This window comes from Oncorhynchus kisutch, linkage group LG10, assembly GCF_002021735.2.
Source record: "Oncorhynchus kisutch isolate 150728-3 linkage group LG10, Okis_V2, whole genome shotgun sequence".
Classification (NCBI taxonomy): domain Eukaryota; kingdom Metazoa; phylum Chordata; class Actinopteri; order Salmoniformes; family Salmonidae; genus Oncorhynchus; species Oncorhynchus kisutch.
The window spans coordinates 48551910-48840267 of record NC_034183.2 but is presented as its reverse complement, the minus strand read 5'-3'; the positions used below and the strand labels follow the sequence as shown (position 1 = coordinate 48840267).

Below are 288358 nucleotides of genomic sequence, written 5' to 3'. Positions count from 1 at the left end.
GAAAGCCGACTCTAGATTTAATTTTAGATTGGAGATGTTTGATACGAGTCTGGAAGGAGAGTTTACAGTCTAGCCAGACACCTAGGTACTTATAGATGTCCACATATTCTAGGTCGGAACAGTGTGCAGGCAGACAGGGTGCAGGCAGCGAACGGTTGAAAAGCATGCATTTGGTTTTACTAGCGTTTAAGAGCAGTTGGAGGCCACGGAAGGAGTGTTGTATGGCGTTGAAGCTCGTTTGGAGGTTAGATAGCACAGTGTCCAAGGAAGGGCCGGAAGGATACAGAATGGTGTCGTCTGCGTAGAGGTGGATCAGGGAATCACCCGCAGCAAGAGCAACAACATTGATATATACAGAGAAAAGAGTCGACCCGAGAATTTAACCCTGTGGCACCCCCATAGAGACTGCCAGAGGACCGGACAACATGCCCTCCGATTTGACACACTGAACTCTGTCTGCAAAGTAGTTGGTGAACCAGGCAAGGCAGTCATAGAAAAACCGAGGCTACTGAGTCTGCCGATAAGAATATGGTGATTGACAGAGTCGAAAGCCTTGGCCAGGTCGATGAAGACGTCTGCACAGTACTGTCTTTTATCGATGGCGGTTATGATATCATTTAGTACCTTGAGCGTGGCTGAGGTGCACCCGTGACCGGCTCGGAAACCAGGTTGCACAGTGGAGAAGGTACGGTGGGATTCGAGATGGTCAGTGACCTGTTTGTTGACTTGGCTTTCGAAGACGTTAGATAGGCAGGGCAGGATGGATATAGGCCTGTAACAGTTTGGGTCAAGGGTGTCTCCCCCTTTGAAGAGGGGGATGACTGCGGCAGCTTTCCAATCCTTGGGGATCTCAGACGTAATGAAAGAGAGGTTAAACAGCCTGGTAATAGGGGTTGTGACAATGGCGGCGGATAGTTTCAGAAATAGAGGGTCCAGATTGTCAAGCCCATCTGATTTGTACGGGTCCAGGTTTTGCAGCTCTTTCAGAACATCTGCTATCTGGATTTGGGTAAAGGAGAACCTGGAGAGGCTTGGGCGAGTAGCTGCGGGGGGGGGGGGGGGGGGGGCTGTTGGCCGAGGTTGGAGTAGCCAGGAGGAAGGCATGGCCAGCCGTTGAGAAATGCTTGTTGAAGTTTTCGATAATCATGGATTTATCGGTGGTGACTGTGTTACCTAGCCTTAATGCAGTGGGCAGCTACAACCTAAAACTTCTTACCTGGGAATATTGAAGACTCATGTTAAAATGAACCACCAGCTTTCATATGTTCTGAGCAAGGGACTGAAACGTTAGCTTTCTTACATAGCACATATTGCACTTTTACTTTCTTCTCCAACACTTTGTTTTTGCATTATTCAAACCAAATAGAACATGTTTCATTATTTACTTGAGGCTAAATTGATTTTATTGATGTATTATATTAAGTTAAAATAAGTGTTCATTCAGTATTGTTGTAATTGTCATTATTACAAATAAATAAATAAAATCGGCCGATTAATCGGTATCGGCGTTGAAAAATCCTAATCGGTCAACCTCTAGTTCAGACCTTTGGTGAAATAGCACAGTTACAAATACATGACAAATAGAAATCAAACTGAAATCAGATCTAGAGGAAGGCCAAGACAAAAAACAGAGAAATATAACTATCGTAAAATAGATTGTGTCTGTAAAATGTGTATAGTATGTATAAGCTGAAAGTGTTTATTAGTTTACTCCAATTGGGTTTGCAGGGAATAAGGAAAGTATATATATATTTTTTTATATGTATATGAACTCAGCAAAAAAAGAAATGTCCTATCACTGTCAACTGCATTTATTTTCAACGAATTTACACGTGTAAAAACGTGTATGAACATAAGATTCAACAACTGAGACAAAGTGAACAAGTTCCACAGATATGTGACTAACAGAAATGGAATAATGTGTCCCTGAACAAAGGGGGGTCAAAATCAAAAGGAACAGTCCGTATCGGGTGTGGCCACCAGCTGCAAAAAGTACTGCAGTGCATCTCCTCATGGACTGCACCAGATTTGCCAGTTCTTGCTGTGAGATGTTACCCCATTCTTCCACAAAGGCACCTGCAAGTTCCCTGACATTTCTGGGGGGAATGTCCCTAGCCCTCACACTCCGATACAACAGCTCCCAGATGTGCTTAATGGAATTGAGATCCGGGCTCTTCACTGGCCATGGCAGAACACTGACATTCCTGTCTTGCAGGAAATAACGCACAGAACGAGCAGTATGGCTGGTGGCATTGTCATGCTGGAGGGTCATGTCAGGATGAGCCTGCAGGAAGGGTACCACATGAGGGAGGAGGATGTCTTCCCTGTAACACACAGCGTTGAGATTGCCTGCAATGACAACAAGCTCAGTCCGATGATGCTGTGACACTCCGTTCCAGATCATGACTGACCCTCCACCTCCAAATCGATCCCGCTCCAGAGTACAGGCCTTGGTGTAATGATCATTCCTTCACCGATAAACGCGAAACTGACCATCAACCCTGGTGAGACAAAACCGCGACTCGTCATTGAAGAGCACCTTTTGCCAATCCTGCCTGGTCCAGCGACGGTGGGTTTGTGTCCATAGATGACGTTGTTGCCGGTGATGTCTGGTGAGGGCCTGCCTTACAACAGGCCTACAAGCCCTCAGTCCAGCCTCTCTCAGGCTGAGCACTGATGGAGGGATTGTGCGTTCCTGCTGTAAGTTGGGCAGTTGTTGTTGCCATCCTGTACCTGTCCCGCAGGTGTGAAGATCGGATGTACCGATCCTGTGCAGGTTGTTACACGTGAACTGCCATTGCGAGGACGATCAGCTGTCCGTCCTGTCTCCCGGTGGAGCTGGCCTTGGCGTCTCACAGTACAGACATTGCAATTTATTGCCCTGGCCACATCTGCAGTCCTCATGCCTCCTTGCAGCACGCCTAAGGCACGTTCACGAAGATGAGCAGGGACCCTGGGCATATTTTTTTTTGTATTTTTCAGAGTCAGTAGAAAGGCCTCTTTAGTGTCCTAAGTTTTCATAACTGTGACCTTAACTGCCAACCAGCTGTCAGTGTCTTAATGACCATTCATTGAACAAGCATGGGAAACAGTGTTTAAACCCTTTACAATGAATATCTGTGAAGTTGTTATTTGAATTTTTACAAATTATCTTTGAAAGACAGGGTCATGAAAAAGGGACGTTTTTTTGTTGTCCTGAGTTTACATTACAACATCTCCCATCTGTTGTTCTACTTGCCTTGCTGGAAGAGTTGAATGTCAGTCAGGCCGAAGCTTCTTCCTCAAAGAGCGAAAGAGAGAGAGGGAGAGATTGTGCCTTGGGATCAAATCGTTCATCTCCGGATGATTGGCTTGTGTAACACAACAAATAAATATTTAAGCCAACTTCAGGCCATCGACTTTGGCGCCTCTGCCACATTTTAATTTTCTGGATGCATTTACTGTGCCTAGGGCAACAGGTGTCAATTTTACAGCCTGACCCTCTACGTCAGGGATGCCCAACCAGTTGATCGCGATCGATCACAGTGTCCTTGCCAGTCGATCATGAGATGATTATACTATCTACTAAAATTCAGCAACACAAATCAATGCCTATAATCTCTTTCTGTTTTCACGTTCGACAGTTAAATGTCTGAAAGTCACATGATTTACATAAAATATGACCAGTCCCTGCCCACTTATTGATGTATGCCTAATTCATCACCAAGCTTTGTGCGGGAAGATGTTAAACATGAAAGAGGTGATGGATGTTGCGATGAAGATTGTGTGTTCTATTTGAACAAGAGGCCTACAGCGGAGGTTATTTTACTCTCACTTAGGAGAGACTGAAGCGGAGCACAGAGACCTGCTGCTGCACACGGATGTGCGTTGGCTGAGCCGGGGTACATTTTTAGGGAGATTCAGTGAGTTGTTGCCTGAAATCAAAGAGTTTCTCATGGTCTCCAAACATGCAGAATATGCACAGCTAGAGGACACACAGAGTGGCTCCTGGATTTAGCTGACCTTCTCACTGACCTAACTTACATGCTTAATTAATTGAATGTAGAGCTGCAAGGAAAAGGCAAACATGTAATCGACATGATCAGCTCTGTGAGCACTTTTAAATGCAAACTATCACTGCTCACAAGAAAGCTGCAACGTAAGGACCTGCACTTCGTTCAACACATGCATCCAGAACCTGAACGTCAGGGCAAGGACACAGCACAGCTTCACAGTGCACGTTACGTGGAGCAAGTCCAGAGCATCTTATCTGAGTTTGACAGTCGTTTCACTGACTTTGCATCACTTGAGCTAATTGCCACGTATATGTGCTTTCCGTTTGGCGCAGACGTAAATGTGGAAGTCATTGCCTCCAAAATTGGATAATTTTTTTTAGTTGGACACAACTATAGCAGGAACTGAAATTCTCACCCTTCAAAATGACATTCAGCTGAAATCCAGGGCAACCACTGAGATGAAGGAAGAGTTCTGGGAGCTACTGCTAGAGGAGAAGTATCCCAACATAAGTTGAGAGCACATCTTCTTATCAGCCCTTTTTGGTTCAACCTACCTCTGCATTTTCTCCCCCTCTTCAAAGGGGGAGACACCCTGGACCAAAACTGTTACAGACCTATATCCATCCTGCCCTGCCTATCTAAGGTCTTCGAAAGCCAAGTCAACAAACAGGTCACTGACCATCTCGAATCCCACCGTACCTTCTCCGCTGTGCAATCTGGTTTCCGAGCCGGTCACGGGTGCACCTCAGCCTCGCTCAAGGTACTAAACGATATCATAACCGCCATCGATAAAAGACAGTACTGTGCAGCCGTCTTCATCGACCTTGCCAAGGCTTTCGACTCTGTCAATCACCATATTCTTATCGGCAGACTCAGTAGCCTCGGTTTTTCGGATGACTGCCTTACCTGGTTCACCAATTACTTTGCAGACAGAGTTCAGTGTGTCAAATCGGAGGGCATGCTGTCTGGTCCTCTGGCAGTCTCTATGGGGTTGCCACAGGGTTCAACCCTCGGGCCGACTTTTTTCTCTGTATATATCAATGATGTTGCTCTTGCTGCGGGCGATTCCCTGATCCACCTCTACGCAGACGACACCATTCTATATACTTCCGGCCCGTCCTTGGACACTGTGCTATCTAACCTCCAAACGAGCTTCAATGCCATACAACACTCCTTCCGTGGCCTCCAACTGCTCTTAAACGCTAGTAAAACCAAATGCATGCTTTTCAACCGTTCGCTGCCTGCACCCGCACGCCTGACCAGCATCACCACCCTGGATGGTTCCGACCTTGAATATGTGGACATCTATAAGTACCTAGGTGTCTGGCTAGACTGTAAACTCTCCTTCCAGACTCATATCAAACATCTCCAATCGAAAATCAAATCAAGAGTCCGCTTTCTATTCCGCAACAAAGCCTCCTTCACTCACGCTGCCAAACTTACCCTAGTAAAACTGACTATCCTACCGATCCTCGACTTCGGCGATGTCATCTACAAAATTGCTTCCAACACTCTACTCAGCAAACTGGATGCAGTTTATCACAGTGCCATCCGTTTTGTCACTAAAGCACCTTATACCACCCACCACTGCGACTTCTATGCTCTAGTCGGATGGCCCTCGCTACATATTCGTCGCCAGACCCACTGGCTCCAGGTCATCTACAAGTCCATGCTAGATAAAGCTCCGCCTTATCTCAGTTCACTGGTCACGATGGCAACACCCATCCGTAGCACGCGCTCCAGCAGGTGTATCTCACTGATCATCCCTAAAGCCAACACCTCATTTGGCCGCCTTTCGTTCCAGTTCTCTGCTGCCTGTGACTGGAACGAATTGCAAAAATCGCTGAAGTTGGAGACTTTTATCTCCCTCACCAACTTCAAACATCTGCTATCTGAGCAGCTAACCGATCGCTGCAGCTGTACATAGTCTATCGGTAAATAGCCCACCCATTTTTACCTATCTCATCCCCATACTGTTTTTATTTATTTACTTTTCTGCTCTTTTGCACACCAATATCTCTACCTGTACATGACCATCTGATCATTTATCACTCCAGTGTTAATCTGCAACATTTTTATTATTCGCCTACCTCATGCCTTTTGCACACAATGTATATAGACTCCCCTTTTGTTTCTCTACTGTGTTATTGACTTGTTAATTGTTTACTCCATGTGTAACTCTGTGTTGTCTGTTCACACTACTATGATTTATCTTGGCCAGGTCGCAGTTGCAAATGAGAACTTGTTCTCAACTAGCCTACCTGGTTAAATAAAGGTTAAATATATATATATTTTTTTTAAGTCTAAGTACAGACCTACTATGTCTGGTGACCACCTTGTGGCCTGCATGAGACTTGCAACAAGCTGCTACAGCCCTGACTATGAAAAACTACTTGCCTCTGTAACAGGGTTATATTGGTGATTCCCCTTGCCACTTTATTGTTAAGCCAATGGGTTTTTGGTTTGAGTTTGTCTTGCCTTCACCTACTCAACATAGCATCTTATTGGCTGGTTTGTGTAGCTTGCTTACGAGGGGGGATGTTCCAGTTAGAATCGTCCCAGTGAAGAAGCACCAAACCAGCGGTAAGTTGTTGGTTGCAAAGCACTGTACATCAAAAGTGATTTTTAAATGTACAATTTATATCAAATTGTTTGTAAATGTTAGTCGAACATCACACATAAGATGCAGCGGTTTTTGGAGAATATTTGTTGTGCATTTTGCAAAGCCTCTCTTTGGATTGACTACTGGACACAAGGCTCCACGCTGGAAAAAGAAGCGAAGCTCACCTGTCAGGAAGTTGACGGCTGCCGATGGGACAACAGAATGCAGACAGGCCTTATTCCAGCTAAAGCAAACCTTACTGGACCAGGTTTTGTTGGCCCACCCCAACTTCGAAAACCCTTTCTACTCTCGGTGGATGCATCCAGCAATGGCTTAGGTGCTGTGCTATCTCAGGTTCAGGAACCGGGAGCTACAGCGAGACCTATAGCCTTCGCGAGCAAGTCCCTCAGTTATGCACAGTCGAGGTATCCTGCGCACAGGCTCGAGTTCTTTGCCATGAAATGGGCTATCTGTGACAAGTTCCACCACTGGCTACGGGGACAGCAGTTCACGGTATGGACGGATAATAATCCCTTGACATACATTCTGACCAAAGCAAAGCTTGATGCTTGTGAACAGAGATGGGTCGCCAAGCTGGCACCATACGAGTTTGACATTAAGTACATCCCTGGAAAAATAAATGTTGTTGCAGATCCTTTGAGCAGAGAGCCCTTCGTACGACCCAGTGCACTCCATCGCCTGACAAGGGTCCCGTACGAGACCTTACTAGCTGAAGCCGACGCTGTGCGCACAGACAGAGTGCAAGATGTGGTTTGCTGGTCCAGCCACCCATTTGACAAAGCCTCTGACTCCAACGAAGTGGTCATTAGCTGTCAGGCTACTGTTGACCCCCCCCATCTGGTGCTTTATCAAGACATGAAGTTGCAGCTGTTCTTCATTCACACAGGTGCTGGGTGGGTGAAGTGGGCTCACATGCACTGCTGTTGCCACAGCTCCCACAGGCTGTTATGCCATCAGAGCAGACCGATGTCGATGTTCTGCCACACGACCTACTGATGAGTAAGCAGTGTGATGACAACGTGATCAGCAAAGTCATCTTCTTTGTGGAGAGGGGGAGAAGACCATCCCAGAGAGAGTGTGCCCATGAGAGTGTTGAGGTTTTGTGTCTTCTCAGAAGTTGGGACAAGTTGACCATGAAGATGGGTGTACTGTATCGTGTTTCGAAGAATGTGGTTACAAAGAGGAAAATGTATCTGTATGTGGTTCCAGCCTCCATGAAAGCAATGGTGTTGAAGGGTGTCCATGATGAAGCTGGCCACCAGGGCCAACAGAGAACAGTCTACCTGACAAGACAGAGGTTCTTCTGGCATGGCCTGGAGAGGGAGGTAAAAACTTATGTGAAGTGCTGCAGGAGATGTGTGTTGAGCAAGACTCCTGATCCGGAAGCAAGAGCTCCTCTTGAGAGCATAATAACAACTGAGCCTCTTGAACTAGTGTGCATAGACTTCTGGTCTGCAGAAGATTCTTTAAACAAATCCTTGGATGTGCTCGTTGTTACTGACCACTTTACCAAATTGGCTCATGCCTTCTTGTGTCCGAACCAGTCTGCTAAGTCAGTAGCTCATCAGTTGTGGAACAACTATTTCTGTGTCTACGGGATGCCTCGCCGTATACACTCAGACCAGGGAGCCAACTTTGAGAGCGCTTTAATAGCCAAACTGTTGAGTGTTGCAGGCGTTCAGAAGTCTCACACCACACCGTACCATCCGATGGGGAACGGGTCCAGCGAAAGGATGAATAGGACTTTGGGAAACATGATCCGGGCCCTGCCAATGAGAGCAAAGCACAGATGGCCTCAGACGCTGAAGTCCCTTATGTTTGCATACAATTGTACAATCCACAAGACCACAGGCTTTGCCCCTTTCCTGCTAATGTTTGGGAGGACGCCAAGACTGCCTGTTGACATAGTCTTTGGCTCTGTCATAGAGAACCCAGAAGTTGTCGACTATGACCAGTTTGTTCAGTCTTTGAGGAGAGATCTGAAAGAAGCCATGAATGCAGCACAGGCATCTGCAGCGAAGCAGTTGAAGAGGCATGCTGACCTTTATGACAGAAGAGTCAGAGGAGCACCAGTGGAGATTGGGGATTGAGTATTGCTGGCTAACAAGGGGGAGCGGGGAAAGTGGAAGCTCGCTGACCGTTGGGAGGATACTGTCTACCTTGTCACTGGATTGAATGCTGACAGTCAAACTTTTAAGATTCAGAACAGCTCCACTGGACGGGAGATCCTTGGATGCTCAGGATATTCCACTTTTGGATTCCGTGGATGATATACTGCAGCTGGAAGGTCTGCCTCGATCAGAGAGTCTTCAAGAATCTGACCGAGACTGTAACAGTGTAGTGAGTGAGCTAATTGACCAGTCTGTTTACGATATCCGTACTGACCTACCAAACGCGGACCATTCCTTACCTGATCAGTTACGTACTGACTGTGTTGACGGACACACTATTGCAACAGTACACAACACTGTTACCCCTTATGCAGTTGAAGGTAGTCGGGGTCATATTAGGTTAAGGGCAGGAAGGCTATTTAAACCAGTGTCAAGACTGATTGAGATTATGAATCAGCAGAAAGTTAGCTCTTGAAGGTTAAATATGTGAATAGAGGGTCAATGGTATTGACATCTTTTATTTGTTTTGCTTTTACATCATTGTGACCATGATTCGAGGTTGCAGGATGGTAATGTGACATATGATAAAGTCTCTTATGGTGGTTTATTTTATTAGTTGGATGTTGTAAAGTCACAGAGTGTACTTAACATGTGACAGGAATGTTTACCTATGAGGGCTAAGGGGATTGATCAACCGCTTTTCACTCTAATTCTCAAGGAGAATAGTCTAATGACTGGAATATTTAGTGACTGATTTAAAGCAGGGTCTGCATCCTTGATATACACAGCTTTACCTTGTACTTTTCTCTATTAGGTAGTATATATTTTTTTTTCTCTGGATTATTCTGTACATATGTTGAGTGTCTCTGTATCTGGTATGTTTGCACAGTGCCGTTTTGTATTTTGTTATTTTTCTTGGCAAGTGAAATTCAGTAGGGGGGAGTGTAACAGGGTTATATTGGTGATTCCCCTTGCCACTTTATTGTTAAGCCAATGGGTTTTTGGTTTGAGTTTGTCTTGCCTTCACCTACTCAACATAGCATCTTATTGGCTGGTTTGTGTAGCTTGCTTACGAGGGGGGATGTTCCAGTTAGAATCGTCCCAGTGAACAAGCACCAAACCAGCGGTAAGTTGTTGGTTGCAAAGCACTGTACATCAAAAGTGATTTTTATACTCTCAAGTGATGATTTAAATGTACAATTTATATCAAATTGTTTGTAAATGTTATTCGAACATCACACGTAAGATGCAGCGGTTTTTGGAGAATATTTGTTGTAAAGAATTCCCGCCAGTACTAGCTAGCAACTTACTGTGTCTGGTGGGGGGGGGGGGTTCATATATTTTGTACAGTGCATGAGTGCAGAGTTGGATGGTGAGATGTGCATTGCATGACGTGCAATTTTGTGCCGTTCCTATCAGGTACATTGTTAAAGATATTATATTGTATATTGTAATTGTATTATTTTGGTAACTAGTCCCAGTGAACAAGCACCAAACCAGCGTGCCTGAGTGCAGAGTTGGATGGTGAGATGTGCATTGCATGACGTGCAATTTTGTGCTGTTCCTATCAGAATAAATCTACATGACTGGTGCTACATGTCATGTTGGAGTTCCGTGTCGAGGACTGATTGTACACAACGCAAGAAGAGTACTGTTACACCTCCACCCAATGCCAAAAGTCACACTAAGGTAGGAAATGAGTTGCACTTATTTATGGAAAACATGTTATTGGTCCTGATTATATTTGGGTATCAAATAGGTATCATAGAAGCAGGTCCATACTCAGTGGTATGTTGCGTTTCAAACATTTTGTTGGTTGGTTTAGATTTAGAGACTGGTAGATCTCATCAGGCTGGCAAATGAAAAAGTAGATCTCACGTTAAAGAAGGTTGGGCACACCTGCACTACATCATCCAGAAGTGCGACAGCTGCCGCCACTAGTGCATCAGGACCGTTTACGTCATCAACAAGTGTGACCACTGCCACCACCGGTGCTTCAAGGCGCTCGACGTCATCCACAAGTGGAACCACTGGTGCGGCGAGACCATCTACTTCAGGGATTGGCAACTTTGATGGGGCTGGGGGGCACAAACAAATCAAAACTAATCATGAGGGGCCGCAGTTGCTCGCGGGTCTGTGTAGCCACATACATACCCCTCTTTGCAGCTAATTTCTTGCAATTCTGCACATTTTGACATAGGGTGGAAAGAAATGTTTGCCGTTTTTAATATAATGTCTGAGTGAAGATGTTTTTATAGAAGATGTTGTCTTTCGTCACATACACCAGAGAGGTGCAGTGAAATGTGTTGTTTTACAAGGTCAGCCATAGTAGTACAGTGCCCCAGGAGCAAAGGCTAACTGCCGCCTGGCTAACAAAATCAACAACAATGGGCCCCACGGCCGGTAATTGACTGACTATCAGTGACTGACTAAACAAGAGGCAAACTGCTGATGCACAACCAAATTTCGAAATTGCACCTTTATTTTTTGTTTATTCTACTATTCTTACTCGCAACTATGTTGAGAGTGCAACAACAGTTCAACATTCACCTTTTGCTACTATTTTGTCAAGTCTACTCACACAATTTGATGCATACTGTAAGTTGGATATCCAATGTATGCAACACACAGTACGCACTGCAACTGCCTCTGCAACACATTGCTGCAAGGCAAACACAGCGTTGCATTGGAAATGAATGTGCTTCTGGTGTACCAAAACTCAATGACACTGTCAGTGTGATCGAGGCGTTACAAATATGCTACTGCGGTTATGTTTAGTGCTCTCAGTAATGGAGAAGATGAGCTGGGCTAGGTAGATTTGTAAGGTTTTCATTGTAGACACCTTTCCAGCCACTTAATTTCATCTCCTGGGTTTATCCTAAAAGTCTGGCCAAAGCGTGACAATACCTCAGCATGTAGAAGACATGGTAATCTACACCAGCAGCAAGTAATTTGGTTAGTGGAAGTGGATGCCAAAGGGTAACATGTTCAAGTACCATTTGAGGCCTCCTGAAAGTAGCATCCCACCGAGAAATGACATATGCCCGGGCGGTGTATCGGATGCGAACGTACAAACATTGCGTGTCCATATTTTTTGAGGGGGATGGTCCCTGGGAGAGAGCCATCTCCTGTATGTTGAGTGCCATAATGATGGCATTCTCCAGACCTGCCAGAGCCAGTCTCCCATCATCATCTGCCATAGAACATAGAACAGTCTCCATTTCACTGTCTGCCCTGTACAAAGGACGAACACCGCACGCCAGGCCCAAGGACATAATAAATCTGCTGCTCCCTCCATTTCTTATAACACTCATGTCAGTCAGTGATAGAAGGAAGGTTACCTCCTTCCAGAATAAACAAACAAAAACAAACCCGGGGGGGGGGGGTTGTGTTGTTGAGACAAACTGGGGATCAGGCCGGAATTACAAAAGCAAGTGGACCATCAACCTACATATTCTAGAACAAAGAAGCCATCCTCTCTATAAAACAGTTGGAAGAGAAAAAATAGATACTTTTTTATGATCATGTGTAGACCAGAGTAGGGGTGGGCTTAATGGATGTGGCTCCCCATCGGACTAGCTGATGCCCAGTGATGCCCCCCCGTGTCATTCTGCTTGCAGACTTTCACCAGGGACCTCTGATGTGGCCAGTAACATGAGAGGACCCATCCAGCAAAACCCCAGAGGGAACTTAAACCCTGAGAACCAGCCAGATGCGGCCCTAGGAACACACTGCCTTTACAACCAGGGTAGATCCGCTCGAGCACCCAAGTGGGGCTGGGCCATGAATGTGGCTGCAAGTATTAATCTGCAAGGCCTGTTTTTTCTATTTTAACGTCTGCCTCAGTAAGACAAAAACCAAGACAAAGTATTTGGTTCTCTGCTATATGTGACAAAGTCAGTGTATACATCTTCGTTCCCTCAATTGCTCACTGCCAAGAAGCAGTTGTTATAATAAAAAATAGACAGAAGTCTGAATGGAAGCTTTGAGAATGACAACATTGACTGCAATAATGTGCTCAGTCATGGCTGGCATGTATTCAACAATGTTGCAGCAATTCAGAGGAAAATTACAGGAGAATGAGAATTTGAAAATTAAATATAAAATGGTAGATGAGGCTACTACTAAATGAAAACGTTTTAACGTTTCACTGAGAAGCACCGATTGAAGTTGTTTTCAATAAAAGCTATTAGCAAGTGCTTCAGTAAATAGGAGCTAAATAAATCTAGATGGTTGTGTGTCTAGAGTTATGGTTGTCTGTTGGTCCATCTCTAAGCAGCAAGTGGTCTTAGCCTATCTACATTTGTCAGCATGTAGCGAGGCTGTTGCAGACAGCTAGATATGGATCAGAATGGCCTTCCTCTGCCCAAAAACAAATGTTTCAACTAAAGTGTGTTTAATTGTCAAATAAATTTGTTTTCATTCCTTTTTCAAATCAGTCGCAGCAATTGAAAAGGGAACCCATTCTGAAACATGAGACAGGACGGAAATAGATGTCCCAAAAGATGAGAGGAACAATCCACTTCAAAGCGTGGAGAGGAACAATCCACTTCAAAGCGTGGTATCCGATTGAGATTTTCCATGCTTGCGGTATTTGAGAGGACAGAGAGGACATTTTCTAAGGCGGAAATAAAAGTGATACTTTCTCACAAGCCCTTATGAAAACAGTGTGTGTTTGGCAGAGCTCTCAACACCGTCAAATGGCTTTTGGAAGTTTGTGTACTATATTCGTACGGCTTTCAGATGATTGATATTGTCTGCACCAAGTGTGTTTTTAAATATCTGTGACACCTGAAGATCCAGATGAAGAGCTTTTCAAGGGCAGGAGCTCAGAGTTTACTCACTCACACAGGGCTAATCTCCTCATCCAATCCTACTCTATTTCTGTCACCACTGTAATTTCTGGGTAATAATTTTTGTGTTATTTATGGCCTCTTTTCCTCTTCCTACTTAGTCTTGTTCCGTGCTCTCTGTCTCATTCTCTATCTGGCATGCAGGCACACACACCAGTACCCAGGTCATTTAAAAGTGTATTTCAATTTTTGCAAAGTGGGAGCATGCCACTCTCTCGTCTCTTTCCCACTTTTTTTTCTCTTCTGTTCAATGGCTTCCATTACATGCTGTTCTTTCCTGCTTTGTTCTTTCCTGCTCTGGTCCTACTTTGCTTCATCTCATGGATCCCCATAATGGTTTTAAAGGCCTGCTGGGCCATGCCAACTGTGCCAGTTTGGTACCACATCAAATCCCCTCTGTCTGTGGGCATCTGGCTTCATCTTGCACCTCTGCCATCACGCCAGCTATGCAGTGCCAATGGGCACCTCAATGTAGCACAGCCCTGTTTTATTCTCAGTATAAGGCAGCTAGGACTATTATATTATGCATGGTGCGTGGGATTGGTTATGCAAGCATTGGAAACATCTCATTGCTTCCAATTCCATGAGCTCTCTTCCTGTTATTAAGTTTGTCTTAATGAATGAAAGGGGATAGTGCCTTGGTGTTCGTTCATTCATTACTCGCTGTTGAAATATACACTATGGCTACATGTTAAAGCCCATTTGGAAAATAATGCAAACATTGGGGTAAAGGAATGTTCATATTTTGTTATATTGTGATGTGGTGCAGGGGCTCGCCAACCTTGTCGTGAGGTGGCAGTGCTTCCCTATTTGATACACATCATTAGTTTTTTAATCTTAAGACTGATATGAATGTTTTTCTGTGCTACAGTATCACTGGAGAATATAGCTTGCAGCAAAAATGTGGATAGATGCAGTGGTAGCGGACATTTCAATTACATTTGAGTCATTTAGCAGACACTCTTATCCAAAGCAATGTAGCACTTCCAGCAGTCAATGATCAAAAGCACCCTCTTTGGCCTCATGGGTGGAATGGTAATAATACATAGTATACCATATAGAGACAGGACAGCTCACTGCCTACAGTAATTTAGGTGATGTTAAAAGTTCATAAACAACATGTTAATTAACATAATGCATGCTATTTAGTGGGTGATTTCATCCAAAGATACTTAGTCATGCGTGCAAATAACATATGGGTGGTCCTAGGAATCTAACCCACTCTCCTGGCATTGCAATCCCCAGCCTCTACCAACTGAGTATGGCATTAACTGTATTGCTTTCTTCGATAAGAGAGAATAGGAGCTTGTCTGAAAGTCATGTGATATGACATTGGATCTTAGATAGTATCTAACAGGAACAGCCTTGATATTGGGTTACTTTTCTCTACCTTATACAGTATTAATAAGTGCTCTGTGTTTTGCGCAATCATGCGACATAGCAAGATTATATCCTGTTTTTTTAAACCTTATCCAGAAATGAGAATGACAAATTTTGCATTTTAGTCATTTAGCAGATGCTCTTATCCAGAGCATACATTTTCATACTTTTTTTCCACCAAAACTGAAAGCAATTATCTAAGGATGGTGCTTGACATAAGAAAAGCAGGACTGTTTGATGAAAACGCTTTAAGAAATTAAAGGTTATGCAAGCATTGGAAACATCTCATTGCTTCCAATTCCATGAGCTCTCTTCCTGTTATTAAGTTAAAATCCAGGCATGTCACATGATTGCGCACAACACATGGCCATAAAATATAATAAGTTGAACTGGAAATTGGAATAAAAGGAATGGGAAATTATTGTAAAAGCATAGCCTTTCTGTCTGTATACTCTTCCCACTCTCATGAGCGACAACTTAAATAAGATAACAGTATTTATACTAGTAATATGGTTACTAGAAAGAGTTATCCAAGCAGATCTAGTGGAGGAATTATTTTCCTAATTTACAAGTTCAAATGTGTTTGTTTTTTCTAGTTTCTATCTTGTAGTCCATACGACTCCCCCTGTTTTTGAAGTGAAAATATTTGATTACAACGCTGAGGGTGTCTCTGACCAACCAATTTCACAAAACCCTTTCATGGCTGTTGTAATTACCTGTTGGGTCAATGGCTAAGATGAGCTCCGATACCTAGGAGTTTTGGCTGTGAGTTTTTCCCACGGCAGCTGAGCTCAGCGCACAACACAATACTTCAATAATAAAATGGTAATAGCTAATTATGTAAAACATAGCAGGAGCATCAGAAGCGCAGCCCGATAGTGTGTCTGTTGTAGATGCCCTCTAGGCTCTATGAGCCGCTCTGGAGATGTCACGCCCTGATCTGGTTCACCTGTCTTTGTGATTGTCTCCACCCCACTCCAGGTGTCGCCCATCTTCCCTATTATCCCCATGTGTATTTATACCTGTCTTCTCTGTTTGTCTGTTGCCAGTTCATCTTGATGGTGAAGCTAACCAATGTTTGTCCTGTTTTTTCCCCAGTCTCTCTTTTTCTCGCCTTCCTGGTTTTGACCCTCGCCTGTCCCGTCTCTGTACCCGCCTGCCTCACCACTCTGCCTGCCCCTGAGCCTGCCTGTCGACCTATACCCTTGTCCCTTCTCTGTGTTATTGACCCCTGTCTGCCTTGACCTGTCTCTTGCCTGCCCCTTGGACTATTAAACCATTGTTATTTCAACGTGTCTGCATCTGGGTCTTACCTTGATTCCCGATAGGAGATCTTGCCCAACCAGTTATTAATCTGATTCGCGCTTCATATCTTTTCGATATACCTAGCACTTCACATATTTTCTTTATACGTTTTACAGCTGTGTTACTGACCCCACAGGACTGCACTGGTACACCGGCTAATGGAAGTCCATTGGTTCTAATCTTTCTTGGCTGCTTCTATGGTTGTGGTATACTTCATAGAGAATAGGGGGAAGTGTATGTCAGGATATCAGAGATGGGCATGGAAAACAGTCAACCAATATGCCCACAACAGCTGGCTATGATGAGGTGTGCTGACATCTGCATTATCTACTGCAGAAGATTGATTCTGTGATGCACCATTCCAGGATGTTTAGGTTGGCAGACATCTTTTAGCTGGACAACATCCAGCATAAGCCAATGGACAGCTGGAACATTGGTTAGCCCCTAATATAAGTAATTTGGAACAAGAAGTGGTATGCTGTAAACCACCGTGAGAGCAATATTGCAATATTATGTTATAATACTGTTATTGCATCAAATGGTTAATTTTATGCAACAGAATAGGGGATTCTTAGAACGGGCCTATGGGGGGCTTAATGCTGACAGAATATTTACAATGTCTTTGGGTGATAAACCCGAACTGCATTCCGAGCATGAGTTGGTGTTTCTGCACTGAGGTACCAGGGTGGAGATGGCTCCAGTATGGATTTGGGGACCAGACCCTGGTCTCCAAATCATGTCTGCTGTGAATTATTAGTATCTTTCATACAAACCTTAACCTTGTAACCGACCCATTCCATACACCTGTTGTTTGTCCTGAATATTCAGGAGGATGTACTTTGCTATAAAATGTGTTGTATTTTTTGTCTCGGGGCTCTCAACGAATCATCTGAGGGTGATCGGCCATCATTATCGCAGAGCACTCAATCGATTCACTTTGCATGTGTGTGTTGTATTGACCTGCTCCCTTATTAATAAGTGAATACATATTTAGTTTAAGTATAACTGACTTGTGTGATAAGTTTGTCACTCCTCATTTGATAGTAAAGAAATTGACAATCACACCACACAAACAACATTACTCATTTGACATTTTTGTCATTTAGCAGACACTTTTTTATGGTACTGTTTTAAGAGGTAGGGTTTCAGATGTTTTTGGAAGATGGGCAGGGACTCTGCTATCCTAGCTTCAGGGGGAAGCTGGTTCCAACATTGGGGTGCAAAGCTTGGACTGGGCTGAGCGGGAGCTGCCCTCCCGTAGGGGTGAGAGTGCCAAGAGATCTGACGTGGCAGAACGCAATACTTGGGTTGGGGTGTAGGTTTTGAGCATAGCCTGAGGGTAGGGAGGGGCATTTCCTTAGCTAAGGGTTTGTTCCGTAGCTAAGCACCAGTGTCGGTCAGTGCCGTTTAAGATGAGGGAGAACAAATTTTTTCATGAGCATGGCCTTGTTTCTATTACAGCATATTGGATGACTGCCATTCATATTCCATTCACCCAGTTCAATGTTATTTAGTGTCATGTCCTCAGTACATGCAGCCATTTCAAAGCTCACATACAGTACCAGTCAAATGTCTGGACACACCTACTCATTCAAGGGTTTTTCTTTATTTGTACTATTTTCTACTGTATAGAACAATAGCGAAGACATAAAACCTATGAAATAACACATATGGAATCACGTAGAAACCAAAAACAAAAGTAGCCACCCTCTTCAAAGTAGCCACCCTTTGATGACGGCTTTGCATTCACTCAACAAGCTTCATGAGGTATTCACCTGGAATGCTTTTCTAACAGTCTTGAAGAAGTTCCCACATATGCTGAGCACTTGTTGGCTGCTTTTCCTTCACTCTGTGGTCCAACTCATCCCAAACCATCTCAATTGGGGTGAGGTCGGGTGATTGTGGAGGCCAGGTCATCTGATGCAGCACTCATCACTCTCCATCTTGATCAGATAGCCCTTACACAGCCTGGAGGTGTGTTTTGGGTATTTGTCCTGTTGAAAAACAAATAGTAGTCCCACTAAGCGCAAACCAGATGGGATGGCGTATCGCTGCAGAATGTTGGGTTAGCCATGCTGGTTAAGTGTGCCATGAATTCTAAATAAGTCACTGACAGTGTCACCAGCAAAGCACCCCCACACCATCACACCTCCTCCTCCATGCTTCACGGTGGGAACCACACATGCTGAGATCATCCGTTAACCTACTCTGCGTCTCACAAAGGCACAGCGGTTGGAACCAAAAATCAAAAATTTGGACCCATCAGACCAAAGGACAGGTTTCCAAGTCTCTTCTTTTTATTGGTGTCCTTTAGTAGCTTTTTATTTGCAGCAATTAGACCATGAAGGCCTGATTCATGCAGTCTCCTCTGAAAAGTTGATGTTGAGATGTGTCTGTTACTTGAGTTCTGTGAGTTGCAATCTGATGTGTTTGCCGGAGTCTGAGGCTGGTAACTGTAATGAACTTATCCTCTGCAGCAGAGGTAACTCTGGGTCTTCCTCTCCTGCGTCGGACCTCATGAGAGCCAGTTTGATGGTTTTTGCGACTGCACTTGAAGAAAAGTTCAAATTTTCCGTATCGACTTGACTTCATGTCTTAACCTTTTCATTCTGTACGTGAGTTCCAAATATCTCTAATGGTCGACCCAGCATGAGTTTTTATATGCACATGATGTTAGAATGCACTCATCATTCAAAATGTGATTGTAACGCAACAGGACATTTAATATGCGCTGCCCTCAAACCAAGGCACGCTGCCTGATTTTATTTATAGGCTATTTCAACTTGTCCGTTTTTATTTTCTAGAACAGTTTCAATTGAGGTGTGTTCCGCCTCCTCATTAATTCACGTAAATGTAGGATTTTTAACTTTTGTGGACAATTCATTTTGGTGGAATTTCTGACCTGGACAAAATTCCCAAAGCACTTCCCAATTGTTTGTATAGTTGAAGTCTACAGACATTTGTGCATTTGCTACATTTTTCAGGTTTGGATGATGGTGTTAAGCTGTAGCTACTTCTGTGAATGTCTGAACTTTGCATCCAAAAATAAACTGCTCACATTCTGGAAATAATTTTGTAAGGACTATTTTTGCGAAAAAAAATTCTGAAAAAAGTGTGGCCAGCTCAAACGCTGATGTTTCAGCATACCTGAACGGGACATTCTAAATAAGTTCTTTAGCGTTCTAATCACACCGGTTGGATCATACGCTACAGGGACCACTGTAGAATGATCACACCCGTGTGTTGGTACGTGTGAAAAGGTTTAAAGTAAGGATGGACTGTCGTTTCTCTTTGCTTATTTGAGCTGTTCTTACCATAATATGGACTTGGTCTTTTACCAAATAGGGCTATCTTCTGTATACCACCCCGACCATGTCACAACACAACTGACTTGCATAAACACATTAAGAAGGAAAGAAATTCCACAAATTAACTTTTAACAAGGCATACCTGTTAATTGGAATGCATTCCAGGTGACTACCTCATGAAGCTGGTTGAGACAATGCCAAGAGTGTGCAAAGCTGTCATCAAGGCAAACGGTGGCTACTTTGAAGAATCTCACATTTTAAATACATTTATATTTGTTTTAAACTTTTTGGGTTACTACATGATACAATATGTGTTATTTCATAGTTTTGATGTATTCACTATTATTCTACAATGTAGAAAATAGTAACAATAAAGAAAAACCATGAAATTAGTAGATGTGTCCAAACTTTTGTCTGCTACACTATGTATGGATCAAAATGTATTTACTGTTTAATTCACATATTTTCAAGTCTGGTGACAAATCATGCATTCTTGCATAGATTGTAATGGACACTTTTTTGAATGCTGTACTGATTATGATGAGCTAATGCTAAGCTATTTGCCAGCTGTGTGTGGCGCCATATTTGTTGGCATCATACAATTCATTCTGGTTGTCACGCAACTGTCTGTCAGACAAAAGATGTTATAACAAGGGATAGCTCACTCAACTGTGTTATGGTGCTTTCAAGACAACTGTGAACTCTGAAAAATACTAGGTGAACTCATGTCGTCAATGATATTCAGGTTGGAAAGTTGGAGCTCTAGAAAGGATGACCGTTCAAAACTTTTTTTCCTGAGTAACCAGTTGTCTTGAACGCACTGAAGTCGGTGAGTTCCCAGTTGTTTGAATGTGGCATCAGATTTTAACTTTGGCACCTCAGGGTTTCCAGCTCAGACCCCCCTTTCCAGTTGTTTTATTTTTATTTAGTGTATAAACTTCTCTTGTTTGACCCCATTTATTGATAAATCCCCCATCATAGTAATATTTCCTGCATCATATCCCCCCACTATACCTTCCCCCATTTCTACCACCCTTGGACTTCAAAACCCCACACAATTTAAATGAACCTCCCCACAAACCCCCCTAAAATGGTTTCATCCCTGTTTAGCTTTGGTGCTACGGTTAGGCTATGCAGTAGGCTTGTATTTGGTGTGATGATCTGTGAGGTGAAAACATTTGATTTGCTTCGTGATTTGTCAAAAACGGTAAACGACTTGTCAAGTCATGTGCTCCGGTTCTTGTATACACTGTAAAAAGTATGTCAACGATTTGTAATATGCTAAAAAGTGGCTAAACTAAATTAATATTTTTCAGGCAATAAGGCAAGCCATCATTGACTTTGTTTATTTGCGTCTTATATTGAATAGCATTCTGGGATTAGGGAGTTTTCGCCAAGTCAAACATAAACAAATATGGCTGCCATCATAAGGAATTTAGCTGCTGTTAGCTTAGCTGACACACATTTATTTTCTAAACAACATTACATTAGTCTCTTGTGCTCACCAGAGATGTGGTACATTGTAAACTAGTCTAGCTGTTTGGTCGCTATCTTATGTTTGTTGTTTTTTGTCAGCACGACCTGTTATTTAGACTGGTTTATGGAATAATTTTGGCTGTGCATGTGTTCCGTGTGATGCTTGGATGATGAAGTTCACATTTATCTTTTATAACAAAAGGTCAAATTGTGGAATAAAGTATAAGACCTTTTATTTTCCATCAGAACAAAACCTATTTAGACGCGTTTGTTGTGTCATACGTTCTGTTGCTACTGTTCCAATCGCTTATTTGAGATCGTACGCTGCAGGGACCACTCAACAATGATCACAAATACGTGATCGTACGAGTCAAAGGCTTAACAGGTGTGCCTTGTTAAAGGTGAATTTGTGGAATTTCTTTCCTTCCTAATGCGTTTGAGCCGATCAGTTGTGTTGTGACAAGGTGGGGGGTGATACAGAAGATAGCCCTATTTAGTAAAATACCAAGTCCATATTATGGCAAAAACAGCTCGAAACGACAGACCATCATTACTTTAAAACATGAGTCGGTCAGTCAATTCGGAAAATTTCTTCAAGTGCAGTCGCAAAAACCATCAAGCGCTATGATGAAATTGGCTCTAATGAGGGTCGCCACAGGAAAGGATGACCCAGAGTTACCTCAGCTGCAGACAATAAGTTCATTAGAGTTAACTGCACCTCAGATTGCAGCCCAATTTAAATGCTTCACAGAGTTCAAGTAACAGACACATCTCAGCATCAACTGTTCAGAGGAGACTGCGTGAATCAGGCCTTCATGGCCAGACTGCTGCAAAGAAACCACTACTAAAGGACACCAATAAGAAGAAGAGACACGAGCAATGGACATTTAGACCGGTATTAAATCTGTCCTTTGGTCTGATGAGTCCAAATTTTAGATTTGTGAGACGCAGAGTAAGTGAACGGATGATCTCCGCATATGCGGTTCCCACCATGAAGCATGGAGGAGGTGTGATGGTGTGGGGGTGTTTTGCTGGTGACACTGTCAGGGATTTATTTAGAATTCATGGCTACCACAGCATTCAGCGATACGCCATCCAATCTGGTTTGCGCTTAGTGCTTATAATTTGTTTATCAACAGGACAATGACCCAAAACACACCACCAGGCTGTGTAAGGGCTATCTGACCAGAGAGAGTGATGGAGTGTTGCATCAGATGACCTGGCCTCCACAATCACCCGACCTCAACCCAACCGAGATGGTTTGGGATGAGTTGGACCGCAGAGTGACGGAAAAGCAGCCAACAAGTGCTCAGCACATGTGGGAACTCCTTAAAGACAGTTGGAAAAGCATTCCTCATGATGCTGGTTGAGAGAATGCCAAGAGTGTGCAAGCTGTCATCAAGCAGAAGATGGCTGCTTTGAAGAATCTAAACTACAAAATATTTTTTATTTGTTAACACTTTTTTTGTTACGACATGATTCCTAGGAGGTGGAGAAGGAGAGGTAATTTGGGGACAGTGATATGTAGGTGCTTTATCTCCCCGCCAGCCCGTTGAACGGTCAAATTAAACCCTCCCAGCTGAGCGCTCCGACCGACAAAATGGCTCCATATGACTCCAGTAAAACATCATTATCACTGGTGATGAATGGGGTTGGGGGGATAAAATCAGAGACTTGATGGCCATTTTGTCGCTTTGTCGCCTACTAGCTTGCCTCCAGAGGCTAACCAGCTAATTAGCTACAAGCTATATAGTCATTGTTAGCCACTGCTAGCGGCTTTTACCTTCTGCACAGCCAGCCCTGTTTTTTAGCCTGGATAATACTCGCCAGTCTACCAGTATCGAACTGTCTCTCCACAAAAACGCCGGATTCCTCCCGGAATCCCTGGACCACTACTTCCGATCTTCACAGCTAGCTTGCACCCAGTACCGAAGCTATCCCTGAGGCCCACCTCCCGGCCTACTCAGCTGTTCCCCCGAACCCCACTCATACACGGCTAGAGCCCAATACTCCACCGGATCCTTGCTGTAAGCTCTGGACCTTGGCTAACGCCACTGCCACGAAGCTAGCACCAGTTAGCCGTGAGCCAGGCACATCTCCCTACCAACCCTGAGCAGACCCTCCCCCCGCCACCCCCGGGCTACTAACTTTAAACGCTGTGTCGCTAGCGTAGTGGCGGCTTCCCTGTCCCATCTACTGCTGCCCCCTGGACACTGTGATGACTTGGCTACATAGCGGATGCCTGCTGGACACTGCGATCACTTGGCTACATAGCTGATGCCTGCTGGACTGTCCATTAATCACGGTACTCCATTCTGTTTGTTTATGTTTTATCTGTCGGCCCCAGCCGCGAACTCAGGCTCTGTGTGTAGTTAATACGACCCTCTCTGCCTAGGCATCGCCATTTTACCTGCTGTTGTTGTGCTAGCTGATTAGCTGTTGTTGTCTCACCTGTTGTTTTAGCTAGCTCTCCCAATCAACACCTGCGATTACTGTATGCCTCGCTGTATGTCTCTCTCAAATGTCAATATGCCTTGTATACTGTTGTTCAGGTTAGTTATCATTGTTTTAGTTTACAATGGAGCCCCTAGTTCCACTCCTCTTACTTCTGATACCTCCTTTGTCCCACCTCCCACACATGTGGTGACCTCACCCATTACAACCAGCATTTCCTGAGATACAACCTCTCTTATCATCACCCAGTGCCTGGGCTTACCTCCGCTGTACCCGCACACCACCATACCCCTGTCTGCGCATTATGCGCTGAATATATTCCACCATGCCCAGAAATCTGCTCCTTTTATTCTTTGTCCCCAACGCTCTAGACGACCAGTTTTGATACCCTTTTTCATACTACTCCTCCTCTGTTCCGTGGGTGATGTGGAGGTAAACCCAGGCCCTGCATGTCCCCGGGCACCCTCATTTGTTGACTTCTGTGATCGAAAAAGCCTTGGTTTCATGCATGTCAACATCAGAAGCCTCCTCCCTAAGTTTTAGCACACTCTGCCAACCCTGATGTCCTTGCCGTGTCTGAATCCTGGCTTAGGAAGGCCACCAAAAATTCTGAGATTTCCATACCCAACTATAACATTCTCCGTCAAGATAGAACTGCCAAAGGGGGAGGAGTTGCAGTCTACAGCAGAGATAGCCTGCAAAGTAATGTCATACTTTCCAGGTCCATACCCAAACAGTTCGAACTACTAATTTAAAAAATGACTCTCTCCAGAAATAAGTCTCCCACTGTTGCCGCTTGCTACCAACCCCCCTCAGCTCCCAGCTGTGCCCTGGACACCATTTGTGAATTGATGCCCCCCATCTAGCTTCAAAGTTTGTTCTGTTAGGTGACCTAAACTGGGATATGCATAACACCCCGGCAGTCCTACAATCTAAGCTAGATGCCCTCAATCTCACACAAATCATCAAGGAACCCACCAGGTACAACCCTAAATCTGTAAACAAGGGCACCCTCATAGACGTTATCCTGACCAACTGGCCCTCCAAATACACCTCCAGGATCTCAGCAATCACTGTCTCATTGCCTGTATCCGCTATGGGTCCGCAGTCAAACGACCACCCCTCATCACTGTCAAACGCTCCCTAAAACACTTCTGCAAGCAGGCCTTTTTAATCAACCTGGCCCGGGTATCCTGGAAGGATATTGACCTCATCCCGTCAGTTGAGGATGCCTGCTCATTCTTTAAAAGTAACTTCCTCAACATCTTAGATAAGCATGCTCCATTCAAAAAATGCAGAACAAAGAACAGATATAGCCCTTGGTTCACTCCAGACCTGACTGCCCTCGACCAGCACAAAAATATCCTGTGGCAGACTGCAATAGCATCGAATAGTCCCCACGATATGCAACTGTTCAGGGAAGTCAGGAACCAATACACGCAGTCAGTCAGGAAAGCAAAGGCCAGCTTCTTCAAGCAGAAATTTGCATCCTGTAGCTCTAACTCCAAAAAGTTCTGGGACACTGTAAAGTCCATGGAGAACAAGAGCACCTCCTCCCAGCTGCCCACTGCACTGAGGCTAGGTAACACGGTCACCACCCATAAATCCATGATTATCGAAAACTTCAACAAGCATTTCTCAACGGCTGGCCATGCCTTCCTCCTGGCCTACTCCAACCTCGGCCAACAGCTCCACCCCCCCCCCCCAGCTACTCGCCCACGCCTCCCCAGCTTCTCCTTTACCCAAATCCAGATAGCAGATGTTCTGAAAGAGCTGCAAAACCTGGACCCGTACAAATCAGCTGGGCTTGACAATCTGGACCCTCTATATCTGAAACAGTGTATGTTTCCTAATTGTGGAAGGATTTTTAGCGAGGCCTACCTGTTGTATGATCATGAGGCACAACATTACCTTACATTCACTTGCAAAATAGCTAATTGTGGGAATATTTTATATTCTCTAAACTTTCAGCTCATACAATTTTGCACGCCCAATTTTTCAGTTTTTGATTTGTTAAAAAAGTTTGAAATATCCAATAAATGCCGTTCCACTTCATGATTGTGTCCCACTTGTTGTTGATTCTTCACAAAAAAATACAGTTTTATATCTTTATGTTTGAAGCCTGAAATGTGGCAAAAGGTCGCAAAGTTCAAGGGGGCCGAATACTTTCGCAAGGCGCTGTATATCAATGATGTTGCTCTTGCTTCGGACGATTCCCTGATCCACCTCTACGCAGACGACACCATTCTGTATACTTCTGGCCCTTCCTTGGACACTGTGCTATCTAACCTCCAAACGAGCTTCAATGCCATACAACACTCCTTCTGTGGCCTCCAACTGCTCTTAAACGCTAGTAAAACCAAATGCATGCTTTTCAACCGTTCGCTGCCTGCACCCGCACGCCCGACTAGCATCACCACCCTGGATGGTTCTGACCTAGAATATGTGGACATCTATAAGTACCTAGGTGTCTGGCTAGACTGTAAACTCTCCTTCCAGACTCATATCAAACATCTCCAATCTAAAATCAAATCTAGAGTCGGCTTTCTATTCCGCAACAAAGCCTCCTTCACTCACACCGCCAAACTTACCCTAGTAAAACTGACTATCCTACTGATCCTCGACTTCGGCGATGTCATCTACAAAATAGCTTCCAATACTCTACTCAGCAAACTGGATGCAGTTTATCACAGTGCCATCTGTTTTGTTACTAAAGCACCTTATACCACCCACCACTGCGACCTGTATGCTCTAGTTGGCTGGCCCTCGCTACATATTCGTCGCCAGACCCACTGGCTCCAGGTCATCTACAAGTCCATGCTAGGTAAAGCTCCGCCTTATCTCATTTCACTTGTCACGATGGCAACACCCACCGTAGCACGCACTCCAGCAGGTTCTCTCACTGATCATCCCTAAAGCCAACACCTCATTTGGCCGCCTTTCCTTCCAGTTCTCTGCTGCCTGTGACTGGAATGAATTGCAAAAATCGTTTAAGTTGGAGACTTTCATCTCCCTCACCAACTTCAAACATCTGCTATTTGAGCAGCTAACCGATCGCTGCAGCTGTACATAGTCCATCAGTAAATAGCCCACCCAATTTACCTACCTCATCCCCATACTGTTTATATTTATTTACTTTTCTGCCCTTTTGCACATGACCATGGGGGATGGGTATCTTAAGTTTTGTGTCTGTCAGACAGCTTTGTTGGAACGGAGATTAAATTAAGATCATATTGCTTGATAGCTGTTTCCTACTAGGATATTTCCCTGGTAATGTATTTTGGATTGGAAAATCCAAAATGGGACACTGATATTTTGATATACTCAATATAAATACCTTTTTCTCAGAGTCCTTTATGTAATTTTGTCACTAGGTTATACACAAAGTACTCTACAAGATCAACCACATCATATAGCTGGTAAAGGATAAACTGTTTGAGGTAACATCACTGGTACCCATTTTTTTTTACTAAAATACTAATAAGTTGGACTCAAAGTAAATTAAAAGTAATTATTACTTAATATGTGTGTGGTACTGAGTCACGTCAACTCCATTGTTTTAACCATGCTCTACTGCAGGTAGATTTTGGGGAATTGGTTTAATATCTGTTTTGGGGAATTGGTTAAAAAAAAAAAAAATTGCGTGTACATTGGGTGATCACTCTTATGCCACACAAAGATAAATAATATATGTTCTAATCTAATCATTTTTTAGCACCAGTTACTGAAATGGTTGTTCCAGTTAAAGGGTTTAGGTAGTCTCCTCTGTTCCTAACCCTGGCAGTTATTATGAATACAGGCAGTGGTGGAAAAAGTACCCAATTGTCATACTTAGAAGTATACTTAGAGTAGAAGTATAGATACCTTAACTTAAAATTACTAAAGTAAAAGTGAGAATTAATGAATTAAGCCATTTTCTTGTCCTGCTAAGCATTCAAAATGTAACTTTTGGGTGTCAGGGGAAAATGTATGGAGTAAAAAGTACATTGTTTTAATGTAGTGAAATAAAAGTAAAAGTCATCAAAAAATATAAATAGTAAAGTAAAGTACAGATACCCCAAAAAACGAATTAAGTATTTTTACTTAAGGACACCACTGAATGCAGGTTGCTGGTGAATAAATATGTCAACTGTTGGATATTCTAACACTGGCTGGATTCCAATAGGAAGTACACATCACTTTCCAAGTCAGCATAATGTGGGTTGGAGGTAGGGTTGCACAATTCTGGTAAATTTCTCAAGTTTCCCAGAAATCCTGGTTGGAATATTCCTTAAAGTCCTTCATCCTGGAATTTTTTAAGATTTGAGAATATTGGGAAAGTTACCTTTGTTTTTCAACCCTACTTGCAGGCCTGATGTGACCTGTAAAACATGTTTCAGGCCACTGTATTATGGTAAACCTAGGCCTATTTTCATAAATAGTTTAATTATAATGATAACATTCGCTTAGGAACTCACTTGGTGAAGGCCGCAGGACTGAAAATAAACAAATTCGACAAGCAGGGCTCTGTCACTAACAAATGCAATCATGGGGTGGTAACTCTACAATTCACTCGCAAGGCAAGGCACACTGGAAAACTATATTGTAGGCGTGGCTTATTTGGGGGCATTACTCAACATTTCCAAGCTGATACAACTAAAATCTGGAACCGTAGGATCGGTTTGAGTAATGACAGCACATTGGGGTTTACAGTGTAATGATATAAATACCACAAAGAACATGTGAACAGAAACTACATCAATTACTCCCTGTTATAGACCAGCCACTAATTACAGCCAGCTGTGTGATGGGTTAATTATGATATACTGTGGCCTGAAACAGGGTTTAATGAAATACATTACTGAATCATCCAGGCAGCCTCTCTTTACTAAGCAACTGAAATGACAGACAGCAACTGAAATTGAACTTTCGTTCTCACTGAAATTCAACTTTCATTGCAACATTCCCTAAAAAGAGTGTAGACTATGAGCATACCCTGTCCAACCCTTGCCAAGCTCACATTCAAACATTTTGTTCACGCATTTCTTGAAAATATTTGGTCATCTCTTGACCCTTTTTCCATTCATTAATTAAGCTCCTAGTAATCAGAATGGTTAAGTGATACAACTGTGAAAGGGAGAAACATTAAACAAACATTCAGTCCTGACTGTTCCTAATGACGTAATAAAGAAGCTCATTATGTAAACACCAATTTACATCAGGTTAAACTTTTTCTCTCGGAGGAACCAACAAACACAAGAAGAGTAATAAAGAAAATAACGTTCTGTCTCTAGAGCTTCCTCCTTTGAGATGATTCATCTTCTAAACCTTCAGTCTCATATCCCTGAGGAAATGCATTAGGCTCACACTTGACTTAATTGACACCTCACAGGGAAACAAACAGAGCAAGGCTCCATTCCAAATGGCTCTCGATTCCCTACATAGTGCACTATGTTTGACCAGAGGCCTATGGTCCTTGGTCAAAAGTAGTGCACTATACTGTATATCAGAGTATGTGAGAAGGGCAGAGCTGGAGATGAGCGAGGAGTGGAGCGTAACCAATTTGACAGGAGTGTGGAGTGAGTTTCCCAAAGGAAGTGTTTATGTGCTGTTTAATATGGCATATAGCCTATTTGAAATGATGGGAACTGTCACGACTCCTACCGAAGGTAGCTCCCCTTCCTGTTCGGGTGGCGCTCGGCGGTCGTCGTCACCGGCCTACTAGCTGTCACTGATCCTTTTTTTACCCCCTTGTCTGTTTATTAGTTACACCTGTGTTTAGTTAGGTTAATTGGTTGGGCTTTATTATCCGGCCCGACTGCTGGGTGTGCGGGATTATTTTCTGTGCACGCCTGTGAGTCACGGTTGTCCGTGTATGTGTATTTTTCTGGACTGTTTAGTTCCCCGTGTTTTGGGGCATTTGATTGGGTGGCGTAGGTTTTCACCGGTGTGGTGAATTAAAGAGAACATTAATTGTGGGCGCCAAGTAGGACAGCATTGATTGCATTGCTTTGAGAGGGAAGGATATGTTAAAGGTAATCATTATCAGTGTCTACCTCATCTTCAACATGCTGGGTAAAAATGTATGCAGTTAAACAAAATTGCATCAAGTAGGACAGCATTGATTGCAGGACTTGTATTTGTTCAAATACAAGTAATCATTGTAGTCAACTTTCTGGGTCAACTTTTGTTTTGTTCAACTGGAACAATTATATTCCTTCCTAACTCCAATGTGGCCGAGAGAAAAACATGACCATCTTGGCCCACAAAATAATCTTGAGATAGACTTAATAATAACCATATTCCACGTGGAAATAGTGGCTTTTGATTTCTATGACATAGCCTACAGTAGTTGATATGTGGTGTTCAAACCTGGCCTACATTGCATGAGACTTTTAAAATCTTTTTTACATTATGAAGGACGGGCTTGACATTAATTCATGATTTTTTACTTGGTCTGTGACTGTAAATTACATTGTAATGTGTTGAATGTTATATTTACAAAATACAATAAATTATTATTACCATAGAGAGAATTAAACAATCTAGGCAAACCTGCCTATTGGCTTATTTGCATATTCAAGCGTGTCTCAAAATACAACCCTGCCCCTTTAATTAAGACTTTTTTTTTTTACCTGACCTGCTTTTCAAAGACAGCTTGAAATGCAGCGTACACGTTTTGTGCTCTTGTAGGACGCAGTAACTCCCCATTGCTGACCTATACGTATCTGTTAGTGGGCTAATAACTCGCTGACTAAGAAAGAATATCAACAAAAGAACACATGTGCGGCTCTGCGCTCTGATATGAACTGATCTGAAAAGCGTATTCACTCGCGGGTGGGGCTACTCAGTGAAGTTCAATCTCTTGCGTCTCTGAGAGGCATGGTATTTCTTCTGCGCCACAGTCCTGGAGGAGGTGCGCAAAGAGGGTACATTGCTCATAGCCTTGGCAAAGTTTACCAAATATACTTTGGTGTCGCATATTTTCCTTTGGTATGGTGAGTCATATGAAAAATCTCTCTGAACTTCTCAAGGCCTCTGGCCAATATTTCAGATTCGTGTTCTATTACATCCATCAGTAGCACTGTACTGACTATAGCTTTAACATCTCCCCAGTGTGTCAGTGTGTGTTGTTCTCGAACCTTTTATTTCAGATAGTGCCAATATGGATTATTTTTTCCAAACACAACTTTCCATATGCCAATGTCATGGCATATCTACACAGGTCCCGTTGTTCTTTGAAACTGGGTTGTGGCTTTTTACATGTGGAACACAATATAATGCATACATTCATTCAATTTTTTTTAAATCTCATTTGATAATATTATTGGTCATTAACTGTAATTGTTTTCATTATGATGCAGTATATTGTCTTAGTATATCACTAACACAGTGATATTGTATGTGTTTAAACATACAAAAACCTCTTACTTGTTGCTGTGTTTTTATTACTTATTACATCAGCCTCTGGTCTTTCTGCTATATGGCCATCTACAGTGCCTTCGGAAAGTATTCATACCCCTTGACTTATTCCACAATTTGTTGTGTTACGGTCTGATTTCAAAATTGATTAAATAGATTGCCATTATGCAGTATTGTGTTTAGATGGGTTACAGCCAAACAAAGTTAAAACATATTTGTAGCATTTTTATTGAAAATGAAATGCAGAAACATCTCATTTACATAAGTGTTCACTAGGGCTGTTACGGTGACCATATTACTGTCATACCGGAGGTCAAATTCACATTACCATTTATTCATTAGTAATTAGGCTTCTACAAGTTCTGATATTGCTGATGGTCATTAGTAGCCGAGCAAACTTGCGCTAACTGCCTGGTACTCAGCACTCTATTGTCCATCTAATCACTTTGACGTGATCGAAAATCTAATCAAACACTTCATGAGAGCCCATGGCTATGCAATTGCATGAGAAAACAGAGTGATGGCCTCTATTGAAAAGAGCAGGATCCCATCAGCTATCTATAAGCTAGGCCTACTATATTTATACCTCAACTTTCCTAATTTTAAGCACATTGCTTCTCTACATTTTCATTCCAGCCTACCTGTTTTGAGACGGGTGCATGATAATGGTCCATTCTAAATCAAATAAAATAAACACTTTTTAGACTTTTTAAAATGTAGATGTTCCAAAGGTCTGCATCAGTGTCTTGTAGGCTATGTGTGGAAGTCAAGAGATGCTAAATGTATTTATGTTAATTAATTTTTTTTTTTACGTGTTATTTCTTACATTAGTACCCCAGGTCATCTTAGGTTTCATTACATACAGTCGAGAAGAACTACTGAACATAAGAGCAGCGTCAACTCACCATCAGTACGACCAAGAATATGACTTTCGCGAAGCGGATCCTGTGTTCTGCCTTTCACCCAGGACAACGGAATGGATCGCAGCCGGCGACCCAAAAAAAACGACTTCGTAAAAGGAGGAAAACAGAGCGGTCTTCTGGTCAGACTCCGGAGACGGGCACATCGTGCACCACTCCCTAGCATTCTTCTCGCCAATGTCCAGTCTCTTGACAACAAGGTTGATGAAATCCGAGCAAGGGTAGCATTCCAGAGGGACATCAGAGACTGTAACGTTCTTTGCTTCACGGAAACATGGCTCACTGGAGAGAAGCTATCGGAATTGGTGCAGCCAGCTGGTTTCTCCACGCATCGCGCAGACAGAAACAAACATCTTTCTGGTAAGAAGAGGGGCGGGGGCGTATGCTTCATGGTTAACGTGACGTGGTGTGATCATAACAACATACAGGTACTCAAGTCCTTCTGTTCACCTGATTTAGAATTCCTCACAATCAAATGTCGACCGCATTATCTACCAAGGGAATTCTCTTCGATTATAATCACAGCCGCATGTATTCCCCCCCCAAGCAGACACATCGATGGCTCTGAACAAACTCTGAACAAACTATTTGACTCTGCAAACTGGAATCCATTTATCCGGAGGCTGCATTCATTGTAGCTGGGGATTTTAACAAGGCTAATCTGAAAACAAGACTCCCTAAATTTTATCAGCATATCGATTGCGCAACCAGGGGTGGAAAAACCTTGGATCACTGCTATTCTAACTTCCCCGACGCATATAAGGCCCTGCCCCGCCCTCCTTTCGGAAAAGCTGACCACGACTCCATTTTGTTGATCCCTGCCTACAGAAACTAAAACAAGAAGCTCCCGCGCTGAGGTCTGTTCAACGCTGGTCCGACCAATCTGATTCCACACTCCAAGACTGCTTCCATCACGTGGACTGGGATATGTTTCGTATTGCGTCAGACAACAACATTGACGAATACGCTGATTCGGTGAGCGAGTTCATTAGAACGTGCATTGAAGATGTCGTTCCCATAGCAACGATTAAAACATTCCCAAACCAGAAACCGTGGATTGATGGCAGCATTCGCGTGAAACTGAAAGCCCGAACCACTGCTTTTAATCAGGGCAAGGTGACCGGAAACATGACCGAATACAAACAGTGTAACTATTCCCTCCACAAGGCAATCAAACAAGCTAAGCGTCAGTATAGAGACAAAGTAGAATCTCAATTCAACGGCTCAGACACAAGAGGTATGTGGCAGGGTCTACAGTCAATCACGGATTACAAAAAGAAAACCAGCCCAGGATGTCTTGCTCCCAGGCAGACTAAATAACTTTTTTGCCCGCTTTGAGGACAATACAATGCCACTGCCACGGTCCGCAACTAAAACATGCGGACTCTCCGGACGACAGGACTCTCCTGTCGTCCGCAAACTTGATAATTGAGTTGGAGGCGTGCGTGGCCACGCAGTCGTGGGTGAACAGGGAGTACAGGAGAGGGCTCAGAACGCACCCTTGTGTGGCCCCAGTGTTGAGGATCAGCGGGGTGGAAATGTTGTTGCCTCCCCTCACCACCTGGGGGCGACCCGTCACGAAGTCCAGTACCCAGTTGCACAGGGCAGGGTCGAGACCCAGGGTCTCGAGCTTGATGACGAGCTTGGAGGGCACTATGGTGTTAAATGCCGAGGCCTGCGTGGCCACGCAGCTTGATTACCAACAACGACGAGACAGCCTACAGGGAGGAGGTGAGGGCCCTCGGAGTGTGGTGTCAGGAAAATAACCTCACACTCAACGTCAACAAAACTAAGGAGATGATTGTGGACTTCAGGAAACAGCAGAGGGAACACCCCCCTATCCACATCGATGGAACAGTAGTGGAGAGGGTAGTAAGTTTTAAGTTCCTCGGCGTACACATCACAGACAAACTGAATTGGTCCACCCACACAGACAGCATCGTGAAAAAGGCACAGCAGCACCTCTTCAACCTCAGGAGGCTGAAGAAATTTGGCTTGTCATCAAAAGCACTCACAAACTTCTACAGATGCACAATCGAGAGCATCTTGTCGGGCTGTATCACCGCCTGGTACGGCAACTGCTCCGCCCACAACCGTAAGGCTCTCCAGAGGGTAGTGAGGTCTGCACAACGCATCACCGGGGGCAAACTACCTGCCCTCCAGGACACCTACACCACCCAATGTCACAGGAAGGCCATAAAGATCATCAAGGACAACAACCACCCGAGCCACTGCCTGTTCACCCCGCTATCATCCAGAAGGCGAGGTCAGTACAGGTGCATCAAAGCTGGGACCGAGAGACTGAAAAACAGCTTCTATCTCAAGGCCATCAGACTGTTAAACAGCCACCACTAACATTGAGTGGCTGCTGCCAACACACTGACTCAACTCCAGCCACTTTAATAATGGAAATTGATGGGAAATGATGTCAAATATATCACTAGCCACTTTAAACAATGCTACCTAATATAATGTTTACATACCCTACATTATTCATCTCATATGTATATGTATATACTGTACTCTATATCATCTACTGCATCTTTATGTAATACATGTATGACTAGCCACTTTGTTTACATAATCATCTCATATGTATATACTGCACTCAATACCATCTACTGTATCTTGCCTATGCCGCTCTGTACCATCACTCACTCATATCTTTATGTACATATTCTTTATCCCCTTACACTTGTGTCTATAAGGTAGTAGTTTTGGAATTGTTAGCTAGATTACTTGTTGGTTATTACTGCATTGTCGGAACTAGAAGCACAAGCATTTCGCTACACTCGCATTAACATCTGCTAACCATGTGTATGTGACAAATAAAATTTGATTTGATTTTGATTTGATTTGAATATTGTGGATGAACTGCAATCCATTCTATCACAGACATTAAACTCTCTAACTGTTTTAAAGTCACCATTGGCCTCAAAGTGAAATCCCTGAGCAGTTTCCTTCCTCTCCAGCAACTAAGTTAGGATGGATGCCTCTATCTTTGTAGTGACTGGGTGTATTGATACAAAATTCAAAGTGTAATTTATAACTTCACTGTGCTACTTTGCGAAGCATCAGAAAACCTTCCTGGTCTTTGTGGTTGAATCTGTGTTTGAACTTCACTGCTTGACAGAAGAACCTTACAGTATGTGTGGGGTACAGAGATGAGGTAGTCATTCAAAAATCATGTTAGACACTATCAGTGCACACAGTGAGTCGATGCAATTTATTTTGTGACTTGTTAAGCAAATGTTTACTCCTGAACTTATTTAGGCTTGCCATAACAAAGGAGTTGAGTACTTTTGACTCAAGACATTTGAGCTTTTCATTTTTTATTAATTTGTTTAAAAAAAACTTACATTGACATAATGGGGTATTGTCTGTAAGCCAGTGACAGAAAATGTCCATTTAACCCACAACAAAATGTGGAAAAAGTCGAGGGGTGTGAACTTTCTAAAGTATACCGAACATTAGGAACTCCTTCCTAATATTGAGTTGCACCCCCCCCCCTTTTGCTCCCTGAACAGCATCAATTGGAGAGTTGTGTGGACTCCGAAAGCTCCGAAAGCATTCCACAGGGATGCTGGCCCATGTTGATTCCAATGCTTCCAATAGTTGTGTCAAGTTGGCTGAATGTCCTTTAGGTGGTGGACCATTCATGATACAGACGGAAACTGTTGAGCGTGAAAAACCCAGCAGTGTTGCAGTTCTTGACACAAACCGGTGTTCCTGGCACCTGCTACCATACACCTTTCACCCTCTGAATGGCACACGTACACAATCCATGTCTCAATTGTCTCGGCTTGAAAATCATTCTTTAACCTGTCTCCTCCCCTTCATCTACACTGATTGAAGTCAATTTAACAAGTTACATCAATAAGGGATCATAGCTTTCCCCTGGATTCATCTGGTCAGTCTATGTCATGGAATGTTTCAGTGCATATGGGCCATCTGTGCCTAACAGGACATAGCCTGGTTGTGATTTATTGTTGTGTTCTATTGTTGATTGTCGGCACATCATATTGGCAATCCTTCCATTCTCGTGTCATATCCACTTTCTTGTCCGGGATTGACGAGCACCAGAGTCACCCTGCTCTTTTCTCAGAGGACCAAATCAATTATGATCTTTTTGTTTTTGTTATGAGTGAACAGCAGTTCACTGTAGTCATCTCTGTTGTTATTTGAAACCACCTCGGGTTGGATAGCCTGCACACAATGTTGACAGCTCCACTTTGTCTTGGAGAAAACAGGTCAGGGGTACGTTGTTATTTTCCACTTTTGTGTAACACTTTTGTCTCCTGTTGTCTTTTTTCTTTTATTAATTTTGACACTTCAGTATGAATGATGACACTTTAGTATTTTTTTGTTTTGCAGCATCAGAAGTCTAGATTTATCTTGCAGGTTGAATTCATGATTTATTATTATGTGTTTCCGGTTCCTCAGGCTATCTCTGTTGATACACTTGACAGAGTTATCTCTGATGTTGAAATGCAAAGCATTGTGGGTGGAGGTGTAAATTATTTATGCTAATTTGAATCGAGCCCACTCTGCGCTGCTGAGTCAATGGATGCAGATGGTGAAGCTCACTTTTTGCTTGCCAGTGATGAGGAACTATCTGATTCACATTCCAGATTATTTTTAGTTTATCACTTGGAATTAGGTTATACCAGCCCAACCTCACATTCAATTCCTGCATAAATGTACATCATGTATTTCAGCAGATTTCATGCGTTTTTGTGCAATTTTGTATGGCTTGATTTGTGAGAAAAGACACGAAATTATGTACCATTTAATTTGTGCGAAAATACACTAATTTAACCAGTAGGCTACACCTTCAAGCCTTTGCAACAACCATAGACGCGATAGCATATATATATATATATATATTTTTTTTTTTTAATTTTATTTAATACATGTTTTTACATTATGAATATATAAATATTTTGTCTTTATTTAATCCCTATTAAATAAAACATTGTAGTTGTATGCCTATATGTACTGTTTTTAGATTTTTCTGAACAGACTTATTAACAGGGTTATATCCTTCCTGTTTGGCCCTGTCCGGGGGTGTCCTCGGATGGGGCCACAGTGTCTCCTGACCCCTCCTGTCTCAGCCTCCAGTATTTATGCTGCAGTAGTTTGTGTCGGGGGGCTAGGGTCAGTTTGTTATATCTGGAGTACTTCTCCTGTCCTATTCGGTGTCCTATGTGAATCTAAGTATGCAATCTCTAATTCTCTCCTCCTCTCTCTCTTTCTTTCTCTCTCTCGGAGGACCTGAGCCCTAGGACCATGCCCCAGGACTACCTGACATGATGACTCCTTGCTGTCCCCAGTCCACCTGACCGTGCTGCTGCTCCAGTTTCAACTGTTCTGCCTTATTATTATTTGACCGTGCTGGTCATTTATGAACATTTGAACATCTTGGCCATGTTCTGTTATAATCTCCACCCGGCACAGCCAGAAGAGGACTGGCCCCCCCACATAGCCTGGTTCCTTCCTAGGGAGTTTTTCCTAACCACCGTGCTTCTACACCTGCATTGCTTGCTGTTTGGGGTTTTAGGCTGGGTTTCTGTACAGCACTTTGAGACATCAGCTGATGTACGAAGGGCTATATAAATCAATTTGATTTGACTTATCAGAATATAATGAATTTAAGCAATGCATGATGGCTAATGATGTTTTATTCGGTTGTAGTTCCCGTGTATTTCTTACAAAAACAAACGGGTAAACCATTTTTATTGACCCGAATGTATCTGAAAATACAATTAGCAGCCTTGCCATTGTCCATCAATACCGCATTTTTTTTTCGTATAACATTTTGGGAAATGTGTTGTAGTCTTAAATAATTGTTGGCCAACAAAAATGTCAAAAACGTTAACCTGTAATAAGACTAGGGTGGAATTGTACTATGAGCTGGCTGAGTGTACATACATGGCTCTGTGTGTAAGCACCTTTTCACTAGGAACTTTCTTGTGTTAAAATTACCGTCAGTGCGAAATAGCTAGAAAGCTTTTGGATTTCCACTGGGCTGCACCTATGGTTATGAGAGCGATAAATCAAGTACAATACCTAGGTCGACCTATCATGAGCAGCAAAACACCGGAAAGCTACAAGAAGAACAAGAATGGTTACCTCCTCCGGTCATGTGACATTTATTGTTTAAAGATTTTTTGCGCCACGCTAGACATCTGGATTCTGGACAGGTCTAAAAAAAACACACAAAAAACAGGTTCGCATGCATACACATTTGTTTTGTGTTTGTTAAAGTGTGTGGTTTTAAAAAACGTGTTAAATCAGTAAGGAAGGTTACGTAACTAAGATGAATAAAGAAAGTTGTATAGTCAACAGAATGTGTGGATATTGTTGTTGCATTACTTGCATATATTTGGATATCATTCTCACTTATTATTTTGAGCTATATATATATATATATATATATATATATATTTCACCCTTTTCTTCTTTGCATCTTCAAAGAAATACACATTGCCAATCAATCTGTAATCATCTTGTGACTTCTCCTTTGAAGGAGAGGGACCCTAGGAGGGGTGTGAAGGAGTTGATGAAATCCTGTTAGGACATCCTCTCACCTGATTTTCTGTCTTAACTACTCAATGATTTAAATTGATCGAAACCTGTAGACACGGTAGTCTTTAAGGACTGGAGTTGCACACATGTCATAGAACAACATGAAAAAGAAAGTGATAGACAGAATGCATTGTTGGTAAATGGTGACAGACTGACTGATCTGCAAGGGATAATAAAAATACAGTTCTTATGCAAAGTGATTTGTATATCAGTCAGTCTGCGAGTGGAGGAGGATGAAGACCTTTAGTTACGTGCAGGACATACTAAAACACACAGCTATCAATGACATGCTGCTTTTCTCATAGACAGGGGAGGTTACTATGTGAAGGAATGTGTTAGGGTTGAAAGTGGTCTCTTATGTTTCTTTTGAGATGGTGTGGCCTGTGAGGAACCCCCCCCCCCCAAGACCAACTGGATGAGGCTATTAAAATGTCTGAACGGCTTGCTGAGTAGCTCAACCAAGAGAAGGACCCACAAGCCCAATTGAAAGAGGCCATTAATGATGCAAGAAGGCTGGCTGAGGAGCGCAACCCATAAGGGCTAATCTAACAAGTCGTACATTACCGGTAATGTAACCCCTATAGCTCCCATACGTTCCCAGCACCACAGCATTATGTTTATCATTGCATTTTGTTTGTCAACGTAGAGCCCACGTGGCACAAATGTGATTTTAAACGTAGACTCCGTGATATGACCTGATCAATGATGATGAGCATGAGGAACAAGGGTGCACTTGTTAGCATCCTTGTGAACTTCTACACATGTTAGCTGTGTGAGTGAACCAGAACCGGGGGTCTACTGCAGGTGCCTTTCCTCAGCTGACAAATCACTTCACATTATGTGAAAATTAAAGTCTTGCTCGTGCTCTGTATGTGCACAAGCAAGCCATGCTTGGGGGAGACTTTCATTAGTGGGCCAACCATGATAATTGAAATGTGCTTTTTAGGAAAATAAGAAGAAAAAGACAAACACGCCTCCATGGATTAGGTTCAGATGGAGACAAAGGGATGAGAGTGGACAGATTGTTCCTCAAACCAGGAAGACAACTACATCCACTTGTCTAGGTGTTTAATTTGATTCGTTCCTGATCTTTTTCCTTTCAAACATGTATCATAGCATATCAAACGTTTGTTGCCATGCCATAGGGCGGTCTAGTACCATCTACCCACAGCACATAATACATTACATGCAGGTCTGATGAAAATAAATATTTAACAAAAGGAGAGTCAGAACTCCAGCAAATCTTTTGAATGAAAAACCTTTTTATTAATAATTTCTTCAGTTCCAAGAGACAGTACATCAAGAGCCAGACCAGTGCAACATTTTGGGCCAGTCACTGAGGAGGAAGAATCAGGTATTGATGAGTTATTGAATATTTTAATCTATACAATTCCTTGTTATTCAGTGGCCTTGTTCAATTCATTTATTGTATTTACATTTTTAGTAAAGCCATAATCGGTAGTTGAAACATTAACAAAGCACACTCCCCTCCCCTGTTTTGGTTAAAAGCTGCGTGATGGGGTTGGGGAAATGTAACCACTTTCAATTTATAGACATAGCTATGGATGCAATAACTTACCATCAATGTTATTAAAATAATAGTTGTGTTCTAGGAATATGGGCCCAAATACTAAACTTTTGACAACGTTAGTACATAAATGAAATGTGTAAATACTTATGACATCTTCAAATGGCGGGGCTAGTTGCATTAGTCGTATGTACAGGATAGTGATTTTAACACCATCCAATGAAATGCTCACTTGCAGGTTGCTTCTCGACAATGCAATTCAAAATGCTGGAGTATAGAGACAAATTCAACATTTTAGCATTACGGTCCAAGTACTTCTGTAGGGGAGTGCAATAACAAAATCCTGGCAGAGATTATTCCTGCACATTTCCTTTAATATGGAGCAATCTGCCATTCACACATTATGGAATTAGTCTTAGTTGAATTCATTCAAATCCACTATTGGAATGTTTACAGTGTCTTTCCTTTTGCAAGCATTTGCCTTTGAGGAGAGTTTACTCTAGTCAAAGTACACTGAGTGTACAAAATATATTGGACTCTACAAGGTGTCGAAAGCGTTCCACAGGGATGCTGGCCCATGTTGACTCAAATGCTTCCTACAGTTGTGTCAAGTTGGCTGGATGTCCTTTGGGTTGTGGACCATTCATGATATACACAGGAAACTGTTGATTGTGAAAAACCCAGCAGCGTTGCAGTTCTTGACACTAAACGTTGGCACATACTACCATACACCGTTCAAAGGCACTTAAATCTTTTGTCTGCCCATACACAATCCATGTCTCAATTGTCTCAAGGCTTAAACATCCTACTTTAATCTGTCTCCTCCCCTTCATCTACACTGAAGTGGATTTAACAGGTGACATCAATAAGGGATCCTAGCTTTCACCTGGTCAGTCTGTCAGGGAAAGAGAACATTTTGTACACAGTATGTTTTTGCTGTTTAAACAACATTCAGAATTTCAATTTGACGATGGGATCAAGCTCTATTGCTTGGTGTTCCATATTAGACTTAATACTCAATATTTTGGTCTGCCCTGTTGTTGAATTTACTGTAGAATCAAACCTGAGGTTTTTTGGCTTGTCACACCATAGATTGTGCAGAGATATACAGTATTTGCTGTTGCCTACTTACAGCCCTATGTGTGTAATATATATATAATACGTTGATTATATAATATTCTTAATTGAATCCTTTTCCCCTTTTTAGTTTTTCAAAAAACATTTTTTTTGTTGAGAAATGAACGTCTTCCTAGCTGACTTAAAAGACCCTGCGTGTGCAAATCCTGCTGTGCCTGGTGCATCACACAGTTGGAATGTGAGGAAGAAACTCTCACAGGATAGGTGGAGGGAGTCCAGGCCTGAGATTGTAGATTCTCTGCTGGCTGCAGAGCATGCTTCTCAGAAGATCTGTCAGTCATGCAATGTGAAAAGGGCTATTCTGCGATGAGACTGCGATAGAGACTGTCTGCCAAGACAGCGATGTCTCTACACATGCAAAATTTCCCTTGCACAACAGAGAGTCCATGGTTCGGGGATTCTACACGCTCCTTCCTCCAGCCATATCTCTCCACAGTGATGGCAAATATGCACTTCATGAACAGGGTGTTTTGGCTGAATGTATTATATCAAAGTTAAAAATGTATTCTTGTTTATTGTTGTATAAAATATTGTCCCTAGATTGTTTCTTACCATTTGACGTATCAGAGGTGATATGTGGTTGCCTGACTAGCACCATCCATGTTGGCCCTGGGAAACATATAATCCTCGTAAGAATAAATGGTATGTGCAATATCTACAAGAACCAAACAGTGATGTAGCAATGCAATGTAAAACAACGTTCATTCAGACTTGCTATTGTATTTAGGGAATACTTTATTGTATTTACCCTCCACATTAGGATTGTTGGTGTTAGGCTGGCAATTGAATCAGTCGGATGCTGGGAACAGAGTTCTCTTCTGTGTGCTTCAGAGGAGAGTCAGCAGCCTCAGAAGACACCAGAACTCTGTCAAACTGATATACAGCAAAGCTATGGGCCAAGACACCTCCCTCCTAGAAAATAACTTATTAGATGACCTCCTGGAAGAGGACTGACAGTGGAAGTTGGAAGTTTACATACACTTAGGTTGTTAACCCTTCTTCGGGCTAGGGGGCAGTATTCAGAAGTTTAGATGACTGAGGCGCCCAAAGTAAACCGCCTGTTACTCAGGCCAAGAAGCTAGGATATGCATGTAATTGGTAGTATTGGTTAGAAAACACTCAAAACTTTCCAAAACTGTTCTGTTAAACTCACAGACATTATTTTAACATAACTGATATGTCAGGGAAAATCCGAGGAGAATCTATCTGGATTTTTTTTTTTTTTAGCTCACCACTCACTGAAATGGCTGTCTATGGGAATATCAACGGAATACCTCCCAGATTGCAGTCCCTATGGCTTCCAGTAGGCCAACAGTCTTCAGAAAGAGTTTCATGCTTGTTTTTAGAAAAAACAGCTAGAATTTGTAGTTTTTCTAGGTGGCTCTCATTTTGGCTGTAGTATTATGGCGTGCGTGGATGAGTGCGCACTGCACTTCGTTATTTATCTCCGGTAATGAACATACTGTTCTCAGTCTTAAATTTGATTGTTTATTTACATATTAGTGTACCTGAGGATTGATTAGAAACGTGGTTTGGATGACATTTATTGGTAACTTTTAAGATTAATTTTGAACGAGGGAAACTGGTGGATTACTGAATCAAGCGCACCAACTAAATCTTTTTTGGGATATAAAGAAGGACCATTTGTTATGTAGCTGGGACCCTTGGGATTGCAAACAGAGGAAGATCTTCAAAGGTAAGTGATTTATTTTATCGCTATTTCTGACTATTGTGATGCCTCTGAAGGTTTGGAAAATGTTTGTAATGCTTTTGTATGCGGGGCGCTGTCCTCAGATAATCGCATGGTATGCTTTCGCCGTAAAACCTTTTTGAAATCTGACAAAGCAGCTTGATTGACAAAATCTTAAGCTTTTAAACGACGTAAGACACTTGTATTTTCATGAATGTTTAATATTACGATTTTTATATTTTGAATTTTGCGCTCTGCAATTTCACTGGATGTTGGCCAGGTGGGATGCTAAAGAGGTTTTAACAAACTATAGTTTTGGCAAGTCAGTTAGGACACCTACTTTTTGCACGACACAAGCAATTTTTCCAACAATTGTTTACAGACAGATTATTTCACTTATAATTCACTGTAATCACAATTCCAGTGGGTCAGAAGTTTAAATACACTACATTGACTGTGCCTTTAAACAGCTTGGAAAATTCCAGAAAATTATGTAATGGCTTTTAGAAGATTCTGATAGGCTAATTGACATCATTTGAGTCAATTGGAGGTGTACCTGTGGATGTATTTCAAGGCCTACCTTCAAACTCAGTGCCTCTTTGCTTGACATCATGGGAAAATCTAAATAAATCAGCCAAGACCTCCACAGATTGTAGACGTTCACAACTCTGGTTCATCCTTGGGAGCAATTTCCAAATGCCTGAAGGTACCACGTTGTATGCAAGTATAAATACCATCAGACCACGCAGCCGTCATACCGCTCAGGAAAGAGACGCGTTCTGTATCCTAGAGATGAATGTACTTTGGTGCGAAAAGTGAAAATCAATCCCAGAACAACAGCAAAGGTCCTTGTGAAAATACTGGAGGAAACCGGTACAAAATTGTCTATATCCACAGTAAAACAAGTCCAATATCGACACAACCTGAAAGGCCGCTCAGCAAGGAAGAAGCCACTGCTCCAAAATCGCCATCAAATAATCCAGACTACGGTTTGCAACTGCACGGGGACAAAGATCGTACTTTTTGGAGAAATGTCCTCTGGTCTGATGAAACAAAAATAAAACTGGCCATAATGACCGTCGTTATGTTTGGAGGAAAAAGGGGGAGGCTTGCATGCTAAAGAACACCATCCCAAGCGTGAAGCACGAGGGTGGCAGCATCATGTTGTGGGGGTGCTTTGCTGCAGGAGGGACTGGTGCACTTCACAAAATAGATGGCATCATGAGGACAGAAAATTATGTGGATATATTAAGGCAACATCTCAAGTCATCAGTCAGGAAGTTAAAGCTTGGTCGCAAATGGGTCTTCCAAAAGGATAATGACCCCAAGCATACTTCCAACGCTGTGGCAAAATGGCTTAAGGACAATTTATTCAAGGTATTGGAGTGGCCATCACAAAGCCCTGATCTCAATCCCTTAAAGAATTTGTGGGCAGAACTGAAAAAGCGTATGCGAGCAAGGAGGCCTACAAACCTGACTCAGGTACACCAGCTCTGTCAGGAATAATGGGCCAAAATACACCCAACTTATTGTGGGAAGCTTGTGGAAGGTCACCTGAAACATTTGACCCAAGTTAAACAATTTAAAGGCAATGCTTCCAAATACTAAGATGGTGTATGTAAACTTCTGACCCACTGGGAATGTGATGAAAGAAATCAAAGCTGAAATACAGTATATCCTTCTCCCTACTATTATTCTGACATTTCTCATTCTTAAAATAAAGCGGTGATCCTAACTGACCTAAGACGGTGCAGTTTTACTCGGATTAAATGTCAGGAATTGTGAAAAACGGAGTTTAAATGTATTTGGCTAAGGTGTATGTAAACTTCCGACTTCAACTGCAGATGACATCTATGACAGCATCCACTACATCTCTGATGATGAGGAATCTATCACAGACTGAAGGTGTTAGTTTGGGTGGGTGCAGTTTGCACTGGGTGAAAAGTAATTCCACTCGTTTTGCGTATGTTCTTTATCTGCCTTCCTCAGGAAAAATAGTTATAAACTTTTATGTTTCTTCTTTGTTGACAATGTGATTATGTGGCACAGATTTGAGAAGGGCGCTCGTCTGTAACTGCTTTTGCCCGGTCACATGACCAGGTCCGATGCACCCCTTTCAATGGACAATCTGCAGTTTGCTACATCCACTTTTGGATTCTTGAAGAATATACTTTATAAATGCCTCATTAACCTAGTTCAACTGCCGTACCCCATCAGACCCCAAAATAAGCTTTTTCTACTCCAATGTGTGTAAACAAAGTAAATGTAACTGCTATGGGATCCCCTATGGCTCCTAACTATGCTAATTTGTATGTGGGTTACATGGAGAAACAGTCCATTTTTTATCCTCTCAAATGTTTTCTTGCCTAAACATGATTTGGAAATGGTATATTGATGATATTTTTTTCTGTGGAGGGGTGATGCAAAACAGCTCTAGGCATTCCATGCTTTTCTTAAATCTTCTTCTGAGCCTCTGAGATTTACAATACAATCTGACACACGTCAAATCAGTTTCTTGATCTTGTGTGATGATAATGTTCTGTACGCTGATTTTTTACAGGAAACCTACTGATCGTAACAGTTTGAGGGGTGATAGTTGTCACCCGCTTCCCTTGACAAACAGTTTCCCCTACAGCTGATTTACCATGTATGACATGGTAAATCAGAGTTTACCAATTGATCTCTGAGATTTTTGCCCCACGAGAAAAACGAGAGGCTGCCTGGATCTTTAATTTAAAGACCCTTGCTCCCTTTGGTTTGATTTGAAGCCATTCTTGTGATTTTGCCGATTGTAAATGTTTGTAGGCCTATGTAACCAAATTGTATCTATGATCGTAGGCTATCCTTTCATGTTTTTGGTATGTTATTTTTATGTCTGATAGCAGTACACACCCGGCCATGATTACAGACACCTGCGTCTGTCCTTTGACACCATATAAACTATTCACCCTGTAGTGTTTGTCATTTTACCCTAATGTCGAAACGTTGGTTATCATGTTATTACATTTTTTGCATCTGAGCAAGTGTTCTATTACGCTAGCCAGCACCTCGCCTAAGTAGGTGTGCGTTCCACCTAACAAAGTAAATGTAAATATACACTCTATAGCATGTGTCAATCTCATTCCACGGGTGAGCCGAGTGTCTGAGTTTTCGGTCCTCCCTTGTACATGATTTATGAATTAAGGTCACTAATTACTACGGAACTCCCCTCCCCTGGATGTCTAGGTCTTAATTGAAAGGAAAAAACAAAAACCAGCAGACACTAAGCTCTCCATGGAACGAGATTGACACCACTGGACTATAGCCTCGAAGCATGGTTTAAACTATGGTTACATTTCTCCAGCCCCATCCTTCTGCTTTTTACAGAACCATTGGCGGGGAGAACGATTTAAACATTACAGTTTAACAATGTGCTCCTGTGCTTGTGTGTGGCTTATTAGTTTAGATAATAAATACCAAAAAAAGGTTATCCTTGCATCCTGATGGAGCAGTGGTTCACAGTCAACAATTCCTTGTTATGTATGTATGAGGTGTACAAATGCTTAACTAGTACTGAGTGCTTTGACCAGTTACTTCTTTACTCTCATGTTTACATTCTGTAGTGTTGTCCCATCCTGAACAGGCCAGTTGCAGACAAGTGACATACTTTTAATGTGACTATTAGCAACAGCAGAGCATGTTCGCATTTGTTTGTGTTATTACAATTAGAAGAAACATTTTTCACTTATGCAGGCAGGTCTGACATAGTGGGAGAATTGTAAACAGGCATGTATATACAGTGGGGCAAGAAAGTATTTAGTCAGCCACCAACAGGGCAATGACCCTAAGCACCCAGCCAGACAATGCAGGAGCGGCTTCGGGACAGGTCTCTGTACTCCCCAAATACAGGTGTGTCAAGCTTACAGTGGGGCAAAAAAGTATTTAGTCAGCCATCAATTGTGCAAGTTCTCCCACTTAAAAAGATGAGAGAGGCCTGTCATTTTCATCATAGGTACACTTCAACTATGACAGACAAAATGAGAACAACAATCCAGAAAATCACATTGTAGGATTGTTTATGAATTTATTTACAAATTATGGTGGAAAATAAGTATTTGGTCACCTACAAACAAGCAAGATTTCTGGCTCTCACAGACCTGTAACTTCTTCTTTAAGAGGCTCCTCTGTCCTCCACTCGTTACCTGTATTAATGGCACCTGTTTGAACTTATCAGTATAAAAGACACCTGTCCACAACCTCAAACAGTCACACTCCAAACTCCACTATGGCCAAGACCAAAGAGCTGTCAAAGGACACCAGAATCAAAATTGTAGACCTGCATCAGGCTGGGAATACTGAATCTGCAAAAGATGTAACTTGTGGTGGCTGACTAAATACTTTTTTGCCCTACTGTAGGTCTGTAGCAGTTTGGGTCAAGAGTGTCCCCCCCTTTGAAGAGGGGGATGACCGCAGCTGCTTTCCAATCTTTGGGAATCTCAGATGACACGAAAGAGAGGTTGAACAGGCTAGGAATAGGGGTTGCAGCAATTTCTGCAGATAATTTTAGAAAGAAAGGGTCCAGATTGTCTAGCCCGGCTGATTTGTAGGTGTCCAGATTTTGCAGCTCTTTCAGAACATCAGCTGACTGGATTTGGGAGAAGGAGAAATGGGGAAGGCTTGGGCGAGTTGCTGTGGGGGGTGCAGTGCTGTTGACCGGGGTAGGGGTAGCCAGGTGGAAAGCATGGCCAGCCGTAGAAAAATGCTTATTGAAATGCTCAATTATAGTGGATTTATCGGTGGGGACAGTGTTCTTTTTCTCTATGGACTTTACAGTGTCCCAGAACTTTGATTTTGTGTTGCAGGAAGCAAATTTCTGCTTGAAAAAGCTAGCCTTGGGTTTTTTAACTGCCTGTGAATATTGGTTTCTAGCTTCCCTGAAAAGTTGCATATCACGGGGGCTGTTCGATGCGAATGCAGAACACCATAGGATGTTTTTGTGTTGGTTAAGGCCAGTCAGGTCTGGAGAGAACCAAGGGCTATATCTGTTCCTGGTTCTAAATTTCTTGAATGGGGCATGTGGCACGCCCTGGTCTAAGTATTTTTGTGTTTTTCTTGATGTATTGGGTCAGGCCAGGGTGTGGCATGGAGTTTTTGTATTGTGGTGTGTTTTGTCTTGGGGTTTTGGTGTGTATGTTTTTGGGATTGTAGCTAGTGGGGTTATCTAGCAAGGTCTATGGCTGTCTGGAGTGGTTCTCAATTAGAGGCAGGTGCTTATCGTTTTCTCTGATTGGGAACCATATTTAGGCAGCCATATTCTTTGAGTTTGTCGTGGGTGATTGTCCTATTTGTCCTTAGTGGCTTTGTTCCTGTCGCATTGTTAGTTGACACAAGTATAGGCTGTTTCGGTTTTCATTACGTTTATTGTTTTGTAGTGTTTAGTGTTTATTCATTGTTACGTTTGTTTGAATAAATATGGATCGCAATCGACACGCTGCAGTTTGGTCCGACTCTCCTTCATCACAAATAGAAAGCCGTAACAGCATGCTTATTTAAGATGGTGAGGAAGGCATTTTTTTAAATAACCAGGCATCCTCTACTGACGGGATGAGATCAATATCCTTCCAGGATACCCCAGCCAGGTCGATTAGAAAGGCCTGCGCGCTGAAGTGTTTCAGGGAGCGTTTGACAGTGATAAGTGGAGGTCGTTTGAGGCAGTGATCACTGAGATCTTGGTTGAAAACAGCAGAGGTGTATTTAGAGGGCAAGTTGGTTAGGATGATATCTATGAGGGTGCCCGCCCGTGTTTACGGCTTTGGGGTGGTATCTGGTAGGTTCATTGATCATTTGTGTGAGATTGAGGGCATCAAGTTTAGATTGTCGGATGGCTGGGGTGTTAAGCATGCTCCAGTTTAGGTTGCCTAGAGCTCTGTATTTTTAAAAGTAGAAGTTCAAATTGTTTGGGTACAGACCTGGATAGTAGGACAGAACTCTGCAGGCTAACTTAACAGTAGATTGCAACACCGCCCCCTTTGGCCATTCTATCTTGTCTGAAAATGTTGTAGTTAGGGATGAAGATTTCAGAATTTTTGGTGGTCTTCCTAAGCCAGGATTCAGATACGGCTAGAACATCCGGGTTGTGTGCTAAAGCAGTGAATAAAACTAATTTAGGAAGGAGGCTTCTAACGTTAACATGCATGAAACCAAGGCTATTACATTTACAGAAGTCATCAAAAGAGAGCACCTGAGGAATAGGAGTGGAGCTAGGCACTGCAGGGCCTGGATTAACCTCTACATCACCAGAGAAGGAGTAGGATACAGGTACGGCTAAATGCTATGAGAATTGGCCGTCTAGAACGTCCGGAACAGAGAGTAAAAGGTTTCTGGGGGCGAGAAACAAAGGTATGGTAGGATGTGAATACAGTGGAGCTAAACCTAGGTATTGAGTGATGATGAGAGAGATATTGTCTCTAGAAACATAATTGAAACCAGGTGATGTCATCGCATGTGTGGGTGGTGGAACTGAAAGGTTGTATAAGGTATAATGAGCAGGGCTAGAGGCTCTACAGTGAAATAAGCCAATAAACACTAACCAGAACAGCAATGGACAAGGCATATTGACATTAAGGAGAGGCATGCTTAGTCGAGTGATCATAAGGGTCCAGTGAGTAGTTGGGGTCACAGCGATTCAGACAGCTAGCCTGGCCATCGGTAGCAAGCTAGCATAGGATTGTAGATGTTTTTAGCCACCTCGTGCGTTTCCGTCAGTAGATTAGTGGGGTTCCGTGTGGTAGAGGGGATCAATCCAATTGGCAAAATAGATATAGTGACCCAAGAAAAATTGTCCGATAGACCTATTCAGATAGCAGCCGATAAGACAGCTAACGATTAGTGGGCCACAGATGGGCGTTCAGGTAACGTCGCGACGGAGGGGCCAGTTGGATAACTCCCTCGGGCAGATAAGGTCGGTAGTCCAGTCTTAAAGGCCCGGTGGGGCTCAGCATCGGCAGTAAAACGGGTCTGGATAGGTGATTGTAGCCCAGGAGTGGCTGATGGAAACTCTTCAGCTGGCTAGCTCCGGAATAATTGATGTTTGCTCCGGGATCGACGTAAGCCAATAGTCACACGGATAGCAGCTAGCCAGCTGCGAGATCCAGGTGTAAATGTCCAGAGCGTGCGGTTGAAATCCGGGGATATGGGATAGGTCCAGTATGTTCTGGTCTGAGTCGCGTTGTACAAAACTGGCGATAGCTTTTCGAGCGTGGTTAGCTGAACACTAACATTAGCCAGTAAACTGGCTAGCTTCTGGTTAGCTTCTGGCTAGCTTCTATTGTGGATTTCAGATTTGAGGTAAATATAACTTTTTTTTAAATTAATTGGTGAGGCGGGTTGCAGGAGTGTTTTGTTTAGTTGAGTTTTTGGAAAAGAAAATATGTAAATATATATATATATATACACGGGACACGACGAGGACGTCTGACTGCTATGACTTCTTTGTATATTGAGCATATTGAGGGAGTTTGTGTTAGTGCTGTCGAGTAGTGAGTTGAAATAGTCTATTTGGGAGAAGATGAAAGCATGGATGAGAATTTTGGCCAGCAGGACAGGAGAGGCTGACTTTGGTGAATTTGCGTAAGTGGAATCGTTCGTTTTTTTACAGTCTGACGGATGTGGGGGTTGAAGGATAGGGTCTTAAGCTAGACAAGCATACATATTTATGTCCAAATATCTTTCACAATTGCCTCATACAATCTTTGGATTGCTGCCATTGAGGTCTGATTCATCATACCACTGTGAGGACACAGTGCAGTTGACAACAAAACATTGTCCTTCTTCCTCTTGCTGAGGAGTAGCAGGGGATACACTCCTACCTTGTGGAACCTATGTACCTGGAATCATTAATGACAAAATAACTTCCAGAAACAACAAATAGTCAAATAAGGACATTTAGATTTAAAGTCTTAAATGACACAATGAGACAAATACATGCATAGGGCCTATGATAGAAATGCAGAAATATTTTGAAAGGAAAACATAATATAGCTTACCAGCTTGTTTGCTGCATTAACCAAGGTTGCATATCTTCCATGTTTCATTGTCTTATTTACCCATTCATCTGTTGCCTTCATTATTTGGGCTTCTAACTTGACCTTTAGCTGTATTTTTGCACCACAGAACTTACTCCTATTGATGCGTTACAACTAGGACACAGCTTACGGCTGGAGCCATTCTGCATGAAAGGTGGATATGAAAGAATAGCCCTATATACATAACTTTGACTGATAGAGGGGACCTCCCTGGTGCATTCTGGCATGGGGCTTGAATTGACAAGGAGAACTAGAGATTGTGAGATAAAAACTATACTAACAATAGCAATTAATAAAGAAAGTTTGGCCAACTAAGGAGCTGACGTTGAGTTCACATTAAACGTCAAGCCCTAACTCTTCTCAAACCCATTAAGGCAGTGCTATGTGTGTTCGAAGGTGACATAGGTTTCAATGACTCAATCATATGAGTCAGATAATGGACCTCGCCTGGTACCAAAACTAAGCCCGAGGCTTTAACATTACCCCACACTAATGTAAAAATGTGTCATACTAATTGTTTACTAATGTAACCTAGATATAGGCTACCTGCCATAGCCTCAGGTGCATAGTGCAATGAGTGTTGTTAGTTGACAGATGAAACTGTACCTGGGCCAGTGGGATTTGGTTACTTATTTTAAGCTACAACTCAAATAATCTGCTCCAGTTGGTTTGCATTTTTAAATTACAACCTGGTTTGGTTTTTGAAAACACAAGAAATGGGAAGACAAATTAAAAGACAAAAAGTCTCCACTTACTTGCAGCCAGATGATGGATCAAGAGATCTGTATCAAGGGGATAGAGAAAAAGAGCGAGAGAGAGACTAAAGGTGATAGTGGTAGGTGTAAAGCGTCTTTATTTGTACTGTAAATGTAGGATACTTATTTTAATAAAACATTTTAACTGAGCATTGTAACGAATACTCAGGGAGAAAAGGGTGTGGATTCACAAGCAGAGTGCGGCAGATGTTTATTACGCTTTCACAGAAGGCAGGAATCTTGGTCGCAGGCAAAGGTCAAACACAAGTAAGCAGTCAAAAACAAACAATACCTCACAACCATACAAACAGAAAGAACTGAACTATATAGGGAGCTGATGAAACCAGGTGAGAAAATGAACACAGGTGAAATCAATGAACAAAAATGAAAGACAAGGCTACGATCCAGAACACAAAGAAATATAACACAAGGTTGACTAAGAAAAGAAAAGCAGAACCTTAGAAGCATTAAAATGTACTTAATTTGTAAGTGGATTACATCAAACTACAGGTGGTGTACAAAAATGTAATATAATGTGAATGATGGATAATAAGATGACCATTGGATAGATACACATTCACTATGGATGGGAGCATTGCTGTCTTGTCTCAATTCATCCATTGTTTGCAATTGTTTGCTCCACAAGATCGAAAACTGTCTTTAGAAAGGCTTTACAAAGACACAGTGAACTAGCTCTATTAGGCAGGGGGAGTCAAACTCATTCCACAGTGGGCCGAGTGTCTGCGGGTTTTTCCTTTCAACGAACACCTAGACAACCTAACCAGATGAGAGGAGTTCCTTACTAATTCGTCACCTTAATTTATCAATCAAGGGTGGAGCAAAAACCTGCAGACAGGTTCGGACCTCCCATGATAGGAGTTTGACACATGTGGATTAATTAAAGTAATTAACCACTCAAACTAGTTGAATCAGGTGTGTAGATGTTGCCCAGAACAAAACCCTGCACCCACCATGAAACTCCATAGACTGTAGCCTAAAGCTAGGAGCTATTGAGTAGAAACTGTTGAGTAGGCCTATAGCTACGATTTTCACAGAAAACCTTGACAGATCAGTGAAAATGATTAGTGGTTTGAGAAATGTCGTAAAAGCTATAAATAAATCTCCATAACATTACATACAAGCGATTACAACCACATTGTTTTATTGCATACTTCACTTACCGGGAAAGAGTGATCGTGTGAGAGGATCGGGTACGTTCCATGTTGCCTTCTTTGTTGAAGTCATGATGCGCATTTGTGTTGGTCAACATACACAGATTCTGCACAGAATAAGAATATACATTCAAACTGCCTGCAAAATATTTTATTGGATTCATTTTATTTGATAATGTTATATAAGCCGAGCAACGCAGAAAGTAATCTCCCCTGCAGCCGATTATGTTGACGAGCTGGAAAACGCTCCGATTACATTGGGTTGCCTATGTACAGTACTGATCTTGGGTCTGTTTTCTGTTATTTTCTCGTAGGACTTGGGGAGAGGAAGCAATATTACCCGCAAGAGTTTTGATCGGCCAACATATGTTTTCTGACTGCAACTTTCTGAGCGCAACAACACCAACAAATATTACGTGAAATAAAGCATAGAAAACAGTATTTGCCATTGGTAATGTATTTAAATGTTCCCTGGCAAAGAACCCAAAAAGTGCCATTACTTAGAGTAATCTCTGAATAGTTTCAAAATGCCTACCCGTTGAATATCCTCTTGTCTGCAGGAAATAAATGTATCAAACAGCATTGGTTAAATGAGGACATTCATACTGCAGAAGAGTGGAGTGGTAGATCGAAAGAAATGTATTTAATGGAAAAATCACCCATAAAATAAATCTGAAGACAGATGTAGGCTAAACATTGGAACCGCTCCTTGAAAAATATTCTGTAGACATGACTTATTTGTCTTAAAGCAATCAAACATTTGTTCATGGTATATTACATTTTTTGCATTGATTTCATTATTACTTTATTTACTTTTGTTTCTTAATTCTATAGTTATATTGTTTGTTGTATAGCCTGATGGTATCTCAGATGACCAGAACCTTAATAATAATCACCATACTTACTTCACAAACAATAATAATACTAGTTGACTGAATGGACACATCGGAGGCTACTGACACTCCGGGGTGGTCGTGAATGGGTATGAGGGCTGGACACGCCGCGACCCAGACCCTACTGTTGTCTATTACACATACTAATGCCTCGTTCAAGCTGGGAATTCCGCTGGTGCCGATAGATCCCCCCCTTCCCTGTGCACTCCTTAGATAGCCGGCCGTTAGGGTCAGGGCTGGTCAGGGAGGCCACGGTCCCACTGGACATGGTAACGCAGGGGGATCATAGGGAGCGAATGAGTCTCTTCCTTATCGATTCACCTGCGTTTCCAGTGGTGCTGGGAGTTCCCTAGCTAGCCCGTCACAATCCCAGGATTTCGTGTAGACGCGGTTCTCCAGGGGTGGTGAAAGGAGTCTTCATCGGTGCCACATCGGTGGAGAGTCCAGACCAGGTTTCCACTGTGCGCATTCCCTCTGAGTATGCCGATTTGGCTATCGCCTTCTGTAAGAAGAGGGCGACCAAAATACCACCTCATCGACAAGGGGATTGTGCGATAAACCTCTAGGTAAATGCTGCGCTTCCCAGGAGTCATGTGTACCCATTGTCACGGGAGGAGACGTTGGCTATGGAGACATATGTCATGGAATCTCTGGGACAGGGGTACATTCGGCCCTCCATTTCACCCGTCTCCTCGAGTTTCTTTTTTGTGAAGAAAATGGAGGTCTGCGTCCGTGCATTGATTATAGAGGTCTCAATTACATCACAGTGGGGTTTAGTTACCCGCTACCTCTCATTGCTATGGCGGTGGAATCATTTCACAGAGCGTGGTTTGTCACAAAACTGGACCTCAGGAGCGCATATAATCTGGTGCGTATTTGGGAGGGAGACGAGTGGAAAACCGCATTTAGTACCACATCGGGCCACTATGAGTACCTCGTCATGACGTATGGGTTAAAGAATGTGCCAGCCGTTTTTCAATCCTTTGTAGACGAGATTCTCAGGGACCTGCACGGGCAGGGCGTGGTTGTATATATCGAGGATATCCTGATCTATTCCGCCACAAGCGCCACGCATGTGTCTCTGGTGCGCAGGGTGCTTGGTTGACTGCTGGAGCATGACGTCAAGGCTGAGAAGTGTGTGTTCTTTCAAACGAGCCATCTCGTAAAATGCAGCGGTTTTTAGGGTTTGCCAATTACTACCGGAGGTTTATCCGGGGTTTCGGCCAGGTAGCGGCCCCCATTACCTCACTGCTGAGGGGGGGCCGGTGCGTTTACGGTGGTCGGCAGAGGCTGACAGAGCCTTCAATCGGTTGAAGGCGCTGTTCACTGATGCACTCGCGTTGGTGCACCCGGACCCCTCTTTAGCATTCATAGTGGAGGTGGACGCGTCCGAGGCTGGGGTTGGAGCTGTGCTATCACAGCGCTCGGGTACGCCACCGAAACTCCGCCCCTGCGCTTTCTTTTCGAGGAAGCTCTGTCCGGCGTAGCATAACTATGATTTGGGGGACCTGGAGTTGTTAGCTGTGGTAAAGGCCCTGAAGGTGTGGAGACACTGGCTTGAGGGGGCTAAGCACCCTTTCCTCATCTGGAGTATATCCGGGCAGCTAGGAGACTGAATCCGCATCAAGCAAGGTGGGCCATGTTCTTCACCCGATTTAGGTTTACCATCTCTTATAGACCAGGTTCCTTGAACACGAAGGCCGACACGCTGTCCCGTCTTTATGACACGGAGGATCGGCCCATCGATTCTACTCCCATCCTTCCAGCTTCTAGGCTGGTGGCACCGGTGGTATGGGAGGTGGACGTGGACATTGAGCGGGCGTTACGGGTGGAACCTGCGATCCACAATGTCCTACAGGTCGCAAGTACGTGCCGCTTGGTGTCCGTGATCAACTGATTCAGTGGGCACACACACTACAGAGTCTTAGGGGGAAGTACTGGTGGCCCACCTTGGCTAGGGACGTGAGGTTCTATGTCTTTTCCTGTTTGGTGTGCACCCAGAGTAAGGCTCCTAGGTACCTTCCTAGAGGAAAGTTACTGCCCCTCCCCGTTCCACCACGGCCGTGGTCTCACCTGTCGGTGGACTTCCTTACCAATCTTCCCCCGTCTCAGGGGAACACCACGGTCCTGGTTGTTGTGGATCGGTTTTCAAAGTCCTGCCGTCTCCTCCCGTTGCCCGGTCTCCCTGCGGCCCTACAGACTGCGGAGGCTCTATTTACCCACGTCTTCCGGCACTACGGGGTGCCGGAGGACATCGTTTCTGATCGGGGTCCCCAGTTCATGTTCCGAGTGTGGAGGGTGTTTATGGAGCATCTGGGGGTCTCGGTCAGCTTGACCTCTGGTTTTCACCCCGAGAGTAATGGGCAGGTGGAGAGAGTGAACCAGGAGGTGGGTAGGTTTCTGCGCTCGTATTGCCAGGACTGGCCAGGGGAGTGGTCAAGGTACGTCCCATGGGCGGAGTTGGCCCAGAACTCACTCCGCCACTCCTCCACGAACATGTCACCATTTCAATGCGTGTTGGGCTACCAGCTGGTCCTGGCATCAGAGTCAGACCGAGGCTCCTGCAGTGGAGGAGTTGGTGCAGCGCTCCAAGGAGACCTGGAGGGCCGTCCAGGAATCCCTCAAACAAGCCGATGGACGGCAGAAGAGGAGCGCTGACCGCCACCGCAGTGAGGCCCCCGTGTTCGTACCGGGGGACAGGGTCTGGCTCTCGACCCGAAACCTACCCCTCCGCTTGCCCTGCCGGAAGCTGGGGCCGCAGTGTGTGGGGCCCTTCATAGTCCTGAGGATAAAGGAGGTGTGTTATCGATTACAACTCCCTTCCTATTATCGTATTAACCCCTCGTTTCATGTGTCTCTCCTCAGGCCGGTGGTAGCTGGTCCCCTGCAAGAAGGTGAGGTACCGGAGGTCCCTCCGCCCCCTCTGGACATTGAGGGGTCCCCGGCGTACACAGTACGTGCTGTTCTGGACTCGAGACGCCGGGTGAGTACCTCGTGGACTGGGAGGGGTACGGCCCGGAGGAGAGGTGCTGGGTACCGGTGGGGGACATCTTGGATCCATCACTGTTGAGGGATTTCCATCGCCTCCATCCAGATCGCCCTGCGCCTCGCCCTCCGGGTCGCCCTCGAGGCCGCTGTCTGCACGCCGCGGGAGCCGCGTGTCGGGGGGGTACACTGTCACGACTCCTACCGAAGGTGGCCTCTCTTCCTGTTCGGGTGGCGCTCGGCGGTTATTGTCACCGGCCTACTAGCTGCCACGGATCCCTTTTCCCTTTTCTGTTGTTTTTGTCTGATTAGTACACCTGTTGCTTGTTTAGGTTTAATAAGGCTATTTAAGCCGCGAAGCCCGCCTGCTCTTTGTGCGGGCTTATTTAGTTTCCCACTGTGTATTTTGTGTGGTAGTGCTGGTTGTTTTGCATTTTCCCTCCGGACTGGTGTGGTCCTAGCTTTGGGTAATTGTTTATGTGTGCCCAGTTTCTTGGCGAGTACATTTTCCCCGGTGCGTAATAAAGCGCCACTCTGTATCTTCTGCCTCCTGCGTCTGACTCCGCACCCAGTGCGTTACATTATGAGGAAAATCGTGTACTGTTGTCCACATGAAAGAAATGGCCTTTCTGATTACCAGTTTACCAAGTATAAAGCAATCAAGCATAGAAAACGGCATTAGCATTAATAAAACAATTTTCCCCACAAATGAAGTCACACTTGAAATGTAGGCTATCGCGTCTATGGTTGTTGCAAAGGCTTGTGTGTAGCCTACTGTTTAAATTTGCTTATTTTCGCACAAATTAAGTAGCACATAAATTTGTGTCTTTTCTCACGAATTAAGCCACACAAAACGCACAAAAATGCACTTAATTTTCTGAAATGCATTATGTACATATATGCACAAATTGAATGTGGGATTGTGTTGCAGCATGGTTATACAGAGCCTTTCCAGCTTGCAAGATGGAGCAAATTTAACCCGTTAGAACCCATAGCGGCCATCAACAGCCTTCATTTAAATTACAATAGCGGCCGCTAATGGCCTTGTTTTTTAAATTATGTATGTATGTGTCAATATAGCAAAATGTACTTGCTAACAACCTGTTGTCGTATTCGCGTGGCTATTGTCGTTACCTAGAAACCGGAAACAGGGTATGCTGTTGTCGTGTCTTTGGCATCATTAAAAGTGAAGACGTTTTTATAAAATGAATTCTCTGTAATTATTATTACATGATTAAACTAATCATGTAAATATAATTAACTAGGAAGTCGGCACCAAGGAAAATCTTCAGATTAAAAAGTTATAATTTCCCAATGTAACTCTTCAGATATTTTAATATCTCATCAATTAGTCTTCTAATTAATTAATTATTCTTTACCTCACATTAGTCTCATTCCAAACGTCATGAATTGTTGGTTATCTGCACTTACCCAGCCTTTACCATGAATCATCCATACACAAATTGGCTTAATCATTTATTTACATTTTTCCAACAATTGTTTACAGACAGATTATTTATAATTCACTTATAATTCACTATCACAATTCCAGTGGGTCAGAAGTTTACATACACTAAGTTGACTGTGCCTTTAAACAGCTTGGAAAATTCCAGAAAATGATGTCATGGCTTTAGAAGATTCTGATAGGCTAATTGACATCATTTGAGTCAATTGGAGGTGTACCTGTGAATGTATTTCAAGGCCTACCTTCAAACTCAGTGCCTCTTTGCTTGACATCATGGGAAAATCAAAATAAATCAGCCAAGACCTCAGAAAAAATCGTAGACCTCCACAAGTCTTGTTCATCATTGGGAGCAATTTCCAAATGCCTGAAAGTACCACGTTCATCTGTGCAAACAAGTATAAATACCATGGGACCACACAGCCGTCATACCGCTCAGGAAGGAGACCGGTACAAAAGTATCTATATCCACAGTAAAACGAGACCTATATTGACATAACCTGAAGGCCGCTCAGCAAGGAAGAAGCCACTGCTCCAAATCCGCCATAAAAAAAGCCAGACTACATTTTGCAACTGCACATGGGGACAAAATTTTTTACTTTTTGGAGAAATCTCCTTTGGTCTGCTGAAACAAAAATAGAACTGTTTGGCCATAATGGCCATCATTATGTTTGGAGGAAAAAGGGGGAGTTTTGCAAGCCGAAGAACACCATCCCAACCGTGAAGCACGGGGGTGGCATCATCATGTTGTGGGGGTGCTTTGCCGCAGAAGGGACTCGTGCAATTCACAAAATAGATGGCATCATGAGACAGGAAAACTATGTGGATATATCGAAGCAGCCACAGCCTCTTCCACAGTAAAAGGTTGTATCTATATTGGTTGGTGATATGGATTCGGACACTTCCTTGCAGTTTGAAAGTGTATCACACATTTTATTATGTAAACCCCTAAGAGGTGATTATTAGGAAGACAGTATGGTTGAGAGAGAGAGAGAGAGAATTGTTGTTTTTTGTCGCACTGCTTTGCTTTATCTTGGCCAGGTCGCAGTTGTAAATTAGAACTTGTTTTCAACTGGCCTACCTGATTAAATAAAGGTGAAATAAAAGTTGTGTGAGGTGTGTTTTGAATCTTCTCTCTTTATCCTTCTCTATCAGATACTTGTTGCATTCACTGAATTGTTGTCTAAGTAGGCTACTATTTTAACGTTTTGTGTTAGGCCTCATCTGTACTAAATCTTATTGTCCTCTGGTCACATACCAAAAGAGAGGTATCTCTTTAGCTTGCTGTTGTAAGTAATCAACCATATCAGCTATATTATCTCCACCTATGCTATGGTGAGTTGATGTGTGTCCCAAATAAAGACAATGTTTAATAACAGATTGTCAATATTTTTTATTATTTGGGATTTTCTCCCTCCTCTCACAGACACCCAGCTCCACCAAAACCCTTTGGACACCAAAGCACCTGTACCAACAACATACAGTAAGCATTTCACAGTAAAGTCTACAGCTGTTATATTTGCCATATGTGACAAATAAAATGTTATTTGACTGATAGCATGACAGACCAAGTCTGGTACCGTAGCTCAGTGGTTCTCTTCCATTTTTGGTTACTGAACCCAGTGGCGACCCGTCCTCCAAAACAGAAGTAATGTGGTTTGGTAAGAAGAATGCCTCTCCCCCCACAGGTGTGATTACTACCTCTGAGGGTTTAGAGCTTGAGGTAGTCACCTCATACAAGTACTTGGGAGTATGGCTAGACGGTACACTGTCCTTCTTTCAGCACATATTAAATCTGCAGGCTAAAGATAAATCTAGACTTGGTTTCCTCGATCGTAATCGCTCCTCTTTCACCCCAGCTGCCAAACCAACTCTGATTCAGATGACCATCCTACCCATGCTAGATTACAGAGACATAATGTATAGATCGGCAGGTAATGGTGCTCTCAAGCATCTAGATGTTCTTTACCATTCAACCATCAGATTTGCCACCAATGCTCCTTATAGGACACATCACTGCACTCAAAACTCCTCTGTAAACTGATCATCTCTGTATACCTATCGCAAGACCCACTGGTTGATGCTTATTTATAAAACCCTCTTAGGCCTCACTCACCCCTATCTGAGAAATCCACTGCAGCCCTCATCCTCCACATACAACACCCGTTCTGCCAGTCACATTCTGTTAAAGGTCTCCAAAGCACATACATCCCTGGGTCGCTCGTCTTTTCAGTTCGCTGCAGCTAGTGACTGGAACGTTTCGTTTTTTGCTGAGTTGAGGTATTTATGGTAGCTTTGACATCGGTTTTTAACATCTCCGTTAAACTAGACATCGGGATTAAGGTCACAGTTATGAAAATTTAGGGCACTAAAGAGGCCTTTCTATTGACTAGGCGTGCTGCAAGGAGGCATGAGGACTGCAGATGTGGCCAAGGCAATAAATTGCAATGTCCATACTGTGAGACACCTAAGACAGCGCTACAGGGAGACAGGACGGGCAGCTGATCATCCGCGCAGTGGCAGACCATGTGTAACAACACCTGCACAGGATCGGTACATCCGAACATCACACCTGCGGGACAGGTACAGGATGGCAACAACAACTGCCCAAGATACACCAGGAACGCACAAGGCAGGTCCTCACCAGACATCACCGGCAACAACGTCGCCTATGGGCACAAAGCAACCGTCGCTGGACCAGACAGGACTGGAAAAAGTGCTCTTCACTGACTGTTCGTGTTTTTTTCTCACCAAATCAAATCAGTTTATTTGTCACGTGCGCCGAATACAACAGGTATTTACAGTGAAATGCTTACTTACAGGCTCTAACCAACAGTGCAAAAAAGGTATTAGGTGAACAATAGGTAAGTACAGAAATAAAAACAACAGTGGGGGATAGGGGGGATAGTCGGGGTGGGATACCAGGGGGGATAGTCATATTCCCGTTTATCGTCGAAGGGATACGCGTTACATCAAGGCATGTACTCTAGAACGGGATCGATTTGGAGGTGGAGGGTCCATCATGGTCTGGTGCGGTGTGTCACAGCATCATTGGACTGAGCTTGTTGTCATTGCAGGCAATCTCAACGCTGTGTGTTACAGGGAAGACATCCTCCTCCCTCATGTGGTACCCTTCCTGCAGGCTCATCCTGACATGACCCTCCAGCATGACAATGCCACCAGCCATACTGCTCGTTCTGTGCGTGATTTCCTGCAAGACAGGAATGTCATGGAACACTGATGGAGTGCCTTTCTGTAAATCGTAAAAATTCTCAGGCTGGCCATTTTATTGTATCTTTAATGAGTTGAGCTACAGTGAATGCACTAAAAGGGAAAATATGATTTTTGCAGGACTTTTGTTTGGGGACTTCAAACCTTCCATGTTGACATTCCTGAAGCCTTTCAGCAACACTTCACATAAGCTTGAAGAGCATGGTGTTTTTGTTAGATACGGCAAGACCTCAAAGTCTTTTCCATGTTGTGACCATCGCTGGAACGTGTGACTTGCCTGCAACGGCATTGGTCTCCAATACTGTGCAATTCAATGGTCAATTTGGATGCCTCATGTGAACAGCCTGGAGTGACTGTGAAAACTGGAGTGAGAGGACATATGCATGAGTTCCCATTTCCCCCAGGACAACCCAAAAGGCCCACAGCGAACACATGAATTGATGATGCAAAATCAGTCTTTGAGACTCAAAGCACTGTGCGTGGTGTTAAGGGTCCTACTCGGCTCAGTAAACTTGAACGTTTTGACCTTTGTTTGTGGGAACGCCGTTGACTACATGCACTCTGTACTGCTTGGAGTCATGATCTTAATAATGTTTTTGTGGTTTTCTACTGAATTCTCTCGTCAGCCCTTTAGCATGAGGAAAGGGACATTGGGATTGACAAGCGGTTAAAAGATATTTGTCTTGTACAGTCTCTTCCAATAATTGCACAAAGTGTAAAATGCCGTTGCAGAATTCTATGCCAGAATGTCCAATGACTACTTTTGCCAAGAAAGTAGTTATTTAAGGACAGGTGTGATCAAAGCAAGTGTGCTTCAACTTGAGGAAGACTTGAATGTGAAAACTGACCCCCCAAACCCCTCTTTACGCTGCTGCTACTCTCTGTTTACCATATATGCATAGTCACTTTAAGTATACATTTATGTACATACTACCTCAATTGGCTCGACCAACCAGTACTCCCGTACATTGGCTAACCGGGCTATCTGCATTGTGTCCCGCCACCCTCAATCCTGGAAAAAAATGTATGCAACGATGGGAGAAAAAGGAAAGATTTTATTATACAATACTTCCTCCGGAGAACCAACAAATGAAGAGGTTTGGCATTTCCTGTCAAGGTTTGAAAAGGGTGGAGCGACTGCAGTCTGTACTCTGTTCAGGAAGATAATGGAATTTGAACAGCTATAGCAGGGTTCCCCAACTGGTGGCCCGCTTGTCACGTTCTGACCTTAGTTCTTTTATTATGTCTTTGTTTTAGTATGGTCAGGGTGTGAGTTGGGTGGGTTGTCTATGTTAGTTTTTCTATGATTTGCTATTTCTGTGTTTGGCCTGGTATGGTTCTCAATCAGAGGCAGCTGTCAATCGTTGTCCCTGATTGAGAACCATATTTAGGTAGCCTGTTTTCTATTGTGTTTTGTGGGTGATTGTTTTCTGTTGTGTGTCTGCACCAGCCAGAACTGTTTTCGGTCGTTTCTCTTTGTTATTTTGTTATTTCCGTGTTCATTTAATAAATATGGACACATAACACACTGCACCTTGGTCCTCACCTTCTTCCACCGACGACGGCCGTTACACCGCTATCCAAATCTGGCCCACCAGCAATATTATTTGGGCATCCAAAGCCCCCCAAATTAATTATGAATATTTTTGTTCATTCAAATAATTTTTATTTTGGACCTGAGATGCAAAAAGTCCCAAATGCAATGTCCCAAGAAGAAAGTGACCCTCCCTAAATAATGCAAAAGTTACATTTTAACTTCATTCATGAGGCGAGAGAAACTAATAAAGCAGGCAGCGGACCATTTTTTTTAGGTGCTGAAATGTAAAGCTGCAACCGCAGCGCAATCAATGAGGTGAACAGCACCTGGTGCTGAAAACATAGCTAACTTGTTATGCAAGTGGCGCCAAGCAACAGATGGAGAAGAAATACACCAGTTGAGTAATTAATTTCAACAATAATCTTTATTTTAATTTGACTTTACAAACAACAAGAGGGCTAAGTTAGAGTCTATTTCTTCCGAGCAAAGGCCTATATAAAATAGCTTAACCGGCTAAGGCAGACTGTGGCTTAACAGCATCTTTCACAAGAAAGAAAATGGCCTAAAAGAAGTGGGATTTTTATTTATTTATTAGGCCTACTTACAATTGCAACTGGCCTAAAAGGTAGCATCCTACATAAAACAATAATTTAAAGAAAAAAAGGTGATGTCTGTATCTGAATGTCTGTATCCCTTGTATCGGGAGTCTTGGGATAACCTGCTTCTGTATCGACAAAACAAAAATACAAAACAAAATGAAAATACTGTCAGCATGAGACTTAAAGTAGCCATGGATAAGCACTAATAATAATAATGACAATAATGTTAGTGGACTATATGACTATTTATTAAATACTAAGTTACATACTTAATGGGAAAAGTTGCATTTCCCCTCGAACACGATCTTGTGGATGTCAGGTGAGAGGGATGTGATTTTGATGCGCAGGCAGTCCTCGATTGACTTATTTGAAAGCCGGTTCCTGTCGTAAGTCTTGATTGCATTCATAGAGGAAAAGGAGGACTCGCAGGTGAAGTCGATCCAAACATTGTTAGCAATTAAAAGGCAGGTTTTTTTTATTTTTTATTGTGCTGTATTCCTCTGAGCATCCCACCCAAAACACACACAAGGACTCAGCACTCCTGAGCGTATCCCTAATTTGGCTCGATGTTTGGAATTCAATCAGCTCAGTTTGAATTGCGGCCTCATCCAACGAGGGCATCGTATTGTGCCAACCGAGATGGTCGCTTTGCTTCGATTCCGGTATTTTGTTTCTTAATGTATTATTTCTTACATTCTTAGCCCAGAAAATGTGTTAATACATACAACCGGGAAGAACTATTGGATATAAGAGCGACGTCAACTTACCAACATTACGACCAGGAATACAACTTTCCCAAAGCGGATCTTTTGTTCGGACCACCACCCAGGACAGTGGATCTAATCCCAGAAGCCGATCCAAAACAACGTTGCCGCAAAAGAGGCAGACGGTGGGGCCTCCTGGTGAGGCTCCATAGGCGTGCACACCGCCCATCAATGTCCAGTCTCTTGACAACAAGGTAGACGAAATTAGAGCAAGGGTTGCCTTCCAGAGAGACATCAGAGATTGTAACATTCCCTGTTACATAGAAACATGGCTCGGGATACGTTGTCGGAGTCGGTTCAGCCACCGGTCTTCTTCATGCGTCGCACCGACAGAGATAAACACCTCTCTGGGAAGAAGAAGGGCGGGGGTGTATGCTTCATGATTAACGACTCATGGTGTAATCATAACAACATACAGGACTCAAGTCCTTCTGCTTTTGCTCACCCCACCTAGAATTCCTTACAATTCCTTATATTGGGTGATGTGGAGGTAAACCCAGGCCCTGCATGTCCCCAGGCACCCTCATTTGTTGACTTCTGTGATCGAAAAAGCCTTGGTTTCATGCATGTCAACATCAGAAGCCTCCTCCCTAAGTTTGTTTTACTCACTGCTTTAGCACACACCGCCAAACCCTGATGTTCTTGCCATGTCTGAATCCTGGCTTAGGAAGGCCACCAACAATTCTGAGATTTCCATACCAAGCTACAACATTTTCCGTCAAGATAGAACTGCCAAAGGGGGAGGAGTTTCAATCTACTGCAGAGATAGCCTGCAAAGTTCTGTCATACTTTCCAGGTCTATACCCAAAGTTTGGACTTCTAATTTTAAAAATTAACCAGAAATAAGTTTCTCACTGTTGCCACCTGCTATCGACCCTCCTCCGCTCCAAGCTTTGCCCTGGACACCATTTGTGAATTGATCACCCCCCATCTAGCTTCAGAGTTCGTTCTGTTAGGTGACCTATTCTGGGATATGCTTAACACCCTGGCAGTCTTACAATCTAAGCTAGATGCCCTCAATCTCACACAAATCATCAAGGAGCCCACCAGGTACAACCCTAAATCCTTTAACATGGGCACCCTCATTGACATTATCCTGACCAACTTGCCCTCCAAATACACCTCCGCTGTCTTCAATCAGGATCTCAGTAATCACTGCCTCATTGCCTGTATCCGCTACGGGTCCGCGGTCAAACGAACACCCCTCATCACTGTCAAACGCTCCCTAAAACACTTCTGCGAGCAGGCCTTTCTAATCGACCTGGCCCGGGTATCCTGGAGGAATATTAACCTCATCCCGTCAGTCGAGGATGCCTGGTCATTCTTTAAAAGTCATTTCTTCACCATCTTAGATAAGCATGCCCCGTTCAAAAAAATGCTGAACTAAGAACAGATATAGCCCTTGGTTCACTCCAGACCTGACTGCCCTTGACCAGCACAAAAACATCCTGCGGCGGACTGCAATAGTCTCCACGATATGCAACTGTTCAGGGAAGTCAGGAACCAATACACGCAGTCAGTCAGGAAAGCAAAGGCCAGCTTCTTCAAGCAGAAATTTGCATCCTGTAGCTCTAACTCCAAAAAGCTTTAGGACACTGTAAAGTCCATGGACAACGAGCACCTCCTCCCAGCTGCCCACTGCACTGAGGCTAGGCAACACGGTCGCCACGGATAAATCCATGATAATCGAACATTTCAATAAGCGTTTCTCAATGGCTGGCCATTCCTACCTCCTGGCTACTCCAACCCCAGACAACAGCTCCAGCTTCTCCTTCACCCAAATCCAGACAGCAGATGTTCTGAACGAGCTGCGAAACCTGGACCCATACAAATCAGCTGGGCTAGACAATCTGGACCCTCTCTTTCTAAAACTATCCGCCGCCATTGTTGCAATCCCTATTACCAGCCTGTTCAACCTCTCTATCGTATCGTCTGAGATCCCTATAGATTGGAAAGCCGCCACGGTCATCCCCCTCTTCAAAGGGGCTGACACCCTAGACCAAAACTGTTACAGACCTATATCCATCCTGCACTCCCTATCTAAAGTCTTAGAAAGCCAAGTTAATAAACAGATCACTGACCATTTCGAATCCCACCGTACCTTCTCCGCTGTCCAATCCGGCTTCCGACCCGGACACGGGTGCACCTCAGCCACGCTCAAGGTACTAAACGATACCATAACCGCCATCGATAAAATACAGTACTGTGCAGCAGTCTTCATTGACCTGGCCAAAGCTTTCGACTCTGTCAATCACCGTATTCTTATCGGCAGACTCAATAACCTTGGTTTTTCTAATGACTGCCTCGCCTGGTTCACCAACTACTTTGCAGACAGTTCAGTGTGTCATATCGGAGGGCATGTTGTCCAGACCTCTGGCAGTTTCTATGGGGGTACCACAGGGTTCAATTCTCTGGCCGACTCTTTTCTCTGTATATATCAATGACGTCGCTCTTGCTGCGGGTGATTCCCTGATCCACCTCTACGCAGACGACACCATTCTGTATACTTCTGGCCCTTCCTTGGACACTGTGCTAACTAACCTCCAAATGAGCTTCAATGCCATACAACACTCCTTCCATGTCCTCCAACTGCTCTTAAACGCTAGTAAAACCAAATGCATGCTTTTCAACCGTTCGCTGCCCGCACCCGCCCGCCCGACTAACATCACCACCCTGGACGGTTCTGACCTAGAATATGTGGACAACTACAAATACCTAGGTGTCTGGCTAGACTGTAAACTCTCCTTCCAGACTCATATTAAACATCTCCAATCCTAAATCAAATCTAGAATCGTCTTTCTATTTCGCAACAAAGCCTCCTTCACTCACGCCGCCAAACTTACCCTAGTAAAACTGACTATCCTACCGAACCTCGACTTCGGGGATGTGATCTACAAAATAGCTTCCAACACTCTACTCAGCAAACTGGATGCAGTCTATCACAGTGCGATCCGTTTTGTTATCAAATCACCTTATACCACCCACCACTGCGACCTTTATGCTCTATTCGGCTGGCCCTCGCTACGTATTCGTCGCCTGGCTCCAGGTCATCTATAAGTCTATGCTAGGTAAAGCTCCGACTTATCTCAGTTCACTGGTCACGATAACAACACCCACCCATAGCACACGTTCCAGCATGTATATCTCACTGATCATCCCCAAAGCCAACACCTCCTTTGGCCGCCTTTCCTTCCAGATCTCTGCTGCCAGTGACTGGTCTTGGTCATTGGGGAGAGGTTGGAGTCTGTTTGAGTGTGTGGACAGTTGTCTTTTATACAGGTAACGAGTTCAAACAGGTGCAGTTAATACAGGTAATGAGTGGAGAACAGGAGGGCTTCTTAATTAAAGAAAAACTAACAGGTCTGTGAGAGCCGGAAGTCTTACTGGTTGGTAGGTGATCAAATACTTATGTCATGCAATAAAATCAAATGAATTACTTAAAAATCATACAATGTGATTTTCTGGATTTTTGTTTTAGATTCCGTCTCACAGTTGAAGTGTACCTATGATAAAAAATTACAGACCTCTGCATGCTTTGTAAGTAGGAAAACCTGCAAAATTGGCAGTGTATCAAATACTTGTTCTCCCCACTGTATATATCCCCTCAAGCAGACACCACGACAGCCCTCATGGAACTCCACTGGACTCTATGTAAACCATATATCCTGAGGCTGCATTTATTGTAGCTGGGGATTTTAACAAAGCACATTTGAGAACAAGGCTACCTAAATTCAATCAGTATATTGATTGCAGCACTCGCAAGGGCAATACACTCTATCACTACTACTCTATCTTCCGCGATGCATACAAGGACCTCCCTCGCCCTCCCTTCGGCATATCCGACCACGACTCCATCTTGCAGAAACTCATGTAGGAACTCATGTAGGATGTACCCGTGACTAGAACCATTCATTGCTGGTCTGACCAATCCACACTTCAAGATTGTTTTGATCACGCGGACTGGAAAATGTTCCAGGCAGCCTCAGAGAATAACATCGATCTCTACGCTGACTCGCTGAATGAGTTTATAAGGAATTGCATTGGAGATGTTGTACCCACTGTGACTATTAAAACCTACCCTAACCAGAAACCATGGATGGATGGCGGCATTCGCACAAAACTGAAAGCGCGAACAACCACATATAACCATGTAAAGAGGACTGGGAATATGGCCGAATATAAACAGTGTAGTTACTCCCTCCGCAAGTCAACCGAACAAACGAAATGTCGGTATATAGGGACAAAGTGGTGCCGCAATTTAACGGCTCAGACACGAGACGTATGTGGCAGGGTTAACAGGAAATCACAAAAAAGAAAACCAGTACAAAGTACAAAAAGAAAACCAGCCACATTCCGGACACTGACGTCTCACTTCCAGACAAACTAAACACCTTCTTTGCCCACTTTGAGGATGATACAGTGCCATCGTCGCGGCCCGCTAACAAGGACTGCAACCCCCCTATCCTATTCTGTGGCTGACGTGAGTAAGACATTAAAATGTGTTAACCCTCGCCATACACGCCTCCAACTCAATCATCAAGTTTGCAGATGACACAACAGCAGTGGGCTTGATTACCAACAATGACGAGACAGCCTACAGGGAGGAGGTGAGGGCACACAGAGTTTGGTGTCAGGAAAACAACCTCCCACTCAACATGAACAAAACAAAGGAGATGATCGTGGACTTCAGGAAACAGCAGAGGTAGCACCCCCCTATCCACATCGAAGGGACAGTAGTGGAGAAGGTGGAAAGTTTTAAGTTCCTCGGCCTACACATCACAGACAAACTGAAATGGTCCACCCATTAAGACAGTGTGGTGAAGAAGGCGCAACAATGCCTCTTCAACGTCAAGAGGATGAAGAAATTTGGCTTGTCACCTAAAACACTCACAAACTTTTACAGGTGCACAATCGAGAGCATCCTGTTGGGCTATGTCACCGCCTGGTACGGCAACTGCACCAAAAATCTCTTGTTCTGCCCCTGAACAAGACAGTTAACCCACCTATCCTAGGCCGTCATTGTAAATAATAATTTGTTCATAACTGACTTGCTTAGTTAAACATAGGTAAAAGAAAATATATAAATAAAGGAAAGGTCCCAGGGAGGTTCGCAAAGAAGGGCACTTGGGTAGATGGGTAAAAATAAACAAAGCAAGACATGGAATATCCCTTTGAGCATGGTGAAGTTATTAATTACACTTTGGATTGTGTATCAATGCCCCCAGTCACTACAGGCATCCTTCCTAACTTGCCGGAGTGGAAGGAAACCGCTCAGGGATTTAAAACTGTTACAGAGTTTAATGGCTGTGATAGGGGAAAACTGAGGATGGATCAACAACATTCTAGTTACTCCACAATACTAACCTAAATGAAAAGAAGGAAGCCTACAACAATAAACATATTTTAAAAATGCATCCTGCTTGCAATAAGGCACTAAAGTAAAACAGCAAAAAATGTGGCAAAGAAATTAACTTTATGCCTTGAAAACAAAGCGTTATTTTTGGAGCAAATCCAACACAACCCATCACTTAATACCACTTTGTATTTTCAAGAATGGTGGCGGCTGCATCATGTTATGGGTTTTTTAGGATAAAAAGAAACGGAATAGAGCTAAGCACCGGCAAAATCCTAGAGGAAAACCTGGTTCAGTCTGCTTTCCAACCGACACTGGGAGACAAATTCACCTTTCAGCAGGACAATAACCTTAAACACAAGGCCAACTATATACTGGAGTTGCTTACAAAGCCGACATTGAATGTTCCTGAGTGGCCTAGTTACAGACTTAAATCGAGTTGAAATTGGCTGTCTAGCTTTGATCAACAACCAACTTGACAGAGATTGAAGAATTTTTTAAAGAATATTGTACAATCCAGGTGTGCAAAGCACTTAGAGACTTATTGCCCAGAAAGACTCACAGCTGTAATCGCTGCAAATTGTATTCTCACATTTTTTTGGATTCCAAGGGTTGAATACATATCTAATCAAGATATATTAGTGTTTTCATTTTCATAAATGTTTTGCAATTGTTACAATTTCACTTGCACTTTGACATTACTTAGTATTTTAATCCCACTTTGTAACACAACAAAATGTGGAAAGGGTCAAGGGGTGTGAATACTTTCTGAAGGCACTGTATTTGGGTATGAGATGACAGAATATGAACTTTTAGAAATGTGATTTTCACTGGACAGTTACTTTAAGCTCACATAGAGAAATCTGGTCACACATGGACTAGAGCTTATGAATTCTTAAGTCTTGAATAGGCTTACATTGACATTTATGTCATTTAGCAGACACTCTTATCCAGAGTGAAATGCAGTATGTTTATTCACCTAGGGTATGAATGAAGGTAGGACGTCTCAAATGTGTCATTTGGGTCTTTAACTCGACTGGCTAATTATGTCTCTTTTCATAAGAATCTTGGTGGCATGAGTCCTATGCCTTTAGCTCAATCATGAGGAGGAGAGAGTGTAGGCTGTGGTTCACAAATGAAAGTGTTATTTTGTTATCAACAAATGCATACTTGCCAATTTGTGTACATGACTAAGACTAAGACTATGATGTAAGACACGACATGCTTGAAATAAGTTTGTCACGCTTGTGTCCAATAAGCCAGCAAAACAATGACAGTTTTCTTGAATATACAACATATGTTATACTCACACACTCTCTGCCTATCTGTGCTGATTCATTAGGTGGCAATATGCATGCATAGTCCTTTAAAATTAATTTAAATTGACCTCTTTAAACTTCAGTAAATACCAGTGACCCAATGCAAATAAGCTAAGGCAGGGATGGGCAACTAACTGGCTGCCCATGTGTAGTCTAGCAAGCTATCTGAACATGTAGTATTAATGGTTGAATTACTGACAGGGTGGCCCCCATTGATTTTCTTAGTCACTCTCACTCGGATATCATATTAAAAACTGCAAATATTTCTATCCCTACAATATTGCAAAATGTGTAGAATTGCAGGAAATTAGCTGTACAACTGCACACTTTTCTCTCCACCCCATGGCAAAATGAATAGAATTGCATGAAATGTTTATACAATTGCTAAATCTTCTCTCCGAGCAGTGGAAAAATGTGTGGAATAGCTGGAAATTAACTCTAAAACTCCAACTTCTTCTCTGCTGTCAAGAGGGGGGCTGCTAAAATGTTTTGCCCCCCAACAAAATTTCACTTGGGGCTCTGATTGGATGTGGGTATGCAAACCTACAAGCCACTGTGGCCTCTCATGCTGAGACGATTTTTGGTGGCCTCCCACCCCCATCAACGTTGCCCATCCCTGGGTTAAGGCATATGGGAAACAGAACGTTGTGTGGCACAAAGAAATATAAAATGTGACACCATCTGTGGAATGGGATTTTCCTGATGGTTGTCAGATTGTATCATGGCCAAAAAGAGCATCACAATGGGTTAAGAGAGGTACTCTCTAAGAAGCACAGACACGCAGATCACAGGGATATCCTGTTCACGTCTTATGCTGTGGAACTGAAACCCAGTCAGCTCTTTTCAGCATTGCTGGGATTCCAGAATGGCATTGCATGTGAAAATAGCGCATATTTTTCACATCGCCCTGGTCAAGCATGTATGTTAGTGCCTATGAAGCAGGATAGCCTTTTGTCAGTCTGTTTAATAGCTTACAGTGCCTATATGGGACTGTTCTGAGAGAGATATGGGGAAAGGGTTTTAATTTCACTGTGCTGTATAATTGATGGGGATAATACAGCATTGCTTTCTTTAGTATTTTCTTGAGGTCTCTGGATACCCAAAACATGTAATTTAATTTTACGACTGACTAGCCTCGTCGCAAACCAAACGGGAAGCCTGGGAAAGATTAATGGCAGAAATCGGCTAAAGAGGGGTCGGAAAACAGTGTAAATCAGTAATGCCTCACAACACATCAGACCAGTTAAATGCCTTGCTTGTGCGGAGTTACAAAGGCGCTCACCAGATTTGTACCGTAGGCGCAACAGTGCATGAGGACAAAAAATATCAACAAAACAAGCAGTGGTGGGTGACTTAAGCAATAAGCCATGAATGAGGGGGTGTGGTGTATGGCCAATATCCCATAGCTAAGGGCTATTCTTCAGCACAACGCAACGTGAAGTGCCAGGATACAGCCGTTAGCCGTGGTATATTGGCCATATACTGTACCACAGCTTTCAGCCAATCAGCATTCAGGGCTCGAACTACTCAGTTTATAAAAAAACTTTTAGAAAGTTTGCAACACGCTGGCTTTCACAGCATTTCTCTGTTATTCCGAGATGAGCTAAAGCTGCAGCAAGAGGAGAGAAATGGTCTACAATGCTGGTCATATCAATAATAAACATTTTGACATTTCTGAAGTGATATTTGGCTGTAAAGGCTAGCATGAGGGACAAGAAGTAACTAAGTACAATAAGGTTAGTTTTCAGAAAAGTCAGCTAACCTTGTAAGCTATGTAGGTATACATAAATAACTAGCTAGCTACTTGCTAGTTAAATTTATCTCAGAATTATAAAGCCAAAAACATTTGAATAATAACAGCATATATTGACCTAAAAGATTAGCTGTGTTAGCCCAGTTGCTAGCTTATTCAGGGTCAGTTATACAGAGCAAGCATGAACTGGCTATCTATGGGAACAACTGCATCATTTTGCAAGCAATGTTTCTAAAATGTATGAAATAAAATGAACCTCATAAAATGTTACCTGCAATGCTCATCTCCTGTAGCCTAATTGTCATCATACTGTACATACATTATAAGGGTTAGATTTGCACTAAACAATTGTACATGTTAAAGGTATGTACACAATTTAGTATATGGTTTGCCTCATACATTTTAAATTGGGGAAATATAGCTCAACATGTAAACAATGTGTGAGTTTAACTATTCTCTGCTTCAGATGACCGATGCCCATAAGACCAGTAATGTCATCATACTGTAGGCTTATGGCTGCATTGGTGATGCATGCTATATGATAAGCTGCTAAATGGGATCACATAGCTGATATACTGAGAGAGCGTGACAATCGAATAAAAAAGATTGGAGATCTTATAACTAGACAAAAAGGAAATGTTAATTTGAGAATACAACACAGAAACACAATACCCCGTCCCATTTTTATTGCAGGATTGTGATTAACAACATTGACACTAATTAATTTTGAATAATAGTTTAAAAATTAAAACAAATTTAAACGCTTCAGTTTATTTTGATCGTGAAACCTACTAACGATTGTTCCCCTGCTCTGCCTGTTTCTTGCTTCTGTTTTCTAGTTCTTCCCGGTTTTAACCGTTCTGCCTGCCCTGACCCTGAGCCTGCCTGCCATTTTCTACCTTACCCCACCTTACTGGATTATTGACCCCTGCCTGCCCTGACCCTGAGACTGCCTGCCGTCCTGGAGCCTTTACACCCTCTCTGGATTGCTGACCTCTACCTGCCTTTGACCTGTCGTTTGCCTGCCCCTATTTTAGAATTAAACGTGTGTTTCTTCGACACTGTCTGCATCTGGGTCATACCTGAAACATGATACTATTATTACGAAAGCAAAATTTCAGGTGAACATAAAGAACTTCACACCAGCGGTGGTCAACCTTGTTAAACTGATCACTGATCTGATAGATGAGCAGACTTCTATTCTAGCCCAGCAATAGCACATTATCAACGGCCTATCCTATCCAATAGCCAACACTCTCCCTTTACTGACAGCTGGAGCTGCATTTTCACCCTCTTCAATGCCTGTAATCTACAAATGCATTTGGAGACTAAGTTTTTAATTTACAATGATTAAATGAAGATAGCTAGCTAATGATATGTTAGCTAGCTGATAACATTTAATTTACTTAGCTAAACAGTGTGTAAAGTTAGCTAGCTAGCTAGTAGATTAGTTAAGTTAGCCTAAAAAGTGGCTAGCTAGCTAGCTAATAATACATTGCCTCTTTACATTAAAAAAATGTATTTACTTACTTGAATAGCTTCTCCCACTGCCTAAGTTTTTTTTGGTCCTTACAAAAACAAAATAATGAGCAATATTCCCGATATTTTCAGTGGTAGCAAAGCATAGCCAGCAGCCATGTGGACGAATGGAGACAAGGAAAAAAGTCTGTCACCAGAGCGGTTTAGAACGTGTTGTGACGTTTGACTTTACCAGCATAATCCACTGTCGGCCACACCTCATAACTTGAAAATTGGCACTTGAAAAGTGCATAGGCATCAAATACTTGGACGAAAAACAGTGACGCATATACAGTTGAAGTCAGAAGTTTACATACACTTAGGTTGGAGTCATTAAAACTCATTTTTCACCCATCAACAAATGTCTTGTTAACAAACTATTGTTTTGGCAAGTCGGTTAGGACATCTACTTTATGCATGACACAAGTTATTTTTCCAACAATTGTTTACAGAAAGATTATTTCACTTATCATTCACTGTATCACAATTCCAGTGGGTCAGAAGTTTACATACAATTTTATTTATTTTATTTCACCTTTATTTAACCAGGTAGGCAAGTTGAGAACAAGTTCTCATTTACAATTGCGACCTGGCCAAGATAAAGCAAAGCAGTTCGACAGATACAACGACACAGAGTTACACATGGAGTAAAACAAACATACAGTCAATAATACAGTATAAACAAGTCTATATACAATGTGAGCAAATGAGGTGAGAAGGGAGGTAAAGGCAAAAAAGGCCATGGTGGCAAAGTAAATACAATATAGCAAATAAAACACTGGAATGGTAGTTTTGCAATGGAAGATAATGGGGTGCAAAGGAGCAAAATAGATAAATAAATAAAATACAGTTGGGAAAGAGGTAGTTGTTTGGGCTAAATTATAGGTGGGCTATGTACAGGTGCAGTAATTTGTGAGCTGCTCTGACAGTTGGTGCTTAAAGCTAGTGAGGGAGATAAGTGTTTCCAGTTTCAGAGATTTTTGTAGTTCGTTCCAGTCATTGGCAGCAGAGAACTGGAAGGAGAGGCGGCCAAAGAAAGAATTGGTTTTGGTGACTAGAGAGATATACCTGCTGGAGCGTGTGCTACAGGTGGGAGATGCTATGGTGACCAGCGAGCTGAGATAAGGGGGGACTTTACCTAGCAGGGTCTTGTAGATGACATGGAGCCAGTGGGTTTGGCGACGAGTATGAAGCGAGGGCCAGCCAACGAGAGCGTACAGGTCGCAATGGTGGGTAGTATATGGTGCTTTGGTGACAAAACGGATTGCACTGTGATAGACTGCATCCAATTTGTTGAGTAGGGTATTGGAGGCTATTTTGTAAATTACATCGCCAAAGTCGAGGATTGGTAGGATGGTCAGTTTTACAAGGGTATGTTTGGCAGCATGAGTGAAGGATGCTTTGTTGCGAAATAGGAAGCCAATTCTAGATTTAACTTTGGATTGGAGATGTTTGATATGGGTCTGGAAGGAGAGTTTACAGTCTAACCAGACACCTAAGTATTTGTAGTTGTCCACGTATTCTAAGTCAGAGCCGTCCAGAGTAGTGATGTTGGACAGGCGGGTGGGTGCAGGTAGCAATCGGTTGAAGAGCATGCATTTAGTTTTACTTGTATTTAAGAGCAATTGGAGGCCACGGAAGGAGAGTTGTATAGCATTGAAGCTTGCCTGGAGGGTTGTTAACACAGTGTCCAAAGAAGGGCCAGAAGTATACAGAATGATGTCGTCTGCATAGAGGTGGATCAGAGACTCACCAGCAGCAAGAGCGACCTCATTGATGTATACAGAGAAGAGAGTCGGTCCAAGAATTGAACCCTGTGGCACCCCCATAGAGACTGCCAGAGGTCCGGACAGCAGACCCTCCGATTTGACACACTGAACTCTATCAGAGAATTAGTTGGTGAACCAGGCGAGGCAATCATTTGAGAAACCAAGGCTGTCGAGTCTGCCGATGAGGATGTGGTGATTGACAGAGTCGAAAGCCTTGGCCAGATCAATGAATACGGCTGCACAGTAATGTTTCTTATCGATGGTGGTTAAGATATCGTTTAGGACCTTGAGCGTGGCTGAGGTGCACCCATGACCAGCTCTGAAACCAGATTGCATAGCAGAGAAGGTATGGTGAGATTCGAAATGGTCGGTAATCTGTTTGTTGACTTGGCTTTCAAAGACCTTAGAAAGGCATGGTAGGATAGATATAGGTCTGCAGCAGTTTGGGTCAAGAGTGTCCCCCCCTTTGAAGAGGGGGATGACCGCAGCTGCTTTCCAATCTTTGGGAATCTCAGATGACACGAAAGAGAGGTTGAACAGGCTAGTAATAGGGGTTGCAACAATTTCAGCAGATAATTTTAGAAAGAAAGGGTCCAGATTGTCTAACACGGCGGATTTGTAGGGGTCCAGATTTTGCAGCTCTTTCAGAACATCAGCTGAACGGATTTGGGAGAAGGAGAAATGGGGAAGGCTTGGGCGAGTTGCTGTTGGGGGTGCAGTGCTGTTGACCGGGGTAGGAGTAGCCAGGTGGAAAGCATGGCCAGCTGTAGAAAAATGCTTATTGAAATTCTCAATTATGGTGGATTTATCAGTGGTGACAGTGTTTCCTATCTTCAGTGCAGTGGGCAGCTGGGAGGAGGTGTTCTTATTCCTCATGGACTTTACAGTGTCCCAGAACTTTTTTGAGTTAGCGTTTGCAGGAAGCAAATTTCTGCTTGAAAAAGCTAGCCTTGGCTTTTCTAACTGCCTGTGTATAATGGTTTCTAGCTTCCCTGAACAGCTGCATATCACGGGGGCTGTTCGATGCTAATGCAGAACGCCATAGGATGTTTTTATGTTGGTTAAGGGCAGTCAGGTCTGGGGAGAACCAAGCGCTATATCTGTTTCTGGTTCTAAATTTCTTGAATGGGGCATGTTTATTTAAGAAGGTTAGGAAGGCATTTAAAAAAAATATCCAGGCATCCTCTACTGACGGGATGAGATCAATATCCTTCCAGGATACCCCGGCCAGGTCGATTAGAAAGGCCTGCTCGCTGAAGTGTTTCAGGGAGCGTTTTACAGTGATGAGTGGAGGTCGTTTGACCGCTGACCCATTACGGATGCAGGCAATGAGGCAGTGATCGCTGAGATCTTGGTTGAAGACAGCAGAGGTGTATTTAGAGGGGAAGTTGGTTAGGATGATATCTATGAGGGTGCCCGTGTTTAAGGTTTTGGGGAGGTACCTGGTAGGTTCATTGATTATTTGTGTGAGATTGAGGGCATCAAGTTTAGATTGTAGGATGGCTGGGGTGTTAAGCATGTTCCAGTTTAGGTCGCCTAGCAGCACGAACTCTGAAGATAGATGGGGGGCAATCAGTTCACATATGGTGTCCAGAGCACAGCTGGGGGCAGAGGGTGGTCTATAGCAGGCGGCAACGGTGAGAGACTTGTTTTTAGAGAGGTGGATTTTTAAAAGTAGAAGTTCAAATTGTTTGGGTACAGACCTGGATAGTAGGACAGAACTCTGCAGGCTATCTTTGCAGTAGATTGCAACACCGCTCCCTTTGGCAGTTCTATCTTGTCTGAAAATGTTGTAGTTTGGAATTAAAATGTCTGAGTTTTTGGTGGTCTTCCTAAGCCAGGATTCAGACACAGCTAGAACATCCGGGTTGGCAGATTGTGCTAAAGCAGTGAATAGAACAAACTTAGGGAGGAGGCTTCTAATGTTCTAACATGCATGAAACCAAGGCTATTACGGTTACAGAAGTCGTCAAAAGAGAGCGCCTGGGGAATAGGAGTGGAGCTAGGCACTGCAGGGCCTGGATTCACCTCTACATTGCCAGAGGAACATAGGAGGAGTAGAATAAGGGTGCGGCTAAAAGCAATAAGAATTGGTCGTCTAGAACAGAGAGTAAAATGAGGTTTCTGGGGGCGATTAAATAGCATCAAGGTATAATGTACAGACAAAGGTATGTTAGGATGTGAATACAGTGGAGGTAAACCTAGGTATTGAGTGATGAAGAGAGAGATATTGTCTCTAGAAACATCATTGAAACCAGGAGATGTCATTGCATGTGTGGGTGGTGGAACTAATAGGTTGGATAAGGTATAGTGAGCAGGACTAGAGGCTCTACAGTGAAATAAGCCAATAAACACTAACCAGAACAGCAATGGACAAGGCATATTGACATTAAGCAGAGGCATGCAAAGTCGAGTGATCAAAAGGGGTCCGGTGAGTGGAGAGGTTGGTTGGGGGTCACGGCGATTTAGACAGCTAGCCAGGCCATCGGTAGCAAGCTAGCATAGGATGGAGGTCTGTTATTAGCCACCTCTTGCGTTCCGTCAGTAGATAAGTGCGGTTCCGTGTGATAGAGGGGATTAATCCAAATCACACAACAACAACAAAAATAAAAACAATAGATATAGTTATAGAGGCCCAAGAAGAAAACATAATAATAATAAAAAATAAATAAATAAATAGTCCGATTGTCTATTCAGATAACAGCCGATAAGACAGCTAACGGTTAGCAGGCCGCAGATGGGCATTCAGGTAACGTCGCGACGGAGGAGCCAGCCGTATAACTCCTTTGGGTAGATAACGTCGGCAGTCCAGTTGTGAAGGCCCGGTGGGGCTCCGTGTAGGCAGTAAAACTGGTCCGGATAGGTGACTGCAGCCCAAGAGTGATTGATGGAACTCAGGAGTGATTGACGGAGCTGGCTAGCTCCGGAATAATTGATGTTTGCTCCGGAATCGACGAAAGCCGATAGTCACACGGATAGCAGCTAGCTAGCTGTATTTCAAGGCCTACCTTCAAACTCAATGCCTCTTTGCTTGACATCATGGGAAAATCTAAAGAAATCAGCCAAGACCTCAGCAAACAATTGTCTGGTTTATCCTTGGGAGCAATTTCCAAATGTCTGAAAGTACCACGTTCACCTGTACAAACAATAGAACAAGTATAAATACCATGGGACCACAAAGCCGTCATACCGCTCAGGAAGGAGACACGTTCTGTCTCCTAGAGATGAACGTACTTTGGTGTGAAAAGTGCAAATAAATCCCAGAACAACAGCAAAGGACCTTGTGAAGATGCTGGAGGAAACTGGTACAAAAGTATCTATATCCACAGTAAAACGAGTCTTACATCGGCATAACCTGAAAAGCCACTCAGCAAGGAAGAAGCCGCTGCTCCAAAACCGCCATAAAAAAGCCAGACTACGGTTTGCAACTGCACATGGGGACAAAGATCGTACTTTTGGAGAAATATCCTCTGGTCTGATGAAAAAAAAATAGAACTGTTTGGCCATAATGACCATTGTTATGTTTTGAAGAAAAAGGGGGAGGCTTGCAAGCCGAAGAACACCATCCAATCCGTGAAGCACGGGGGTGGCAGAATCATGTTGTGGGGGAGCTTTGCTGCAGGAGGGACTGGTGCACGTCACAAAATAGATGCCATCATGAGGAAGGAAAATTATGTGGATATATTGAAGCAACAACCGAAGACATCAGTCAGGAAGTTGGTCGCAAATGAGACTTCCAAAGTTGTGGCAAAATGGCATACGGATAACAAAGTCAAGGTATTGGAGTGGCTATCACAAAGCCCTGTCCTCAATCCTATTGAACATGTGTGGGCAGAACTGAAAAAGCGTGTGCGAGCAAGGAGGCCTACAAACCTGACTCAGTTACTCAACTTAGTTACTCACCCAACGTATTATGGGAAGCTTGTGGAAGGCTACCTGAAGCATTTGACCCAAGTTAAACTATTTAAAGGCAATGCTACCAAATACTAATTGAGTGTATGCGAACGTCTGATCCACTGGGAATGTGATGAAAGAAATAAAAGCTGAAAAAAATCTCTCTCTACTATTATTCTGACATTTCACATTCTTAAAATAAAGTGGTGATCCTAACTGACAGGAATTGTGAAAAACTGAGTTTAAATGTATTTGGCTAAGATGTATGTAAACTTCCGACTTCAACTGTAACACACAACACCCCTTCTACGTGGGTGTGGGGGAGGGCTCTTGAAATGTTACCTCCTATCAAAATCTTAACCATTCAAACCGTCTTTGTAATACAATATTCTTCAGACCTCCAAGGAAAAAGTGACAACGACATGATTTTGGAGGTCTGGCAATGCGAGACTACTCTTTGACAAACCCTTTCCACAAACTTTCTTTATGTGGGTGCTCTTCAGAGTGACAATTGATGGATGTGTCAGATGGTGTTAATTGATTGTGACCAAAACAAGCATCTGAGAACACAAGAGAGAGTTTTTGTGGAAAATGTTGTCTTGCCAAAGTTTCCGGCAGTAAAATTAATTGGTTGTGATTCATTATGCAAGGTTGGTGTTTATCATTCCTAGTGCTCACAATGGTGCCCAAGGAATTCTGTGATGGAATATTCTGGGCCCACGGATCCTCTGTCGGAATGTTAAAGCGTATTTTTGGGGCAGGTGCAACGAACCTGTGTGTGTGTGTGTGTGTGTGTGTGTTTGCACGGTGCTCTTCTTCTGTCCAACTTCATAACATGTTGCAGTGCCTACCAGGTGCAATGAAAGGACATGACCAAGGTGAGCTGTCTTTCATATCAGTTGGAAGAGCTCTCTGCCTTTGTTGCTGTAATGAAACCCAGAGTAGAGTGGTCGGGGATCGATAGGTGCTTAAGGCCTTTGTACTCTCTTAACTGACAAGATACCAATGCATGTGTGTGTGTGTATGGGTGTGTGTATGTGTGTGTGTGTGCGTGCATGTACCTGGGTGGCCTTGGTCTCTGGCAGAGCCTCTCACACCAATGCCACATGGCTGGCTGATCCTCATGTCTCTACCAAACACCTCTTGACCTCTACAGTCCCAGGCACAGCCGCATGCTCTAGATGTGGTGCAGTGTACGCGCCCATTCCTCAAAAATATTGTTGTCAGTGGTCTGACTTTCCTGCCTCTTTGTCTCAGTGTCTGCACTTGGTCACTGAAGATATAATTTCCTGCTGCCGCCGTGGATCCAGAAAGCTTGGTTGATTTACCACTGTAGCTCCCATGAAGGACAAAGGTTGTAATCTGATTTTAAGGCTCGATTATGACTTGTTTTTTGTCCTTGGTGAATATTTAGTGCAAAACGGATGCCCATGCCACAGAGTAATTATTTTCTTTCCTGCTGGGTGACGTTCAACCCACTCACACGGACAACCCACACACACTGACAATGCTCCATACACATGCTCATCTACCACCCCCAAACTTCCTTCCATGCTGTCTCACATAATTGCTATGAAATTGTTACAAACTATAACTATGAAATGTCTTTGTCTCTCTAATTATTTTTGAATTTTGGCATTTGACCCAAAAACATTAAAAAGGAAACAAACACGATTTGAACTCAGGTCTGTTTGGGAATGTTTCCAACAGGATACTTGTAAAGTTCTTCCAGTCATTGCTGAGAGGTTAACTCATCCGTTGAGATCAGCAACTCAGAAATAATGACCCATGCACACAACGCAGCTTATGCCATCATCCTCCTCTCCTCTATCTTGCTCCATCGGCCTTCTCATTGGAGGCACTTTAAGCATTTTAAAATGTTAAAAAGAGCAGAGGGTGGCATCCAATTAAAGTATATTAGTGTAATTGTGCTGGCGACGGCGAGTGGTCAAATGAAAGTAGAGCACTCTGGCTCCACTCTCTCCATCCATCCATCCATAGGTGAATGCATAATGAAGAAAGAGAAGACTGCAGTCAATCTGTCATTGAGTAATGGAGATAAAATCATCTTTTATTCTCTTCACAAAGCGCCGGGCACCTTGGTTCTATCAGACACCACCCACCACTGGGCACACTCTACATAATTTCAATTAAATGACGTTGAACCAACACTGAATAGACGTCTGTGCCCAGTGCACAGGGGAAATATGGCACAATAGAAAAGGCTGTTTTTATGACAAACAAAGCACAGCGTGTTATTAGTATAATGCATGGAAATCAATGGTATGATAAGTCACCACCTGTTGTTATCTGTTGTCATTACTAATGTTTAATTTACACAGTGAGTGTTGTTCAAATGCAACTCATCCATAGTGTTGATGAAAAACACTGATTCATTGTGAGAGGAGGCAGGCCTATATTCTTCTGCTCCAGCTTGTAGGTGTACTACAATACTCACTCTCTAATGGTCGATTCAGTACAGGTTTGGCACTATATTTTTTTCAAATGGCAAGTAGCTGTTTGCATGCAACCCCTTTTAGCACATTATCAGTTCAGGGTTTGTTTACACGCTAGCTGAGGGAGAAGCCTTTGGTGCAGATTAGCTGATGTAGGCGAAGCGAATATTACAAAGGATCCTCCCTCCGGAACCGATAAATTGAAGTCATCTAAAATGTTGAAAAAAGAACACCAGGTCCTGTGAAAAGGAAAACTAATAATTTTCTCTCCAAATAGGTCAGACTGCCTGAGGCAAGGGAACGAGAGCATCTGAGGAGAAGCATGTTTACCTTTTCAATGCATCACGTTTCAAAGTAACACTCACATCAATGCTGAGGTGGGCCTCAGAAAAATTGCTCCACTTTTCAAGAACAAAAGTGTTGTGTGTGTGTGTTTGCCACTATTATTTTGAATGTGTTAACCCCTGAAGGCAGAGGGTGACTTGTAGTTTAAATGATTTGTTACCTTTAAGCTCTGCGTATACAGTACATTATGTGAAATATTACCGTAATGCAGCCACAGAATCAAATTAGTTCTATTCATCACCTCCTTGGTTGCGTGGATGTGCTTGTTTTCTTGTTTTAAAATGAATGATCCTTCTAACAACTGTGAAAATTGGAGAAGCAGCAGGGAGTAACAAGAGGGAATTATTTTTCATTATATATCATAGCTAACAGAAGATTGCATAGTTTTACTGATGTATCCAATCCAGCCAAACAAGTTCCGTAGAGGTTTTCTGAAATTATGTGTATCCTTAAGGAGTGGTATATTCATTATACATTAGTGCAAGGGGTCCCGCTAGCGGGACAACTTCCAGTGAAGCTGGAGGACGCGCAATTCAAATAAATAATCATAAATAATATGGATTTTAAACATTTATGTACATGTAAGTGTCTTATATCGGTTGAAAGCTTAAATTCTTGTTAATCTAACTGCACTGTCCCATTTACAGTAGCTATTACAGTGAAAACATGACATGTGATTGTTTGAGGATGGTGCCCCAGATCAACAAAAACATCCACCGGCCCAGGTTTCATACATTTACAAATAACGATTAAATATTCACTTACTTTTTGAAAATCTTCCTCTGATTTGTCATCCAAAGGGTCACAGCTATAAAATGTAATGTCGGTTTGTTAGATATAATCCTTCTTTATATCCCAAAAAGTATGTTTAGTTGGCGCAATCGATTTGGGTAATCCACTAGTTCAATATGCAGAGAAAGGAATCCGAAAATCTACCACTAAACTTTGTTTCAACAAGTTCAAATACGTTTCTATCTACTCCTCAAATACCCTAAAATGTATCAAACTATAATATTTTTTACGGAAAGAAGTATGTTCAATAGGAAACCGATTTTTAGCCTTCTGCTAAAACTGATATTAGTTTTTGAAGGTACAAGCTTGAAACCTTGAACATAGACTGCTGACACCCTGTGGAAGCCATAGGAATTGCATCCAGGGTGCAAATTTTTACTTTCTTTTACTTGCCTTTCTCTCAAAAATATCAATTCTGGTTGTTTTTTTCCTACCATATCTATTGTGTTATACATTATTTAAACATTTCTACAAACTTCAAAGTGTTTTCTTTCCAATGGTACCAATTATATGTATATCCACAGGAAGTGGAAAAAAAGGGGCCTTGCCCTAAGAAGTTTAACTTAGTTTAACTTTTTCTTATTTTCTAGTCTTCATTTCACTTAATGTTTTCAATCCAACCAAACTGTGCTTTCCTCAAGGGTGGTAGATTTGTGTTGTGGATTTGGGCCTGTGTCACCCTTCAGTGTTGCTGCCTGTCTCTGTAACACTCTGTAGTGGTAGTGCATATTTCTGTAACACTCTGTAACGGTAGTGCATGTTTCTGTAACACTCTGTAACGGTAGTGCATGTTTCTGTAACACTCTGTAACGGTAGTGCATGTTTCTGTAACACTCTGTAACGGTAGTGCATGTTTCTGTAACACTCTGTAATGGTAGTGTATGTTTCTGTAACACTGTAATGGTAGTGCATGTTTCTGTAACACTCTGTAATGGTAGTGCATGTTTCTGTAGCACTCTGTAATGGTAGTACATGTTTCTGTAACACTCTGTAACGGTAGTGCATGTTTCTGTAACACTCTGTAATGGTAGTGCATGTTTCTGTAACACTCTGTAATGGTAGTGTATGTTTCTGTAACACTGTAATGGTAGTGTATGTTTCTGTAACACTGTAATGGTAGTGCATGTTTCTGTAACACTCTGTAATGGTAGTGCATGTTTCTGTAGCACTCTGTAATGGTAATGCATGTCTCTGTAAGAAGTGGTCACCACTTCTATATCCCTGTGGACACAATCTGACTGGCATCCACAGCTACTCGATCCCTTATCTGTCTATCAGTGGAGGCTGCTGATGGGAGGGCAATAATGGCTGGAACGGAGCAAATGGAATGGCATCAAACACATGGTAACCATGTGTTTGATGTATTTGACACCATTCTGCTACAGCCATTAACACAAGCCCATCCTCCCTAATTAAGGTGCCACCAACCTCCTGTGCTGTCTATGTGGACTGAGGCACCCGTGCATCCCCACACTGATGGGGGGAGTAAATTGTGGTGAAGACGAAGGCCGTCCTGTTCCTCCAGCACACAGCCTGTCTCTCCTCCTCACAGCCCACAGCACCGATCTGTGCTCGCTGGCTATTATAGCCTCATCCATCATCTACAGCCTCACCAGCCGTGCTGCTCTGCAGCTTCTGTCCACTCACCACGTCCACTTATTTATGGTGTCGACACCAAGCCAACAGCCAGGAGCCCTGTGTGTGTGAGCGCGCGCTGTGTTGTGCATCTGTATATGTTAGTGCGTGTGTATTCATTCTACTGTACTCTCTGCAGGGTAAGGCTCTATTGGTATTTAAGTAGACGTCTAGCACTTCTGCCACATCCTCTCTACCCCCTTGCCTTCAAACACACCAAAAGGAAAACAAGAGTCTAAATACGGTTCTCCAGAGTCAGTCAATTTTTTATTTATTTATTTATTTTACCTTTATTTAACCAGGTAGGCAAGTTGAGAACAAGTTCTCATTTACAATTGCGACCTGGCCAAGATAAAGCAAAGCAGTTCGACAGATAAAACGACACAGAGTTACACATGGAGTAAAAACAAACATACAGTCAATAATGCAGTATAAACAAGTCTATATACAATGTGAGCAAATGAGGTGAGAAGGGAGGTAAAGGCAAAAAAGGCCATGATGGCAAAGTAAATACAATATAGCAAGTAAAATACTGGAATGGTAGTTTTGCAATGGAAGAATGTGCAAAGTAGAAATAAAAAATAATGGGGTGCAAAGGAGCAAAATAAATAAATAAATTAAAATTAAATACAGTTGGGAAAGAGGTAGTTGTTTGGGCTAAATTATAGGTGGGCTATGTACAGGTGCAGTAATCTGTGAGCTGCTCTGACAGTTGGTGCTTAAAGCTAGTGAGGGAGATAAGTGTTTCCAGTTTCAGAGATTTTTGTAGTTCGTTCCAGTCATTGGCAGCAGAGAACTGGAAGGAGAGGCGGCCAAAGAAAGAATTGGTTTTGGGGGTGACTAGAGAGATATACCTGCTGGAGCGTGTGCTACAGGTGGGAGATGCTATGGTGACCAGCGAGCTGAGATAAGGGGGGACTTTACCTAGCAGGGTCTTGTAGATGACATGGAGCCAGTGGGTTTGGCGACGAGTATGAAGCGAGGGCCAGCCAACGAGAGCGTACAGGTCGCAATGGTGGGTAGTATATGGGGCTTTGGTGATAAAACGGATTGCACTGTGATAGACTGCATCCAATTTGTTGAGTAGGGTATTGGAGGCTATTTTGTAAATGACATCGCCAAAGTCGAGGATTGGTAGGATGGTCAGTTTTACAAGGGTATGTTTGGCAGCATGAGTGAAGGATGCTTTGTTGCGAAATAGGAAGCCAATTCTAGATTTAACTTTGGATTGGAGATGTTTGATATGGGTCTGGAAGGAGAGTTTACAATCTAACCAGACACCTAAGTATTTGTAGTTGTCCACGTATTCTAAGTCAGAGCCGTCCAGAGTAGTGATGTTGGACAGGCGGGTAGGTGCAGGTAGCGATCGGTTGAAGAGCATGCATTTAGTTTTACTTGTATTTAAGAGCAATTGGAGGCCACGGAAGGAGAGTTGTATGGCATTGAAGCTTGCCTGGAGGGTTGTTAACACAGTGTCCAAAGAAGGGCCGGAAGTATACAGAATGGTGTCGTCTGCGTAGAGGTGGATCAGGGACTCACCAGCAGCAAGAGCGACCTCATTGATGTATACAGAGAAGAGAGTCGGTCCAAGAATTGAACCCTGTGGCACCCCCATAGAGACTGCCAGAGGTCCGGACAGCAGACCCTCCGATTTGACACACTGAACTCTATCAGAGAAGTAGTTGGTGAACCAGGCGAGGCAATCATTTGAGAAACCAAGGCTGTCGAGTCTGCCGATGAGGATATGGTGATTGACAGAGTCGAAAGCCTTGGCCAGATCAATGAATACGGCTGCACAGTAATGTTTCTTATCGATGGCGGTTAAGATATCGTTTAGGACCTTGAGCGTGGCTGAGGTGCACCCATGACCAGCTCTGAAACCAGATTTTATAGCAGAGAAGGTATGGTGAGATTCGAAATGGTCGGTAATCTGTTTGTTGACTTGGCTTTCGAAGACCTTAGAAAGGCACGGTAGGATAGATTTATTTTATTTCACCTTTATTTAACCAGGTAGGCTAGTTGAGAACAAGTTCTCATTTGCAACTGCGACCTGGCCAAGATAAAGCATAGCAGTGTGAGCATACAACAAAGAGTTACACATGGAGTAAACAATTAACAAGTCAATAACACAGTAGAAAACGAAGGGGGGGTCTATATACAATGTGTGCAAAAGGCATGAGGAGGTAGGCAAATAATTACAATTTTGCAGATTAACACTGGAGTGATAAAAGATCAGATGGTCATGTACAGGTAGAGATATTGGTGTGCAGAAGAGCAGAAAAGTAAATAAATAAAAACAGTACGGGGATGAGGTAGGTGAAAAGGGTGGGCTATTTACCAATAGACTATGTACAGCTGCAGCGATCGGTTAGCTGCTCAGATAGCTGATGTTTGAAGTTGGTGAGGGAGATAAAAGTCTCCAACTTCAGCGATTTTTGCAATTCGTTCCAGTCACAGGCAGCAGAGTACTGGAACGAAAGGCGGCCAAATGAGGTGTTGGCTTTAGGGATGATCAGTGAGATACACCTGCTGGAGCGCGTGCTACGGATGGGTGTTGCCATCGTGACCAGTGAGCTGAGATAAGGCGGAGCTTTACCTAGTATAGACTTGTAGATGACCTGGAGCCAGTGGGTCTGGCGACGAATATGTAGCGAGGGCCAGCCGACTAGAGCATACAAGTCGCAGTGGTGGGTAGTATAAGGTGCTTTAGTGACAAAACGGATGGCACTGTGATAGACTGCATCCAGTTTGCTGAGTAGAGTGTTGGAAGCCATTTTGTAGATGACATCGCCGAAGTCGAGGATCGGTAGGATAGTCAGTTTTACTAGGGTAAGCTTGGCGGCTTGAGTGAAGGAGGCTTTGTTGCGGAATAGAAAGCCGACTCTTGATTTGATTTTCGATTGGAGATGTTTGATATGAGTCTGGAAGGAGAGTTTGCAGTCTAGCCAGACACCTAGGTACTTATAGACGTCCACATATTCTAGGTCGGAACCATCCAGGGTGGTGATGCTAGTCGGGCATGCAGGTGCAGGCAGCGACCGGTTGAAAAGCATGCATTTGGTTTTACTAGCGTTTAAGAGCAGTTGGAGGCCACGGAAGGAGTGTTGTATGGCATTGAAGCTTGTTTGGAGGTTAGATAGCACAGTGTCCAAAGACGGGCCGAAAGTATATAGAATGGTGTCGTCTGCGTAGAGGTGGATCAGGGAATCGCCCGCAGCAAGAGCAACATCATTGATATACACAGAGAAAAGAGTCGGCCCGAGAATTGAACCCTGTGGCACCCCCATAGAGACTGCCAGAGGACCGGACAGCATGCCCTCCGATTTGACACACTGAACTCTGTCTGCAAAGTAATTGGTGAACCAGGCAAGGCAGTCATCCGAAAAACCGAGGCTACTGAGTCTGCCGATAAGATATAGGTCTGTAGCAGTTTGGGTCAAGAGTGTCCCCCCCTTTGAAGAGGGGGATGACCGCAGCTGCTTTCCAATCTTTGGGAATCTCAGACGACACGAAAGAGAGGTTGAACAGGCTAGCAATAAGACTCCATCTATGCCTTCAAGCTTTTTTATCTCTGGCACCGAGTGGAACCAAGTGGAACAAACAAATATAAGGGTCAAATGATTACTTGAAGACTTCCACACAAGGACAATGTAATAATAATAGAGTATCTGTCTCTCCATATGTATGATTTTTCTAGTCTATATACAGCGTGTTGGCACACTCTCTCTTTCTTTTTATTTCTCTCCCCCCTCCTCTCTCTCTTCCTCTCCTTCCCTTGGGCCCGGGTGAGTCACATGCATCCCCCAGAGAGATGTGGTCATTGATTAAAGCTTGAAATTAAAAGCTGTCTAAAAAGAGGCATGTCTGCCTCCAGGTGTATAACACAGCACCACAGTAATCAACCCTAAGGAGAAGGAGGGGTTTAAATTTCCGCTCTGGGGAGTCTTCGGGCAACCCAATGTTTCTCAATGAGTAGTATAACCGAGAGGGATTTTTATTTGTCAATTTTCTATACTAACGCTCTGATACGGCTGAGGGTGTGAGTTTGGTGTGAGGGGATTGACAGTGAAAAAAATTTTGGAATGTAATTGTAGAATTTAATTGAATGAAAAGTACTGTAAGACTATTGAATGTGAGTGCATGTGCTGTATAGTAACTAGTGGAGGAAAAGTGCATCGACAAGGGCATTGTCTGAGAACTGACTTCATAGTACAGTGTTATAGGAAGAATAGGCTACACAGGGGAGCATGTAGGCTAAATCATAGTTAGGAGAGGAGATGCTTCATTCATCCTGTGGCCAATTCCATTCTGCGCTACCTAGGGCTGTACATCTTTGCACCGGACAGGGTGATGGGGCATGATGGATGGCTGCAGCTGCTTTTGAGTCACTGCAAACATTGTAATCTCAGGATGCATGATGGGATAGAGCTAGCTCTCTGCAACCACTCAGGTCTCACACCATTTACACAATGGGCAAATTCATTTTGCATGGCCCCTAGTGGGCAGGGTTTGCTCATTTTCGCCCATTCCATTGGTCCAAAGGAAAAACATCCTCCCCCCCACCCTGGGCACTGGGCCATTGCTAAACGAACTTGTCCGTTATAACCCAACACATGATAGAAAGAAGGAGAGGAATATATTTGCAGTGCATATACACTGGTAGCCAAGTATATTGGCAGCCTTGCACTTTTCTTAAAGTATTCCCTATTTCCTCACAAATAAGTTGAAATAGAACTCCAGACATTGTCATCGCACAGACAATGTGTATCGCACTGATCTAGTTAAGAAAGGTGGGGGTGTGGCTATATATGTAAAGACTAAATTCCTTGTAAGTGTGGCAAAGTCTGAAACTATTTGGAAACCGTTTAAATTTCTTGCTTTGAATATTGAGGTTTCAAAGGGTCTCTCTATAGCTGTTATAGACCCCCCTCTGCTCTCGGTGATGCATTTTCTTCTCTGATGCACCTTATGTCTAAACTTCTTTACAATGAAATGGTCTGGATGGGTGATCTCAACTGGTGTAAATGCATTACTACCATGTTTGTATTTGTATATATTATGCCAAGGCAGCAGATACCCTTCCTGGGGTGAAGGCAGTTATACAATTTTAAAAACATTACAATACATTCACAGATTTCACAACACACTGTGCGCCCTCTGGCCCCTACTCCACCACTACCACACACCTACAGTACTAAATCCATGTGTGTGTATGTGTGTGTGTGTGTGTGTATTGTGCGTATGTTATCCTGTGTGTATGCATGTGTCTGTGCCTATGTTTGTGTTGCTTCACAGTCCCCGCTGTTCCGTTAGGTGTTTTTTGATCTGTTTTTTAATCAAATTTTATTGTTTGCATCGGTTACTTGATGTGGAATAGAGTTCCACGTAATCAAGGCTCTATGTAGTACTGTGTGCCTCCCATAGTCTGTTCTGGACTTGGGGACTGTGAAGAAACCTCTTGTGGCATGTCTTGTGTGGTTTTCATGGGTGTCTGAGCTGTGTGCCAGTAGTTCAGACAGACAGCTCGGTGCATTCAACATGGCAATACCTCTCACAAATGCAAGTAGTGATGAAGTCAATCTCTCCTCCACTTTGAGCCAGGAGAGATTGACATGCATATTATTAATGTTAGCTTTCTGGTTACATCCAAGGGCCAGCCGTGCTGCCCTGTTCTGAGGTAGTTGCAATTTTATAAGACCCTTTTTGTGGCACCTGACAACATGACTGAACAGTAGCTCAGGTGCAACAAAACTAGGGCCTGATGGAACTGCCTTGTTGAAAGTGTTGTTAAGAAGGTAGAGCAGTGATTTATTATGGACAGACTTCTTAGCTACTGTTGTATCAATATGTTTTGGCCATGACAATTCCTCAACCCACGTTATTTATTTCAAGATTTAGTTGAGGTTTAGGGTTTAGTGAATGATTTGTCCCAAATGTTTTAATTTGAGAAATATTTAGGACTCATTTATTCCTTGCCACCCACTCTGAAACTAACTGCAGCTGTTTGTTAAGTGTTTCAGTCATTTCAGTTGCAGTAGTAGATGACATGGATAGTGTTGAGTCATCCGCATACGAGACACACTGGCATGTCGTTAAAGATTGAAAAAAGTAAGGGGCGTAGACAGCTACCCTGGGCAATTCCTGATTCTACCTGGATTATGTTGGAGGAGCTTCCATTAAATAACACCCTATGTGTTCTGTTAGACAGGTAACTCTTTATCTACAATATAGCAGGGGGTGTAAAGCCATAACACAACTTTTTCCAGCAGCAGACTATGATCAATAATGTCAAAAGCTGCACTGTTGTCTGAAGTCCACTTGTTCCCTGTGTCCAGCAAAAGAGGGGGCTCAGCAGTAGAGGGGGATATACTGTTGAGCCAAATCGCCTGCCCATCATCTCCCAGACCCCTGCTTGAGGGCAACATTGTGTGGCAGAGCCAGGCTTTTCCTCTGTCTGCTCTCATCGATTCAGGCACCGACAAGAGCTTTCTGGACCGAGGGGTTGTTAATCAGTTGGGTCGGACACTGATTCACTCGATTCACCTCTGTAAGCCAACGCTCTCAATGGAAAGCTACTCTTCCGGGTTTTGGAGAGAACTGTTCCTGTTATCCCACGTTGCTCTGGAAATCTCCAGGAAAAGATACATTTCCACATAATTGACTGTCCTTACTCACCCCTGGTTCTGGGTCATCCATGGTTAAAACTACACAACCCACAGACTGACTCGTCCACCGGGAGGGTAACTACTTGGAGTACATTTTGTCATTCCAATTGTCTACATTCTGCCCTTCCACCTACCTTGTCTGCACCCCAGTCCATTCCTGAACCCCCAGACCTGTCTTTTGTTCCTTCTGTATCATGGTCTAGCTCCTGTATTCAGTAAGCACCAGACCCCATCTCTGCCGCCTCATCGGCCGTACGACTGTGCTATCGAGCTTCAGCCTGGAGCTTGTCTTTCTAGTAGCAGGTTGTATAACCTCTCTCGCCCCGAGCAAGAGGCCATGGAAGAATACATCCAGGACTCCTTGGCTGTCAGACATGTCACACCTTCTTCCTCTCTGGTAGGAGCTGGGTTTTTCTCCTCTCCAGTGGGAGCTGGGTGCCTTCTTCTCCCGCAAGCTCTCCCCTGCAGAGAGACATTTTGACATAGGTAACCGGGAACTTCTGGCTGCTAAGTTGACTCTTGAGGAGTGGCGTGACTTGTTAGAGGGTTCGGTCCTTCCCTTCATTGTGTGGACGGATCACAAAAATCACTTATCGCCCCGGATCTAAGAATACTAAGCCTGACGCCCTCTTCTGTCAGTTCACCGCAGACAACACAGGTTCTGAGCCATTATGCCTTCCTCCCGCATCATTGCTGCTGTCTCCTGGGAGATTGAGTCCCATGTTCGTCAGGCTCAGGTGAACCAGCCTGATCCTAGAAAGGGTCCTTGTAAGGCTATGTTTGTGCCAGATTCAGTTCGTTCTGATGTTCTTCAATGGGCCCATTCTACTCACCTCACCTGTCACTCTGGCATGAACCGGACTGTTGCCTTTCTGCGTCAGGGATTTTGGTGGCCCACCATGGAGAAAGATACTCGGGAATTCATCTTAGCCTGCTCCACCAAACCTACATCTGGTCTGCTTCGCCCTCTTCCCATACCCAGTCGCCCCTGGTCACACATAGCTCTGGACTTTGTCACTGGCCTTCCCCCATTCGAATGCTAACTCAGTCATCTTCACTATTGTTGACCGATTTTCCAAAGCGGTTCACTTCATTCCCCTCTCCAAGCTTCCTTCCTCCTGGGAAACTCCGGACCTGCTGGTATTCCATGTTTTGTGGCTGCATGGCATCCCTATTAACATTGTTTCTGACAGAGGACCCCCTTCTGCACAGCTCTGGGTATTAATGTTAGCCTTTCGTCTGGATATCACCCCCAGACCAACGGAAAGACCAAGCGGGCCAACCAGGAGTTGGAAACTGCCCTACGATGTGTGACTTCGGCTAACCCTTCCTCCTGGAGTGCTCAGCTACCCTGGGTGGAATATGCCCACAACACCCTCATCAATGCCTCATCAGGTATGTCACCCTTTGAGTGTGCTCTGGGTTACCAACCTCCCTTGTTCCCTGCCCAAGAGGTTGATGTAGTGGTGCCCTCAGTTCAGGACCACATGTGTTGTTGTCATCGCACCTGGAGGAGGGCCCGGGCTGCTCTTCTTCGTGCCTCCGCAAGAACCCAATCCCGAGCTAACCATCATCGTGCTTCAGCCCCAGTCTACACTGGTTTTTATCTCAGGACTTGCTCTTGAAAGTTGTTTCCAAAAAACTAGCTCACCGTTTCTTTGGCCCCTTTGAGATTGATCGTGTCATGAACCACTCTGCTGTGAATCTGAAACTCCCAGACTCTCTCAAAATTCACTCCACCTTTCTTGTGTCCTTAATTAACCCCACTAGGGTACGTGGGACGGTAGCGTCCCACCTGACCAACATCCAGTGAAATTGGAGAGCACCAAATTCAAAAACAGAAATACTGATTATAAAATTTCAGAAAAAATACAAGTGTTATACATGGGTTTAAAGATAACCTTCTTGTTAATTAATACAACCCCAGTGTCATATTTCAAAAGGCTTTACGGCGAAAGCATACGATTATCTGAGAACAGCGCCCAGCAGACAAATCATTATAAACAGTAACCAGCCAAGTAGAAGAGTTACACAAGTCAGAGATATAATTAATCACTTACCTTTGATGATCTTCAAAGGTAAGTGATAATATTTCAACCGGACAATAACGTCTGCAATATAAAAGATAAACAAGATCCAAACTTCCCCGGAACTGCACTCCATATCTCTCTGTGTAACAATAAATATTTTGGTTCATTCATCCCTGTTTCCTCATCTGAGTCTGCTCTTGGGTTCCCCGGTGTCGCTCCGCTTAACTTCACATACATTTAAAGAACAGATTTTAGATCAACGTCAATAACTTGGTTATAAAAAGTAATACCTTAAGTCCATTAAGCTAATTACTTTCTTTAATAAGTGATCTGTCACGACTTCCTCCGAAGTCGGCCCCTCCTTATTCGGGTGGTGTTCGGCGGTCGACGTCACCGGCTTTCTAGTTACCACCGATCCATGTTTCCTTTTGTTTTGTCTGTATTACACATACCTGGTTTCAATTACCATATCATGTTCCTTATTTAACCCTCTGGCATACATTTCTGTTCTGTCCGTGATTGTTGGTGTCTTAGTGGTTGTTGTAGGTGTTAGTTTGTATGTATTTTCCTATTTGGAATATTGCTTAGATTTTTGTGAGTAAACTCAGTTGTGTTGCTCAAACCTGTGTCCTGCGCTTGACTCCGCTACATCTCTGCACCCAATCGCTGACATGATCAGCAGTAATGGCCAGTTACTCCCATCATGGGATGTTTATTCATTGTTTTATTCTGTATTTTCACAGAATTCAACCCACATAATGTATATAATGTTTAAAAAGTTATCGAAACCTAAACCATAAAACGTGATATTTTAGAACCGAACTGACCTCAAAAAGAACTTATCATTCAGCTCTGTAACAAGTATCTGCAACCTAGTTTAGGTTATCAGTCAACATATCATGGTATTTACAAACAGCATAGGAATTAAATTATCCACATGTATTGATCATATCTTTAATATTACCGCAGAAATCATCTCTAAAGCAGTATCCACATCCAACTGCAGCTGTCTAACCAGAACTAGAAGGGAATTATATTTGTCTATTTGATCATATCTAAGGATTTGGCTGTCTAACCACTCACTGACATGCACAGCTCTCTTGTGAGGTTCTGTCTTCAAGTCTCCAGTGGGTGAGGAAGTCCCTTCCATCTACTGTATGTAATGTAATGAATCTTTGCATATCGGTCAGTAGCCTACAGAGTATATGAGAAGATTGTAATTGCTGAACAATGCAGATATAACTCTCAAGTGTAACAGTTCAATGTAAATAAGACAGGAGTTCCCAGACAATAATACAGTACCATTCAGTTCAATGATAACAAAATACAATGAAAAGTAATAGATGTCTTGCATAATTGTATTGCTGAGTGTCAGGTCTCCCAATTCAGACATCAGTATCAATCTGTCTTTCAGTCAGATAACTGATTTCTTCTGCCTGTCTGTAGAAATAAGGAAGTGTTGATGAGTGACACTATTGAAAGGGTGATATTACTAAACACTTGTGAAGTACTGTCTTATTAGTGATCAGCTTTTGTCCCTTCTGAGGTGTTGGCCAACGCCTGATGGTCATGGCAGCATAGATTAGCTCCAGGCCCCTCTCATTACAGATACTGGTCATGAAGGAGCCAACTTAGGCTCCTATATCCGACTCAGCACCTATCTGATTCAGAGTGGGTGGAATGCGGAAGACACATTTCTGTTGAATACACTCAGTTGTGCAACTGACAAGGTATCCCCTTTCCATTATATCACAGAGGGAGGGAGAAAGAGAAAGACTGTCCCCATACAGTCATGGAAGCCAGCAGAACACGGTTGAACATAGCCAACCAGAGACCTTGATTCATTGCTAATTCACAAGGGACATGTGCCAGCATGGCACTGGCTGGTTGGCATTACTCACTGAGGCGCAGGAGTAGTCTATTGGCACCTCCTTACAACATACAAAACACACATACACTGAGAGTTCAAAACATTATGAACATCTGCTTATTCCATGACATAGACTGACAAGGTGAATCCAGGTGAAAACCATGATCCCTTATTGATGTCATTTGTGAAATCCCCTTCAATCAGTGTAGATGAAGGGGAGGAGACATGTGTAAATCATTATTTTTAAGCCTTAAGACAATTGAGACATGGATTGTGCCATTCAAAGGGTGTATGGGCGAGATAAAATATTTAAGGGCCTTTGAACAGAGTATGGTTGTAGGTACCAGGCGCACCGGTTTGAGTGTGTCAAGAACTGCAATGCTGCTAGGTTTTTCACTCTCAACAGTTTCCCATGTGTATCAAAAATGGTCCACCACCCAAAGGACATCCAGCTAATTTGACACAACTTGGGAAATATTGGAGTCAACATTAGCCAGCACCCATGTGGAACTCTTTTAACACATTGTAGAGTCCATGTCCCAATGAATTGATGCTGTTCTAAGGGCAAACAGGGGTTTAACGCAATATTAAGAAGGTGATCCAAATGTTTTGTATGTGTATATACACAGCACTGATTACATTATCATTGGTGGTTGGGTGAATTCCAGGACAGTTAGTACTTGGACCATTGACCAGCTTTCTGTAACAGCTTCTGATATACTAACAGGGTTCCCATATGATGATGCTGAACAACAAATCCACCAGGTTTTGTACATAGCCTGTGAATTAAATTAAGTATCATCACTCAATAAATATATAGCGATAACATATAACATATTTTATATGCTAATAGAGGGACTGAAACTAAATAATAGATTCAGGCCGGTGATGCTGATGACGTTACTATGCAACCAGCTGTGTAAGTTGTTGAATGCTTGCTGATACATTTTGCTATTTAATGCCAGAGCCAATTCTTATATTTTTACCATCCTTCACTTATTTTTGCCCTAGAAAATACATGATCAACTTTTATGAGAACAGGCATGTTGTTTTGGGTAAGCAGATGAAGCCCCCGAATGCTAGCTAGCTACCTAACTTGCAAATATGGGTAAGCTGTCCTATTGTCTGAGTTGAAATGAGTTGGCTAGCTAGCCAGTTTGAGCAATGAAAGAAAATGGCTACATCCTATTATTAGCCAGCAAGCTAGTATCCAAGTGCCTGCCCTGTATTGACCATAAATGCCAATGGGCTACGGTTAGCTATTGTTAGCAAAGTAGCTAGCTAACGTGAGCTATGCACATCTTCCTCTGATATGCTACATCAGATGGTAAGTTAGGTTGATGTCAACAAATTATTTGTAATTATGTTCCGGCCCGACTACCGCTCAATAAATAAAATAAAAAAAACACCATCCCTCGGCTGAATTTAGTTGATGATTCCTGGTGTAGAGATTGTTTTGAAGTCTCTTAAAGCTTTATGGTAGGAAAAATCTCAAGCATGATCAATGGAAACAGGATGCACCTGAGCTCAATTTTGAGTCTCATAAGCAAAGCGTCTGAATACTTATGTAGGATATCTGTATTTTATTTTGTATAATAGTGAAAATATGTCTAAAAACCTGTTTTCTTTTTGTCATTATGGGGTATTGTGTGTAGATTGATGAGGGGGGAAAATAATGTAATACATTTTAGAATAAGGCTGTAACATAATAAAATGCAGAAAAAAGTAATGGGGTCTGAATACTTTCCGAATGCACTGTATGTACCGCCTAGTCTAATTATCAAGATAGCGGAAAATGTATGTTTTTAGTGGAGACGAATAGCTCTGGACTGAAGGGTGCCTCTGGAGGCTCCGGACTGGAGGGCGCCACTGGAGGCTCCGGACTGGAGGGCGACTCTGGAGGGAAGAGACGCAGCAACAGCCTGGTGCGTGGTGCTGCCACAGGGCCCACCAGGTGAGACCTAAAGGAGGCCTGGTGCGTAGAGGAGGCACCGGATGAACCGGACTGTGGGGGAGCACTGGAGCTCTGGTGCGCAGCCTTGGCACCACTCCTCCAGGCTTAATGCCCACTTTAGCCCGGGCCCTTCAGATTGCAGGCACAGGTCGAACCGGGCTGTGGGGGAGCACTGGAGATCACCACTCGCGCCTCTCCATTTGGCTCAATGCCCAATTTAGCCCGGCACGGGCAGAGCGCAGGCATAGGATGAACTGAACCGCCCCAGCGCCCCGGAGACACAGTACGCAGAGCCGGCGCAGGATACCCTGGGCCAAAACGGCGCACCATAGACCAAGCGCTGAGCTGGCACAATCCGCTCTGGCTGGATGCCCACTCTCGCATGGCACTTGCGGTGGGCTGCCATATAAGCGCTCCGGGCTATGAGCACATACTGGAAACATGGTGCCTGACCAGTACCACGCTGCTTCCGGTAAGCACGGGGAGTTGGCTCAGGTCTATCGCCTGACTCCGCCAATCTCCCCGTGTGCCCTCCCCCCAAATAATGTTGGGGCTGCCTCTCGTGCCTGCTGCGCTGCCTTGCCTCATATCACCGCCTCTCAGCTTTAGCTGCCTCCAGTTCTTCTTTCGGGTGGCGATATTCCCCAGCCTGTCTCCAGGGTCCCTGTCCGTCCAATATCTCCTCCCATGTCCAGGAGTCTTGAACCCTCTGCTCCTCCATACCACGCTGCTTGGTCCGCTTGTGGTGAGTAGTTCTGTAACTGTTTTCGTCGTCTGAGGAAGAGGAATCGGACCAAAGTGCAGCGTGGTAGGTGTTCATGCATTTTAAAACCACTCTGGGATAGGCGGGACGCTTGCGTCCCACTTGGCCAATAACCAGGGAAAATGTAGAGTGACAAATTCAAATAAAATAGTATACAAATCAACATTTCATTAAATCACACATGTAAGATACCAAATTAAAGCTACTCTCGTTGTGAATCCAGCCAACATGTCAGATTTCAAAAAGGCTTTTCGGCGAAAGCATAAGATGCTATTATAGTAAACAAAGAGAGAAAGCATATTTCAACCCTGCAGGCACTACACAAAATGCAGAAATAAAATATAAATCATGCCTTACCTTTGACAAGCTTCTTTTGTTGGCACTCCAATATGTTCCATAAACATCACATATGGTCCTTTTGTTCGATTAATTCCGTCGATATATATCCAAAATGTCCATTTATTTGGCGCGTTTGATCCAGAAAAACACAGCTTCCAATTTGTGCAACGTCACTACAAAATATCTCAAAAGTTACCTGTAAACTTTGCCAAAACATTTCAAACTACTTTTGTAATACAACTTTAGGTATTTTAAACGTTAATAATCGATCAAACTGAAGACGGGACTTTCTGTGTTCAATACAGGAAGACAACAAACTAACACTACTTTTCTGGTATTGTGCAACTCTCAAACAGTACACATAACGTGACAGTCATTCAAGATAGCCGTACTTCTTCATTACACAAAGGAATAAACTCAACCAATTTCCAAAGACTGGTGACATCCAGTGGAAGCGGTAGGAACTGCAAACAAGTCCCTTGGAATTTTGGTTTCCCAATGAAAATGATTGAATAGACAGTGACCTCAAAAAATACATCTGAATGGTTTGTCCTCAGGGTTTTGCCTGCTACATAAGTTATGTTATACTCACAGACATGATTCAAACAGTTTTAGAAACTTCAGAGTGTTTTCTATCCATATCCATATACTAATAATATGCATATCTTATATTCTGGGGATGAGTAGCAGGAAGTTGAAATTGGGCACGCTATTTATCCAAAAGTGAAAATGCTGCCCCCTATCCCGAAGAGGTTTTAATTAAACTGAACACTATAACAAGAATAACAAAGATAATAACCTAAACAGTCCTGTAAGGTGCAAAACACTAAACAGAAATGAACTACCCACAAAAACCCTGTGGGAAAAGCTACCTAATTGAGAACCATACCCGGCCAAAACAAAGAAATACAAAAACATAGAAAAAATAACATAGAATGCCCACCCAAATCACACCCTGACCAAACCAAAATAGCGACATAAAAAGCTCTAAGGTCAGGGCGTGACAGGTGTTATTTTTAAAATGTGCTGGTTGTGTGCATTTGCCATTATGTACAATTGGGAAAGACATCAAATAACCATAACCCTAGAATCATGTCCACATCCTGGCTCAACTTTAACAATAGCCTCAACCCTTACCCTAACCCCTACCAGAACAGAGACCAGTTACTGAGCCATAGACCAACTGTATTGACTGTATATATACTATTTCTTATGTTGAATGATCTTTCCCTTTTCCTTCTGATTCTTCCTCCTGTCCTGGTGCCGAGAGATCTTGACTGAACTACCTCCGCTAGATGACTATACACATTCCATCCCAGTCAGAGAACACCAATTTCCCTGCCGGGATCGAGCCTCCTAACAACTACATACAGGTACCAGGGCCCGGTTTTCCAAAAGTATCTTGAGGCTAAGTTCATCGTTAGAACCTTCGTATGAGCATTGTTAAATCTCTGATCTGTTTCCCAAAACCATCGCTATTACCGTTGCACTTGAAAAACACTCCAAATCTAATGCCTGCCTCAGACCACTCGTAGAACAGCCAAGTGCATCGTTTTATGCACAGTTTATACACAAGCACACGTTATTTATGCACAGAAGATCTCTGCTAAACGTAACTTCACAATGAAGTTGACTAGAAATACAAAGTTGCCAATGTCTTGGCAAATGTTACAAACAATCGAAGGATAAAAATATCCTTCCAATAAAAACCGAGACACATTGCATGTTCATGCAATTGAGTTTTATTTTGCTATTTGGCTACAGTCAAATATTTGCCTCATTATATTTCATGATGTGTAGCCTAACATGCTGACCAAACTGCTCATGTCGCTTGCACTAATTTACACATACTGTATGTAAACTTCCAACTTCAACAGTATATATGTTTACTCCGGATTCCGACATTGCTCATCGTAATATTTCAATATTTCTTAGTTCCATTCTTTAACTTTTTAGATTTGGGTGTATTGTTGCGAATTTCTAGATATTACTGCACCGTTGGAGCTAGGAACTCAAGCATTTATCTACACCCTCAATAACATCTGCTTAATATGTGTATGTGACCAATAAAATTTGATTTGATTTGACACTGTAGTATCCCACGATCGTGTAGTGTTTACTATGGAATTGTGGAATATACTGTGGAATATTATGCTACACACTGTAGTATCCCTCTATCGTGCAGTGCTTACTATATAATTGTGTGGAATACGTAAGGGATAATCAACGAGGGGATATGCGTTCTCTGGAAAATAATGAATGACATGGAAGGTGTGTTCCATGATGCGCTCCTGGAGTGGAACTAACCTTCCATGAAGTTGCATTATTTTCCAGAGAAAGCGTAAAGCCCTGAGTTGTTTAAACCATGGCTACATTTGAACATCTTTGCCTCTATAAACGTGTTACTTTTCAGTTAGAAATGTGTTCAACGTCTACTGAAGTATCTAGCAAGTTTATTACATAGCTAAGCTGTTGCTTGGTAACCAAACAAACAGACTTGCTAGTTTAGCTAACCAAACTATCAGTCCTATTTTGCTATCATGAAAATCGAATACGACATTGCCAATAAGGTTTTAAATTATTTTGCTTTCAAAAACAGCTCAATAGAACATGCAAGAATAAACTATAGCCATTGAATTATACCTTGCGTTATAGGTAAATAATGCACGCTCTAGACTGCCCTTCAAGCCAATCAGAAACTAGTATTCAATGCCATTGTATAATGTAGAATACTATACTACAAACTGCATTGACATGCTAATATAGTCATTTGCATATCCCTGCCTATTCCCCCAAAATATTAATGTCTGCTACCCATGAGTGAGAAACCTATATGCCAAGTATTGACCATATTGTGTTCTTCACAGGTTTTAGAAAATAAGTTCTACTGTTCAGACCCTAGTCCTACCTAATTACAGGTTATGGGCAATTAGCTCTTGTAGTTAATTTCCAGTAGGTTCTCTCAAGGAGAAAGCCAAAATAAGATAATAAAACAAAAACAACTGCAACACTATAGCCAAAGGCAGAACCACAAATCTTAGTTCGCTTAAAGTTGTCTACAGTATGTAGGCATACAACAACAGCAGCATATCACCCTGCATACTTGCTTCTGAAGCTGGATGGGAGACCAGATGCTGCTGGAAGTGGTGTTGCAGGGCCATTAGGAGGCACCCTTTTCTCTGGTCTATAAAAACTCCCCCAGGGCAGTGATTGGGGACATTTCCCTGTGTAGGGTGCTGTCCTTTGGATGGGACGTTAAACAGGTGTCCTGACTCTGTGGTCACTAAACATCCCATGGCCGTTACCATAATACAGGTTAAAAAAACCTGTATTATCAAATAGATAATTTTTACAGTGTGTGTCAATTTGCCTGGTTCCATATGTTCTCCAGCCAACTATTCTATGTTTATCAAGGTATACATGTTTGTCATGACAATACACAAATGCAGATAGCAGTTGCATATACAACAACATTATGATTGGCTCCCATAAAAGTCTGGTGCTTCAATAATTTGAAAATGTCCTACATTTTTCTTGATTATCGCACAATTATAGAGTGGAACGATCCCTGATGGAAACCTCTTAATGTTTTACAGTGTATGGAAATAGGGGTATTTTAATGAAAAAACGAATTGTCTATATGCATATGACTTAGTTGCTATGAAATTGCTGTTGTGGGAGAATGAAATCATCAGTTTGCCAGTGCTTTGCATCATTTTAGCTGAAATCAGGTGATTCTGTATTACTTCACTTATAATAACATTATATTAACTAATAACTGCATGTGCATTTTCATACAGGTGCAGCCCATCAGTTCTCTATCCCCTGTGGCAATTACATGAAGTACAAACTAAATTTGCCTGAGTGCAAATGTCTTGTTCGATTTAAACTAGTGAATGTACACCTGTTCCTCCTCTTCTTCTTGGAAAGGGAAACCCGAAACAATCGAAAAGCTTGTGTTTGACAATGACATCCAATTGTGTTTGGCTGGAAGTGGTTTCCTTGTTTGTTTGCACCTGCCTCTGTTCTATCTTATCCCGATTATTTTGTTTTACCTTATAGCTGCATTATTGAGGAGCATATTTGGCTCTATATGAATCCTATCTGCTGGATCATTTGTATTATTACAACTGAACTCACAGCGGAGTAGCCCGGGAGCAGAGCTGTGGTTATGTCCAACTTTATGATGTGCAGTTGGTTGATGTTAGGTGAAGAGAGAATGAGATTATTAATACCCTGTGTGTGTGCAGAGGCCTGCCGTGACCAGTCACAACCTTATACACACATACGTTCGCACATGCAAACATGCGTGCGTGTGAACACACACACACAAACACACACACACACACACACACACACACACACACACACACACACACACACACACAGCCCCCCTGCAAAGCCTCCCCACACACATCCGTCCCTGAAGGGATGGTGCAGACTGAAAGGTTAGTTCTTGATTGTCACTAAGACTAATTAAAATAATTACAATGGCTTTTGGCCCTTCCCAAGCCCACAAGCCAATGCTTTTAATAGTTCTGGAATGGGGGTGATGGTGGGATGAGAGAGGAAACATACCCGCAGGTGGCTGGTGCTGCACAGAAGACAGAACAGGGACACAAGCTAAAGTATTCATACCCCTTGGAATTCTTCACATTTTATTGTGTTAGAAAGTGAGATAAAAATTTATGTAATTTTGCGTCAACAATCTACACAAAATAATGTCACAGTGGGGGAAAAAAAGATGAATAGAATATAAAATAAAGTCATTGCATAAGTATTCAGCTCCCTGAGTCAATACATGTTAGAACACCTTTGGCAGCGATCACAGCTGTCAGTATACTTGGGCAAGTCTCTAAGAGCTTTACGTACCTGGATTGTGAAAATGTAGCCATTATTATTTTAATAATTCTCCAAGCTCTGTCAAGACTTTGGGGATCATGGCTGAACAAAAATTATCTGTGCTTAGCACCATCTAATTGATTTTATCCTGAAAAACTGGCCAGTATTTGCCAATGTCAACCATACCCATACCATGATGCAGCCAACACCATGCTTGAAAACAGAGGCAGTTACTCAGTAATGTGTTGTGCTGGATTTGCCCCAAACATAATGCTTTACATTCAGGACATAAAGTACATGTATTTGCCACATTTTTATTGCAGTATTGCTTTAGTGCCTTGTTGCATGCAATATGCATGTTTTGGTATTTTTGGGATTCTTCTTTTCACTCTGTCATTTAAGTCATTATTGTGGCATAACTACAATGTTGTTGATCCATCCTCCAGTTTTCTCCCATCACAGTCATAGAACTCGGTAACTGTTTTACAATCACCAGTGGCTTCATGGTAACTTCCCTGCGCAGTTTAATTCCTGTCATGCAGCTCAGTTCAGAATGACGACTGTATATTTGATGTGTCTGGGTGGTTTAATAAATAATCCACAGCATCATTATTAAATTGACAATGCTTAAAGAGATATGCCTATTCTGATTTGTTAATGTTGCCCATCCACCAATCACTGCCCTTCTTCAGGATTCTATCGAAAAGCGACCTGGTTTTTGTTGTTGAATCTGTGCTTGAAATTCAATACTTGACTGAGGGACCTTACATGTGTTCTACGTATTGGGGACAGAGGAAGAGTCAGTCCTTCAAAAATCATCACAATCCCTATCATGTCAATCCCTACACAGAGTCCATGTAATTTATGTAATTTGTTAAACCGCATTTTACTCCTGAACCCGTGATCACATTTGTATTAATAAAAAAATGTATTACACTTTGATATTACAGAGTATTTTGAGTAGATTGTTGACATTTATTTTTACAATCAAATCTATTCTAATCCCACTTTGTAACACAGTAAAAATGTGAAGGGAGGGACACATCCGGCTCACATTATCGGCTCTTAACCAACCATGCAATTTTCTTATTTTTTCGTGTTGTTTGTAACTTGTTTTGTACATAATGTTGCTGCTACCGTCTCTTATGACCAAAAGGAGCTTCTGGACATCAGAACTGCGGTTGTTCACCTCAAACTGGACGACATTCTACTACAGACACAACCGCCAGGCCCAGATACCCGTGATTTGTTGGAGAAGGAAACAGATTTAGTGGAAAAAGAGCCTCAGCAGCCTTTGGTAAGACACGGGGTGGGGGCCTATGCATATGTGTGAACAACAGTTGGTGCATAAGGAAGTCTTGAGGATTTGCTCACCTGAGGTAAAGTATCTCATGATAAGCTGTAGACCACACAATCTACCTAGAGAGTTTTCATCTGTATTTTTTGTAGCTGTCTTACATACCACCACAGCCCGTTGCTGGCACTAAAACCGCGCTCAATGAGCTGTATACCGCCATAAGCAAACAGGAAAACGCTCATCCAGAAGCGGAACTCTACTGGCCGGGGACTTTAATGCAGGGAAACCTAAAGGTCCTCAATGATGTCACCATTGCCCTCCATTCTAAGCAATGTTGTGCTGCCTTTTCTATTGACTTGGCCAAAGGTTTTGATACAGTATACCATCCCATTCTTGTGGGCCGGCTAAGGAGTATTGGTGTCTCTGAGGGGTCTTTGGCATGGTAAGCTAACTACCTCTCTCAAAGAGTGTAGTGTAGAAATTCAGAACATCTGCTGTCTCAGCCACTGCCTGTCACCAAGGGTGTACCCCAAGGCTCGATCCTAGACCCCACACTCTTCTCAATTTACATCAACAACATAGCTCAGGCAGTAGGAACCTCTGTCATCCATTTATATGCAGATGATAAAGTCTTATACTCAACTGGCTCCTCCCTGTATTTTGTGTTAAACACTCTACAATAAAGCTTTCTTAGCATCCAATTAGCTTCTCTGTCCTTAACCTTGTTCTGAACACCTCCAAAACAAAGGTCATGAGGTTTGGTAAGAAGAATGCCCCTCTCCCCACAGGTGTGATTATTACCTTTGAGGGTTTAGAGCTTGAGGTAGTCACCTCATACAAGTACTTGGGAGTATGGCTAGACGGTACAATGTCCTTCTCTCATCACATATCAAAGTTGCAGGCTAAATCTAGACTTGGTCAACTCTATCATAATCGCTCCTCTTTCACCCCACCTGCCAAACTAACCCTGATTCAGATTCACAGGGAGAGTGTGGCAGAGTCAGGAGTCAGACCTGAGCCAACTCCCCCTGTTTACCGTAAGGAGCCATGGATGGAATTGGAGCTGTCGGCGAAGCTGAGTGCTGAGTCTGAGAGTGTTGAGGATGTATTGGACAGAATAGAGAGAAGGCTGTTGGTTTGGCATAGTATGCAAGATTCGCCCTGAGGTGCGTGTCCCCAGCCCGGTATCACCAGTGCCCGGCACCCCGCACCAGGCTGTCTCTCCATCCCATCAACACAGGTGCTCCCGCCTGTCCGGCGCTACCGGAGTTTCCGCCACTCAGTCCAGAGGCGCCAGAGCCCCTCAGTCCAGAGGCGCCAGAGCTCCTCAGTCCAGCGCTGCCGGAGCCTTCCTCTCCAGCGTTGCCGGAGCTTCCCGTCTGCCCAGCGCCGTCTGAGCTACCCGTCTGCCCAGCGCCATCAGCGCCGCCTGAGCCACCCGTCTGCCCAGCGCCGCCTGAGCCACCCGTCTGCCCAGCGCCGCCAGTCTGCAAGGAGCCGCCAGTGCCGCCAGTCTGCAAGGAGCCTCCAGTGCCGCCAGAAAGCCAGGAGCCGCCAGAGCCTACAGTCTGCCAGGATCCGTCAGATCCGCCAGTCAGCCAGGATCCGCCATTCAGCCAGGATCCACCAGTCAGCCAGGATCCGTTAGATCCGCCACTCAGCCAGGATCCGCCATTCAGCCAGGAGCCGCCAGTCAGCCAGGATCTGCCAGAACTGCCAGTCAGCCAGGATCTGCCAGGACTGCCAGTCAGCCAGGATCTGCCAGAGCCGTCAGTCAGCCAGGATCCGCCAGAGCCGTCAGTCAGCCAGGATCCGCCAGTCAGCCAGGATCCGCCAGTCAGCCAGGATCTGCCAGAACTGCCAGGATCTGTCGGAACCGCCAGTCAGCCAGGATCTGCCGGAACCACCAGCCAGCCAGGATCTGCCAGATCCATCATCCTGCCTGAGCTTCCCCTCAATCCTGAGCTTCCCCTCAGTCCTGAAATTCCCCTCAGTCCTGAGCTTCCCCTCAGTCCTGAGCTTCTCCTCAGTCGCGAGGCACCCCTCAGTCCAGGTGGGACCTTTGTTTGGGTTAGTAGGCCTGGGTCGGCGGCGAGGGTCGCCAATCAAGGGACGCGAAGGAGGTGGACAGAGACTATGTTGGAATGGGGTCCACGTCCAGCGCCAGAGCCGCCACCGTGGACAGACGCCCACCCAGACCCTCCCCTATGGATTTAGGTGGCGGCCGGGAGTCCGCTCCTTTGGGGGGAGGGGGGGTACTGTCACGCCCTGGCCTTAGTATTCTTTGTTTTCGTTAGTATTTTGGTGAGGCCAGGGTGTGACATGGGGATTTATGTGGTTTGTTTTGTCTGGGGTTGTTTGTAGTTATGGGATTGTGGTTAGAGTAGTACTCTAGGTAAGTCTATGGTTGCCTAGAGTGGTTCTCAATCAGAGGCAGGTGTTTATCGTTGTCTCTGATTGGGAACCATATTTAGGCAGCCATATTCTTTAGGTCTCTTATGGGTGATTGTTCCTGTCTTTGTGTTTGTGGCACCAGATAGGACTGTTTTGGTTTTTTCACGTTTCTTGTTTTGTAGATTGTTGTACTTTCATCTTTATTAAAGATGTACAAAACTAACCACGCTGCATTTTGGTCCGCCTCTCTTTCCCCAGAAGAAAACCGTTACACCAGCTCCCATCTCCGCAGGAGGCCTTTTGCCTTCTGGTAAAAAATGATTTGTTCTTAACTGACTTGCCTAGTTAAATAAAGGTTCAATAAAACATGTAATAAGTGTAAATGTAACAAAACAGCTACATTGAGCTTTATAAAAGCTTGATGAATATTTGACCTACAAGGGCTAAAATGGAATGTTGCACATCAAAAGAATATGGCTATAATTAAAAATAATTTGTGGACAGGTTTTCAGTGCCATTGCGAGATGTTTGTCAGGTTCTTTCCTATTCGGATCTAAAATGTTGACTGATAGAACAAACAATATCCTATACGATGTTCTGTTGTCTAGCCTGGCTACAACAGGATGTTAGTACCTTGACCTCACACCTCACTGTCAGTTACAGCCTTTTTGAGGCATCTATCAAATCAATCAAATCAAATTTAGTTTGATGTGCCTAGATCTCATATTTTAATTTTCTCGAAGGGAAAATTGTTTCCATTTATCCAGAACAGATGTTTGAACCAAAGCTGTGTCCTGATTTCATTAGCATGCTCTGCCCTTCTCTGAACCTTGGATGGATAGGAGTACAGTCAGAAGGCAGTAGTAAATCACTTGGTATATGATATCTCCCTTTGTTGCTAAAACAACCAAAGAGGCTAAGCATGAGATTAAACTTTGGGTGTAATCATTCATATCTAATATGGAGTGATATTAGTGCTAACCGAAATTTAATCTGAAGTAATTAAATATGTTTTCCGAATGTGTGTAAATAGATAGAGAACACATCTCCAGGAATAAAATAATGGAGAATTATTTAAATTGAAGCTAAGGTCACTTTCTGAATCTTAGATCTCAGCAGATCTTGTGCAGTGTACTTGACTCAGCTCTGTGGAGACTTCTGCTAATGTGACAGGCTGGGTGAAGCTCGTTTCAAGGGGAAAGCCTGACATTGTCAAAATAACACCTGCCAACAGAATTAGCTCACCCCAGTCTACACCTCTAAAGTAGAAACTTGCTTGCTGTTTACAAAGAAAAGCCAAACATTTCCAATGAATGACCCTCAACCCTCAAGCCCTCAATGTTAAAGAGTCCAGCTTTTTTCCCCAGTGGCTCAATGTGTTGGCATTTGTAACACTTTATGTTAACTTTCATGGATAATTATTGTTATTTATAAACTATTATCAACACGTATTTCATTATTTATAAACCTTTTATATGCGTTTACAATGGCTTGTTCATGAACGTTATTGTAATCTACCACCTTGGCTTTGTGTTTGCATGTTATTGCAATGCAGGTCATAGTCACATTTTTGTTACTACATTTTCAATTATAATTCTTAATAATTGCAGGTAGGCAAAGAGGATTGTGTTTGCTCAACTACTACTTCTGATATGATATTGACACTGAACTATTGCCAGTGGTCTTTCAGACAAAATGTTCCTTCTCTCTTCTCTAAGATTCAGCATGCTATTTTTCATTGTTTGTCTTGCTTAGAAAGGTTAAGAAATGACATCAATAGTTTTAGGGCTCAAAGCTAGAGGTGTAAACTGTATCCCTTAGAAGAATAAACAGCCAATTTACTTTATACAGTGTGTTCCGAAACCAAAGTACTAAGTCAGTTGGTGGGATTCATATGTCTGAGCAAATTCAAATGTCAGTGTGGTGTCCTGGTGAGAACCCCTTTATCATGCCAGCATTACATCAACAATTGCTTTCTTGTAATACTGTTTATTTTTCCAAGATAGATGGCTCAAACCCTGGCTAAGTTCAAGGCCCATACACACATAAAAATGTATCCGCGTGATAAACCGTTCAGTTTGCTGTTATAACAGAACCCGCTTGTGGTGGTATGCTCCCCCGTCTGTTTATGTTAGGCAGGGGATAGTGATTTACAGGTGTTCCATCATTCTTTTAACTGAATAGTGTTTTTCTACAATGATTAGCAAAGCAGATATGGGACCTATTTTTTTATAGGTCTCATTCACAAAAATATGTCAGATGTCTGCCAACTTAGGTCTAGTAAACAGTGATTATTGTTTAAATGCTTGACCACATTTCCCTTATGTTCTTTTTTTTCTTGGTATCCTTGAGACAAACTACTCTGTCTCAAGGATACCAAGAATGATGGCGGGGATTTTGAGTTAGAGGGAGAAAATTGCTGTAACTATTGACAGCTTACTATATCTTTTCATTTATATACACTCAGATGTATATTGTGACAAACAACATTTAAGTGTCCCTTTTGAAACCCCACAAGATATTGTACTAGGCTGATTTAATACACATATGCACAATGTTCTGACATTTTTTATTGTCGTTGTTAACCGACAGTCCTTTCTGGAAAATCCCTCATTTTCAACCGCTGAGTATACTGCTGCACTGAATATAAAAAAATATATACATATTTAGGAACACAAGAACATTGTCGCAATTATTAGTCTGTATCTCCCCCTCTCTCAGTGAGATCATGGAGGCCTTAGCTAAAACAAAATCTCTTGTGTATAATACCTGAAAACAACTATTTTCTAAAACCATCCAGTGCTTGACTTGGGCTGAAATAGATGCCGGTACATTTTACATTTGGTGCAGGAGCTCCACAATATTTGTTGCTTCGAGGTATCGGTTCTCCTGCCCATGTCAAGCACCAAAAACTTCACCTTGTTTTCAGGAGAAAACAGCCCTGTTGAACCCTAATCCTTAATTAATAATACGGTAGGTCAAATCAAATGTATTTATATAGCCCTTCATACATCAGCTGATATCTCAAAGTGCTGTACAGAAACCCAGCCTAAAACCCCAAACAGCAAGCAATGCAGGTGTAGATGCACGGTGGCTAGGAAAAACTCCCTAGAAAGGCCAAAACCTAGGAAGAAACCTAGAGAGGAACCAGGCTATGTGGGGTGGCCAGTCCTCTTCTGGCTGTGCCGGGTGGGGATTATAACAGAACATGGCCAAGATGCTCAAATGTTCATAAATGACCAGCATGGTCATATAATAATAAGGCAGAACAGTTGAAACTGGAGCAGCAGCACGGTCAGATGGACTGGGGACAGCAAGGAGTCATCATGTCAGGTAGTCCTGGGGCATGGTCCTAGGGCTCAGGTCCTCCGAGAGAGAGAAAAGAAGAGAGAATTAGAGAGAGCATATGTGGGGTGGCCAGTCCTCTTCTGGCTGTGCCGGGTGGAGATTATAACAGAACATGGCCAAGATGTTCAAATGTTCATAAATGATCAGCATGTTCGAATAATAAGAAAGAAGAACAGTTGAAACTGGAGCAGCAGCACGGCCAGGTGGACTGGGGACAGCAAGGAGTCATCATGTCAGGTAGTCCTGGGGCATGGTCCTAGGGCTCAGGTCCTCCGAGAGAGAGAAAAGAAGAGAGAATTAGAGAGAGCATATGTGGGGTGGCCAGTCCTCTTCTGGCTGTGCCGGGTGGAGATTATAACAGAACATGGCCAAGATGTTCAAATGTTCATAAATGATCAGCATGTTCGAATAATAAGAAAGAAGAACAGTTGAAACTGGAGCAGCAGCACGGCCAGGTGGACTGGGGACAGCAAGGAGTCATCATGTCAGGTAATCCTGGGGCATGGTCCTAGGGCTCAGGTCCTCCGAGAGAGAGAAGGAGAGAATTAGAGAACGCACACTTAGATTCACACAGGACACCGAATAGGACAGGAGAAGTACTCCAGATATAACAAACTGACCCCAGCCCCCCGACACATAAACTACTGCAGCATAAATACTGGAGGCTGAGACAGGAGGGGTCAGGAGACACTGGACCCATCCGAGGACACCCCCGGACAGGGCCAAACAGGAAGGATATAATCCCACCCACTTTGCCAAAGCACAGCCCCCACACCACTAGAGGGATATCTTCAACCACCAACATACCATCCTGGTAGGTCTCTGATATCGCACAATAGCATACACACAGCCATCGAAATGCGTCTGTATCTTACTTACAGGTTTGAGGTTAGGTTGCTGAAAATAGGTATAATACTTGAATTCTGGAATTTTGAAATGCTGACACAGTGTCATATTCCTCTACCCTGAGAAGAGAATATATCCCCACAGATGAGTCTGCATGTAACGGCTCTCGTTTGTAGCATGAAGAGTGGACCAAGGCGCAGCATGGTAAGCGTACATCGTATCTTTATTGATGACACCAAGCAAAATAACAAAGTAAAAAAAACAAAAGCGCACAGTTCTGTCAGGCTAATAGACTAAACAGAAAACAAGATCCCACAAAACCCAAAAGGAAAATGACAACTTATATATGATCCCCAATCAGAGACAACGATAGACAGCGGCCTCTGATTGGGAAACTCACTCGGCCAAAAACAAAGAAATAGAAAACATAGACTTTCCCACCCGAGTCACACGCTGACCTAACCAAACATAGAGAATTATAAGGATCTCTAAGGTTGGGGCGTGACACCGCATGGTCAGATGATACACCCGGAAAGCCTGAGGAATTTCAAAACCTGTTTCCTTCCCCAAAAAACGTCCTATCTCCCTAAAAATTATGATTATGCAATGTACTGGAAGAGCTTTCATAACATTCAAATCAATCAGGTAGGTGTTTTTGGGCTGATGGCCGCTCATCAGCACTTTTTTAAACAAATATATACAGTGCCTTGCGAAAGTATTCGGCCCCCTTGAACTTTGCGACTTTTTGCCACATTTCAGGCTTCAAACATAAAGATATAAAACTGTATTTTTTTGTGAAGAATCAACAACAAGTGGGACACAATCATGAAGTGGAATGACATTTATTGGATATTTCAAACTTTTTTAACAAATCAAAAACTGAAAAATTGGGCGTGCAAAATTATTGGGGCAAATACAGTGGGGCAAAAAAGTATTTAGTCAGCCAACAATTGTGCAAGTTCTCCCACTTAAAAATATGAGAGAGGCCTGTAATTTTCATCATAGGTACACTTCAACTATGACAGACAAAATGAGAAAAAATCCAGAAAATCACATTGTAGGATTTTTTATGAATTTATTTGCAAATTATGGTGGAAAATAAGTATTTGGTCACCTACAAACAAGCAAGATTTCTGGAACTCACGGACCTGTAACTTCTTCTTTAAGAGGCTCCTCTGTCCTCCACTCGTTACCTGTATTAATGGCACCTGTTTGAAATTGTTATCAGTATAAAAGACACCTGTCCACAACCTCAAACAGTCACACTCCAAACTCCACTATGGCCAAGACCAAAGAGCTGTCAAAGGACACCAGAAACAAAATTGTAGACCTGCACCAGGCTGGGAAGACTAAATCTGCAATAGGTAAGCAGCTTGGTTTGAAGAAATCAACTGTGGGAGCAATTATTAGGAAATGGAGGACATACAAGACCACTGATAATCTCCCTCGATCAGCGGCTCCACGCAAGATCTCACCCCGTGGGGTCAAAATGATCACAAGAACAGTGAGCAAAAATCCCAGAACCACACAGGGGGATCTAGTGAATGACCTGCAGAGAGCTGGGACCAAAGTAACAAAGCCTACCATCAGTAACACACTACGCCGCCAGGGACTCAAATCCTAAAGTGCCAGACGTGTCACCCTGCTTAACCCAGTACATGTCCAGGCCCGTCTTAAATTTGATAGAGAGCATTTGGATGATCCAGAAGAAGATTGGGAGAATGTCATATGGTCAGATGAAACCAAAATATAACTTTTTGGTAAAAACTCAACTCGTCGTGTTTGGAGGACAAAGAATGCTGAGTTGCATCCAAAGAACACCATACCTACTGTGAAGCATGGGGGTGGAAACATCATGCTTTGGGGCTGTTTTTCTGCAAAGGGACCAGGCCGACTGATCCGTGTAAAGGAAAGAATGAATGGGGCCATGTATCGTGAGATTTTGAGTGAAAACCTCCTTCCATCAGCAAGGGCATTGAAGATGAAATGTGGCTGGGTCTTTCAGCCTGACAATGATCCCAAACACACCGCCCGGGCAACGAAGGAGTGACTTCGTAAGAAGCATTTCAAGGTCCCAGAGTGGCCTAGCCAGTCTCCAGATCTCAACCCCATAGAAAATCTTTGGAGGGAGTTGAAAGTCCGTGTTGCCCAGCAACAGCCCCAAAACATCACTGCTCTAGAGGAGATCTGCATGGAGGAATGGGCCAAAATACCAGCAACAGTGTGTGAAAACCTTGTGAAGACTTACAGAAAACATTTGACCTCTGTCATTGCCAACAAAGGGTATATAACAAAGTATTGAGATAAACTTTTGTTATTGACCAAATACTTATTTTCCACTTTAATTTGCAAATAAATTCATTAAAAATCCTACAATGTGATTTTCTGGATATTTTTTTCTCATTTTGTCTGTCATAGTTGAAGTGTACCTATGATGAAAATTACAGGCCTCTCTCATCTTTTTAAGTGGGAGAACTTGCACAATTGGTGGCTGACTAAATACTTTTTTGCCCCACTGTATATAGCCTACACATATAAATTCATAAATATCCAGGACCGGTGCACCGGACACAGAAAAAGCACAACCAAATTAGGATTCCAGTTAGAGTCCTTCTTGGCGCAGGACCAAGACCAATCCATGTCCGGAAAACCGGCCCTCAGTCATCCACACATCCAACCTCAGTTATTGGAAGAGATGGGTATCATAAATCAGGCCTGTAATTGCATCCCACATCTTGTTACCACATAATTCAAAATACAGGACCGTTTTTCCAACATAAGTGTGTCCAGATCATTTCTGATCCTCATTTCCTCTGACACATCATTATTCTTCCAATTCAGTGACTGTCACACCCTGATCGGTTTCACCTGTCCTTGTGCTTGTCTCCACCCCCTCCAGGTGTTGCCCATCTTCCCCATTATCCCCTGTGTATTTATACCTGTGTTTTCTGTCTGTCTGTGCCAGTTTGTGTTGTTTGCCAAGTCAACCAGCAGTTTTCTTCTAGTGCCAGTTTTTCCCTAGTTGCTGGTTCTCTCGTCCTCCTGGTTCTGACCCTTGCCTGTCCTAACTATGTGCCCTTCTGCCTGACCGTTCTGCCTGCCCCCCTGTAACATTTTTGGACTTGACCTGGTTATGAACTTTTGCCTGTCCATGACCTGCCTTTTGGCTACACCTTGGACTATAATAAATATCAGAGCTCAAACCATGTGCCTCCCATGTCTGCATCTGGGTCTCGCCTTGGGTCGCTATAGTGATGTTTAGTACACAAAAGGGACATCAACTTATTTTGTTTCCAGGATGATTTAATAGACATATAACTGGGTCCAAAAGGGACAGATATAATTGCTGAAACTGATTTCAATACCGTGGACCAGTAACAGATTAATTTAGGGAATTTCCGGATCAAATGTATGGGCAATGTCCATTGCCCCCGCTACAGTGCTAACATTTGCCAGACACTTTCACTTTCCTAGGAGTCCTTCCTTATTTGTAAGTAGAGTAGGAAGTATTTATTAGGTCAATTGAATTCATTTCTGAGTTGTTCAAGCATTCTCATAATGTTTGTCAAAGAAATCAGAGTCCATGGAAATGGCCGCTCGTCATCCTGATTTCAGAAACACGGAATGTGTCCTGTTGAGTCAGACTATTCTAAATAGTTTTCTTTCCCCATCTCCTGTCTGTCATTACCACTAAGTCATAGGACTGGATAGATCTACACAAAGACCTAGAGTGCCAGATGGATGGGATTTGCACTTTTGTGACTATTCCATCAGTTGCACCAGGTAATCTAAATCTAGCCTATTTGAAGCATCCGCAATGAATTGATTAGGCCTGCTGAGCTCCTTCCGTCAGGGTAGTTCAAGACCATTGCTATTGAGATTGGGAGGTGGATCATGAGGTGTTGGTGGCAGCTGAGTGCTAAATGAAGGAAGAGGTGGATGACAGTGGAGAGGGTGGATCAGGGTTGCCCCCGGGGGTGGATGACAGTGGGGTGGGGACATCAGTACTCACTCCAGCAATCTGAAGCTAATATGGATGACGCACATGAGTGGTGACCTGCCAACGTCACCGTAGGTGTTCATCTTTATCACAGCGGCTTCTTGCCAGTGAGGTGGCCATATGTCACTAAGCACACGGATGGATCGGCACAGCCTGTGCCTTCTGAGGGTACAGCCCACCAACCCAGCACAGAGGCCTGAGGTCTGTTCAGGAGGGTGAAACTGTAGGACTTGAGAAACAAAACAGAGCACACATAATTGGACTAACCTGCACATTTATTGGAGTTCTGTGCGGAAGAAATTTACCCTAGGATATTCTGAACATTTTATCACATTGTTTGTTGTGGTTTGTGTACTGTACCGTTTTAAAAAGAGATTTCACTTAGTCATTTCAATTTGGAACTTTACCTCTGACTCTCTGGTGTCTGTGTTGGTGTGGCCTGTAATCCTAGAACCTGAAAGGAAAACACATGTGTTTAGTAACTGCTACAAACCATAAGTGAAGAAGCTTTGATCATCACTGTATTAGATCCAAATGGAATTCTAGCAGGACTATGGAAGACGTTTAATGTAATCGCCTTCATGAAAATGGCCTGTTTCAAATGAATTTGCCTATCCCTTTTGTCAGGTAAGACCTCTAAATAGAGTAACCAGAGGACAGAACACAATAGAAAACCAACAACCTGCAATTCATTGCTAGACACCTTGAGGTTTAGGATACAAACGGTGATGTACACAGTGACAGTCAGTCTGTATAACACTGTTATGTTACAGCTTTCTGGGCTATGTTAATTCAGTGCGGTATGTTTATTTTTAGAGCAGTCTTCTTGGAATTTCTCCTGAGTTTTTTGAAGATTTTTCTCAATGACTTCCCTGACGAAGGAGACACCATACAAGAGTAATGCACTGTATAGGGCATAGGATGCCATTTGGTATGCAATCCAAATCTTTTATTCCTCAGAACAATTAACAAATAGGATAGTCTACAGAAGTGCATTAATAGCTTAATAGCTTTTGAAAAGAAATATACTGTCTGTTCTGGGGCTTTTTTCCTTTGCTGCGGGCGTCTGTTGTTGCAAAGTCTAAACGAACACACAAATACCCCCTAAAGCAACCCAGGGGGTATTCTTTTTATAGAATCTTGGGTTAGAACGGATGAATTAACCATTCCATATTATACCATTCATTTCTAAGGCAGAAGGATCGTACAGTAGACCTCCACCATAAACTGTTAAAGGCGTATAATTCCGACTCTCTGTATCCACAACACACCAGACCTGAAGTTCTGTCTCAGCTCTGTCAAGGGGGAGCTCATGGAGAATGCACATTGGACATGTCACTTCAAAATGATTTCTCTTTCAGGTCGGGATTATGGGTGGGCTGCTCCCCTCTGTCACATCTATGATGTGTGACTGTGAGACATTGGAGGGGGTGGTGGGAGGAAGGTAGCTGGTCAAAGGTGTAGACCTGGTTTACAGTTCATGAGCATTCAGGCATCGGCACATATTTACACCTGGTTAAGTTTACTAATTGGGTTCAAGTAGAGGTGGAAACTTCATAGGTATTTCAATTGGAGCTGAAGTACAGGTGTAGACTTGGTTTGTATGAATATTGGGGCTGACATTTAGCAGTAGACTTGTTTTTAGGTGGGTTATCAATATTTGGTTAGACGTGCAGATGTACACCTGGTCTGTAGGGATTTTGGGTCTGAAGCATATCCATGGGAAGTAGTTTGTTGTACAGTTTTTTTTTAAACAGTTGAAGTCGGAAGTTGACATACATCTTAGCCAAATACATTTAAACTCAGTTTTTCACAATTCCTGACATTTAATCCTTGAAAAAATTGCCTGTATTTGACTTAAAAGTCAGTTAGGATCACCACCTTATTTTAAGAATGTGAAATGTCAGAATAATAGAGATAATTCTTTATTTCAGCTTTTATTTCTTTCTTCACATTCCCAGTGGGTCAGGAGTTTACATACACTCAATTAGTATTTGGTAGCATTTCCTTTAAACTGTTTAACTAACTTGTTTAACGAGGTGGAATTGAGCTACAGTGGCAGTACAGGTGCAATGCTTAACCATCTGAAAGGGAGGCACCATAAGACCCTAATTGTCAGCAGCGCAGGCCCCCAACAACAGACATTAGACAGGCTCTTCACATGAAAGATGTGCAATGAGGGAAGGAGTGAGAAAATGATAGCTGTTGATACGTAGCCATTGTCACTGGTAGAGGATGTATGAAAATACCGTCAAATTGAAGCTGACAGTCTGCAATTTAACCTCATAGTCGATGTATAATTTAAAATCCAAAGTGCTGGAGTACATAGCCGAAAAAAAGAAGGAAAAAAATTGTCACTGTCCAAATACTCTTGGAGCTCACTGTAGTTTGTTATCTAGCTTAGGTGGTGGGCCGTAGTAAGCCATCTGCTTTAGTTTTTGAGATATTCGGATCTATGTCAAGGAGCTGGTTTTAACATGTTGTGTATATTTATTTATTCTGAATACATTTCTGTTTGTTGTCAATGTAAATTCTTACTTTTATGTTCTCTAGCTGAACAGGCAAACACTGCTGAGTACTAAACTGTAAACCAATCTAAAATGGTGTACTATCCATCATACTATCTCTGCGGATCACTCCTGCCAACCATGTTATCCAAGCATATGGCTTCTTCTTCTTTAGATGAGTCAGTGTGTTGGGCTACCCTGACCAAGGCCCTTCTCCCCCGATTGCTCAGTTTGGCCCGGCTGCCAGCTCTAGGAAGAGTCTTGGTGGTTCCAGACTTATTCCATTTAAGAATGATGGAGGCCACCATGTTCTTGGGGACCTTCAATGCTGCAGAATGTTTTTGGTACCCTTCCCCAGATCTATGCCTCGCCACAATCCTGTCTTGGAGCTTGACTGTGTGGCTATACACGCCTCCAACTCAATCATCAAGTTTGCAGACGACACTACAGTGGTAGGCTTGATTACCAACAATGATGAGACGGCCTACAGGGAGGTGGTGAGGGCCCTTGGAGTGTGGTGCCAGGAAAATAACCTCATACCCAATGTCAACAAAACAAAGGAGATGATCGTGACCTTCAGGAAACAGCAGAGGGAGTAGCCCCCTATCCACATCGACGGGACAGTAGTGGAGAAGGTGGAAAGTTTTAAGTTCCTCGGCGTCAGCAAACTTAATAAAGTCTATCACAGTGACATCTGTTTTGTTATCAAAGCCCCTTATACCACCCACCACTGTGACCTGTATGCTCTAGTCGGCTGCCAGACCCACTGGCTCCAGGTCATAAGTCTATGCTAGGTAAAGCCCCGCCTTATCTCAGCTCACTGGTCACGATAACAACACACACCCATAGCACGCCCCCAGCAGGTACCTGTATATCTCACTGGTCATCCCTAAAGCCAACACCTCCTTTGGTCGCCTTTCCAAACAGTTCTCTGCTGCCAGTGACTGGAACGAATTGCAAAAATTGCTGAAGCTGGAGACTTATATTTCCCTCACTAACTTTAAACATTATCTATCTGAGCAGCTAACCGATCACTGCAGCTGTACAAAGTCCATCTGTAAATAGCCCACCCAATCTACCTACCTCTTCCCAATATTGTTTTTATGTACTTTTCTGCTCTTTTGCACACCAGTATCACTACTTGCACATCATCATCTGCTCATATATCACTCCAGTGTTAATCTGCTAAATTATAATTACTTCCCTACTATGGCCTATTTATTGCCTTACCACCTCACGCCATTTGCACACAATGAATATCGACTTTATTTTTTTCTATTGTGTTATTGACTGTAACGCCTGTTTATTCCATGTGTTACTCTGTGTTAGCTTTATCTTGGCCAGTTGTAAATGAGTTGTCACAGTTGTAAATGAGAACTTGTTCTCAACTAGCTTACCTGGTTAAATAAAGGTTAAATAAAAAATATATATTAAAAAAATGTACACATCACGGACAAACTGAAATGGTCCACCCACACAGACAGCATGGTGAAGAAGGGCGCAGCAGCACCTCTTCAACCTCAGGAGGCTGAAGAAATTTAGCTTGTCACCAAAAACACTCAAACTTTTACAGATGCACAATCGAGAGCATCCTGTCGGGCTGTATCACCACCTGGTACGGCAACTGCTCCATCCACAACCATAAGTCTCTCCAGAGGGTAGTGAGGTCTGCACAACGCATCACCGGGTGCAAACTACCTGCCCTCCAGGACACCTACACCTCCCGATATCACAGGAAGGGCTAAAAGATCATCAAGGACAACAACCACCCGAGTCACTGCCTGTTCACCCAGCTTATCATCCAGAAGGCGAGGTCAGTACAGGTGCATCAAAGCTGGGACAGAGAGACTGAGAAACAACTTCTATCTCAAGGCCATCAGACTGTTAAACAGCCTTCACTAACATTGAGTGGCTGCTGCCAACATACTGACTCATCTCTAGCCACATTAATAAATACAAATTGGATGTAATAAATGTATCACTAGCCACTGCATTACTTATCTCATATGTATATACTGTACTCTACACCATCTACTGCATCTTGCCTATGCCATTCAGCCATTGCTCATCCATATATTTTTATGTACATATTCTTATTCATTCCTTTACACCTGTGTGTATAAGGTAGTTGTGAAATTGTTCGATTACTTGTTAGATATTACTGCATGGTCAGAACTAGAAGCACAAGCATTTCGCTACACTCGCATTAACATCTGCTAACCATGTGTATGTAACAAATAACATTTGATTTGGAATTACAGACAATTCCTTCAACCTCATGCCTTGGTTTTGGCTCTGACATGCACGGTCAGCCTTATATAGACATGTTTGTGCCTTTCCAAATCTTGTCCAATCAATTGAATTTACCACAGCTGCACTCCAATCAAGTTGCAGAAATATCTTAAGGATGATCAATGGAAACAGGATGCACCTGAGCTCAATTTAGAGTCTCATAGCAAAGGGTCTGACTACTAATTTGCTTTGTTATTTGGAGGGTTATACAAAAATACAAAGCCACAGGGCCTGTGTGTCACGCCCTGACCATAGTAAGTTTATCGTTGTCTCTGATTGGGGATCATATTTATGTAGCCATTTCCTCATTTGTGTTTGTGGGATCTTGTCTACGGATAGTTGCCTGTGTGCACCAGTAGCATCACGGTTTGGTTTGGTTTGCTTTTGCTTTGTTGAGTTTCGGTTTATTAAAAATGTGGAACTCTGCGCCTTGGTCTACTCATTACGAGGATCGTGACACTATGACCACGTAATCCGGCCCTGATTACGAGTAATAATTTAGGACTACAAAAATCTATTGAACAAGATGTGTAAATCTAATACAGTCAAGGCAGGACCCACTAATTCCATTCATATTGACAAATATCTCAAATGTCTATATCTCTGGAGTAGGATGATTGCAGAGCAGCCTACCTCAGACTGTCAGGATGTTCATTTAGCTTCATTTAGCTTAACTGCATTCCTTTTGTTGTGGTGATTTATTTATTAGATGGCGTAGCAGTCGGACAGCGTGTCGTGTCCCTTGTATATCTCGTTTTTTTACATATTTTTCTTCACATATCTTTTAAAACATTTTGCTAAACCTCAACTTCTAAATACTCTCCTGCAACCCGCCTCACCCAATGTAGCGCGGGTCTGCTTTTTTTCTAAAGTATTTATATTTACTTCGGATCCGGAACCCCTCAACTGAAGCTAGCCAGCTAACTACCAGCTATCAGTCAGCAAACCATTGCTAGCGGTCTTCAGCTAACCGGTCATCAGCTAACCTTTAGCTTGGAAAGCTCTCGCCAGTTCGAAAAACGCGACTCTAACCAGAGCATAACGGACCTATTATTTTTTAGCCCCGGATTCCCACCGCAAACGGAACATTTTCAGCTGGATCTTCACAACTAGCTAACTAGCTAACCGCAACCCCGGATGATTACTCCTGGCTAGCGTTTCCATCCACTTAGCTTGAAGCTAGCCCGGCCAGAGCTCCTGTGCTACCTCCGAAGCATACTCCTGGGCTACAATATCCAGACCCATGACCGGTCTATCGACGTCACCGCATGAAGCGGCATAAACAGACTCACCCCATCGCGACGTCCCCCAAAGGCTAACTTTCTAGCCCTTGCTATCTCCTTGCTTTCTAATTCGGCCTGCTAACTGCTAGCTTGTTTAGCCCCGGTCCGCTAACTACTACCTTGTTTAGCCCTGGCCTACTAACTGTTAGCTTGTTAGCACAGGCCTGCTAACCGTCTGAATCGCCGCGTCCCAACCACTCACTGGACCCATATTTACTTTCAATCTCTTTTCAATTTTTAATTCGATTATACCTTCCGGTAACCTGCCTCACCCAATGTGATACGGAATCGCTATTATTTTTAATTTTTAGAACACATTCAAGAACCTCCAGAAGCTAACCAGCTAACTAGCTACAAGCTATTTAGTCATTGTTAGCCACTGCTAGCGGCTTTTACCTTCTGCACAGCAAGACAGTTTTTTTTACCTGGATAATACTCGCCAGTCTAGCTTCCATGCCCCATCCACCGCTGCCCCCTGGACACTGATCACTTGGCTACATAGCTGATGCATGCTGCACTGTCCATTAATCACGGTACTCCATTCTGCTTGTTTATGTTTTATCTGTTAGCCCCAGCCGCACTCAGGCTCTGTGTGTAGTTAATCTGACCCTCCCTGCCTAGTCAACGCCATTTTACCTGCTGTTGTTGTGCTAGCTGATTAGCTGTTGTCTCACCTACTGTTTTGGCTACTGTTTTAGCTAGCTCTCCCAATTCAACACCTGTGATTACTGTATGCCTCGCTGTATGTCTCTCTCAAATGTCAATATGCCTTGTATACTGTTGTTCAGGTTAGTTATCATTGTTTTAGTTTACAATGGAGCCCCTAGTTCCACTCTTCATACCCCTGATACCTCCTTTTGTCCCACCTCCCACACATGTGGTGACCTCACCCATTACAACCAGCATGTCCAGAGATACAACCTCTCTCATCATCACCCAGTGCCTGGGCTTACCTCCGCTGTACCCGCACCCCACCATACCCCTGTCTGCACATTATGCCCTGAATATATTCTACCATGCCCAGAAATCTGCTCCTTTTATTCTCTGTCCCCAACGCTCTAGACGACCAGTTTTGATAGCCTTTAGCCGCACCCTCATACTACTCCTCCTCTGTTCCGTGGGTGATGTGGAGGTAAACCCAGGCCCTGCATGTCCCCAGGTACCTTCATTTGTTGACTTCTGTGATCGAAAAAGCCTTGGTTTCATGCATGTCAACATCAGAAGCCTCTGCTAACCCTGATGTCCTTGCCGTGTCTGAATCCTGGCTCAGGAAGGCCACCAAAAATTCTGAGATTTCCATACCCAACTATAACATTTTCCGTCAAGATAGAACTGCCAAAGGGGGAGGAGTTGCAGTCTACTGCAGAGATAGCCTGCAAAGTAATGTCATACTTTCCAGGTCCATACCCAAACAGTTCGAACTACTAATTTTGAAAATTACTCTCTCCAGAAACAAGTCTCTCACTGTTGCCGCCTGCTACCGACCCTTCTCAGCTCCCAGCTGTGCCCTGGACACCATTTGTGAATTGATCGCCCCCCCCATCTAGCTACAGAGTTTGTTCTGTTAGGTGACCTAAACTGGGATATGCTTAACACCCCGGCAGTCCTACAATCTAAGCTAGATGCCCTCAATCTCACACAAATCATCAAGGAACCCACCAGGTACAACCCTAAATCTGTAAACAAGGGCACCCTCATAGACGTCATCCTGACCAACTGGCCCTCCAAATACACCTCCGCTGTCTTCAACCAGGATCTCAGCAATCACTGCCTCATTGCCTGTATTCGCTACGGAGCTGCAGTCAAATGACCACCCCTCATCACTGTCAAACGCTCTCTAAAACACTTCTGTGAGCAGGCCTTTCTAATCGACCTGGCCCGGGTATCCTGGAAGGACATTGACCTCATCCCGTCAGTTGAGGATGCCTGGTCATTCTTTAAAAGTAACTTCCTCACCATTTTAGATAAGCATGCTCCGTTCAAAAAATGCAGAACTAAGAACAGATATAGCCCTTGGTTCACTCCAGACCTGACTGCCCTCGACCAGCACAAAAACATCCTGTGGCGGACTGCAATAGCATCGAATAGTCCCCGCGATATGCAACTGTTCAGGGAAGTCAGGAACCAATACACGCAGTCAGGATGGATATAGGTCTGTAACAGTTTGGGTCCAGGGTGTCTCCCCCTTTGAAGAGGGGGATGACTGCGGCAGCTTTCCAATCCTTGGGGATCTCAGATGATATGAAAGAGAGGTTGAACAGGCTGGTAATAGGGGTTGCGACAATGGCGGCATATCAAACATCGCCAATCGAAAATCAAATCTAGAGTCGGCTTTCTATTCCGCAACAAAGCCTCCTTCACTCACGCCGCCAAACTTACCCTAGTAAAACTGACTATCCTACCGATCCTCGACTTCGGCGATGTCATCTACAAAATTGCTTCCAACACTCTACTCAGCAAACTGGATGCAGTTTATTACAGTGCCATCCGTTTTGTCACTAAAGCACCTTATACCACCCACCACTGCGACCTGTATGCTCTAGTCGGCTGGCCCTCGCTACATATTCGTCGCCAGACCCACTGGCTCCAGGTCATCTACAAGTCCATGCTAGGTAAAGCTCTGCCTTATCTCAGTTCACTGGTCACGAGCAACACCCACCCGTAGCACGCGCTCCAGCAGGTGTATCTCACTGATCATCCCTAAAGCCAACACCTCATTTGGCCACCTTTCGTTCCAGTTCTCTGCTGCCTGTGACTGGAACGAATTGCAAAAATCGTTGAAGTTGGAGACTTTTATCTCCCTCACCAACTTCAAACATCTGCTATCTGAGCAGCTAACCGATCGCTGCAGCTGTACATAGTCTACATGTAGGTAAATAGCCCACCCATTTTTACCTACCTCATCCAAGTGCTATTCACCAAGCAAGGGCTGATTCATTCATATGTGAGGAGAACCGTCCTACTGCAGTTTGAACTAGCCCTGCTGTCACTATTTAAACATTGGGACCACATATGTATTTGCCTGTTTTAATTTCTGGATTTTGTCTTACAGTCTAGTGCATCTTAGAGTTGAACACCCACTACAGACGCACATACTTGTTTGAGCATCATTATTCATGATTGTCTCACTTTCCTCTCCCATGATCTATTCACCAAGTCCTTCAGTTTGAACTAGCCCTGTCGTCAGTATTAAGACATTGAGACCACATATGGCAGTTAGTAGCGTTGGGCCTAGTAACTGAATGGTTGCTGGTTTGAATCCCTGAGCCGACTAGGTGAAAGAAATCTGTTGATATGCCCTTGTGGAAGGCACCTAGTTCCAGCTGCAAGTCACTCTGGATAAGAGTGTCTGCTAAATGACAAATGTCATGTAAATGTCTCTACATCAATCAGCTACATTGATGACGAGGGTGGGATCCTTTCGATATGCCAATGGAGCTGGGCACACAAATGTCCCTAGAGAGAAGCATGTGTTGACGACAGTCCTACAGTCTCCATCAGCGGCCTAGGCTTTTGGCATAGATGGTAAAGCTCTCATTTCTGGACTGCAACATTATAGGATTGTGCCTTCCACAGCACTTGATATACATTGATTGGTAGGTTACACTACTGAACAAAAATATAAACGTGACATGCAAAGTGTTGTTCCCATGTTTCATGAGCTGAAATAAAATACATTTTTCCATATGCACAGAAAGCTTATTTGTCTCCAATTTTGTGCACAAATTTATTGACGTCCTTGTTTGTGAGCATTTCTCCTTTGCCAAGATAATCCATCCACCTGACAGGTGTGGCATATCTAGAACCTTGTGCTGCGGACAATAAAGGGCCACTCTAAAATGTGCAGTTACAAAACGCAATGCCATAGATATCTTAAGATGAGGGAGTGTGCAAATTGCATGTTGACTGCAAGAATGTCCACCAGAGATTTTGCTAGAGAATTGAATGTACATTTTTCTACCATAAGCCACCTCCAACATAATTTTATACAATTTGGCAGTACGTGCAAACGGCCTCACAACTGCAAACCACGTGCAACCATGCCAGCTCAGGACCTCCACATCCTGCTTTTTCACCTGCGGGATCGTCTGAGACCAGCCACCCGGGCAGCTGATGAAACTGAGGAGTATTTCCGTCTGTAATAAAGCCCTTTGTGAGGAAGAACTCCGTCTGACTGGCTGGACCAGGCCCACCCCTGGCTGTGCCCCTGCCCAGTCATGTGAATCCATAGAATAGGGCCTAATGAAATTCAATTGACTGATTTCTTTATGTGAACATTCATTAAAATTGTTAAAATTGTTACATGTTGCATTTATATATTATTCAGTATAGATACTTCAAATACTGCCTGAGACACCTTAGCTATTTACTTCGGTACTCAATACATAAAACACTATTTGTGATGGTGTTCAATGTATATGCATGAAATGTACATTATGGAAAACATCTGTCATAGTAGAATAATGAATGTATTGGCAAGATTTGGCAGTGTTCACTTTTAGTTAGAAAGTTATTCATTTAAACCACCTAAATATATTCACATTCACTGAACATGTAGTATTTGAAACTCAAACATTAATTTCCCAACTGCGTTTTATATCATCTTAAAGGCTCTTGATCATTCTCCATACGTTATATTCCAATGCATCCAACATTATGCATGCCCACCATGGTATTAGGAACTGTTGTGGTTTATTATCTGGATTAGAAATCTAACTCTGGTTATCTTATTGCAAAGCACATTGTATAACTGTTATAAGAGAAGATTGTATTGCAAGGTATGCTATGTATTACAGGTTTCAGTTTTTCCATTTATGTTTTGAGGTTGGACTTTTAGCAGGTACAGCACGTAAACGGCACCGGTGTCACCTCGTTAGTGAGGTGTTTGAGCGACATTTTTGGTTTTATTGCTGGGGAACTTCACATGTGTGTGCTAATATGCATATGCAGCTGTCATTTAAACCATTCAAGCAAACACACACACGCATGTTTATCTACATGCTTTCCTATGCAATGTATACACTGAGTGTTTCAAAACACTAGGAACACCTGCTCTTTCCATGACAGACTGATCAGGTGAAAGCCATGGCACCTTATTGATTTCACATGTTAAATGGACTTCATTCAGTGTCGGTGAAGGGGAGGAGGCATGTTAAAGACAATTTTTTAAGCCTCGAGACAATTGAGTGTGTTTGCCATTCAGAGGGTGAATGGGCAAGACAACATATTTAAATGCCTTTGAACGGGGTATGGTAGTAGCTGCCAGGCGCATCGGTTTGTGTGTGTCAAGGACTGCGACACTGCTGGATTTTTCATGCTCAACAGTTTCCTGTGTGTATTAAGAACGATCCACCACCCAAAGGACATCCAAACAACTTGACACAACTGTGGGAAGCATTGGATTCAACCCTGTGGAATGCTTTTGACACCTTATGGAGTCCATGCCCCTATGAATTGAGGCTGTTCTGAGGGTAAAAGGGTGTGCAACTCAATATTAGGAAAATGCTCCTAATGTTTTGTACACTCAGTGTATAATTGAATGTTTCTTGAAGCCTGCAGTGAGTTACTTGAAATGAGACTCACTGTATAATCTTGACAAAACATGAGTCAACTGTTGAATTCACTGACAGAGATAGCTAATGAAACACAAGTGTACATTTACAGTGGCTGGCTAGGCTAGTCTGTAACATTGGCTAGCTTTCAATAAATTGGACAAATGGTCAACGGAGTTACCTCTTTATATGATTAAGACAATTTGTATTGAAAAAATTCCTTTTTACAAGTGCACTCAAACAGATTTATCTTATTTCAGTCTGGGAGCTAGCTAGTTATATCTGTTCATCTTCATCAGACAGCAGCTTGCATTTTCACAAGAGGCTATGTTTACATTGTATTGGCTGCCTTCATCGCGAGGGGTCTGTATGGGAGTTCTGATTGGTTCCAAGTTTTGTTGTTCAGCAGGGCCGAGTGCTGAAATATACTTTGAGTAAATTTGCAAGAATTGAAGGTGCCAACAAATGTTATAGTTATAATGTTTTACTGTCATATACAAAATAAATATGCTCCTCACTCAAAGGGATCGATCAACTTCATGTTTAAAAGCCTCGACCCATCACCTATCTAGCTAGTTATTTTCATAAACTGAAGTTTAATTTCATTAAGAGAACAACAAGTGACTGCCTAGCTAATACTCAGTCACATGGATTCCTAAATCATTGCTAAGAGTATTGAAAATGATCGCAGTTTTCAGGTCGGTTACTTTGGCGCTAGCGCTAGGTACCAAGCTAAAGCTAGTTTGCTACAATGCCTTCATTCATTCATTCACTGCCACCCATTTGTTTTGTCACTTGCCTACATACAATACCCCATAATGTCAGTGGAATTTTTTTCAACATTTTTACAAATGAAATAATTATTCAACCCCTTTGTTATGGCAAGCCTAAATACGTTCAGGATTAAACATTTGCTTAACAAGTCACATAAGTTGCATGGACTCACTGTGTGTAATAGTATTCAAAAGTTGTTTTTTTTTAAGTAAAAAAAGTCATTCAAAAGGATTTTTGAATGACTAACTCATCTCTGTACTGCACACTTACCTGTAAGGTCCCTCAATCGAGCAGTGAATTTCAAACACAAAGACCAGGGAGGTTTTCCAAAGCCTCACAAAGGGCACCTATTGGTATATGGGTAAAAATGTAAAAAGCAGACATTGAATATATCCTTTGAGTAAATGGTAAATTTATTAAGTACAATTTAAGATAGTGTGTCAATACAACCAGTCACTACAAAGGATGCAGTTGTCCTTCCCAACTCAGTTCCGGAGAGAAAGGAAACAGCTCAGGGATTTTATCATAAGGCCAATGGTGAGAGACTTTTTAAAACAAACAGTTGGTGTTCTCCTATCACACTCATTTAAATCTAAGGATAGATCAACAACATGGTAGTTACTCCACAATACTAACCTAATTCATGGAGTGAAAAGTGAAAAAATATTCTAAAACTTGCCCTCTGTTTGCTAAAAGGTAATAAAGTAATACTGCAAAGAAATTGGCATAACCAATCATTTTTTTGTCCTGAATACAAAGTGTCATGTTTGGGGAAAATCCAATATCACCATGCTCCATATATTTGAGCATAGCGGTGGCTGTGTCATGTTAAGGTAAGCCTGTAATCATTAACAACTGGGAAGTTTTTCAGGATAAAACATTTAAAGGAATGGTAAAATCCTAGTGGAAAACCTGTTTCATTCTGTTTTCCACCAGACAGATGAATTCACCTTTCAGCAGGACAATAACCGAAAACAAGGCCAAATCTACACTGGAGTGACTTACCAGATCAAATCCATTTTTATTGGTCACATACACGTGATAAGCAGATGTTATTGCGAGTGTAGCGAAATGCTTGTACTTCTACCTTCTTGTAATATCCAATAAATTACACAACTTATACCAAATACACAAAAATCTAAGTAGGAATGAATTGAGACTATGTACATATGGACGAGCGAAATGGACTAAGATACAGTAGAATAGTATAGAACAGTACATAAACTCAGCAACAACAAAAAAAACATCCCTTTTTCAGGACCCTGTCTTTCAAAGATAATTAGCAAAAGTCCAAATAACTTCACAGATCTTCATTGTAAAGGGTTTAATAAACACTGTTTCCACTGGCCAGTGAAGAGCCCGGATCTCAATTCCATTGGTCACGTCTGGGACCTGTTGGATCGGAGGATTGAGGGCTAGGGCCATTGCTCCAGAAATGTCTGGGAACTTGCAGGTGCCTTGGTGGAAGAGCAAGAACTGGCAAGTCTTGTGCAGTCCATGAGGAGGAGATGCACTGCAGTACTTAATGCAGCTGGTGGCCACACCAGATACGGAATGTTACTTTTGACCCCCCATTTGTTCAGGGACACATTATTCCATCGCTCTTAGTCACATGTCTTGTTCAGTTTGTCTCAGTTGTTGAATCTTATGTCCATACAAATATTTATATATGTTAAGTTTGCTGAAAATAAACGCAGTTGACAGTGAGAACTTTTTTCCCCCTGAGTTTACATATGAGATGAGTAATGCAAGATATGCAAACATTATTGAGTGACTAAGATATCGTAGAATATTATAGAATTCAGTATATATACATAGTCACATTAAAGTGACTAGTGTTCCATTCCTTAAACTGGCCAAAAGGCAGCAGACTCTAATGTGCTAGTGATGGCAGTTTAACAGTCTGATGGCCTTGAGATAGAAGTTGTTTCTCAGGCTCTCGGTCCCAGCTTTGATGCACCTATACTGACCTCGCCTTCTGAATGTTAACGGGGTGAACAGGCAGTGGCTCAGCTGGTTCATGTCCTTGATGATTTTCTTGGCCTTCCTGTGACAGTGGGTGCTGTAGTTGTCCTGGAGGGCGGGTAGTTTGCCCCCAGTAATGCATTGGGCAGACCACACCGCCCTCTGGGGAGCCTTGCCGTTGAGGGCGGTGCAGTTGCCATACCAGGCTGTGATACAGCCCGACAGGATGCTTTCAATTGTGCATCTGCAATAGTTTGTGAGGGTTTTAGGTGACAAGACAAATTTCTTTAGCCTTCTGAGGTTGAAGAGGCTCTGTTGCACATTCTTCACCACACTATCTGTGTGGGTGGTCCATTTCAGTGGAGAAGCTTTCCACCTTCTCCACTGTGGTCCCTTCGGTGTAGATAAGGGGGGTCCACCCTCTGCTGTTCATCTCCTTTGTTTTGTTAACATTGAGTGAGGGTGTTTTCCAGGCACCACATTCCCAGAGCCTCGTCATCATTGTTAATCGTCATCATTGTTAATCTAGCCGACTGTTGTGTCATCTGAAAACTTGATGATTGAGTTGGAAGTGTGCTTGGCCACGCAGTCATGGGTGAACAGGGAGTACAGAAGGAGGCTGAGCACACACCCTTGTGGGGCCCCAGTGTTGAGGATCAGCAAAGTGGAGGTGGGGGCAGCCCATCAGGAAATCCAGGACCCAGTTGCACAGGGTGGGGTTCAGACCCAGGGCCTTTAGCGTAATGATGCTTGGAGGGTACTATGGTGCTGAATGCTGAGCTGTAGTCAATAAACAGCATTCTTACATAGGTATTCCTGTTGTCCAGACGGGATAGGGCAGTATGTAGAGTGACGGCGATTGCATCGTCTGTGGATCTACTTGGGTGGTAAGCAAATTGAAGTGGGTCTAAGGTGGCAGGTAAGGTAGAGGTGATATGATCCTTGACCAGTCACTTAAAGAACTTCATGATGACAGAGGTGAGTGTTACAGTGCGATAGTCATTAAGTTCAGTTACCTTTTGCCTTCTTGAGTACAGGAACAATGGTGGCCATCTAGGCGCATGTGGGGACAGCAGACTGGGATAGGGAGAGATTGAATATTTCCGTAAACACACCAGCCAGCTGGTCTGTGCAGGCTCTGAGGATGCGGCTAGGGATGCTGTCTGGGCCGGCATCCCAGACACGTTTAAACATTTTACTCACATCGGCCACGAAGAAGGAGAGCCCACAGTCCTTGTTAGCGGGCTGTGTCGTTGGCACTGGGTTATCCTCAAAGCGTGCGAAGAACGTGTTAAGCCTGTCCGGAAACAATACGTCGGTCTTGCCGACGTGGCTGGTTTTCCTTTTGATGTCCGTAGTCCCTGCCACAAATGTCTTGTGTCTGAGCCAGTCAGCAGTTTTGTGCCAGTTGCCATGGTTAAATGCGTCAATTCGCGCTATACACTTCCTTATGAACTCAGTCACCATATCCGTGTATGCGTCTAGATGATTTTCATAAGCTACCCGGAACATATCCCAGTCCACATGATTAAAACAATCCTGAAGCGTGGATTCCAATTGGTCAGACCAGCGTTGAACAGTACGACGCACAGGCACTTCCTGTTTGAGTTTCTGCCTATAGAATGGGAGGAGCAAGATGGAGTCGTGGTCAGATTTTCCAAAAGGAGGGCGGGGGAGGGCCTTGTAAGCATGCAGGATGTTTGAATGGTCGAGAGACTTGGTAGCACGAGTAGGACAGTCGATATGTTGATAGAACTTCGGCAGCCTAATCCTCAGATTTACTTTGATAAAATCCCCAGCTACAATAAATTATGCGTCAGGATATGTGGTTTCCATTTTGCACAAAGTCCAGTGAAATTCTTATAGGGCTATCGAGGTTTCAGCTTGAGGTGGGATGTAAACGACCGCGGCGATGATGGAGGAGAATTCTCTTGGGAGATAATATGGTCAGCATTTAATTGTGAGCTATTCTAGGTTGGGTGAACAAAATTATTTGAGTTCCTGCATGTTCCTAGAATTACACAATGAGCCATTAATCATTTAACACCCCCTTCCGCCCTTCTGCTTCTGGAGAGATATTTATTCCTGTCTGCGCGATGTAGTGAGAATCCTGGTGGCTTTTTTCGACTCCCATAGAGTATCCCGAGAGAGCCATGTTTCCATGAAACAAAGTATGTTACAGGCTCGATGTCTATCTAGAAAGAAATCCTTGCTCCAAGCACATCAACTTTGTTTTTCCAAAGAATGAATATTAGGGAGTAATATACTCGGAAACGGTAGGTGGTGTGTGCGCCTCCTAAGTCGAACCAGCAGGCTGCCTCAAGTGCCTCTCCTCCGCCGGCGATGTTTTGGGTCGGCCTGTGGAATAAGTTAAATTGATCTGAGGAGAGTGAACAAAGGATCTAATCCAGGGAAGTCGTATTCCTGGTCGTAATTTCTGGTAGTTCTGGTGAGTTACCGCCGCTCTAATATCCAAACATTGCCTGAGATGATAATGTAAAAAATACTACATAAAAAAACGAAATACTGCAAAGTTTCCTAAGAGCTAGTTGCGATGCTGCCATCTTCATCGGCGCCATCCTGTGTGTATGTTCCCGAGTGGCCGAGTTACAGTCTTGACATAAATCTACATGAAAATCTATGGCAAGAGCTGAAAATGTTTGTGTAGCAGTAATCAACAACCAATTTGACAGAGGTTGAAGAATTGTGAAAAGAATAATGGGCAAATGTTGCACAATCCAAGTGTGGAAAGCTCTTACAGACTTACCCAGAAAGACACACAGCTGGAATCGCTGCCAAGGTGCTTCTACAAAGTATTGACTTAGGTGTGTGGATACGTATGTTGAACAAAAATATAAACGCAACATCCAACAATTTTGAACATTTTACTGAGTTACAGTTCATATAAGGAAAATCAGTCAATTGAAATCAATTCATTTGGCCCTAATCTATGGATTTCACGACTGGGAATACAGATATGCATCTGTTGGTCACAGATACCTTTAAAAAAAGGGTAGGGGAGTGGATCAGAAAACTATTCAGTATCTGGTGTGACCACCATTGGCCTCACGCAGCGAGACATCTCATTTGCAGAGTTGATCAGGCTGTTGATTGTGGCCTGTGGAATGTTGTCCCACTCTTCAATTGCTGTGCGAAGTTGCTGGATATTGACGGGAACTGGAAAATGCTGTCGTACACCTCAATCCTTCCCATCCCAAACATGCTCAATGGGTGACATGTCTGGTGAGTATGCAGCTCAAGGAAGAACTGGGACATTTTTAGCTTCCAGGAATTGTGTACAGATCCTTGCGACATGGGGCAGTTCATTACCATTATGAAACATGAGGTAATGTCGGCGGATGAATGGCATGACAATGGGCCTCAGGATCTCATCACGGTATCTCTGTGCATTCAAATTGCAATCAATAAAATGCAATTGTTTTCGTTGTCCACCCATACCTTATGCCTGCCCATACCATAACCCCACCAACACCATGGGGCACTCTGTTCACAACATTGACATCAGCAAACCTCTCGCCAATTCAAAGCCATATATGCCATCTGCCCAGTATCATTGAAACCAAGATTCATCCTTACATCACACTTTTCCAGCATGCCGATTGGCCATCGAAAATGAGCCTTTGCCCACTGAAGTCTGTGAGGAAGATGAGCACGCAGATGAGCTTTCCTGAGATGGGACAGTTGGTGTAGAAATTCTTGTGCAAACCCTCAGTTTCATCAGCTGGTCTCAGACTATCCCGCAGTTGATGAAGCCAGATGTGGAGGTCCTGGGTTGGTGTGGTTACACGTGGTCTGCAGTTGAGAGGCAAGTTGGACGTACTGCCAAATTCTCTAAAACTACTGAGGTGGCTTATGGTAGAGAAACTAACATTAGCATTTCTGGTGGACATTTCTGCAATCAGCATGCCAATTACAGGGACTACGGACATCAAAAGGAAAACCAGCCACGTCGGCAAGACCGACGTATTCTGTGGAGATGTGTTGTGTGACAAAACTGTGCATTTTAGAGTGGCATTTTATTGTCCAAGGTGCATCTGTGTGATGATCATGCTGTTTAATCAGCTTCTTGATATGCCACACCTGTCTGGTGGATGGCAAAGGCGAAATGCTCACTAACATTGATGTAAACAAATTGCAGAACATTTTAGAGAAACTTTTTGTGTGTAGATGGGTGAGAAAATAAATCATCTGAATCCATTTTGAATTCAGGCTGTAACAACAAAATGTGGAATAAGCCAATGGGTATGAACACTTTCTGAAGGCACTGTAGCTACCCCAGAAGCTGCTAATAACATCTGCATAAGCAATATTTGTGAGTGACTTTGTCATACTGCAAACCGAAGTCAAAGTACTGGGGACAATGTTGGCTTAATGATTGATTGATTAATTTTCTGTACTTTGACTAGCTGTAATGAATCAGGTGCAACTGTTTGGGATGTGGCTGGCTGGCAGGCAGAAGCAGCCCGATCACCTTCCTTTCTACCCTGCCCCTGGGATGGTTGGATTTCGGGGAGAATGTTGGACTACCTAACTACATTTTTAATTTCAAATGCTCACACAGATGTTTTCCTATTCGGTCGAACAGAAAAGGACTATTTACCAACGTGGTATTGTTGCCACATTGGTCATACGCAGGATCATATCTGCATTGTGAATTAAAATGTAATTTCATATTTTTTTTTCTTGTTATGCTTTAATAAACTTTTAAGTATGTGGCTTGGATGCATTTGTGGTCTTCAGGACAAAAAGGTCAAACTCAGTGATTAAAGAAATCTTCCATTCCCATGAGCACCCCTGTGCATAGGAAGTAAATGTACTGCTATGACCAGTCCAGTCTTGAAAGCATTTGGTCAAAAAAGGAAATGGTTCCAGGATCAAAGGGTCCCACCTCCCTGTTTTTCCACATAAACATGGTTGGCTGAAATCTCCAGCACTCACTTTTTGAGTTAGCCTCTCGAGAGGACATTTTGGAAATAAGCCCTGAATATCCCTTCTGATTTAATGTTATTCTGGTCATGAAGAGCCAGATGATGAAGAATGGTCTAGAAGACTGGTCTGGACTGGAGTATCCTCTGTGTCCGGTGTCCAACACTAACCTATTCTCCTGTACAGACAGGGTGAAGATAAGTCTCTCTCCAGTATAAACAATCTGGAGACCAGCTGAGCGGTTTATTGAGTCCCTGCTCCATTTATTGGTTCCCCATCAGAGAAAAGTCCTCAATCTTGAAATAATAATGAAATCACATTATTCATGTGAGTGGAGTGTCATTGCATAGTATGCATACAGTACATACCTGGAACTCAGCAGGTACAGCATACTACGGGGAGAGAGTCTAGCTAAATATTCCATCATTTTAGAATGTCCGTCCAACACAATGAGACAAAGAATATGTGTCATATACTGTATCAACAACTCTTCACGATGATATGAAGCTTCAGGGAGGATTCCAAGTATCACCGTAAAGTATCTCAGCGAGCACATTGTGGTTGGTTAATGGGTAATGGGATGTGTTAGGGTTAGTATTTTTGACCATAGAGAATAACGTAAAAAATGTTTTTTATCACTTTGTCATGTTACATGTTGTCAATTTTGACAAAGGCTACCAGAATACTTGTGAATAATTGTGCAAATATATCTACTTTTGTCTTAATGATGAATATGACATTTTACAAATACGGACATAACGGTTCTTCTAGTGCTGAAAATGTCCATTTAAGTTGGAAATTTCAGACCGTATTTAGCTCATGCAAATTGAACGTAAGTGTTTTGAACAGTTTGAAAAAACTGTACCCTGGTTCCTCTCTAGGTTTCTTCCTAGGTTTTGGCCTTTCTAGGGAGTTTTTCCTAGCCACCGTGCTTCTACACCTGCATTGCTTGCTGTTTGGGGTTTTAGGCTGGGTTTCTTTACAGCACTTTGATATATCAGCAGATGTAAAAGGGCGATATAAATACATTTGATTTGATTTGATTTTGATATGATGTATTATTCAAGAACTATTGAGCACTCTGTTCCAAATCAGGGATTTTATAGATAGCAAAGACAAGCACAGCCCCTGTAACTAAAGCAACTGAATGGAGAGGAGTGACTGATAGAAGCCCTAATAGTCTGCCACAGTTCACTGTAAAACCTCTCTAGGGCTCCTGCTGATGATCACCATCTACCATTTAGCCATGGGAATCACTCTTTATCAAGCAATTGACCAGTTGAACAATACCCCTTAGCGACACTACTATTTATTCAGCAATTAGGTTCCAGTGGGCACTCCTGGCTATCACTAATCATCCCAGAGCCGGACAAACTGGAGACCTTGGAGCCTGGCGCCTCCAGCCTTGATCACATGCCACTTGCCTGCCAACATAAGCTTCTCTCCCCATCAGCTCTTATTTCAATGTCATGTCAGAATACAGTAGTATGTGAGGCGCCGTGAGATTGTTGGTGTTCCGCTGGAACACTGCCTTTTCTCTATTCAACAGCCTGCCTCTCTTGGATTCTTCCTGTCTCAATCTCTATTTCACGCTCTTCTATAGTAAGTAACATGTAAGAAATGTGAACTAACACAATGTGCAATTAATTGGCTTTTCCTGTAATCTTTATAAATTGACATGTACACTTAAACAAGATCATGGATATCCTGAGTTGTTTGATTAGGCTCACTGCTTCGTGTTGGTGGGGGCGATGAAGCTGTTTTAAACGAGTGCAGATGTTACCAAGGTGATATCAATTACGTGCAGACTTACAGTAGGAGAGGGATTTGTTGTCATGTTTTTAGCACTGCTTATTTGCAAAGCAAACCTGGAGCACTATATCAAAGCACTGAACAGATGAATGAACTGCGTTGTATTTTGAGAGAGGACCTGATGAGTGGATGAGCATAAGCCTGCTTACTGTAGTTCCCCCCCAGGACAAGTTTGGGTGAATACTACTACAGTACATCTGACTGAGCTGGTCTGTTTCAAAGAAACAACGTTGCCCTCTAGTGAAAATAGTCTTTAAAAGCATGCTGTTCAACGTGTCCTTTTAAGGTGGTTTACTGGCTGTCTGAAAGACATCTGATGACATTAGAAAACTAAGGGATAAGAACACATATGCAAACATGTATGCACAAGTGCGTGCACACACACACACACACACTTTAAGCAGTCCTCCATTTCCATCCCTCGTTTCCATATTGATAATATCAAGGGTACATGGCTGACGCATAGCTAATGATTTCAATGATTGTTTAGTGTACCAAACATTGCATGAAAACAAGTCAATGAAACCACATTGACATTTTACCACATTTATGATGGGCTTACAACAGCACAGAGGCCCTTTCAAAAAAACTTTCCAGTCGTGCAATAAAGTGTTTATGATTCCTTCATTAGATTATTTAAACTGCAATAAAACAGCCAGAGAAGCTCAATAATAAAAGCTCCGCTTAGGTCTGACCATTTCCATCTTCAAATGGTTCTGGCAGTGTGCATTACGACTTCTGACTCTGCTGCCAAGGTCATAAAGCCATCACCAAAATACAACTTAGCTGCAATATGATGTTGGCTGCGTCGCAAATGGCACCCTTAGCCCTTGGTCAAAAGTAAGAGTGACCAATGGGCTCTGGTCAAATGGAGTACACTATATAGGGTGTCATTTGAGACGCAAACCTGTGACTCAGTAGTCAGAGATGATCAGACCAAAAAGCGCACATTGGAACAGGGGTCATTGGGACTGATCACAATTTACAAGCCGTTTGCATTTGGCATAACCCAACCCGGGACAGACCAGGGGCCCCGAACCAGGCCTGTATCAATGAAATGATTGTGTTTTGTTTGAAGGGCCCCAAGGTGGACTCCTACACCGCTCCGGTGCCTTCGGAAAGTATTCCGACCCCTTGACTTTTCCCACATTGTTAGTTTACAACCTTGTTGTAAAATGTATTAAGTAGCTTTTTTTCCTCATCAATCTACACACATTCTTCTTGGGTATGATGCTATACAGTGGGGCAAAAAAGTATTTAGTCAGCCACCAATTGTGCAAGTTCTCCCACTTAAAAAGATGAGAGAGGCGTGTCATTTTCAACATAGGTACACTTCAACTATGACAGACAAAATGAGAGAGAAAAAATCCAGAAAATCACATTGTAGGATTTTTAATGAATTTATTTGCAAATTATGGTGGAAAATAAGTATTTGGTCACCTACAAACAAGCAAGATTTCTGGCTCTCACAGACCTGTAACTTCTCCTCTGTCCTCCACTCGTTACCTGTATTAATGGCATTGTTAATTTAATTTATTTGCAAATTAAAGTGGAAAATAAGTATTTGGTGGTCAATAACAAAAGTTTATCTCAATACTTTGTTATATACCCTTTGTTGGCAATGACAGAGGTCAAACGTTTTCTGTAAGTCTTCACAAGCTTTTCACACACTGTTGCTGGTATTTTGGCCCATTCCTCCATGCAGATCTCCTCTAGAGCAGTGACGTTTTGGGGCTGTTGCTGGGCAACACAGACTTTCAACTCCCTCCAAAGATTTTCTATGGGGTTGAGATCTGGGGACTGGCTAGGCCACTCCAGGACCTTGAAATGCTTCTTACGAAGTCACTCCTTCGTTGCCCGGGCGGTGTGTTTGGGATCATTGTCATGCTGAAAGACCCAGCCATGTTTCATCTTCAATGCCCTTGCTGATGGAAGGAGGTTTTCACTCAAAATCTCACGATACATGGCCCCATTTATTCTTTCCTTTACACGGATCAGTCGTCCTGGTCCCTTTGCAGACAAACAGACCCAAAACATGATGTTTCCACCCCCATGCTTCACAGTAGGTATGGTGTTCTTTGGATGCAACTCAGCATTCTTTGTCCTCCAAACACGACGAGTTGAGTTTTTACCAAAAAGTTCTATTTTGGTTTCATCTGATCATATGACATTCTCCCAATCTTCTTCTGGATCATCCAAATGCTCTCTAGCAAACTTCAGATGGGCCTGCACATGTACTGGCTTAAGCAGGGGGACACGTCTGGCACTGCAGGATTTGAGTCCCTGGCGGCGTAGTGTGTTACTGATGGTAGGCTTTGTTATTTTGGTCCCAGCTCTCTGCAGGTCATTCACTAGGTACCCCCGTGTGGTTCTGGGATTTTTGCTCACCGTTCTTGTGATAATTTTGACCCCACGGGGTGAGATCTTGCGTGGAGCCCCAGATCGAGGGAGATTATCAGTGGTCTTGTATGTCTTCCATTTCCTAATAATTGCTCCCACAGTTGATTTCGTCAAACCAAGCTGCTTACCTATTGCAGATTCAGTCTTCCCAGCCTGGTGCAGGTCTACAATTTTGTTTCTGGTGTCCTTTGACAGCTCTTTGGTCTTGGCCATAGTGGAGTTTGGAGTGTGACTGTTTGAGGTTGTGGACAGGTGTCTTTTATACTGATAACAAGTTCAAACAGGTGCCATTAATACAGGTAACGAGTGGAGGACAGAGGAGCCTCTTAAAGAAGAAGTTACAGGTCTGTGAGAGCCAGGAATCTTGTTTGTTTGTAGGTGACCAAATACTTATTTTCCACCATAATTTGCAAATAAATTCATAAAAAATCAGACAATGTGATTTTCTGGATTTTCTTTCCACATTTTGTCTGTCATAGTTGAAGTGTACCTATGATGAAAATTACAGGCCTCTCTCATCTTTTTAAGTGGGAGAACTTGCACAATTGATGGCTGACTAAATACTTTTTTGCCCCACTGTAAGCTTGACACACCTGTATTTGGGGAGTACAGAGACCTGTCCCGAAGCCGCTCCTGCATTGTCTGGCTGGGTGCTTAGGGTCATTGCCCTGTTGGAATGTGAACCTTCACCCCAGTCTGAGGTCCTGAGCGCTCTGGAGCCGGTTTTCATCAGGGATCTATCTGTACTTCGCTCTAGGAAGTGTCTAGGTGATTCCAAACTTCTTCCATTTAAAATTGATGGAGGCCACTTTGTTCTTGGGGACCTTCAACGCTACAGACATGTTTTGGTACCTTTCCCCAGATATGTGCCTCGACACAATCCTGTCTTGGAGCTCTACGGTCAATTCCTTCAACCTCATGGCTTGGGTTTTGCTCTGACATGCACGGTCAACTGTGGGACCTTATATAGACAGGTGTCTGCCTTTCCAAATCATGTCCAATCAATTGAATTTACCACAAGTGAACTCCAATCAAGTTGTAGAAACATCTCAAGGATGGTCAATGGAAACAGGATGCACCTGAGCTCAATTTCGAGTCCATCAGTAAATGGTCAGAATACTTATGTAAATTAGGTGTGTGTGTATATTGTATATATAAATGTGCAAAAAAATCTAAAAATAACTACTCCGACAATCATAAATAAGACTACAATCACATTACTGTCCCTTTTAAAGCAATAACTTTCATTGTCATTATCATGACAAATCTACATAGTGAAGCCACCATCATCACAAGTAAGGGGGAGCACAGGAATTGGTGCTTGTAGCAAGAACTACAAACGATAACCTGCAACCCTGAACACAGGGTGAGCTATGTTTAGGACAGATGCCACTATGAGCTAGCTCTAGCCAGAGCTCCCCTGCTCAGACCTTTGTAGTTTTGCCTGCCAGCTTGTACTCCAGCACACTCCCGCTCCCCAAACTGCCCTCACAGATGTTCACCCCAGCTTATATAGGAGGCAGAGGGCGTGAACTGCAATGAAAGAGACAGTATTTTAGGGGATGCTCCAATCACAGAAGGAGGGAACATTGCAGGAACATTCACTATCATCTTGGTATGCAACTCCAGTGTGTATTTGACTTTGTATTTTAGGTTATTGTCCTGCTGAAAGGTGAATTTATCTCCCAGTGTCTGTGCTCTATTCTGTTTATTTTTATCCTAAAATACTTCCTAGTCCTTGCGGATGACAAGCATACCCATAACATGATACAGCCACCACTATGCTTGAAATATAAAGAGTGGTACTCAGTGATGTGTTGTGTTGGATTTGCCCCAAACATAACACTTTGTATTCAGGGAAAGTACATTTCTTTGTCACATTTTTTGCAGTTTTACTTCAGTGCCTTATTGCAAACAGTATGCATGTTTTGGCTTCATTCTTTTCACTCCGTCATGTAGGTTAGTTTTTTGAAGTAACTACAGTGTTGTTTTATTCTATCATTGTTACGGCTCTCGTCGGACGGCATGGACCAAAACGCAGCATGGTTCATAATTCTTTATTACTCATAAACACTCTAACAAAATAACAAAGTGAAAAACAAACAGTTCTGTAAGGCAAATAAACTATACAGAAAACAACTACCCACAAAACACAGGTGGGAAAAAAGGCTGCCCTAAGTATTGATTCCCAATCAGAGACAATGATGGACAGCTGCCTCTGATTGGGAACCACACTCAGCCAAAAACAAAAAAATAGAAAACATAGAAATAAAGAAACTAGAATGCCCACCCTAGTCACACCCTAGCCTAACCAAAATGGAGAATAAAAGCCTCTCTATGGCCAGGGCGTGACGACCATGGCCTTCAAAGTTACCATTGGCCTCATGGTGAAATCCCTGAGGGCTTTCCTTCCACTCCAGTAACTGAGGTAGGATTAATACAATATTGCCCTCTTGCTAGATTGATGACTAAAACCATAGATAAACAATTCAAAATATTTGTCAGCTCAACAGGACGTAAAACTATTGCTGGGTTTTGAATTATAGAAACCATATGACCTGATTAGAATATATCTGGGCCCATCATAGCCCATGTAAAAACATTTCACCGTTGATTTATTACTAGGGTCCAGAGTTTTAGCCTACCAGATCAGGAAAAACTCTGGGCCCCATGAGAATAACCTCCCACCTCGACATTTTGAGAGAGTATTGACATTTATATTTTAAACAATGGGTGGCAGGAATGGGCATTCATACACTAGTGACAACGGCTGGTCAGGAATAAATATCAGCCTATTTGATGTTTACGGTTCCTTCAGAAAGTATTCACACCATTTGACTTGTTCCACATTTTGTTGTGTTACAGCCTGAATTCAAAATGTATTAAATTTAGATTTTTTTGTCACTGACCTACACATAATACCCCATAATGTCAAAGCGGAATTATATTTTTCTAAATGTTTACAAATTGATAAAACATTTCAAGCTGAAATGTCTTGAGTCAATAAGTATTCAACCACTTTGTTATGGCAAGCCTAAAAAGTTCAAAAGTAAAAATCTGCTTAACAAGTCACAATAAGTTGCATGTACTCCCTTTGTGTGCAATGATAGTGTTTAACACAATTTTTTTATGACTACCTCATCTCTGTACCCTACACATAAAATAAACGTCATCTCACAATCAACTGCGTTTATTTTCAGCAAACTTAATGTGTAAAGATTTGAATGAACATAACAAGATTCAACAACTGACACAAACTATAATAAAATTTTAACCGGACAATAGCGTATTCAATAGAAAGGAAAAACAACGACGGGTGCGCACACAGTCACGCGCAATCCAGCACTGCATGCTTCCTCAGTCCACTGACAGAAAGGTCTCATTCCTCTTCATTTTTCAGAAAACAAGCCTGAAACACTGTCTAAAGACTGTTGACATCTAGTGGAAGCCATAGGAGCTGCAATCTGGGTCCTAACCCATTAGATACTCAATAGGCATTCAATTGAAAACTACCCACATCAAAAAAATCCCACTTACTGGATGGATTTTCCTCTGGTTTTTGCCTGCCATATCAGTTCTGTTATACTCACATACATTATTGTAACAGTTCTGGAAACTTTAGAGTGGTTTCTATCCAAATCTACCATATATTATATGCATATCCTAGCTTCTGGGGCTGAGTAACAGGCAGTTTACTTTGGGCATGGTTCTCATCCAGACGTCGAAATACTACCCCCAAGCCATAAGAAGATTTATTAACGAACGTTCCAAAGGTGCAGGTTCATTAATTGTTTATGGTTCATTGAACAAGCATGGGAAACAGTGTTTAAACCCTTTACCATGAAGATCTGTTGAGTTATTTTCATTTTTGCAAATTTTCTTTGAAAGACAGGGTCCTGAAAAAGAGACATTTCTTTTTTTTGCTGAGTTTACAATCATCTGTAAGATCCCTCAGTTGAGCAGTGAATTTCAAACATAGATTCGACCACAAAGACCAGGGAGGTTTTCCAATGTCTTGCAAAGCAGGGCACCTACAGTATTGGTAGATGGGTGAAAATGTAAAAAGCGATCATTGAATATCCCTTTGAGCATGGTATAAATTACACTTTAGATGGTGTCAATACACCCAGTCAATACACATATACAGGCATTCTTCCTAACTAAGTTGCCGGAGAGGAAGGAAACCGCTCAGGCGTTTCACCAAATCAATTCAAATTGTATTTGTCACATGCGCCGAATACAACAGGTGTAGACTTTACAGTTAAATGCTTACATACAAGCCCTTAATCCAACAATGCAGTTTTAAGAAAACACTTTTTTTTAAAGTAAGAGACAAGAATACCAAATATTTAAAGAGCAGCAGTAATTAACAGAATCGAGGAAAAATACATGGGTTACCAGTACAGAGTCAATGTGCTGTTTAGAAGCCTCTTGGACCTAGACTTTGCTCTCCGGTACCGCTTGCCATGCGGTAGCAGAGAGAACAGTCTATGACTAAGGTGGCTGGAGTCTTTGACAATTTTTAGGGCCTTCCTCTGACACCGCCTGGTATAGAGGTCCTGGATGGCAGGAAGCTTTGCCCCTGGTGATGTACTGGGCAGTACGCACTACCTTCTATAGTGCCTTGCGGTCAGAGGCTGAGCAGTTTCCATACCAGGCAGTGATGCAACCCGTCAGGATGCTCTCGACGGTGCAGTTGTAAAACCTTTTAAGGATCTGAGGACCCATGCCAAATATTTGGGGGGATAGGTTTTGTCATGCCCTCTTCACGACTGTCTTGGTGTGCTTGGACCGTGTTACTTTGTTGGTGATGTGGACGCCAAGGTACTTGAAGCTCTCAACCTGCTCCACTACAGCCCTGTCGATTAGAACGGGGGCATGCTCGGTCCTCCTTTTCCTGTAGTCTATAATCATCTCCTTTGTATTGATCACATTGAGGGAGAGGTTGTTCTCCTTGCACCACAGGCCTCTGACCATCTCCCTATAGGCTGTCTCATCGTTGTCGAAGATTAGGCCTGTTGTGTCATCAGCAAACTTAATGATGGTGTGCAGTCATGAGTGAACAGGGAGTACAGGAGGGGACTGTGCACGCACCCCAATGGGGCCCCCGTGTTGAGGATCAGCATGGTGGATGTGTTGTTACTTACCCTTACCACCTGGGGGCGGCCTGTCACAAAGTCCAGGATCCAGTTGCAGAGGGAGGTGTTTAGTCCCAGGGTCCTTAGCTTAGTGATGAGCTTTGAGGGCACCATGGTGTTGAACGCTGAGCTGTAGTCAGTGAATAGCGGTGTTCCTTTTGTCCAGATGTGAAAGGGCAGTGTGGAGTGCAATAGAGATTGCATCATTTGTGGAACTGTTGGTTCGGCTATTGACCGAGAGGTCAATAGCGCAATCGTAGGGATGATGTGGAGGAAGAGAGGTAGCACGAGCCTATGCTGAACACCTCCAGGAGGTCATGGTACTCTGCGGCAGAGAGATCTGAGGCTTTACTTAAACCTGGAGGAGGACGTCTATGGGGAGGCTGTGCCGCCTTAAGGCAACGTGAGTGACAGAACGGGCTCCAACCCAGGATTGAACCCATTGTCCAGTCAATATCAGGGTTGTGCTTCTGGAACCAAGAAAATCCCAAAACATCAGGAACGTGGGGAGATTCAATGAGGGGAAACTGTATTGACTCACTGTGATTGCCAGATACCCGCAGATTAAGGGGAACTGTGCTGTGCATGACCCTGCCAATGGAGCGGCCATCCAGAGCTCTGGCGTTCATGGGAACGGAGAGGAGTTGAGTGGGGATACTGTACCTAAATCAGATACCAGGGTAGCGTCCATAAAACTCTCATCTGCCCCAGAGTCGCTGAGCTAGTTAGAGAACTCCCAGTCTGGGGCCCCAGTGTACTCGTTCCTATTAATGAGCCTGGTCTCTTTACTGGGCAGGTGGCTGTGTAATGCCCTGTGGCACCGGACAACAGTTGGAGCTTAGCCTTCGTGAACTGTCCTTATGCGATAATCTAGCTCTGCTCAGTTCCATACGCTCCGGAGTACACAAGTCCCCCATAGGCTCCTCTCGGAAATCCAGACGTCGGGGACTTCTGGGTTTCTTCGGGAGGGGCGCAAGCAGCAGCGAAGGACCGTGTGTGACCGAGAACAAACCCCCTCTCCCTCCTGTGTTCCCATAGACAATGAGGAAATCAAGGTCCAAAGGTAATTCCCGAGTTGCAAGCTCATCTTTTTTCTCCTCCGACAATCCGTGAAGGAAGGTATTGAATAGGGACTCCGAATTCCAGGCACTCTCGGCGGTCAACGTGCGAAAACCTACTCCGTAGTCTGCCACGCTACGGGAGCCTTGACGTAATGGAAGTCGTTTTCGGGCCGCCTCTCTCCTGGATACCGTAGAATCGAACACGTTCCTCACCTCCGCCATGAAATCTTCAAGATGACGAAAAATGGCAGATTGTTGCTCCCAAACTTACATAGCCCAGGAGAGTGCCCTTCCGTCCATTTGCATAATCAGATATGCTATCTGCGACCAATCCGAAGGGAACGAAGATGGCTGCAGCTCAAAAATGAGGGGGCACTGAGAAAGAAACGCCCGGTAGATTCCAGGATCCCCGGAATATCACTCCAGAGGAGGTAAGTGGGGTTCTCTGGGATCCGGGGTAAGCTGTACAAACCCACCACTGGTAGGGGAGTTACTGAGCGGCTGGGAAGTCTCTGTTGTGGCATGCTGCCTGTGACAAAATCCACGGAATTACTCCAGTAACATCTTGAACCCCTGGTCATGGCATTCCGCGAGTGAATGGAACCCCTCCATTAGGTTCAGAAGAAGCTCCTCGTGTCTTCCAATAGTGACTCTGTGCATGGACACAGTGTTGTGGAGCTGGTCCGAGGCTGCTGGGTCTGTCATGGCCTGTTCGCACTATAACTACACAGGGCGAGACCCAGATGCAGACACAGGAGGCAGATAGTTTGAGTCGGCAAGAGGCAGGTCGATATTAGCGGAAATGTTTTTTTCCTTTTATTGATGAATTGCCTGGTCCAGGGGTTCGAAATTGGATCGCCTTGTCTGCTTCTTCCAGTGATTCTGAACAGAGTAGAGCAGATATTGCCTGTTATAATTCTGTCTGATTCAGTCGTTTGACTGAACAAGCTGAAAAGATCTGCATCGGTAAAAAAAGAGATCAGTGGCAGTGCATGTGCGCGATGACGTCTGGTCGAAACTAAGGAACTAAGACAGGAAAGCAAGAGAATGGGGAGACAAGGAGGCAGGAATCGGTATAGATGATGGAGAAATGATTAATAACTGAAGGATAGCAAATTCTACACTAACTCAATTCATCTATATACTGTATTTCATTGCTCAGTATCTTCACAGTAGGGTACAATGAATCCCACCTAGCCATTCTTAACTTTTGTTCTAATTATAAGGAAGAAAAGACTGTTGGCTACCTTTTGAAGATGCCCACCTCATGTTCAATATATGAAGAACATTTCAGAAATGCATGCCTCAATAGCTTCCCCGTGTTAATTAACACACACACACACACACCAACTTATACTTTGTATTCTAAAGGCTCATACTGTAGTCTTCTACTATGACATTCCCTGTCATCTACATTCATCCCCCATCTCCACATTTTGTTGAAACACAATCTCGCCTTACCATATTTTACACTGTTATCTCTGTCCTTACTCAACCAGTCTCAGCTACTATATCAATTTCCATGACCTTGGTAGGAAGCTATCTCTGCAGGGGAATCTCAGTATAACTGTACTGCCATTGGCCCTAACTGACCTTTACATGCTTTACTGTGGTTGTTTTTAATTCCCCCCACCCTCTCTTAGTCTCTCAGTTACAGTAAAACTTCCCTGGCCATTCTCTGTGATGAGAGAGCTCCCTCTCTTGGCACCCTTTACCTACTACGCTGGCTTAAAATGCTGTATTTGGCTTGTTTTGGGGTGGACAGAATATACAGTATCTTGATCAGTTTATTTAAAATTACATAAATTGACCCTAAACTCTGGTTGACCCCAGGTCAGGAAAATACACATTTTGGATGAATCCCAGGGCATCACTAATTGCAAATCAGTTAGTTGGCTTTGGCTTGTTCAGCTCAATCCTCAGCTCAATCCTCAGCCACACTCCTCTTCTATCTGGTGACCCTATAATCCTCTGTGGTGAAGCACTTTTCTTTGAGAAACAGAGGCAAGGGTGTATATGAGAGAGTTAGCAGCAAGAGGGAAGAGGAAGCAAGAAGGAAGAGGGGGGACCCCCAGCTGCAAAGAGAGACCAGAAGCTAGCGGCCCCTAGCTAGTGGCCCCTCATTACCTATGGGTAAATCTATGGCCCCCCGGAAAGAAGACACCACTCGACATTTACCGGCAGCCATCTGAGAGTATGGAAAAGCAGAAAGCCAAAATATGCATTGGCTAAGCTAATGTAAGCCTCCTCACCTCCCCTCCAGCCTTACCCACCTACAGTACACATCACAATACAAGCAGTATACTGAGGGGACAGGTGAATAATCTCAGCGGGAAAAGAAAGAGACCACCTTTCTGATATATGCGTGACACAGCGGTAGGTGTAGGTTCCCATTGCAGTCCCTTGTGGTTGTTTGGTTCTGCTGCTGCTGACTCCTGGATGTGTTTCATGGCAGAGCAACAAACAAACAGAGAAACAGGACAACAGAGAAACAGAGATTCATTCATCCATCATGCAAGTCCTTTCCAGTCTGGTGCTGGTTCTGAAAAACGTTTTGACACTCTCCTTCCTCTGGGACCTCCTGTGTGAATTTGTGGGCACTGCCATCTTCCTCTTCGCCAGTCTGGCCTCGTTGGTGCTATGGCCCCAGCTTCCCACCAGTGATCATCATCTCCATGCCTTGTCTTCCGAGTCAGACCCATCCTTTCATTCGGACGCCCAGCCCCTCTCCGAGTGCCACCCTGACCCCTTGCATGTGACCCTGGCGTTTGGGGCCTCTGTGGATTTGGTGACTGTGTGCGTGGGTCCTGCTACCTCTGGAGGAGGGGTCCACTTGAACTCGGCTGTGACCCTGGCTCTGGCTGCAGGACTGAGGGTGAGCCCCTGGAGAGCTGTCCTCTAAGTGGGGTGCTTTCTGTGCCTGTGCCCTTCTCATGGGAATGATGCCTGCCCCGCTCAGAGCGCATCTGGGGCTGAACAAGGTGAGTCACGTCTAATTCATTTTTATTTGATTCCAGGTTATAGTGAAGTATTGTGTTTCTGTGTTATTATAGCTTCCGAAAAGTCATTATTAGAAATGTTTTGCCAATAATATCTTTGTATTTTTGTGTGGGCTTAATTGATTATGGTTGTTTATAAAAAAAAAAAAAGATTACTCAATGAGTTACAGGTCTGATATCTGTAAAATGTTTCTTTTTCCAGGTAGCCTTGGGTGTCCACCCATGCCAAGCCTTCTCAGTGGAAACAGCCATCACCTTTCAGCTGGTAGTCTGTGTCCTCGTCACATCTCGACCCAAATCAACCTTCCACCTTCTGGGTCCTGTAGTGGCCGGCTTGTCTGTCACTTTGGGAAATCTAGTAGCGGTAAGGAAGATGCCAGATCCTAATTGTGTTAGTTCTAATTCTGTCTGGCCATAATAGAGTTTATATGGGTAATTTGATGGATTTTGCCAATTAAAACATTTTGTAGATCTTTACATTTTTCCTATGACATATCTTTTGATTTCATGCCCCTCACTCTCTCTCTCTTTTTCTACCTCTCTCTCTCTTTACCTTCTACCTCTGACCAGATATGGTACACTGGCTGTGGCATGAATCCAGCTAGGTCTTTTGGTCCTGCTATGGTCACTTTAAAATGTAATAACCATTGGGTGAGTCTGGCAAAACACAAGTTGACTATCTCTCATTGTGCTCCATGAAATTACAAAAGTATATTGACGCTGTTTACTAAGATCACACAACAGTGCACACAGACAAATCTACTGACAAAAAAAGTATCTCTCTCTGCAGGTGTATTGGGTGGGGCTGTTTGTGGGGGCGTTACTAGCTGGCCTACTACATGACCTTGTGCTCTTCCCAAGATGGGGTTGCCCTGGTGACTGGTTGGCTGAGTTTAAGGAACTGTTTCCCAAGGATCCACACAAACAGCCCACCACTTTGGAACACACGGTGGAGTAGAGATGGAAGCAATTCTCTTACCATTCTCTGACCATTCAGCAAAGGTGACCACACACAATTCTCTGATATCTGACCACTTGCCACTGATTTATCCAAGTGATCGTGCTAGCTGGGTCCATCGTTGAGTACCACTGAGTGAAGAAACTCAACATTTGTACACATCTTCAGTATTCAATGCACATCTTCAATGTTGCTGGGAAAATATACTCTGCTGTATTCTCTGGGAGACTGCTCTCTCCTCTCTTTTCCTGAATGTACTGACTCGTCTCCTTTCTGGATAGTTCTGTGATATTTCAGAACTGACCAAAACACGTATCCACCATCTCAGGTTCTTCACAATCATGTTGTTTGTCAGTTTAACTTCATTTGTTGAACCGTCTGTAGAAGCAGATCATTTATATTCAGACCAAAGCCTAGAAATGTTAATGAGTGTCCAAGGTGATTTCATTCAGGTCTGTTAAAGTAGGGGTACCAGCTGTGTAGTCATTCACATGATAGTGTGTGAGAGCTGCATGAAAACATTCAAACATATTACAAAAGTATATTGATGCTATAAACTAACATTGCACCAAAGAGTGCACACATTCAAATCTACTCACAAAATTGACCTACTGTATGTGTCTCTCTCCTCTGCAGGTGTATTGGGTGGGGCCGTGTGCGTTACTAGCTGGCCTACCACATGATCTCGTGCTCCACCCACGATGGGGTTGCCCTGGGGGACTGGTTTCCAGAGTTTAAAGAACTGTTTCCGAAGGACCCAAACAAACCTTGGAACACACCGTGGAGTAGTAGAGATGGAAGTCATTTTCTAACCATTCTCCAACCATTGACCACAGTTGACCAGTGAACCACAAACCATTATCCGATACCTGACCACTGGTGTACATAAGTACTGATGAGTGAAGAAACCTGAAAGTTGTACACATCTACAGTATTCATGCACATCTACAATTAAGCTATAATGATATATTCTGCTATATTTTCTGGGAGACAGCTCTCCCCTCTCTTTTGTATTTGTCCACTGTTTTTTTCCTTTCCGGCTAGTTCTGATACATTTAAGAACTGAACAAAACACTAATCAACCATCTCAGGTTCTTCACAATCATGTTGTTTGTTCGTTTGACTTCATTTTGTGCATCTTTGTACCTCGGAGGTGTTGAACCATCTATCAAAGCAGATCATTTATATTCAGACCAAAGCCTAGAAATGTTAATGAGTGTCCAAGGTGATTTCATTCAGGTCTGTTAAAGTAGGGGGTACCAGCTGTGTAGTCATTCACATTATGGGACAGATCACTATGAAATCTGTTTTTATATAACACTATCATGGGGTTTGTCCTGTAATACATATTTAAATGACAACTGTATGACTCAGTAAAATGTTCTTTATTACATAATTATTTTACATTTGTTTTTCACTATATTGAAATTAACATACTGTAATGTTTTTCATGTCCTCTGTGCAAAAGATTATTAAAGCTGAACATACCAAACTTATGAGTCGTCCTACCATGTGTACAGGGTAGGGGGTTGTTAAATGAGTGTGAAGCTACAGGAGTCATTTTGTGTCAGGTCCACTTAAATTGTCCATCTGTTTCCATGAATACCTGGGGAGGACTCATCTGGGAAGGAAAGGGTTAGGTGTAATTGACCATTGACTCCTTAATTAATATCTCAAACCCAGCAACCCTGAACTGTGCATGTGTCTGTGTGTCTGTATCTGTGTCTGTGTCGGTGTGTGCTTCTGTCATTCTCTCTCCCTCTCTCTCTCTCTTTCTCGCTCCCAACTGAGAGAAGAAAATAGAAAACATTGTATTTGGATCAATATCACAATAGTTTTATACGTTGGTTATGCACACTCTTGAATCGTGTACTTAATGCAATTTTATAAAATTAATCTATGTGCTATGAGAGACATTGTTTACAAGTTAATATAACACTATAAATGTATGTGCTAATGTGTGTGAGAGCTGCAGTTCTGTTCTGACAGACTCCCATATCTTCACTTCATTGTGCAAAATATTCTCTGCAAAGTCCTATCTACAGGAAGCAGTTAGTTACACTCCACTCACTACAATGCAATGAGAGCCGCAAATAAATTTCGCTTAGCAAGAAAAAAATCCTTCACCTCCCATCAACAACTCTGCACTACCTATGACAGCCCTCTCGACATTACTGTGTAAGTTCCCTGCCTTGCGGAAACAAACGAAGATGATAAGAATTACTCACATAGGAAGAACACATTTGGCAAGGAATTTGGATTACAGTTTCACTTGCAGCGAGGGTACTTACCTTTAGGTGAGGGAGTTGACAGAGATAGAGAAGCGTTAGAGCTGAAAAAGATGGAGGAACACCGCATTCATACATCAATACAAATGATGGGTCTCCTGCTATTTGCTCTCCCACATTACTCTGACACCTTAACCTGGTTAACTTCACTGAGTTCTCTGGCCCTGAGGGAAGCTTCTTTGGCTTCTCTGCAGATTTCTATCAGTTTAGCAACAAAACGTAAGTATTGCAGTGTACTATTTGTTAAGTTTTGACTTTGCATCATTCAGTAGGCGTTGCATCGTTTTTATGGTATCTGTTAAACTACACTGTATACATGAAAGTAAGTAAAAACATGTGGATTCGGCTATTTCAGCCACACCCGTTGCTGACAGGTGTATAAAATTGAGCACACCGCCATGCAATCTCCATAGACAAACATTAATGGTAAAATGGCCTTACTGAAGCGCTCAGTGACTTTCAATGTGGCACTGTCATAGGAGGCCACCTTTCCAACGAGTCAGTTTGTCAAACTTCCGCCCTCCTAGAGCTGCCCCGGTCAACTGTGAGTGCTGTTATTGTGAAGTGGAAAAGTCTACGAGCAACAAGTGCTAGTGCTAGGCCACACAAGCTGACAGAATGGGACTGTTGAGTGCTGAAGTGCGTAGTACGTAGAAATCGTCTGTCCGCGGTTGCAACACTCACTACCGAGTTCCAAACTGCCTCTGGAAGCAACATCAGCACAATAACTGTTTGTCGGGAGCTTCATGAAATGGGTTCCGTGGCTGAGCAGCCACACATAAGCCTAAGCTCACCATTCGGAATGCCAAGCGTCGGCTGAAGTGGTGTAAAGCTCGCCGCCGTTGGACTCTGGAGCACTGGAAATGCGTTTTTTTTTGAGTGATGAATGACTTTTCACCATCTGGCAGTCCATCAGACGAATCTGTGTTTGGCGGATGCCAGGAGAACGCTTCCTGCACAAATGCATTGTGCCAATTGTAAAGTTTGGTGGAGGAGGAATAATGGTCTGGGGCTGTTTTTCATGGTTCGGGTTAGGTAGGCCCCTTAGTTCCAGTGAAGGGAAATCTTAACCACTTTGGGATTTCAGACAAGCATCTGATGAAAAGCCATTCCAGCTCCACATACCTTGCCCAATTTAATATAAGAGTAATACCAGCATATACACTACATGACACCTGCTCATCAAACATCTCATTCCAAAATCATGGCCATTATTATGTATTTGTTCTCCCCTGTGCTGCTATTTTTTTTCTTTTTTTTCTTTTTTTTCTACTGTGTTATTGACTTAATTAATTGTTTACTCCATGTGTAACTCTGTGTTGTCTGTTCACACTGCTATGCTTTATCTTGGCCAGGTCGCAGTTGTAAATGAGAACTTGTTCTCAACTAGCCTACCTGGTTAAAATCCAAATCCAAATCCATTCAGCTGATGTTCTGAAAGAGCTGCAAAATCTGGACCCCTACAAATCAGTACAAATCAATCTGGACCCTTTCTTTCTAAAATTATCTGCCGAAATTGTTGCCACCCCTATTACTAGCCTGTTCAACCTCTCTTTCATGTCGTCTGAGATTCCCAAAGATTGGAAAGCAGCTGCGGTCATCCCCCTCTTCAAAGGGGGGGGACACTCTTGACCCAAACTGCTACAGACCTATATCTATCCTACCATGCCTTTCTAAGGTCTTCGAAAGCCAAGTCAACAAACAGATTACCGACCATTTCGAATCTCACCATACCTTCTCTGCTATGCAATCTGGTTTCAGAGCTGGTCATGGGTGCACCTCAGCCACGCTCAAGGTCCTAAACAATATCTTAACCACCATCGATAAGAAACATTACTGTGCAGCCGTATTCATTGATCTGGCCAAGGCTTTCGACTCTGTCAATCACCACATCCTCATCGGCAGACTCGACAGCCTTGGTTTCTCAAATGATTGCCTCGCCTGGTTCACCAGCTACTTCTCTGATAGAGTTCAGTGTGTCAAATCGGAGGGTCTGCTGTCCGGACCTCTGGCAGTCTCTATGGGGGTGCCACAGGATTCAATTCTTGGACCGACTCTCTTCTCTGTATACATCAATGAGGTCGCTCTTGCTGCTGGTGAGTCTCTGATCCACCTCTACGCTGACGACACCAATCTGTATACTTCCGGCCCTTCTTTGGACACTGTGTTAACAACCCTCCAGGCAAGCTTCAATGCTATACAACTCTCCTTCCGTGGCCTCCAATTGCTCTTAAATACAAGTAAAACTAAATGCATGCTCTTCAACCGATCGCTACCTGCACCTACCCGCCTGTCCAACATCACTACTCTGGACGGCTCTGACTTAGAATACGTGGACAACTACAAATACTTAGGTGTCTGGTTAGACTGTAAACTCTCCTTCCAGACCCATATCAAACATCTCCAATCCAAAGTTAAATCTAGAATTGGCTTCCTATTTCGCAACAAAGCATCCTTCACTCATGCTGCCAAACATACCCTTGTAAAACTGACCATCCTACCAATCCTCGACTTTGGCGATGTCATTTACAAAATAGCCTCCAATACCCTACTCAACAAATTGGATGCAGTCTATCACAGTGCAATCCGTTTTGTCACCAAAGCCCCATATACTACCCACCATTGCGACCTGTACGCTCTCGTTGGCTGGCCCTCGCTTCATACTCGTCGCCAAACCCACTGGCTCCATGTCATCTACAAGACCCTGCTAGGTAAAGTCCCCCCTTATCTCAGCTCGCTGGTCACCATAGCATCTCCCACCTTTAGCACACGCTCCAGCAGGTATATCTCTCTAGTCACCCCCAAAACCAATTCTTTCTTTGGCCGCCTCTCCTTCCAGTTCTCTGCTGCCAATGACTGGAACGAACTACAAACATCTCTGAAACTGGAAACACTTATCTCCCTCACTAGCTTTAAGCACTAACTGTCAGAGCAGCTCACAGATTACTGCACCTGTACATAGCCCACCTATAATTTAGCCCAAACAACTACCTCTTTCCCAACTGTATTTTATTTATTTATTTATTTATTTTGCTCCTTTGCACCCCATTATTTTTATTTCTACTTTGCACATTTTTCCACTGCAAAACTACCATTCCAGTGTTTTACTTGCTATATTGTATTTACTTTGCCACCATGGCCTTTTTTGCCTTTACCTCCCTTCTCACCTCATTTACTCACATTGTATATAGACTTGCTTATACTGTATTATTGACTGTATGTTTGTTTTACTCCATGTGTAACTCTGTGTCGTTGTATCTGTCGAACTGCTTTGCTTTATCTTGGCCAGGTCGCAATTGTAAATGAGAACTTGTTCTCAACTTGCCTACCTGGTTAAATAAAGGTAAAATAAAAATAAATAACATTTAAAAAAATAAAGGTGAAATATATGTATTTTTTTTAAATAACAGACTCCACTCTTCTGGGAAGGCTTTCCACTAGATGCTGTAACATTGCTGCAGGGACTTTCTTCCATTCATCCACAAGAACATTAGTGAGATTGGGCACTGATGTTTGGCGATTAGGCTTGGCTCGCGGTCGGCATTCCAGTTCATACCAAATGTGTTTGATGGGGTTGAGGTCAGGGCTCTGTGCAGGAGAGTTCTTCAACACCGATCTCGATAAAACATTTCTGTATGGACCTCGCTTTGTCAATGGGACATTGTCATGCTGAAACAGGAAAGGACCTTCCACAAACTGTTGCCACAAAGTTGGAAGCACAGAATCGTCTAGAATGTTCTGTAGCGTTAATGTATTTTCTTTCCTCTCGCACTGTCATTCTCCTTCTAACATTTTGTTTCTCCCGACCACCGACCCCCCTCTCTTTTTCTATCAATGTTTGTATGCCTCTGGTCCTTCTTAATTTACTTTCTTTCTCTTGCTGTCATTCTCTACATCACTTTGATTTACCCTTCTCCTTTTCTCTATATCACTTTCCTTCTCCCCCTCTTTCTCTTTCTCTCTCTCCTCCCTTCTCTCTCTCCCTCCATCCCCCTGCGCCAGGCCTGTGCCCCCCTGTTCCACTGGAACGTGATAGACGTGGGTGAACGTGATGAGGCCCAGAACACTCCAGTGGGGAACTGCCTAGTGTTGAACACACTGACAGGGGAAATGGTCAACATCTCCCCCTGCAGAGACATCATGACTGAGAAGGTTTACAAAGTCCTGAAGTACAGTAAGAGATCTTAGTCATCCCATTAGTACCTGTACAGTACAGTAACAGGTTCCTCTGTTGTCCACTCAAAAGGAGGATTATTGTCCCTGCTATGCCACAGAACTACTAGGGTATTCCTTCTTAAAACAGCAGTTGACTTCATGTTCACAAGTTTGCCTGCTGTTTCTTTTCCAGTCTGTGGGCTTTCATCATTGATCCTAATATTGATTCGACAGACGATACTGTGAAGTGGGATTTATCTCCGACATAACAAAGGTGCCCGCACTCCAAACATTTCTCATCAAACTTGATCCTTTTGATTCATATAAGGTTGTATATTACACAGTAATGTAGCAGATTAGATCAGTAATTGTTAGATCCAAATAGTTTATGATACTGTCAGGTAGTCATTACGCCAACAGTGTTATGATACCATCTATAACAATGATTTGATTTGTTTCTTGCTGTACTATTCTAGAAGGGAAGGCTCCTTATTGGTGCCCCTGGAGGCTACTACTTTCAAGGTAACATGTCCCATCTGGTGTTTCAGAGTGTGTAAACAAAATGATTAGCCTGGTTAAACTAGATTGCCTACCACACTGATGTAAAACTGCTAGGGCATAAAATTGCTGGGGCATAACATTTGCTGCTGGGTCATTGGAGCTGGATGCCACACTTGCTGAGGCTGCTGGGAAATGGGGGTCGGTTGCTTCTGCTGCTGGATCACTGACCAAAAATGGGGTGGACAAACACTAAAATACAAGAAATATAAAATGTCACCATATATGGTTCTTAGGCTGGTGGCTTCCATAATTATGGTGGCTTCCATTATTATGGTGGCTTCCATTATTATGGTGGCTTCCATTATTATGGTGGCTTCCATTATTATGGTGGCTTCCATTATTATGGTGGCTTCCATTATTGCTTTCATCAACACTCCTAGGATAAACGTGTACATTAACAGCCCTGTTGTTAGGATGTCTCCGGGAAGGTTGATGATGACTGAGCATGATGAATTATCAAATTACTAGTCCTGGTAAACAATGTCAAACAGTGTTCATGTGGGAGGCAACCTGTCTGCTTTAGTTTACTAGTATTACCGTGGAATATTATGGAATACATATGTATAAATATGTATAAACATTACTAAAGTGTCTTCTCAAAATGCTGTTTGCGGTGCTTAACCTTTCTGTTGCAGGTCAGATCATCAGTGCAGGACTGCCTGACATTGTCAACAGTGCCAAGAGCCCGAATGCCAAACCTTATGTGGCTGGACAAACCCATTCCCCTGAGACTGGTGGATACGATCGTTACCATGGTAAGAGAGTTACACGCAAGACTTGTGGTCTAAAGCAATGGTTTTCATGCCTCTACTCAGAGACGCCCAGATGTTTCACAATTTTGTTGTAGCCCTGAGCTAGCAAACCAAATTCACCTAATCAAGGGTTTGATGATTGAGCTAGCAAACCAAATTCACCGAATCAAGGGTTTGATGATTAGTTGACAAGTTGAATCAGGTGTGCTACCCCGAGAAGAGGTTTGAGAACCACTGGCCTAAAATATTTGGTCCAATGATATTCAGAGACATTATCATTAGTTCAATCAACCAGAAAGGTTGATGCATTACATTGGTTCACCAACAGGTTATTCTGTGGCCGCTGGTGAGTTTACTGGAGACTCCATACCAGGTGAGAAAGAAAGTTTCCGTCAAAAGTGTTCACACAACCAGATAATTACTAACCTGGTCCCAGTTTGTACTATCATTCCAACTCATTGTCATGCCAAACATTGGTTCATTTTTACCATAACGAGGATTGGAATGTTAGCACATTGGGCTACAGAGTGGTGCCCAGGCTATAAAATTACACTTCCTACACTTTATGTGACTGGTAGAGATAGTGACAGCTGTACAAGATGCAAAAGGTTCTCAATAATTCTCAATAATGAATGAATTAAGTCTGTTTTATTGTGTTTAAAATCCAGTACAAGTTTGTATTTTCTGTTTCAGATTATTTGGTTGGAGTGCCTAATGACTGCAACACAGCAGGCTCAGTAAGGGCTCCCGATGGTGTTATGATCATTTACTTTTAATGTTAATTTATTAGAGAGTGATGTCAGCTAATGTTTTGGTTTTGTATCCAGTTCAAAATCTATAATGGAAATACAATTGACTTTTTGGGAGTGAAATACACATTCTTAGGCTCTCAGTTGAGACTATTCATATTTTATTTTTATTTACTTGTTTACAGGAGAGTGATGAAGAAGTGATCACTATGTGACATGTCTATACAGATAGGGCTTTGTGTTGATATCTGAGTGATGAGCAATGTAAGTCCACTCAAAACCACATGCAACTTTCATCTTGCAGGTGGCCTCTTACTTTGGCCAAAGCGTTGCAGTAACTGATATTTAACAATGATGGGTATGTCAGAACTCTCTTACTTACTTTTTTTTAGTCCATAATCATTGAAGCATTAAACATGAATCAACCATCTGATAACATCTAAAGCCACTGGTCGCCGGCTTGCTGTCTCGAGGAACCATGAAAAAAGAGATTGAATGTCCAGCCATTCTTGCTCTGTCCTCTGTTCACCACAGATGAGATGACATCCTAATCGGGGCGCCCCTCTTCATGGAGCGTGTGTCGGGCCAGCAGTTGCAGGAGGTGAGTGAAAACCTGATGAGCCCTGGGTGGTCAAAATGTTATCAAATAAATCTATAACATGTGAGCATAGTGTGCAGTCTCCATTCACCTTTTATTAACAATGTTTTTTTATATACCCAGCACTTGCTCCGAGATAATGGATGTGTGTAATCCTTTCCCAGGTGAGTGTGTACCTGCAGAGAGGGCGCTCCACCTTCCACTCCAAGCCAGACCAGACCAGGTTCCCAGGTGTATGGACACATTGGCAGCACCATCGCCCCCCCCCCCCCCCCCCCTGGACAATGACGGTTTTAATGGTGACGCTCTGATATACAGTCATTTGACTTATAATATATGTATCTTCCCTTCTAATATAGTAACTGCCTCAGGGGCAGCAGAATCAGTAGTATCTGCTTTTCGCTGTAACTTAAACAAGGAATGATATTAAATGTGAAAATATCCTCTGCAAAACACTTTAATCTCCTTTCTGAAACAATCTTTGATTTCATGATTGAAATGCTCCATTTTCTAATGGTGGGGAATGCTTTTGTTATGGCAGTGTTTCAATGCACTCTGTCCAAGGATTACTCATCACTATAAAGTGTTTCTGTCTCTCTCGCTCTCCCCCTCTCTCTCAGATGTTGCTGTGGGAGCCCCATCCTCGGGCTTTGAAGGAAGGGTTTTCATCTCCATGGGGACTAGCGATGGCCCTGTCCGGGGGTGTCCTCGGATGGGGCCACAGTGTCTCCTGACCCCTCCTGTCTCAGCCTCCATAATTTATGCTGCAGTAGTTTATATGTCGGGGGGCTAGGGTCAGTTTGTTATATCTGGAGTACTTCTCCTGTCCTATTCGGTGTCCTGTGTGAATCTAAGTGTGCGTTCTCTAATTCTCTCCTTCTCTCTTTCTTTCTCTCTCTCGGAGGACCTGAGCCCTAGGACCATGCCCCAGGACTACCTGACATGATGACTCCTTGCTGTCCCCAGTCCATGTGACCGTGCTGCTGCTCCAGTTTCAACTGTTCTGCCTTATTATTATACGACCATGCTGGTCATTTATGAACATTTGAACATCTTGGCCATGTTCTGTTATAATCTCCACCCGGCACAGCCAGAAGAGGACTGGCCACCCCACATAGCCTGGTTCCTCTCTAGGTTTCTTCCTAGGTTTTGGCCTTTCTATGGAGTTTTTCCTAGCCACCGTGCTTCTACACCTGCATTGCTTGCTGTTTGGGGTTTTAGGCTGGGTTTCTGTACAGCACTTTGAGATATCAGCTGATGTACGAAGGGCTATATAAATACATTTGATTTGATTTGATTTGACTGTCTCCCCAGTACACCCAGGTCATTGAGAGTCCCTTCCGGTCCCCGGGCTCTCCAGCACAGTTTGGCTTCACCCTAAGAGGAGCCACTGACATTGATTTAAATGGCTACCCAGGTTAGTCTGAAAACAAACTCTTTGGAAACTGTGGGCTTGCTGTAACGGCGTTCTTCGTTTGTTGAAAGAGAGTCGGACCGAAATGCAGCGTGGTGGTTACTCATGATCTTTAATGAAGGAAAAGTGACGATACATGAAATAACTAAATAAATACAAAAACAACAAACGGAACGAGAAACCTAATACAGCCTTTTCTGGTGACACAACACAGAGACAGGAACAATCACCCACGAAAGACAAAGCGAACTCAGGCTACCTAAATACGGTTCCCAATCAGAGGCAACGAGAAGCACCTGACTGCTAATTGAGAACCGCCTCAGGCAGCCAAGCCTATACAACACCCCTAATCAGCCGAGATCCCAAATACTACAAACCCCAATACGAAACACAACACAAACCCATGTCACACCCTGGCCTGAACAAATAATTAAAGAAAACACAAAATACTAAGACCAAGGCGTGACAGAACCCCCCCCCCCCCCCAAGGTGCGGACTCCCGGACGCACCTCAAAACCATAGGGAGGGTCCGGGTGGGCGTCTGTCCATGGTGGCGGCTCCGGCTCGGGACGTGGACCCCACTCCATAAATGTCATAGTTCCTCCCCTTCGTGTCCTGGGATAATCCATCCTCGCCGCCGACCATGGCCTAATAGTCCTCACCCAGAACCCCACAGAACTGAGGAGCAGCTCGTGACTGAGGGACATCTCGGGACTGAGGGACAGCTCGGGACTGAGGGGCAGCTCGGGACTGCGGGGCAGCCCGGAACTGAGGGGCAGCTCGGGACTGAGGGGCAACTCGGGACTGAGGGGCAGCTCGGGACTGAGGCAGTTCGGGATTGAGGGGCAGCTCGGGACTGAGGGGCATCCCGGAACTGAGGGGCAGCCCGGAACTGAGGGGAAGCCCAGTACTGAGAGGAAGCCCAGTACTGAGAGGAATCCCAGTACTGAGATGAAGCTCAGGTAGGTAGTAGGCTCCGGTAGATCCTGGCTGGCTGGCGGATCTGGAAGATTCAGGTTGACTAGCAGATCTGGAAGATTCTGGTTGACTAGCAGATCTGGAAGATTCTGGTTGACAGGCTGATCTGGAAGAATCTGGTTGACTGGCAGATCTAGAAGATCATGGCTGACTGGCGGATCTAGCTGCTCTATGCAGACTGACAGCTCTGACTGCTCCATGCAGGCTGACAGCTCCTTGCAGACTGGAAGCTCTGGCTGCTTCATGCAGACTGACAGCACCCTGCAGACTGGCAGCTCCTTGCAGACTGACAGCTCCCTGCAGACTGACAGCTCCCTGCAGACCGACAGCTCTGACTGCTCCATGCAGGCTGACAGCTCCTTGCAGACTGACAGCTCCTTGCAGACTGGCAGCTCCTTGCAGACTGGCAGCTCCTTGCAGACTGACAGCTCCTTGCAGACTGGCAGCTCCTTGCAGACTGGCAGCTCCTTGCAGACTGACAGCTCTGGCTGCTTCATGCAGGCTGACAGCTCTGACTGCTCCATGCAGGCTGACAGCTCCTTGCAGACTGACAGCTCCTTGCAGACTGGCAGCTCCTTGCAGACTGGCAGCTCTGACTGCTCCATGCAGGCTGACAGCTCCTTGCAGACTGACAGCTCCTTGCAGACTGACAGCTCCTTGCAGACTGACAGCTCCCTGCAGACTGACAGCTCCCTGCAGACTGACAGCTCCTTGCAGACTGACATCTCTGGCTGCTTCATGCAGACTGACAGCTCTAACTGCTCCATGCAGGCTGACAGCACCCTGCAGACTGGCAGCTCAGGCTGCTTCAAACAGGCAGGAGGCTCCGGCAGCGCTGTAGAGAAGGAAGGCTCTGATAGCGCTGAACAGGCGGGAGAATCCGACAGCGCAGGAGAGGAGGAAAACGCTGGCTGCGCTGAACAGACGGGAGAATCCGACAGCGCAGGAGGGAAGGAAGGCTCTGGCTGTGCTGAACAGGCGGGAGACTCCGACAGAGCAGGAGAGGCGAGGCGCACTGTAGGCCTGATGCGTGGTGCGGGCACTGGTGATACTGGAGCGAGGACACGCACAGGAAGCCTGGTGCGGGGAGCTGCTACCGGAGGACTGGTGTGTGGAGGTGGCACAGGATGTGCAAGGCTAGGGATGTGCACAGGAGGCCTGGTGCGTGAGGCTGGCACCAACTTCACCAGCCGACTAACACGCACCTCAGGACGAGTATGGAGCGCTAACTCAGGTGCCATCAAATCCCCGACACGATCCGTCGGACGAATATGATATCTATAGCACCAAGCTAGCAACTCCCTCATTACTCTCCACTCCACTTTCCCCATTAACTCCTTCACAGTCTCTGCTTCGCTCACCTCTAACACCGGCTCTGGTTCTGGTCTCCTCCTTGGCTCCTCACGATAAACAAGGAGAGTTGGCTCAGGTCCATCTCCTGACTCAGCCACTCTCCCTCTGAGCCCCCCCCCCAATACATTTTTTGGGGTGACTCTCGGGTTTCGCTCTGGCCGCCGTGTCTGTTTCTCCAACTCCATTCGCCTATAGCCTTCCTCGCACTGTTCCAGCGAATCCCATGCGGGCTCCTGCACTCTCTCTGGGTCGGCCGCCCACCTGTCGATTTCTTCCCACGTCGTATACTCCATGCCATTGCTGTCCATAACGTCCTCCTTTCGCTTTTCCTGCGGTCGCTGCCTGTAACCACGCCGCTCGGTCCGTATGCGGTGGGTGATTCTGTAACGGCGTTCTTCGTTTGTTGAAAGAGAGTCGGACCGAAATGCAGCGTGGTGGTTACTCATGATCTTTAATGAAGGAAAAGTGACGATACATGAAATAACTAAATAAATACAAAAACAACAAACGGAACGAGAAACCTAATACAGCCTTTTCTGGTGACACAACACAGAGACAGGAACAATCACCCACGAAAGACAAAGCGAACTCAGGCTACCTAAATACGGTTCCCAATCAGAGGCAACGAGAAGCACCTGACTGCTGATTGAGAACCGCCTCAGGCAGCCAAGCCTATACAACACCCCTAATCAGCCACGATCCCAAATACTACAAACCCCAATACGAAACACAACACAAACCCATGTCACACCCTGGCCTGAACAAATAATTAAAGAAAACACAAAATACTAAGACCAAGGCGTGACACTTGCTTACCTTGATTTAAAATAGATGTGGATTTGATTATATTTGGGTTATACATGTGTTTTGACTCGAAGTAATTCATTCTAGCCCACAATCGTGAAATAATAATCTCATCAGGATCTGAGAAATTATGGAACAACAAACCTTACTCCGCCAACAATTCCCAACAATGTCCCTACCTCTCTTGTCAAGCCACAGTGTCAATCCTGCCAAGACCACTTGGAGATGTCAAACTGTAAGATCACTTGGAGGTCACTCTGTTCCCTTACGACTCCAACCATCAGCCTCTGGCGCAGTTCAACGACAGCAACAGCAAAGATTTCTGTTGTCCTTTTCTTTGTAGCTGACTACTACCCAAGGACATATTGCCACGACTTAACAAAGTCCTCGTTCCTTTCAGCCCCAGTAAAAAAGTCCCCTGGAGGCAAAGCCAAAGTTTCTTGGACACACGAGAGAGAAACAGAAAGGTCACTCATCCAGTGGAGGGGCCGACATTTGTCCGGGGGAGAGAACCTAATGGAGATACATTTGGTGTCCCTTGGAGACTAGTGAGCTACTCTCAACACAGCAATGCTTTTTGATGTGCAACACCTCTGGCTTTTAAAGACACTCCCCAGTGAGGCCGTTAGAGTTAAACTCTTTGAGACAAACTGGTCACTGTGAAAACTATTATTATTTTTTTTAAATTTCAGTTGACCTCTTTCCTTGAAAATAGTTTTGTTTCCTACATTGAGTTTCTTAGGAGTCACTGTGATATGAAAGCAGAGGTCCTGGCTGTTACCAAAGGGCGATCAATCCCATTGACTATTTTTTTGGTACCCTTTCATGAGAAAGTGCTATCGATAATGTACATTCCAAAGCTGTTTCATGACCCTATATTTCTTGTTTCAAGACTAGAAAAATAAGAGCTTGCAACTTGTTACTATCAATCTTTGTGGCCTCACAAATCTAATTGTTGGTGCATGGGGAGTCAATAAGATTGCTGTGTACCGGTACAGTAGTGTGAGGTAAACAAACACTTTATTTGTTACTTTAAATTAACTTGAGAAATGTTATCTGTCGAAGTTTAACATTTGCATTCACAATGTGCCCAGAACGTCTGTTCTCTGTCTGTGTGGGGTGGTACCAGGGCTCAAGCCGTGGTGATGGCAAAGACCCAACTCTCCCTCTACCCTGACTTCCTGAACCCAGATGTGAAGGAGTGTGAGCGCACCACCACCAACGAGCCTGTGGCCTGGTAAAGATTATTCTCATACCAGAGTATCATACCGCTAGTGTCGGCATTTACCATAGCCTCGAGAAGTTGTTTGGGGATGGGGGTGTTGCGTTAATTATGATGTATATTTGATATTGTTTTTTTATTTGAGGGGAGGGGTGGTGCCCTTCACTACAGACACTATATTGGTCCGCTAATACAGCCCTATTAAGGGTCCAGTGCAATACATTTGTGACCATTTATTTTATTTTTTTAATCAATATTATTTTTATTCTGATTTTTCAGGGGGTGCTGCAGCACCATCAGCACCCCTACCTCCCGTGACTATGTAATTAACCAAACTCACTGCTGCAGGAATGTTATTGTATTTTTGGCCAACTGGTAAGAACATTGCTGATGGACAAATAGTGGTGGGCACGGCAAGAATGCACGTATTGGCACTATGTAGAATTCCTGTGTTCCTCTAGGTGCCTAACATATTACTGAGATGTGTGACATGCCTGGACAGTTCCTGGCTGTGTGAGACTGGTCTTTCCCGTGGTGTTGTGTGAATTTGTTATTGTAAAATAAGAATAACATTATGACTGATGTGGTCTGTCTCTCTCCTTACAGCTTCACAGTCATGATGTGCATTAGTGTGTCTGGCCACAGCATTCCAGAGGAGATAGGTAGGAGATGCATACTGAAGTCATTTGTTCCTGAGGAAACATACATATTCTCCTTGAGTTTGAGTTTTCTGTTTGTTCAAGATACTCTAAATCCACTCTTGTAGTTCTAGATGCGATTACACAGCCAATGGCCAGGAGGGCCCTGTTTCTGCACACAAATCTGCCCCGAGAGTATTTCCAGCTAACCATTCAGAGAGATGTGGGAGTGGTCTGCAGGAACCAAACCACTTACCTAAGGGTGGGTTGCTTGTGCCAATTTAGCCAATTTATAGGCCTCCATTTTGTATTACAATGGTCAGAGCTCAAAACCTGAAATAAAACCATCATATGTTGCAGCAGTGTTCTTATCAAGCTGATGCTCCCAAGTGGCCATTCATTGACGTGACACTAGAACAGGCTCCAATCACAATATAATTAGTAACCTCACAAAAATGTTGCCATTGTCAGTGGCAACAGAAAAACCTGAAAGGGGAGTAGATTGATATTGTCTTAACACTACATGATCCACTAAACTGCAGTAGATCTTTACTGAATTTAAATTGAATCGAGGGTAATTTGCATCAATGTCAGTACTGCATCCTGTCTCTCTTTCCAGCATGAGTCAGAGTTCAAGGACAAGCTGAGCCCCATCTTCATCTCCCTGAACTACAGCCTGTCCAACTCCAACTCCCAGGAGACCATACTGCATGGCCAGTGAGATGTGGTCGCACAGGTGACATCACATTCTTAATGTATTAATACATTTTAGTTTGCAAAGGAATAACATTTTATAAGTGGTAATTACATAGTTGCAACCTATGAATTAGCAAATGTGTTTGTTTCTTTGGGTATAAAAATGTGTGTATGTGTCTGTGTGTTGTGCAGACCAGGATCATTCTGGACTGCGGAGAGGACAATGTCTGTGTCCCTGACCTGAGGCTGAGTTCTGAAGCGTGAGTGTCAAACTCCCCTGAGTTCCACATCACTCAGTAGTGTCATCTGTTTTCTTGGTCACTCTACATTTTCAAGACATTGGCCAAGGGAGATCTCATGAGATCAGTGTGAGGGAAAATAGGGTTACATATGACTTTTTATTTGTACTACGAACCATGCAGGTAACTGAATATCAGGGAAATGATTGTCTAGTTAGAGCATTTTATTCCTGTCTACTATACAACCCTTTACGCCTCTACCTTTGACCCATCCTCAGAGGTACCGACCATCTTCTGATAGGGGATGACCACCCTGCCCTGCTGGTCATCACAGCGGAGAACAGAGGAGAGGGGCCCTACGAGACCGAGCTGGAAATACGCCCACCAGCCAACACACACTACCAGAGTATGGTGACTGACAGAGAGGTGACTGTGACTCTCCTGTTCATAATAAAAGGGAATTGTTAACAGAGTGACATCAGCTGGCCCACGCATGTGACCTGCAGGAAAAACTATGAGCACAGAGTTTTGCTTGTCAGGTTACATGGTCAGCAATACCTACTGGCCCTATGTAAAACACACTGTCTGAATCTGAAATGGGACCCTATTCCCTATATACAGTAGTGCACTACTTTTGACAAGAGCCTCATGGGCCTTGGTCAAAAATAGTGTACTATATAATGAGTTTCCCAACTCTCCCAGGGCTTCAGCAGGTTGATCTGTGCTCAGAAGGAGAACCAGACAGTGGTGGTGGTCTGTGAGCTGGGGAACCCTATGAAGCAGGGCCAGAAGGTAACCACCATGTAATTAAATATAGTGAAAGTAAAAACCCTTTCATGTGCCTTGTATGAGCCAGAACAGCTCATTGGAGCAGGAGCCTATCTCCTGTTTCTGTAGTGTGAGGCAGCTTGAAAGACAGGACACTAATCTAATATCCATAATGCTATCTGAGTGCCAAGCAGAGACCGATGGAGACCCATTGGCATAGAATTACACATAGAATAATAGTAATTCAATAGGATTTCTGTGGTAACCACTAACCATAGCTAGTGCAAGGGGAGAGGTGTGAATGTGTTACCCAGACATGTCAATGTGTGCTCTGGGTTCCTGTGAATGTGTGAAAGCATCAAGGAGGCTTCCGGCCGTTCTGGGTCTTTACTGTCAACGGATGTGACTATGTGTTTGCAATAGCTCTGTTGTCAGTCTGAATGATACTGTACAGTATGTTTTTCTCTCTGTCTGTCGTAGCTCCAGGCTGGTCTGTTATTCAGCGTGGGGAACCTGGAGAAGGTGGAAAGCCACGTGTCATTCACATTACAGATCAAAAGGTTGAGAAGAACACTTTCGTCCCGTCTTGTGACTTTAATGCCCTCGATGCTACCAAGGCATTGTTTTTGTGTTTGTAATACAACATTTTAATGGAGAAATTAACACAATATAAGGCATATTTAGAGTCTCTGAGATACATATAGTTGACATGCTTGTTAATCCAGTTGTCTGTATTTTAGACATTCAAGGTGTCTCCTGAAGATTTGTGGCTTTTCTAATGACACAAGGGAAATGTTCAACATTCGTTCAGCTTCTTCCTTCCTTTATAATCTCTAGCAAGAACAGCCAGAATCCTGACAGTATAATGTGGCCCATCTGAGGATCGATGTCCTCGCTGAGGCAGCTCTGGAGATGCGGGGGTGGGTGGGCCTTCCTTATTGTCCTCCAATTATCCTCAGAGCCATAAACTGTGCTGTTTTGTTCTACCATGGAAATGAGCACTCCTCCTGACTCCTGAGACACACTTTCTGTGTGACAATTCAGAGCTGCCTTGCCAGACTAGTAGCAGACTGAATATCTAACATCCAAAAGGGATTAGTGATGTTTGCCATTGGAAGATGTTGTCCTAATGTGAGCATATTACGGTACTGTAACAGCATGGTTTCCTCTTGTCCTTGTAGTTATTGGCTTTCCCAGGACATGTAGTTACTAATTGTCTATTTAGGACTATTTAACTATATGAATAAGAGGTGCAAATGAAGCATCCTGAAGCAGTCTGATCCCTATATCCCACTAAGATCAGTGAGAAATGAGGCAATCTATTGGATGCCGGATCTACTGTCTGCACTGCCATGCATGACAACAACCATATAAGTGTTGTTAAGACAGTACAAACCTATCTAGGACCAGGCTAATGTTCTCAGTGTTGTCCTCAGCGTTTGGTCCACCTTTGTAGCCTGTTGTTTTTTGGACAGGGGCTCCTCTCCAGTGTGTGTCCTGCCCATTGCCAAGTGGGAACAGAAGGAGCAGCCTGCTGACCTGGAGGAGGTTGGCCTGCTAGTGGAACACGTCTATGAGGTAACCTTATATGGTTCACTCAGTGGTTCACTCAGAAAAGAAACAAAGCGTTTAAGACATCGGTCTCTCTGAGGTTGGTGCAGTTTTAGGCCAAAATGCATAACATCTATTTGAAGAGTTCAAAAGGCCGTTATAGAGTACGCTTGTGTACGTGATTTCATATTTATACAAAGACAATGAGATACAACTTAGTGAGTAAAATCTGAAAGCACGTGTTTTTGTGTTGAAACACTCCATTGAGAAACCTGGGTCCGAGTATGGTCAACGCCAGGGTGGTAGTAGAGATCCCCACCCATCACCATGGAGACTTACTGCTCGATGTGTTCGCTAACGCCTCCGAGGATTTCCTCATCTGCCACACTGACTCCTCTGACATCGACCCATATCAGGTGAGAGAGGTTGCCATGTTGTGGCCCTGCAGTATGCCAGACAGCAACTCTTTCTGTAACAGAAAAACCATGTTTTTTCCATTTATTATGTTTTATTTAAAGGGAAAGCAAAACCATGTTTTCTATTGTTCTTTTGATGATGTTTTGGTTATATGAAATTGGGAAACACTCCTTTGTTTTGGCAGTTGGTTAAGACCGGGAATGCTACTGTTGGTAGAGTGTACAAGGTTAAACAGAATGAGGTGGAACGGCCGGAGCCTCAGCGCAAAGAGACCGTTCACGTGGTAAACAAGTGTCGCTTCATGCGATTAACATAATGACATGCATCCGTGTACAATCAAACTGTCTTGTCTTTAGTTGATGCTGTACAGTAGGCTAGTTCCACTTGACTGCAATTTCAGAGACTACTTGCAATATTCTATATATGCCACAAGAGGGGGTTGTACAACAAAATATTGCATCTCTCAAGTGGATGGGGACATTCCATTGATGTGTCATGGGGGAAAACGTTGACACTTCGGTGTGGTCCTCTCTCGATTTCTCCACAGAACTGCACCAGTGGAGATACCTGTCTGAGGTTTGTGTGTGAGGCCAAAGGTCTGGAAAGAGACTGGAGCGATGTGGTGAATGTGATGTCCCGACTCTGGGTACAAACCTTCCTGGAGGTGAGAAAAAGAGAGAGAGAGACTAATACGGGAGCCTATAGCATATCACAGTGACATATTTTCCACACAATATTTCACCATAGCTACAATCATAGGCAGAAAGGAAAAGTGCTCGAAGACAGCTCTGCATCAAATTGAGATAGCATTTTGTAGGATCTTACTTCTTTGACATTATTCCATAATGATTATGAAACCCTCCTTCTGTTTCCCCTAGAGGCCTCATGAGAATTATGTCCTCTACTCTACAGCACGCTATGCGGTTATAGATATGCCCTCTAAGATCCAGCCTGAAGAGCTGCCAAGTGGACAGGCTGAGGTAAAAAATGAACCAAAGTTTCCCATTTCCACTTCTGCTTGTGTGTAGACAACATTTATTCACTAATGACGTAAATGACTTACTTGAGGCATGTACACACAACCATATCTCACAAAGCAACCATTTCTTCAGTAGTCATTGGACAAATTGAATTGGAGCCAGTTGACTATGTGTGTATATGTGTGAAGACCCAGACCAGTGTGGTGTGGAGGGCTCCTGATGGAGAGAAGGAGGTGCCGGTGTGGTGGATCATTGTGGCTGTGGTCTCTGGCCTTTTCCTCCTCGCTCTGCTAGCTCTGATCTTCTGAAAGGCAATATACTGACATAGTTAAAACAGCAGGTGGTGCAAGATTGGGCCCCATAACTGGGTAGCATTTAGATGGTGCTACTCAGCTATCATCTAAGTATTGATCACTCAATCTTTTTGAATTATATGTTTTTTCTCAAACCTGTAACTATTGGTTGGTATGGAGACAAAAAAAGGAAGGGACATAAAGGAGAATGACCTCAATGACACACATAGGAAACCTGAATCAGAAAATAATATGTGGAAATGTAAATGTTTTGTGTTTGTGCTTCAGGTGGGGTTCTTTAATCACAACCATCCCCCGTGTGATGATGATGATAATGCAGAACAGCTAGCTGGGGCTGGACAGTCTGAATACGCTGAGATGCCCCTAAACACAGAGGACAAGCAAGAATAAACAACTACTGTATCACCCTGGAAACCCTGGTGTTTTATGTATTTATTTGTTTTGACACAGACGCCCACCCTTTTTATGAGTTTTAAACTGTTTCACACGGTTTGTAAATGTTGCAATGGGCTTCTTGTTCAAATCAAATCAAATCAACGTTTATTTGTCACGTGCGACGAATTCAACAGGTGTAGGTAGACCTTACAGTGAAATGCTTACTTACAGGCTCTAACCAATAGTGCAAAAAAGGTATTAGGTGAACAATAGGTAGGTAAAGAAATAAAACAACAGTAAAAAAAAACTAGGCTATATACAGTAGCGAGGCTATAACAGTAGCGAGACACTGGTTAGTCAGGATGATTGAGGTAGTACTATTCTACTCCCTATAACTGCACACTTTCTAAAGATGCATCATTTAAAAAAGGGTATCTTGTAGCTATTCTATTTTGTATTGAAATAAACATATCATCTTTACCAACTTGATTTAGCACATTGTGTCCTTTTGAAGCCAATCTGGCCCTCCAGTGTTCACAGCGGGGATATCCTTGTTAGTGTGATGGCAACGGCCTGCTCTTATAAGCAACCATTGTGTTACGGAGACCATCATGACTCACTAAAGGCTGAGCCAGCTTCCTGTTATTGTAGAGGGGAGAGGGGAGACCCTAGAGTGACAATAACACTCAAATCAAATCAAATGTTATTTTTCACATGCGCCGAATACAACCTTACCATGGAATGTCTACTTACAAGCCCTTAACCAGCAGTGCAGTTCAAGAAGAAAATATTCACCAAATAAAATAAAGTGAAAATTATAAAAAGTAACACAATAAAAGAACAATAAGGAAGCTATATATATATATATATATATATATATCTGTATAATTTGTACATGTAGGTAGGGGTGAAGTGACTATGCATAGATCAGGCAATCCTGTGTTTATTCAGCTCATGGAAAAATAATAAATACCCAGATATGGCAAGAAGGGTACAGTACTTATACCTATTGGTGATTTTCTGTTACACAGACATTTTATATGCATTTCAAAACACATTTGAATGAATAGTGGCTATTTTGCAGACAAACGATAGGTAGCCTACTTTTAAGTGAAATGGAACACTGTGTACTTACATTGTAATTACACTGTCCTCCTAATGGGAGTTCGAGATGGACTTATAAGGGCCCATAGACCTTCATAGGGGCCCATCTGTGCACACACACACTCTACTTTGGTACCGTTAGGGGGCGATCACGACCACCAACAAGGCAGAGCAAACGTCCCCTCCCACGTAGGACAATGGAATTGTGAAGCCACTCCAGAGCGTAAGCCGAGCAAGGAGTGGACATCCGAGGCAGCGCGAAAAGGGAGCAGTCAATGCCAACCTCAAAAGCAGTATGGATGAATGGCCACCTAAGTGGAATTGATGATGTCGCAGTAAGAATGCCACCGCCGCACACATCTCGTCTTCTTTTTCTCTTTCTTTTTCTCGGCAATCTTTGGGAAGGACTTGCTAAATCCATTTCGGACCAGGGAGCACTTGGTGAGTTATTCGTAGAGATTCGGCAAGATTCGAGTTTTGAGGGAAAAGTCTGTGGTGGTGAATTGGCTGCTATAGCTAACGCATTGGCTGTTGTTATTATTTGTGTCCCTTGTCAGTGATGAGGATGAGTTATTATGTAACCGTCGCATTTATTCAGCTATAATAGGCTACGCACGAATGGATACAATTTAGTCGCCGCATGCTCTAGTCTTGTTGCTACTTCTTTGCATTCGAGAATGGAATAGGGCTTGAGTTTTGAAACAAAGGATCCTGAACTGTAGCCCCCTTCCCTGATGGGCCATCCGTAGGTTCAATCTGTAGGTAAATCTAACCTAACGCGAGGCTATATAGCCTATCAATAGCAGTTGCATTATTCCGTTACCATGTGCGAGCTGAGTTGTGCGATAGCAATTAAGCTATGATGAGGCGTCAGTTTAAGTTCCAACTTCTATCCATGACCAGCCCGTTAACTTTATGTAACTCTGGAAGATGCCAACTAGATATTTTCAATTAGCAAATGGTCAATTGTCAGACACCAATGGTTAGTATAACTATTTTTTTTAAATTAAAAAAAAAAAAATCATTCCAATGCTAGAAAAATAGGCCAATAAGAGTATATATAGCACGAGCTAGTGTGCATTTGTGAATGCCAGATGGACGACAAGCTTGTTTTGGCTACTGTCATCTGCACACACCCGTTGTTGACGTTGTTGTTGTTGTTATGTCCCAAGAGGCCTCATGAATGGCCAAAGGACATTATAATTTGAACAATGTTTGTTTTGGGTTCCCAGGACTTTTGATACATTTCATATATCCTATTTCAATTCAGTTTCTCTGCAGGAGTATTTTCACAATTTTATACCCATATTATTATTATTATTATTAAATAGGCTGCCCTGAGACAGTAGACTATGGTGCTTGACGTGGATGCTAGTGTCAATGCTTGGTAGTGCTTTAACCTGTCTCTTCCATACAGTTCCCTATCCTTAAACTGGGCCAAGCACGGTTTAGTTCAGATGCCTTCAATATGTTGCAATTCCTTGTAGATGCCTCTTTTTTTTATAGCTAAGCAGGCTTTTAAGAAGTCGTGTCCATTATCTATATTTCATTAGCTACGTTTTTTTGCGACCACTATTTCTGGAAGATCTGCTTATTTGGACAAGCTTGTCAAGATGGGTAGAGCTTCTTAACCCACACATGTCAAATTCGGTGTACTTTAATCTTTTAGCTTCTCTAATATTATCTATGAATAATCATAGATTATTCATGTGAATACCACTAGTTTCACCGACTGAGCAAACTGGTTGTGGTTGGTCTAATAGTTTGTCCATGCAGCAGTGGCGACTCGTCAATCAGGGCAGGTGGGGTTTTGAGAACCACACTTTTAGGTAAAAAATACATTACAAAAAAATATATAATTGTATTTTGGGGGGGGGGGGGGGGCTTGCCTGTTTTGCTTGTCACATCAGTTTGCAAACAATGTAAAAAAAAAATGTCATCGAGTTAATAAAGCCGCATACAAACATGGTCTCTTTTTTGAGTAAGGCAGCTCAAAAATGCTGGTGTTTCAGCCTAGCTCAGTGTTTTCTGTGGTGTTGGGGCTAGCCAGCAGAAAATACAGAGCGTTGCGCCTGATTGATTCAGTTTTCTGTCATGATTGGCTCCGTTTTCTGTCACTCATGGGACAGTACGTCATCCCCAATTCTAAGGTTAGAGCTCAAAAGTTTTAGTTGCTTGGGTTCTGTCATAGAGTTATAATAGAAGTGCCCATCCATGAAGGCTCAAGGTAATTGGCCACAGATAGAATGACATCAAATCATGTTATATCTACAGTAGTTTGGATTTGACAACATGTCAACATCTTACTTTCAAAGTTTTAGGTAGCAGTCATCATCAGTTGTCATCAAGTCGACAATCTACTGGCAAATCCTTTTTAATCCTTGAAGAGAAATGATATATTTTTTTTTAATTGCAAATTCAACAATGAGTCGATTGGAAGGAATCAGTGGCTAACTGCAAGTGTTGCAAAGAAACCATTAACGTTAGCCTGCTATTCGATGGAGTGGCTGTGTTTTTTCCCCAAGTTCCCACCATAAATCCAGGGAATGGCAGACTTTGATGACAAAGTTTGATGACAAAATTTGCCAACAGAGGACGGCTGCTCCACCTTCACAAGGTGAATCCAAAAATGTCTTGTATGCTGCTGCATAAATGATGTAATATTCAAGGGAGAAATGTATACTGTAGCTAAGAAAGTAATACTAAGTGTATATTGTGTAGTAAGCTGTTGCTAGCCCATGTGCCTCACCCTAATAGTTTGGTCTATTTTCACCAACGTGGTATTGTAAACACATCGTTCGTGGCCCACTATGTGATTGTTTGGCAACTTTTTATACAGCTTTGACAGTGCTACTGATAGTAGTTGTGGTGCTTGGCTTGCACGTGCAAATTCATTACACACAACATTCTATAATATAATTGTGCTTTTTGACATGTTAAATTAAAAGCTTATTTAAGGCGTCAAATAATGTTACATGACGTGCCTCTTTTTTGACACGCAAAGACCCAAATGGTGTTCAATATGCCTCATCCTAATAATTTGGTCTATTTTCACCTCTTAATTTTGCCTACTGTTCTAAATCTGTGGTGCACAACTAGCCTATAACCTGTTTTAGAGAAATGTAATCATAGAATATTGTAAGAGCTTTCATAGTCTGTTTATATGCCCCCTTTATTTATCCTACGGTTCTGACTTGTACAGGGAGAACACTGTAAGAATGGCCCATGTTCTGAATTCTGTCGCTGTACATTTCAACAGTGCTGAACAAATAGTTATATTGACTACGTCCGTCGTCTCTTGCTCATGAATGTCTTAATCGAAGTGACGGATTGCCTCTTATCCACTTGTCGTCCCCTTATGCCATAGTTTGTACATCTCAATTGTCAGTAGAATCCACATTTTTTTAAGCAAGTCTGCATATCAACTATGTTTTTATGTGTAATGGCTTTGCTGGCATACATCCCACCTAGTTTTTTTTTGCCCCACCAAGATGTACATGCTAAAATGGCCACTGCCTTGCAGTTTAGCTGTATAGTTTAACTTTCTTGAAACACTTTCAAATGGGAAATCACATCAAAGTCTCTGACACCTTGTCATTATACCATGCTTTTACACCATGTGTTGATAAAAAGTATCCCAACTGGAGAGACAGGAAATGTTGATTCGTTCATTTGAAGGTGCTGTCGTCAACCACGACCCCACCTTCACCTCATATTGATTTGTCAGACTGTGTTCTTCCATTACTTTATCATAGAGGTCATGACCTCAATCTCTCCTCAGAAGTAAAGGTCCCTTTGAAGCAGTCAGAGAGCTTGGATGGTAAACTAAGTCGAGTCGCTGAAAGAATTTGGCGCTTGTGGATTGAGTTGAGGCCGGGAAGCTTGGGCTGCCTGTTAAAAAGCTTGAGTGTCTTTCTTTTTTATCGCAGTTGAAATTCCTGTCTTTTAACAGCACAGTGACTTGCAATGTTCTTTCGGCTCAGTAGCTCAGCAAGAATGAGATGAATCACCACAGCCTATCAACAAAAAGTATGCTATTACCAATTAAATGCTTGGTCTAGGAAGAAAAAGGAAACTATTTCAGAGATCAGTGGAGGGTGATGCTGTGGACATATTCAAATTGTGCCAGACTGTCTTCTTGTATCAGCTCAGCTCCTTTTGAAGATGCATATTTAGTTACAGGTAGATGTTGGGCAAATGGCCCAACTAATGGCACCCTATTTCCGATATGGCCTGGTTAAAAGTAGTGCACTTCATAGGGAATAGGGTACCATTTGGGATGCAGTTTTTTGGTACACACTCTCTGCAGCATCAGTAATCAAGGCATACATATTAATGATATACTGTTGAAATGAATTCAGAATGGATTGAACCCAACCATGGGGAAGTTATTTATTCAATGAATAACATAATTTACTCTAATAGCTCAATATTCAATGTAAGCCTGACATCCACAGAGAGAAGGTTTGTATGTTAGAGGAGTTAAGGGTACTTTGAAATACTATATTTGAATACTATATAGGAAAACATCAGAAATCCTAATATCTGAATTATTGTCCTGAAAAGGAACTTTTGATACAAGGCCATCTTCAGTTTGATGTAAACTGATCTTGGTTATCTTAACATTATTTCATGCTGAATTCTGCAGATCGGAGTGGCTGAGTGGAAGGTGTCTTCCCTTTGTCCTCTCTCTGTCACATTATGCTATTGCCATGGTAATCTGTCCATGGTGAATCCTGCCCCTTCCCCTCTCAGTGACCTCTATGTTGCCTACTACCCAATTGAGGCGGTTTGTCACATGTCCATTTGTGGCATTCTTTTGAAGGTCATGTTTATCTGTCTTACAAGAGCCAGGTGCTGTCTGTCATTCAAGGCTGAAAGAAACCCTAATAATGACATGTGCCATCACAACTGAGATACTCATGCGATCGTAGATCCTTCTATGGTACGTCTCCTTGAATTATCAAACATCTATGGTGTATTGCTGGCCACTTAGAGCCTGAGGTCGATTAAAAAAACTATTTTGTGAAGATGGAGGCAGTGTTGCTGTTGTTGAGATCAGAGGTTTATGTAAAGGAGTCAGGCGCAGGACAGCAGAGATGAGTAACACAAGTAACTTTACTCAAATATTCCAATAACATGTCATAATACCCAGCCCACAATAATGGACCGAACATACATTAAACAATTACGCATAAAAACCATGGGGAAAACAGAGGGTTAAATAATGAACATGTAATTGGGGAATTGAAACCAAGTGTGTAAAACATCAAAGACAAAACAAATGGAAAATGAAAAGTGTCTCTGCGATGGCTAGAAGGCCTGTGACGTCGACCGCCGAACGCCGCCCGAACAAGGAGAGGGACCGACTACGGCGGAAGTCGTGACAGTAGTTCAGTCACAGGGTGGTTGTTCTGTATAGCTGCACTTCAGGGGTAGTCTGTCCATATCTATACACTGCTGCACTTTGAGCCTCTATGGCAGGGGTCGGCAACAGGCGGCAAGTGGGCGCAAACATTTTTGTTTGTTTTTGGTCCAAAAAAATCTTTACAGTCACCAGTAATTTAACTAAAGTTTGTTTAATTTAGAAAAACCGTTCCCATGAATAAAAAATAAAAAGACACGTGATCAAGGGATGAATTTATAGTTATTTTCAAATACAATCTATTTTTGGCCTTAGTTGTGGTAAATTTGCAGTGTAGAAATGATTTATAATTAAGTTTCCGGCCCCTGGACCATACGCTCCAACAAAAATCGTCCTTCAGCTGAATCTAGTTGCCTACCCCTGCTCTATCGGTTGGTGTTTTATCTTTTTATGCATCCAGCATCCATATGCAGTTATTCTGGAGTTTTTCATTGTGGTCATAGTGGTTAGAGCGTTGGACTAGTAACCGGAAGGTTGCAAGTTCAAATTCCCGAGCTGACAAGGTACAAATCTGTCGTTCTGCCCCTGAACAGGCAGTTAACCCACTGTTCCTAGGCCGCCATTGAAAATAAGAATTTGTTCTTAACTTCTTAGAACTACCCCTCCCGGATCCGGGAGAATTGTCATCAACTACACTTATTAGCATAATGCAACGGACAAAAAATCTTACGAGAAAATATTCATATTCATGAAATCACAAGTGAAATATAGTGAAACAGAGCTTAGCCTTTTGTTAATCACCCTGTCATCTCAGATTTTGAAATTATGCTTTACAGCCAAAGAAAGACAAGCAATATGTGTAAGTTTATCGATAGCCTAGCATAGCATTATGTCCAGCTAGCAGCAGGCAGCTTGGTCACGAAAATCAGAAAAGCAATCAAATGAAATCGTTTACCTTTGATGAGCTTCGGATGTTTTCACTCACGAGACTCCCAGTTAGACAGCAAATATTCATTTTGTTCCATAAAGATGATTTTTATAGCCGAAATACCTCCGTTTGTTCTTCACGTTTTGTTGAGGAATCCACTGGAAACTGCGGTCACGACAACGCCGAAAAATATTCCAAATTAGATCCAGAATATCGACAGAAACATGGCAAACGTTTTTTATAATCAATCCTCAAGGTTTTTTTCAAATATCTATTCGATAATATATCAACAGGGACAATTGGCTTCTTAGTAGGAGCGAGAGGAGCAATGGCCGCCTTTGTCTATTAAGCACAAATCACTCCGAGAGCCACCAGCTGACCACTGACGCAATGTTGTCAATGCTCATTTTTCAAAATAAAAGCCTGAAACTATGTCTTGTGACTGTAGACACATTAGGGAAGCCATGGCAAAGGAATCTGGTTGATATCCCTTTCAATGCTTAATAGGGAGGCATAGGAACGCAGAGGTTTCAAAATAAGAATCACTTCCTGATTGCATTTTTCTCAGGCGATCACCTGCAATATCAGTTCTGTTATACTGTTACAGTTTTGGAAACTTTAGAGTGTTTTCTATCCTAAGCTGTCAATTATACAGTGGGGCAAAAAAGTATTTAGTCAGCCACCAATTCTGCAAGTTCTCCCACTTAAAAAGATGAGAGAGGCCTGTAATTTTCATCATAGGTACACTTCAACTATGACAGAAAAAATGAGGAAAAAAATTCAGAAAATCACATTGTAGGATTTTTTATGAATTTATTTGCACATTATTGTGGAAAATAAGTATTTGGTCACCTACAAACAAGCAAGATTTCTGGCTCTCACAGACTCCTCTGTCTTCCACTGTTTGAACTTGTTATCAGTATAAAAGACGCCTGTCCACAACCTCAAACAGTCACACTCCAAACTCCACTGTGGCCAAGACCAAAGAGCTGTCAAAGGACACCAGAAACAAAATTGTAGACCTGCACCAGGCTGGGAAGACTGAATCTGCAATAGGTAAGCAGCTTGGTTTGAAGAAATCAACTGTGGGAGCGATTATTAGGAAATTGCAGACATACAAGACCACTGATAATCTCACTCGATCTGGGGCTCCACGCAAGTTCTCACCCCGTGGGGTCAAAATGATCACAAAAACGGTGAGGAAAAATCCCAGAACCACACGGTGGGACCTAGTAAATGACCTGCAGAGAGCTGGGACCAAAGTAACAAAGCCTACCATCAGTAACACACTACGCCGCCAGGGACTCAAATCCTGCAGTGCCAGACGTGTCCCCCTGCTAAAGCCAGTACATGTCCAGGCCCGTCTGAAGTTTGCTAGAGAGCATTTGGATGATCCAGAAGAAGATTGGGAGAATGTCAGATGAAACCAAAATATAACTTTTTGGTAAAAACTCAACTCGTCGTGTTTGGAGGACAAAGAATGCTGAGTTGCATCCAAAGAACACCATACCTACTGTGAAGCATGGGGGTGGAAACATCATGCTTTGGGGCTGTTTTTCTGCAAAGGGGCCAGGACGACTGATCCATGTAAAGGAAAGAATGAATGGGGACATGTATTGTGAGATTTTGAGTGAAAACCTCCTTCCATCAGCAAGGGCATTGAAGATGAAACATGGCTGGGTCTTTCAGCATGACAATGATCCCAACCACACCGCCCGGGCAACGAAGGAGTGGCTTCGGAAGAAGCATTTCAAGGTCCTGGAGTGGTCTAGCCAGTCTCCAGATCTCAACCCCATAGAAATTCTTTGGAGGGAGTTGAAAGTCCGTGTTGTCCAGCAACAGCCCCAAAACATCACTACTCTAGAGGAGATCTGAATGGAGGAATGGGCCAAAATACCAGCAACAGTGTGTGAAAACCTTGAAGACTTACAGAAAACGTTTGACCTCTGTCATTCCCAACAAAGGATATATAACAAAGTATTAAGATAAACTTTTGTTATTGACCAAATACTTATTTTCCACCATAATTTGCAAATAAATTCATAAAAACTCCTACAAAGTGATTTACTGGATTTTTTTTCTCATTTTGTCTGTCATAGTTGAAGTATACCTATGATGAAAATTACAGGCCTCTCTCATCTTAAGTGGGAGAACTTGCACAATTGGAGGCTAACTAAATACTATTTTGCCCCACTGTGTGCATATTCTAGCATCTTGTCCTGAGAAATAGCCCGTTTACCTTGGGAACATTATTTTTCCAAAAATGAAAATACTGCCCCCTAGTCTCAAGAGGTTAAATCAAATCAAAAGTATTTATATAGCCCTTCATACATCAGCTGGTATCTCAAAGTGCTGTATAGAAACCCAGCCTAAAACCCCAAACAGCAAGCAATGCAGGTGTAGAAGCACGGTGGCTAGAAATGCCAAAACCTAGGAAGAAACCTAGCGAGGAACCAGGCTATGTGGGGTGGCCAGTCCTCTTAACTGACTTGCCTAGTTAAATAAAGGTAAAATAAAAAATAAAATTGGGGACCCCTTTTTCTTATGGATTAGGACTACAATGTCTCCAGGTCATATTATTTGATATTTAGCCACTACAAATCTGGATTGTGGATCTTTTGAAAATCTCAAAAATGGCTGGCTATATTGTGATGTGAAAATGCTGTCTAGGGCCTCCCGGGTGGCGCAGTGGTTAAGGGCGCTGTACTGCAGCGCCAGCTGTGCCATCACAGACTCTGAGACTCTGGGTTCGCGCCCAGGCTCTGTCGTAAACGGCCGTGACCGGGAGGTCCGTGGGGCGACGCACAATTGGCCTAGCGTTGTCCGGGTTAGGGAGGGCTTGGCCGGTAGGGATGTCCTTGTCTCACCATGCACCAGCGACTCCTGTGGCGGGCCGGGCGCAGTGCGATCTAACCAAGGTTGCCAGGTGCACGGTGTTTCCTCCAACACATTGGTGCGGCTGGCTTCCGGGTTGGATGCGCGCTGTGTTAAGAAGCAGTGCGGCTTGGTTGGGTTGTGTATCGGAGGACGCATGACTTTCAACCTTTGTCTCTCCCGAGCCCATACGAGTTGTAGCGATGAGACAAGATAGTAGCTACTAAAAAACTATTGGATACCATGAAATTGGGGAGAAAAAGGGGTCAAATTAAAATATATATATATTTAAAAAAATGCTGTCTCACTAAACCTTCCAGGGGAAGTAGCAGGCAGTGTAGAGTAGATATATGGTTATGTTAAATATGGAAGCAATGTCAAGAAGAGGTCAGTCCTAATTAGCAATTCAATCATTTCTTTTTAAGTATGCATTCTACTGCTGAGGCCTGTGCAAATTAGTTGGTTTCTACTGAGAGTGGTAGCCTGGATCCAGATCTGTTTGTGCTGTCTTGCCAAATCATAGGGTCACAATGACCATAGGAGTTGGCAAGACAGCACAAACAGATCTAGTACCTGGCTAGAAGAGCGGGTCTGTCTGACTCACAGAATTTTGCTCTGACTGACATCCTGTATTAGGATTCAGAGCACCGTGGACCAGGACCAACCAGGCTGTTTTGCTGTAGTGGTAGCCTATTGTAGGTGGGCTGGCTGTCTGCCGAGGTATTTTTGCTCAGGCAGCTGTACAGTGGGAGGAATCCGACTGTTGACACATAATACCCTCTCTCCTCTCAGAGGATACTAGTAGAGCTGTCTAGACACAGCATAGAGGCACAGCAGAGCACCCCTTTGGAAATATAGACAGCCTAACACACCCGCCGCAGTCCTGCTAAAACAGGGACCCGCCCTACTCATTGAGTACTCAATCTTTTATTTATTCAATAGAATGTCTTTATTGGTTGTTCTTAAGCACAACAAAAGTCATGTCCATACATGGATTACTTCACAGCAAAAGTTTTCAATGGCTTTTGTGTGCAGGGCACAGGTTAATGGTGCTCCTTATTTATTAGACCATACAATACTGTATATATACAGTTGGTGGACTGTCATTCAGGTTATACACACACACATATTCTTCCTAGGCTGATGATAGCATATTTGAACACATATAATTCGTACTGGACATTTTGTTGGCACTGGTTGCATTTCTTTTTAAAATCTTTTAAAACCATCACCTGTTTCTTGTTTCCACACAATGGGTGGATTCCTGAACCATGGCTCTTTCCTCTAATTCTTACCTTGTGAATTTATTTTCCTCCTAATGACAAGTTATTCTGGAATGAGATTCATTCACATCAAAAGTGAGCCTGAAAAAATCTCAACAGCCTGCCGTGTCTCTAAACAAGGACTGCCAGCAAACAATACTTAAATATATCGATTTACTTGCTATATAGTATTCAGTTTGGCTAGGATACGCCCTTAGTAATGGATGAAATTCTGCTCCTTGGGAAATTGGATGTTTTGAAAGGCTTTCAGTAAGAAACTATATCAAATCCTTTGTCGACTGGCATTTAACACTCAGTCCCCTCAGTATTTTCAGTTTGTGCTGTATTATCTCACATCTGTTAAGTGGGCTTCCACATTTTAATCTGGATTATGTTTGAGAACAGTTGACTAATTTGGCATGTAAGCCTATTTGCCACACATACCCATTTTAGAAAATGTCCGAAGATACTTTTCTTGCATATTCCCAAAATACAGTTGGAGCACAACATATTTTGTAAAGAAAGAATGACACAAAAAGACTGGTACGCAAATAACCCATTTTAGTCAATGCTCCAGAGCGATTTACAGGAGCAATGAGGGAGGGTTAAGTGCCTTGTTCAAGGCTACATCTAAAGGTTTTTCACCAAGTTGGCTCAGGGATTCAAAACGGCGACCTTTCTGTTACTGGGCCCAAGACTCTTATGACATTTGCAGTGAAAATACAAAACAGTGGCAGGAAATTATGGACACAATAATTTTGTAAGTTTCTCAACTACCCTTTCTCGGTGTGAGGGTGGGTGAGCTACATTGTCGTATAACCATCATGATATCTTAACCTTCATTTATTATGTTGTTAGGTTAACGCATGATCAGCCATAATTAAATCCTGAGATACTGACACTGTACAATGTTGTTGTATTTACAGTTGAAGTCGGAAGTTTACATACACATTAGCCAAATCCAGGGAAACAGCAAAGGACATTGTGAAGATGCTGGAGGCAACAGGTACAAAAGTATCTATATCCACAGTAAAACGAGTCCGATATCGACATAACCTGAAAGGTCGCTCAGCAAGGAAGAAGCCACTGCTCCAAACCGCCATAAAAAAAGCCAGACTACAGTTTACAACTGCACATGAGGACAAAGATCGTACTTTTTGGAGAAATGTCCTCTGGTCTGATGAACCGAAAATAGAACTGTTTGGCCATAATGACCATAGTTATGTTTGGAGAAAAAAGGAGGAGGCTTGCAAGCCAAAGAACACCATCCCAACCGTGAAGCACGGTGGTGCCAGCATCATGTTGTGAGGGTGCTTTGCTGCAGGAGGGACTGGTGCACTTCGCAAAATAGATGGCATCATGAGGCAGGAAAATGATGTGGATATATTGAAGCAACATCTCAAGACATCAGTCAGGAAGTTGTAGCTTGGTCGCAAATGGGTGTTTGAAAAATTAGTTTTAATGACTCCAACCTAAGTGTATGTAAACTTCCGACTTCAGCTGTATGTCAGTGCCATATACTGTATGGAGACACTGTATGAAAGGCTCTGTGTATGTAATTCACCTCCACATGATAGTTTCTCTAGCTACTCCTCTTAATCCTCTCACTGACCACATACAGTACAAGCCAATGTGATGTCCCAGGCCAGCTTTAAACATCTTGGCTAGGCTGCAGAGATCTAAAACATCTGGACATGATGAACAAGTTGTATTACTGCATCCCAGCAACCTGCCCGTGGCCTCACTCTGATCATAGATTAGTGTAACCAGATTAGAGGTCGACCGATTAATCGGAATGGACGATTAATTAGGGCCGATTTCAAGTTTTCATAACAATCGGAAATCGGTAATTTTGGATGCCGATTTTTTTTAACACCTTTATTTAATCTTTATTTAACTCGGCAAGTCAGTTAATAAGAACACATTCTTATTTTCAATGACGGCCTAGGAACGGTGGGTTGTTCAGGGTCAGAATGACAGATTTTTACCTTGTCAGCTCAGGGATTCAACCTTACGGTTAACTAGTCCAACGCTCTAACCACCTGGCTCATGAGGAGACTTTCTGTTACACGAATGCAGTAAGAAGCCAAGGTAAGTTGCTAGCTAGCGTTAAAATTAATCAATCATAATCACTAGTTATAACTACACATGGTTGATGATATTACTAGTTTATCTAGCGTGTCCTGCGTTGCATATAATCGATGCAGTGCGCATTCTCGAAAAAGGACTTTCGTTGCTCCAACGTGTACCTAACCATAAACATCAATGCCTTTCTTAAAATCAATACACAGAAGTATATCATTTTAAACCTGCATATTTAGCTAAAAGAAATCCAGGTTAGCAGGCAATATTAACCAGTTGAAATTGTGTCACTTCTCTTGCGTTCATTGCACGCAGAGTCAGGGTATATGCAACAGTTTGGGCCGCCTGGCTCATTGCAAACTAATTTGCCAGAATTTGACGTAATTATGACATATCATTGAAGGTTGTGCAATGTAACAGGAATATTTAGACTGATGGATGCCACCCGTTAGATCAAATATCCCCAGTTCCGTATTTCACTGAAAGAATAAATGTTTTGTTTTCGAGATGATAGTTTCCGGATTCAACCATATTAATGACTTAAGGCTCGTATTTCTGTGTTATTATGTTATAATTAAGTCTATGATTTGATAGAGCAGTCTGACTGAGCGATGATGGTGTGCACCAGCAGGCTCATAAGCATTCATTCAAACAGCACTTTTGTGTGTTTTGCCAGCAGCTCTGCTGTTTATGAATTCAAGCCTATCAACTCCCGAGATTAGGCTGGTGTAACGATGTGATGTGAAATGACTAGCTAGTTAGCGGGGTGCGTGCTAATAGCGTTTCAAACATCACTCGCTCTGAGACTTGGAGTAGTTGTTCCCCTTGCTCTGCTTGGGTAACGCTGCTTTGAGGGTGGCTGTTGTCGATGTGTTCCTGGTTCGAGCCCAGGTAGGAGCGAGGAGAGGGACGGAAGCTATACTGTTACACTGGCAATACTAAAGTGCCTATATATGAATATATATGAAATACAAATGGTATAGAGAGAAATAGTCCTATAATTCCTACAACCTAAAACATCTTACCTGGGAATGTTGAAGACTCATGTTAAAAGGAACCACCAGCTTTCATGTGTTCTCATGTTCTGAGCAAGGAACTGAAACGTTAGCTTTCTTACATGGCACATATTGCACTTTTACTTTCTTCAACACTTTGTTTTTGCATTATTTAAACCAAATTGAACATGTTTCATTATTTATTTGAGACTAAATTGATTTATTATATTAAGTTAAAATAAATGTTCATTCAGTATTGTTGCAATTGTCATCATTACAAATACATTTTAAAAATCGGCCGATTAATCGGTATTGGCTTTTTTTGTCCTCCAATAATCGGTATCGGTGTTGAAAAATCATAATTGGTCAACCTCTAAACCAGATCGTGCATTTGTGGTTTTTCCCTTCCAGCAACTGTTTTATTCAGATACCACTCTTTTGCTCAGAGTGCTATGAGTGCCTGAACACCACATAGATTCAACAATCTTCTGTGACTAATGTATGTAACACAAAAACGTTTGATACCATTAATATGTACTAGCCAGTGTTTTGTGTGGGTGCGGGTGAACGTGTTCTTGGATGATTGCCATGGTAACACATTTCCGCATTCAGCCTTTTGTGTTGACGTTAGGTTCTGTGGAATCGTGACTGTAAACTATGGAAATATCGGTAGTTTACACGCCATTCAGTTGTGGTGAAATCTTGTGATTTTATTTGATTGTTCACCACTTCCTTGTGCAAATGAGTAGAAACAATTACTGTTACCCAGGAATGAAAAGTAATGACACCTTAATGATATGAATCACTGTTGATAATTACAGATCAGAATTTACTATTGGTTTCAAATGGAAAAGGATGGCACCGGTAAAACAAAAAGCAGGGACTTTGTGTTAACTCTGAGTTGATTGTAACAGTTATTTTTCTACTTTATCAATCAGAAATTGTGCCGTCTGTTTGTTGGTGTGTCTTATCCTGTTTACGCATATCAAGTGTATGTAGTGTCCTCTCCTTTCTCCTCTGTGATAATCAAGGGGACTAGCCTCTTGTCCACTGGGATCCTGCCTCTCAAGGAGATCACAGTAGGGGGAACTGTTTGTCGACTTTGGCTTGAAACTTGGAACTGCGTTTTCCTGTTAGAACAGCCTTGATGTGTCCTGTGAGGCTGTGATTCCACGTGGAACAATGCCCTGCACTAGGGCCAACACACTCTAAATGGTGGATGGGTTTCCTCTCTGGGGACACTCAGCAGTAGTTTATAACACTTGGAAATCATCCATATTAACATATCAACCTTGGTGTACTGTACTGTCAACCTGCTGCTGAGGAAGCTGAAGTCTTTTTGATTTAATCGAAACCTTTACACGTGTAATGACAAGCTAAGTAACAACAAGCTATCATCGCTTGCTGAGTTAGTCAGAAACTTCCATGCATGTTACGACAAAAGCACCAAACCATTCACTTTCTAAGCTAACAATTCATGCTGGCTATTAGTGGATAGTGGATCTGTCGTTATTCTGAAATGTCTTGGTAAAGATCCCAATGTTACACATTAAGTGCTTTCGGGGCCCTTCTTGTGTGTAACCAAAGGTAGCTTTTTTTTCGCCTTGCAGGTGGTAGGGTTCAAGCTGAAACTCATCCAAAGCTGTAACCCATCTTTAAGGACCCCTAAAAACATTCACACGCCATATAACTCTCCCTCTGGGCCCGAGTAGACAACAGAGGCCTGAGAGAGACCCTCTCTACTGATGTGCTCCAGCTGTGGATCCCCCTCTCTGTCCCTCTCTGCACTCTATGTCTCTCCTCTCCCCTCTATGTGCAGCCTGAGGAAGTCCCTCATGATGACTTCCAGCTGGTCTATACGAGTAGGAAGGAGGTGGAGGTGATTTGGTTAGATTTATCTCCTCTTAACTCAATCCTCGCCCTTGACGCCTCTACCTCAAACCCTTTGTGTTTCATTTGGGTTACGAGTGAGTCTCCTTAGATCAAAAATGTTTCCAAGGAGGTTTGACCTTGCTCATAGGAGAAGGATAGACTGGGATTGTAACACGTCAGTCTTCCATCCTATCTGCCCTCTCAGGAAATTCCCCCAAACAGCTTTACAAGGCTGTCCAGATTGAGAAAGCCCTTATGGAAAAAAACGCATGATTTCACATGGAAAATCACCAGATTTCACGTGTGAAATTTCCACATGTTTTGCACATGCAACAATTTATTTCATAATGTTATTATTATTGTAAATAATTATAAAACCATGTGGCTTTGGAAAATTTCACTTGTGATGCTATTTCACATGAAGTTTCACATGTGGATTTTCACGTGATCACAAATTTTGGATTCATGGATAAAAATGTTAACATGATGCCCTACAAACAAAAAGTTGTTAGGAAGTCCCAGGGAAAGTCATAAAAAAGCTGTAGTGTTTCGCACTTACATATGACACATTTTAACAATGTATATGTTTATTTACACAGTAATTATTATTCAACGTCCTCACTTGGGGTTTACACCCACAACCTCTTGGCTCACAGCATTCTGAACTTCCTGCTACACCACCATATCTGTGTCAATGACTGGTTTCACCTATATTCCTACACTTTGGACTTCAAAGGAAGTCTCAGCTTTGTATAATACACTCAAAAAAGTTATTATATTTATCATAGTGATTCAGTAGTACTGTAACATTAAAACAGAATAATATGCCCCACCAACATTGCCTCGTTAAATTAAGGTGAATATAATCAGTTAATCTGACTATTCTCTCATCAGTTGATTTTATTTACAAACATTGCTTGTAATTATGATATGAAGGTTTGGCTTGGAAAGTTTTTTTGCCTGATTTGAGACAGCGGATGTGTTGTGCACTGAAGTCCACAAGCGAAGGGCAAAGGTGAAGAGAAGGAGAGTGCGTAGATGCGAGAAGCAGTTATACAGCGAACAAAAATGATCATGCTGTTTGTATGTGGCTGCTATGAAAGTGAACTGTGTTTGCGTGTGATCAAATGTGTATTCATTCCGCCGATTCTATTGAAAAACGTTTCTTAGATGGAAGCAAACGGAAGGAAACTGGGATATACATACTGGAATTTGTCCAGTAGAAATTGTCGTTTGCAACTGTTGGACTAATGATTACACCCTAGATCCGCTAGATGCAGGCAAGAGTGTGCAAGGTGGTATTGAATGTGTCACTGTCTGTCACCTTGATAACTCAAATGATTTATCTCGACAATACGTTGTACACTTTCATTCATAGGCTACGTTTTAGGGAAATTTGAGTATCATGTAGTAGCCTAAACCTATCGATGTCACATTGAGCTGGGTGAATGGAATATGAATGACAGTCATATTCTGTAATTGAAATAAGGCCATGCTCATTTTAAACGTCACCTACCGCCACTATCACTCATTCACACCCCCTAAACCTCATCATTAGCAACCCACATGTATGCTTGAATATGTTTGTGCATAATGTCTGGGGAGGCTAAAGAAAGAATGTGTGTGAACATTGAATAACAGCTGATTTTCTATTCAAATAGCCTACAGTACCTCAATTGGAAAAATCACCCATTTAAATTGAGCTGTGTAGTGTGAGAGAGGTGTGAAGTGACTGGATGAGATTTGGCCCGTAGCCAGAATGAGATGGCTCAGATCAGATCGTGGTGGGTGATGTGTGTGTTAAGCAATGGAATGGAAATGAGCCTACTGTACATACAGGAAGAGCTGGCTGTGAGCAAACATGGAAATGGGACATTATTGGAATGGAGGAATACTTATCTTCCTATTCCAAGGCCACCCTGCTGCTCAGCTTCCCTCAGCCTTTCCTGAATGCCCATCTGCAGAGGTAGGAAAGGAAGGAGGGAGAGAGAGAGGGAGCTTGGAAAAATAGAGAGTTACCAGAGAGGGAGGGATGGATGGAGGGAGAGAGAGAGGTACCAGAGAGGAAGGGCAGGGGGGAGAGAGAGGGGGGGGGATGGGCTATTCTCATTGACGAAAGTTGGAGAGGCACCGCAACGAGATTTTAATTGGCATAATAGGTACATACACTTTTCAATTTATACATCACGTCTTTGCCTTACCTTTCGTTGTAGCTGGCAACATGACATTCTTGCTTCTGCGGATCCAATTTACTGTAAACATCACAGTAGCCACTAGCCAGTAACCAAGTGTAATAGAGTTAAGAATGTGCCATAAACTCACTCCAGAGCTAGCTTGAAATGTCGCGGGTGGAGCCATCAAACTGTTGGTACGTTGTCAAGGAGGGCGGTCACGTGTGTTGCGAAGCATAGGATCACTGGTTCGAGCCCAGTATGGGGCAATTGGACAGTGGAGGAAGCTAAGCAAACTGATGCCCGCAAGCAACTTTTCATCTAAAACATAACATAATGCAACCAAACCATATTACACTCTTGAATATTGCAACAATTAAAGGTTTTATTTCTTGTTCGTACACACATTAAATTAGCTTGCACAACTGGCTTGCTACTGCTAGCTAGTAACGTTTGCGTATCAAACATGAATGTCGACGCCTCTCGTAGGAATATAAAGGTACAGTAACTTTATCATATAGTGTCATTCATAGTATAATAGCTACAAAGCTTGCTAGGTAGAAAACTAAACTAAATTATTTCTGCATTCTCCTCCACTACATCATAATAGCTGCATTACCTAGTTAGCTGAATTTTGACATTATCTAACATTAGCTGAACCATAGCTAGATAGCTCTTAGGCCTACTACTTCAGCGTGTTACATGAAAGGTTCACCCATTTTGAGTGTTATATTGTTTTTGTGCATCTCTGAGTGATGTTCTATTGATTCCCTAGGTCATTTCCTGTTTTCACGTGTATTTGATTTTTTTGGCGTTCAAAGCTGGCAGAAATCACACGCGTATAATGTAGCACTGTGATAAAGTCGCTGTCCCTACACTGGAAGTTAGTGTTGGGTTTGAGCTAGCGCCCAATAGACTCCCATTCCCTACTCGAAGGAGAGCGCTCCTGGTCCCAGAATAGTTCCGAATGCAACGCGCAGGCCTTTGGCGTAGCGTGGGCAACCTTTACGATCTCCTCAATAGTTTATCTGCCGTAGCGAATGTTGGACTCCACTCTGTGAAGCACATTGTTCTCACATTAGTGTTATTTTACACTGTAAATTAAAGGAATTGGCTGGTTTTGGGTGGATTTTTCCTTTAAGTTACCTTACAAACCAGGCTTAATTTTTTATAAATATCAAGGAAGTCATTATATGACGCAAAAAGCTAATTGCGATTGAAAACATTGATCATTCCCAGGGGAGTTAATGAGCCTCATGCTTGCATAGCTAGCTAGATAATATATTGCCTGGATGGTGGCTCAGTGCAGCCGAAGGGACGAAAACACATTGAGATTCTTATACAGTGAGAATTTCAGAATGTAACAGCCAGCTACTGCAATCTCGTGTGAAATTGCAATAAAACTAGTCTCAAATGTAATGTACATCTCTATACATTTCAGTTGTTTCATAAACATTGTTGTGCTATTGCTATTTTTACTGCACCAGTGTTGGGTTCAACGAGACAATTCTGTTTACATTGCCCTGCTTGGAGAGGGGCGAGTGTTGTGCACAACTTCAGGAGGTAGCGGTCGAGACGTGACAAATTTGCAAGTTTACATTACAGTAATAAGTCCATTCTCAGGATTTTGTTTGATACCTCTCGAGAATCTCCTTCAACTTTCATCAATGTAAAAAGGACCAAAGTGATAGGTACCTGTAAGCCAGTTCAATGTCAGGTTTCATATTTAATTTCATTTGCATCTCATTGTATTTCCTGCCATGATTTCAGCCTTTTTGTTCTTGGCTTTGTATCCCCAAATATCAATGAGGAACTCTCAAGAACCCCAGCTTGCTGCACTGGCACAATAAGTAATATTCTGCCTCACACTGTATGGTGGACCACCAACAACCTACTGAAGTCACAGAGGAAATGTTTTTGTAATGTGGGCACGTAGAATAGGATTTGAGTACCCCTATTGAGTACCAGTTCATGCAGTGTGATTTCCCTTATAGCTTCATGTGGGTTGTTGTGTTTGTTGATTCATGTTATATGTTAATTATGGAGATGATATCATCTTCTCGGTATGGCACCATGGAATCACTGGGCCTTGTCCTCCATGCTAGATGGAGCTGCCAAGCGACCCATTTTCCCAACATTCTTTTCTGGGGACACCTCATAGTATCCATAGCAACATGCATCAATTGAGCCATTGACCAATTTAGAATCAAAGTAGTTTTCTGAAGGACTCTCTGCAGCATGTGAACATGTGAACTGGGTTTTCTGAAGTCTGAAGGACTCTCTCTGGAGCATTTGAAAATTTGAACTGGGTTTTTGGAAGGACTCTCTGGAGCATGTGAAAATTTGAACTGGGTTTTCTGAAGGACTCTCTCTGGAGCATGTGAAAATGTGAACTGGGTTTTCTGAAGGACTCTGCAGCATGTGAAAATGTGAACTGGGCCATTCAATGGTCTTTTGAATGGGCTAGCGTACGCACGCACATACACACACAATTCTGAGAAGCACATAGTGTTAGTGTTACCCCCTACATAGTCTGTATCACGGTATGTTGAGAGTCTATCACAGCCAATAAAAGCAACTGTTAATTGCAACATTAGACCTTGGACTGTGTGTGTGTGTGTGTGTGTGTGTGTGTGTGTGTGTGTGTGTGTGTGTGTGTGTGTGTGTGTGTGTGTGTGTGTGTGTGTGTGTGTGTGTGTGTGTGTGTGTGTGTGTGTGTGTGTGTGTGTGTGATCTTATGATCATGAGAGAGGATGTTTTCCATGGAAGATATTCTTGAACTCAATAACTAGAATTGTTCTGAACAGTTTTGAGGAGTATGCCTGTATGATCCAGGTCATCAACATGGGTACTAGAAAGCACATGGTCATTGCAGTGGAATCAGCCAGCCATTCTGTCCCTCCAGACAATTTGGCTGGGGTTTGGAGCATCAATCGATTCTGATGGCAGAAGTCCCAGCATGTCCTAATAGGGTCAGGCACTAGACCACTAAACTCTATTAAATGCTTTTTGATCTCATGGTTAACAACGATGAGTCATCATGACTTGTCAGCTGAGAACTAGAACACCTGAACAGAGACGAGCTTGCCTTGTCATTTGCTTTATTTAGGGCAAGATGACACTTGAATTTGTTATTTAAGAACAACACATTTCCTATCGTTAGCTACAAAGGAACTTAGAAACTACAACCCAACTATATGTGAAAAAGCAGAACAATCTGTGTGCTCTCAGATTGAAATAAGAGTTCATTGTGGAACTTGTATGATGGCTTACAAGTTTAGCCTCAAACTTTTAATCAAAACCAAACAATACTTTTGTGCATTTATTGCAAATTATCCTGTAGGTTTTTGATTTAGTTTGAATAATTTAATAATTCTCGTTCCTGTCTCTCCACAGAGGTGCTCATCAGAGTCCAGCTGTTCGACAACAGTGACCTTTCACCTCTGGCAGAGGCTGCAGTGGATGTTTATGGGAACCAGTCTACCTTGGCATCCAGCAAGGCTGGCAAAGATGGCGTCGTCATGGTCACCTTCCTGTACCGCCCTGGCACCTGGGTCATTGTCACGGCAACAAAACCGGGCTTTGTCACTAACTCCGCCCCCTGGCATGCCAGCCGCATCCCCTGTGAGTATTGTGTTTCATCCCTAACTATCACCTTTTCACCTCAGGAATGGAAAGAATGTAGTGTTGTTGTTGTTTACCACCATTCCATCAGTCTTATATTCATACTACTTTGTGAGGTCACGTTATGAGAACTTAATCCTCACAAAGTTATATTTTAAATACTGATGGCTAAGCTATGCAAGTAATGGATGAATTACAATACTAATTACCAGAATCCTTTGGGACATTTGATGGAGTCAGAGGCCAGCATGTCATCATAAAGGAATGTCCAACAAGCCGTCTCTGCCGATCTGTCCTCTGTGGGGTGTGGACAGTCCTATCCAGTTGTCAAATTCCTCACCCCATTTCCCCTCCATTGCCTCCTCCTCTCTGGGGCCACTGCCAGGGTGTTACCCCTGCGTTGGCATACCCCAGATGACTCCCACCGTCTGCAGTATATCTGTCTCCACCAGCCCACCCCATCTAACCCAGTTGTTGCTGTAGTTATATCCCACCCTCTGAGCTGCAAATTCATCCGTAAGGGAAAGAGCTGTCCTGTCGGCACTAGCGGCTGGAAGCCACTTAGCTGTTAGTGCTGGTCTACTTTTAGCATTAGGGCCAAAAAGGAGTCCGGGCCTGTATGAATTGTATGTTGTCCTCCACCATCCACCTTTAAGACTTAAGTCACCCCACGGCTGCATCATGGGTCCTGGTCAAAAGTAGTACACTATGTAAGGAATATGGTGCCATTTGGGATGCAGACCATGTCTGTGGTGGTTTTTTTGTGTGTTTTTTTTGCGTCTCCTCTCTGACATGGCACTGGTTCGTGAGGGTAGAATTGCATGGATACCAATGCCATCATGCCATGGATAGGGCTGTGACAAACCGTGTAATCGACGATGCATAGATGGAGCCCTGAAGACCGTCATGAAAATAAAATAACCGTCATAACTGTTTTAATATAATAAAAAATAAAAAATAATAAAAAAATCTATTTCATATTCAAGTCGACAAACTTTACCCAAAAGCAGCAAAGTAAAAGTAATACTGGTTTACATCTAACAGCCTATCTAAGGACAAAGCCAGTTTTATAATTTTGTGTGGTGGAACAAACAGCTAACTAAAGACGGAATGTCCGGGCAATCAAAAAGATTGGGCGCTATCCAGATTATCATACCGTCATACGTTTCTGTACCATACCGCTTAGATTTGTTATAGTTATACATAACTTATAACTCATAAGCGGTGGTGTAAACCATACTGTTTTTCTAAATATCCCGGTATACGGTATAAACTGTATATCGCTCAAGCCTACTGGGCAGTATCCAGATTTTCATACTCTTATACCGTTTCTGTACCATACCAGGGTATATGGTATTACTGAATGTGCAAACAAGGAGTGCTATAAAAACATATATATATATATATATATATATATACTATTACAAAACAATTTAGGCAACAGGAATCTTTATTCAGGAGAGGTTTGAATATCTCTGCTGTAACAAAGAAGCTTGATCTTGATATCTAACCACTTAGCTAGCAAGTTAGCAAACCAAATGCATAGCTGGTGCCCTGAGCTGGAAATTATTTATTTGACACATCTTAGATTTCTTATACTTATACTTAATTTATAGAGTGCTTAATTTGACCCGGATCCTGCCGGAACAGATTTGACTTAGTTTGTTCTGGCACCTATTTGCCAGGATCCGGTCCCTCTCGCGGCACGATTTATAACTTTTTTCACAGTTCTCACTATAAAACATTCTAATAAAAGTGATCAGATTTTAGTCAAGTTGTCGCCTCGTTATTTCTTCCTCCCCAGAAAAACCATCATGTCAAAGCGCAGGGATCCTTCTGTGTAATCATCCTATCCTGCCACACTGATTACAGACCTGCTCTCATATTTCCACATGGAGGTTATGGGGAGGGCCGGTGAGGTAAGTAACCGATCTTGACACAGGTCTTGGTAGTGATGATCAGCTAGTGAAGAGGTCCCTATGTAATCTCGTCACTTAGCCTAGGCTAGTCATCTTCCTACTGAATATGAAACAAAAAAAAATATTAAAAAAAGACAAATCAAGTTTGATGACATTTTTAAGTAACAAGTCAAGAGAAAGATGGTGAATCGAACCCGAAACCACACGGAGAACTGTCAGTGTCAGAGGAGAGAAGTGAGGAGCAAACTGCTCCTGATTGCGATGCCTTAGCTAGCAGCGCTGCTAATCCTGCCAGTTCAGCACCACCACTGGCACCTCCACTAGCTAGTAGGCCTACTAGTGAGTCAGACTCGGTGGGAGAGGAGGACGGGGAGCTGGACAGTGAATCTACTGATGAAGTGCTCAGAGCAGGTGCAGTTTGGATGGACGCTCAGTTCAAGAGCATAACCCCTGGCTTTTCATGCAAAATTCAAAGCTGGGCTGTACAACATGCAAAAAGGTACAGTAGGGAACTTGGGTCTAGAAAATACTGGAGGGATTAAATTAGCAAAAGAGTAGATGGAATGTACAGTAACATCCTCTGCCGCCGATGTAAAAAAAAATATATGTTTTTGAACATAGCTGAACCAAGGTGCATTTGGTGGTAGCAAGCATTGTAGACAAGGCTAAAGAGGGTACCCAGCTTATAGTTAACATTCAAAATAGAAAAATAGACGCTACAGACAGAATCTTTCGAACAAGGAGTCTGAACATCATGGCTTTGAGCAAGAAACTGACTGTTAGGAGTTAAATGGATATGACATGGGTAGAGTCACTGTGGGAGATTTTGAAAACTAAGGTAGAAACACATTTTGTTCTGTACTGTGAAGTTAATCTGAATATGCGCTTCATACTTCGTGGTGATTTCACTGAGTCCTCTGTAATCAATGCATAGACGTAACCCTCCATCCTTCTTGGCCATGAAGAAGAAACCAGGCGACGCAGGAGAAGTGGATGTGCGGATGAAACCTTGTTGGAGCGACTCTTGGATGTAATCCTCCATGGCCTGGGCCTCAGCCACCGACAGAGGATAGATGCGTCTGCGTGGAGACGCTGAACCCGCAAACAGGTCAATGGCACAGTCCCAGGGGCGATGAGGAGGAAGATAGGTGGCGCGGGTCTTGAAGAATACCTCGCGCAGGTCCTGGTATACCTCCGGGATGTTGGGCTGAAGTGCAACCGCAGGACTCTCAACTGACGTGAAACCACAGGGAATGGGATTCGGGTGGCCAGTCTGTGATTCTCATCCTCGACCATGAGATTTTGGGGTTATGGTGTTGAAGCCAAGGGAGGCCGAGGATGATGAAGATGGAGTACTCACTCTTTCCCCAGGAGGTGGAAGATCACGTGACCATCCCTCTGCTCTTGTGGATCCCGGATTAGGAAGTGCCGGACATCGCTGGAGCTGGTGCCCTCCTTAACCACAACACAGACAGAGCCCCAGCTGTCTCCGTCTTCGCCGCTCCGCTGCGGGGATGCTTGTGACCCCTTCCTCCATGGGTTCAGGCTCTGATCGAGTGTTCACTAAGGGAGGGAGAGAAGCAACGAGAGTACCGACGGTCCCGAAGAAGGTTATCCAGAGGGATGGCCATCGCAATGAGTGCGTCCAAGGAGAGCTTGTCATCTCGACAGGTCATTTCCGTCTGGACCTCTTCGTGCAGACCTCTTCTGAATAGCGTACGAAGCGCTGGCTCATTCCATCCGTTGGATGCTGCTACTGTCCGGAAGGTGAGCGTGTACTCTGCAGCCATCTGGTCCCCCTGTTTTAATTAGAGTAGGGGCTCATCCCCCTCTCTACCTTCCAGGGGATGATGGAAGACACATTTAAACAAAGCCATGAACTCCTCATAAGAATCTAGCCCCTCCTCTCCTCTCTGCCAGACGGTCGTGGCCCATTCCAACGCCCACCCAGTCAGCGTGATGTTAGGTGACTTCGAATGCTGGAGGGGAAGAGCGGGAGTAGACGTGACACCGGTACCTCAGAGCCCCCCGGATAACGCCCTCTCTCGCACTCACTATGTGTTCCGGGACCTCCCGATCTACAAATTAAGCAGAGTACATTGTTAGTGCACCCCAACCACTGATCCCAGGGTTGGGTACAATTACATTATAAATTCAGTTAATTCAGGAAGTAAAGTTTAAGTTAGTATTGGAATAAAAAGTTGGCGTTGGAATATAAGTTTCCTTCCTGAATTAACTGAATTGAAAAAGAATACTCCCAAACCATGTTTGATCCCTTCACCGATCTGGCTCCTTACCTTAGACGGTGGTGGGAATATTTCCTCTTGTTTCGTCGTAATTCATACCCCATGCCATTTGAGTTCTGAAAGCATCTGTTGTCACTCGAACAGCCAGGCGGATTGATCCAGCACACATTTCTTGTTGATAGTCTCTCTGCGACCTCCAAGCTTTTAAAAGGCCAATAAGCTTTTAACTGCCATTCATTTGCGGGCGGAGAGCTGCTTCAGAAGGGATGGAGCGTTACTGTAGCTCTTTCCTCCATTATACCAACACAGCACAGCACAGCACCTTTTTGTTCCAACACATTTTTTTTTACCAGCTCTCTCTGATACGGTAGCCTACATTCAATGACATATGGTCATAATGATTGAATGAGAAACAATGTTCATCCAAGTGGTAAACCTCTTTCTTGTATTTTTGGTTTTATTTTTTGTTTTCTGTTTTTGTGTTTCTCCTTTTCACAAACCTTTTTAATTGCTCTTCCATTTCATGCCTGCGTTTGTACCCAGCCGTTGTTGTCTCTGTCAACAAGTTCTCTCCACAGAGCACACACACTGTCAGCAGACTTAACATTGTAATTATGGGTATACAGAAATAGACAAACTTCAATGTTCCCAAGTTATCCCCCTGGGCCCTGCCTATTACCCCAATTAAGTTTCCACGGATTCTGGAATCATTCTGAAGTGAACTGGATTGATTAAATGATCTTCATTTGGAATATATTTCATAATATATTTATTCTCTATAGGTCAGTACTATAATCCCATCCTATTTAATTACAGTATATCCATATAAATTCCTGAGCCATTTTAATAAGGCACTGTATGGAAATTGGAGAGGGCTGCAGAGTGCTGACAACAGAACAGAATAATGTCTTTGATGTTTGTGATAATGAGGGCCTGTTTGCATTTCACAAACTTTATAGACACTTTTTAAGCCATTATGATATTGCAGAAATCTGAAAAGAGATGCTAGCCTGGTCCCAGATCTGTTTATATAGTCAACTCATATGATCGTTATCATAGGGTAGGATTTGGCAAGACAGATACAAACATATCTGGGACCAAGCTGGAGATATACAGCCGTTTTGTCCCTATCACAATAACTACCATATATGTGTAAAACACAAGTTAAACAATAACTATGTGTAAACTGTGTGTAAACTATAACCATGACTCAACAATCTGAGAGAGGATGTGGGTCGGCCCTGCATCCTTTGTCCCCTTATGCTTTCAAACCCAAAACGCCTTCCCCCTTTGAGAGATGTCTCTTCAACAGTCTCCGTCAGTAGTGTTCTGTTCATCACTGACTATTCTCCTTGCATATTTTATTACCATCGGTCTAAGAGAAACAGCCCGGCTAGGCCATCCCCTCCAGCCCTTCCATAATCTGTGGTTGTCATGCAAGTCCCAGGGATGGATAACGCACCGCAATCACTGATACAGTGTCTTGCAAAAGTATTCACCTCCTTTGTGTTTTTCCTATTTGTTGCATTACAACCTGTAATTTAAATAGATTTTTATTTGGTTTTCATGTAGTGGACATACACAAAATAGTACAAATTAGTGAAGTGAAAGGAAAAAAATGACTTATTTTGGAAAATAAAAAAAACAGAAAAGTGGTGCGTGCATATATATTCACCCCCTTTGCTATGAAGCCCCTAAATAAGATCCGGTGCAACCAGTTACCTTCAGAAGTCACATAATTAATTAAATAAAGTCCACCTGTGTGTAATCTAAGTGTCAGATGATCTGTCACGTGATCTCAGTACATATACAACAGTTCTGAAAGGCCTCAGAGTCTGCAACACCACTAAGCAAGGAGCACCACCAAGCAAGCGGCACCATGAAGACCAAGGAGCTCTCCAAACAGGTCAGTTTGGAGGTACAGATCAGGGTTGGGTTATAAAAAAATATCATAAACGTTGATCATCCCACGGAGCACCATTAAATCCATTATTAGGAAATGGAAAGAATATGGCACCACAATAAGCCTGCCAAGAGAGGGACGCTCACTAAAAATCACAGACTAAGCAAGGATGGCATTAATCAGAGAGTCAACAAAGAGACCAAAGATAACCCCGAAGGAGCTAAAAATCACAGACTAAGCAAGGATGGCATTAATCAGAGAGTCAACAAAGAGACCAAAGATAACCCCGAAGGAGCTGCAAAGCTCCACAGCGGAGATTGGAGTATCTGTCCATAGGACCACTATAAGCCATACACTCCACAGAGCTGGGTTTTACAGAAGAGTGGCCAGAAAAAAAGCCATGCTTAAAAAGAAATAAGCAACATGTTTGGTGTTCGCCAAAAGGCATGTGGGAGACTCCCCAAACATATGGAAGAAGGTACTCTGACTAAAATTGAGCTTTTTAGCCATCAAGGAAAACACCTCTCATCACCCCGAGAACCAATCCCCACAGTGAAGCATGGTGATGGCAGCATCATGCTGTGGGGATGTTTTTCATCGGTAGGGAATGGGAAACTTTATTAAATTAAATTCTTTTAAGAATTTAAGGAATGATGGATGATGCTAAATACAGAGAAATTCTTGGGGGAAACCTGTTTCAGTCTTCCAGAGATTTGAGACTGGGACGGAGGTTCACCTTCCAGCAGGACAATGGTCCTAAGCATACTGCTAAAGCAACACGCAAGTGGTTTAAGGGGAAACATTTAAATGTCTTGGAATGGCGTAGTCAAAGCCCAGACCTCAATCCAATTGAGAATCTGTGGTATGACTTAAAGATGGCAGTACACCAGCAGGAACCCATCCAATTTGAAGGAGCTGGAGAAGTTTTGCCTTGAAGAATGAACAAAAATCCCAGTGGTTAGATGTGCCAAGCGTATAGAGGCATATCCCAAGAGACTTGCAGCTGTAATTGCTGCAAAAGGTGGCTCTACAAAGTATTGATTTTGGGGGGGTGAATAGTTATGCACGCTCAAGTTTTCTGTTTCTGTGTCTTATTTCTTGTTTGTTTCACAATAAAACATATTTTGCATCTTCAAAGTGGTAGGCATGTTGTGTAAATCGAGTGATACAAACCCCCCAAAAATCTATTTTAATTTTAGGTTGTAAGGCAACAAAATAGGACAAATGCCAAGGGGGGTGAATACTTTCGCAAGGCACTGTATGTTTTATTGTGCAACGAGACGAGGTGCCTCTTGCTTACAGCTCTGATCGACTCAGGGGAGTCAGGGGGCCAAACCTGAACTGTGTCCTATGCAAGGAGAATAGTCAGTGATGAACAGAACACTACTGACGGGGACTGTTGAAGAGACATCTCTCAAAGGGGGAAGGCGTTTTGGGTTTGAAAGCATAAGGGGACAAAGGATGCAGGGCCGACCCACATCCTCTCTCAGATTGTTGAGTCATGGTTATAGTACATTAACAGTTTACACATAGTTATTGTTTAACTGAAAGGATGGATGATACAACTGATGTCTTGGAGGCATTTTAGCACTGCGTTATTGTAATGTTCACTCTCTGTCCCCTAGTGTGGATTCTCGCTCTCTCTCATCTGTCTTTCCTCCCCATCCCCCTTTCCTTCTCCCCTGTGTCAAATGCACCCGTTTTTCTTATCCCTCTGTCACAGTCTTTTCTGGCTCTGGCTCTTGTCTCTCCCCCCATCTGTGCCTCAGGCCCAATGCTGTATATGCTCTGCTCTGACAAGCAGTCACCTTTCCTTTTTTTCTGCTTCCCATGGTGGAGAATATTAAGCACTTTGGGATCTGTGTGTGTGCGTGTGTGATCTCTGAGTGTGTGTGTGTGGTGTGCGTGTGTCCGTTTGCAATCTGTCTGCGTGCGTGAGAGAAAGGGGTGAATGTCCCAGTTCTCTCAGTTAAAGCAGCAACTGTGAACCTGGGGTGGCGTAACCTGCCAGGCTCACTCTAACAGTAGCTCCTAGCTGTTGGAAAGCATCTACCCGCTCAAAGGGCATACTCATACAGCCTAATAATTCAAGCTGCAGGGAACGGTGTATACTGCATGCTGCATCGACTTTCTTTCTAAACCACGGTGACTGCAATACAGACACCTGCACACAAAACTGTTCCCTTTATCGAATGATCAGCATTTAACGTACAGGACACAGTCTATATCTTTCCAAGCTGTAGACATATTGTGCATCCAATAAAATAAAATAAACAATGATCATTTGAATTATTGTATTTTTAGCTCTTGCAGAATGCATCAAGCAAATGACAACTGTATACCAATTGACCAATGCAGATGAGTGTGCACTTGGTTTTACTGCGAGGATCTGTGCAATAACAAAATTCACAAAAAGCGTGAAAATTTTTTTGAGTCCTTGAGTTTGTTTTGAGTCCTTGAGTACATGATCTGCCTTATGCACACTGCCTTATGCACACAGACTTACACAGCGGGGAGAACAAGTATCTGATACACTGCCCATATTTGCAGGTTTTCCTTGCATGTAGAGGTCTGTAATTTTTTATTATAGGTAGATGGAATCTAAAACAAAAATCCAGTAAATCACATTGTATGATTTTTAAGTAAACAATTAGCATTTTATTGTATAACATAAGTATTTGATCACCTACCAACCAGAAAGAATTCCGGCTCTCACAGACCTGTTAGTTTTTCTTTAAGAATCCCTCCTGTTCTCCACTCATTACCTGTATTAACTGCACCTGTTTGAACTCGTTACCTGTATAAAAGACACCTGTCCACACACTCAATCAAACAGACTCCAACCTCTCCAAAATGGCCAAGACCAGAAAGCTGTGTAAGGACATCAGGGATAGAATTGTAGACCTGCACAAGGCTGTGATGGGCTACAGGACAATAGGCAAGCAGCTTGGTGAGAAGGCAACAACTGTTGGCGCAATTATTAGAAAATGGAAGAAGTTCAAAATGACGGTCAATCACCCTCGGTCTGGGGCTCCATGCAAGATCTCACCTCGTGGGGCATCAATGATCATGAGGAAGGTGAAGGATCAGGCCAGAACTACACGGCAGGACCTGGTCAATGACCTGAAGAGAGCTGGGACCACATTCTCAAAGAAAACCATTAGTAACACACTACACCGTCATTGATTAAAATCCTGCAGCGCACACAAGGTCCCCCTGCTCAAGCCAGCGCCATGTCCAGGCCCGTCTGAAGTTTGCCAATGACCATCTGGATGATCCAGAGGAGGAATGGGAGAAGGCCATGTGGTCTGATGAGACAAAAATAGAGCTTTTTGGTCTAAAATCCACTCGCCGTGTTTGGAGGAAGAAGAAGGATGAGTACAACCCCAAGACCACCATCCCAACCGTGAAGCATGGAGGTGGAAACATCATTCTTTGGGGATGCTTTTCTGCAAAGGGGACAGGACGACTGCACCGTATTGAGGGGAGGATGGATGGGGCCATGTATCGCGAGATCTTGGCCAACAACCTCCTTCCCTCAGTAAGAGCATTGAAGATGGATCGTGGCTGGGTCTTCCAGCATGACAACGACCTGAAACCCACAGCCAGGGCAACTGAGGAGTGGCTCCTTAAGAAGCATCTCAAGGTCCTGGATTGGCCTAACCAGTCTCCAGACCTGAACCCAATAGAACATTTTTGGAGGGAGCTGAAAGTCCGTATTGCCCAGCGACAGCCCCGAAACCTGAAGGATCTGGAGAAGGTCTGTATGGAGGAGTGGGCCAAAATCCCTGCCGCAGTGTGTGCAAACCTGGTCAAGAACTACAGGAAACGTATGATCTCTGTAATTGCAAACAAAGGTTTCTGTACCAAATATTAAGTTCTGCTTTTCTGATGGATCACATACCTATGTCATGCAATAAAATGCAAATTAATTACTTAAAAATCATACAATGTGATTTTCTGGATTTTTGTTTTACATTCCGTCTCTCACAGTTGAAATGTACCTATGATAAAAATTACAGACCTCTACATGCTTTGTAAGTAGGAAAACCTGCAAAATGGGCAGTGTATTAAATACAAGGACTGGACAGCTTTGTGACATCAAATGGACTTTGGTGGTCAAAATGTGTTGTTATCTGTACTGATGGCACACAAGCCATGACAGGAAGACATAGTGGAGTGGTAACGCGCGTGCAAGCAGTTGCTCCCAACGGCACTTGGGTACACTGCAGCATCCACCAAGAGGCTCTTGCTGCCAAGGGACAGCTTGAAAGATGTTTTGGACACTACAGTGAAAATGGTTAACTTTGTTAAAGCAAGGCCCCTGAACTCTAGTGTATTTTCTGCATTATGCAATGATATGGGCAGCGACCCTGTTACGCTTTTACCACATACAGAAGTGTGCTGGTTATCAAGGGGCAAAGTAGTGACACTTTTTTAAATTGAGAGACAAGCTTAAAGTTTTCTTTACTGACCATAATTTTCACTTGTCTGACCGCTTGCATGATGACGAGTTTCTCACACGACTGGCCTATCTGTGTGATGATCTGAATCTAGGATTACAGGGACTCTCCACAACTATATTCAATGTGTGGGACAAAATTGAGGCTATGATTAAGAAGTTGGAGAGTCCCTGTAATCTTTTCTGTCTGCATTAACAAGGACAACACACTTTCCATCATTGAATGATTTTTCTGTGTGCAAATGAACTCAAGCTTATGGACAAGGTCAAATGTGATTACAAGGATGGCAACAAAAAAAACATTTGAGAGTGTGCTGACCCTGGTGCTAGAGGGGGTATGCAGCTGGAGGTTGAATGTTTGAAGGGGTAGAGAACTATAAAAAGTTTGGGAAACACTGGTCTACACCCTTTCGAGATATAATCCAATACATGTAACTCTCTTGACCAACAAAGCATACACATGTCAGGAGTGTAAAGACGGCACACATCCTTCCACACCTCCTGAACACAGGCGAAAGGATAGAGAGGGCTTGTCAATGTCAAGAGTCTTTTGAATCCATCCTGAGCGCTTTCCCTCTGGGTGGATTTCAATGCCTCGTCATAACGAACGGAGACAGTTATTGCTCATTAACTCTAGTGGACTCGGGTTGCAAACACACACACACACACACACACGAGCACACACTCCTTACAATCTGACTGTCAGAGAGGGAACTCTCAGGTGGGATACACCAGGATTTCCTCACCTCACTATACATAAAGAGGATACTCTGTGGACAGCTGAGGAATGAGGTGGCCTGGTTTCTTTATGTAACCCCACGCCAGGTGCATTGTTGTCTTGCTGCATAGCTGGAAACACTTTGTGAAGGGAGAAATGTAGGTCATGACTGTCGCTCTGGGTTTGATAAACATTGTTTTGTTATGACTGGGGGGGGGGGGGGGGGGGTGAGGACCATAGAACAGCAGTCAACAGAGACAGGTGTCTGTCTGATTGATGACTGATCTGTCATAACTAACTCATGTTGGTTTTGTTTCTCTCTTTCTCCTCTCTTTCCCTTTTCCTCCTCACTTTTCCTTCCTCTCCTTTTTCCTCTCTCTCTCTCTCTTTCTTTCTCTTCTCTCTCTCTTCTCTCTCTCTCTCAGTGTATGCTTCAGTCAGCCTCTACTTGCTCCCCCAGCGGCCTGCGACCCTGATCCTGTATGATGATGTAGTCCAGATCCTGCTGGGATCCCCAGGTGAGTCTCTACATACTATACCTACCTGTACCTGCCTGGTCCTGTATGTGGTTGTGTATGGCTCAGTTGGTAGAGCATGGCACTTGCAGCACTGGGATTGTGGGTTTGTTTCATGCCCCCCCCCCTTTGTGAAATGTATGCATGCATGGCTGTAAATCACTTTGAGTAAAAGCGTCCTCTCAATGGCATATACAAAAATGTTAAATAAATACCTGTCTCCACGCTATACTTACTGTCTACTTTTACATATCTCTCCTCTTCTTCCAAAGGAAAATATCCATTACAAAATGTCTGGCTTGTAACTTTTCAACTCTTCTCCATATGGCCTTAGATCATTAATCACACATTTTGAGGGCCCAAATATATTTTTACAGTGGACTGTTAGCGTAGTAGCAGTGCTTGATATAACACATAAAGTATAGCATTAAGTTCAGTGCACAGACAGAACAGATACTGTATTATGGCCCTACTATGGCCACTGGGTGTCCGGCATTGCAATCAGCCATCAACCGTTGAGGAAATGCTTCCTTTGAAATCAATGAAAGCTGCTTCACTGCCCGTGTTGCTTTCACGTTGCGTCACGTCCAATGACAGTGTTCAAGTTCAAAGATCGGCAAGGTAAAATGTTCGATGTCTGGCCTCCCGAGTGGCACAGTGGTTTAAGGCACTGCATCGCAATGTTGCGGCGTTGCTACAGCCCGGGGTCATTTTTAAAAATAAAAAATCTTGATGGCTGACGCGTGCGTTCATTTTATCATGTGAATTGAAATAATGATGTCAGAAGATGCTACTTCTACTAGCTAGCTAGCTACATTGACTAGGTAGGTTCAGGACAACCACTAGTTTAGGACAACCACTAGCAACAATATAAAAGTGCATTATGCAGAAATCACTCCGCCATTTCCTGGTTGCTAAAATTCAGTTTGTGACAAAACAAGCCCAGAGAATCATTGTACCATCTAAACTGTTGTGAAATATATTTTCAATAACTCAAAATATTGCATTTTCAGCTTTTTGAAGCTTGGCGTACAAAACCGAAAGTAAAAGAGGCAAAAACAAAACTTAAGAACAGGAAGCACAGAAATAGAGCACCTACTGTAGAGCAGATGTACCACTTCTTAGACTTGTTTTCAAACAGAATGACCGATCTATAACTCTTGAGAATTTGGCCAGGTCGCCCGAAAAGTTACATATTGTAGATTTAATGAGTATCTGTGAAAAACTGGACCAAAGCTATTGTACTTATGCACAATCAACAGTAGGCAAAATAGAATAGAGACGCTCTCCCCCTCTGCTCCTCTCCACTCTCAAAACAAAGCTCTGTGTAGCAGGTAAAATGCAACAGCAACACGCGTATAGTGGAGCTGAAGAGTAAGTGGCAGAACAAATGGAGCTTGCTGTCCTCTAACAACGCAAGCCTCTCTGTGTTCAAAGCCAGTTTCATCACTAGTACATCACCCGGCCGCTAAACTACAGCATAAGAGAAACATGCTTTTATTGCCAAATCAGGTAATCGCAGCTCTTAGTCGTGTGTGTGTGTGTGTGTGTGTGTGTGTGTGTGTGTGTGTGTGTGTGTGTGTGTGTGTGTGCCTGTGTGTGTGCCTGTGTGTGTGTGTGTGCGTGCCTGTGTGGATGGTGTGTGTGTACATGCATTCATGCTTTTGTGTGGATGGTGTGTGTGTGTGTATGTGTTTATTACTCAAATCCAATAAAATACACTTGTAGCTTTCCACATTATTGATAGGGCCAATAAACCAGCAATGCAGAAGATGAAGCACCCAAATTAAATCGACCTAGATACTGTACAACACTGTATCTGCCTCAAGGCATTTCTAGGCAAACCAAACAGGCTATAAATGTCTTCCAGAATTTACACCTGTTTAGCAATGGGCTGGGTGTAAAGTGCCTGCTTTGTTCATCTCTATGACCTCAATTAAAGAAAGACCTGTAGATTCACCAGTCATATTTCCGTATGACTTTAATAATTGCTTTCACAGTGGCAGCAGTGCGTACTATTGTTGTGTTGTTAAAGCCCGCGTCATGGGTTGTGATAGATAAGTCTCTGTTTAATTATTGCCTCTGGGGGTGAAAATCTCATTCAATCATGTGTATTTTTAAAGCCCTTTTTACATCAGCAGTTGTCATCTAGTGCTTTACAGATGCCCAGCCTCAACCCAAAAAGAGCAAGCAATGCAGAGGCAGATGCACAGTGGCTAGGAAAACAATCATGGGGATGTTGGGGATGTGTTTCGGGTAATGCTGGGTAGGAACAATACCCGATAATTTAAGAAAATAATGTTCTGTCTTTACCTCTATATTCCTCTTACATATTCAGTATGAGGTGTTAGTAATAATCACAGTGTACACCTCCCTGTCTTCTCGCCCTTCTTCCTCATTCTCTTCATCTCTGTCAGTTTCTCCGCTTACGCCAACAGTACAGTGCTGTACATGGTGCCACAGGCAATTGAATTAAATATACAATCATGGCGTCATCCCTCAACGTCCTGTCACCTTTCCAGTCCAATGAGGGAGCCAGAATGATGTAATCCGCTCCACCCAAGGCCCCTCAGGAAAGCTGTACACGTGACACGCTCACACTTTCTCTGTAGTTCATGCTCTCTCTATTTCTCTCTCTCTGTTCCTTTCTCTCTCACTCTCTGTCTCAGACCCACACAACACACATTCTCTCTACTGTCTATCAACTGAATTTCTATACCTCCCCAACCTCCTCTCTCTCGCTCTATCTCTTTCTCCCCCCCCCCCTCTCTCTGAACTGTCATGCCCAGGGCCCCTTGACCCAGCAGTTTTCCCTTATCTCCTTAATGATCCCAGAATCTGGGACTGACTTGACTGTACAGTATGTGTGCGTGACAGGATGAGAGGCATTTATTGTGACTGCAACACATTGATTTTTGTACCAACAGCCTCAATGAGAGCCCTGTCTGTCCCCTTTAATTATGCCCCAGACAGCTTTCTCTCTTCCTCTGCTCTTCCCTCTGTCAAGAGGGCCTTTCATGACATAATTGACTACATATTACTCCCCCCCCCCCCCCCCTGTGGGGTTTTAGTAGTGTGTTGGAGATTTATGTGGCAAGGAAAGGCATCCTTTACTTGTTCAATTGATTTGGGTCTACCTGAGGTAGTTGTATGTACAACTGTTGTACAAACTTACCCCACCAGACATGCCACCGCCAAATCCAGATAAAATCCCTTCTCATCTCATATTGCTGAAATGAACAGCCAAGCTGGTTTCAAAAACCAGATAAAGCAACACCTCACAGCACAACGCCTCTCCCCTATTTCACCTAGATATTTTTGTGTACTGTATGTATTGATATGTAGGCTATGTATGCCATTTTTTATTTATTTATGTAGTTCTTGTCCTTGAGCTGTTTTTCTCTATTAATGTTCTGTATTATGTTTCGTTTTTTGTGTGGACCCTAGGAATAGTAGCTGCTGCTTTCGCGAAAGCTAATGGGGATACTAATAAAATGCAAAGAAAATACCCAACCAGCTCCAATGACCAGCTACCCCTGTGTTCTTAGTTAGTTAGTCAGGTTGGAATACTACTTAATTATATCAGGGTGAGATGCAGTTACACAACTCTCTTGTTAGTTACCCGTTGGAGCATCTGGCAACTTTTATAGAGGGACATGAATGGAGGATGTGGTCGTTTTGCTGACACGCTTACACGTACACACTTACACATACACTCTCTCTCACACAGGCTCTCACCCTCTCCCACTCTCTCCCGCTCTCTCTCAATGCCTCCAGAGTATTCTTGCTCAGTCAGTTAAGCAGCAGTTCAGCACGTTTTCTCTGCTGTCTCTTTAAGCGGTAGAGCCGAGACGCTCCGAAGGACGAAGCACGGTAGTGTACCACAGCGAGGGCCCTAGTAACAGGGAGAAGAAAGACAGTAGATCCCTGTGCTGATGGATTGGAACTGATGAGAGGCCATCTGAAAGTGCAGCTCTCAGTGCTAAGGCTGGTCACCATGGAGACAACCGGTGGCAAGAAGCAAAATAGTTTTGAAGAGGTGGAGGAGTGCCAATGAGGGGGGAGAGGAGCTTTTCAAGCTGTGTTTGACAAAACCCAAAATGCTGTCTTTGGTAGAATGGGATTGTTAGTGTGGCTGTGTACTTGAAAGCATGCAGCACGTGATTAGTGTAATTAAGCTCTGTAATCACAAGGTATGTTAGGTATTTGGTCAACATTGTAGCCTGTTTAATTTTTATTTTTTTTTTATTTTTTTTATTTCACCTTTATTTAACCAGGTAGGCTAGTTGAGAACAAGTTCTCATTTGCAACTGCGACCTGGCCAAGATAAAGCATAGCAGTGTGAGCATACAACAAAGAGTTACACATGGAGTAAACAATTAACAAGTCAATAACACAGTAGAAAACAAAGGGGGGGTCTATATACAATGTGTGCAAAAGGCATGAGGTAGGCAAATAATTACAATTTTGCAGATTAACACTGGAGTGATAAAAGATCAGATGGTCATGTACAGGTAGAGATATTGGTGTGCAGAAGAGCAGAAAAGTAAATAAATAAAAACAGTGTGGGGATGAGGTAGGTGAAAAGGGTGGGCTATTTACCAATAGACTATGTACAGCTGCAGCGATCGGTTAGCTGCTCAGATAGCTGATGTTTGAAGTTGGTGAGGGAGATAAAAGTCTCCAACTTCAGCGATTTTTGCAATTCGTTCCAGTCACAGGCAGCAGAGTACTGGAACGAAAGGCGGCCAAATGAGGTGTTGGCTTTAGGGATGATCAGTGAGATACACCTGCTGGAGCGCGTGCTACGGATGGGTGTTGCCATCGTGACCAGTGAGCTGAGATAAGGCGGAGCTTTACCTAGCATAGACTTGTAGATGACCTGGAGCCAGTGGGTCTGGCGACGAATATGTAGCGAGGGCCAGCCGACTAGAGCATACAAGTCGCAGTGGTGGGTGGTATAAGGTGCTTTAGTGACAAAACGGATGGCACTGTGATAGACTGCATCCAGTTTGCTGAGTAGAGTGTTGGAAGCCATTTTGTAGATGACATCGCCGAAGTCGAGGATCGGTAGGATAGTCAGTTTTACTAGGGTAAGCTTGGCGGCTTGAGTGAAGGAGGCTTTGTTGCGGAATAGAAAGCCGACTCTTGATTTGATTTTCGATTGGAGATGTTTGATATGAGTCTGGAAGGAGAGTTTGCAGTCTAGCCAGACACCTAGGTACTTATAGACGTCCACATATTCTAGGTCGGAACCATCCAGGGTGGTGATGCTAGTCGGGCATGCAGGTGCAGGCAGCGACCGGTTGAAAAGCATGCATTTGGTTTTACTAGCGTTTAAGAGCAGTTGGAGGCCACGGAAGGAGTGTTGTATGGCATTGAAGCTTGTTTGGAGGTTAGATAGCACACTCTGTGTTATTGACATTATGGTTGAAACGTCATTGCACAAGTAGTAGCAGCTACTGGATATCATTCAAGGACAGCCTGCAATAAAGGCAACCTTGATATGTTTACCTCTTTTCTTACATTGTTTTTAAAGATTATTCAATATACGTTAACCACATAACACATCCACCAACCACATCCACCTCTACGCAGACGACACCATTCTGTATACATCTGGCCCTTCTTTGGACACCCGCCCGCCTGACTAGCATCACTACTCTGGACGGTTCTGACTTAGAATATGTGGACTACAAATACAAATACCTAGGTGTCTGGCTAGACTGTAAACTCTCCTTCCAGACTCATATTAAGATACCCTCGTAAAACTGACTATCCTACCGATCCTCGACTTCAGCGATGTCATTTACAAAATAGCCTCCAACACTCTACTCAGCAAACTGGATGCAGTCTATCACAGAGCCATCCGTTTTGTCACCAAAGCCCCATATACTATCACTGCGACCTGTATGCTCTCATCGGCTGGCCCTCGCTACATATTCGTCTTCAGACCCACTGGCTCCAGGTCAACTATAAGTCTTTGCTAGGTAATGCTCCGCCTTATCTCAGCTCACTGGTCACCATAACAACACCCACCCATAGCACCCGCTCCAGCAGGTATATCTCACTGGACATCCCCAAAGCCAATTCCTACTTTGGCTGCCTTTCCTTCCAGTTCTCTGCTGCTAATGACTGGAACAAATTGCAAAAATTGCTGAAGTTGGAGACTTACATCTCCCTCACTAACTTTAAGCATCAGCTATCTGCGCAGCTTACCGATCGCTGCAGTTGTACATAGCCCATCTGTAAATAGCCCATCCAACTACCTACTTCATCCCCATATTGTTTTTATTTACTTTACTTTTTTGCTCTTTTGCACACCATTATTTCTACTTGCACATCATCATCTGCACATCTATCACTCCAGTGTTAATTTGCTAAATTGTAATTACTTCACTACTATGGCATATTTATTGTCTTACCTCCTTACTCCATTTGCACACACTGTGTATAGATTTTTCGATTGTGTTATTGACTGTACTTTTGTTTATCCCATGTGTAACTCTGTGTTGTTTTTTGTCGCACTGCTTTGCTTTATCTTGGCCAGGTCGCAGTTGTAAATGAGAACTTGTTCTCAACTGGCCTACCTGGTTAAATAAAGGTGAAATAAATGTTAAAAATAACACTCACTCTATGTGTGCCCATAAAGCCTACATTTCTCTTTCCCTCAGAATCCCCCCCATTGTCATGTGGGTTCAGAACAGAGCTACTGAAACAGGCCATGTTGGAGTTGACTCTCCTATATTTTGTGTTGCATAGCATGTGTTAAGTCTCTTGGCTCAGACGTCATACTAATGCGTTACTGGGGATGAATCAGTGTTACACACAATTAATTGGAGCAACACGGGAGTCTTAGTTATCCCCTCGACAGTCCTTTGGGGAAGGCATATTCAGGCTCTGAAGGTACTTTGCTATGAGTGGTTGTTAGCCAGTCATAGGCCCTAGAAGTGTGTCTAAACCTTTACTCATCTGGTTGTGTGTCTTATCTGTGTGCTTCATGATAGAGACCATAGCAGGGATATCGACAAGGTTATTTCTCAGCTATGGCATTGAGCCTGATGTGTCCACAGCTACAGAAAAACCTCCAGGGAAGTCAATTGGTTGTCTCAAAAAATGAGGAAACACATACAGTGTCAGCAGTAAGTGACTGCAACCTAGCTAACATGAATCATGCTGTGATTCAATCATCGCATCCCAGCTGCACTTCTGACTCAAATGTCAAGCCTTTACAACACACACACACACACACACACACACACACACATACACACATAACATTATTTACAGCAGCCTCCGCCTCTGGCATATGCTGCTCTTTAGTGGCTACACTCGATGGTCACGCTCTCCCATCATGCCTCCCTCCATATGCTCTGCCCCCTCCATTGTTTCTGTTGTTGCTCTGTGATGTCGGACTGAACACCTGGGCCTTGTCCGTTGGTATGGAAATTAGGGAACAAAGGGTACAGAGCGTTCACAAAAAGCACACTTGTCCTATCTCATTCCGCTGTCTCTAAGCCAAGCCATGTCCCAGCCATCAAGCCATTTTATATGTTGATTAGTGCTGTGGCGTATAGCACAATTATTCAGCAGCACCAATTTAGTACGAAGTCCTGTCTTTGTTTCTGGATGAGGTAAGGGGCATGCATTGTCATGCGTATGGAACATTTCTAGGATCTTTTATTCCAGCTCACGAAACATGGGACCAGCAGTTGTGTTTACATTTTTATTGAGTCTATACAGTCGTGGCCAAAAGATTTGAGAATGACACAAATATTAATTTCCACAAAGTTTGCTGTTTCAGTGTCTTTAGATATTTTTGTCAGATGTTTCTTTGGAATCCTGCAGTATAATATCAAGCATTTCAGAAGTGTCAAGGCTTTTATTGATAATTACATGAAGTTGATGCAACGAGTCAATATTTGCAGTGTTGACCCTTCTTTTTCAAGACCTCTGCAATCCGCCCTGGCATGCTGTCAATTAACTTCTGGGCCACATCCCATTCATGCATAATCAATGCTTGGAGTTTGTCAGAATTTGTGGGGTTTTGTTTGTCCACCCTCCTCTTGAGGATTGACCACAAGTTCTCAATGAGATTAAGGTCTGGGGAGTTTCCTGGCCATGGACCCAAAATATGGATGTTTTGTTCCCTGAGCCACTTAGTTATCACTTTTGCCTTTTCCATCATGCTGGAAAAGGCATTGTTCATCACCAAACTGTTCCTGGATGGTTGGAAGAAGTTGCTCTCAGAGGATGTGTTGGTACCATTCTTTATTCATGGCTGTGTTCTTAGGCAAAATTGTGAGTGAGCCCACTCCCTTGGCTGAGAAGCAACCCCACACATGAATGATCTCAGGATGCTTTACTGTTGGCATGACACAGGACTGATGGTAGCGCTCACCTTGTCTTCTCCGGACAAGCTTTTTTTCCGGATGCCCCAAACAATCGGAAAGGGGATTCATCAGAGAAAATTACTTTACCCCAGTCCTCAGCAGTCCAATCCCTGTACCTTTTGCAAAATTTCAGTCTGTCCCTGATGTTTTTCCTGGAGAGAAGTGGCTTCTTTGCTGCCCTTCTTGACACCAGGCCATCCTCCAAAAGTCTTCGCCTCACTGTGTGTGCAGATGTCACACCTGCCTGCTGCCATCCCGCAGCCGAATCAACTTTAGGAGACGGTCCTGGCAGTTGCTGGACTTTCTTGGGCACCCTGAAGCCTTCTTCACAACATTTGAACCGCTTTCTTTGAAGTTCTTGATGATCCGATACTAATGTCTTGAGATGTTGCTTCAATATATCCACAAAATGTTCCTCCCTCATGATGCCATCTATTTTGTGAAGTGCACCAGTCCCTCCTGCAGCAAAGAACCATTAGGGGTGGCACCCCTGTGCTTCACGGTTGGGATGGTGTTCTTCAGCTTGCAAGTCTCCCTCTTTTTCCTGCAAACGGATCATCAAAAATGACCCTAAGACAATCTTTATACCCTGGTGGTGTACAGCTTTCTTGGGGTCACTCTAGGAAAAGTCATTAAATTTCAAGTTGAAAAAATATAATTTAGGTGGTTTTCTCTGCTGTAAAAACATAGCGGCGGGTAATTTTTTTTACTATTAAGAAAACACAAGGGTTAAGAAGGAAATAAATTCCACAAATTAACTTTTAACCAGGCACACCTGTTAATTGAAATGCATTCCAGGTGACTACCTCATGAAGCTGGTTGAGAGAATGCCAAGTGTGTGCAAAGCTGTCATCATCAAGTCAAAGGGTGGCTTTGAAGAATGTCAAATATTAAATATATTTTGATTTGTTTAACACTTTTTTGGTTACTACGTGATTCCATAGGTGTTATTTTTTAATTTTGATGTCTTCAATTCTACAATGTGGAAAATAGTAAACATAAAGAAAAACCCTTAAATGAGTAGGTGTGTCCAAACATTTGACTGGTACTTGTATATGTATATATAAAAAAATTTTGTTAGGGGGTGAAAGTCTATGGGCATCACCGTAATAGAAGATGGTCCTGGTATTTGTCAGAGTTGCTAGACTATCAATCGACCCATGCCATTGGAGCTTGGACACGGTGTGTCCAGCATGATAAAATACCTAGAGAGAGTGCCTCCAGACAGACACTGGGAAGCTGCCAAACCATCCCAGATCACAGGCACTTCAGCCAGCCACCGAACTCTAATCTCAATGGGGTTAGCGTTAGCATTGGCTTTACAGCGCAGAACACAAAGCCCAGTCCTCACTCCCGTGTGTTTTCCAGCCTAGTTGACAGATGGCACGCTTCGGCTGAACTTTCACCCACAGCCAACAACTGGTTCTGGGCGGCATTAATAAGATAAGATCACACAATGCAGGGCACCTCCATTAATTTGTCACCTCTGATGGTGGTACCCCCTCAAGGTCAAAGGCACTCGGTTGTATGCCTACACCTTTAAGGCAGTCTTCTATCTTCTTTGCATGTCCTTACTTTTGGTGAATAAATGGCCCAATGAAACTCCAACACGCTTTGTGAAATGGAGTGTAGTACTTTTAACTGATGAATGGCTGGGTGGGATGAATCAGTGTCCTATTCCCTCTGGGGGTCTCTTCTTAATCTCACTCAACCAGGCTTTCAGCGGGGGGACATTTTGGTGATGGGTGGCCCATGTTCTCTCTTGGGACCCTCACTGCCACTCTCCCCCTTAGGCCCCTGCAACCACCCCACCACTCCCTCCTTGGCCCTTCCCCTTCTCTCAGAGCAGAACCCAAGGAGTGACCCAGTCTGCCTGCCTTTCAGGGCCATTGCAGAGTCCTTTGAGGTTTGTTTGTGAGAGACTTCATACTCCCCTCTCCTCAGTCATCTTCTCTCTCCATCTTTGCTTTATGCCATAGCTTCCTCCTTAGTCTGGCTGGGATCCTGCTCTGCTTAACAGACAGGCACTGTTCAGGGCTCAGAAAGTACCCAGAGAGCACGGCCTGTACCAACCAATCAGCTCTGTGTTTTCTAGAGCCATGCCCCAGATCACGTCCCTGTCCTGGGCTGGCTTCAATGAAGGAAGGGCAGCGGCTTGGCCTCTCAGATGGAGGGGGGCTACGGAAAGGAGGGAGCAGAGAGGCAGGAAATAAATGGTGGAGAATAACAAGTTAAAGCACAGCTCTGAGGCGACATAGTCTGATACGGAGTGGTCTGGCCTCTGTGAGGAAATCCACTAGTCACAGGACCATATAATTATACTGAACAAAAATATAAAGAAGAAGCGTGATCATTACACAGGTGCACCTTGTGCTGGGGACAATAAAAGGCCACTCTAAAATGTGCCGTTTTGTCACACAACACAATGCCACCGATGTCTCAAGTTTTGAAGGAGCGTGCAATTGGCATGCTGACAGCAGGAATGTCCACCAGAGTTGTTACCAGAGAATTTAATGTTCATTTCTTTACCATAAGCGTTTTAGAACCGCAGACCACGTGTAACCACACCAGCCCAGGACCTCTACATCCGACTGATCTTCTGAGACCAGCCACCCGGACAGCTGGTGAAACTGAGTCTGTAATAAAGCCCTTTTATGATGAAAAACTCATTCTGATTGGCTGGGCCTGGTTCCCACGTGCCTCTGCCCAGTCATGTGAACTCCATATTTTAGGGTGTAAAGACATTATTTCCATTAACTGATTTCCTTATATGAACAGTAACTCAGTACAATTGTTGCATGTTGCAATTATATTTTTGTTCAGTATACATATAGAATCCATTTCTGTCAAACAATACTACTAAATTACTAAATCCTACTAAATTACAGAATTTAGTAGAATAAATCTTTCAAAGGACTGAATGACATTACATTTGTATTGAGTAGGGTGCTGAGTACACCTCCCACACCCTATTTAAGAAAATGCTCAAGACTTTGTTGGAGTGCCAACGTAAATGAGAACCAATTTGGATCAGGAAAAGTGAACTAAAGAGACTTGAGCGTGTCAGAAATCTCAGAGCTGTGGAATCTTACCCCTGGTTGCCCATTACAACCTAATTGAGTCATTTGGTGTGAATTGGCAGTCCCTGCATTGTCCAGTAGTATCGCTGGTTTGTTTGTCTGTTCTTCACTTGATCTGAGCTGAGTAACAGTTTGTTTGGGTGGATAGGGGTATCTATTCTGGTTACTTATTTCATTGGCATTCACACTGATACTATATAGAGCGAAAATGATTGTGCTTGGTTTCAAACATGATGAGTATTGCTATGCAATGTAAAGAATGGTTGTATAGGGGAAATTAAAGACATTATGATTTAACATTAGCCCTTGGTGGCTGCTCTTTTGAGGTAGTTTCACATTTGAGCATGGATTGTATCCTGAGTATATTATATATGAGTGAAAACAGTCATACATGCACACCTTAACCTAATTATTACTTAACATGCTGTTTCCAATCAGCTAATGAACTCTCCAGCATGTGACAGTCATCCCACCATGCGGTAATGTGATCCTCTGTCAAAGTTTACAGAAGTTCACAAACGATGAGTGACGTAGATCAATGCCTAGTGTTGGTGGAGAGGTAAATACAAAATAATGCTACAAGCAGCAATGAACGGGGTTCACGGGATGACAGAAAGGACACAAAAACATGTAGGTTAACAAAGCAAGTACTCTATCATGGAGAAACCTTTGTGTGTTATCAATGAAATCAAAATGATGACACAAGTGAAGTTTAGTTTAGTGCTGTAGGTCTGAATTCAGAAGATAATCATTCTTAAAACCATTACTTAATGTATTGAGTTTATATGTGACCTGATCAGGAAACTAGGCATATGTCACAACTTCACAGGAGAGCGATTTTAATGTTTTTTGGAGGGTGGGGCAGAAATGCCTTCTGGAACATGTGAACTTTCATGTGCCTTAATAACACATTTGTGTGCCATCTGTAAATACGAATAAAATTGTTAAATTACAAGCCTTGTTGGTTAAGCCACAGAAAAAGTCAGCAACCTTCCCACTAGCCATGATGGGCTAAGATAATGAGTGGGCTGGACATGCCAAGAGAGGAGTTCAGATTGGTCTGCGATATAGAAGGCTTCTGTCTATTTGAGCTGGTCAGTCTGTGTTGGTAATCTTGTCGAACGTGGCTTTTGCTCTCCGTGTTGCTCTCCACTCTCTGGAGGATCGAGTTTTGAAATCATTAGAATTAGAGTATGATAGCTAAAGAGATGGAGAAAACACCTGTCTCTGGATTACATCTTCAAACTAAGGGCAACCATGGCATGGCATCTGTGACAGGGAGACGCGTCCATCATGCATGATGATTTTGACAGAAAGTGGTTTCATTTCAAGCTAAAGTGTAATGTTAGCTAGCTAGCTAACGTTAGCTCACTGGCTCCCTAGCCAACGTTAAGTGTATGACATTATTATTCGTATCCCAGAACCGTTTGCTTTGCTAGTTAGAGCCTAATGTTAGCTAGCTAACATTGAACCTGGTTTGTTAGCTCCCCGCAGATTCATTCAGGGTTAGTAGCGACATGATTTGATAACATTAGCTGGCTGGCTCGTTAGCTAACGTTACGTGACATGTGTGATCTTACATGTTATTTGCCTAGCTAGGTTCATTGCTTACTTAGCTAGCTAGCTACATGTCTTAAGCCAAAGTGTACAACACCCATTGAATATGACCGGTGTCAGTAAGCGTCCGCAAAAAAGCATAATGAAAGTGTTGCCAGCAGAGCTGGTTAGGCTGTTTTCATGTTATCCAGAGGTAAACCAATCATTGGCCAAATCGCCGAGTGTGCACTCTGGAACGCTCCGAGAGCAAAACGAGATGTGTGGGGATAAAGCTTAAGAGGGTGTGAACGATGTTGAATGGGTGTAGACAAAGAGCTCTTCACTAGATACCAAAACATTCAAAGGCCATTTTCTCAAAAGTGAGTTTACAAGTTTATGAACTTTCAAAGCAGAATTACTTTCCCATTGTTCCTAAAAAAAAATTATTATATTCCATTTTGTAGCTCTGAGTCTCTACTTTTATCCAATGTTAAAAACACCGTTTAAAATGTTGCTACATAAGACCGAATCCAGGTGGTGAGTCACATATACCAATTCTGAGTCAATTTGCCTAATGGTTTATGTTTAAATTTTGGCAGTGAGGAGCCCTTTATCTACTTCCACAGAGTCAGATGAACTTGTAGATGCCATTTGTATTTGATTTATTTATCTGTTATTTTACCAGGTAAATTGACTGAGAACGTGTTCTCATTTGCGGCAACGACCTGGGGAATAGTTACAGGGGAGAGGAGGGGGATGAATGAGCCAATTGTAAACTGGGGATTATTAGGTGACCGTGATGGTTTGAGGGCCAGATTGGGAATTTAGCAAGGACACCGGGGTTAGCAAGGACACCCCTACTCTTACGATAAGTGCGATGGGATCTTTAATGACATCAGAGAGTCAGGACACCCGTTTAACATCCCATCTGAAAGACGGCACCCTACACAGGGCAGTGTCCCCAATCACTGCTCTGGGGCATTGGGATATTTTTTTAGACCAGAGGAAAGAGTGCCTCCTACTGGCCCTCCAACACCACTTCCAGCAGCATCTGGTCTCTCATCCAGGAACTGACCAGGACCAACCCTGCTTAGCTTCAGAAGCAAGCCAGCAGTGGTATGCAAGGGTGATATGCTGCTGGCTTCAATGATTTTAAGTTAAATGTAGTTGCGCTAATGGCTGGAATTCTATGGGTATCTGCTAGCATGCTAGCATGTACCCATAGACCTAGGGTATCTTATAGCATAGAAGATACCCATAGACTTTCAGCCATTGCGCTAACACTAGTTAGCATTGGCTCGCGAAACTACACAAAAGCATACAAAATTTACCCATGAGTTCATCTGACTCTGGGGAAGGATATAAAGGGCATCATGGCCAACATACCAAAGTATCCCTTTAAGATGAGTGAAACATTTTCAGTGTACGTGTATTGGTATATTAGGGAATATTATAATAAATAAAGTGTTTCTATCTGTCATCACATTTGCAGATTTATGTAAAATAGCCTATTATTCTTAATGTAGATTAGATAGTCATAATTTATGCTCGATTTATATCTCGATCATTGTTCACAAAAAAAGACTGCAATGATCAATGCGTGACTAAGTATACTTTCTGTTTGTGTATATAAACAAATTTAATGCAATTCTACTACACTTTATATGACTGGGGACATTAGCAGAATCTTATTTAATACATCAAAAATGGCAGGTTAGTATAGGCTACTGCTGACTCTGATAAACAGATCAATAAAAAACGACCTCATCTGCAACCATCTAATCTAGGCCTAAGAAAAGGGGAGACACAAATTGTACAATGTGACATCCATCTAACCTGGAGGAACAAATGATTGTCCAAAAACAACGTTTCAAGTGGCACTGACCCAATGATAAAGAGTTCATATGTGCACAGCTCACTTAACAGGGATATTGTTTCGATCGATTAGATGTCTTGGGCCGCAAGCGAGTAGTAGCCTTGAGCATATACCATGGTATTTGCAAAAAGCCACAGGATGGGTTTTCAATACTGTCAATACCATCTCAACTATTTCTTATGAGTTTTTCTTTACATTTGAATATTTGTAGCTACTTTTTAATAAATACCTGCAGTCAACTTGTGCCATGTGTTAGGAGAGGAAGCAGATTCCGTTCTTCATTTCACCTGTCACATTATTTTACATTATGAAGTTTACCATAGTTCCCCAGAACAGTTGAGCCAGACACGTTCGTTTGTAAATAGCACAATGGGAGAAAGCGGGATCTGGTCCATAGCGTTGTATATCTATCCGCGAGTCTGTTGTGCGACACACATGAGGTGTCGAAGTTGCACTTGTATGCAATTCTGTACTAAAGGTTTGACATCAGATATCTTACAGTGGTTTTCTGCCAGAAGTCAAAGAGCGCTAGATGAGTTATATGTACAGCTGCCATTTTTTCCCTGTGCTTTGTTTCTCTCCTCCAATCATCTCCCCTCTGCTTTGTGTACACGTTCTTCTCTTCCATCATCGCTACTAGCTATGCTTGTATAACTTCATGAGCTGGATTTGCTTGTCTTTGCAATTTGTTTATGTTAGCATTTAGCTAACAGCATCTATGGTGATTTCTCTATAAGTTTTGTTAGCATTCTGGTAATAGAGGCCCAATGGGCGTTTCTTACGTTTTTGTATGCAATAATGGTAATAATGTAAATCCCGGGATGAGAGAAGGACGTTATGACAATATGAAAATGTGGATACCGCCCAAGCCTACAAGGAGACGAAACACAACTCGTAATGGTGTGCTTTACAAGTTGATCATAGAACACACATACAATCTACCCAAGGAACAGGAATGAGTTATGAGAAAAGTCAACTGGATGTTGGATACCATTCAGAATAAGATCATTCAACAACTGTCTCATGTCATGCAGAGGAAGATTGTGCCGTGCGTACCAGAGTGTCCCTTCTATGAACTGAATGGCACCACTGAACAATTTTCATGCAATCTCCAGTACGTCGACCAGAACCTGGAGTCACACCAGGTTTTGGGGGATCTATAATGCCCCCGACTCTACGGCCAAAACTCAGTTCTTTAGTGTGATCAGGAGTGCAGGCTCGACCCTATGCTCGACCCTATGTGAACTGCGTTCCCTGGATCTGGTTTAGCAAGAAGTTGCGTGCGAGTTGAGTCTACACGCGAGGTGAGCCTTGTGGCTGACACCGTGAACTTAGTGCAGGGTGTGGCAGTTGTCATACGAGAGTCGCACAAACGCCAACAGTTGTAAGACTCACTATTTGGTGTGGAAGAAGTATTGACCAACATCCGTGGCCTGTGTCCAACCAGGTGGTGCAAGCGCACGAAAGCCAATCTTGAATGTCTTCTCCGCATACAGCTACGTGAGGCAGTAGCCAGGACCATACAGAGCACCAAGGCAAGTGCACTTGGCACCCTCAAATTTGCCAATGTGCTGAGGGAATGGGTCAGGACATGGAGAGATGACAGCGTCATGGAGGAGATGGCAACCAAGGTTTGTATTAAAATACAATTTAATTAAATAAATGACACACATAGACAACACATGCAAAACATAATGTATCGTGCGCTGCAATGTATTATTTCTAATGCTTGTGTGCTTTGGTGGGAGGTGAGTCCACATTGCTGGATTTAGTTGGGTGGCACAGGCCGTATTCTGCATGGAGAGCTCTGAGCTCTGTTTTGTAAGCGGTGCGCTCATGATTAATGCTCTTATCTATTCAGTTGTGGGGGTTGGAGTCGGACACACACATTCTGCTGTACGATAGACAGTTTAGTTTGAGTTGAGTCAAGTCTCTCTGTCTCCCTCTCTGTTCCTCTCCCCTCTCTCCCTTCTCTTCCCCTTGTGGTGAAGAGGGGAATGGGAACAATATCAAATTAGGAACATGGCATTCTCATGCCCTTGGCTTGTAGGCCTGCGCCACTCATCTCAAACATGTAGGCTGATTAGCCTACTAAGCTACACCGTGCTGGGTGCGGCCCAGTGATTGGTGCTTTCCACCCATGGTGCTGGATCGAGGTGAGCACCTTTCTCTGCGATGGATCACGTATCTGTCCATGGTCCTGAAACTATTTTTTCTCAAGAACATTAAAGACTGATGTAATGAGTCTATATACAAAATCCGTAGTGAATCTGACATATGGTTCATGAGAAGATGATTGCAGATGATTTGGAGCATTAGTGTTACACATGCAAAGAATGAGTTGTTAATAGTTTCCTTGTGTTTTGAGATATCAATAACGACATCGGTGTGGTTCACTGTAGGGATATCCATGATAGTGATGACAACTTTCAAGATCATAGACCACTATGGGGTGGATTTACAGTGGTTTAAATGGTCACGTAAAATTCATTTTTTTATTTGTCAAGAACTCCTTAGCTTTTTCAAACTATGTTAAGAAATGTACCATTTAGTATTATTTGGTTATATGGTTCATGAGAGGAAGGATGTATATATCTTTACATATTAGCGTATGTGTATGTTCGCGTATGTCCTGACCTCAATCCTATAGAAAATTTGTGGGCAGAACTGAAAACGCGAGCAAGGAGGCCTACAAACTTGACTCAGTTACACCAGCTCTGTAAGGAGGAATGGGCCAAAATTCACCCAACTTATTGTGGGAAGCTTGTGGAAGGCTACCCGAGCGCATGACCCAAGTTAAACAATTTAAAGGCAACACTTCCAAATACTAATTGTGTGTATGTAAACTTCTGACCCACTGGGTCAAATCTGAAATACATCATTCTCTCTACAATTATTCTGACATTTCACATTCTTCAAATAAAGTGGTGATCCTACCTGACTTAAGACAGGGAACCTTTACTAGGATTAAATGTCAGGAATTGTGAAAAACTGAGTTTAACTGTATTTGGCTAAGGTGTATGTAAACTTCCGACTTCAACTGTATATCGGGAAGTTAATCAGGGAAGTGATGGAGTCCAGGTGAGTCTGATGATGTGCAGGTGCACGTAACGATGGTGGCAGAGGTGCACTATAACGAGCAGCCTGTTGACCTAGAGACCGGAGAGGGAGCACACGTGACAGTACCCCCTGCCCAACATGCGCAGCTACAGCCGCAGGACGCCAACAAAAATGACAATCCCTGGGATCAGGAGCGGACTGGTCACCTCTGCTGAGGCATGGGAAACCTTTCAGTCCGGCTGAGACGTGGGAGCCTGTCTCGGCAGGGGCACGGGAATCTGAGAGACCGTCTGATGCAGGGGAGCCTGGCGATCTGGCAAAGGCATGAAAGCCCGACGAGCCGTCTGAGGCAGGGGAGCCTAGCGATACGGCTGAGGCATGAGAGCCTGTAGCAGATCACGGACCTGACGTCATTCCCACCGAAACAAAAAAAAAGCAAGTTCAGGGAGTGAGTGTTTTAATAAATAAACGTAACATAATATAAAACAAAAAAACACGAACAACGCACAGAACTGACACAGGAACAGAAACAATAACGCCTGGGGAAGGAACCAAAGGGGGTGACATATATAGGGAAGGTAATCAGGGAAGTGATGGAGTCAAGTGAGTCTGATGATGCACAGGTGCGCGTAACGATAGTGAGAGTTGAAATGCTCACTAACAGGGATGTAAAAAAAAGTGTGCACAATATTTTGGAGGAATAAGCTTTTTGTGCGTTTGGATCATTTCTGGGATATTTTATTTCAGATGGGACCAACACTTCACATGTTGCAGTTATATTTTTGTTCAGTATAAATGGATACGTAAAATCAGATTTCCAGATTTTTCAATAACTCAGCCATCCAAGCTTTTCTCAAATTAAGTAAAGAGATGTTCCATGGGCCTACATACCAAATGTTGTGTTATCTGGACTTATGCTTCTTGAGAAGTAGTTCCAAGATGGAGGAAAATCCATCCTTACAGACCTAATGGGTCTTTGAGGCAAATTTGTTCAGGATGAGGAAAGACACCTATATACAAAGTTTCAAGTCTTTAGATATGAGGTTTTAAGTGAGACCGCTTATAGCAATCGGTGGCATTCTTTTTGACCGAGTTAAATCAAATCAAATCAAATTTGATTTGTTACATACACATGGTTAGCAGATGTTAATGCGAGTGTAGCGAAATGCTTGTGCTTCTAGTTCCGACAATGCAGTAATAACCAACAAGTAATCTAGCTAATAATTCCAAAACTACTACCTTATAGACACAAGTGTAAGGTGATAAAGAATATGTACATAAAGATATATGAATGAGTGATGTTACAGAGCGGCATAGGCAAGATACAGTAGATGGTATTGAGTACAGTATATACATATGAGATGAGTATGTAAACAAAGTGGCATAGTTAAAGTGGCTAGTGATACATGTATTACATAAAGATGCAGTAGATTATATAGATAGAGTACAGTATATACGTATACATATGAGATGAATAATGTAGGGTATGTAAACATTATATTAGGTAGCATTGTTTAAAGTGGCTAGTGATATATTTTACATCATTTCCCATCAATTCCCATTATTAAAGTGGCTGGAGTTGAGTCAGTGTGTTGGCAGCAGCCACTCAATGTTAGTGGTGGCTGTTTAACAGTCTGATGGCCTTGAGATAGAAGCTGTTTTTCAGTCTCTCGGTCCCAGCTTTGATGCACCTGTACTGACCTCGCCTTCTGGATGATAGCGGGGTGAACAGGCAGTGGCTCGGGTGGTTGCGTGGCCATGCACTTATGGTATCTAGTTTCTGTGTGCTAAATTAGAAAAATAGTGACCAATCTATGCTTGAGTTATTTGACAATGTCAACAACAACAACTATGAACCTGTAATGAGAGTAGAAAAAAGATAAGTGAGAGATGTAATGTCCAATTCAGGGACAGGGAAAGTGTCACATGTTTCACTGAGATTGACAAAGAGAACCTGAGAAAAGAAGTGACAACAAGCTACTCTAGCGATGAGGTGGAATGGAGCGATGAGCACAGGAATGGAATGGATACACACAGTTCAGTAGAGAAAGAGAGATGAGATAGAGATGGATGCTACAATACAGCCGGCCTGGGGTGTTCAGTATAGTATATAGACCCGCTGCATGGACACGCTTGCCTGACTGTCTGCACAGATCAGGCCCCATTGCTCACCAAATACTAATCATGTCAGACATGTGGCACCGTTACGAGGTGCCAGTGTATTTTTAGGCTCCTTTTTTCCTTTGTGGCAAGCCAAATCAAACAGGGAGAATGGGATTATAGTTTGACAGGCAGGGAGACTAGGGGACCGTTGTCCAACCTGCAGGGTTAGTCTCTATTGTCTTACTATAGACCAGCAAATCCTGCTAGTTGCCACTATTCCTGGATGCTCCTACTGTACTGTATGTGAGATTGGTTGTCATTTCAATTTGAGGGTTGGGTTGATCCCGTGATTGTTTCTGTATAATCTGAATAAATTATAGATAAATTATTTGGTGTCTGTCTAAAACTGATTTGTGGGGAGGAAATATTTGTATTCTATTATTACTAGGATTATGAACAGTACTGTCTTCAGCTCTTCACTTTGGTTGATCAACTTTCATAGGCCATATGATTGCCACGGCAATGCTGTAACCTTTATGCTTCATCTTCAGTTGCACCCCCAATTTCACAGACTCCCTCTTTCTTTCCCCTCCTTCCCCCACTTTTCCCCTCTCTCACACCTTCCCCCTCCAGGTGTCAAAAACCAGCCATGGATACAGCTCCAGAGGAAAGCAGTGGCTCTGGCCCTCAACTCTACCAACCCAGAGCTCTCTGCTGTGCTGACCTCTGCACAGAGTCAGTATGAGATAGGAGGTTTCCCCTACCCACTGGGCCTGGAGAGCAATGCCACTGGTGAGACATAGAGGGAGGGAGGGAGGGAGGGGATAGGGCGGATAGAGGGAGGGAGGGAGGGAGGGGATAGGGCGGATAGAGGGAGGGGGGAGAGAGAAGTAGGGAGGCGAACAGCGAGGGTTGAAAAGGAGAGGGTAGGAGGGAAACAGGAGATGAGATAGGAAGAGAAGAAAGGATGAAGGGAAAGTACATGGGTAAAAGACTGGCTTAAAAAAGTAGAATTGCTCAAGTGGAAAATCCAGAGATTTTGACCGAAATAGATCTGTCAAAAAAGTCCCAAATGATGAGAAGTGATGGCAGGAAACCAGGGGGAAAGTTTGATTACATAGTCTTATGTCTGAATGTGTCATGAATGATGAGAAGCCAATGGATAGTGTCTGTTGGAAAGACTCCTCTGACCTAGTGGGAACCAGGTCAACCATGACGATGATGATGAATATTGTGATGTTTGCACGATGATGGTAGCATTAGCATGGTAGCAAGCCTTGTTTGGGGATTTTCTACTGTTCTACCTTTGTGCCGTCTCTCCCCAGGGGCTAACAGTAGCTGGGTGGAGCTGACGCCGGTGGCGGCGGTCAATGCCCAGCTCTTCAGTCGTAACGGAACCGGTGTTCAGGTGTGGGACCCCGTCCATATCTGCATCCCCCTGCCCTTAGACACACCCCTGCAGACAGCCACCAGTGTCCCCGTGTGGAGGTTCGACGACAAGACAGGTAAGGGGGAAACGCCCACCATCATAGCTGACCAAATACTGAGAGCCCTCCATGTACAAGTGTCATCAATCTGTTTGATAGAGTGCAGACTCTTGAGTGCTGTCAGTTGAAAATGGTTTCCTTAAAAAAATGTATCCTTGTATAACAGCCACATACAGAAACATCCTCGTACATACTTTGCCAGTTTCATTTGTTCATCAACAGTGGGCTTTCATTTGTTCATCAACAGTGGCTTTCATTTGTTCATCAACAGTGATGTTCATCAACAGTTCTGCTATACTGAAATACATACGTAAAAATGCCTGTCAATTAAAAACTGCCGTTGATAGCAAGGCACCGCCCCGTCAAACCACAAATCGTTTATCCCAGCTAAATCCACTCTAAGGCGTATAAATGGCAGTGGTCTGAGCTTGGAAGGGGCGAATAAGAGGAACCTCCAGTCCATCTGCTCTAACTATGGCTGCCTGGACTCCCAGCTGGTCACAGATAGCCTGGTTCAACTAGCTCAGCAGTGTTTTCCTCAGTTCAGTGTGGTATACCCAGGCTAGCTGATCCGGACTCACATGGGGTTAATCTTCCTCCTCGCTGCTCCTCGGTGTCTGGAATATTGCAGCTCACTTGGCTGACAGAACTGTTATACAACTGCTGTGCATGCTTTCACAGGGAGGGAGCCACATAACTCTCTCCATCTCTCTCTTTCTCTCTCTCTCTCTCTCTCTTTCTTTCTATCTCTCTCAAACATTTCTTTCTTTCTGTCTCTCTCTCTCTCTCTCTCACACACACACACACACAAACACACTCTCCCTCTCTTTCTCTCTTGTTCTCTGTCATTCTGTCTCCCTCTCTCTCTCTCTCTCTCGCTCTTTCTTTCTCTCACATGCACACTCTCTTTGCCTCTCTCTTGCTCTGCCTCCCTCTCTCTCCCTCTTTCTTTCTCTCTCTCTCTGCTTCTCTATCTCTTTCCTTCTCTCGCTCTCTCTCATATACATTCACTTCCCCCCCCCCTTGCTTTATGGAACCGATGCCTAAAAACACCAGGCCAGGGTTGTTTCTTGTCTTGACAAACGTTCCGGACCTCCCATGGTAGCTATCATCCCAGTGTGTCTGAACTGGGACATGCAGATCACTACAGATCTCATTGACATGCCTGGCATTTCCCTACCGAGATTCACATTACCATAACTACGCCGAAGAAGCCCTGGTAAAACACTTCCTATGAATACCCTCTTCATAACGCATGATGTATTTAGTCATAGAAGTTTATGAGCCGTTATTAGTGCCCGTGTCGTGCATCAGTATGCATGATTCATAGCTCAGGCATTCTAAATGTGTTTTATAATGCATTATGAAGAGGGTATTCATAGGCAGTGTTAACGCAGCCCCAAGCCTATTTCTACAGATCTCCACGATAACCTCAACTTCTTGAAGTGGGATTTCAAGGATGGTACAGTGCACAAGGAACTGAGAAGAGCAAGCCTAATGAATAAAAAGTAATAGCCAACCAGTCTGGATATGTCTTCCCATGGGTAGATGATGAAGCACCTATCTGGCAGGCTCTATTTGGATTCCCAGCATCCTTCCGTGGTGGTATCTCAAATACGGAGAGCAATATGCGTGCGCAACTCGGAACTATTGCATTTAGAACTCATGGACATGCATTAATCGGTGGATCCCAAAGCACAAAAGATGGGTGTGTCATTCGGATACCGTAGTTGTGGGTTCAATGTGCAGAAAACTTGAAAAACAGACTTTGTGTAAACACCCCTTTTTAACACCTTGTGTAAAACTGCAGCTGTAGAGTGTTGTTGTCCTGAAGCCTGATGATGTGATTAGTCCTGTTATGTAGCTCTAGGAACCCTGGGACAGAGGAGGCAATGTTCCCCGCCTCTCTGGCCTCATGTTGCCACGGTAACATGTTATGAGATGCAAACAGAGACACAGATGGATGGATGGGAGGAGGGGAGGAGGAGAGGATTTGGAGGGTCAGTGTTTTTGAGTACAGGAGAAAGGGGACAACAAAGCTGTCGTGGACGGCGAGATTTTGAATAGTGTGATGAGCTTGTCTGTTGGAGTTAGCTGTACGCTATTGCTCACCTCATGTTAGGATGGCTTAGATGATGTGAGGATTAATGGTTGTGACTCTCTGTACTAAGTGCTGACCCTAACATTCAGTATTGAGCCAAAATAGGTTACTGCCAATTGACTAGGCACCCCCCACGGGAAAAAACAAAACATTTCTCACTCTCTCGCTCCACTACATGGCGTATATTGTGGGTTTTCGTGGGTGTTGAATTTAGCAGTTTGCTAAAAATTCAATGTATGAAAATGTTTTACTCTGTACAGTAGCTGAGAGTAAAATCAAATCTTTACAATACAGCACAGGATTAGTCAAACAGAGCGTTGCAGCGTTAGGTTCATGCATTATTTAACTCTGTGGGTTTTTATTCAACCGTCCACTAAGTGGGAGGCTCAGCCAGCGCAGAGCTCACATCTCATTATCTGCAGTAAAGAATGAACAGTCAGCCAGGTGGTGAGAAGCTTACTGATTATAATGTGGACACCAGGGTGGATGTGTTGTTAACTGTGTCATCTCTAAATGTTTCGCCTCTAATCCCACGCACGCACACACACACACACACACACACACATACACACACACACGCACACACACACACACACACACACACACACCACACACACCACACACACACACACACACACACACACACACACACACACACACACACACACACACACACACACATACACACACACAGTGAGAGAGCTCTGGGGGTGTGGGCTTTTATTGTCTTAAGAGGGAAGAATGCCCCACACTGACCCTCATGTAGTACTGCAGCAAGTACAGTGTATATTGTACTTGTTTCAGTATATATTGTATACATAAAGGCTGGTTAACTTCTGGGTGACAGCATTTAGGCATAAACCATTTTTGTATCCATCGTGGTTTAACTTACGTCCAACAGAGTAACCTTTTGCTTTTCCCCGACCTATGCAGAAGCAGTAAACCTGGAAGTTTCTACTCAAAACAAATCAAGTAACATCGCAGGTTCACCCAATGTCAACAAGTACTAGACATGTAGAATCCCACACGGAGCAATGAAATATACTCCTGTGCAGCTTAAGATCAGTGTTGAGTAGAAAAATGGGCCTCGAGTCTAGTATCCCCAGGGGCTCCTCTCGATTTACGAGTTACTGTAAGTCTGGATGCAGGGGCCTCTCTTCCAGAGTCAGCTTTGACACCAGATTATTTCTCTCTCTCTCTCTCTCTCTCTCTCTCTCTCTCTCTCTCACTCACTCACTCACTCACTCACTCACTCACTCACTCACTCACTCACTCACTCACTCACTCACTCACTCACTCACTCACTCACTCACTCACACACACACACTCCTCCAGCGTGCCAGGTTACACTTGCAAGACTTTAAATCCACCATGATGTTTGGGGAGGTTGGGGACACCTGCCAGGAGCACTCGGAACACTCTAGCAAATAGAATCAGGTGCTGCAGCGGAAGCCTTTAATTGGTGGGTGCTGTGGAACGCTGTGGCACTATGACAGGACTATCAAGGGAGAGCTAAGTGGGCTGTAATACAAGGCTGCTGACTGTCAGTCAGGTTTGCGACTGAGAGGAAATTTGGAGCGTGGGTGGATATTGCCACTGAAGAGAGAAATGTATTTGTTTTGGACTGAATCACAAGTTTGTGCATATGTGGGTGTGTGTATAGTCTGTGCATAACCATTTGCATGACAAATGAGTACAAGAGAACAGTGTGATGATGAGTCCAAAAAGTTTAATCAAAGTTGAACATGACCCCTTTCGTCAGTCAAGAGGAACACTCTCTCTTTCTCTCTCTCTCTGTCCTTGATGACCCCTCCTATGTGATCTCCTCCCATCCTCCTCCTTCAAGGCGTCTTTAAAAGAGAAAGGAGGAGTGTTTCTTGTTCCGTATAGCCCAGGAGACTCTAGATCAGAGGCTCCATTATCTCTCCTGACTCAGCTGTGACAGAGGAAAGGATATGAGTTTGTGTTTGTTTTGGAGACGGATGACACACACACACACACACATGGACTCGGCAGAAAGACAAGCAGAGGCTGTATAATGAGCATACTCTGTCAGGGGATTGTGTGGGGGTGGTTTGGAAATCCCCCTGCCTTATGATGAGGAGATTAACAAAAGCCCCTGCTACTGTTCGTCTGTGTGCATGCTGACCCCTAGTCGTCAACATGTAACACTACATCCATGGTCGGGCACTTCCTAGATCAGTTTATTTTTTTATTTAACCTTTATTTAACCAGGCAAGTCAGTTAAAGAACAAATTCTTATTTTCAATGACGGCCTAGGAACAGTGGGTTAACTGCCTGTTCAGGGGCAGAACGACATATTTGTACCTTGTCAGCTCGGGGGTTTGAACTTGCAACCTTCCAGTTACCTGGCATGACACACATCACACCTCAATTCACTCTCACCTCCCTTCTACCCCTAGTTTAGAGGATTTTTGACTATACCATTTTAGCCAAGTGTGTTTATATTCACACCACTTAGGATGTGTTAATTCGAGCTTGGCTCAAAGTGTAGCCTAGGTTGACTTCTCAGGTGGTTCAATGTTTGAGGTTGTGGATGCCAGATCGTGTAATAATAGCTGTAGCCAATGGGCAGTAGAGATGTCAGACATGACTAATAAATAGAGCCCTAATGGATTTTCATGCCTGGGCCTGTATTCACAAAGCGTCAGTGGAAGTGCCGAGATCTAGGATCAGTTTGGACTTTTAGATCATAATGAATAAGATGACCTGATCCTAGATAAGCACGTTTGATTAATGCAGGCCCTGGTTGTATTGCTGCTATGATGACAAAGCCAGTATATTCACAGACTTCCCTTGCCCTGGGGTATTAGCACTAAAAGAGGAGTCCAACAAATGTTTGTAGTCTAAGGGAAACAGATGATATTGATCTAATAGTTATTTAAAGTAACAGTTATATTGCTTATTCGAATTGAAAGGCATTGTTATGTTTATTTTTTCAAATATGTTAGTAATCATAAGCTATGTCTTACTGTAAGCTTGACATTTTATTATTTTATTATTATGTAGGCCTAATCAGAACCTGCCTCTGTGTTTATGTTTTCTGCAAACTGAAAATGCTAACGAGAATGACAGAAATTAAAACTATTTTAGGAGAGGAAGGATGATGTAGAAGGGTGTACTGTGGGCCGAGGTCACCCTGTCAAAACACATTACGCTACCGAATCCTGACCCTCTCCTCAGGGCACCAGGCATCATGGGAAATGTATTTTTTTTTGTGGCCAAGTTTTTATTTGTTTTGTTATTTTTCGTTCTCTTCTTTTTTTCCTTCTTTTTTTCTTTCTCCTCTTTCATTATTGTGGTTCGGGTCGGAAAAGCATCTGCCTGGACTCAAAGCTGTCTCCCCTCCCCGAATCACGTTATTCGCTCATCATTTGTGTGTTCTAACCCGACAAGCTAGACATCACTGAATATGAATGCATAACACCGCCTGGCCTTATCACGTAGAGCAATAGATTCACAGCACACGTTCAGTACAGTAACTATGGAGCTCTTCCATCTGCTCACTCCGGGAATAAAAATAATATACTGATTATCCATGTAATGACTGTGTACAGGGATTATGAGCAAGCATTGGCAAAAGAATTGGTTGGAAATCACTATACAGTTATTTAAAATATATTTTGGATTGGTAAGGATCTTAAGGGACATCTACACACACATCTCTGAAATTGTTAAGGAAGTTGACATACAGTGTTTACTGTAATTATAACTCTCCTCTAACTAATTCTGTACTCATGTTGACTTGTACTTCAACAGGACTCTGGGTTAGGAAAGGAACCGGATACATCAAGAAAGGAGGAGCACAGCTGACATGGAGTTTTGTGGCCAACCAGCTAGGATACTGGCTGGCTGCCTTTCCCTCAACCACAGGTACGGTAACTATGTCCAGAGATGGGCAGTATTTCCGTTACATGTATTTGAAATATGTATTTAAATGACTTCTGAGTATTTTGACATTTGTATTACACTGGGATGAATTAGACTCCCAGGATACTTTCGAGAGCTGTAATTTCTATTTTCAAAAATACTTTTCTATACCATTTTGTAATAGCTGTTCACAATTCTGTGGCTCCCTTTCGCCCTACATTGGTATCGGAAGTCTGATGGCACTGTAGTGTGATAAGAACATCTGCTAAATGAACGAAATATGAATGTATATGTAAAAATGACATGCGAAGCATGCTGAGCGTTATTCTAATAAACTCCGTCCCGAAACAAGGCCAATAATAATACCCAGTGTGCTTTGCATTTCATTATACTATGATCACATATACATTTTGGTCATTTAGCAGACACTCTTATCCGGAGTGACTTACAGTCAGTGCATTCAACTAAGGTAGATAAACAACAACATATCACAGTCATAGCAATTAAGACGTTTCTATAACCATTACTGAGAATGTTGTTGCTGTTCGGGCCAGCTACTTCCAAATTCCATTTCTTATTTTAAAATACATAATATTATATGCATAATATTTTAATGAAATAGATGACAAAATACAAGTATTTCATAATTGATTTTGATACATAGATTTTTATGGTGTTTTGTAATTGTATTTTGTCATTTTTGCCCATCCCAGACTCGGGACCTATAGCCCCACTGTCATCTTGGTTCCCTTAACCCTTGTGTGGTGTTCGAAAACAAGTAAAAATTCAACATAAGTTTTGCTGTGTGCCTTCACTCTGTCTTCCTCCTCCCTGGGCCTGCTGTTTCAACATAGCACCAAGAACCTGTCTGCCTGTGTCCCACTTTTCTTGCACTCCTTACTCTTTGTAGTGTGTGAAATATTCTGGGAACCTGCACAATGTTATTACAATACATTATTTCGATACATTGTAAAGAAATCTGTATTTTCCTACACTCTACCACAGCCAGGTGCAAATTGGGGGAGGGACACAACAAATAAATAGTTTTGCACGTGTGGCTCCTTACCACAATCAGTCAGTATGGCAAAAAGAATCTCTGCTCAGAAGGACTTAGAAATCATTTTTGCAGAGAGAGAAGCTAATGGAAGGGGTGTCTTCCACTTTGGAAGATGAAGAATGTTCAGAATATGAGGATCATGTCTCTGTCAATTCGGATTCTGACAGTTAGTCAGAATGCGATTGGCCCCCCGCCAGCCCCAGGACCAGCCTTTCACCTACCGGCTCATCAGCAGCTTGCATAGGGAAAATATAGATGCCAAAAAATTGTGAAATTGAATGGTCTTCTTGCCCAAGGAATGAGCCAGGGCCGACGCGGATGGCGGTTACTCATGTGCAGGACATAGGACATGCAGGACATTCTTCTTTTGAACTGTTCATCCCAGACACCATCCAGAAAATCATACTGGACTGCACTGATTTGAAGGGTGCTCCTCAAGAGGAAGCTGACGATGGTAGGAACAGTAACGAAAAAACCTCAGCTGTTGAATACACGGAACAGGCCTATCAATTCCTCTAAGTTTGTGTTCATGGGCTGACACATCCCTTGTGTCTTACGTGCCAAAGAAAGGCAAAAATGTGGTACTCATGAGTACACTGCATAGGGATGGGAGAATCTATGGCCACGAACATCTAAAAGCAGAAATCATAATGGATTACAATGCCACAAAGGGAGGAGTGGACAATTTAAACAAGTTGGTGACTGGCTACAGCTGCAAAAGAAGAACCCTACACTGGCCACTTGTGATATTCTACAACATATTTGACATCTCGGCATACAACGCGTTTGTTACCTGGATGGCATTGAACCCAGATTGGGACAGAGGGAAGCTCCGGAGGAGACGGCTCTTTCTCAGGGAGCTGGACAAGGCATTGGTAAGACCTCAAGTCCAGAGGAGCCAACATATCCAAGGGACCCCATCTTCTGCAGCCATCGTGAGGAGGATTCAGGAGGAGGATGCTGGTGCCCCATCCGCCCGACCAACAGAACCAACAACTCCAATACCAGAAGTAAGTGTGAGTGATGTTGTTGCACGTGTGTGTGCCTGACTCTCCTACCTTGGCCTGCTGTAACTATATACGTATGTATGTATATACGTATGTATGTATATATGTATGTGAGTGAGTGAGATGTTAGTAAAATTCCTGAACTAAGTGTTTTCATCATTCTAGATTGCAGCCGGTAGCAACACAAGAAGAAGCGCTGTGATGTGTGTGGACCCAAGAAGGACAAGAAGACACAGTACAAATGCATGAAGTCCAAGAAATACATTTGCAACACACACACACAGTAAAACTCTGTCCCTCATGTGGTGTGCCTTAATTTGTGTTCAATGGGGATCATTTATCATTTCCGTAAAATGTGTGCTTTCAATTTGTTCATTTCAAAGCAATAAACATCAATAGTGATGAAAACCTTGTTTTATCATTTGTTCAAGATTAACATGATGTATTCCACCCATTTCTTGATTATAACTATTGATAAATGTGATCTAGCAGAGGTAAATGGCAAATATTAACCATGTATGCTGTCTATAGTGCTTGCAATTTATATAAGTCAACATGTAAGTATGAAATATTTTGATGTAGATTGGCTTTATTGTTTTAAAAATGTTGTTTTAAAAACCCAATAATGGTGTGGGTCCAACAGACCCGCGAACACTGGGTGAAGAACAATAACATGAACACCACACAAGGGTTAAGACAGGGTTCCCAAACTAGCGGCCCGCGGGTGATTTTACTTGGACTCCCATGTTTTCTGAGCAAAAAAATTACTTTTTCATTTTGAAAATCTGTTCCAAAGTATTCCCACAGATAGTAGAGCAATTATGTGATTGTATACAAATGTCAGCAAGGTTTGAAATTATTATGCTTTAGTCAAATATTATATCTGTTTGAGCTTTTTGAGGTCAATTTGCATGTTACAGCCCCCTGACCATCCTTCTCAATAAATAAAAAACAGCCCGCAGCTGAATCTAGTTGACGATCCCTGTCTTTTATGGCTGGGGGGCAGTATTGAGTAGCTTGGATGAATAAGGTGCCCAGAGTAAACTGCCTGCTCCTCAGTCCCAGTTTTTAATATATGCATATTATTAGTATATTTGGATGGAAAACACTCTGAAGTTTCTAAAACTGTTTGAATGATGTCTGAGTATAACAGAACTCATATGGCAGGCAGAAACCTGAGAACAAATCCAACCAGGAAGTGGGAAATCTGAGGTTTGTAGTTTTTGATCTCAGCCCCTATCGAATAAACAGTGGGATATTGGTCATGTTGTACTTCCTAAGGCTTCCACTTGATGTCAATAGTCTTTAGAAACTTGTTTGAGGCTTCTACTATGAAGGGGGGCTGAATTAGAGAGGAATGAGTCTGCCAGCAGTCACTCGCTGGTAATGCGCATTTCACATGAGAGGTATCTCCCGTTGGAATTCTCCGGTTGGAATATTATTGAAGATTTATGTTAAAAACATCCTAAAGATTGATTCCATACATCGTTTGACAAGTTTCTACGGACTGTCACGGAACTAACATTGTGGAACTGGGATTCCTGAGAGTGCATTTTGATGAAGATCATCAAAGGTAAGTGAATATTTATTATGTTATTTCTTCTGTTGACTCCAACATGGCGGATATATGTATTTGTTCTCTGAGCACCGTACTCAGATTATTGCATGGTTTGCTTTTTCCATAAAGCTTTTTTTTAATCTGACACAGCGGTTGCATTAAGAAGAAGTGTATCTAAAGTTCCATGTATAACACTTGTATTTTCATCAACATTTATAATGAGTATTTCTGTAAATTGATGTGGCTCTCTGTAAAATCACTGGATGTTTTTGGAACAACTGAACATAACGTGCCCAATGTCTCCAGAGATTTTTGATAGAAATATGAACTTTATCAAACAAAACATACATGTATTATGTAACATGAAGTCCTATGAGTGTCATCTGATGAAGATCATCAAAGGTTAGTGATTAATTTAATCTCTTCCTGCTTTTTGTGACTCCTCTCTTTGGCTGGAAAAATGGCTGTGTTTTTCTGTGGCTTGGCTCTGACCTAACATAATCGTTTGTGGTGCTTTCGCTGTAAAGCCTATTTGAAATCGGACACTGTGGTGGGATTAACAACAAGATTACCTTTAAAATGGCCTAAGATACTTGCACCCACCTGTAGCACGCGCTCCAGCAGGTATATCTCTCTGGTCACCCCAAAACCAATTCTTCCTTTGGCCACCTCTCCTTCAAGTTCTCTGCTGCCAATGACTGGAACGAACTACAAAAATCTCTGAAACTGGAAACACTTATCTCCCTCACTAGCTTTAAGCACCAGCTGTCAGAGCAGCTCACAGATTACTGCACCTGTACATAGACCATCTATAATTTAGCCCAAACAACTACCTCTCCCCCTACTGTATTTATTTATTGATTTTGCTCCTTTGCACCCCATTATTTCTATCTCTACTTTGCACTTTCTTCCACTGCAAATCTGCCATTCCAGTGTTTTACTTGCTATATTGTATTTACTTTGCCACCATGGCCTTTTTTTGCCTTTACCTCCCTTATCTCACCTCATTTGCTCACATTGTATATAGACTTATTTTTCTACTGTATTATTGACTGTATGTTTGTTTTACTCCATGTGTAACTCTGTTGTTGTATGTGTCGAACTGCTTTGCTTTATCTTGGCCAGGTAGCTATTGTAAATGAGAACTTGTTCTCAACTTGCCTACCTGGTTAAATAAAGGTGAAATAAATCAAAATGTTTGAGGAATTTGAATTATGAGATTTCTGTTGTTTTGAATTTGGCGCCCTGCACTTTCACTGGCTGTTGTCATATCAATCCCGTTAACGGGATTTCAGCCCTAAGACGTTTTAAGACCATATCAATATGAGATACAAATTGAGTCACGAACACTTGTTTATACACTTGTGCGATGAAACTATATAGCTAGGGGTTGTGCTCGGTCAATCTTACAAAGCTTTTTGTAGGAAGTCCTGTTGCAGACGTGGCCCGTCTTAGTATCTTATTTATCACTGTAACAAATTGCTGTAAATTTACTGCAAAAAAAAATAGTTACAGTACCATACTGTATTTTTGTAGAGCCAATCACCTTTTGAACTCTAGTGTTATTGTTGTTTCTGGGTCATAAACATATTTTGAGGTGTGCATTGTAAGAGGCTATTTGTTCCAAATGTCAGTGAGAGTGCTGTGCCAATTTAACTGATATGTGGTAGCATGGGGTGGTTAGCGCATTGGGACAGTTGCCGGATCAAATCCCCGAGCCGACAAAGTAAAAATCTGTCGTTCTGCCCCTGAACAAGGCAGTTAACCTACTGTTCCCCGGTAGGCCGTCATTGTAAATAAGAAGTTGTTCTTAACTGACTTGCCTAGTTAAATAATAATAAATATATATAATTTAGTTCCCTAACAATTTAATGTTTGTAAGGGACAAATCAGTGGCAGCAAGTCTCAAACCTTTAATGGTTTATTGTTTAGCTATGTCCTTTTGATCGGTTTTGCTCTGTAGTCACTGCTAGTTTAGAAGTCTTTGTTAAGGCCTTTGCAAGTGATATGAAACACCAAATATTCATTGGTATGCTGTAATATATCATTACATATTCACGGTTTCTGTAACTTTATTACAATACAATTTAACAAGAAAGTATTGTATTGCTATTTTAATATGTATTTACTGCAACATTCTGTAAATTATGGTGCACTGTGGGAAAATGCTGTGGGAGGGGAAGAATATTTGGCTCATTAACATATTTCGAGGCATGCCTTGTAAGTAGCTATATTTCTACACCTGTTTGTAAGACTGCTGTACCAATTGGACATGGTAGTAGTGCCCTTACAATTGAATGTGTATAGGGACAGGTCAGAGCGGCAGTAAGTCTTAAACCTTTACTGTTGAGTGTTTTGCCAAGTCTGTTTTGCCCTGTAATCTAGCGATGTTATGCTTGATACCGACGCTCCAATACGTGCGTCGAAATCACTAAGCAGTTTACTTCTAAGCAGTGTGCCTGTATCTCTTTATCAGAAGCACGTGATCAATGACGTCCGAAGCTTCATTTTGTCGAACAACCACCTGTTTTGGTAGAAGACGTCGTCTATATAATTTGGCTGTTCTGAATTATTTGGACCAGCAGGTGCCACTAGTAAGCTGTGTTGATCAAAGCCTTGAACAATGAACCTGTTTTGACAGAATTGTCTGGAAAGCCTCAATACTTCAAGAAGCTTAGTATCCCCATCAATACTTTAATCACAGCCCGTTTGGAAGCCTTTGTTTACGCCTCAAGAAGTGCAAGTGATATAAAACACAAAATATTCATACATATGCTGTAATATACACACACCTAGCAGCCAACCTGCTTGCACCAATCCCATGTAATTACAGTAAAATACCAATTTTACGATTATAGTAGCATTTACTTTCTTACAATATTGTACTGTTGCACTGATATTACAGTAACTCACAGGAATCTGGTAGCAAATTACTGTGAATATTACAGTAACGTAATATTGGCAGTAACCAGAGGTGGGAAAGATACATCAAAAGGTATCTTGTTACAAATAGAAGACCAATGTATCCTGAACTACAACAACATTCTCAGTAACAGTTACAGAAACGTTTTACTTGCTATGACTGTGATATGTGTTTTTTTTAAATCAGACTTAGTTAATGCACTCACTTGTTGGCGCTAGCCTGCACTCACTTGTTGGCGCTAGCCTGCACTCGTTGGCGCTACTATGCTTCCAGTAATGCACTGTAAATTCGGGAAATACAGCATGTAGTCAGGTGTTACAGTAATATTTTGTAAATTTGTGTTTCAGTAAAGGTCCTGGAAATCTACAGTAATTTACTGGCTTGTGTGCGGCCTGTATTTTACTGTAGATTTACAGTAACCTACAGGCTACTGTGCTGCCAGTAATTTACTATAAAAATGACAGGAAATGTTTTACAGTGTACCCCTATGTTGCAGGCTCAGCTTTAAACCCCACGGGCCTGCGAGACATCACCACCTACCACACCGTCTTCCTCCTGACCATCCTGGGCTCCATGGCTCTGCTGGTGCTGGTGCTGCTCTGTCTGCTGCTCTACTACTGCAGGTTGGTATCAGGCTCAGCGTGTCTCAACTCAGGTCCTGGAGTAGTCAATCCCAGTGTAGCACATTTTTGTTCCAACCCAGCGTTAGTTTTGAACTAGCTACTCAACGAATCGTTATTCCAATGCCAATACTCTTCAATGCTTTTCAACAAGGACATTTTGGAACTACTTTCTGAATTGACTGGTATTTAAATGGAATTGACCCCAACCCTGTCAAGCACTTGCTTAGGTGAATCAGTGGTGTTATTACTGGGCCGGGTAAAAAAATGTAAAATAAAAAAATAACCAATCCGGGATACTCCGGTCTTACAGGTTGTTAAAATGTGTGTTTGGTTGCATTCTCCCTTTACCCTTCTCTGTTATGTTTTGTTTAAGGCGGAGATGTCTGAAACCGCGGCAACAGTACCGTCACGGCAAGATGCATGTCTCCTCCGGCCTGGACGGTTCCAAGAGAGATCAATGCACCTCCATGTCCCACCTCAACCTCATCAGCTCAGACCACATCGATACAGCTTCCTCCACCAGGGGTGACCCAGACACCCTCAAATCAGACCTGTCCTCCACCCGGGATCTCCACAGCTCCAGGGAGGATTTCTTCCGGCACACGCCCCCAGGAAAGGCCCGGCGACACGCCAAGGTGAACACGGACAATATCACCAGGTGTGGCGGTGGTGAGAGTTTTCCCATGAAGGTGACAACACGCTCTACTAACACTAACAACTTGGATCCTCAGCAGCTGCTCCGCAACGACACCCGCAGCTTCAGCTCAGCGGAGGATAATACCCATGATCCTCGACATCGCCACAACCACCAAAATCACAACGCCAACGACAACCAGGGTTACTCCTCAGATCCACCATCTCCACCACCTTTACTGCCTCCCTTCGCTGGGCACTACCAGGAGTACTCTGGCCTGCCCCCAGAGTACTCAGTGTCCCAGACCGGGGACCTCCTAGCCAGGCCCAACTCTCTAAACACCCAGCCCGGCCAACTCATCTTCTGCCACTCCATGGATCAGATGAAGGAGAGCATGTACCGGAGTGTGGTGCCCACACTGGTCATCCCGGCCCACTACATGCGCCTGTCGTCGGACCTGTCGGCTGTGGAGCAGGCCCTGGAGAGGCAGCAACAGATGCAGCATGACATGGAGGGAATACAGGTTAGCATGCCCCTTCCCAGGCAGCAGGGACAGGTACACCAGAACCAGCAGCAGAAACAACAGAACCAGCAACAACAGAATCATCAACAGGAGGATGAGGATGGGGAAGAACCAGGCCAGCAGAGGAAGGACTCAGAGGGACACTCTAACTGGGCCTCGGACCCTAACGCGGCTCCAGTCCGCATCCCGGTCCTGTTCAATGACAACACCATATCTCAGATGAACGGAGAGCTGCAGGCGCTGACGGAGAAGAAGCTTCTTGAGCTGGGGGTGAAGCCGCATCCCCGGGCCTGGTTCGTCTCCCTGGATGGTCGCTCCAATTCCCTGGTTCGTCACTCCTACATCGAGCTGGGGGGAGAATCTCTCAGCATCCCTGGAGGAGGGGGAGGTGGAGGAGCCACGGGGAGTCATCATGACAACAGGGTAGACGTCGCTCGTGAAGCCAACATAAAGCAGCGGAAGGGAAAGGAGGAGAGGAAGGCCAAGGAAGCAAAAGAGGCTGCAGCGGCGGCTGAGAGGAAGGGTCACGCAGGGAAGACCTATACTAAACTCCCTTGCATCGACACCACAGACCCCCCCAGCAGCAGCAGCGAGAGCCACACTGCCATGTACTCTCCAGAGGACAATTCTCTGGCACCTCTGCTGGACGAGGCCCCAGAGACGACCCCCCGCGGTGGCACGTTTCCCCGGAAGGGCCGCAGCCGGGATAACAGCGCCCGGAGCAGTACCACCACTACCTCCACCAGCGAGGTGACACGCAGGGACTCAGCCACCAGCCCCGAGGATGGGGAGGATGCCGAGGATAAAGATGAGGAGGGGAACAAGAAGAGTCCCTGGCAGAAGCGCGAGGAGAGACCCCTCATGGTATGGAAGTAAGGTAGACCTAGGGTTCTCAGGGAACATTGAGCTACAAGAGAACAGGGGGAGAAGAACCACTGTGTCAACGAACGCCAGGAAGAAGAAAGATGAGCAGATAATGTGAGAGGTCTGTCTTGGAGTACAAAGAGAAAGACGTGTGCGAAAGAGATTATGAAGTGAGAAAGGAAATCAAACAAACACAATTGTCACATGAATTGTGAAAGGACCAGGTGTTTTGTAGTCCCACTTTTGCTTGTAGTCATCACTGAGCTCAGTAGCTATATCTGCATCTCTAAAAATGTCACTGAGACCAGTAGCTATATCCGTATCTCTAGAAGTTTCACATGGCTGTGGATTTATTTATTTCCAAAATCATGATCCCTAAGCATGTGGATGGTGTTTGTTTGCCCACAGGAACGTGTGGGAGAGTTCCTCTGACTGGTTGGTATTCTGAGATTCTTGAGAAATGCTCAACAATGTTTTTCTCCACTGTGCTGTTAGTAGAATACCTTGGAAACGTTACCTATCAGATTTTCCTGTTACCTTAGCATTAACCTCAAGTCATTTTTACAGACCTTTTGGGAGACGTCAGCTGGCCAAACAGAAACATTGGATTCCTGTGGAAAATCAAGACCGTCTGGCCAGAACTGATGGACATAGTGGAATTAATTAGTATTTTTGTTTCACTCATTACTCTTGTTTTTTTTAACAGATCAGATGGCCTTCTTTTTATGACTGAGTGGTACTTAATGTCATTGAGGAGACAGATCGATGTATTAAACATTGGGAAAAAGGTTGCTGTTTTGATTATGAAATCCTAATAAGTAAGTCCTAAAAACCCAGGGTTTACAATGATGTTGTTGTTTCATTTTGTACTGTAAAACTTCCTTGGAGATAATGGCAGAAAACCACCTCCACGTTACTATCACTGAAGCCTGGAGAATAATGCCAACCGTTTTGGTTGTCATTTTCCTTACTGACAGAATATGTTACAGTCATATTTTTTTATTGCTTTGGTAACCTGCTGACTTGTAACATTAACACCAATGGAAGCATGTAGCTGACAAAATGATTTGAAATGTTCATTATGCAGCGTAGCTGGAAACAAGTTACGAGTATCACAGAAACGTTTGCCAGAACATTTTTGTTAGCTTAGCATTACAAGTCTGTACCTTTTGTTGCAATATCAATTTATAGTCAGACATGGATTGGATGATACAGACATGTAAAAAGCTTAAAAAACAGAATAATTGGGTATTATTGCAAACTTAAAAGATGTTGTGAAAGGAAAAGACACTGAGTTGACTGAGTGGAAATCACAATGACCTAATGTTCCCAGAAACTGTGCCATATTGGATTGCCAGTAATCTCCACTGGCGCATCTTCTCAAAACATCTCATTATTAGCCTTCAGATCAATAAGACAGGAATCCATCCAGGTTTTCTCAGACCTAAAAATGTTCATGTGCAACAAATCACAGCAAGCAATTAGTATTTGAAGTGCCTTCATTTAGCATAAGAAAATAATGGCTTGGATTCAAGGCATCGGTATGTAAACCCAGCAGTAACAACCATTGTACTGGCTAAACAGGGGGTTTAACACACACTCTGTAACATGTTTTGCTCATTATTTTCAGGTTATGATATTGAGTCATACACAATGTCAAGCTATCGTTAGCTAATCGACTTTGATTTAAACAAACAGCACTCAGCCTTCATGATCAGGGGTCATTTGAAGGCAATCAAGCCAAGCACTCGCTAATCAGGTTCATAAAGTCCAGTTGAAGTTCTATCACGTTGCCTTGTGGACTAATATACAGCACGGCATAAAGCAAATCAGGTTTAGGACCTTGCCTAAGATGCACAGCAATGGTCCTCTTGATTTCAAACCTGTATTGTCACAATCCATGTTGTAAACCCACATATGTTTTAATTGATAACAACACTGTCACTGCTCTCTCTTTCTCTCCCCTTTCTCCATTCAAATGTATGTGAATGACCCTTGAAAGGCTCTTTTTAAGGATTGATTACTTTCCATGTTTTGATTTACCGAGTTGATACTATTATGTGAAGTGGTTTCCCTGTGGTGTGAGACTCAGGATCACAACAAACATGCATGTTTCTCCTCTCATAAGCATTTGTGCTGTTTTGTTTTGTTTTGCTTCTCTCACCTTCAAAATGGTTTGATGCTTAAGTTTGCAGAATTGAGCCACCTGTCTCTGTGAATAAACCAGCTCAGCTCTGATATGGAATCCCCTTAGACTATTTCAGAGATTTTATGTTTTTTTGGGGGGGGTGAAGTTAACGTCCTGTCCTTTAAGGGATGAAGTTGGCACAAGAACACTAATAGTTCTATTGGCCCTACGAGGCACTACTGAATTGTGTGGTCTATGTGGTGTGTTCAATTCAATTAGTGTTTTTTTTTTTGTGTCATCAGAAATTGTTCTGAGGTCAAGGATAATACTGGTGTGTCAAGTCTCTCCACCTCTGTCAGTGCAGGGCAAGCCACTGATGTAACTCCCCATATTAGCAAGTGCAGCATCTGTGAATTCTGACAAATCACAGCCTACCACACAATGGTGTCAGTGCTGGAAACACAGGTCAGTGGAAGTTAAACGGTGTAAACGGGGCGTGTTGTGTTCTGAATAAATATGACTTGAGCAAGGTTCTTTTGTTTACTTTTTTTACACCGTTCTTTTTATATATGTGAATGCCTGGCTAATCATAATTCCTATTGGCCTACTGTTTGAGTGCTTATACAAGGGCAGTTGTTGTCTCCAAGGCAACAGACAGAGGGCTGATGTGCTGTTATGGTAAACTGGTGCCACCTACTTTCCCTCTCAGATCTATATTTCTGAGGCAAATCTTTGCTAACTTTTATTGCTTGTTATTAATGATGTTAATATACAATCCAATAATTAAAGAATTTAACAAGTAATCTGCATGCTTGGAATTTGTACTGTGTGGTTGGCATCAGCAGCTCACTTACAATAGTTGTTCTCTTTATTTATTCTCCTAATGTCATTCAGTTGGCTCTGAAGAACAAAAAGCAATAGGCTTATAAATCTATATTTTCGTGGTAATGTCATAATTTCTCATTAAATATAATTATACCTCGGGATTTGCAGGCTTTACTCATTTTCATGGGATATGTCTCTGGGTGGCTCTTTATGCCCTGGACTAAAAAACACGAGTCAGTAAATTACTTGAACGATACATTCTAGATTTAAACACAACACAATACATAGTCATGAACAATGTTTTGCCTCGTGAGAGCCACTGCCAGTAGTTATCCGCCAGGTGGCATGGGCCTCTCCGACACGGTAGACTGGGGAGACGAACAGATTGAGCAAAGCAGTTGATCCAATTTGTAAATCAGGAAGAGATCGCTGGTCACCCACGCATATAATAAATATGTGAGCCTGTAGTGAGTGGGCTTGTTTTTCCCCATTTCATTTTTTAAAATAGTGATAGGTTTATTTCCCCGTTATTGAATAAGATCATGTTTTATGTTAGGAGCGCGACTCAGTAAAAATAAAATGGCAAGGAGCTTGCTGTGATTGTCGAGAGTGAGTGCGCGTCAAAAACTTGACTGTGCCGTATGCGCGCACTCGCTACTCACAAGAATGCGTGTCTGCTCGGCTTCATTCTCTCAACCCTTTAGATGAGAAAGGGAACCTAGAAGGGGAAGAGGCTGTTGAGGGAAATAAATTAGCTTCAAAACCACCGAAAGCAGCCACGTTCGGAAGGTTTTGGATTGGCAAAAGGGCAGAGCAGAGACTAGGATCAATTAAAACCGAGTCAATCCCGTTACAGCGTTGTAATAATACCAAGGTCAGTACACTGAACGAGCGCACAAACCCACGTAATTTAACGTCTTAGACTGGGTACTGAATTCGGAGACGGGGAAATCACCACCAGCCGCAGCTGAAGATGGAGGGGGTGATGCAAGGGATGCAAGCATACGGTGCGGGGAAGGCTGGAGGAGCCTTCGACCCATTGACGTTCTTTCAACAGCCTCAAACGATCCTTCGGCTTGTGTGCTGGGTGAGTGAGTGGTCATGTTTTGTGTCGTTTATTTGAGCACGTCGTTTTAACATTTCAAGAGTGGATGACACGGGTGGTTTGTGTGTGTACAGCAAAATATTAACAAACAGTCGAGCAATGTGTAGGATTTAAAAGCAAACCGATTGATTAGTAGGCAATCTGTTAACCCCATAGGCTAGGCTATATACCCTGCTTACGCACACATTTGAGTGGAAGGACGTTAATGGGACGCACAGAATAAATATGATTGTTTTCAGACTATCATAATATTTCACTACTGACTATAGCTACCTTGTCTTGAAAACCATATGTGTTCAATTAAAATGTTATGGCTACCACTGAATTAAAGATCCCTATTTTATAGACTACTAAATGTCAGTTAAAGTAGCAATCAGTAGTTGAAACAATAACAAAGCCACACACCCAGCCACTGTATCGCTAAAAAGCTGAGGAATGGGGCTTGAGTAATGTAACCAATCATGTTCATAGACCGAGCTATGGATGCAAGGACTGACCTGACCATCCATGATATCACAATTATAGTTTGAACCATTTTTTTGAGGCTGTATGGTGTTTGTTTACATTTATTTTGTTTACAAACATTGGAGTAAGAAAAGCTTATATTTTGACAGTTGAGTTACGCTCATGAGGCATTTATAAATTATATTCTTCAACAACAATAGATACATATCAATCATTTGTTTGTCCAGAAATGGATGTAGTAACTGCAGATTGCCCCTTTTAACAGGCTGTGTTTACACTGGCCAACGTGGAATCCGGGGTAGACGTAACATATTTAACCAAAATGGTATAGTGTTTATTAATTTGTGGATGTCCATCTATTTCGTATGATATGTTATGAATTACAATTCACGATATTTTACGAATTGCAATTAATACAATGTGTTATGAATTTGCAATATGCATGATGTTACGAATTCCAATAACATTCGCTTGGTAGATAGGTGGCTAACGTTAAGGATGGGGGTTAGCTAACACGCTAAGTAGTTGCAAAGTAGCAAAAAAAGTGACGCGCTAAGTAGTTACAAAGTAGCAAAAAAAGTGTCTGTCGGATAATTTATATTAACGTCTAAAGTCTAGGCCAAATATAATGTAGGTCGGATAATTTATATTAACGTGTAAATGCTTTATTTTTGTCATACTAGATGCACTGTAAGTTTAGATAGAAGAGGAAGGCCTGTTGCGCACCGCAGCATCACCCACCTTGCAATCTGAATGGAGGCAGTCAACATTTTGAAACTATTTCATCATAAACGTAACTGTTTAAAACCTGGATGTTTTTATTTTATGTGGAATATCCCTCTTCCAACTAGTGATGCACCGATATGACATTTTTGGCCGATACTGATATCCAATATTTTCCTTGACCCAAAAGAAAACGATACTGATACCCGATATTAAAGTTTTTTTGCTGCCTTTTAAAGCATTGTAGTACAGTTAAATAGTTAGCACACACACATGGACGCAGCGGTATAAGGCTCTGCATCTCTGTACAAGAGGTGTCACTACAGTCTCTGGTTTGAATCCAGGCTGTATCACATCCGGCTGTGATTGGGAGTCCCATAGGGCGGCGCACAATTGGCCCTGCGTCGTCCGAGTTTGGCCAGGGTAGGCCGTCATTGTAAATAAGAATTTGTTCTTAAATGTTAAATAGTTAAATAAAGGTTACACACTCACACCACACTTACCAACAAGTTATTTTGTTGGCATTTACGTATGTCCCCATTACCAGTAACGCATAGTCAAAACCTATTTCTTTCACTTACTTGCTGTGCTGTTTCGTCGTTCATTTGTTCAGTCGTTTCATTCTCAACCAGGATTTCATCATACATGTCAAGCAGTGAAGTTTCAGCTCTGTCTGTCCATGGCTTCTCTTCCTCAGTATGCACTGTCACTGTGTCCATTTCCATCTTGTCCAGCTGTGCATATAACATTTCACGTAAACCCTGTTTCTTGTCTGCATCGAAGTAGCGGTCCTTGTACATAGCATCGAGCATGGTGGTGACACAGTAAAGAGAGAATGCCTGTTAATTAGGCGTTTCAATGCCATGACAGAGGGTATCACGTCTGCTGCAGACTCAGTTGATGAGCTTATTTCTCGAGTCAGTTGTTTGAATGGAGCTAGCTAGTTTCAAACATGTTCTCAAATGCAGCAGCGGTATGAGAATCACAACATTCATTAGCATGAAATACGACTTCACCCACGACAGAGAACGGTTGATTGTCAATGGCAATGAATTCCATTATCTTGGCATTAATGGATTTCGCCTTTTGAGTTGTCTCGCTGAAATGTTCTGACTCTTTCAAATGACTGCTCGACTTGTTGACTCCTCGATCCACATAGCTGACATTGTTGTCTAGGTTAGGAATGCTGTGTAGCGCAACATAACGTCATGTACCTAAGTTATATAGGTATGCACGTCAGCTTTGACATCGGTTTTGCTCATCGGCGTTAAACTAGACATCGGGCCGATGTAGATGTTGGCATTTTTAGCTAACGTTGGCCAATTATCTGGTACTGGTAACCATACCTAACATAACATATACTAATTTGAGCGGGACATATTTTTGTTTACCATGTTACGTCTAGTCTGAGACCAGGTCAATTCTGATATTAATCTGATCTGATTGGTCAAAAGACCATTACTCGGCAAAAGATTTTGTCTGTGTCAGACAGGCTATTTTGGAACCATCTCAGAACTCAATAGTCAAGCATGGAATGATTTTCAGTCCTCCACAAATCAATGTGATAACCAGAGCTTGATTTCCTCCCGTTAGAGGGATATTTGGGGATTTTATCAATGAGCATGCTAGTAGATAGCGCAATGACTGGAAGTCTATGGGTAACTCGAGTTAGCATTGGCTCGCAAAACTACCTCTAACTTCTTTCATACTGGACACAGAGACATAAAAATGGTATCGACAAGTTCATCTGACTAGATAAAGGGCCTCATTGCCAAAATCCGGAAGTATCCCTTTAACGTTATTGTTATTATTGAACTCTTTGTGCACAATTAGTAGTGACAAGGCCTTTGTAAGCTAGTATTTAAACAGACAATGATCAGCAAGCTTAGGATTTAAAGTGTTAGTAAGGACAAGGCTTTTGGAGGCTGTATATTACAACCTCGGATACAGTGGCGGCACGAGCCTGGCGCCTCGTCAGTGCCTGCGGACCGCAAGGTTCAATTACTGGAGCCAAAGATTCCTGTCTGCTGTAGGCTACACATGTGCAGGTTCTCAGGCCATTATTGTTGCGAACAGATGTAATTGGACGTGAAGGCTATTGTTTTGTATCTAAAATAAACAGAAAGACAAAAATAATTGATTTTTAATTGAGTTTCATTTAGATCTGAGACCGGCATCATGCATAGTGAATCGATGTCTAAATAGGCCTAATAGCTGTAGTAATCAATAACCAAGCCTAAGACACAGCATCTCTCAAGAGTGTGTGTATGTGTGAGTGCAGGTAAAGGGGGGGGGGGGGGGAGAGTACAAAATACCATAAAGATCAATGTATCAAAATAAACTACAAAATGCTTGTAGTTTGAAATGTATTTAATAAAAATGCATGTATTTGGTATATTTTTAAATACAGAAATACATTTGCAAGTAGGCAGCCCCAACAGCAACTACATTCCCAGTAATGTTTATAGAAACATTTACTTGCTATGACTGTGATATGTTGTTAATCTAGATTAGTTGAGTGCAGCGACTAAGTCACTCTGGATAAGAGTGTCTGCAAAATTACCTAAGTGTAGTTGTGAAAATGAACCTACCTAAATGAACTGCAGAGCACACCGGGTATTATTTATTATTATTATTAGCCTTTAGAATAATACTCAGCATGCTTTGCATTTGTTAATTTTTACATGTACATTTTATATTTAGTTAATTTAGCATACACTCTTATCACACCATAGTTCTATCAGACTTCTGATACCAATGCAGGGTGAAAAAGGGCCACAAAATTTTGAACCACTATTTAAAAATAAAAAAAATTGTATAGAAAAGTATTTTGAAAATACAAATGATAAGTCTCGAAACTATCTTGTTACAAAATACATTGGAGTGTAGTCTAGCCCAGTGCAATACAAATGACAAAATACTCAAGTAATTTAAAACATATTTCAAATACATGTAACAAATACTTCCCACGTCTGTCCTGTCTGTCTGTCTGTCTGTCTGTCTGTCTGTCTGTCTGTCTGTCTGTCTGTCTGTCTGTCTGTCTGTCTGTCTGTCTGTCTGGTCTGGTCTGGTCTGGTCTGGTCTTGTCTGTCTGGCATAGCAATTAGAGAAAAGGTGTACAACACTATAAAGGAATGCAGAAGATTGGGGAGGGAACTCCAATGATCATGGAGAGGTTTTATTCCTCATTCAGCTAAGATCCAGAAATGTGTGATCAGACAACCTGCTTTCATGAGTACTAAGGCTAAACAAAACAAAGATGGACACTAACACATTTGTCTTGGTGGAGAGAAATCTGCCATTTAACATCGAGAAGGGGAATGTAAGCTCAGCCCCTCCCATTTTAAAATCTGCCATTGTAGCCCTCTGTGTGATGATGATAGGTTAGTATTAACTTTCTGGACCACAGCTTTCTCTTCAGTATGAGAGGGAGGTGGACCCCCCCCCCCCCTTCCCCAACCGAGATCCTGATTGGTTGATTGAGGTCTGCTGTGTTGGCATGACGACTGTCAGAGACCACCGGAAAGATGTCACCAGCAAGCCCACTCATGAGAAAGGGACGGAGGGAGGGAGGAATGGGGACACATGAGAGGAGGCTTGCTCACGACACAAGTACGTTATTCACCAGAGGAAGTGAACAGGGACGGCCTTTAGAATGGCTGGGTCTTTGTATCATGGCGACCTTGTAACTAGGGGTGTTATAGGTCATGTGACATGACAGTTTAGTACATCCTATCAGCCCCCTTTTAGTTCAGCTTTCTTTTCCTTGTCCGATCATCTGCTGCCTTTTCAGTGTGAAGCCTTTGTCTGAGCAAATAGAATAGTCATGCGCTTGCGAGTCATGAGGGAATGTTGTTTTTCTTCGTTCCATGGGGCATTCTCTGAATAACGGTTATTTTTCTCTAGTACTCCTGTTAATGATGTCACTGGGATCTGTAGAGTGATGTTGGATGATGATACATGATGGTGTCCCATTGAGAAACTCCTCAGTCACCAGATCAATACAAGCTTTATTGAGCTAATACGGTAGATGGACACCTGGAAATGAAGAAGTATTTTATTTTGGTGGGTCTCCGGTCCTGGAGGGCTGCAATGTCTGCTACTTTGTCAATGTTGTTACTGATTTTAATTGACCAATTAGGCACAGAGACACAATAAAATAAAATAGACACTTATACCCTACTCACAATAATGACCAGAGCCGAGCCAAACTCTACTGCACTGGCCTGATGACGCTCCACCATAGTTGATGGTACTGCATTAGGTGTGTGTGTGTGTGTGTGTGTGGCATGTTCTTTGAGATGTTGGGGTCACTATAACCGGAGCACTATTAGTGCATTTCCATGGTCAGACTTTGCACCAGTGTTTGGCAGTGATGCTGGGGACATAAGAACATTATTTGAAATGTTCTCCAGCCAAGACGTAATGTCTGTTTGGTATGTCAAATTTAAAAGGTGACAGGGTTTGGATGTTGAGCTTTTTGACCTCCTCTCCTCTGCTTGCTTTCCAAACCATGTTCAGTAAGGAGAGATGTTTTTTTGAATGTGGAGTTACCACCTGGAACTTGTCTTTGTTTTTTGTTGCAAAACGTTTTGCTACAGTGTGTCCTGCTGCAAACCACAGACTGTTCTCTCTTATGCCGCACAGCAAGCAGTACCAGTGCACAAAGTCTGGACCCAACAGGACCCTGAACAGCTTCTACCCCCAAGCCATAAGACTGCTAAATAGCTAATCAAATGGCGTTGACTGCGTTGGCCTTGTTGTTGTTGCACTAACTATTTTACACACACACACTCGCCATAGGTTTCTGCTACTGTTTATCATCCATCCTGTTGCCTAGTAACTTTACCCCTACCTATATGTACACAGCTACCTCAATTACCTCGTACCCCTGCACATAGACCCTGTACTGGTTCTATATAGACATGTTATTTTTTTAAATCTTTATTGAAAATCACTGTGTGTTTATTACTGTCACTATTTAATTTTGATGACATTTTATCTATAACTCTGCATTGTTGGAAAATGACCCGTAAGTAAGCATTTCATTGTGAGTGTACACCTGTTCTTATCAAAACGTGACTAGTTCAATTTGATTGGATTTTTTTATTTGAACATGACCCTGATTGACCATGGTCTCATTAGACCGAAATGTTGATTGACACCCCTTAAACCTTGTTGGAGTTACCAAGAGCCCCAGTGTGCAGCGGTTTCTTTTTCACATATTAACTAGAGGCCAGGAGGGATACCACGAAATGTGTCGATCGAATGGAAGTCTGTTGAGTATTAGTAGTAGTCTTATGTTGGTAGGATATCTAACAATTCCCAGCATCTGTTGAGCTAATGAGCCAGAAGACTCTGCTGGGACTTTGCCCTGGTGAAATGTGAACTAGTGTATATGTTTTAGATGACCCTCTGTTAATTTTCAGCTAGCAAATTGATAAACTTTGTTCTCTTTTTCTTTTGACAGTTTAAATGGAATGTATGTGTGCCACGAATGTATATACACACTACGGTACAGCCGCTAAATGTCATTCTAAAGCTGCACTTCACCTCCCCAATAGCAACCCTATCTTTCTCTTCTCTGTTATGAGCACTACATTCCCGACTAGCCGTCGCCTTTCCTTCCCTCTCGCCTTCTTGTTATTTGTGTGGCGCTGATTCGCTGTGATGTGGAGAGGACCTCTCATTCTGTGTGTATGCGGCACATTGTAGCGGAGCTCAAATACAGTTACCCAAAACCAGGATGACATTGGTGTCATTGAGTTGTTCCTCCTGCCAAGACCAGCATCTGGATCTAGACGCTCTACTGGGCACAGTTTTCACCACAGCCTTTAGGTAGAGATGGGCGGGGGAATTTTGTAAGGGCTTATGATGTAAGTAGTTGAGGCCAATCTACTCTGAGAAGACCGGTGGAGAATATGGACCTCTCTTAGCTTTCCAGGAACAGGGTTCCGTTGATATTTCCACAGCAGCAAAAATTGGGTTTGATGGTTGGTTTGTCTCAGATGGATGTGCCTTTTCCTCCTGTGTTTTTGTTGAGCTGTCTGCTACTTATGCATTAACATGCACACCTGCAACTTCATGTTAGGCCTATATTCAGCTACCCATCTGTATATAGGGAGTTTGCATTTCTGGTTTCCTGGTAGTACTTATGTGTGCATTAGTATGGAGAAAGACTTCTGGTCTTGTGACTCAAAGAATCTGTCAGTCTTGGTTGTTCCACCTTTCACTCTCTCTCTCTGTGTGTGAACACAAGGTCACAGAGATTAAAATGGAATTAATGTGGGGGAGGGCAGAAATGTGGTGCTCGGCCAGCAAGCAGTGTGTGTGTGTGTGTGTGTGTGTGTGTCCATGTTTCTTTGTCAAGGACTCCTTTATGTACATCTCAATCAACATCTGTATCAGTGGTACTCCATGATGGAGGAGAATACACTGACTGAGGGAGACTAGCACAAGGAGATTCAGAGAGCGAGAGGGCATCCAGTACAGTCTGCTCACAGTATTGCTATGACCGCAAGAGGAAAGTGCCTCTGTAGGCCTCGGTTGTAGCTTGCAGCAAAGCTAAGGGGCTCTAGCTGTAATGGTGTGCAAAGCCTGATTGATTTATTGACTGGTAGGCCTGCCTGAAAGACATCCTGCACACTAATAGGCACACACTGGGACTCTGACAGTAATCCAACATGTATCTTTTGGATGCATTTAATTGTTAGGTTGTGGTAGTGGTGCAGCAGTGAAACTGTAACAGAAAGCCAGTGCTGCTCATCCTGAGAAAGTCGTGCATAAATGTATTATTTTTTGATCACATGATAAACATACAAACACTAAATTCCCTCAGGCTTAATATGGAGCATGAAAGGCTGCTGATGATCACAAGATCAGGACCCCACATGGTGCCAGCCACAATGCCTGCTTTCATACGTCTATGAGGTGCTGGGGCCTTGTGATCCAGACAGGACTGAGAGCTGTGCTGCTAGCCTGGTAATTATATATCTGAGTAGGTGAATGGACCAGGAGGGAGACCACACCAGCAGACAACTAGAGAGTAGGGAATTCACAGATTTACAACCAAATCAAGTTTGTCATCCGCACAGGATACAGTGTAAACTGTGCAATGAAATGCTTACAATATGAGCTATAAAGCATGGTTTAGAGGGGTTTGGGATGAAAAATGACAGCAAAGGAAGATGATCAAATAATGGGGTGGAAGCAAGCAGGAAATTATGGAGCAGATAGCAGCACTCTATTTATTTTTATTTTTTTCAGAACATGGAAAGGAGGCAAGGACGCAATCTTCATATACAGTTGAAGTGGGAAGTTTACATACACTTAGGTTGGAGTCATTTAAAACTTGTTTTTCATCCACTCCACAAATTTCTTGTTAACAAACTATAGTTTTGGCAAATCGGTTAGGACATCTACTTTAGTCATTTTTCCAACAATTGTTTCCAGATTTTCACTTATCATTCACTGTATCACAATTCCAGTGGGTCAGAAGTTTAGCTGCCTTTTAAACAGCTTGGAAAATTCCCGAAAATGATGTCATGACTTTAGAAGCTTCAATTGGAGGTGTACCTGTGGATGTATTTCAAGGCCTACCTTCAAACTCAGTGCCTCTTTGCTTGACATCATGGGAAAATCAAAATAAATCAGCCAAGACCTCAGAAAGAAAATGGTAGACCTCCACAAGTCTGGTTCATCCTTGGGAGCAATTTCTAAATGCCTGAAGGTACAGCGTTCATCTGTACAAACAATAGTACGCAAGTATAAACACCATCGGACCACGCAACCGTCATACCGCTCAGGAAGGAGACGCATTGTGTCTCCTAGAGATGAAAGTACTTTAGTGCGAAAAGTGCAAATCAATCCCAGAACAACAGCAAAGGACCTTGTGAAGCTGCTGGAAGAAACCGATACCAAAGTAACATAACCTAAAAGGCCACTCAGCAAGGAAGAAACCACTGCTCCAAAACCACCATAAAAAAAGCCAGACTATGTTTTTCAACTGCACATAAGGACAAAGATTGTACTTTTTGGAGAAATGTCCTCGGGTCTGATGAAACAAAAATGGAGCTGTTTGGCCATAATGACCATCTGGAGGATGGAAGGGGGAGGCTTGCAAAATGAAGAACACCATCCCAACTGTGAAGCACAGTGGTGCCAGCATCATGTTGTGGGGGTGCTTTGCTGCAGGAGGGACTGGTGTACTTCACAAAATAGATGGTGTCATAAGGAAGGAAAATTATGTGGATTTGTTGAAACAACATCTCAAGACATCAGTCAGGAAGTTTAAGCTTGGTCGCAAATGGGTCTTCCTAATGGATAATGACCCCAAGCATACTTCCAAAGTTGTGGCAAAATGGCATAAGTTCAACAAAGTCAAGGTATTGGAGGGGCCGTCACAAAGCCTTGACCTCAATCCTATTGAAAATGTGTGGGCAGAACTGAAAAAGCATGTCCGAGCAAGGCCTACAAACCTAACTCAGTTACACCAGCCCTGTCAGGAGGAATGGGCCAAAATTCACCCAACCTATTGTGGGAAGCTTGTGGAAGGCTACCCGAAATGTTTGACCCAAATTAAACAATTTAAAGGCCATGCTACCAAATACTAATTGAGTGTATGTAAACTTCTGACCCACTGGGAATGTGATGAAATAAATCAAAGCTGAAATAATTATTTCTCTACTCTTATTCTGACATTTCCCATTCTTCAATTCAAATCAAATTGTATTTGTCACATACACATGGTTAGCAGATGTTATTACGAGTGTAGCGAAATGCTTGTAATCAAGTAGTGATCCTAACTGACCTAAAACAGGGATTTTTTTACTAGGATTAAATGTCAGGAATTGTGAAACTGAGTTTAAATGTATTTGACTAAGGTGTATGTAAACTTCCAACTTCAACTGTAAATACTGGACGGTTGAAACTAGGCATTGTGAAGAGATGCTAACAAGCATGTGAGCACTTAAAGCATTGAGAATGTAATAACATGAAGTGCCCCCTTGATCTGGTTATATACAGTAGTATTCAGCATTCAGTTCACCTTGTAACTTCAACGGTTTTCCTACTTACAAAGCATGTAGAGGTCTGTAATTTTTATCATAGGTACACTTCAGCTGTGAAAGAGACGGAATCTAAAACAAAAATCCATAAAATCACATTGTATGATTTTTAAGTAATTAATTTGCATTTTATTGCATGACATAAGTATTTGATACATCAGAAAGGCAGAACTTAATATTTGGTACAGAAACCTTTGTTTGCAATTACAGAGATCATACGTTTCCTGTAGTTCTTGACCAGGTTTGCACACACTGCAGCAGCGATTTTGGCCCACTCCTCCATACAGACCTTCTCCTGATCCTTCAGGTTTCGGGGCTGTCGCTGGGTAATACGGACTTTCAGCTCCCTCCAAAGATTTTCTATTGGGTTCAGGTCTGGAGACTGGCTAGGCCACTCCAGGACCTTGAGATGCTTCTTACGGATCCACTCCTTAGTTGCCCTGGCTGTGTGTTTTGGGTCGTTGTCATGCTGGAAGACCCAGCCACGGCCCATCTTCAATGCTCTTACTGAGGGAAGGAGGTTGTTGGCCAAGATCTCGCGATACATGGCCCCATCCATCCTCCCCTCAATACGGTGCAGTCGTCCTGCCCCCTTTGCAGAAAAGCATCCCCAAAGAATTAGGTTTCCACCTCCATGCTTCATGGTTGGGATGGTGTTCTTGGGGTTGTACTCATCCTTCTTCTTCCTCCAAACACGGCGAGTGGAATTTAGACCAAAAAGCTCTATTCTTGTCTCATCAGGCCACATTACCTTCTCCCATTCCTCCTCTGGATCATCCAGATGGTCATTGGCAAACTTCAGACGGGCCTGGACATGCGCTGGCTTGAGCAGGGGGACCTTGCGTGCGCTGCAGGATTTTAATCCATAACGGCATAGTGTGTTACTAATAGTTTTCTTTGAGACTGTGGTCCCAGCTCTCTTCAAGTCATTGACCAGGTTCTGCCGTGTAGTTCTGGGCTGATCCCTCACCATCCTCATGATCATTGATGCCCCACGAGGTGAGATCTTGCATGGAGCCCCAGACCGAGGGTGATTGACCGTCATCTTGAACTTCTTCCATTTTCTAATAATTGCGCCAACAGCTGTTGCCTTCTCACCAAGCTGCTTGCCTATTGTCCTGTAGCCCATCCCAGCCTTGTGCAGGCCTACAATTTAACCCTGATGCCCTTACACAGCTCTCTGGTCTTGGCCATTGTGGAGAGGTTGGAGTCTGTTTGAGTGTGTGGACAGGTGTCTTTTATACAGGTAACTAGTTCAAACAGGTGCAGTTAATACAGGTAATGAGTGGAGAACAGGAGGGCTTCTTAAAGAAAAACAAACAGGTCTGTGAGAGCTGGAATTCTTACTGGTTGGTAGGTGATCAAATAATTATGTCATGCAATAAAATGCTAATTGATTACTTAAAAATCATACAATGTGATTTTCTGGATTTTTGTTTTAGATTCCGTCTCTCACAGTTGAAGTGTACCTATGATTTTTAAAAATACAGACCTCTACATGCTTTGTAAGTAGGAAAACCTGCAAAATCAGCAGCTCCCCACTGTATATGTATGTGTGTGTGTGTGTGTATACAGTGCCTTGCGAAAGTATTCGGCCCCCTTGAACTTTGTGACCTTTTGCCACATTTCAGGCTTCAAACATAAAGATATAAAACTGTATTTTTTGTGAAGAATCAACAACAAGTGGGACACAATCATGAAGTGGAACAACATTTATTGGATATTTCAAACTTTTTTAACAAATCAAAAACTGAAAAATTGGGCGTGCAAAATGATTCAGCCCCCTTAAGTTAATACTTTGTAGCGCCACCTTTTGCTGCGATTACAGCTGTAAGTCGCTTGGGGTATGTCTATCAGTTTTGCACATCGAGAGACTGACATTTTTTCCCATTCCTCCTTGCAAAACAGCTCGAGCTCAGTGAGGTTGGATGGAGAGCATTTGTGAACAGCAGTTTTCAGTTCTTTCCACAGATTCTCGATTGGATTCAGGTCTGGACTTTGACTTGGCCATTCTAACACCTGGATATGTTTATTTTTGAACCATTCCATTGTAGATTTTGCTTTATGTTTTGGATCATTGTCTTGTTGGAAGACAAATCTCCGTCCCAGTCTCAGGTCTTTTGCAGACTCCATCAGGTTTTCTTCCAGAATGGTCCTGTATTTGGCTCCATCCATCTTCCCATCAATTTTAACCATCTTCCCTGTCCCTGCTGAAGAAAAGCAGGCCCAAACCATGATGCTGCCACCACCATGTTTGACAGTGGGGATGGTGTGTTCAGAGTGATGAGCTGTGTTGCTTTTACGCCAAACATAACGTTTAGCATTGTTGCCAAAAAGTTCAATTTGGGTTTCATCTGACCAGAGCACCTTCTTCCACATGTTTTGTGTGTCTCCCAGGTGGCTTGTGGCAAACTTTAAACGACACTTTTTATGGATATCTTTAAGAAATGGCTTTCTTCTTGCCACTCTTCCATAAAGGCCAGATTTGTGCAATATACGACTGATTGTTGTCCTATGGACCTCAGCTGTAGATCTCTGCAGTTCATCCAGAGTGATCATGGGCCTCTTGGCTGCATCTCTGATCAGTCTTCTCCTTGTATGAGCTGAAAGTTTAGAGGGACGGCCAGGTCTTGGTAGATTTGCAGTAGTCTGATAGTCCTTCCATTTCAATATTATTGCTTGCACAGTGCTCCTTGGGATGTTTAAATCTTGGGAAATCTTTTTGTATCCAAATCCGGCTTTAAACTTCTTCACAACAGTATCTCGGACCTGCCTGGTGTGTTCCTTGTTCTTCATGATGGTCTCTGCGCTTTTAACGGACCTCTGAGACTATCACAGTGCAGGTGCATTTATACGGAGACTTGATTACACACAGGTGGATTGTATTTATCATCATTAGTCATTTAGGTCAACATTGGATCCTTCAGAGATCCTCACTGAACTTCTGGAGAGAGTTTGCTGCACTGAAAGTAAAGGGGCTGAATAATTTTGCACGCCCAATTTTTCAGTTTTTGATTTGTTAAAAAAGTTTGAAATATCCAATAAATGTCGTTCCACTTCATGATTGTGTCCCACTTATTGTTGATTCTTCACAAAAAAATACAGTTTTATATCTTTATGTTTGAAGCCTGAAATGTGGCAAAAGGTCGCAAAGTTCAAGGGGGCCGAATAATTTCGCAAGGCACTGTATATATATTGTTCATATATATATATATATATATATATATATATATATATAAATATATATATATAAATATATATATATAAATATAAATATATTGTTCGTATATACAATATATATTGTGTGTGTGTCGACGGTAGCATATTCAAATTGAATGTGAATATTAGTTTAGTCAAAGAGCAGTGAATGTACAGCACTCAGTAGGTTATAAGCCTGAGGTATTGGGGGAGTTCCTGCCAACCAAGGTGGGCCAGCTTCAGCACAGCTAATGATAGTTCAATGGGGAAGATGCACGTTGAAAGAAGGCTAAAGGCCATTACTTTAGCTTTCTTCTTCTTCCTCACTCTCTCCTCTCCTTTCTCTCTTACATGTTGTGCTTTTATCCACTCATCTGGTTGCTTGCCAGCCACCAACACATACAGTATTACATCAGAGATGCTCTGTCATACCACCACCCCACTCCCTCATGCATGCTCTGTCTTTCTCACACATACACACATATATGCGTGTGAGAGCACACAGGGCTGTCTGAAGAGGCCAGCTGTTAAAATCGCAGGACTTTTCCAGTACCAAAAAATGTCTGCAGCATTGACGGTCCCCAAGAACACAGTGGCCTCCATTCTTAAATGGAAGAAGTTTGGAACCACCTCAACTCTTCCTAGAGCTGACCGCCTGGACAAACTGAGTAATCGGGAGAGAAGGGCCTTGGTCAGGGAGGTGACCTCTGAGGATATGGGAGAACCTTCCAGAAGGACAACCATCTCTGCAGCACTCTACCGATCAGGCCTTTATGGTAGAGTGGCCAGACGGAAGCCACTCCTCAGTAAAAGGCACATGACTTCCTGCTGGGAGTGGCATCTAAAAGGAGTCTCAGATCATAAAAACAAGATTCTCTGGTCTGAAACCAATATTGAATTAATTTAGTCTGAATGCTAAGTGTCACATCTGGAGGAAACCTGGCACCATCCCTACGGTGAAGCATGGTGATGGCAGCATCCTGCTGTGGGGATGTTTTTCAGCGGCAGGGACTGGGAGACTAGTCAGGATGGAGGGAGAGCTGAACGGAGCAATGTACGGAGATCCTTGATGAAAACCTGCTCCAGACCGCTCAGGACCTCCAACTTGGGCGAAGGTTCACCTTCCAACAAGGCAACGACCCTAAGCACACAGCCAAGACAATGCACGAGTGGTGTCGAGACAAGTTTCTGAATGTCCTTGAGTTGTCATTATGGGGTATTGTGTGTAGATTGATGAAATTCTTTTTGTACATTTTAGTACAACATGGAAAAAGTCAAGGTGTCTGAATAATGTCATGACTTTCCCTCCTGGGTGAGGATCAAAGAGAGCCCCCCCCCTCTCTCTCTCCCACCAGATATGAAGTGGGGAAAGTGGGGCTGGTTCTAGGACTTTGACAACTGGTCGTAAACTTCCTGTCTCGTGTACTGGAGTATGGAGAAGTCAAAAATTCTTTGTGCCCCCAAAACTTTAACATCAAAAGGTTGGACATTTAAAACAATATTTCTAATGCAAATAATTTGGGAAATGATTGTTGGGGCTCCAAACAACAATCATGTCAAATCAGTTGTTGTTTTGTGATTTCATTAAGAACGGTGTAACTAAATAAGTTACTCTACAAATGTATATGTCCCAGTTGTCAGGTTGTAAAATGTTGTTAAACTTATGATTAAATATGAAACTGTTTGTGGGAAGATGAAATGTGATTTTAGCCTTCTAAATGAGACTTGTTTCTCCCTAAACTGTTGCCCGTCAGTAACCACGCCTACATGAGCACAGACATTATGCCAAAAGGATGGAACGGCCCTTTTTCCAGAGTACTTCTAAAGGACTCCTAATTAAATTTACATTAGACCAGACAGCGTGGAGCGGTGGCTACATTGCCTGGTTGCTACTGACGTGTAAAATGGTTTAAAACTACTAGACCAGTATACGTGCAGCGCAAGCTGAATATATGACAAATGGTCTAAAACTACAAGACCCTCCTGAGACTCGACGAGTGAAGAAGACTAAGACATGCACCGCCTGCCGCTCTGCATGTAAAGTAGTCTAGAACTTTGACCAAAGACACAAGGAAGATCTTATCAAACGATCATTGGAATGTCTGATGTATCCAGTGTAACGAACACTTCCAGAACAAAGAAAGCTACTACTACAACTACTAAGGACATGGGGATCTCTGGTGGACAACCAGAGACTTACACAACCCGAGACTTTCTGTCAAACTATTCGTCACAGACGGATCGGGTGATTTCAACAGAGCAAGATGACAGACATACAAGCGTCAATATTTGCGTTGCATTTTTAAATCTGAATGAGCAGTTGTTAGTGTGCTAAATATCCATATTTACGATGAGCGTATTATTCAACTACAGTGGGGCAAAAAAGTATTTAGTCAGCCACCAATTGTGCAAGTTCTCCCACTTAAAAAGATGAGAGGCCTGTAATTTTCATCATAGGTACACTTCAACTATGACAGACAAAATGAGAAAAAAAATCCAGAAAATCACATTGTAGGATTTTTTTTAATGAAGTCTCCACTAGTCCTCTGTCCTCCACTCCTCTGTCCTCCACTAGTTACCTGTATTAATGGCACCTGTTTGAACTTGTTATCAGTATAAAAGACACCTGTCCACAACCTCAAACAGTCACACTCCAAACTCCACTATGGCCAAGACCAAAGAGCTGTCACAGGACACCAGAAACAAAATTGTAGACCTGCACCAGGCTGGGAAGACTGAAACTGCAATAAGGTAAGCAGCTTGGTTTGAAGAAATCAACTGTGGGAGCAATTATTAGGAAATGGAAGACATACAAGACCACTGATAATCTCACTCGATCTGGGGCTCCCACGCAAGATCTCACCCCGTGGGGTCAAAATGATCACAAGAACAGTGAGCAAAAATCCTGACTAAATACTATGACAATGATCCAAAACATAAAGCAAAATCTACAATGGAATGGTTCAAAAATAAACATATCCAGGTGTTAGAATGGCCAAGTCAAAGTCCAGACCTGAATCCAATCGAGAATCTGTGGAAAGAACTGAAAACTGCTGTTCACAAATGCTCTCCATCCAACCTCACTGAGCTCGAGCTGTTTTGCAAGGAGGAATGGGAAAAAATGTCAGTCTCTTGATGTGCAAAACTGATAGACATACCCCAAGCGACTTACAGCTGTAATCGCAGCAAAAGGTGGCGCTACAAAGTATTAACTTAAGGGGGCTGAATAATTTTGCACGCCCAATTTTTCATTTTTTGATTTGTTAAAAAAGTTTGAAATATCCAATAAATGTCATTCCACTTCATGATTGTGTCCCACTTGTTGTTGATTCTTCACAAAAAAATACAGTTTTTTTTTGTTTGAAGCCTGAAATGTGGCAAAAGGTCGCAAAGTTCAAGGGGGCCGAATACTTTCGCAAGGCACTGTATAAGAGTTTAATTCAGGAGATAATAACTTGTTAAATAGGTTTCCCGTGTGCCCCAAGTTGTTACATTATTAATTTAATCATGTAATTAATTAAACATAGTTAATTGCTAAGATAAGTCATTGAATTAATGATTGCCACGTCATGACAATACTTTCCATATGCCTGTATAACAGATTTACAAAAAGGATCAGCTTGTGCAACTGATTTACCATCCACATTGATTTTACTACCATGTGCTGTAGATCAGCAGTTGCCAACTGTCCTCCTGGAGCTACTGATTTTGCAGGCTTTTGCTCCTATGCATTTCTCCTTTTCTCCCTACTCTACCCTCTCTCCTCAATCAACTTCTTTCTCACACCCTCCCTCTCTTCTTCCCCCAGCTCTTCTCCATCGTGATCTTTGGCTGTATAGCCAACGAGGGCTATGTGAACCGACCTGATGAGATTGAGGAGTTCTGCATCTTCAACAGGAACCAGAATGCCTGTAACTACGCAGTGGGGATGGGAACCCTGGCTTTCCTAAGCTGTGCTGCCTTCCTGGTCCTGGACGTCTACTTCCCCCAGATCAGCAGCGTCAAGGACCGCAAGAAGGCTGTGCTTGCTGACATTGGAGTGTCTGGTAAGCTCTGGGGTGTAGTTTCTCCTAGGCACCAGTCTAGGAACAGCTTTTTCTCCCCCAATTCGAACCTTAACCATTACTGGGGGAAATTCAAAACTGACCACTGATCAGCGTCTACGGACAACTTCACCCCACACAGGAAGGATGTTGTTTTGGCTTGTTGGTGTGAGTTTAACTGGGGGATGCGGGAGGTGATTGTGTGTTTGTTAACAGCAAAGAACGGGATTGTTTTTGTTGAGAAGATGGTCATGATACGAGTTTGGAGTGTGTTTGGAGGCACACAGTTTATCTGGGTGCTCTGTGAAGGTTCGGTTCAGGGGAGGTGGATGTGGCCTTTGTCTTTAGCCTTTCTAAACTCTTAGGAAACACGGATCAATACATGGACATTGATAAAAGTCTGGTTTCTTCAATAGCCGTTAGGCGTACTGGGCCCTGTCTGTATACTCTTAAAATGTATAATCTCTCCTACCTCCTTTCCTTGACGTAATCACTCCAATGTGACTGGATTGGCATCGAAGCAAGCTTTTCACTGCATTGCTCTCACCAATTATATTATATCAGATGGGTGATTACTTCAAGGAAAGGATTAAAGAAGGATGCATATTAATAGTATTGGAACAGAGCCCTGGAATTTGAATCCCAGCTCTAGGACATTGCGGACTTGGGTACTATAGGAGCCATTTTGTATGTGCACAGGTGCCCCCCTCTGGTTAGCTGTGGTGTGGCTGATAAACCCTAACATACTCGTTATGACCTTTGAGGCTCAGCTTTGATTACTGTGAGGCTATTGAGGCTTGTAAAAATGGTTGCAAAATATGTTGTGTATCAGTAGTTGATATGGTTTTTTTATATTGTTGCATGACCTTTGTGGTGTTGCTCATAATGCACAAACATACTCATGTCAGTCTGTTATTGGCATGACATTTGTAATGTGGTATTACTGAGTATGATATTACATTTCAAGAACAGATTTTTTTCTTTAGTGTTACCACCCATAGTATTAATGGTTTCCGTTTGTAATTCTCCCCCTCCCTTTTTTCCCCTCTCCCCCTCTCCTTCCTGTAGCATTCTGGTCGTTTGTCTGGTTTGTGGGGTTCTGTTTCCTGGCCAACCAGTGGCAGGTTGCCAAGGAGGAGGACAACCCTCTAAGGGAGGGTGCGGACGCAGCCCGAGCCGCCATTACCTTCGCCTTTTTCTCCATCTTCACCTGGGTACGTACAGTACAACAGCCCTCCATTTCATCAACCTTTCTGTCTGGCGTAATGGCCATTTGTGCATCTACAAAATAGAAAATATCTATCTTACGCAAAATGTATTCATATCACATTTTTCCATCAGTGTCCCTTCAATTAAATTGATTTACATATCACCTCTGCCTTCTTCATCAGGCTTTAATTCTGCTCCGTCTGAAGCTGGGTCATAACATTCTGCTCCTCTTTGTCAGTCTTTAACTTAGCTCTGTTTAACACAGCTTTTTCTTCATATTTAGAAGTGTCTTCTGTCTTCTGTTTTTCTGCTGTTTTGTAACCTGGATCTGAGCTTTCTCTCCTAATTCTATCTTCTCTGGGTCTGTTTAGATTCCTAATTTTCTCAATTGTAATCTTTGTCTATGCTGTATTTTTGTATACAATGATGCTTAATCTCTGTTTTAGTTAGTTCAGATCTAAGTTTCTACCTCTTTGCCAATTTAATCTTTGCTTCTGTCTCAACCTTTTTTAAGCTTTTTCTAGACTGATACATAACTTTATGGAAGGATTGTATCTGGTGACCACCCTCACCACCCATCCTTACCACCCTTTCTATCCCATAACTGTCCCTGACCTGTTTGTCTCTCTCTAGGGTGCACTGACACTGCTGTCCCTGGAGAGGATAAAGAGAGTGTCGTTCGAAGAAGAGTACAACAAACTGTTCATTCCGTAGCCCACACCACCACTAGCCTAATGATAGATATCCTGAACCTCACATTATTTCGCTCACACCAACTTCCCGTCCAGGCTGTATGAATGATGGCCAAACATATTGAAGGAGTACCTTGTATTTGTTTACTATGATTGGCTAGTGTTTACAGCTAGGATCTGCTTTCTAGATTCAGATTGCCCTTCCAAAGTGCCTTGATATCAAACCATTGCCAAAAATTTGTGTCTTTGTGGGGTTAAAACGGTGGTATTCTACTGTTGACATATCAGGTTCTCCATTGCCTGGCATAGTAATCCACCATTTTAGCTATGTTCACCTTTGCTGGTTGTCTCAATTCATTTTTATGTAAAGTGTTATTTTGATAAAATAATTTGATTCTGTGGTACCATTCAATTTAGATTGATCCCAACCATGCAAAGTGGCCCTACAGAAAATGTTCAATCAGGAAATTATTAGAAAGTGATAAAAATGTACAGAGTTCATACCAATTTGATCCCAAACCTTGTTAGATTGTATCTTAGATATGTAGTAATTGTTCACATTTTATTTCAATGCCAAAACTACAAATCTGTGAAGGAAAAACTATGAGCTCTTTTCTCCTCCTCTCCCTAATCTAGCCTTATGCTTCCCCATACACACATGCCACAGCTGTAGCTAACTACTACAGCTTAATGACATGCGTTTAGTGTTACCAGGTCCAGCTGGCTGCAACCACTATGTGAATCTGTCTGTTATTTTGTATTATGAGTTTTCTTTTCGTTTGGATATTTTTGCTTTGTATATGACACTGGGATGATTTGTGAATGTTTATTATTCATGATAAATTGTTACTGTTGTATTAAAAAGAAATAAGTCAGCCGTTTCCTGATCAGGTGAAAGGTTCCTCACGTCACTCCAGGACCACTGACAGTATCGGTTTTGACACTCCCCACTTAAAACCGATTAACAGGCTTAATCCTCCTCCCCTCTTCCTCCTTTCTCCCTCTCTCTTTTTCTCTCGTTATTCCACCCTTGTTTAACTACCATTCATCCTCCTAACCTTACTTCATACCTTTTTTTTAATCACTGGCATGTTACCTGATATACCCCCCCCTCCCCCACTATCATTGGTTGCGTCTATCGTGTCATCTCATTCTGCCCATCTGTCATATTCAAATCCCACCCACACAACCCCATGTCTCCACTTTTCTTGTTTGTCCCCCTCGCCCACAACATGTTTTTTTGCTATTGCTTTCATGTTGTTGCCCATCCCCTTTCCAATCGCTCGCTGCCCCCTATGGTCTGGGGCTCCCTCTTCCCTTCTCCACGCATACATTGTTTTGCTATCGCCTCTATATTATTGCCCATTCCCTTTTCAATTGTTTGCCTGCCGCATAACACCCTCTCTACTCCGAAGGCGGTGCAGGCCTTCCTGGGCTTTCAGAAGTACAAGCTGGGGGCTGACTCGGCCCTCTTCTCCCAGGAGTACGTTGACCCCACCGCCGACCCCAACGCTGCGTCCCCCATGGGCACTGACTACACAAGCTATGCCGCCGACATTGACACCGCGGCCAGCACAGAGCCAGCCTTTGATGGCTCCGCTGGCTACCAGGGCCAGGAGTACTGAGCCAGAGGGCCAATGGAGGAAGAGAAGGACCAGGAATGGGCTTACTCAGCATCAGGGGTGGTTTAAGGGGACATTTTTGTGGTTTATGGGGACATGGGGTGTCTTAAAGGTAGCCAAGTCCCAGATCTGTTTGTGTTAGCTGTGATGATGAAATACAGGGCCTTCAGAAAGTATTCAAACCCTTTGACTTTTTCCACATTTTGTTGTTACAGCCTGAATTTCAAATGGATTACATTTAGATGTGTCACTGGCCTACACACAATAGCCCAGAATGTCAAAGTGGAATTATGTTTTTAGAAATGTTTACATATTTATGAAAAATGCAAAGCTGAAATGAGTATTCAACCCTATTTTTTTTTTATGGCAAGCCTAAATAAGTTAAGGAGTAAAAATGTGCTTAGTTTGAGCATGGTGAAGTTAATTGGGTGTATTGATACAACCTGCAAAGCCTAGTCACTACAAAGATACAGGCATTCTAACTAACTCAAGGAAACCGCTCAGAGATTTCACCACGAGGCCAAAGGTGACTAAAACGTTTACAGAGTGTAATGGCTGTGATAGGGGAAAACTGAGAATGGACAACAACATTATAGGCACTTCACAATACTAACCTAAATGATAGAGTGAATAAAATAATTCCTGTTTGCAAAGGCATTTAAAGTAAAACTGCAAAAAATGTGGCAAAGAAATTAACTTCATGTCCTGTATACAAAGTGTTATGTTTGGGGCAAATCCAACACAAAACCTCACTGACCACCACATTTTTCATATTTTCAAGCATGGTGGTGTCTGCATCATGTTATGGGTATGCTTGTCTTCGGCAAGACTAGGGACTTTTTTAGGATAAAAAGAAATGGAATAGAGCTAAACACATGCAAACTATTAGAGAAGAACCTGGTTCAGACACTGTGAGACAAATTCACCTTTCAGCAGGACAATAACATAAATCACAAGGGCAAATATACACTGGAGTTGCTTACCAAGACGCCATTGAATGTTCCTGAATGGCCTAGTTACAATTTTTACTTAAATCATCTTGAAAATCTATGGCAAGACTTGAAAAGGCTCTCTAGCAATGATCAACAACCAACTGGACAGAGCTTGAAGAATTTAAAAAAAGAATAATGTGCAAATATTGGCCAATTCAGGCATGCAAAGCTCTTAAAGACTTCCCCAGAAAGACTCATAGCTGTAATTGCTGCCAACGGAGATTCTAACATGTATTGACTCAGGGGTGTGAATACTTATGTAAATTAAATATATTTCTGTATTTTATTTTCAATACATTTGCAAAAAAACAAACATGTTTTCACTTTGTCCTTATTAGGTATTGTGTGTAGATAAAATACATTTAATCCATTTTGAATTCAGGCCGTAACACAACAATATGTGGAATAATTTGAGGGCTATGAATACTTTCTGAAGGCACTGTAGGAGTTGGCAAGACAGCACTAACAGATCTGAGACTTGAATACCTGACAGGGTCTTTGGGTGGCTAACAGGGTGGGACTGGACCAAGGGTTGGCAATCACTGTGTGTGTGAGTCAGAGTGCTACAACATTGCTGGGAAGGTGGAGGCAGGGTATGGGGGAGAGCGAGAGTCTTCTCAGAGACCATGGTCGCTGTGTGTGTCGGTGTCCGGAAGCGGTTTGCCTTTAGTTGGTTGGCCACCTCCATGGGATCAGACAGAGTTCTATCCAGAAGAGGGTTATTTTCTGCAGCCTTAATTCACTCATGTGTCCCAGTTGTCCACCCTTATCCCAAAGTGTGCACTTGCATACTCCCCATCATGGATAAAATGGGATTGGTGTAAGCATTGGCTGGAAGGAGTTTCCACCAACCCTTGATGGAGAGTGTGCAAGTGCACACTTCGGGAGAAAGGTGGGGAGTCGGGATGCAAGTCTTGGAACTCATACACACCTATACTAGCACATATATCAACACAAATTAAAGAAGGAACGTTAGGAATGCACTTAGTGTGCAAACCTACTTTCTGGCAAACATAAAGGGACGAGATAGTCACCTGATGATATAGGTGATGGGACCTGAACAACGCAAGTCCTACGAAACACCACTGTGTTTTGTGGGCCTCAACACTATAGCCTGGTCATTGCACAATGACCTAGGACCTGCTTGCCATCCCTTTTCAGCCAGTTTAGCGTTCTTTTGTTTGGCAAATGTAAAATGGCACTGTTTGGTGTCTACTCTTGGCCATATCTATGCCAAATTAACACCCAAGCCAAACCCACTGTTAACGGTGCTAAATCTGAAAGGTTATCCCATCATACAGGACAAAGGACAGGGTATGACATACAGGAACCAAACAACTATAGACGCGCCACATTAAGACAAATTGAGCTGTTGCAGATGTGCTGCGTCATCACCAGCGCAAACTCAGATATTGTCCTCAACTGTTCACAGCAGAAAATTCTCGAACTAGATAATTCAGTATACATTTAATCAAATTCTTAAGCATTCCATCAGCAGGCACCAAATTGTATAATGATGACGTGTAAGCACTAATTAAGAAGACCAATGTACATAACCAACTTAAAAGCCAAGTCCTTTTCCGCCAATAACCAACCCCCATGCACCAACGTTGACTGCCAACCAAAATGTGACCAACACTGGCTTGACACTAGTAACTGACATTTTGTATGTCCTTAAAATCAAAGCGAGAGTGTCAACTGCATACTACTGTCCTCTCTCCTCACGTACATATCAAAAGAATTGGAGGAGAAAGTCAAAGGGGTGGGATCTCTGTTTTTTTCATCCAACGGTTTAAAGAGAAGGGGGTGAGAAGAGAGGACGCGAGGAGTATGCCATTGAGATTCTCCCAAAGTGGGCTCAGAAGCCTCTCATTTGACTTAACACTAGAATACCAGCAGTTGATTTCAGACTGACCGGTGCTTGTTATCTCTTCTTTCATGCCAACAGCTGAAGTTTGTAATGTTCCATGTATGTGTAACTGAGTGGGGTTTTTTCCAAGGCAAAACGTGCTCAAGAATTGTATATATATTATACTATTTTTTGTATATACAGTACCAGTCTAATGTTTGGACACAGCTACTCATTCAAGAGTTTTTCTTTAATTTGACTATTTTTTACATTGTAGAATAATAGCGAAGACATCAAAACTATGAAATAACACATGGAATCATGTAGTAACCCAAAAAGTTTTAACAAATCAAAATATATTTTACATTGAGATTCTTCAAAGTAGCCACCCTTTGCCTTCATGACAGCTTTGCACACTCATGGTATTCGCTCAACCAGCTTCATGAGGTAGTCACCTGGAATGCTTTTCCATCAGTCTTGAAGGAGTTCCCACATATGCTGAGCACTTGTGGCTGATTTTCCTTCACTCTGCGGTCCAACTCGTCCCAGACCATCTGACTTGGGTTGAGGTCGGGTGACTGTGGAGGCCAGGTCATCTGATGCAGCACTCCATCACTCTCCTTCTTGGTCAAATAGCCCTTACACAGGCTGGAGGTTTGTTGGGTCATTTTTCTCTTGAAAAACAAATGATCGTCCCACTAAGCGGGATGGGGTATTGCTTCAGAAAGCTGTGGTAGCCATGCTGGTTAAGTGTGCCTTGAATTCTAAATAAATCATCGACAGTGTCACCAGCAAAGCAACCCCTCACCAGCACACCTCCTCCTCAATGCTTCACGGTGGGAACCACACATGCAGAGATCATCCGTTCACCTACTATGTGTCTCACAAATATACGCCGGTTGGAACCAGAAATCTCAGATTTGAACTTATCAGAACTTATGGTCAGTCGATTTCCACCGGTCTAATGTCCATTGCTTGTGTTTCTTGGCCCAAGCAAGTTTGCAGCAAATCGACCATGAATGCCTGTTTCAAGCAGTCTCCTCTGAACAGTTGATGTTAAGATGTGTCTGTTACTTGAACCCTTTGAAGCATTTACTTGGGCTGCAAGTTCTGAGGCTGGTAACTCTAATAAACATATCCTCTGCAGCAGAGGTAACCCTGGGTCTTCCTTTCCTGTGGCGGCCTTCATGAGAGCCAGTTCATCATATCGCTTGATGGTTTTTACGACTGCACTTGAAGAAACTTTCAAAGTTCTTGAAATGTTCCTGAATTGACTGACCTTTATGTCTTAAAGTAATGGACTGTCGTTTCTCTTTGCTTATTTGAGCTGTACTTGCCATAATATGGACTATCTTCTGTATATCACCCCTACCTTGTCACAACACAACTGATTGGCTCAAAGAAATTCCCCAAATTAACTTTTAACAAGTCAAACCTGTTAATTGAAATGCATTCCAGGTGACTACCTCATGAAGCTGGTTGAGAGAATGGAGGTTTGTTGGGTCATTTTTCTCTTGAGTGTGTGCAAAGCTGTCATCAAGAAAAGGTTGGCTACTTTGAAAAATCTAATTTGTTTAACACTTTTTTAACTACAGACTGTGTTATTTTGTAGTTTTGATGTCTTCAGTATTATTCTACAATGTAAACAATAATAAAAATAAAGAAAAACCCTTGATTGAGTAGGTGTGTCCAAACTTTTGACTGGTGCTGTATATACTACAGATATTATTTTTTAAAAACAGGATGTTTTATTTTGTGGCATACATAACAAATGTGTAATTATGAACAACATGTAATTATATATGTATGAAATAAAAAATGTAATACATTATTATTAACCAGATATTACTATGTTATAAACAAAGATAATATATTGTACCTATTATTAAAATAGCATATGTCTGTATGTATTAATGCATTTAAAGTGTGTGTGTTTCAAAAGAACTGACATCTTCGGCTGTCATTATGTGCGGTACGGCATTGTTTTCTGATCAGGAAACATTTACTTTGTCATGTTTTACTGTTGCAAAACTTTCTGGGGCGAAACATTTAGGTAACACTTTATTTGGACAGTCCCAAGTAGATGGGTTGTAGACGGTCAGTTGATGTTCAAAAACTAACAAAAACATTTCAACTAACTATCCACTAACCTTAACCCTTATCCTAACACTAAACTTAAACCTTATAGCCTAGCCCTAACCTTAACCCTAACCCTTATTCTAAACCTAATCATAAACGTAACCTTCGCAGACATTTGCTTATCAACAGCTACTTAGTTGATACTATCACCATCTGTAGTTCATCTATATGGGACTATACAAATAAAGTGTGGCCAACAATTATAAAGAAAAACTGGGATAATGGGACAAAACTACCAATTATATAGACATTGTGTAAGAATTATTTGGTCTTTGTGTGCTACTTCAGAGTTGGAAAAAAAATAGTTGTAATGCTTTTGATGTGATGATTTTTGATTAAATTAATCAGTTAGGTAATTAAGGATACATAATTATTACCTGTTTGTTGCTTGTTTGTGAAAGATCTGATGTAGATGTGGCGGACTTTGTCGGGAGATGGTCAATAAAGGAAAAGCTGTGGTTGAACTTGAGTGCAATTATGTTTGATTATTTTTTTCATGTGGGTTTTACTATTTAAACCCAGGGTTTGGATTTGTGGCTGATATTATTCTCTATTGTCTGATCTACCACAGCATCCAAAAAAGAACCTGGCGAAGGCAGAGGACAAGCGGGAGCCAAAGGAGTGCTTCTTGTGTTTCTCTGTAGCAGCTGAAACTACAGTACAGATCAACAAGAGATCAGTACTCTGACAGGCCTGTAATAGCTGCTGACACCTGTATTTAAATGGTACACAGCTTAACACATTTCACCACAATGGATTTAACTGATTTCCACACAAAATTCAAAGGTAACCTGTGACGTGAGCATTTGTGATGTTAGGAAAAATTACCAGGCAGGGGTGCCACTGAATTATTGAAGTTCTTTCCTTTACGAGGATTGGAAGATTTCTTCTGGCTTTTGTTCTGAAAGCTCGCTGTCTTTGATAGAGTTGAAGGCACCTTACGCGGCTGTTAACTGCAGACATCCACTTGTTTGCGATAATGTATTTCTCTAATCAATTAATTGAAATAAAGATACTTAATTTCAATGTATTTGAATGTTTAATTGTCTGTTAAATATAGTGATAATAGTTTTTCTCTCTCAATGGGAGTCCCCTCAGCAGTCTGGCAGCAGGGGACGCAGCGCCAGCCTTTGTGACCTGCGCTGAGTCACAGCAAGGTTCTGACGGTCAGCTGTTAATGCAGCATTGTTAGCAGAGCTGAGTTTTACCACCGTCTCTAATGAGACCAGTGAGGAAGCATCTGATGAGGCATCTGCCTTGAAGGAAGCCTGGCTGGGAAATTACTGCCAGAAGGATGAGGTGCTGTGCTCTGTCTCGACTGAGTCCACTGATTCAACTCTGCACTCATCCAGTTACCCTGTCATCCAAAGGGTGTCGGAGTTCTTCTCACAGCCAGTGACATCGCTATTGGTGGCCTCAGTTTCCAGTTTCAAGAGAAGACGAAGTCTCTGACATCATATCCGGCATCATGCAATCTGGAGATGCACAACATTTCAATCTCAAAGAAAATTGTGTCCTTATGTCATGTTGATACCATCAATAATCTATACATTGACTTATCTTAAAGAAATGTGAGAGCTCTAAGGTTGTGCATCGTACAAATACCATGTTGCTAAAGTCAGATTTTTTTTCCAATACAGCCAATCTGACTTACTAATCATCTTAGCTTTGTATGGAATCATTATGGACAGACCTATGTTGATCAAACCAAAGTGGCGGAGGTTTGGGATGCGAAGGAACCCCTCTAGAGGTCCTTGGAGTCCAGGAAGGCACGCCTGGGGCATGGATACTGAGAGCCCCCCCCCCTCCCACCCCCCCCCCCCCCCCCTCCCACCCCCCTGGAAGAGGTAGACTTTCTGTCCATTTTGGGATTCAACAGATTCACGATGGAGGAGAAGATAGAGGTGGCGGTGATGCTGGCCTCATCAAATCCAAATCAAATCAAATGTATTTATATAGCCCTTCATACATCAGCTGATGTAGTGCTGTACAGAAACCCAGCCTAAAACCCCAAACAGCAAGCAATGCAGGTGTAGAAGCACGGTGGCTAGGAAAAACTCCATAGAAAGGCCAAAACCTAGGAAGAAACCTAGAGAGGAACCAGGCTATGTGGGGTGGCCAGTCCTCTTCTGGCTGTGCCGGGTGGAGATTATAACAGAACATGGCCAAGATGTTCAAATGTTCATAAATGACCAGCATGGTCAAATAATAATAATCACAGGCAGAACAGTTGAAACTGGAGCAGCAGCACGGCCAGGTGGACTGGGGACAGCAAGGAGTCATCATGTCAGGTAGTCCTGGGGCATGGTCCTAGGGCTCAGGTCCTCCGAGAGAGAGAAAGAAAGAGAGACAGAGAGAATTAGAGAGGGCATACTTAAATTCACACAGGACACCGGATAGGACAGGAGAAGTACTCCAGATATAACAAACTGACCCTATCCCCCTGACACATAAACTACTGCAGCATAAATACTGGAGGCTGAGACAGGAGGGGTCAGGAGAAACTGTGGCCCCATCCGAAGACACCCCCGGACAGTGCCAAACAGGAAGGATATAACCCCACCCACTTTGCCAAAGCACAGCCCCCACACAACTAGAGGGATATCTTCAACCACCAACTTACCATCCTGAGACAAGGCCGAGTATAGCCCACAAAGATCTCCTCCACGGCACAACCCAGGGGGGGCGCCAACCCAGACAGGAAGATCACATCAGTGACTCAACCCACTCAAGTGACGCACCCCTCCTAGGGACGGTGTGAAAGAGCACCAGTAAGCCAGTGACTCAGCCCCTGTAATAGGGTTAGAGGCAGAGAATCCCAGTGGAAAGAGGGGAACCGGCCAGGCAGAGACAGCAAGGGCGGTTCGTTGCTCCAGAGCCTTTCCGTTCACCTTCCCACTCCTGGGCCAGACCACACTCAATCATATGACTGAGTGTAGGGAGATGTGGTTCTTATCCACAGCTATGTCTGAGGAACACTGTCAGGTTCTGACCTTAGTTCTTGCGTGTTTTCCTTGTTTTAGTGTTGGTCAGGACGTGAGCTGGGTGGGCATTCTATGTTGTGTGTCTAGTTTGTCTATTTCTATGTTTGGCCTGATATGGTTCTCAATCAGAGGCAGGTGTTAGTCATTGTCTCTGATTGGGAACCATATTTAGGTAGCCTGTTTTGTGTTGGGATTTGTGGGTGATTGTTTCCTGTCTTTGTGTTGTCTGCATCAGTTAGGACTGTTTCGGTTTTCAAGTTTATTGTTTTGTAGTCTGTTCATGTTGAGTTACCTTATTAAAATAACATGAACTCTAACCACGCTGCGTTTTGGTCCGCCTCTCCTTCCCAGGAAGAAAGCCGTTACAAACACCCTGGAGGTTCCATGGTTCTGTCTGGGATCAGCTCTGAGGTCTCTGTTAGGAATTTCATGAATAATGACTAAACAATATCTACATTTTAAATAGAGCTATAACTAATTAAACTTATACTGTTTTATTATATCTGATTAATAATATTAGTTCATAAGGAAGGGATTGTGAAGCATGAAACAGGGGGTAATTAAATTAAATAAATACCATTCCAGCCAGGTTGGAGAGGACTGGAATTGTGGGTTTTGAAGTAAGCAGAAAGGGTCGTTAACTTATGGTTGAACCGACTCAACTTAGCTCTGGGATGTTTAGATAAGGCAGAGAGTGTTTTCCTGGGTTTTCCATTATCTGAAACTGTCTTCTAAATAGTGATGGATGAAGGTGAAGATTCCAGAAGTTAATAGATCGCCAGTGTGTCTGGAGTGAGCGAGCTAGTGGGTTGGAAGGAACTTTTCAACATGTTGGAATCCTGGTTGATAGGTTATAAAATGTTTTTCCTCCTATGACGTCATATTTTGTATATAAACTGTTGTTCGTGGTTTACATGGCAACGCGCTCCGAGAATAAATACTATTATCTAATTTTGACAAGACTGGTCTCTGTCTATTTTATGCAAATAGGAATCTTACAAATTCTTATAAAATAGACCGAGTGATTTAATTAATGTACAATTAATAGGAATTATGAAATTCCAGTGACAGTCTCCATGGTTACAGCTGGGATCAGCTCTGAGGTCTTCGTGGTTATAATTGGTATCAGCTCTGAGATCTCCATGGTTCCATGTGGGATCTACTCTGAGGTCTTCAGGGTGGAGTTGTCCCCCTGCACCACAGGAACCTGGGCAGCCAGCATCAACAGACTCTTCAGGGTCACCATCACAGAGTTGACCAGGCTTTGGCTGATAGCCTTCTCCAACTCTGGCCTTGCGACCTCTTCGGACAGAAATGCACCAATGGTGTCCTTTAGGCCGTGCAGAACAACAGACAAAATGTTTCTGGCTGCCAGGCTGGTAGTGGGAGTGGAGCAAACGAGAGCCTGGTGACACAGCTTCACACAGCTCAGTGGATCCAGAGGCTTCACGCTCACCGCCCTCACCGCCCTGTGATGTGTCTGTTACTTGACCTCTGCGAAACATTTATTTGGTCTGCAATTTCTTAGTCTGGTAACTAATGAACTTATCCTCTGTAGCAGAGGTAACTCTGGGTCTTCCTTTCCTGTGGTGGTCCTCATGAGAGCCAGTTCATCATAGAGCTTGATGGTTTTTGCGACTGCACTTGAAGAAACTTTCAAAATTCTAGAAATTGTGCAGATTGACTGACCTTTATGTCTTAAAGTAATGATGGACTGTCGTTTCTCTTTGCTTATTTGAGTTGTTCGTGCCATAATATGGACTTGGTTTTTTGCCAAACAGGGTTATCTTCTGTATTCCACCCCTACTTTGTCACAACACAACTGATTTGCTCAAATGCATTAAGGAAATAAACGTAACTTTTAACATGGCACACCTGTTAATTGAAATGCATTCCAGGTGACTACCTATTGAAGCTGGTTGAGAGAATGCCAAGAGTGTACAAAGCTGTCAAGGCAAAGGGTGGTTACTTTGAACAATCTTCAAATATATTTTGATTTGTTTAACACTTTTTTGGTTACTACATTATTTCATATGTGTTATTTCATAGTGTATGTCTTCACTTTTATTCTACAATTAAGAAAATAGTACAAATAAATAAAAACTGTTGAATGAGTAGGTGTGTCCAAACCTTTGACTGGTAATGTAGATACACTGTAACTGAACTTACTCCGCAGACAGTTTCTGTAGTACACTGAAGCCCTGTTGGGAGCGCTGTTTGCTGGGTTTCTGAAGACGCTGCTCTCCACTGACTCTGGATCCAGATGTCACTGCAGCCTGACTTGTCTCCCTACAGCCAGAGGAACTGGAGGTGGACTGCATCATCACTCGCGGTTGCATCCCAAATGGTATCCTATTCACTATACAGTGCACTATCTTTGACCAAACCTGTTCAAAAGTAGTCAGGCCCTAGTCAAAAGCAGTGTACAATATTTTTAGACAAAACTTGTGACTTTTTGCAGGGTATATAAGTTACATTTCCCAGTCAAGTAACCTAACACCTACATTAATGGGGAAAGGGTTAGAAAAATGTCAGTTGTATTTGAGTAAAGTGAAGAGAGATCAAGTGCTGTCAATTACCTGATAGATTACAAAACTATGCATCTGCTATTACAGCAATTAAACATTGTGGGCTACATAGAGTTCCATGCTGGTCCTCCAGCCCTAACACGTAAGGGTTTGTATCCATCATACACGCACCTGGATTTAGAAAAAGAAAAGTAATTTGTGAGAAAAGCTAAAAACAAGAGATCATTCATCCTAATCTCATAATTTATTATTATTACTCATAATTTATCATTATTACTCATGATCTCTTGAATTTCTTACAAGCACTTAAAAAGATGCTTTAAAGTATACGAATCCACAACAGCCTACAGATAACAAGATCTGTGTACGTGAGAAAAGCGATTGATAAACCTATTTTGGAAAACACTTCATGTCACTAGAACTTGAGATATATTTTTATGGCAATTGCCTTTGTGACGCCACTGTTCAAAACCCAAGTGGCTGTCCCGTGTGTTCACATTGATGTTGTGAGTAGCTTGCTGTCCATAAAATGAAAAATACATTTTTATTGGTGTGAACCCATTAGGGAAATCAGTCACCTATCTTCAAGTCACAAAATGTTCAGTTTCTCAGTTTAGTTTCTCATGATTCACTACACAAATACTCCCTTATCGCCACTAGATGGCGGCAAAGCTTTGAAGTGAATTTTTCCATGGCGCGCAGACTAGATTTATATTACATGTTCTGTCTGATAACTGAATAATTACATAATTCAGCGTAAAAAATGACTAAATACCAATACGGTAACACTTGTTGCAGTGTTATTACATGTAACAAGCATTGTAGTTAACTGTATCAACTCATAGTTGCAGTGTAATAACAACATGTAACTGGAAGTAATTGTGGCCTGTAATAACAGAAGTGTAACAACAAATGCTTGTTACCATACTTGTTATAAAATGGGCACATTTCCACTAAATTCACCCAATTATTGTTTCGCTTCTTCTCAGCTGGCTCCGATTAATTTACAACTGTGACAAATATCTCCTGTCAACGTTGTTGCTAGCACTTGCCCCCAAAATAAAGGATACCATCTGGGTTAACTTGGTTGAGTTTACAAAAAAATATCTAATATGAGTGTCATCCCAGATGAGGAATAAGACGCTAACTGCTAGTTGCTACACAGAAATTTAGCTAGTTAAAATGAAGTGTATCTTGAGTACTTATTTGTATTTATTGTGTACCTACAAATATGTTACTTGTCCTGACAATCTAATAATCTGCTTCTCAACGTGCCATGCAAGTAATAAATAAAACACACTAGTACTGTTACGGTTTTCTAAGTGTGGTGAAGGAGAGTCGGACCAAACTGCAGCGTGTCGATTGCGATCCATGTTTATTTAAACAAACGTAAACACGACTAAACACGAACACTACCAAAACAATAAACGAAACGAAAACCGAACACAGCCTATACTTGTGTCAACTAATATCAAACAAGGACATCAAGACAAATAGGACAATCACCCACGACAAACTCAAAGAATTTGGCTGCCTAAATATGGTTCCCAATCAGAGACAACGATAAGCACCTGCCTCTAATTGAGAACCACTCCAGACTGCCATAGACCTTGCTAGATAACCCCACTAGCTACAATCCCAAAAACATACACACCAAAACCCCAAGACAAAACACACCACAATACAAAAACTCCATGCCACACCCTGGCCTGACCCAATACATGAAGAAAAACACAAAATACTTAGACCAGGGCGTGACAAGTACACCACAGAGTACATGTAATACCTGCATAAGTACAATGTAATTACTAGGTGTTACACAGGATATAGCAATTTCTATATAATTACTTAGGCCTACTACTCAATACACATTAAGTGAAAATACCTACAAAGAACTCTGTCTCTGTCTCCTTTGTTTCTTTCTTGTCCTAGAGTCTGAGACCATGTGGAAATCTATGGTAAAGAAGAAGAATCTATGACAATTTAGCATTAGGCACTACGTTACCCTATAGTTAGCATCATCGTGCTTTCTATAGTTTAGGCCTTATACAGTGCCTTGCGAAAGTATTCGGCCCCCTTGAACTTTGCGGCCTTTTGCCACATTTCAGGCTTCAAACAGAAAGATATAAAACTGTATTTTTTTGTGAAGAATCAACAACAAGTGGGACACAATCATGAAGTGGAACGACATTTATTGGATATTTCAAACTTTTTTAACAAATCAAAAACTGAAAAATTGGGCGTGCAAAATTATTCAGCCCCCTTAAGTTAATACTTTGTAGCGCCACCTTTTGCTGCGATTACAGCTGTAAGTCGCTTGGGGTATGTCTATCAGTTTTGCACATCGAGAGACCGACATTTTTTCCCATTCCTCCTTGCAAAACAGCTCGAGCTCAGTGAGGTTGGATGGAGAGCATTTGTGAACAGCAGTTTTCAGTTCTTTCCACAGATTCTCGATTGGATTCAGGTCTGGACTTTGACTTGGCAATTCTAACACCTGGATATGTTTATTTTTGAACCATTCCATTGTAGATTTTGCTTTATGTTTTGGATCATTGTCTTGTTGGAAGACAAATCTCCGTCCCAGTCTCAGGTCTTTTGCAGACTCCATCAGGTTTTCTTCCAGAATGGTCCTGTATTTGGCTCCATCCATCTTCCCATCAATTCTAACCATCTTCCCTGTCCCTGCTGAAGAAAAGCAGGCCCAAACCATGATGCTGCCACCACCATGTTTGACAGTGGGGATGGTGTGTTCAGGGTGGTTTCATCTGACCAGAGCACCTTCTTCCACATGTTTGGTGTGTCTCCCAGGTGGCTTGTGGCAAACTTTAAACGACACTTTTTATGGATATCTTTAAGAAATGGCTTTCTTCTTGCCACTCTTCCATAAAGGCCAGATTTGTGCAATATACGACTGATTGTTGTCCTATGGACAGAGTCTCCCACCTCAGCTGTAGATCTCTGCAGTTCATCCAGAGTGATCATGGGCCTCTTGGCTGCATCTCTGATCAGTCTTCTCCTTGTATGAGCTGAAAGTTTAGAGGGACGGCCAGGTCTTGGTAGATTTGCAGTGGTCTGATACTCCTTCCATTTCAATATTATCGCTTGCACAGTGCTCCTTGGGATGTTTAAAGCTTGGGAAATCTTTTTGTATCCAAATCCGGCTTTAAACTTCTTCACAACAGTATCTCGGACCTGCCTGGTGTGTTCCTTGTTCTTCATTATGCTCTCTGCGCTTTTAACGGACCTCTGAGACTATCACAGTGCAGGTGCATTTATACGGAGACTTGATTACACACAGGTGGATTGTATTTATCATCATTAGTCATTTAGGTCAACATTGGATCATTCAGAGATCCTCACTGAACTTCTGGAGAGAGTTTGCTGGACTGAAAGTAAAGGGGCCGAATAATTTTTTTTTAACGTTTGAAATATCCAATAAATGTCATTCTACTTCATGATTGTGTCCCACTTGTTGTTGATTCTTCACAAAAAAATACAGTTTTATATCTTTATGTTTGAAGCCTGAAATGTGGCAAAAGGTCGCAAAGTTCAAGGGGGCCGAATACTTTCGCAAGGCACTGTAGCAAGCTACCTAGCTAGTTCTACAATTATATTACATATTACATATTACATTTGGGAACCCCTGCTCTGTGAAGTGTGCGTGGGAAATAACTGAATTCGTCCTTGCACTCCTTCTAAACAACCCCATCTTTGAAACTTTGGCAAAAGGTAAAGTCTACAAAACTTCCACTGAGGCTGTTCATAACATATTCTTGTCTTGGGACAGAAATCTGTTTTGAGATCAACTGTTTAATCAGCAGAATGTCCAGTTCCATCTCGCTCCAATTATCTCCCACTGCCAGCCAATGAGCTTCCTCTCTCCACCATATTTGTCAGGGAGAGGAAACTCCAAGTGGATGCTTCACATTTATACTTCCTGTGAAACATCCTGGCCATGGTTCTATCTGTGCTAACACTAATGAATGTGTTTAGCTACATTGAAGAGGAACTAACATTACTCATAGTGTGTGTTGACACACCTAGCTGGCTAGCTAAGAATGACTATGGCTTTTCAAGTCACCCACCAGTGCTTTTTGCAGAGTTAGCTTTACACTAGGTAAATGTGATTTTTCAGCTATTTCTGAACCTGTGACCAAACAGAAGCAGTAGGAAAACAAGTGATATAATGATTGTCTCCTCGATGCAAAAATCTGCAGAGCTGGAATGGTTGTATCCCCCATTCATATATATATATATATAACATTATATTAGTTGCAAGAATTTTGTAAAATAATTTAAATGGAAAATCTTTTCCTTTTGAATCTGATTGTAAATTAGTTCATAAACCATGTGCCATGGAATCATTATATCGAAAATCTCTTCAACTATTTTGAAATCTGTATAGCGCAACTAGCCTACATCTAGGCACCAAAACGCATCCAATCCATCCAACAAGTAGGCTATAAGGTAATGAAAGTAGCCTAGGCCTATATACAGTTGACTCTTTCAGTTAGAAGCATTCGATTTTGCAAGGGCATAGGCCTACATTATTTTGGATTTGTGTGCCCGAGAGAACAGTTTTCACAGTGAAACAATGAAATGTTCAGTAGGCATAGTTACACTTACAGTGTCCATGATCCAGGATTCCCACTGGGTTTAAGTTCTATGTTCTAATTCAATTGTCAAATGCTTAATAATGATAAATAACAAGCCATAAATGTCACTAATGTAAGGAAAGAAAGGTAGTGTTTTATGACACACACAGGAGGCTGCTGAGGGGAGGACGGCTCATAGTAATGGCCAGGAAACCATGTGTTTTGAAGTATTTGATACCATTCCACTCCAGTCATTGCCACGAGCCAGTCCTCCCCAATTAAGGTGCCACCAACCTCTTGTGTTGACACACTATCTGTTAAGACTCCAAGCATATTTTACTGTTTACAATGTCTTTGTCAATTAATTGTGTCCGTGCTAACCTCATGATATCTTAATGGTGCTTTCAAGACAACATAGAATTCTGGGAAAAAACACAGTTTAAATCATGACGTTAGTGATCTTCAGGTCGGAAAGTCGGAGTTCTAGGAAGATGCGTGCGTTTCCGACTTGTAATTCCGAGTTGGATGACCATTCAAAACAATTTTCCCAGAAGGAGCAGTTTTTTTGGGGGGTGGGGGGTTGTCTTGAACTTACTGAAGTCGGAAGTCTGAGATTTCCGAGTTCCCAGTTGTTTTGAACATGGAATCAGCAACTTTATCTGAAACCTGCCTGTGTTCATGGGTGTAAAATTGCCTCGGATAAAAGGATAGGCTACCGGCAGTGGTGTAAGCCTAGTGGAGGGTAAACGCAAGTACTGTAAATGGAGTTAACCCACCTTTTTCAGAAAAATGCATTGAAAGCATTAAGCATTAAGCATTACCATCATCCACATATCAATTCATTCCAAACGTTGCTTTTTTGTGTCATCAATTAGACATTGTTCTTACGGGGGCTAGTTACCCCCTAGCGACTGGCAATCAGAGTTTACACACCTATTTATTTTACCACACCAGGCTACATAACTGGTTACCAGTAGGCCTATTTGAAGTTCATGGTAATACACATCGTAGTATAGTAAATTGACACGTTTGTCAGGGTGATCATGACATTTTTCCTGGAATAGTTTGTACCCCATTTCATGAGACCTGACTTTTCAGGCTACAGAAAAAAGGTACATTTGTCAGCAAGAGCATCGATTAATGTAGGCCTAGTCAATATAGAGCTAATTAATGTAGGCCTAGTCAATATAGAACTAATTCATGTAGGCCTAGTCAATATAGAACTAATTAATGTAGGCCTAGTCAATATAGAACTAATTAATGTAGGCCTAGTCAATATAGAACTAATTAATGTAGGCCTAGTCAATATAGAACTAATTAATGTAGGTGTCACGTTCTGACCTTTATTTCCTGTGTTTTGTATTTAGTTAGTATGGTCAGGGCGTGAGTTGGGTGGGCAGTCTATGTTTGATTTTCTATGATTTGGGGTTTTCTATGTTTCGGCCTAGTATGGTTCTCAATCAGAGGCAGGTGTCATTAGTTGTCTCTGATTGAGAATCATACTTAGGTAGCCTGGGTGTCACTGTGTTTGTGGGTGATTGTTCCTGTCTTTGTGTTTTGCACCAGATAGGGCTGTTTAGGGTTTCACACGTTTCTTGTTTTGTTGTATCAGTTGTTCATGTGTAAGTTTACATATTAAAAGAACCATGGACACTTACCACGCCGCATATTGGTCCTCTGATCCTTTTCGCCTCTCCTCTTCGGAAGAAGAGGAGGAAATCCCTTACAGTAGGCCTAGTCAATATAGAACTAATTAATGTAGGCCTAGTCAATATAGAACTAATTAATGTAGGCCTAGTCAATGGCAATCTGCGAATGTCAATAGACACACTTTTTGTAACAGATGTCTATTTCCATTCATCAAGTGGCTCAAGTATACTAAACATGCAGTGCACTGTTTGGATGCTGGCATTACATTGGAGTGGATGACTACTACTACATTGGAGTGGATGACTACTACTACATTGGAGTGGATGACTACTACTACATTGGAGTGGATGACTACTACTACATTGGAGTGGATGACTACTACTACATTGGAGTGGATGACTACTACTACATTGGAGTGGATGACTACTACTACATTGGAGTGGATGACTACTACTACATTGGAGTGGATGACTACTACTAGTCATCCACTCCAAGTCATGTTACTAAACATGACTTCCGGCGCCGACAGAGATGGCCGCCTCGCTTCGCGTTCCTAGGAAACTATGCAGTTTTTTGTTTTTTTACGTGTTATTTCTTACATTAGTACCCCAGGTCATCTTAGGTTTCATTACATACAGTCGAGAAGAACTACTGAATATAAGATCAGCGTCAACTCACCATCAGTACGACCAAGAATATGTTTTTCGCGACGCAGATCCTGTGTTCTGCCTTACAAACAGGACAACGGGAACGGGGGATTCCATGCAGCGACCCAAAAAAACGACTCCGAAAAAGAGGGAAACGAGGCGGTCTTCTGGTCAGACTCCGGAGACGGGCACACCGTGCACCACTCCCTAGCATTCTTCTTGCCAATGTCCAGTCTCTTGACAACAAGGTTGATGAAATCCGAGCAAGGGTAGCATTCCAGAGGGACATCAGAGACTGCAACATTCTTTGCAGCCAACGGGTTTCTCCACGCATCGCGCCGACAGAAACAAACATCTTTCTGGTAAGAAGAGGGGCGGGGGCGTATGCCTTATGGCTAACGTGACATGGTTTGATGAAAGAAATATACAGGAACTCAAATCCTTCTGTTCACCTGATTTAGAATTCCTCACAATCAAATGTAGACCGCATTATCTACCAAGAGAATTCTCTTCGATTATAATCACAGCCGTATATATCCCCCCCCCCAAGCAGACACATCGATGGCTCTGAACGAACTTTATTTAACTCTCTGCAAACTGGAAACGATTAATCTGGAGGATGCATTCATTGTAGCTGGGGATTTTAACAAGGCTAATCTGAAAACAAGACTCCCTAAATTTTATCAGCATATCGATTGCGCAACCAGGGGTGGAAAGACCTTGGATCATTGTTACTCTAACTTCCGCGAGGCATATAAGGCCCTGCCCCGCCCCCCTTTCGGAAAAGCTGACCACGACTCCATTTTGTTGATCCCTGCCTACAGACAGAAACTAAAACAAGAGGCTCCCACGCTGAGGTCTGTCCAACGCTGGTCCAACCAAGCTGACTCCACACTCCAAGACTGCTTCCATCACGTGGACTGGGACATGTTTCGTATTGCGTCAGATAACAATATTGACGAATACGCTGATTCGGTGTGCGAGTTCATTAGAACGTGCGTTGAAGATGTCGTTCCCATAGCAACGATTAAAACATTCCCTAACCAGAAACCGTGGATTGATGGCAGCATTCGTGTGGAACTGAAAGCGCGAACCACTGCTTTTAATCAGGGCAAGGTGTCTGGTAACATGACCGAATACAAACAGTGCAGCTATTCCCTCCGCAAGGCTTTCAAACAAGCTAAGCGTCAGTACAGAGACAAAGTAGAATCTCAATTCAACGGCTCAGACACAAGAGGCATGTGGCAGGGTCTACAGTCAATCACGGACTACAGGAAGAAATCCAGCCCAGTCACGGACCAGGATGTCTTGCTCCCAGGCAGACTAAATAACTTTTTTGCCCGCTTTGAGGACAATACAGTGCCACTGACAAGGCCTGCAACGAAAACATGCGGTCTCTCCTTCACTGCAGCCGAGGTGAGTAAGACATTTAAACGTGTTAACCCTCGCAAGGCTGCAGGCCCAGACGGCATCCCCAGCCGCGCCCTCAGAGCATGCGCAGACCAGCTGGCCGGTGTGTTTACGGACATATTCAATCAATCCCTATACCAGTCTGCTGTTCCCACATGCTTCAAGAGGGCCACCATTGTTCCTGTTCCCAAGAAAGCTAAGGTAACTGAGCTAAACGACTACCGCCCCGTAGCACTCACATCCGTCATCATGAAGTGCTTTGAGAGACTAGTCAAGGACCATATCACCTCCACCCTACCTGACACCCTAGACCCACTCCAATTTGCTTACCGCCCAAATAGGTCCACAGACGATGCAATCTCAACCACACTGCACACTGCCCTAACCCATCTGGACAAGAGGAATACCTATGTGAGAATGCTGTTCATCGACTACAGCTCGGCATTCAACACCATAGTACCCTCCAAGCTCGTCATCAAGCTCGAGACCCTGGGTCTCGACCCTGCCCTGTGCAACTGGGTACTGGACTTCCTGACGGGCCGCCCCCAGGTGGTGAGGGTAGGCAACAACATCTCCTCCCCGCTGATCCTCAACACTGGGGCCCCACAAGGGTGCGTTCTGAGCCCTCTCCTGTACTCCCTGTTCACCCACGACTGCGTGGCCACGCCTCCAACTCAATCATCAAGTTTGCGGACGACACAACAGTGGTAGGCTTGATTACCAACAACGACGAGACGGCCTACAGGGAGGAGGTGAGGGCCCTCGGAGTGTGGTGTCAGGAAAATAACCTCACACTCAACGTCAACAAAACTAAGGAGATGATTGTGGACTTCAGGAAACAGCAGAGGGAACACCCCCCTATCCACATCGATGGAACAGTAGTGGAGAGGGTAGCAAGTTTTAAGTTCCTCGGCATACACATCACAGACAAACTGAATTGGTCCACTCACACAGACAGCATCGTGAAGAAGGCGCAGCAGCGCCTCTTCAACCTCAGGAGGCTGAAGAAATTCGGCTTGTCACCAAAAGCACTCACAAACTTCTACAGATGCACAATCGAGAGCATCCTGGCGGGCTGTATCACCGCCTGGTACGGCAACTGCTCCGCCCTCAACCATAAGGCTCTCCACAGGGTAGTGAGGTCTGCACAACGCATCACCGGGGGCAAACTACCTGCCCTCCAGGACACCTACACCACCCGATGTTACAGGAAGGCCATAAAGATCATCAAGGACATCAACCACCCGAGCCACTGCCTGTTCACCCCGCTATCATCCAGAAGGCGAGGTCAGTACAGGTGCATCAAAGCTGGGACCGAGAGACTGAAAAACAGCTTCTATCTCAAGGCCATCAGACTGTTAAACAGCCACCACTAACATTGAGTGGCTGCTGCCAACACACTGACAATGACACTGACTCAACTCCAGCCACTTTAATAATGGGAATTGATGGGAAATGATGTAAATATATCACTAGCCACTTTAAACAATGCTACCTTATATAATGTTACTTACCCTACATTATTCATCTCATATGCATACGTATATACTGTACTCTATATCATCGACTGCATCCTTATGTAATACATGTATCACTAGCCACTTTAACTATGCCACTTTGTTTACATACTCATCTCATATGTATATACTGTACTCGATATCATCTACTGTATCTTGCCTATGCTGCTCTGTGCCATCACTCATTCATATATCCTTATGTACATATTCTTTATCCCCTTACACTGTGTATAAGACAGTAGTTTAGGAATTGTTAGTTAGATTACTTGTTGGTTATTACTGCATTGTCGGAACTAGAAGCACAAGCATTTCGCTACACTCGCATTAACATCTGCTAACCATGTGTATGTGACAAATAAAATTTGATTTGATTTGATTTGACTTGACATTGGAGTGGATGACTACTACTAATACTACTACAGGCAGACTACTTTATTTTATTTTATTTTATTTTTTTACCCCGTTTTCTCCCCAATTTCGTGGTATCCAATTGTTTAGTAGCTACTATCTTGACTCATCGCTAAGAGACGAAGGTTGAAAGTCATGCGTCTTCCGATACACGACCCAACCAAGCCGCACTGCTTCTTAACACAGCGCGCATCCAACCCGGAAGCCAGCCGCACCAATGTGTCGGAGCAAACACCGTGCACCTGGCAACTGCGCCCGGCCCGCCACTGGAGTCGCTGGTGCGCGATGAGACAAGGATTTCCCTACCGGCCAACCCCTCCCTAGCCTGGGCGACGCTAGGCCAATTGTGCGTCGCCCCACGGACCTCCCGGTCGCGGCCGGTTACGACAGAGCCTGGGCGCAATCCCAGAGTCTCTGATGGCACAGCTGGCGCTGCAATACAGCACCCTTAACCACTGCGCCACCCGGGAGGCTAGGCAGACTACTTTTTGAAGTGGTTTGTATGACAATCAGATAATAAAAGCTAATTCATCTATTAAATTATGTCTTTACTATTAGGCCCATTACAAGAATGTGTACGAGAGCACCCAATCATAGCCGCGGGAAGTAGGAGCGCTGAGGGGATTGCAGCATCCCCTGAAAAAATATATGTTAATCAAAGAAATAACAGTTATTTTTTATTCTCAAAAGTAGTGCACTGGGCCTTTACTAGTCCTGTGTTAGTGTGATCGACAATATTTTTTGCTGAGGCTAGTACTTTTCAGAACGGGCTAGTTGAAAATAGTGACATTTTGTCTTTTCAAATATCTTAAGGCACAGATTTTGCAGCTGGGCTAGTAAAAATGGTGGTCTCTAGCCCGACTGACCAGTGCCCAAAGTCCTTAAGTTCCATTCCTGGTGGGGATTGCACATTGTATGATGCCTTCTCAGCATGGATGAGCAGTATGTTCAAATGTGTTGCTTACTGTATACGTTTTTACTAAACAGAACATTCTAAATAGTATATAGTACAATTAGTACACAGTATGCAGTTTAAGTAAGTAGTAGGCAAGACAGATTTTGGAGGCCAAAGGCAAACATACATTTGTAATGTTATTGAACAAGCTTTTTCAAATTCAGCTCACTTCTAGCAAAGTTTTTTGAGTGAACAAACATTCACACCTCAGTTAAATTTCTTGTCCTTCTGAAGTCCACAAAACTCACAGAAAAACACTGACTAAGCAATGGTTAAGTTGTTTGTTTCACAGTGAAGGTAAACACTAATTTGTATTTTGACTCAGGTGTTCATACATTCAGCTCACTGTGAGCAAAGTTTGTTGAGTAAACAAACATGAACACATTAGCTACATTTCTTGTCCTTCTAAAGTCCACCCGACTCACAGAATAGAGCTGATTAAGCAATTGGTTAAGTTGTATTTTTGACAGTGTAGTTGCCACAACTTCATCAACTGTCTGTCAAGCCCAGTTACATTTCTGCCTAGCTGTTATTATCCCTTGTGATTGTGATTAGTATCCAAGCATATGGCTCACTATGTAACGGTTCTCTTTAGTTGAAGGAGAGGCGGACCAAAATGCAGCGTGGTTATATTGATTCATGTTTAATAAAGAAAGATAAACACGAACACTACAAAACAATAAACGTGGAAAACCAAAAACAGCCCTATCTGGTGCAAAACACAGAGACCGGAACAATCACCCACAAACACACAGTGAAACCCAGGCTACCTAAATATGGTTCCCAATCAGAGACAATGACTAACACCTGCCTCTGATTGAGAACCATATCAGGCCAGACATAGAAATAGACAAACAAGACATCCAACATAGAATGCCCACTCAGATCACACCCTGAC

General features: G+C 42.9%; 2 protein-coding genes and 1 pseudogene across 3 annotated transcripts; all 3 read left to right on the top strand.

Annotated features, from left to right (window-relative positions):
* Nucleotides 1-147655: 147655 nt before the first annotated feature.
* On the top strand, nt 147656-169837 carry LOC109897564 (integrin alpha-IIb-like; annotated as a pseudogene).
* Nucleotides 169838-171263: 1426 nt separating this feature from the next.
* LOC109898292 (protein FAM171A2-like) lies at nt 171264-243369 on the top strand. The gene is made up of 8 exons (XM_020493211.2): nt 171264-171497; nt 192002-192229; nt 203903-203995; nt 224674-224832; nt 225366-225545; nt 231409-231522; nt 238561-238687; nt 239061-243369. The coding sequence occupies exons 1-8, from the start codon at nt 171332-171334 to the stop codon at nt 240718-240720; spliced, it is 2727 nt and encodes a 908-aa protein (XP_020348800.1). The 5' UTR covers nt 171264-171331; the 3' UTR covers nt 240721-243369.
* Nucleotides 243370-244266: 897 nt separating this feature from the next.
* LOC109897563 (synaptogyrin-1-like) lies at nt 244267-271232 on the top strand. 2 transcript variants are annotated; one of them, XM_020492071.2, is made up of 4 exons: nt 244267-244748; nt 262026-262263; nt 263329-263474; nt 264103-265278. In XM_020492071.2, exons 1-4 carry the CDS (start codon nt 244635-244637, stop codon nt 264181-264183), a joined length of 579 nt encoding a protein of 192 aa, XP_020347660.1. In that variant the 5' UTR covers nt 244267-244634; the 3' UTR covers nt 264184-265278. The 2 variants fall into 2 exon arrangements, with proteins under 2 accessions (XP_020347660.1, XP_020347659.1); XM_020492070.2 differs by lacking the exon at nt 264103-265278 and adding an exon at nt 265577-271232 and having other exon boundaries at nt 244364-244748.
* The last annotated feature ends 17126 nt before the right edge of the window (nt 271233-288358 follow it).

Bases quoted from the DNA above. Each gene is read 5' to 3' on its own strand.
- LOC109898292 (XM_020493211.2), top strand. From the start codon at position 171,332: ATGCCAACCTCAAAAGCAGTATGGATGAATGGCCACCTAAGTGGAATT. The intron at 171,498-192,001 runs GTGAGTTATTCG...GTCTCTCCACAG, and splicing joins TTCGGACCAGGGAGCACTTG to AGGTGCTCATCAGAGTCCAG. The intron at 192,230-203,902 runs GTGAGTATTGTG...TCTCTCTCTCAG, and splicing joins GCATGCCAGCCGCATCCCCT to TGTATGCTTCAGTCAGCCTC.
- LOC109897563 (XM_020492070.2), top strand. From the start codon at position 244,635: ATGGAGGGGGTGATGCAAGGGATGCAAGCATACGGTGCGGGGAAGGCT. The intron at 244,749-262,025 runs GTGAGTGAGTGG...TTCTTCCCCCAG, and splicing joins TCCTTCGGCTTGTGTGCTGG to CTCTTCTCCATCGTGATCTT. The intron at 262,264-263,328 runs GTAAGCTCTGGG...TCCTTCCTGTAG, and splicing joins TGCTGACATTGGAGTGTCTG to CATTCTGGTCGTTTGTCTGG.